At 44.5% G+C, this 243,793-nt stretch overlaps 13 protein-coding genes, 1 long non-coding RNA gene and 2 other non-coding genes across 46 annotated transcripts in view; 6 read left to right on the top strand and 10 right to left on the bottom strand.

Annotated features, from left to right (window-relative positions):
• The first annotated feature begins 201 nt into the window (after nt 1-201).
• On the top strand, nt 202-63,714 carry LOC147168977 (uncharacterized). Of its 10 annotated transcripts, none has more exons than XM_086084813.1 (6): nt 202-241; nt 1,230-1,361; nt 2,414-2,698; nt 7,733-7,838; nt 46,283-46,426; nt 63,555-63,714. In XM_086084813.1, the coding sequence occupies exons 3-6, from the start codon at nt 2,671-2,673 to the stop codon at nt 63,688-63,690; spliced, it is 414 nt and encodes a 137-aa protein (XP_085940939.1). In that variant the 5' UTR covers nt 202-241; nt 1,230-1,361; nt 2,414-2,670; the 3' UTR covers nt 63,691-63,714. The 10 variants fall into 10 exon arrangements, 3 of the variants coding, with proteins under 3 accessions (XP_085940939.1, XP_085940940.1, XP_085940941.1); XM_086084814.1 differs by having other exon boundaries at nt 1,230-1,365; XM_086084815.1 differs by lacking the exon at nt 63,555-63,714 and adding an exon at nt 60,253-61,247.
• Nucleotides 11,402-125,860, bottom strand: ptprt (protein tyrosine phosphatase receptor type T). Of its 14 annotated transcripts, XM_086084810.1 has the most exons (38): nt 125,481-125,860; nt 112,435-112,533; nt 104,404-104,600; nt 104,214-104,324; nt 103,457-103,538; nt 103,197-103,312; nt 101,856-102,030; nt 94,283-94,576; nt 87,261-87,376; nt 86,999-87,179; nt 84,505-84,614; nt 72,267-72,468; nt 68,618-68,720; nt 66,569-66,845; nt 64,286-64,322; nt 62,230-62,286; nt 53,918-54,053; nt 50,094-50,126; nt 45,703-45,732; nt 40,653-40,807; nt 38,651-38,731; nt 37,328-37,363; nt 33,866-33,958; nt 33,621-33,730; nt 32,442-32,529; nt 27,349-27,425; nt 25,235-25,271; nt 24,929-25,026; nt 23,637-23,753; nt 22,067-22,221; nt 19,979-20,114; nt 17,867-18,016; nt 17,588-17,761; nt 16,643-16,774; nt 15,409-15,534; nt 14,189-14,352; nt 13,146-13,281; nt 11,402-13,067 (listed from the first exon to the last, which is right to left on the bottom strand). In XM_086084810.1, exons 1-38 carry the CDS (start codon nt 125,566-125,568, stop codon nt 13,014-13,016), a joined length of 4,563 nt encoding a protein of 1,520 aa, XP_085940936.1. In that variant the 5' UTR covers nt 125,569-125,860; the 3' UTR covers nt 11,402-13,013. The 14 variants fall into 14 exon arrangements, with proteins under 14 accessions (XP_085940936.1, XP_085940925.1, XP_085940927.1 ...); XM_086084799.1 differs by lacking the exon at nt 45,703-45,732 and having other exon boundaries at nt 27,349-27,434; XM_086084801.1 differs by lacking the exon at nt 45,703-45,732.
• Nucleotides 40,823-45,407, bottom strand: LOC147168978 (uncharacterized). Its single transcript, XR_015095971.1, has 3 exons — nt 42,085-45,407; nt 42,005-42,052; nt 40,823-41,956 (listed from the first exon to the last, which is right to left on the bottom strand). It is a non-coding gene; the product is annotated as an uncharacterized LOC147168978 (long non-coding RNA).
• A 9,393-nt stretch (nt 125,861-135,253) lies between the features above and the next one.
• mcm2 (minichromosome maintenance complex component 2) lies at nt 135,254-146,653 on the bottom strand. The gene is made up of 20 exons (XM_086084243.1): nt 146,587-146,653; nt 144,945-145,147; nt 144,266-144,438; nt 143,312-143,436; nt 143,101-143,239; nt 142,683-142,780; nt 142,447-142,568; nt 141,651-141,858; nt 141,427-141,561; nt 141,147-141,338; nt 140,014-140,107; nt 139,858-139,936; nt 139,613-139,784; nt 138,246-138,372; nt 138,051-138,163; nt 136,917-137,081; nt 136,772-136,846; nt 136,172-136,354; nt 135,945-136,100; nt 135,254-135,458 (listed from the first exon to the last, which is right to left on the bottom strand). The coding sequence occupies exons 1-20, from the start codon at nt 146,590-146,592 to the stop codon at nt 135,348-135,350; spliced, it is 2,676 nt and encodes an 891-aa protein (XP_085940369.1). The 5' UTR covers nt 146,593-146,653; the 3' UTR covers nt 135,254-135,347.
• Nucleotides 146,654-147,887: 1,234 nt separating this feature from the next.
• podxl2 (podocalyxin-like 2) lies at nt 147,888-158,675 on the bottom strand. Of its 2 annotated transcripts, none has more exons than XM_086084245.1 (13): nt 158,190-158,675; nt 157,962-158,120; nt 156,975-157,018; nt 156,765-156,888; nt 155,816-155,871; nt 155,214-155,388; nt 154,928-155,109; nt 153,978-154,052; nt 153,411-153,567; nt 152,355-152,416; nt 152,088-152,270; nt 151,671-151,874; nt 147,888-150,737 (listed from the first exon to the last, which is right to left on the bottom strand). In XM_086084245.1, the coding sequence occupies exons 1-13, from the start codon at nt 158,266-158,268 to the stop codon at nt 150,672-150,674; spliced, it is 1,566 nt and encodes a 521-aa protein (XP_085940371.1). In that variant the 5' UTR covers nt 158,269-158,675; the 3' UTR covers nt 147,888-150,671. The 2 variants fall into 2 exon arrangements, with proteins under 2 accessions (XP_085940371.1, XP_085940370.1); XM_086084244.1 differs by having other exon boundaries at nt 147,891-150,737; nt 156,765-156,900; nt 158,190-158,672.
• A 177-nt stretch (nt 158,676-158,852) lies between these two features.
• On the top strand, nt 158,853-174,145 carry rbl1 (retinoblastoma-like 1 (p107)). Its single transcript, XM_086084242.1, has 21 exons — nt 158,853-159,199; nt 160,632-160,765; nt 161,865-162,139; nt 162,628-162,756; nt 164,166-164,320; nt 165,997-166,061; nt 166,136-166,319; nt 167,339-167,505; nt 167,587-167,699; nt 168,039-168,142; nt 168,499-168,636; nt 168,729-168,893; nt 170,005-170,146; nt 170,590-170,805; nt 170,976-171,175; nt 171,268-171,444; nt 171,780-171,851; nt 171,948-172,041; nt 172,113-172,258; nt 172,360-172,524; nt 172,885-174,145. Exons 1-21 carry the CDS (start codon nt 159,038-159,040, stop codon nt 173,080-173,082), a joined length of 3,201 nt encoding a protein of 1,066 aa, XP_085940368.1. The 5' UTR covers nt 158,853-159,037; the 3' UTR covers nt 173,083-174,145.
• A 659-nt stretch (nt 174,146-174,804) lies between these two features.
• Nucleotides 174,805-183,960, top strand: cyc1 (cytochrome c-1). The gene is made up of 7 exons (XM_086084250.1): nt 174,805-174,949; nt 176,089-176,279; nt 176,723-176,849; nt 176,961-177,118; nt 177,668-177,828; nt 179,943-180,043; nt 180,135-183,960. Exons 1-7 carry the CDS (start codon nt 174,869-174,871, stop codon nt 180,237-180,239), a joined length of 924 nt encoding a protein of 307 aa, XP_085940376.1. The 5' UTR covers nt 174,805-174,868; the 3' UTR covers nt 180,240-183,960.
• Nucleotides 180,295-187,087, bottom strand: pigu (phosphatidylinositol glycan anchor biosynthesis, class U). Its single transcript, XM_086084246.1, has 12 exons — nt 186,925-187,087; nt 185,607-185,671; nt 185,452-185,511; nt 185,049-185,111; nt 184,854-184,963; nt 183,498-183,598; nt 183,321-183,418; nt 183,045-183,199; nt 182,596-182,739; nt 182,383-182,507; nt 182,162-182,304; nt 180,295-182,042 (listed from the first exon to the last, which is right to left on the bottom strand). The coding sequence occupies exons 1-12, from the start codon at nt 187,052-187,054 to the stop codon at nt 181,929-181,931; spliced, it is 1,308 nt and encodes a 435-aa protein (XP_085940372.1). The 5' UTR covers nt 187,055-187,087; the 3' UTR covers nt 180,295-181,928.
• Nucleotides 187,088-187,337: 250 nt separating this feature from the next.
• On the top strand, nt 187,338-192,225 carry psmf1 (proteasome inhibitor subunit 1). Of its 3 annotated transcripts, none has more exons than XM_086084251.1 (7): nt 187,338-187,928; nt 188,785-188,937; nt 189,722-189,804; nt 190,372-190,554; nt 190,921-190,977; nt 191,632-191,796; nt 191,872-192,225. In XM_086084251.1, exons 1-7 carry the CDS (start codon nt 187,800-187,802, stop codon nt 191,921-191,923), a joined length of 822 nt encoding a protein of 273 aa, XP_085940377.1. In that variant the 5' UTR covers nt 187,338-187,799; the 3' UTR covers nt 191,924-192,225. The 3 variants fall into 3 exon arrangements, with proteins under 3 accessions (XP_085940377.1, XP_085940378.1, XP_085940379.1); XM_086084252.1 differs by having other exon boundaries at nt 187,339-187,928; nt 191,635-191,796; XM_086084253.1 differs by lacking the exon at nt 190,921-190,977 and having other exon boundaries at nt 187,339-187,928.
• A 714-nt stretch (nt 192,226-192,939) lies between these two features.
• On the bottom strand, nt 192,940-198,403 carry tmem74b (transmembrane protein 74B). The gene is made up of 3 exons (XM_086084254.1): nt 198,295-198,403; nt 197,168-197,365; nt 192,940-196,106 (listed from the first exon to the last, which is right to left on the bottom strand). The coding sequence occupies exons 2-3, from the start codon at nt 197,315-197,317 to the stop codon at nt 195,624-195,626; spliced, it is 633 nt and encodes a 210-aa protein (XP_085940380.1). The 5' UTR covers nt 197,318-197,365; nt 198,295-198,403; the 3' UTR covers nt 192,940-195,623.
• Nucleotides 198,346-207,231, top strand: raly (RALY heterogeneous nuclear ribonucleoprotein). 3 transcript variants are annotated; one of them, XM_086084247.1, is made up of 7 exons: nt 198,350-198,467; nt 200,909-201,024; nt 203,874-204,254; nt 204,995-205,106; nt 205,824-205,972; nt 206,126-206,242; nt 207,033-207,231. In XM_086084247.1, the coding sequence occupies exons 3-7, from the start codon at nt 203,999-204,001 to the stop codon at nt 207,212-207,214; spliced, it is 816 nt and encodes a 271-aa protein (XP_085940373.1). In that variant the 5' UTR covers nt 198,350-198,467; nt 200,909-201,024; nt 203,874-203,998; the 3' UTR covers nt 207,215-207,231. The 3 variants fall into 3 exon arrangements, with proteins under 3 accessions (XP_085940374.1, XP_085940373.1, XP_085940375.1); XM_086084248.1 differs by lacking the exon at nt 206,126-206,242 and having other exon boundaries at nt 198,346-198,467; XM_086084249.1 differs by lacking the exons at nt 198,350-198,467; nt 200,909-201,024 and adding an exon at nt 202,869-202,987.
• Nucleotides 207,232-210,892: 3,661 nt separating this feature from the next.
• Nucleotides 210,893-223,831, bottom strand: asip1 (agouti signaling protein 1). Of its 4 annotated transcripts, none has more exons than XM_086085148.1 (4): nt 223,802-223,831; nt 212,943-213,135; nt 212,385-212,422; nt 210,893-211,304 (listed from the first exon to the last, which is right to left on the bottom strand). In XM_086085148.1, exons 1-4 carry the CDS (start codon nt 223,811-223,813, stop codon nt 211,140-211,142), a joined length of 408 nt encoding a protein of 135 aa, XP_085941274.1. In that variant the 5' UTR covers nt 223,814-223,831; the 3' UTR covers nt 210,893-211,139. The 4 variants fall into 4 exon arrangements, with proteins under 4 accessions (XP_085941274.1, XP_085941275.1, XP_085941276.1 ...); XM_086085149.1 differs by lacking the exon at nt 223,802-223,831 and adding an exon at nt 221,947-222,130; XM_086085150.1 differs by lacking the exon at nt 223,802-223,831 and adding an exon at nt 221,543-221,814.
• Nucleotides 223,832-231,714: 7,883 nt separating this feature from the next.
• ahcy (adenosylhomocysteinase) lies at nt 231,715-240,855 on the bottom strand. Its single transcript, XM_086084241.1, has 11 exons — nt 240,688-240,855; nt 237,926-238,116; nt 237,104-237,179; nt 236,579-236,731; nt 235,547-235,659; nt 234,874-235,081; nt 234,156-234,243; nt 233,810-233,927; nt 233,229-233,351; nt 233,070-233,141; nt 231,715-232,185 (listed from the first exon to the last, which is right to left on the bottom strand). The coding sequence occupies exons 1-11, from the start codon at nt 240,713-240,715 to the stop codon at nt 232,054-232,056; spliced, it is 1,302 nt and encodes a 433-aa protein (XP_085940367.1). The 5' UTR covers nt 240,716-240,855; the 3' UTR covers nt 231,715-232,053.
• LOC147168966 (small nucleolar RNA SNORA17) lies at nt 235,761-235,897 on the bottom strand. The gene has a single exon (XR_015096165.1). It is a non-coding gene; the product is annotated as a small nucleolar RNA SNORA17 (small nucleolar RNA).
• A 1,501-nt stretch (nt 240,856-242,356) lies between the features above and the next one.
• Nucleotides 242,357-242,438, top strand: trnal-aag (transfer RNA leucine (anticodon AAG)). The gene has a single exon. It is a non-coding gene; the product is annotated as a tRNA-Leu (tRNA).
• Nucleotides 242,439-243,138: 700 nt separating this feature from the next.
• The window catches only part of LOC147168963 (charged multivesicular body protein 4b-like), a 7,271-nt gene continuing 6,616 nt past the window's right edge, over nt 243,139-243,793 (bottom strand). Inside the window, exon 5 of the mRNA XM_086085698.1 lies at nt 243,139-243,583. Coding sequence (XP_085941824.1) covers nt 243,516-243,583 — 68 coding nt within the window. The 3' untranslated portion in view covers nt 243,139-243,515. The remainder of the gene's footprint in view (nt 243,584-243,793) is intronic.

Here is a 243,793-nt window from a genome sequence, read left to right as displayed (position 1 = left end):
TTACCAAAATTTAAAAAAAAACAACTAAATGATATTTCAGTGATTTTCAGTGATTGAATGATTTTCAGCAATAAGTGAATTTCCGTCAATTCGAAGTTGACTTTTTATTTTATTTTGGTGAGTATTTCTGTCAGAAAGACTGGGGGGAACCAACGTTTTGTTCCGTTTTGTTTGTTTCATGTGTGTCTCTTTATGATGTGACACTCGTTCATTGCATTACTTCCGGTACCTCCATTTCAGTGTGAGTACTATAGTTGTGAGAAATATCACCAATATGCGCTGTTTAATGTGAGTTGTATATGTTTGTAACGCACGTAACTTTGCCGTGTTTAATTGGCTCGTTGACGTTGCCGCGTGCTCAATTGCCTCGTTAATGTCGCCGAACTTCGGTGCTAAAAATAGAACCGTGCCGCTTACGGCCTTCACAGACGCTGATAGTAGCCCTTACACATACTACATTATATTTTGCAATGTTGGTTTTTTGCTTTCCTTTTGGGTTTTATGTATACTAATTTCTGCATCTTCGTTGCTTCCACCCTTCTAAACTCTTGTTACACTTCATAAATGTAACTTTTTGCATGCAAATGATAGAATAAATACTGAGTGGCTGATAACGTTTTTCCTTGTAATCTTAAACTGTCTTTACCTGAACCAGAAAGCGGGTTACAAATTTTTACAAATTGGTCACAGATGAAAATCAGAGATAGTCAATCTGCAATAACTGAACGGCGAAGTAGCGAGGGAACATTGTCGTAATAATAATAATAATAATAGCAGTCGTCCGTGTTATAAAGGCAACCCCCCCCCCCCCCCCCTCCAAGTGTCCGGTTGTGAGTTTGCTTCCTAGATCCTTCTGACATTTAAAGAGAGTTAATGGAAGCACAAACCAAGTGTGCATTCTCATTTTCTCCGCTTTGTGTCTCTGGCGTCCTGTTTTCAGACAATAGCGTCAGACGTTGGATTATTGTAATGGAGCTGGGCTCATGTGATTAGCCATCTAGAGGCTTCTCTGCCTTTTAGAGCCCCCCCCAACCCCCCAATTGAAAGCCAGAGAGAAAGTTAATCCGGGCTAAAAAGGAAAAAAAAAAGTCCGTTGTTAATCTCCCATTGTGGGACGCTGGAGCATCTCAAAGCGGCTAATTGACATTTGTTGGCTGAAAATGGCAAACATGCTCACCAAACAATAAGAACATGCCAAGTGACTTGCTGCGTCCTTTGTTGTTGTAAAGGTTGCTTACATTTGCGCGCAAGCGCGACCACGTATGTCACATGCGCAGACGGCCGCAGGCGAGGGAAGATGCAAACGCGAGACTTGATGAAAGCCTCGCCGACTTCGCCAGCCGGAAGGAGGACGCGTCTTTGTAAGTAAGTCCGCTTTGTTCCTTGGCGTGTCGTCTGAGGCGTGCGCGTAACATACATGATGACGTTGAGGGTTTGGAAAGCAACATCCTGGCTGGGGCTCGTCGTCAATTCGACACAAACGCTTTTTCTTGGCCTGCTCGCACGCCTTTGATGCTTCGTTGCCTTTGCAAATCCACCATATGGAAAGAAAACCTCATCAAGGGCTAACCCAGACTGCAGGCCAAGGCTTGGAACCCTAATTTGAAACCCTACCAGGATCGGAATGCTAACCAGAAAGCCTCATCCAAGTTTGGAAACCAAACTTGGAACCTTAACCCAAGCTTGAAACTTGAAACGCGAAACCAGGCTAAAAATCCAGATTTGAAGCCATCACCTGTGAGTAGAACCCTGATTTAAAACCCTGATTTGAATCAAGGTCTCAAGTTCAAATTCCTCCCTTGGGTTGGGGTTTCAAATGAGGGTTAAAAAAAAACTTGGGTTACGGTTTCACCCTAAATTTGAAGTCTGGGTCAGACTATCAGATTAGGTATTAAATCTTAGGTTAGGGTTTCAAGTTTGGGTTTTTAATGAGCGTTTCGAGCAGCTGCGGTTTGGATTTAAAATGGACTTTTTCACAAAATGGTTAGAAAGTAAAATGAGGGTTTTAATTACATTTGATTTTAATTTAAGATTTCAAGTTCAGCTTTCAAACGAGAGTTCAAGTTCCAAGGTTTCACATTAAGATTCAAGCATGGTTTAGGGTTTGAAATGAGGGTTAGAGTTTCAAATTGGCATTTGAAATGAGGGTTTGTTTCTCATGTTGAGCTTGCAAAGCCCTAACTTTTGCAACAAAGCACAATATTGAAACCTTCATTTGAAAACCTAACCCAAGATAAGGAAATGAACCAGAAAGTCATTTGAAAGCCAAACTTCAAACCTTAACCAAGCGTTGAAAGCCTAACCTTGACTCTAAACCGTCAGTTGAAGTTCGTACCCTGGCTGCTTCAAACTTGAAACCCTACCCCAGACCCAAAACCACAAGTCCTCGTTTGCTGCCTTCCTTACCTTGCAGGCGGGCCTGGCGCGTCTTTACAATCCTGAAGGCATCGAAGCTTGTGAGGACCTCGCAGGCTTCACGCTGAATTAGGCGCTTAACCGCACCTTGACACGCGCGCTGACGTGCCGGCGCCTAACGAGGGAAACGCTGGAGAAGCTAACGAGGAGCAAAGCGCTGACAAGACTTTCAACTTGAACGACGCGGCATAATCAGCGTCCCGCACGCGCGCCGCACGCGCGCATCTTGATTAGGAATTCTTTTGATTTACCGACATGAGTGACGGGCGGCGGCGTGGCGCAGGTGAGCGCTTCATTTCACTCAGCCAACGTGATTTACAAGGCAAACAGTGGATGTATTAAGATACAAATATTCATATTCACAAGAAAAATCATTTGAATTCCAGGCAGTTGTTATTTCAAATGTTATAGTTGAGCACCAGAAACACCAAAACAGAAAAAATGATGTCACGCAAAACTGTGGAAAACATTGAACAATGTTTTTCAACATCTTGACTGCAAAGGCAACAAATGTCATGTTCACAAACTGGAAAACAGTCCGTTGTAATGCGTTTTCAACGGGAGGCAGGCGAGTCTGGACTGCTGGCAGGCCAGTCCAGTACTTGAACTCTTTGCCTTGGAAGATGCAATTTGCTAACGACCATTTGTCATCAGCATTAGCCAATTAGCATGTGTTGGGTTTGACTGACGCATTGTGGGACAAATGCGAGGCGCAGTGCAGCGTGTCGTCAGCGACGTTTGTGACATATGACGTGTGTGACGCGGACGCCAGTAAAGGAGTTGTGGGAGTTCGGGTTTGGTACCGTACGCGAGGGAAAAGGTTTTGCCGCTGAAATGGGATGGAATATGAAAATGGCATGTAATACTACCGCAAGCAACATGGCGTCCCGTCCCGTCCCGTCTTTCACCGCCGTTGTTGAGAGTTGAGCTCAATGCAACTGCAATCAGTTTGAGTTCCAATTAGCTGCTGAGCTGCGATGAGGAAACGCGGCCGCCGTGCGAATTCCATCCATCACGCAAATGAGCTTGAAAAGTAGGCCCCAAAAAAAGTTTGCGTTTAGGACATAATGTCCTTATTCATTTATCAAGTAAGACTTCCACACCTTTTTTTGCTTTTATTTTCTACCCGAACACAACATGAAAGTGGTTTGACATCCGTATTTAGTGAGCTTTTATGTGCGATAATTTGAGTTCTTGAGTGGAGGCCCGGCCAGGCCAGGCCAGGAGGGCGAGCGAGTGAGTGAGCGAGTGAGCGAGTGAGCGAGCGCCACTAATGGCGTAATCCCTTTTGTTGCAAGATAATCCCATCATTCCCTGCTGTGTTTAAGTGTACACGCGACATTCAAGCATCTGGAATCTTTTTCCAAGTCAAGTTTCACTTGACATTTTACATTAGAATGTTAAAACAACAACAACATGGAAGTGAAACATGCATTAGGGTAACAAACAAAACAAAATGATCAAATCAATAGGAAAAAACTCAATAGACAATGTTTATGATTTTAAAATTACTTTGTTATTGTTTTTATTATTTGCTCTTTATTATTTTCTCTTTGTTTTATGCTGTTTTGTTAGCATAGCGAACGTTTTGTATTTTTGATTTGTATTTTATATTGTTTTGAATTGAAGTTTTTTTTTCTTTTATTGTTGTTTTTGTTTATATTTACTATCGCTACCTTAAAAACATTTTCATTGTGTTTTTAGCTTTTGTTTTTTGGTTTATTTTTCATGGTTTGTTTTGGTGTTTTCTAACCTTGTTTTATTTTATTTTTTGTTGCTTTTCATCTAAATGTTTTTGTAGCTTTTTGTTGTATTGTTTTTGTGTTTATTGTTTTTATTACTTTTAACATTTGAGTTGTTTAAAAAAAAAAACATTTTAAATTCTTTATTATAGGCTTTTTTGTATTTTGCATTTTAATTGGTCTTTGGTTTGCATTTGTAGTTTATTTATTATTATTATTTTTTGCGCCATTCCAAACTGCCTAAAGTCAAATGCAGAGACCTTCAAATGACAAAAGGAAAAGGAAACTTTATCCTCCTTTGGCAAACAAAAAGCGACTTAAGAAATTTGCTGAGTAATGACTTTTTCTTCCCCCCCGCTGCGGTCAGCACATATTGGAAATGCATAAAACAATAGCACCGCTTCTTCTTCTTCTTCTTGGCCGGGAATAAAGGCGGCGGCGCAGCAATGCAGGCCGCTGACATTTGCGGAAACGATCCCTGCGTGACGTTAGCTTAGCATTAGTAACAAAGCGTTAACACGGCGAGCGAAAGTGATACGAGGCCAACGTCCAAAATCCGCCCGCTAAGCTTTGTTTACATCGCGTCCGCAAAAAGCCCGCGAGCGGCTAATCTGTCTAGCGTGCGGCTGCGGCGGCGGCCATTGTTCCCAACTAGCGGCACAAAGGCGCTTATTTACGGACGTTCTTACTTACTTAGCGCTTAAGCCGCCACTGCCGCTAATGTAGCCGCTAAGTGAAGCGTCGGGACGCTGCCGTGACCCCAAAGTGTGGAGGCTACGCGCTAAGCTAAACTAAGCTGTGTTTAACCTCGGCGTGGCGGCCGTGCGCCTTGAAGGCTTCTGCGTGTCAGCGCCGCAAATTTCAAACCCTGGGCCAGGCTTCAAGCAAGGAATCGGGTTTTAAAGGAGGGCTTCATGTCAGGTTTGGCATTTTATTGGATGCCAAGCAGTACTTTGGGTTTCACATGAGAAATTTAAAATTTGAAATCCGTGTTACGGTTTTAAATTGGGGTTTCGAAGAAGGGCTAGAGTTTCAAATGAAGCTTTTCAAATGAGAGTCAGGGGTTTGATTAAGGTTCGGAGGAAGGGATAATACTTCAAATTGGGGCTTCGGATGCTTGTTTCGAGACAGGGTTCGCGATCAAATGATGGTTTTAAACAAACATTTGCATTTTAAAAAGGGCTTTCATGTCAACTGATTGTTTGCTGCGTTTCAACTTTGCCCTTTAATGGCACTGTTTAGCTTTCAAATAAGGAGTAGGTTTCAAGCAGGAGTTTGATTGTGCTTGCAAAAAGGGGTTGTTCCTACCTGTGTGCGTTTGTTTACGCGCGCGCACACGCGCGCACACACACGCACGCGTTTTATCTCCTCAATGCAGCTGCAAGGAGACCAGATTGAACCACAAGCTATAAATACTTCTCTAAGACCTTCTCTCCCTCTCTCTCTCTCTCTCTCTCTCTCTCGCACGCACGCGCGCACACACACGCGCACGCCATAAATACACCTTGACAGCGTGCTGCCAAACGTGATTAAACAGGAAATAAATCGTTGGGCGAAGCTTTCCCCTCGTGCGCACGCGCGCACGCACGAGTGCACGCACACGCAAGTGCCAGTTGTGTCATGCTCATTAGTAGCATTAGCAAAATTAGCATCAAGCTGTTGCTCGTCATTAGTAATCACTGTCGACTTTTTTTCACTTTCCTTTTTTTTGCCTTTTTCTTTTTTTCCTGCTTCTTCTTTGCCTTCCTTTTCTTTCTCTCTCCTTACCTTCCATTTCCTTCTTTTTTCTTTTCTTCTTATTGTTGACTTGTTTTTTTCCCCTCTCGCATTTCTTTCATGTTCCTTTTTTGATTTTTGATTCTCCTTTTCTCAAAATGTCCTTTTCCACGTTATGTTGATGGCCTTTTTCCTTTCTCATTATTCTTTCTTTTCCTTGACTTCACTTTCCTTCTCTTCCTTCGTTCCTTTTCTTCACATTCCTTTCTTTGTTGTTCTTTTCCTTTTTCTTGACCTTGGCTTGTGTTTATTGACATCTGTCCTCTTTCACTTTCACTTTCATTTATTTCCCTGTTTTCCCTTTCTCCGCTCTTTGCTCTTGCTCCTTTCTTTCCCCTTTCCCGCGCCTACCTATCTTTTTCTGACCATTTTCTTTCATTTTGTTCTTTTCTTGTTTTTCTTGTTTTTCTTTCTTTCATTTCCCCTCTGCAGTTTTGCCATTCTTCCTTCTGACCTCTCTGCAGGGAGAACAACCCGCGTTGCGTGCGTGCGTGCGTGCGTGCGTGCGCACAGCAGCTGTTTTGCACATGGAGAGTTTTACTTTGGATTTTTCTTTTTATTGTTGTTTGCCACAGGGAGGCAAAATGATTTTGTTGCCGTCCTCGGGCAAAGGAGCCACGCGGCTAAATGGCTCGCTGGCCTTAATTCAATTAGCGGCTAATTGACACTGAAATGAGCCGCAAGTGGCGCTGATGACATCTCAGCCAGGGAAGGAGGGGCCAATTCTGCTGATTGGTGTTGCGAAGGTGTCTGAAAATGTTGTCGGTGACGTGCCGATTGCTCGGCTGGACTTGTCGCAATAGCGTTCATTTGTGCTCATGTTTTCATTTCCTGGAACACTGCTCGCGGGTGCTACTGTGACCCGTTTTGGCCTCTTTGATGCTCCTGAGCGGCCATTTCAAGATAAAACACCGCCCACGGTTAGAAAACGTCAACAAAATGGCGCTTTTTCCACGGCTATTTTTCCATCCAGTTCGTGTTGAGTCCGTGCCAAGATCGAATCTGCCTCCTTGTTTGTTTCACAGTGAGCCTCATTTTTTACAGCGTGGGGAGATTTGCGTCTCAATATGTTGAATATTGGATATGTGAGATTGTGAATTTTGATGGGAAGTCACTAAAGTCACGTGCTTCCAGCGCTTGCCAACATACAATAAAAACGTGAGCAGCAGATTGGCTTGACAAAAATGTGCAAATAAAAACACATTTCGACTTTCTTGAGTCCCCAACGCATCAGTAGTTCGTTGTCCTCTTTTACCGGAGAAAAATGGAAAATGTAAATTCGACAGACATTTTGTTTCAGGGTAAGCCCAACCTTTTTCCCCAATATGCAATCAACTATTTTGTTTAAATTTTGTTAACCAAACCTGCAGTTTGGGGGGTGCAGAATGCCACCATTCAGCTGAAGCTAAAACGCGGACCTATTTTTATTTTTATTTAAAGAAATGACATTGTAAATATAGAATATTAATAACACGCGCGCAGAAAATGTGCTTTTCTTTTTCCGCTGCACCCCTCAATGAAAACCGGACATTTTCATTACTTTTTTAATTTTATTTTTAAAGGCGGACAGGATGTAAAAAAATGGACATGTCACACGAGCTAATGCTAATTGCAGGAAATGTAACGATTGAATGTAAATATTTGTTTTGAAGGTGAGGACTTTGAATTGATCTTAAAGTGAAGCTGTGACGTTTCAGTTTGGAACCCTAACCATGGCTTCAAACCCTCATTTCAAAGCCCAACATGCGCTGATGGTTCTGATTGTTTTTTTGTTTTTTTTATTCTTCCCACCGTGGCAGAAATGTTGAGAAGACGACAATGGAGCATTTGCACGTTGAAAATGTCAGCAAAGATCTCCGAGGAATTTGTGCCGCTGAAGACCAAAGAAGAAGAAGAAGAGCGCAGGTAGGCACGAGGCCGGCGCCTTCTCCACTTGGCGCTTTGCCGTTCGGCCCGTCGCTCCTTTTCAAGTGCTGGCGGGTTTTGGCACCTGCAGGCCCTCCGCCCTCGGTTGGTTGCCCGCCTTCTCGTCTTCTGGTGTCCTATTATCCCTGCCCTGCTTTCCTTTGATGATCTCGCAGCTTCTTATCTCCTCGCCTTCGTCCTGCCTCCTTCCTTCCCCGCCGTCCCCCCCCACCAATCCCGCCTCCTCACTTTTAATCATCTCCTTGTTTTTTTCTGCCAAGCTACGCCGTCATTGTCTCCTTCGTCCCGCTCACCTTCCTTCCTTCATTAAGTGTTCCTTCCTTTCGTCTGTCCTCCCTTGCTTTTTCTTCCTTCCTTTATTCCTGTCCTCGCTTTCTTCTTTCCTTTATTTGTTTCCTCCTACCTTCATTCACGTTCTCCTGTACATCCTTCCTTCCTTATTTCCTTTCTTCCTGCCCTTGTTACTTTCCTTCCTGCTTTCTGTCCTTCCCTCCATTTCTTCATCCATCCTTTCTGTCCATCAGAGGTAGCAAATCCAGGTCCAGGAAGTAAAAACCCTACCACAGTTTGGCTTTAGCCCCAGGTGCTAGCAAGCTCACCGGGTGCTCAGTTACCTGCTAGCTTGTGAGTGGAAGGGAAATGCATTTTATTTTATGAGCCGTCAACAAGCTAGCTTGGTGGACTTGAGTGTGATGAGCTCGTTAGCTAGCTAGCTTGCGAGTGGAAGGAAAATGTTGCTTTTATTAGCTGTCGACAATCTAGCATATCTGAATTTGAGTGTGATGAGCTCGTTAGCTAGCTAGCTTGCGAGTGGAAAGAAAATGGCGCTTAATTTTATTAGCCGTAGACAAGCTAGCGTAGCTTATCCTTGCTAGCTCGCTAGCTCGCTAGCACCTGGGGCTAAAGCCAAACTGGCAGGTTTTTCACTTTCTGGACCTGGATTTGCCACCTCTGCTGCCCATCTGTTCTTTCTCTCCTTCAGCCCTTTCTACTTTTGTGTGTCCTCCATCCTCAGACGAGGAATCATGCGGCGGTTTGTGCAAGGAGCTCAATTTCAGCGACCTCGGGAGCTTCTGTGTTGAAGGCATCCCCGGCGCCACACAAACATTCGGGCTCTTCTTTTGTGTGATATCGCAGCTGCACGGAACATCCTCGTCCTTTTCCTTCGTTCTTCCCGCACGCGGCGTTCAACTCGGTGGTGTCATTTCACAGCTTTTGTGTCCATCGCGACGTCTCGGTTCAGTGCGCATTCAAACATTACGCACGTGCGCATACACGCACGCACACGCACACAGATCACATCTTTTTTTGATTTGTGCGTTTCAAAGGATAACATCCAAATGCATTTTCAATGTTGAAAAAAGGGCTTCACTTCATCCGTTTTTCAATTCCATTTTTCAGTACTTAAGACACCAAATTTGGCAGGAATTTTTATCCTGGTGAAAATCTTCCAAATCTCGTCAATTTGCGAGTGCCACCTGGATTGTGTTGAAAAGTCATGACCTGAATGCGGTTCCCCTTAGCAACATGAACGCACCCACCCAAAAATTCTCACAACTCATGCTTGAAAATATCCCGACCGCTGGCTGACGACGTGCTGTAAAACTTGAAAGTACGGCCATTATCTGAAAAAGGAGCACCAGAAGCCAGTTTGACTTGGCAACATGCAATTTGTGAGAAGACCCACAAAAAAAGTTTTGTTTTGCTTTAGTAGTGTTAGAAATCGTTTCTTTGATTTCTGCGTGTTCAAATAAAACTCAAAGTTGAGATCTCGTGGAGAAGTTTTGCCAGCTTTATGCAGAATTCTGAAGTCACTTTAGAACCTTGCTCAAACAGCATCTGGTCTAGAAGTGTGCCCTCTCTTTCCGCTCTCGCTCACTTATACAAAAACAGTTTACTCCCCCCTGTCATCTTTTCCTGTCAGCAGAGTGAAATACACAACTCGATAATCCTACTTCAGTTCCTATCTTAGTCCACTCCAGATGTGGGTAAACAATTGGCCCCCGGCGCCTCCTCGCACCAGGGATTTTTATGGACAGACCTCTGCTTGCACTTTCAAACATCCCCTCATTTAGATAAATCAGAAACCTTACTTTCCCAGGGAAGAGAACAAAGACTATAGATTGACTAACATATGAATTAACTGTTGTCTTATTATTACACATCTCTAACTAATATCAAAAACGATTAAAATATCAATTGAAACAGAAAAACAATGTTAATAATCTAACAGTAGCAACAGCGAACAGCTTCTTCTTTTTTTCTTCTTTTTTTCAAAAAGACAGCAAAATAAACAAAGCAAATACTGTTGACCAAAATATGACTTGGGACATTTTTGAAGAGGCAAAAAAATGAAACAAAAAAGGCTCCAACTTAGATACGCTCTTGCTTGCTTGGTTTTATCTGGCTCGTCTTTTTCAGTGACAAACATTTGCACGCACGCACGCGCACTCGTAGGGGCTCATTTCACAGCGCATTGGCAGCATTATTTGTCATTTGTGGCAATGGCTGCCATCATTTGGATCAAATTGGGCCTGCTGACATCCTGTTCTGTGTGTGTGCGCGCGCGCGCGTGTGTACTTGTGCATTTGTGTGTGTGTGTCTGAATGCGCGTGTGATAGTTGTGAGAAGAGAAACAAGACGATGACCTCCTGAGCCAGAACAGCGGGTGCTTGTGTGTGCGTGTGCGCACGAGTGCGTGTGCGCGCGCGCGCGTTGAAATGAAAGGGAGCAGGCACAGCGGTGATTGCCAGCAATCATCCTCTTGAAAATGATGAGGTCATCAAGGTGTCAATTTGCACGTGCACGCGCACGCGCACGGGGAGTGGGAAGTGAGGATGACGTCAGCTGATGTTGTCCCTTGAAACCCGATTTTGAAAACTGGCTTTGCAATCCTCATTTCCAAACTTGAACTTTGCATTCAAACCTTCATTTGAAACCCGAGCCTTCATGACGCACCCGAACTTTGAACCCTCATTTCAATCCTGTCGTGTGCTTGGATTCTTCTTTTCTTCGCTCCGTCGCCCTCCCTCACTTCCTTCGTTCCTTCACTGAATAAGATCATCTGCAATATTGATAGTGTTAATAAATATAATAATAATTTTGACTTCTTTACTATATATATATATATGCTCTTTTTTTGATTTTAAGACGTTTTAGGATAGATCAATGTATGCCTTTGATGCGTCTTTGATGTCTTAGTAAACATACTGTGTGAAATGTGTAGCTGCACTCGTGTCAGTAAATGTGATGTAAACATTTGGCTTTTCTTGTACGTAAACATTTTTACTCTAAATATGCATGCGCAAGCAAACGTGCAATGCAAGACGAGGTGTCTTTGATGTGTACTTGACATCATCTTAAATGAGGAGGAAAACATGAAACGTTTCAGCATTTTGGTCCCTTTATTATTTGATACCTTAAGCACATTTTCAAACAAGCAAATCCAAAAACACTTTTCTGGACAAAATATCTCTTTTTAATAATGCAAAACAAATTAAGTACAAATCAAATCAAATAAATCCCCCAGGAAAAAAAAAATGAAATGAAACCAAGTGTCTTGAGTGCAGCACTCAAAAAAGCTTCACGGGAGAGTCCACAAAAAAAAATACAAATACGAATAAGATTGAAGAAAAGCAGGAAAGTTGGACAGGAAGGAAGTGAAAAAAACAATAAATAAAAACAAGCGTTTGAACGCACGGCCACATGCTGCACACGAAAATCTCAATTGACATCTTGAACAAAACAAAATGGCGGCGCCTCGGAGATGACGAGAAAAATGCCGGCACAATTTCGGTAGCGCAGCACACGAGCCACTTTCGCGCTTCAACTAGTTCTGCCAGCAGGGGGCGCCTATAAGTTTCAGTTTTGCTCATCAAAATTCATCGCCAAGCAATGACAAAAAAAAATTAAAAATCAACATTTTCCCAATTAGCCTCATTGATCTGCGTCGGATGCAAATTTGCTAGCAATTAAAATTTGACGTTTTGTGGGTCTGCTTGCGATAGACGTCAAATTTCATCTTGCTAAGATTTAGCCGTGTGAAATTGTCCTAAAATGACAGATTCAAGCCAAAATGGCCGACTTGTTATTTTTTGGGGACAAGACTTGATGAGACTTTTTGGTGGGTCGACTCCCGTTAGACGTGTGGACCAGATTTCATGTTGCTCCGGTGAAACGGGCTTCAAGAGGCAGAATAAAAAATAAAAAAAAGTCAAGACAACAAAGGATTGTCAGACTCCAATCGAAGTCAGCTTGACATCAGCGTTAAAAGGCGCGGAATCGTTTGAGCGATTGAGAACGTTTGTGGTTGAAAAGGACGCGGGAAAATATTGCGACAACACGGATGCAAACGGCATGAAAACATGGCGGCTGCCGGATCGTATTTTATTGGATGCAGCGCGTCAATGCGTCAAACACCAGACCGGCCCCTTCCACGCTGCCTTAAGAGCTTTAACGGTTTATTCGCTCGTTCACCCGTTCAGACGGACCTCGAAAAGCCGTTGCGGCTTTTCCTATTCAGATCATTGTACGTCCATTGCTTTCAACATAAAGCAAATTGGCAGGTTGACTTCAAACCACGCATTCAAGAATAAAAAATTGGCTGACAGTCAGTAATCACGGTAGAGCCGGCGTTTTTTGTTTTTTTTTGCACGTGCCTTTCAGGAACTCACCTTGCGGCTTCACGCATTAAGATCATTTTATGTCAGTTAAGGAAATTTTCGGGTCGACTTCAAACCTCTCCTCCGTCCTGCATCGATACCTTTCACGCACACATGAAAGAGCCAAGAAAAAAAATGCTGTGATACGGTGTAGCGTGGTATAGCCGGCGTTTTTCCGTCCGAACCTTTCAGGAAGTCGCCGTTGCGGCTTCACATATTGAGATCATTTCACGTTGATCGCTTTGGACACAAATTGGCGGGTGTAAATGTAAAACCTCCGTCCCGCACGGCTGCCTTACACACGCAAATTGGGGGGGAAAAGGATGGCCAGCGTGTAAGGGGCTAAAAGGCAACAAGTGTGCATGTGGCCTGCAGGGGGAGACAACATTCAAAAGTGGAAGCGACTGTACAAGGATGACGTTCGACTTCCCTCAACACGGACCGGCCGGCGACCGCTTGTTTTGCGCATCCATGAGTTGCCAACGGCGACCATTCAGAAGGAGCTGAGCGCCTCCAACGCCACCTCGTAGCAGAACTTGTACTGTTCCTGTACAAACACACAAAGCGTGTCACGCATCTGGCTTGCTCGGGACAAACGTGAGCGAGGGAAGGATCGGTCGCTGACCATGGTCTCCACCATGTTGGTCTTGTTGTTGCGCAGCGTCTTGACGGTGTGAAAAACGTCCACGATATTCTGCTGCTGGATCATCTCGTTGATGCTGCACATGGCGCAGAAGGTTCCGGAACGGCCGCCGCCGGTGCTGCGCGGGAACGCGGCAAATGATTATCCGCAGGACATCAAAGACACACAGCACATCAATGACACGGTTGTTCACGACGACTGTGGAATGGACGCCGTCCACTGTAGCGACAAATGCACACGTTCTCAAAGACATCAACGACACGTAAATATAGAAGCGCTTTTCAATTGAATATTTGTTAACTCGTGACTGATGTGCAACTTCGGCATCAAAGACACGCGCGTGTGTATGGGAGATCATTTGTGTAGCTGTCCGAGACACGGACGCAGAAGAGCTTGAGCACGTCTGTTAACTGCGTGTCACTTTGACATCAAAGACACACCTGTAGAAGAGCTTTTAAATATCTGCTCAATGTGTGATGTATATGCAACATCAAAGACACGCGTATACAGGAGAAAACAGCTTGTGAACATGCGTCCACCATTTTGCACAGCATTTAACAGTATTGGAATGCGTTCAAACATGTTTTTTTTTCTTCTCTCCAACAAGCACATATTCATTTTTTTCCCTTTTAAAGAAAAAAGAAAACTTTGCGATGTCTTTGATTCCTTCGTGAATGGTCGCCTGTGTGGGTGAGTGGAGGTTAATCAACAGACTCTGCTGCCGCTCGTCCTTTCATCGGAGGTGGAAGCGGCGCAGGCGTTAGCGCTCGCTCAGCTCCATGCCGCTCGCTTTTCTGCATCATCTCAAAGGCGTCTAGAAGCGTGCGCCGGCCAGGGGTCATCCTCGTCTTTTATAAGCCTTCAACTCGGATGACAAATATCATAACGATGTTTGTCAAATGCGCCACCTCCAGTTGAAGGACTGACTTCTGAATCCCGTTTTGCAAAACTGCATTTCCAAAAGCCTTTGGACGAGAAAGCGCTCGCAGATACGAGCGATGAGGAGAAGAACGTTTGTAACTTACAGGCAGTGCACCACCGTGCGTCCGTCGCCGCCGTCGTACTGTTCCTGCCACTTGGCGAGGCGCCGTACCAGCTGCAGGACGGAGCGCTTGGAAAGGGGCGTGTCCCTGTAGGCCGGCCAGCCGATGAACTGGAAGTGCTGCACCAGCCGGTAGCCGTCCTGAGGCTGAGAAACAAAATGGTTGACGGCGTGCGACGTCGGGTTGCGCTCCGTTACAATTTCATGCTCATCATCAAGATGGGAGAAAGCGGCCGCGGCGCGCTGACTGAGAAAAAGCACGCAGACGTTTTCGGCCCACGTGGGGCCGCCTTGGCATCCGACGCCGGATGCCAAGGTCGACGTGAGGTCGACCACAAACATTTGTTGACGCTAAAATCAAAAGTATTGTAATCATTTAAAAAAAAAAAAGCATACTTGCGGCACCTGGAAGTTGCCGGAAGCAATATTAATGTATTGACACTTATTGCTAACCGACCCCGACCGGCATTCGTCACGACGAACTGACCAAGATGCTTCTTAGGGTTTGTTTGTGGTCTCTTTAGGAAGAGAAAAGAAAATTAGCGTCGCTACATGTCTGATGTTTGTAACAAAACAATCTGCGTCAAAATCGCTCAAGAAATAAAAGAGTCCTAACGAATTTATTGGCGCCAGACACGCGTAAGATGGCGGCCCTACGCGCGTCAGCAACGGGAAGGCGGTATCGAGTATTATCAATAGAGCAGGACTCCTCCCAAAATGGCGCGTCGGACCGTTTTGTTTTGTTTTCGTCCGAGTGGCGTGCGAGCTCAGCCAGACGGCATTTGCCACAAGGACCATCACGACGGTTTTAAGTGCCGTAACCGTTGGCCACAATGCGCTTAATGATTAATCGGTTAATCAATGGAAGAATCGATAAGAGACTCGACCGTAAGCCTCGATTGGTGTTTTCCACCACAAGCAATGGAAGGTGATTTTTTCCCAAATCCATTTTCTCGATTGTCGCTAACCGCCGAGAGGGTCTGTTGTCCGCTTCCTGCTTAACGCCCCCGTCCCGCACCCATTCCGCACCCGTCCCCGACGGCGGCAACGTGCGCGCGCAATTGCCGCTATTTCACGCTTGAGCGGCTGCGAGAGCGCGAAAGGCGGAGAGCTCGGCGGCGCCGGGGCAGGACGACGGCCGGGCGGCCGTATCGATGAGTCAGACAATCAGCCTGGGAAGTGGAGGAAGGCGGAGACTCGTACCCGGGCCATGTTGCAGATCCGGAAGATGCGGTTGATGATGTCATCGTCGATGTCCGCCGAGATGAACTCCACCTGGACGGGACCGTAGCAGCACGAGCTCTTTTCGGGCCAGTACTGCATGCACAACTGCCCGGGGGGGGGGGGGGGGGGGAATGGGGGGGGGGGCGGAAGGAAAGAAGGAGTTGCGTATTATTTGCACTTGTTGGGTTTGCAGGCGGCCGTTACGGAGACGAATTGGCGAGACGAGCCGTGGCATTCGTCACATGACGACGCCTTTTATAACGTGTCCGTGCCGCGGATCTTATCGGGAGTTTTATTCGCAACAGTTTTCTGGCAGAAAAACAACTGCCACAGAATCGTTCCGATTGACAGCGTTAATATTTCAACGAAATGAAATGTTCATTGTCTTGTCCAGTAACCGGGAGGTCGCGGGTTCCAATCCCACCTCCGACTGCACTTTGCAAACATGCATAGCAAGTGACGCCGATCGTCGTTCCGCTTTTCTCTTTTCACGCCTCCCGGATTCACGTGTTCTTTTTATTCTTTATCTTTCAACTGCAATGAATACTTTGTCATTTTCACACAATTTATCTTCCAATTGACTTCATAAGCTTTCATCTTTCAGCATTCCTACTTCATTTCTGCAGAAATTGTACTTTGTCGAGTCATTTCAGGTACTTTTTCTTCTCCACATTTTTTTGTCCGATTGACACCTTTTCAATTTGCTTGAAAAATTCTCGCCTTCCTGGGAATATATTGTCTGATTCCACGTTTTGGCACAATGAAATTTTGACCAGTTAACAGGAGGCGATGGTTCGAATCCCACCTTAGACAGATTGCAATTCAAGTTTTCTTTGTATTCATTTATCATTAAAAATGTGTCATTTTCACACAATTTATCTTTCAATTGACTTCCCAAGCATTCAAATGTGAGCCTTCAGCTTTCCCACGCAATTTGTTCACAAATTGCTCTTTGTCTCGTTTCCAGCATTCGTCGGGTCCACTTTGACGGCACAAACGATTTTCTAGCGCGAAAAAACCGAACCAACGGCAAAATTGATCGTGACCGACAGATTTCAATTGAACTCTTCAAAAGTGTCAATATTGGTCCACGCGAAATACAGTTAATGTTCCAAATCTTTCGTACATTGAGTGGGTGTGGCCTATTTTCAGGCGCACTCAAGAGTTGAGCGGCGAAGGACCGATTGAACGTTTCGGGGGTTGCGCTCGGTACCTGAGCGGCGTCCATCTCGTTGAGCATGACGATGGACGAGCAGTTGTAGTCGAAGACCAGCCTCCAGAAGTCGGCCGTGGTGTTGGGCAAAGGATGCTGGGTAACGATGAACGCCGCCGGCTGCTTGTGGCTCTGCGGGAGGAAGCCAGCGAGCGAGCGTCAGGGTGACCTTCGCGTTTTCGACGCCATTTATCGTTTACAGCTGAAAGTGCACGTTTTCAACATGACGCTTGACTTGGGACCGAAAACCTTTTGCCTGAACCTTCTCTCAGGACTTGAACCTTCTCTCCGGTCTAAAACCTCGTCCGATTTGAACTTGCTTGGGACGGGAACCTCCACTCTATACTGCACTATAATGCAAGCTTTGCTACCAATTGGAACCTTCTGGCGGGACTCGAACCTTCAGTTGAGACTCGACGCATCCTTTGGCTTTCTAAACAAGAACCTTCCCTCAGGACTAAAACCTTCTCTTGTGACTAGACAGTCTCTCAGGATTACAAACGACTTTCAGAGCTGAAACCCTCCCTTGGGAATCGAACCTTGTCTTTGGACTTTAGGACGTCTCTGCAGTACTTCTCTGGATACTCGAAGCTTTGCTAACAAACAAAACGGAGATGCCAAAACCAGGTCAATAAAGTAGAAAACCCGCCAGCGTGCTTCTGGTTTACCTGCCGGTTGAGTACTCGCACCCGCAGCTAACGGCAACCCGGGGCAGAGTTGTCACTTTCTGGACTCGGGATTTGCCGCCTCTGCTTGAGACTCGACCTGTTGGGAGTCAAACTAACTTTTCTCTGCCATTCAACTTCTCATACGCGTGAAACCTTTTGTAACTTGGCATCTGCTTGGAACTCGAAGGTGAAGACTTGAGATTTGAACAAACAGCGCGCGACTCGGCAAGAGGGTTTGACGTGACTGATGACTTGGCGGACCCGAGTCCCGACTCACGTCCATGAGTGCCGCGTTGATGTAGTTGGAGCTCTCGCCATCCACGGAGATGAGAAACGGCAGGCAGCGGTCGGCCGACAGGACGTCCATGTTCCGGTTCTTGTCATGGTTGCGGGGCAGCAGACCCACGCTGCAGTCCTCCGCCCGCACTCTAGGGGTCACAATGTTGAGGGTCTGGCGAAAGAAGAAGAAGAAGCAGCTTTCTATAGAGCGACCGCTACGTAAGAGGGGGGATTGCACAGCGGGGGGGAAAAGCGACGGGGTCCCAGCGGTTCTGACCTGGAACTCGTCTTTAATCTGACTGGAGTTGGTCTGAGGGTCGAGCCTGCTGATGTTGTAGTAGATGGCTCGGAAGTCGCACACGGGGATGGCGCTGTTGCCGCACAGGCACGCTTCCAGGATGGCGTCGTGGACGAACACGTACTGCTCCTGCACAAGCACACCAACAAGCAGCTTTCACGCGGCAGGCGAGTCGCCTTTGTTGCGCTCGCGCACCTCAGCCCGGCACGAGACCGGCTCGCTCGCCGGCGCCCTCCGGATGCTTTGGAAAATGCCGCCCCCGAAGCCACTTGGGCCGAGCAACGGGAAATTCGGGGGACGTGTCTGACACGCGCAGAAAAGTCTCACGAAGCCCGAAAAGACAGCAAGTCAGCCATTTTGCTTTCATTTTTGTCTCATTTGAGACACTTGCAGCAGTAAAAAAAAAAAAAAGAGAAAAATAAATGAATGAAAATGAAGGCGCGCCCGCGCGTGCGCGCTGCAATGTTTGAGCGCTCGGGATCAAGCGCGCCCTTTGTGCTGGAAGCGCGCGCCGCATGCTAATGTCGGCGCCCTCTCGGCCCGCTTTGCAGCGCCGCATCTGTTGTTGCAACTTTGCCGCGCTGAATGCTGATTGTGGCCCCCGCGGAGGGGAGACTTTTAAAAATCAGTTCACCCCCAGGCCCTTCGTTGTCTGCGCTCGTGACATGAAACGCGCGCGCGCACGCACACACATGCACGCGCACACGCACACACTCCTCCACCTCTGCCTTTTAAAAGATTAATTGCTGTGTGCAGTTTAGACGAGGATTAGAGAAGCATCCAGCAGCCGCGACACTGACACAAATGACTCCCACTCAGTTAACGCGCGCGCGCGCACGCACGCGCGCACGCACGCACGCACCGTTCAGCAGCGATTTGTTCAGGGCTGTCAGTCAGCAGCGAGCGGCGAGCGCGTTCGCTTGTGTTGTGTTGCGCAGGTGACGTCAAAGGCTTCGAGTAAGTATCGATTGTAATAAAGTGCCAAAGCGACGGATTAGCTCAGCTTCTCTTTGCACCCCAAAGGGAGGGGGGGAGGGGAGGGGTTAAATAAAAAAAGACAAGAAAAGAAAAGACGTTTTGCTTCCAAGAAGACTTTTGAGGGTCTTTTGTGCCATTTCCACGCGGCCTTCAAACGTTCATTTGCACTTTTCAGATTTCAACCACAGACCTTTTGAGCGCCATTCTCAAACTCTAAACATACAAATTGACATTTGGTCGAAAATGTAACGTCTCGAAAATTAACCAGCCCTGATTATTGGCGCCGATATTCAGCATTAAACAAATATCGGTGTCGGCCATTTTGAAGAATCAAAGACTATTGATCAATATAAAAAAGTGTTAACTTCAGGGAACTATTATAAGAGATGTTGCTTACCCTGAAAACGTTTGAAATTAAAACGAAGGTAAGTCAACATTTAATACTTCAGATATTTTTTATAATTACTTTATTTACTGTAGAAAACTGTAGTGAGCTGTTGAAGACACGCTACTGCTAACTTTTTGTTCGATTTTTAAAACAACGATGTCTACTGAACTAAGATGTATTACCTTTTTTAAACTCTAATATTTTACGAATCCTAAAAGTTTTCGTAAAAATTCAACAAATTTAAGAGCTGGAGTGTGCATTCTTTCAAATTTTGATGCCAATATATTCCCTTTTTCGTGAAAAAGAATTTCGGCACCAAATATCGGTTATCGGCGTCCTTGATTGCTAATATCTGGTATCGGTATCAACCCTGGAAAAAACATATCGTTCTATCTCTACCAGAAGCCATTTCCACTCGGCAATGTGAAATTTGGTGGACATCTTGAGACAAAAAAGTCTCAAGAAGCCATTGTTGAAAATACACAAGACGTTGGCCATGATGATTCCAAAGCAAAAAAAAAGAAGAAGGCATTTCTCCCAAAGCCAGCAAAATGACATTTGGAAGACATTTCCATCATGCGCAGACCAACCAAAAAGTGTCAAGATGAAAAGTCGGCCACTTGAGGCCACTTGTCCTTTTCTGCCCCTGAAGCCACGTTGATGGAGCAACGTGAAGTTTGAGTGACCACAGCAAGTCGGCCATTTTGTCCGCTTGCGCTCCTCACCTCGGTCTGCACCATGTTGACCCTTTGCGACCTGAGCTCGCGGATGCAGTTGAAGACGTCCACCACGCCCTCGTTTTCTGCCATGTCCAGCATGATGTCCACGGCAATGAAGCAGCCGGTCCGGCCCGCACCCGCGCTGTCGGCAAAAACAACGCTGACTTCACTTTTTTTTAAAAATAAACAAAAACAGGATTCCTCCATCACATGACCGAGTTTCTTGAATTGATATCATAACGCACGACTTTTTCAAGGATTTGCTGCTTTGCTTTTAGCGAGATGCAAAAAATCCTTCAACAACATGCGGCCACCATCGCTTCTTGTTTCTTTGACCTCGCAGTGAAAGGTCACGTGTCAATTGTATTTTTCCGATTTTGATGCAAAAGACAACAAAAACAATACAAGTGTGAAATGACAGCAAAATATGAACCGGTGTGGTGAAAAGGGAAAAGAAAAAAATCAAGTCCAAAGAAAATCTTGCAAAATTGTTGACATTCGCATAAAACGTTTTGGTGTTTTTTTGTTTTTTTCAAATCAATCTTGCAAATTGAAATGTTTTGCGACGCCTGCAACACAATTGCGCAACGAATCTAAGGCAACATTTTGGGACGACGTTCCCTAACGACTCGCCTGCTTGTACTTTTTGTCGGAAGCTGCCGCAGATTGTCACCAGCAAAATCCCACAAATTGGCGGCAGACTTTTTAATAACACGACCACGTCAAGTGTTGACGTGAGAGAGACGGATGGATGGATTGATTTGCGGACGGACGGACGGACGGACGGATGAGGAGGGAGGTGTGAGGAGAAGTAATGAATGAGACGCGGGAGAGCAAGACGGCAACGGGGGCGTGGGGGGGGGGGCTCTGCAGATTACCTGTCACCTGAGTGATTAATGTCGACTCGGCAGCACTTGGTGCGTGCGTGCGTGCGTGAGTTCAAAAAGTTGAAAAAAGGAGCCATTTTTACGTTGTGAAGGGATGAAAAAGTGCAGCCGACCGGACAAATATTGTGACATTCCTTGCAGGAAAAAGGAGTGAGTGACACAAAATAACAAATACAAGGTATTCTAATTAGCAATACTAAATGTTTCCTGGGAACCAAAATGTGAAGAAATTGTAAAGAGCAGACACAAAATTCGGGCTCGCATGCGAGGTCTCAACGTTGACATGACAAACGTGCGTGCATTTGTTTACAAGTTGCATCCACGCGGGGAGAGGCAAATATTCATCACCATTCATTTGGTAAGAATTTTGAGTTTGGTTTGTTTTTTGGTATAAAACATGTACAAAAATGTTAAGACAATTGAATTTCTTTCACACCCTACAATTATGCAAGTTCCTTTTGAAGTGAAGCTGTCAAAATTAATCATTTAATCAAAAAGTAATCGATGACACAAATTAACCGACAGCTATTTTAATAATCGAGTAATTGTTTGGAGCCGATATTTAATTGAAAATTGTCCAAATCTGATTTCAGCATATTGACAGTAATTGTTAACTGAAGTTCTTCATGAAAGAAGACCGATTATTTTCTAACTTTAATCAAAATAAGACATTTGCAAACATCTGTTTTGACTTTGGAAAACAATGATCGAATTTTAGTGCAATCCCCCCCCCCTTTTTATTTTTTAATCACTATACAAATATGAAGTATGAAATAAACACCAATCACTGGTTAATAAAAGTAATCATGGGAAAAAATTTATTTTTATACATTTAAATGCAAAATTTAAATAATCGACTAATCAGATTCAATCGCTAAAAAGACTCAATAGTGAAAGCGCTACAGACAAAATGGAATAAATGAGTCATTTAAAAAAAATAAAAAAGGTGCAAATAAATCAAAATGAGTATGAATAATCTTTCACTTTTGTTTCCGATGATGCCGATTTTGTAATTGTAATTGAATTCAATGAATTGCGCAGCAAATCCTTTGTGCTGCATTCTGGGATTTCCTCTGCACAATTTCTCCCTTCCTCCCTTGCAAGGAATCAACTCCAAAGACGACGAGTGCGTCGCGCGTTCTCAAACGCGCGACGCACTCGTCCGAAGACCTTCGGCGCATTCCGCGTCCGCTCGGCGTGCGCGTACCTGCAGTGGGCCACGATGGGCCCGGCGTCGGGCGGGTTGAGGAACTTGACCTGCCGTATGAAGCCCAACAGGCCGGTGGCGTAGCAAGGAACGCCGTGGTCGGGCCAGCTGGTGAAGTGGAACTGCCGCAGCTCTCGCAGCTCGTGGTGACCTTTCTGCAATGACCGCGACAAAAATGGAAAAATCACGAGAAAAGTCATTGGACTTTCCAGATGACGCAAGCGGGCGTTCCTTCGTTGGTTGCAAATCCAGGTCCAGAAAGTAGAAACCCGGCCACAGTTTGGCTTTAGCCCCTCATGCTAGCTCGCTAGCTCCATTGAAGCATGTTTACCCGCTTGAGCGCTAGCTCGCTAGCTAGCTAAAAACCCTGCCACAGTTTGGCTTCAGCTCCAGGTGCTAGCGAGCTAGCTAGCTAGCATTAGTGCTCGCTGACCTGCTAGCCATCGAGCGAGCTAGCCAAAGTTTGTCTCCAATGACCTGAGAGACCCTGAAGTGAGAAGGACAAGACCCTGTCCTTTGAGGACCCGCTCAGTCTCCGGCGCTGCGAGTGGAATCGATCCTGGTGAATTATTGAGGAGGGAGGTGCGCAGTGGTATGGATCCACTGGGAGAGGAAGAAAAAAATAGAAAAAGAAATGATGGCCGCTCGCTCTTCCTCTCCAAGAAGACGTCAAAAAATGTGGAAAATCTATGGATCGTCGCCTCAGGTCATTTTATAGAGATGCGCACACACACACACACACACACAGTATATATAATATAGAATAAGTATATATAATAATAAATAGTAATGAATAATATAAATAGTAATCAATCTTAAAATAATAAGTAGTAACCAAACAATGAACACATTTTGTGACAAGCTAAGAAACGATTACTAGTCCTCTTCCAAGTGAAAAGATGCAACTAACTCACCTCACCAAATAATGACCAATAACGAGCAACCGCGAATGAAGAAAAGTAGCAGCTAGCTAAGCAATGGAAAGCAAACTAGCATGAATTTGGTTGTCGACGGCGTTGATCCAACGCAGAGGAACGCGTGCCACGTCGTTCCCTTCCCACGTTCTGAAACTCATCGTTTGCTTTCCCTTCTTTCACTTTCAACTCAGAAATCCCGCCAAAGGTTGTTTTTTTTTTCTCTCTTCTTTCGTCCGAAGCCTCAAAAGTGCAGTCGAGCGAGCAAACGTGGTCACAACGTGGTCACGTCGTGGTCACGACGTGGTCACGACGTGGTCACGACGTTGTCACAACGTTGTGACAACGTCGTCACAATGTCGTCACAACGTGGCCACGACGTGGTCACAACGTGGTCACAACGTGGTCACGTCGTGGTCACGACGTGGTCACAACGTTGTGACAACGTCGTCACAATGTCGTCACAACGTGGCCACGACGTGGTCACAACGTGGTCACAACGTGGTCACGTCGTGGTCACAACGTGGTCACAACGTGGCCACGTCGTGGTCACAACGTGGTCACTCCTTCCTCATTTCATCAATTCAACAACGTTGAAGCGTTTTGCAATCAACTGGAATGCAAAACAAATGAAATAACGCGCGTGCGCGGCTTACCTTCTGCACGGTGAACGTCCGGATGACGTACTCGGCCAGCGGCTCCGTCTCCACCAGCGCCACTTTCACGTCGCCGTAGACTTCCGTCTCGTCGGGCCAGTAGCGCACGCACTTGACCTGAACACGCACGCGCCAAACAGTCAGCCCGCCCGCCCGCTTGGCGTTTTTGACGTGACAAGTGGGAGGAGCCTCGCAAATGAGGCGTTCCAGTCACCCTTGACCTTTACACATCGGGCCTGGCTTCAAATGAGCAAGCCGGGCCAAAGTTTGGGGTGTCCGATTTGGGTTTGAAATAGGCCGGGTTTAAAAAACAATCATCGATATTCCTTTTCATGGCCCGATATCGATTCGTAAAACCATGAATTGATACTTTTTATGTTATTAAGAGCGAGGCTGGTTATCGATTCAGTTTTCCAAAATCAATTGGATTCTCGATTCACGTTGATTTTCCATTCAGGGAAGGATTTCATGCAGTACCAATTTGACTTTTATACGAAAGACGTGCCTCGTCTTGCTCTCGCATTCGTATGAAAAAAATATGAATATTCACGTTTAGAATGGAAAGCAATGCAGTGACATGAATCAACAACAACACGGAGCTTTTTGGGTCCAAAAAATGGAAGAATCTCTGTGACGCGGTTGATGTTGAGGGGCGTATTCAAAGTTTCGATTCATGGGTTATGAAAAGCAACATCGGTTGGAAATCGATTATTTTAATCCCAGCCCGAATTGTGAGTTTCCCGACAGGAGCTCCGTGTTGTTGCCACTTTATTGACAGTGCTGCGCTTGTGATCCATTTCAATGAATGACACGATTCATGTCACTGCATTGCTTTCAATTCTAAACGTGAATATTCACATTTTTTCATACGAATGCGCCAATGACGAGAAAGACGTTTCGATTTGCAGCATTGATACCGAAGAGAACAGAACGTCTTCCGTATAAATTGGTACTGCTTGAAATCCTTCACTGAATGGAAGATCAACGTGAATCGAACCGGGGCCTTCGGAATCGAATGGATTTCGGAAACGGGACTCGATACCGGGCCCGACTTTCAAACGAAGCTTTCCGGACCCGTTTAGGCTTTCAGGACCGAGTCAGGGAGTCCGATTCGATTTTCAAACCAGGTTTGGGTTATCGAGGTCATGTTTCAAGACTTCAAGATTTGGGTCGGGTTTCGAATACGGATGGCAGGACGGGGATGGGGCAGCGGGTCCCATTTGGGTTCGAAAAGATCGGCTCTGCTTTTGCTTCTCTGACATTTGTTACTGTTGGGGCATTTTGCAACTCACCCTGCCCACCTCGACCAGGTTGGTTACCATGACGATGGAGGCCGAGTTCTCCTGCCACACCATCCTCCAGAAATCCCTCACCGTCTCCTGCATGGGCCCTGACACGCACGCACGCACGCACGCACGCACGCACGCACGCACACACACACACTATCAATGGCCGAGTGCAGGTTGGGGGCTTTTTTTTAATCAGGTGGTTTAAATTTAGGAGGTTGAGGTAATAGCATCGTGGCCAAAAGGACCCCGATGAGCACGCACGCACACGCGCACGCACGCACGCACGCACACGCACGCACGTTGAATTACCTTGCGTGGCGATGTAATGTCTGGGCCGGTGGTAACCCTGAGACACAAACACGACACATTCGCTTGAAAGACATTCCAAAAAAAGTTGCATCTTTGACATATACAATCAAATCCGTGGAAAATGTTTGAACCGAGAAATCATTTTGGGATTGAAAAGACGCCAGCGCGGGGAATGGAACCCAACGCAATCGTTGCACTTTGACCTTTGTGGAGATACGTATCAAATCCAAAAGGAAACTTCCTGACACGTTCATTGCAACGAATGACTTTTTTCTCCTCAAACGCAAATGTCGCATATCGAACCAAATCGTAACGAAAGCCGATTGAATCGTTTCACAGCCCGCATATGGAAATTCGTATCCAATCGTTTTTTTTTGTGAAGCGACCTCGAACGGAAAGGTTGTTAAGTAAATCTCAACGTTTTTCATTTTATTTTTCTTATTATGAGCAAAATTTTGAAATGCAACACTTTTAAAAATAATTCATCATCACAAATACAAAGATAATAATAATAAAAAATGTCATTTTCATACGTGAAGTCATTTCAATATGAATTGAAATTCTTTTCCACTTTCAAATATCTACGTTTGACTTCCACGTTGATATGAATAAATATGCCATGAAGGGAAAAAAGAATCATAAGCGGCTTTAACGATGGCGGCCTTCGCGCTAACAATTGATTTGTTCATTTCTTCTCGCATCTTTTGTTGACCAATTTGCAGATTGAAATGAATTGTTGTCACATTTAAAGCTCGCGTCCTTCCTGCATCTTCATTTCCTCTCGCAATTATCTTCAAGTCATCTTCCGCCTTCCCGCCGCGCAAGTCAAGGTTGTATTCATGCATAAATATCCTATTAAATAATAGCGGGGGTCTTGGGGGGGCTTCGTCTTCCCTCGGCGGGACACGTGGGAGTGGCCAGCGCGCGCACGCACGCACGCACGGTTGCTAACCGTCGCCTCACGTCATCAGATGAAAACATTGATCACTTTCACATTTTCATTAAAAAAAACGGCTTTTATTATCACCGGGTGCTCGGGGGGGGGGGGGGTCTCGTGGGGGGGGGGGGGTCTCTATTGTTCGGGTTTTCATTTTCTCATTTCCAACAAGAGCACAATTTGCTTGTTATCTCGGACGTCCTCATAATATCCTTTTTTCCTGACGGTCACCTTCCTCTTCTCATCATTAAACATGTTGTTATGCATATGATGTTATCAAAACATGAATATATTTAATAGAGTTTGTGCCAAAAAAGCAAATTCTCATTCTCATTTAGTACGATTGAGAATCGATTTTAAATGTCCCCAAATCAATTTGATTGAGATTATTTTATACTGTCTTGCCCTTGTTTGTGTTTGCCTTTACTGGGAGTGCTGTTCATGTTGTACCCCATTTGGCCACTTGGGGGCAGTGTGGTTCTGATACAATGTGAAGTTGGAGCCTCATTAGAGAGTCGAAGGAAAAAGTCACCATCAAGTTGTGGCGTTCAAAGTTTTTTTTGTGCCGTTTTTTGCAGCGTAGGAAGAGCAAATGCCGGTGAGTCGTGTTAAGAAGCTTCTCTGTAAACATTCCTGAAGCGTTTTGTATGAACAGCTGTGATCAAAATGCTGTGACGAGCGCGCTAATTAGCATTCGCGAGTCAGACTTCAGTAGATCGTGACGATTATTTGCACATCTATAAATCGAATCGTTGTCAATCAAATCAGTTGAATGAAAAATCGGTTCTGAATCGAATATCAATTCTGAATCAAATTGCAGAAACAAAGATCAGAATCGAATCGCGAGTCAAAGATTCCCACCCCTAATGTTTGACATGGTCAGCATTGTTCATCCCTCAAGTAGAAATTCAAAAAAAAAATAGTAAACTGAGTAACTATATATATATATATATATATTGCTGTTTTTATTTCCATTGATATTTATCTTTTGGAAAAAAAATTGTCATACAATTTTTTATATCAGTTTTTTATTTTCACTTTTAGTCATTTATTTATTAATTGAATTTGATGTCCGCGTGAAAGCAAAATGGCCGATTTTTCCCGGCATGGCTTTTTTTGTGGGTCTACTTTCCAAAGAATGTCAAATTTCTGCCCGCGACGTGCGCTGCGAACTCACGTCAATGAAGTTGCCGTTGATGTAGTCGGAGTGAGGCTCCCCGTCCAGCAGCTGCAGTCGCACCCGGGTGTGGTCGTCTGTGGGGTCAGATCACAAAACACGACATGCCTAAAGTTACGCCGACACACAAAGCGCGGCAGCCGACCGACTGCGTGGCCACGTCCGCCACGCACACACAAACCGCTTGGGAGCAAACATTTTCAACCAGGGAGGAAAATATTCATAACAATTATATTGGTATAAATCGATTCTCATAAGAATCGCGATTCTCACTTATTACGATTCAGAATCGATTTGAAATGACCCAAAATCTAATTGATACGGTTGTTTGTGTGTGCCTTTATTGGGAGCGCTGCTCATGTTGTACCTCATTTGGCCACTTAGGGGCAGTGTGGTTCTGATACACTGTTAAGTTGTAGCCTCATTAGAGAGTCGAAGGAAAAAGTCACGTCATGTTAAGAAGCTTCTCTGTTTTGTATGAACGGCCGTTCTTATGAGTGGTAAAAGTGCCGCGAGTAGCGCGCTAATTAGCATTAGCGAGTCACACTGGAATAGATCAAGACGATTCTTTGCTCATCTATTATCAATTGAAGCAGAATTCATTGTCAAGCAAATCATTTTGAATTAAAAATCCATTCTGAATCGAATCGCAGACCCAAGAATCGAATCGGATGGAATCGTGAGACAGTCAAAGATTCCCACCCCTAATCGGTAATAATTGAAATCATGATTAGGACGATCATTTATTTTTTGGCACAAAACAAGAAAATGAACAAGAGAAGACAAATGAATTTTTTTGAAACACTATAAATGATGGAAAAAAAAAATGGAAAGGTTGCAAAATGCATCAATTTGAACAACTCAAAATGACGCTGATTTTGTAATTGTGGAGCGTAATAATTGACATTGTAATTGAATTTCGATTAATTGCACAGCCCGAGGTGCGGCCATCACAATTTTCCGGCCCATCGCCGATCTTTTAAAAAGTCTGACCTGCCGATTACAATGTTGTTGTTTGTTTTTAAACCAACAGCAATCACCTTCAAAATTGTTGTTTGTTTGAAGTGGTTCCCTCAAAAGAAAATGAAAAGTCGTCTCACAGCACAAGACGACTTTTCATCAGATGAGATCGGAGGACGAGTTCACTTCTATTGGAAGGAACTCGAGGGCCGATCGACGGCTGCTAATTGCACGGGGCCGTGTCAGAAGCCGCCAGAACGGCATGCGGGGGCCCGCGGGGAGCGCCGGGGGGGCGGAGGGGGGCGGAGGGGGCGGCCGTACTCGTCTCCAGCCCAGGGAGGCGAGCCTCTAATTGGGCCCACTTGGCAGGAGCTGCTGGCTCCAAAACAACACAAAAGCTGGACACGGTCCACAGGTTCGAACAAACGCGTGCGTGCGCGTGTGAACTCGTTCGACCGCATTCAAGACTTTTAAATAGTTGACTTTGTGAGGCAAGATGGATGTTCGTCCTCTCGATTTGGGTAAAAGTCTGAGAAGCCTGGAATCAAATTGTGGATTGGAAAGACGTATTGATTCCTTTTTTTTTTTTCTTAAAGAAACCCGAGTTACTGCCAAGGTACGAGTAAACGTCCAAACAATATGAAAACATTCCATTTCCAGCCTCTCGTGTCAATCACGCTATTTTACGGCATCGGCAGCCTGAAAATTGCCTTTCAAAAGCGTTGTTTTTTTCTGTCATCGCGTATCATAACGCGTCCCGAATTTGTGATGTCACAAAACCGAAAAACCGCAAGAATGTCCCGAATGTGCGGCCATGTTTACCGAGCGGCCACGGCAACGCGAAATGGTCGTGTGGCCAAAAAGACTTGCGCTAGAAAATACCTGTTGTTATGGCTAGCTATGGATAGCCACGTCCAGAAAGTAAAAAGCTAGCTAGCTAGCTAGCTAGCTTCCATGGCGCTCGTTCATCTAGCAGGCAAACAAGCACCATGGGAGCTAGCTAGCTAGCATCTGGCGCTAAAGCCAAACGGTGGCAAACTTTTTACTTTTTGCTTCATTGCATTCAATGATGAGAAAAAAACACAAATCTGAGATTTATTACATTTTGATGTGATGCGAAATTTGAATTTTGACTCACAAACTACGATGCGAAACCAAATATTTGTAAACCTTGTACATGTTTGGCATTTACCGAGACACAATTTTGTCTTCCATTCCAGTAAAGTCTCGAGTGCACGAGAAGTAAATGCAAAAAAGTCTTTGCTGTTGTTTTAGTTGGAGGGTGAAAAGTCACAAATGGATGGCGTCGTTAACAAGCGCAAATCGTCTGCCGGGCGTCGCTCTCCTCCAGACCTCCTTTTTTCTTCTGCTGAAACGTTCACTTTTTGAATGAAAATAAACCAAAAAGGTCTCATCGTCGTTACTGGACAAGTTTAGCGGAAGAAAACGCAAACTGGAGCCGACCCCGTTTGGACGTTCGCCGGCAGAAAGAATTCTATTGAATCATTAGTTTCAATGGGAGACGTGCTCGTGTTATGTTAGCTGACTGGCTAAAGCTAACTGGAGATGCTAATTTAAATATGAATGAAAGGAAATGAAATCGAAATCAGATGAGCGAGCGCCGCGGTCTTGTTAGCGTAACGACGAGCTAACGTTTTAAGTGATGCCGTTTGTCGCGAAAAGCTCGCAAGTGCTGAACGACGCGCTTCATTTTTTGCCTCCTCTGCCCAAATCTTCAACAGTCACACAAACAAACGCGCACACACGCACACACACGCGCGCACGCACACACTCCTCATCCTCTCCGCTTGCATCCGTCACGGATCTCGCTAATCAGTTAACTCGCCGCCGAGTCGTCCAAGCTGGAGGCGTTCGCCACTTTAATGGACTGACTGCTGTGTGTGTTTGTGTGTGTTTGTGTGTGCGTGTGCGCAAACGTGTTTATGTGGTGTATGCACCACACATCCATCCGCCTACAACAGGCTTCCGTGTGTGTGCGTGTGCGCGTGTGGTGGAGGGTATTAAAGTGTGTAATAGCCTATTAAGTGCACAGCTCCCTCCAGCTGATGTGTCAAACAACTTGGAATGTTGACACACGCGCGCACGCGCACGTGCACGCACACACGCGCGCGCACACGCAGCAGTACAGTGTAATGGACAAGAATCCTCTTCCAAGCACAATGGCGGACTTTCCGTGTCTTTTCGGGAATGAATTATTTAGACCTTTTTTTGTGGGGGGGGGGGGGGGGGGGCTCTGTTGATGATTGTCACGTGCAGCTCATTTCTCGCTGCGAACTTAAAGTGACTCGATGTTGAAAAACATTCAAAGCAGCCACGGAAAGCCTAAAAAACCTCCAATTTGAACCAAAATGTCAAACTTGCCCTTTTTTTTAGAGCGAGCGTAGAATTTTTGGGTGTTGACCACATTTTCCTGCTGCTAAGCCAGACTGAGTGGAGGGTTCGAATGTTCCTCTTTGATGACTTTAAAGCTCATCAGACAGCTTGAAAATATCAAGCCATCGTCATCGTCGTCATCGTCATCATCGTCATCATCTGGAAAGGTAATTGAGAGGCACTAATTGTTGACTTGCTCGCCGCCGTCTTTCCATCGCCGCGGTTGTTTCAAACGAACGCTGGCTGCGTCGCAATCAGCGCTAACGAAGCGCAGCGCCGCGCTTGGTTAGCGCTATTAGCCGCACGCCGCAGATGAGACGCAAATTGTTTTTACACTGACGGCTAAAACGATTGTGAATTTCAATTTATTCCTATGCGTTTGCGGGGGGGAGGGGCTTGTTGACAATGGAGAATTGACTATGAATTCATTCTTATTCAACATATTTCATTTTTTTCCAACATTTCCCAGGTGTCTTGCCAACATGTCTGTAGCATTCGTTAGCGAAAGCGTTTTCAATAACTGCCAACTACTTCATTGTGGCTTTATAAGAACAAACTTTGATTGTTAAGTTTATGTTTAAACTGTCTGAGCATTTTGCACAGGAATGATTTTTGAATCATTGAAACCTTTAAATAAATGGGTTTTTTTGGGGGTGGGTTTATTAGATTAAAATTGTAATTTTCCTAAATGAGTGCAAAAACGCGATTTTTTGGGGGGGAGGGTTGGGGGGCGAGGGGTTCACATCGCCCAATTGATCAATTTACATGGAAATGACCGATATATTTAAAAAGCAGAAATTGGAAATTCCAAAATCAGACCAAATCACAACACAGCCAACTCGAATGTCAAATAAATAAATAAGCATTCAGAGAGAAGCAAGAGAGTCGAAAAGGATTTAAGACGACGCTTGCGATGTTGACGAGGAGACGCAGCAAATGATGCGTTTCTCTTTTTTTCCCGCGTGTGGCAAACACGAGCGGATCAATACGTGCAAATTACACAAGGTTTGCTCGGCTTCCAGGAAGAAGAAGAAGAAGATGGAAAAAAAAAAAAGGTGAAGTGGAGTTCAAGCTAAATGTTTTCCTCCGTCGTGGTCGCCAGGACGCCACGTGGCCTCCCGGGGGCTTTTGGACGACATTGTTGTAAGAAAATGAGCTTTTGTGCGAGATGGACGCTTTCCATTAGCGGGCGGCCGCTAATTAAAACATTTGCGCTTAAGAGCAAATTCATCATCGTTCCTGCAGGCCGAGCGCACGTTTGACAGCTCGTTTCATTTCTCAGCCGGCGGGTCCACGCGGAGACCTTTCATTATGTACGCCTGACTCAAACGCACACATTGACACACGCGCGGGGGGGGCGGGGGGGGCGGGCTCTAACCTGTCAGCACCCACAATGCAACTGCATGACAAGCGATGCCCTTTAATGCATTTTCACGCTCTTAAGGCGCCAAGCGCTTAATCTATTCATAATCTGACGACCCGTCGCGTCAAATGACTTCATTCCGCGACACTTTCATTATTGAGGAAAAAAAAGAAGTCAGGACCGCGTGGAGTGAAGAGAAAAAAGAAAAAATGTATTCATTTAGGGCCCTAATACGGCGTGGTAAAAAAATCCACAGAACAAACTGCGCCTGAAATGCTTGACTAAGCAAACGCCTTCGTTGCAATAAGCGAGAAGACGACACGGAAGCTAACAGCGCAAGATGCTAACGAGAAGAAAAGAACGCGGCGGTACTCACAAGCGATGATGTTGCCATAGCGATTCTTGTTGCGGTTCTCGTCTTTCTTGGCCGTTTCCCACGGCGCCGTCTGTCCCTCCGCCAGAGCCTGAAAACGCGCAAGTCAGAGGAAGGTACGAAAGCGGCGCGCGATGGCAGCGCGATGCCGGGGGCCGGCCAGCGTGCGGGAAAAGCTCACATGAATATTTAGCAGCAGGACCAAAACCAGCACAAGTCGCGAATGTCGGAAAAAGCTCAAGCACGTTTTCAAAGTGGAAAAGTCCAAAACAAAAATGATGACGTTTGATTACAGTACAGTCGATTTGGAACTTTTGTCCATCAGGGTTTTCTTTCCTCTACGCCTTATTTTAGATGTATTTATTTATTTGTATATATATATATATATATATATATATATATATGACTTTTGTTTTTACTTGTTCTTGTAATATTATGAAAAAAATAGAACTTTATTCTTTTTAATACTGTATACTTTTTTTTGTCTCATCTAAACAACGTTATGACTTTATGCTTGTAAATTTACATTATTTTCAAAAGTTTTAACTTCTTTGTTAGCGGGGGGGAGGGGGGGGGTCCATGATCATTTATTCTTCTTTTTTTTTAAACACACACAAATTGATTCTCATACAATTACTTTTGTTCTTAAATTACATAAAAAAAATTATTTTTGTATAAAGATGGATTTAAAAAAAAATTGTTTGCTGTTTGCTATTTAACTATTTGCTGTCAAAATCATTTTTGTTCTATTTTTTTTTGTTATTTTGTTTGTTATAAAAATAAAAAGATTAAAAAATTAAAAAGATGACGTCTTGTTAATCAAAAAACACATTTGAAAAAGTCATAAGACTAAATTGACTTGAAGATGACTCATTTTCTTATAATAATAATAATATTTTAAAAAGAAAAACATTTGTTTCCTGTGAAATTACAAGTTTAATACGATGCTAAATTAAAACAATTACCTTGAGAGAAAAAATATAAACCTATATTAAAAAGAAATAAAAACCAAGGTCGCAAATTTTGGATTTTATTGTAATTAGACGACAATTAAAAAAATCCATGTTTTCATCATTTAAAAAATAGGATTTATTCTGGACTTTGAAGTTGTTATTCTCTGGCGGTCCCAGCGTCACCCTCGTAACGTTAGCGACGACAAACGCTGAAAACGCCAGCGCTCACCTCGTATTCCTCCTTGAAGCCGTAACCTTGTCCACATTTCATCTGCGTGATGTGCTGGAGGAGGTCGGCCACGCGGATGGCGGGCTGGAACTGACCCGCCTGGAACTGACCTGACCAGACGGATTGGCTCGCTCAGACAATCGCTCAATCGACAAACCCGTCAGACCCCCTCGGCATCGCCGCGGGTTTTATGCGGGTCGTCCGTCCCGCGCACGCCCACATTCCACGCGCGGGTGCCGACGTACCGCTTTGGTAGGCGAGTTCCACCGACTCGCGGCCGCCGTACGGGAAGCTCTGCAGCGTCAGCGAGGGCTGGGCGAGCGCCGGCTGGCCGCTGTCTGAAAAGACAAAATGGCGTCGGGGTTACCGAGAATGCGAGCGCAGCAGCGCATTCGCCGCATGTCGACGCGATATGGAAGGTACGGGGGCGGCGCCCCAAAAATCGGACCCGCGAGGCAGTTTGACTTTGCGACGGGAAATTTGTTTGTCATGAGTTGACCGGCAAAAAAGTCGGAAGAAAACCGAGCCTGAAAAGTCACCGCAAATCGGCTTTTTGGGCTCAAACTGGCTTCAATGGCGCTCACACAAATTTGTATTTTTGAAATTCAGCATCCAAAGCCAATTTGACTTAACAACGTGAAATTGGGTAAACAAGTCCGTCTATAACGGGAAGAACAAAAAGAGTCTCCAGAAGCCAAGCATGAAAAGTCACCGCAAGTCTTCCATTCTCTTCAATCTAGAGATTTTGTCCAATTGCTACCAAATTTCAAGCACATCAAACTTGACAGATGGCTAAATTACAGTGAAGACAAATTTCCCATGTCGGTGGAGAATGATGCCAAAGTTTGAAGACGAACCACAAAACACTCCCAAAACAGCAAATGTTCCAAACTCAAAGTTTAACTGGACGCTGGCACTATTTGGCAGCAGCTTCACACTGTTTAACTTAATGGTGCACTATTTGGCAGAAGCTTCACACTGTTTAATTAATAGTTCACTATTTGGCACTAGCGTCTCACTGTTTAACCTAATGGTTCACTATTTGGCGGATGCTTTTCGCGGGCAACAGCCTCACACTGCTTAACGTAATGGTGCACTATTTGGCAGAAGCTTCACACTGTTTAAGTAATAGTTCACTATTTGGCACTAGCGTCTCACTGTTTAACGTAATGGTGCACTATTTGGCAGAAGCATTTAGCTGTTAAATTGAATGGTGCACTTCGACATTTGACAGAAGCTTCTCACGTTAGCACTGTTGCTATCTCAAGCGCAACAAAGGAACCTGATGGGCGGGTCCGACAAAGATTAGCGGCTGTTAATCGAGGGTCTCCACGGCAACCAGCCGAGCGTGGCTGCTTGTTATGAGGCGGTGTGATGTCATTAGAGTTTGAAGGCTGTTATTTTTATTTAGAGGCCAGATGATTACATCGAAGCTTGATTGCGTGCAGGCCAGAGAGACGAAGGGGTCGTCATTGGTTGCAGGTTGCAGGTTGCGGCCCAAGTGCACAATCCGCACGACAATTGTTGTTCAAGCGAGAGCACAAACTACGCAAACGCACACACACGGTTTTGACCCGCCGGTGTGCGTGTGTGTGCTAGTCAAGGTCACATGTGCATCAAGCCAGCCATGAAATGGAGTCATAGCAGCAGCAACAGCAACAGCAGCAGCAACAGCAGCAGCAACAGCAACAGCAGCTCCACAACGTTCACGATGATAAAGACGTCTCTCTGCCGGTGTGTGTGTGCCCACGTAGATTTGTGTGTGCGTGAGCAAGTTATGCCTGCCGGGACCGTTCGGATTCTTGTCCTTAAATGGTGCACTATTTGGCTGGATCTTTTCCCTGTTTAAATGAATGGTGCATTATCTGGCTGAGGTTTCTCACGGTTTCAGAACGTTTTCACTGTTTATCTGAATGGTGCGCTATTTGACAGAAGCTTCTTACTGTATATCGTAATGGGGCACTATTTGGCTGAAGCTTCTTACTGTATATCGTAATGGGGCACTATTCGGCTGAAGCTTCACGATGTTTATCATAATGGTGCACTTTTTGACAGAGGCTATTTTGCGGTTTATCTTAATGGCACACTATTTTCCAGAAGCTCCTCACTGTTATTTTAATGGTGCACTTTTTGTGTCTCGCTATTTACCTTAATAGCGCACTATTTGACAGATACTTCTTAACTCTTTATACTAATGGTGTGAATCCTCCAAGGGATAGAAGCCACGTGCGTACTGGATAAAGAGCAAAAAAAAGACAAAGCAAAGACGACGACGACGGCGTAAAAGTAATCCGTTGAATACAATATGAAATATAAGCCGCGTAAGCAGAGAGTCGAGACGCGTCTGCACCGAGCGCTCGCACATAAAGGTTAAAAATGAGTCGCTCTCAACTCCCGCTCTCACCTTCAATTACCAGCACTGACACATTACAGCCACACAAAATGGCTGCCATTAGCTATAATCACCCTGCATTCAGCTAATGCTATGCTGAATGAAACGCCGGCAGAATAATTGCCCATTCGGGGGGGAAAGCGCGAAAAGAAGAAAAAAAAACTTTCAACCAGAACATCTTACAAAGGCGAAGATGTCCCTGGTGTAAATAAAAATAATAATAAAAAAAATAAAAAAAAACTCCCACTGGGCTTTAGCAGTGAGAAGTTCAAATACTTTGTCAAATTTTCAGGTTCTTCTTCAGTACTTTTTTTTTCTTCCCCAAACTTGGACACGTTTCTGACAGTAAACAATTCAAAGAGAATGACAGTACATGTTGTTTATTTAAAACTGCCACACAAATTTGCCTCCTGCTAACTTGATGCTAACGCACAATGCAAAACGCCAAAGGCAGGCTAGCAAATAGCAGATAGATAGCTGCAGTTTTTCCAACCTATGAAGCAACAAATATTTGAATGCAAACAGGACATCAACATGCGTCCCAGTAGACATAGATTCTTTATCCCCTGCAAAAAACAACAACTCATTTCTTATTCATGACTTACTTACGGATTGCTACATTGCTCAGTGCTAACTGCGAACTGGCAGCGTATCCCGTGCGCGAGTCCATTTCACAGTCCAAATGTTTCTTGAAACATTTGGACTGTTTTCTTCTGCTCGCGTGACTTTGCGACGCCTCGCCAAAGAAAATCTGCGATGGGCCCGCCCGTCCTTGCGGCGACACAAAAGGCTGACGAGGACGCCCGACGAGGAAGACGCGTGGAAGGAAATTGATTGTGAGAGCGAGACGTGTTTGCACATAAAAGAGGTGACATGGCGCCGGCCTTCCTTCTGATCCTCGGGATTTGCATGACATCAGCGTTAACTCCTCGCGCGCGCGTGCGTGCGTGCGCGCGTGCGTACGTGCGTGCGCAAAACCCTGTTTGTCGCCTGAAGAAACGTCCTTGCGCTTTCCCGCCGAGGATTGGCGCCATTGTTGTGCGGCCGATCGGGCTCAGGCAGACACCTGAGCACAAAGCCGGGCAGCTGCAGCGCAAGGCGCTTGCACGCGCACACTCGCGCACGCAAATGACAACAAAACACCCAAAAAACAACACACTAATACAACACATATACAAAACAATTCCATAACAAAACACATGCAAATAACAACACACATAGAGATGTACACACACTTATACACGCACACACACAGAGAGTGAAGTCAATGCTAATGCTAATGCTAATGCTAATGCTAAGGTGACTTTTGCCTTACCCAGAGACGCGGTGGCGGCTGCAGGCTCTTTGGACACTGCGGAAGACGACAACAACATAATCAATGACGAAGGCTGCCAGTTGAACGCCGCGTTCATCTCGATGAATTAAATGCGCGCGTTCAAAAAAATACCGTCATTGATCGTGTAGCGTAGGTACCAAACCCAACCTGCTGCGAGAGTGTGCGCTCTTGTCTTGATGATCTTTGGCATATTGCCGCCGTCGGGTCGTGCGGTCGTGTGACCGCACGGACCAATAAGAGCGAGCCGCCTTCGGGCCGGCGTGCGGACGCAGGCGAGGCACGCGAGGGGCAAACGTTTGATGCTCGACGAGGGTTTTTATCGTCTTTGCTCAAAGAAGCTGTTGTTTTTGACATTTGAATGTAAAGGCATTTCTTAGCATGCTTTGTTCTTATGGATTCAATGAGTCGAATGCTGCTATTGCTTATTTTGCACAACTTTAGCACATTATAGCTTTTTGCTAAACGACATGTCGAACAGATTTATATATATTTTTATATTGTCCAATACTGATGATGGATTACAACCGTTTGTGACAATCGTGATTATCTCATGCCATCCAAACATCGAACCTCAGCTCGTGGAAGTTTACATTCAATTTGGTTTGAACCAAATTGAAGTTTAGATGATCTTGTAAAAATAATGCCTGGCCTAATTGTTGACGTGCTGAAACTTTTTTCTTTGGAATTTCATTTATGACGCACTTGACGTCGATTGCAAATCTTCTCTTCTCGGTGTGTTCTACAATTTCGTTTTGTCCTGGAATTCAAATTCTTCATTTGGGGGCCTTTAGCAGACATGAGATGAAAATCCTGACATGAATTCGAGTCAAATTTGGAATCGGCACCATCGATAACCCCGACGACAAGGACCGACGCGCACTCGTGCGCAACTCTCCTTGTCGTCGCCGTGACGACCGAGGGGACGTGATGTCATTGATCACGTCGGAATTGACCCGGACCGACGTTTCGTGAGAAGTCAGGAGGGATTCTTTTCATTTGGGGCGATTTGCAGTCAAATCTCTCTCTCTATTTTCTTTCCCACTTATTCTCAATCTGGTGCGCTGGAGCCGATATTAGAAACCATTTTGTATATTTTACACTTAAATGTACATCAAATGAATTATTTGGGCTGATGTGTTTTTCATTCTCGGAAAAACACAAGAATTAAGAAAAACGTTTTAACGGCACGATGGGCAATCCTGGTGGGATCCCGTCGTCCAAATCGTCCACCGAGAATTTCTCAACATGCCAGAAAAAAAGCACTTTTTATGCGTGCGTGTGCGTGCGCGCGTGTGCGTGTACCTGAGTAGTAGGAATTGAGCAGGGATTTGCTCTGCAGCGTCTTACTTCCCTGCATGGAGAAGGAGCAGGAAGAGGGGGAGGCTGCGGGGGGGGGGTGGGGGGGGGGGGCAAAAGAGGAGGATGAGGAAAGGGAGGTGAAGAAAACAGCAGCAGCAGGAGGCGAGATGAGGAAGCAGGAGGACGCGGAAAACAGCAGGAAGAAAAAAAAAGAGAGAAAAGGCGTCAGTCAGCTCTGAGGAGAAAAAGATCACATCGCGCCTCGAAAAGGAGGAAAAGAAAACGAGATCAAGCGTCCATATTGCGGACACGCGGCAACAAGGTGCGAACGCTAGTGGCGGCAAATATTGAATTTCCAAAAGGAAAAGGTGCAGAGAGCGCAGCAGTCGAAGTCAGGTCCGACTCCATCAACAGCTCAAGATTTTCAGACTCTTTGTTGGCGAGAGACTCAAACGGAAATCCCTTTTCTGTATTGCCAAAAACAAATGCCTGCGTTTTGTTTTGTTTCGGTTTATCGGAAGGAAATTTGGGCTCATCCGGTTGTTGGTTTGCTTTTGTGCAAAGTGACAACACGTTGGGTGGAATGCTGTCATTTAGGAGCACGAACATGATGAATCCAAAATTGCCGTTCTTCACTCATACAGACTGAACAAAACGGGTCCATGGACTGAGCCTTGAGGGACCCCACAAGTCACGGCCATTCAATCACATTCAAAACTTCCAATGGTCACAAAAATACTTGAGAAAATACATTTTAAGACCATTCAATCCCACCCAAGTTTCCTTTTGTCACGCAAGTCTAAACATGAAGGAAAGTGACACAGGTGCGAGTGCAGTGCTGACAAAGTACCTTTTCTCTTTCTTGCTTTCTTTTTCTCTTCTCTGCTAACCTTGGCTTTCAATGGCTAAGCACTCCCAAAAGGCCAGTGTGACATTTTCAAGAGAAAAACAGGCGTGCGTGTGCGCGTGCGCGCGTGTGTGCGTGTGTGCGTGTGCAATCATCAAAGCGGAGACAAGTCTAAAAGCAGAGATGGATGATTCAGACTTTTTGTCCTGGTGAAGGTACGAAAAAAGTATTGGAACGCTTCCACCAAGTGAAAAGTGAAGAAAATTTGCAGTTTGGACAAAAGTATTGGGACACTTCTTTAACTCATTGACTCTCAGCCGTTTTCACTGAAGCAGCCCCCTTCGCTCCCTGCTGTTTAACTGGATTTGGACTGATTTTGCAAGGCCCGCAGAATATTGCGTTCTATTGCTATCAAAACACGGAAGCTACCAAAAGACAAATTTGAGTCTCTTCTTTCATCTTGTCTGTTTCCGTTTTGCAGCAATTAGCATTAGAATATAGCATCACGAGTTACAAATCTGTTTAAAACAGTGTGGAAAAGACCTTTTTGCAACATGGCCCTGGTTGATCTCTTATACTCTGCTGCCACCTGCTGGCTGTTTGTGTAATAACTACCATTGTTTTAAGCTTCCTCTTCAATTCGGAGGCAGCATCAAAGCCTTCTGTATGCTCTAGCATAAAAACAACAACATAATGAACAAAATAAAACAAATGTTTTGGGACCATGGTAATGTTTAAAATAGAACATATTTATATGTTTTTGGGAGCAAATGAATTAAATGGAAAGTGAATGAATTTGGACAAAAGTATGAGGGTAGAAAAACGGAAAAAATGTGGACTTTGCACAAAACTATTTAGGACAAGGCAAGTGAAAATGTGACAAAAGTATTGCGAAACCAGGAAGTGAAACGTACTTGGAAAATAATGCTACAAAAGTATTGGGCCACCTCCAAGACACTTTGAGACAAATGTATTGGGACACGACCCAAATGAAAAAGTTAAAGAACACAAGTAGGGACTAAGGATAGAACCTTGGGGGACTCCACATTCATCCAATCCTAAACGACGGCGATTGGACACGAAACACCAGGTTGAAGGACGGAAGCGGAGACCAGGAATTTGGAGAGTTCCTCGCCATCCGTCAGCGTGTGAACTTACCGAAGCCGTTGAGGTCCTGGCTGGAGGTGGAGAAGGGGTCGTCCTTGCGCAGCGTGCTGACTTTGGTGGCGCTCTTGTCGGCCGTGCTGACCGGCCCCATCTCCCGCTGCTGAGTGGAGCCGCTCGCCGTCTCCTTGTGCTTCTTGGCCAACTTCCTGTTGGCGTAAACCGCACAAAACAGGAAGTGTGCGTGAGACCTCGCCGTTGACAACGAGATCAATGCATCGTCCTGACTGCAAATCATCCAGGCTACGTCTTTGAAAGAATGAAAAGGGGCACGATGGGGAAAAAGGGGAAAGATGGAGAGAGAGGAAAGAGAAAGAGCTGGTGCCGGTCAAATCTTCAGGAGTGGACAACCGTTTGCCGGCTGACCCTGACAAACGGGACTTCAATGGAATCGCAGGAGGCTCGTTTTCGCCACGTCTCCCATTTCTGCGTGCGGCAGTTCACCAAAAAAAAAAGGTGGCCACATTTGGCGCTTTACGAGTTACTGCAGTGGGTATCTACAAAAAATGGCGGACCGCGGTCCAGGTTTGGACGAAGGCATGCTTAGGGTTGGACAATCGAGGTCGGTGAAGTAAAAAGCCTGCCACATAAAAGTGCTTCTACTGAACCGGCAAGCAAACAAGCTCACAGACGCGCCTGCTGAGTAGAAGCACTTTTATGTGGCAAACGGTTTCCGGCTTTGTTCTCTCATGGACCCGGATTCCCCCAACCCTGGACACGGTCTCATGTGGGCCAGCTTAGCTGTCATGTTGCTGTCAGGTGTACTAGGGAACCTATTGTTGTGATCACGTCACCATGGCAACCCAGTCAAAGAGATTGGCTTTGTTTGCTTGTTCAAACGTTTGCCGGCAGGCCCGTCGTCCGCATATTTGCCAGATGAACATGAAGACTGACTAACAGAGGAGACTCTAAAGAATAGTGAATTGCTGAGAAGCAGGCCTAAGGACTGCGGATCACTCTGAAAAGAAAAAGCACCGTTCAAACAGGGCGGAGGCACGTTTGAACCCGCTTTCTGCACGCAGCTTATCACAACAAGGGTACCGAGACTGGGCAATTTGTAGGTAGGGATATAGAACTTTTGCAACGACACTTAACAACGGCGGATTGCTTAGAAAAGTAATAGCACATTCCATAAAGGGCGGATGCATGTTGTGCCCGGGTTTCACATTTCTCCATAAAGCAGGTCACAAGTAGAAGTATTATGAAATTTGGAGGTTCATGAGTAAAAGTTGTTTCGAAATTTGGTGGATGAAGACGAAGACAATAGTTGCGTTTCCATGACCTCCGGTTTCCATGACCTCCGGTTTCCGTGACCTCCGGTTTCCATGACCTCCGGTTTCCATGACCTCCGGTTTCCATGACCTCCAGTTTCCGTGACCTCCAGTTTCCATGACCTCCAGTTTCCATGACCTCCAGTTTCCATGACCTCCAGTTTTGCACATCCTTATTGAAATCCATCCGTCCACACCATAACACCAAATGCCCGAACTCGCCCGATGAGGGGAGGGAGATATTTTCAAAGTAATCTGAACGGACGTCCGTCTGTCTTCTGTCAACGTCACGAGCACCTCCTACAGAACTCCCGAGATCTCGCGAGACGGGACATGACAAGAATTGCGCCTCAGAAGCAAAACGCTCTTCAACGGAAACACCGACAAGTCGAAATTGGACTTTATCGAAAAATAGTACAATATCGCTTTTATTTTTGCCAAAAACTGTCATGGGAACGTAGCGACAGACTCCATGAGATGTAAAATAACAAAAATAACAATCAGACGTTTCATATTGGGTGGTTGCAGGTTTTTCACATTTCTGCATGCAAGTAAGTCCTAATGTCCTCAAATTTGGCGGTCCATGGAGAGATTCATCGAGAAAATTGTTGGAACGAGGTAAAGGCACCGACTCCAAGAAATCGGGATTTTTTTAGTCTCCACAATTTCTTGCCGAGAAACAACGCTCACCTAATACTTCCCATTCCCATCGTTCAAATTTCAACTTGCTTCAAAAATTCACACCATGCAGGTTATTTATCGTCTAATTCCACATTGCTTACAGTATTTGCACAATTTAACGTTCAACTTTTCCCATTCATTTCATCAAGTCGCACTTTCCACACATGCCTAGGTGGCGCTATGCTGCTTTTTTTTCAATTGGGTATCATTAGTTCCACTTTTCCATCAAAGGAATGGAGGGTACTGCATGCCTAGGTGGCGCTATTGAGTGATATTTTTTTTTACAGCGGATATCATTCGTTCCACTTTTCCATCTAAATGAATGGAGGCTACTTTCGATAGAAATGTCAACTTCTTCACGTCTCCCGGGTTCAAGTGTTTAAAAAAACAAAAAAACAATGAATACTTCCTTTTGTAAGTCATTTTCACAGCATCTATCTTTCAATTTGTTTGCTAAGCATTCAGCTTTCGGCATTCCTTCGCAATTTCCGCAGAAATGGCACTTTTTGAAAAGGCGCACATAATTGCTAACGCTTTAAAGCCGCTGGAACGGTTGTCGGCAAGCAAGCGAAGTGGGCGCGGCGTCGTGGCCGGAGGGTTCGCGCAGGCCGGCGTGGCGCGCGTGCGTTCACGCGGTACCGGCAAGTCGTCAGGAGCAACGAACGGCCTCTGCTAATCGCGGCTAACGCGGCTAACGTTCATCCCGTTAATGGACTCGTTTAAATGACAAATTCCGCGCATAATGTAAGAGGCAATGAGCGCGGCCTAATCCCTCTCCAATGAATGTCACGCACGCGGCACTTCATTAAGCGGCGAGGTGAGCCGAGTGGGCGCCGACCGCTCCGGGAATCGCGGACTACTTTGTGCCCCCAGAGCGTTAATTGCCGCCGTTTGATGCGTCGATAATGAGCGACGCGTGGATGTTTTTTAGAAGGCGATGAGCCGAGCGCCGCGCCGAGCGCCGCGCCCCGCCCCCTTACTCCCTGTTAGGCGCCGTTGTCTGGGAGCCAGATGAGACGAAGCGAGGCCACTTTGGGGGAACGGCCGCTCCAAAACGCTGCCTCTTAATTGGCGTTGCTTTGCTACATGAGCTGTCCTGAAGGCTTCGTTTAGCTAACGAGCTTCGAGTTCAAATCATCCCAACTTTTTCTTTCTTTTTTGTCGGAGGGATTGATGATGAAGCCATTTTATGTTCTGAAAGCTCAAGACTGAGAGCGCGCGTCAACTCACTTTGAACAGTTGTTGAAAAAAAGGCTTTTACAAGAAGGGCTTTATAAAAAATACATAAACATGCAATTTTACACATTTCATGCATCAAGTGAGATTCGATCTGAGCAGAGCTGCAAATGGGAAAAAAGACATGGCGGACAAACGGCGGTTAAAGAAAGGAATAGAATAGCAAAACTCCAAAGGCGCTGTATTGGACGGCCCACAAAATAATTAGCTGTCGATGTCAGAAAAGCACAACTTTTTTTCTGGACAAACCTCCTCAATTGACCTCAACGAGGTTCCCTGTCACTAAAACGGCACAAAATGGCGGCAAGGCATTATAAATTCTGGGGGGTCTAAATCAAGCTCCTTAACTCACTTCTACTTAGTTCCTAGGTGCCAAGAGGTCATAAGATAAAGCACTACTTTTGTCCAAATAAAGCTCATCAGCCCTTCAACGTTAACTTCAAATGACAGCTTCTAAAGAAAATGGCCGACTCCCTGTGTCTTTTCAGACAGTGCTTGCCGAGACTTTTTTGTGGCTCGACTCATGATTGACATCTGGACCAAATTTGATGTCACAAAGTCAAACGGGCTCGAGGGGCTGAATTTTTTAAATATTCAAAGGCCGAAAAATGACGACGACGAGCAAGCGGCGTCCCTCAAAAATCTCGTCAGTCAAAATCAAGACACTTGTTGCGCGAGAGAAACAAAGAGCTGAAAATGTTCCAGGAGGGGCGGGGGCAGGGGCGGGGGCGGGGGCGGGATTAAATCGTCCTTAATCCCGTCACTTTGACGTCTCGCTCCGGTTGATCATAATCTCTGTCGGATGCGGCTGGCGTTATGAAAATGAACGTTAGATCGGATTACGCGCTCGCGCCGTTCTGCCGCGTTGTTTGCTTTTGTTGTCTGGGGCGGTGACGGGTCGCGACGGGTCGTGACGGCTCGCGACGGCTCGTGTGAGCGGGGACCTCCGAAGGCGGCGCATCAAGGCAGGAGGCGCCCGCAAATATCCCGAAGGCAAAGAAGCGACTTCGGAGGCGGCCGCAGGCCAAAGCCAAACAAACTTTCATGTTGCCGTGGCAGGATGGCAGGCGGACGCAGCCGGGAAAGACGGCCGGCAGCAAACGCGGCGGTGGGCGCAGAACGCCGACAGTAACAAAAATACAACTCAGAAGATATTTGGGTCGGATTGAGACGCGTTCAGGAAGTCAAAGTGAACAATGTGGACACATTTGGAAATTGCCTTTCAATGGAAAACAATCACGTTCCGAAGCAAATACTGAAAATTCATTCATTTCGGAGCCATTTTGTGGCCAGTTGCACAATTTTTGTACACAAACATCAAATATCATTTTTTTTTCATCACATTTTAATGTAAACGATTCCTGTGATTTTGGAGAGAATGTAGCGTTTTCATGGGAAAAATTGTATTTCCACACACGGTTGTTGAAGAAGATCATTTTCATGTATTGAGAGAGACGTGCAAGAGGACAAAATCGTGGCGACCAATCCGTGAATGAAAGAGAAGCACTTCAATAACGTTACAAAAATCCTTTCATTGCCACAAAAGCAGCAAATAAGCAAGCGGACTTTTTTCTTTTCTTTCTTTTCTTTTCTTTTTGTTTGATGAGTTTGTTTTTTGAAAATGTGCGATTTTCTCAAGTTCATTTTCACTTCTTCTTCCGATTCAAGTGATTTCTTTGACCGTTTTCTTCCATTCACAGACGTAACGAGACTCACAGTTGCTATTGATCCACGTTTATGCTGCACAAATACATTTTTTGGGGGGGGTCACAAGTGCGATCTGTTGGGACAGCACGGGCAAAAGTATTGGGACACATATGTGAATTTCGGTGTTTGGTCGTGATGCGTTTACTTACAGGTAATACGAGTAGGAATAAGCATGTCGTCTGAAGCGTGGCGGAGGCCGATGATGAGCAAAGAAGAAGGAAGACAAGCGACAACCCAGAAGAAGGACAAACACAACCAGTCAATTGATTAGTGCATGCTGGGAAACGCGGCGAGGTCGGGATTCGTCATCGTTGCCGGAGGATCGCTAGAAACTTTTCAGTCGTTGCTGTTTTATTATTTTACTGAACTATTTATCGGATGAGCTCAATTGTTATTGATAGAGAAATAAAAATGATGACACGTGGTCATGTCATTTGTAAATAACATCAAATTGTTATTAAGTCTTCATTTGAATCAACTTCATTTGCTAAAATGTGTGTTTTAATTGCCACATGAGTTGGAATTTCATAACGTTTACTATTCGTTTGATTTGTTTTTATGTTTCGCATTCAAATGCGTGTGGTGTGATTTCTTTTTTTTTTCGAGAGTAATAAAAAAAAAAAGTATGGTGATAAGAACACTTTTTATTGGAAATGTGCCTAAAAATGCAATTGAATCCATCTTGGCCGTTTGTTTTTGTGTCGTTCTTGTGCTTTTTCTCCGCGACAGATTTGTTTCCCCGTCAAGAAGACGAGCGCGCGGCCGTAAAAAGAAGAAGAACGATGTTGACGTTGTTTTCCGTCACCCGCCGAGAGCAAAAGGAGCCAAAAAGAAGAAAAGAGCAGATAGAAGAACAAAGAAAGAAGATGAAAGGTGAATTGAACGCATGGCGCGATGACATGTCGGGTTCCACGATCGATACCCGCAATCCCCGGAGCGGCGCGCGCGCACGCACGCGCGCACACACACGCACACACCAACCGCCGCCGTGCCACTCACTCGACCACTCTATTAACAGCAAAATGGATTTTTTTTCCTCTTTTACTTAGTTATTGGTTGAGCAACAAAAAAGAACGTTTTTGGTCCCGACATCAGCATCGGAGGTTTTACCGAGTAAAAGTGCTCGTTATGACTTGCGTCAAACGATTGCTAACTTTAATAAATGGCAGAAATGGGAGACCAGCAAAAAACAGACAATGTGGGGTTTTTTTGGGTGACGACGTCAGGAGACGAGTTTGCAGTGAAAAAAGAATCGCAGCTCTGGAAAGCGTTTGTCAAGAGCAGTTAACGCAATGCGGGTTGCGGCGTCACGTTTTTGTCAGCTGATTCGAGTTTGCTGAGATTTTCCATCGGAAAAAAAAGCCGTTTTCAGCATTGATAAAAAAAGAATGACGGGAATGGGAATGCAAATCTCTCATTTGACGGACGACTTGTCTCAAATGACTTTGGAAGAAATGATGAACATTTTCATCGATTGATTGATTTAGTGACAACGCTGTGGGATGAGTTTGGATTGAGAAATTCACGAAAGCTGTGGAACGTCCGGACGTTTCATTTGAGGTGCGAGCGGCATCGAGCTGATTTGCACGTTTCGGAAGGCGTACAAAAGCGTTTTTGGGGCGAACGCGGAAAGCCGTACGAGCAAAATCACGACCGTTGTGCAAAGTGCTGATCAAGCGCTTTGATTTCGAGGCTTTGATTTCGAGGCATGACTCGTCATATCACGGCAAAAATGTTTTGGGTGACAATTGACAGAATGATGACAGCTCTGGAAAGCGCGTGCCTTGAATCAAATGTCTCGCTCGATGTGCTTCATCATCAAATCCTTTTTGACGTCGTTGAGAGTTGAATGGCCAGAAAAAAAGTCATTTTTTTCTTCATATTTGACATTTTTAACCCTGATGTGATCTTGACCTTTGACCTGGAGGTTTACAGTTTGACCTGCCCAAAGCCGAACAACAGAACTGCACCGGGAACGCAACGCGGCGCTCGTCACTTGCCGCCATTTGCATTCTGACGAGACTCGCGACATTGATCGGCGGCGGAATGATCAACTGAGCAGGTTATTTTGCCGGCTCCTCCTCACTGACGTTGGCGTCGCGGGAAGCCGTTCTGCCAACGTCCTCCTCGTGCCGGTAATAAAGTGCGGAGCGCCTCCAGCGCCGCCGTAAAAGCTGCGCATGTTAAAAGTGGCCATAAATATTCATACGCGCAGAAAAAACACTGGGCCGGCTCGCGAGTGCGTGCGTGCGTGAAACCAAGACAAAGAGACAAATGACGGCACGCCGGCAAACACTTGCCGAGCTCATCCGCATCGCACGTCACATTTGACAAGATCATAATTAATAACTGCGCAAGGCCATTTCCACAAGAATACGAGAACAACGGCAACGCTGAAGCGACTGGAAATCAATTGAGGAGGGACCGAAAGGTTCGAGTCAAGCAGGAAAAGCAGATCTTGTTTGAGCATGCATGGAAAATGGAAAATGGAAAATGGCAACAATAATGCCAGTCAATCTGGACTGGGGATCGGAAGGCTTTGAAATGTGGCCTGATTCCGTTCATACCTTTGAAAATGGTTGTCAAAAGGTGAAATCCTGACAAATGTAAATTCCCAACATGCGTTAAGTCAACGCAACGTTTTCAAGTTGGAATGCTTTGAATTGAGAGGAAAAAAATGGAATTCTGTGAAAATGGGAAATCTTTTGAAATGTGACAAATACTGGCCAAGTTTGGGAGTTGGAAAAAGTTTGTCAAATGTTCTCATCAATTTGGGGAGTTTGGAAACGTTGATACTTTGAGCAAAACAGTAGCATGGATGTCCTAAATTAAATGAGTTTTTCTTTTTTTGAATTGCATTAAGATGGCTGAGAAATGTGAAACGCAGTCAGACTACGAAACGTCCTCGTTCATTTGGGAATGTTTGAAATCGTAACTTTGAAATTGCCCAGGAAATCGGAATTCACATTTGTGATGAATTGTGAATCGTTTGGTTGAGGAATCTGGAGAGACCAAACTTCGTCATTTCATTGACACTTTTTGACACTTTTTGACATTGAAAATGTGGAATTCTGGGGAAATTGGGAAAAATGTCAAAATGATGTCTTGAAAGGTGAGATTAATCTGTAGAATTTCTTGATCCGTTTGGGACTTTTGCCATGGAAAAAGATCAAATCTGCAAGTTTGGGCAAATCCAGAGACGGAAGAGAAAAAAATCTCCAAAATGAGCGACATTCAGCATTCTTCATTCTCAACTTGTGGGACTTTTTTCTTTCATCTTTTTGTGCCGCCACTTTGCTGCTGTCCAAATGTCTTCCATTCTGCTCAATGCTTTTCTATTGAATCTTTTTCTATTCTATAAAGGCGTTGTTTTAGATGAAGAAAAAAAAGAGATCAGAAATAGAGCGGTTTGAGAGTCGGGGGGGGGCAAAAAAAGATCAGACATTATAGAACTCATTTTTATAAGCCTGGTTTTGTGAAGACGTTGCTTCATGCTGTTTAGCCATTAGTGGGAAAATGTCATCCAACAATGGCGGCACAAAAACAACCGAGCGTTCAAGTCGGTTAACGGCTCGCGCACGATTTCCCTGGCGAGAGTGAAACGGCCATTTTGTAGCCACTTAGCCAAAAGCCAATCAGACAGGGTTAAAAGTCTGGTCTGGGAGGGGGGGGGGGGGGGGGGTGGGGGTTGCCAAACAAGCAGAAAGTATCAAATTGGTATCGGTGACGACCGCGCTTATTGTTTGCCATATATCGTTAATATAAAGTTGATGGAAGTGGTGAAATTGAAGTTGGAGTTTCCAACAACAATTCCATTTCTACAAATGATGCCTGAAATGTCAGCTTTCAATCAAAATGGCAGCCTTCCTGTGCATTTTCGAGCATGCCTTGTCTTTGTGGCTTTTCTCGTTAGAGAAAAGTCTACCCAATGTCATGTTGCGAAATCTAATTGAATTTGAGTTTTCAAAAAAAAAAGAAGAAAAAAGCGACTTCCCACCTAAATGCTTGAAAGCAATTGGGCAGACTTCCTGAGTATCTTCCACGAAGACTTTTTGGTGGGTCCACTCACCCTAGAGCAAATTTCATACTGCTAAATCAAACTGCCGGCATTGGCGGCATTCTCATTTCCAACCAAAATGGCGGACTCATGAGCCGTTTTGGGGGAGTTCAAGTCAGGGAAAGCAAGACCCCAAATGACTTTGGTACCAAAAAACAAATATAATCCTTTTCCTACCAAAGGTTTTGATTTTGCAATTATTGATGATCTGTCAATCGCTTTGTCCTCGTCAGAATTTTGTTGTCAGCGGCCTGAAAATGTCATCTGGTTACAAAATGACAGCAACGTTGGACATTTTCCACGGGGAAAGAAAAACATCAACTGAATGTTGACTCTCAATTGTGGGGAAAAAAATTCAACATTTGAGCATAAATTGACAGGCCAGGCGTTTTTTCTCAGAAGATGAATTAGGGAGGAAAAAAAGCAAGAGAAGCCAAGAAAAGAGGAGGAAGAGGATGCGGAGGAGAAGCAAACATACGATACCCCACGCTCAGAGTTCTCCACGTGTGAATCTCTCTATCGGAGCAAGAAGGGCAAGAAGGCGGGCAAGGCGGGAAGGGGCGGAGCCAAAACCAGGAAGCAGGATGGAGAGAGACACAAAAGGGCGAGAGACCACAGTCAGAGAACTCATCACATCGGACCGGCGCTTTTTTTCATTCAGGCAAGAAAAAAAACGGAGAAAAAGGATTTTTTTGCTCACATTCACTTCTGGATATGAAGGATGGTTTTGTTATTATTATTATTATTTTAAATGCTTTTGCTTTCCACATCTGCATACATCAAATCTCCCTTTCCGTCCCGGTCGCCCCGCACACGCCCCCTCCCTCGCAGTTTTGCGGGTCAGTGGCACATTTGACACGCAAAACTGCTTATTTCAAATCTGGAATTAGCATAGCATCTATGCTAACATCTGTTGTTGCTCGTATTATGCCAGGGACTAATTTATGGATCGTATGAACATTTTTGTGTTTTTGTTTTATGTCAGTTTTACAAGTAGTAACCTACTCATTTGATATTTTATAGCAAGGAATACTTTAAACGATTTAAAATGTGTTTGAAGCGTCATTTTTTTTGTAAATGTCCATTTTTTTACAGCATGTTTGACTTCCTGTGTCTTTTTTTTCTTTTTGAAGAGATTCCGCTCAGGGTTGGAACGGTTTAAATAACAAGAATTTTCCATCAGAGAGCGCGTGTCATATCAATCGTGTTTTTTAGGCTGCCTTTATTATTTATGGACGGCGGTCTTGGGGCCCTCAGGCGCTGCTTCCCGGACCCCCTGAGGGCCCACCTGGTTGCGGGAACATCACATTCCCATTAAGACTCGACTGCCGTCTTTATTAGCGGCGACCGCCGCCTTCTCCGGGAAAATAACCAACTGCCTGCAAGATTAATCGGACAGTTGGCCGTGCACGTACCGGGAGCTTTTTTTTGTTTTTTGTTTTTTTTAAAGCCGGAAATAATTGATGGGCTGTGAAAGGTTTGCGAAACATGGTTTGACTGAGGCCAAAACGCTTTTGGAGACATCAGGATTAAGCGTGACGGATCAAATATGGATGAAGCCAATAAGAGGCTCAACGACGGCTCGCTGTTGACGGGCGGGACGTCGCAATAAGACATAAATACTTTGGGTTTTTTTTTAACAATATTAGCGAGTGGGTTATGCTTGATTTGACTTTCACAAGTTTGACTGCCACCAAAAAAGACAGTTTGGTTTGAAGCAGACATTTCTCGGCATCTGGAATTGCTTTTGAAAATTCCGCCACCAAAGCCAGTTTGATTTAGCAACGTCAAATTTGGCTAACGTGTTAACAGGAGCAAAAAAATAATAAAAAATGTCTCAACAGCGAATTTCTCGGTAGCACAAAAACAGAGAAAATAAATAAATAAATAGAGTGATACCTCGAAGTTTGAACATAATTCGTTCCTGCCAAGTGTGCAAATTGTTCAACCTCCGAAAAAAACAATTCCCATAGGAAATAATGTAAATGCAATTCATCCGTTCCAAACTTCAAAAACTGAAAATTACAATTTTAATTTCCATGTATGTGTTTTACAAATACAATAAGAGTACATTTTTTAAACAATAATAAATACCTTACATTTTTGTTGTGGATGATAAACGCTATGTTAACGCTCGCTTTAGTTGAGTGCTGAGCTTGTGTATTTGACATCGGGCATATTGTTGGACGGCTCGGCGGTCCTCGCGTGCGTCGTTTAACGTCAGGCACGTTGTCGAACAGCTAAGGGGGGTCCTCGTGCCAGCATGCACGGAAGTAGACACAGTAAACGGCGCCATCATCTCCTTCCAAATTCCGCTGTGGTTCGTCGCGCCGTATGTTTTTCTTGGCTACCGCCGGCACCGTTTGTCTTTCTTTGGACCCGCGGCGAAGAAAATGCTCGTGGAAAAATGTAAATGCACTCGCGAGTATTGGAGCACCTCCGGGAGTTTTCACCATCTGACTGGAAATGAGCAGCGCTTCGTCTCAACGACCGCGACGTGAGCAGTCGGCATGACTCGGCTTCGCTCGCTTTGCTTGGGTGTTCGAACCCCCGAAAATGAGTTCTGCCTCCGAGGCATTTTTTTACACCGATGTTTTGCTTGAAGTCGGACGTGTACGATTTGTGAGACGTTCAAACTCCGACGTTCCGCTTGTACGTGAAGGCGGCCGTCTCAAGAAGGACGCAAAGTACGTCATTTGAGTTTGAAGCGTCCATTTTGAAAGAAATCAAAAAGCTGCTTTCCTTTAGAAATAAGAAATGGAATCTACAAATCCATTCAAAAGTAGAAAATACACAGCAAAGTTGTCATTGTGGTTGCAAGCAGACATTTTAAGCTTCATTAAACCCATTTTCCCGAACAACATGACATTTGGGAGACAGACCCGCAAACAAGGAAGTCCGCCATTTTGTTTTGAAGCGAGCTTAGCTATTCTTGGCTATTATTGGTCCTTCAACAACAAACTCCGCCCAGATGTTCAGTCTGATTGCTTCCATATTGGAATCTTGTATTTTCGAAGGATGGACGACACACAAATGCACAAAATGTGCATTTGGCTCATTGTGTGCGTTTGACTTCACAAAAGTGTAACCATGACAGCGCGCCAACCAATCACAAGGCTCGAATTGGCTTCAACGAATCTTGCGGTCGTTGAGAATTTCCCAAATTGACACAAAGCTCGTTAAGAGTTTTGACACCAAATTGACACGTCTTGCTGTTGCGCAATCACAACAAGCAAGCACTCTGATTGCATTAGCATATTTGTCGGATGCTCGACAATCACCGGTCCGGAACGTTCCGCGGCGAGGGGCCACTCGGGAAAAAAAAGAAGAAAAAAAGTCACGTGGGAAAATAGCGCCGTACGGCGTCTGAAAGGAGGCGGGGCAAAAAACAAGACGCCAAAGCAATCACGAGTGCTTGTTTGTCGGTAATAAGAGGCAGAATGTTTGAAAATAGAGATTAAAGTCTTTTGGAACGACGCGACGCCCGCCGCCATTTGGTTGTCAGGAAGCAAAGAGACGTGTTTTCATTGGAACTTTTTCATTTGATTCATTTTGAGTACCTTGAAAAAAAAAAAAAAAAAAAGGCTATCGAGTCGAGTGCACTTGCAAATATTCACCAAAATCCAAAACACACTTCAACTTATAAGACCTTATTAAAATGGAACACTTTTCCATGGTCATAATGTTTGCAATTTTTGAATATTGGAGGACGGCCATTTTGAGAACTTACGAGGTTTTCATCTTACATCACAAAAAGAAATGTTTCAAATGAATATTACATCCCAACAAGTAAGAAACATTGTTAAAGAATCTTTTTCTTTTCTTTTTTTTTACAACTAAAATGTGTTGATTGAGTTTGTGGCAGAGAAGAGAAAGAGAAGAAGAAAAAGAAGAAGTTGGCGGTGGCGGCAAGACGGAGTGGAGGATTTTTTAACTTTTTAATGACCTCCCGTTTTTATTTATTCATCATTTTTAATTTTATTTTCACTTTTCTTTATTGCGGGTGAAGCGTGTCAAATTTTGAAATGGATTCATTCAAGCTGTTTTAATGATTCATAAATTCCAGTTTGAGGCGCTTTGATTTTGGTGTCCACTTTTCAAATGGATTCATTCAAAGCGAGTGGACAAAAATCACCAACGGAAACATCAAAACACAACGATGCGCAAAACATCAACATTTTCCAGTTGTTTGTTTGTTTTTTCACATAACATTAAAATCGTTGTAATATTAAAGAACAGGACATCAAATGATATATGTGACATATATTGTTATTAAAAACAGGACTTTTTGATGAAGTGCGACCCACCTGCGCTTGAAGGTGAGAACGAGGCCGAGGAGGATGATGATGAACATGAGGATGCCCGTAATGACGCCCGCCAACTTCACAGTGCCGTCGACGGGTTTTTCCGGCTCGTAGGCGTCAGAGTCCTGCGTGGAGGCGCCTGCGCGGGAGGCACGCGCACACGCACGCGCAGGCGCAGGCGCGCACAAAGTCAGTCACGTGATCAAAAGTCAGCCGCTCACAGGAAAGACGCACAGGAAAAAAAACACACACACGCCAGGTGAAGGTTGGTATGAGGTCATGCGAGGAGGTCAACGTTCATGCGGCACTCGTTTGACATTTGCTGCGATCGCGACTGAAGCTAAAAAAAAGAGTTTTGGGCTTGAAAGTGGCACATTTTCATGCTTGTCTTGAAAAGCAGCCGCATGAAATTTGCTCAACGTGGCGTAGAACCGCAGCAAAAGTTGACATTTCAGGTCATTTTGGGACATTTTTAAGGCCTTTCCAATCGTTTAAAAGAAACAGAAAATACCAAATCGATCCACCAAAAAGTCTCAAGAAGCAAAAACACCATTTTTGTTTGAAGCTATTCATTTTGGTTCCTTCAAATAGTTTTGAAAATTCCGCCAATTGGACTTTGCGAGATGGAAATTGGGTGCAAATGTGGAACGCGTCGACCCGCAAAAACAGTCTTGCCTGAAAGGAGCCATTTTGAAATTGCAATGTTGTTCCCATTTGTGACATGTTTGTGAACAATCTGGATTTCTTTCAAATCCCAAGCAGGTCGCGTTCACATGCGGAAATAAATATGACACGTTGTGAAAGTGCAGCGTTTGAGATGATGCTTTCATTCCATCCGACTTGCAGCGGATGGCAATTATTCAGCCGTGTCGACTTTGGGTTGCTTTGTCGCCTTTGCTCGGCGTCGCCTTGAAAAGAGCGAATGCGGGAAGCGATTTTCCCAAAAGGCGTTTGACCTCGCTCGTTTAAACATGGCGCCTCGTCACGTGCTGTTTCGTGCACACGCGTGTCACTTGACTTGCGTTGACGCCAAAAGTCACCTTTTGTTTTTGGGACGTCAACACGAGTCGGGTCGACACGCGATCGGTTCACATTTTTGAAGCCAATTTACTGAAAATGCGGACGTGCGACTTTTTGTTTCCATCTGTTGTTCTTTTGCGAATATTGAGAGGAGACTCCGTGGCTGCAGGTGGCGCTATACGCCGTAGAGATGTGAGCCACCAGTCATTTCAAAAGAAGAAGGCCAGGAAGCGACAAGTTTGCTTTTGTCATTCTTGATCAACCGAAGCGTTTCTTTGCTGCTTTCCATCGAAAATGGCATCAATATTTGCTTCTTTAATTAATTACAAAAAGATTTCTGTTTAATCGCCCCCCCCAACATACCTTACTTTATTTATTTTTCCGCCATTGCTTTGTGACTACAAACGCACGTGTGACGTCATATCCGCTCAAACCGTGCCACGTGTGTCCGGTCTTGCCAAAATGCGTTTTTATTGGCAAAATGCCTTTTTATGGGCAAAATGTGCATTTTCCTTTTTTCGCTTCAAAATCCACCGTTTTTTGAGCCTTTTTCAAATTTCTAGCATTTGCATTCAGTTTCATTTTCACATTTCTTGAAAATTGGAATAAAAAGGGTTGGATGGAAACGAATGAAGGAATTACACGCAAAGATGGTATTGAACAAAAATCCAAAGCGGCCGTTTTGGGCACCGTGTCAAAAGTTTGGCGACGCTCGGCCATTTTATTGAATGAGAAATCGGTTTCGGCTTTGGCCCGTTGATGTTTGCAGCGGCACTTTGGATTTGAGCCGCTTGTGATTAACGGGCCAGAGCGGCCGGGAATTGACTTCCGCTTGCGAGCGGCCCGAGCGGGATAAGCGTTATGCGAAATTGACGTCGGCGGGAACGGAAAGAGCGGAAAAGCTTTTAACTGCTGGCAAAATCAATGGCATGCCTTCAAGCTTGTCATGACATTGGCGGCGGCGCCGTGAAAAGCAAGTCGGGGGGCGCACGCGCCGTTCCAACCCTCAACTCGGGAACGTTACAAATTCAACCCAAACAAGAAAATAATCAATTATTTTCTATTTCTTTTTTTTGATTCATTCTTGGTTGTAAAAGCGGCGCCCTCGCAAGTATCAATAACTTGACACCAGGCTGGGTTGGATTGTTTGTTTGCGTTTGCTGCTGTATCCTGTTGTTGTTTTCCTTTTTTCTTTTTTTCTACCATGTGCACATTTTCTCTCGTGCATCCTTTCTCTTTTTTTTTTCCTGCTAACGACATCACGCGACGAGAGACCGGCCGCGCGTCTGTCATTCCCGCGGCGAGTTCCCGCACCTCCGCGCGGTCCCCGCGCTCCTCGCCGCGCGCGGCCAGAGCTTCATCAAAACGCCATCATGGCGCCCCATCACGGCGCCCCCATCACGCCCCGCCACTTTCATCACGCGCTGCGCTTTCATCATCCTCCCCGCAGGCGTCCGCCGCGCCAGCGCTAGCTGACACATTAGCGGCCGACCCCCATTTGTCCGCACTTGACCGGCTTTGGCGGTTCAAGGCGTCAGGCGGCGGACGGGGAGCGTCAGCTAACCACTTTGTCGTGCCCGCGGCCGTCTGGCTACATGCTAGCAGGATCGCATTGGTTTCTATCCCATTTCTTAGCATGTTAGCATGCTAGCAATAGAAATGACACGGCATTACGGGGCAACCTAATTGTCACCGTTGCGACTTTTGCATTCAGGTCCTTGCGACATATTAGCGCAGCAGCTGTTAGCATCTTAGCATTTATCAATTCTATTTTTCATTTGATGTATTCTTTATTTTGTATTTGAAAAGAGATTGTCATTAGCGATGCCGACCTGGCTGCAGATCGTTTCTTCAAATTCATGCAGCGTCAAAAAACGTTGAGATTTGTCAACATTTATGAACGCATTGCAGCCCGTCAGCGTTATTATTGCATGATTTCATCCCTTGAAGGTGTTTTTGCATCCGTAACCACGACAACGAGCCCGACGATGGTATTGTTCATCATCCGGCGTGTAGGTGTTGTTCCTGCATACGTTTATTTTGATACATTTGTGGACATGGAGCTATTTTTTAGTTGATCCCGCCCGCCCGCCCGCTCGCTCGCCCGCCCGCTCTCTCTCTCTCGCTCGGATTGCATGATGAAGCCATCCGAGGGGAATTAGGCCCAAGACCGCAGATATTAAAAAGTTAATCTCATCCAAACACACAAGATTGATTCTTCTCGCAGCGGCCCCGAATGAGATATTAGGTGCATCTTTATTTGACGCCAGCGCGTTTGTTGACGATGCGCAACCTGTTTGGAATATTCCCGCATAGAGAAATGCAAGCAACTCATATATTATTGAGTATTTACTCAAACATATGTTGAGAGTGCGCACATAAATTGCTGCCATCTTAGCGAAACCGTGTGTGTGCGCGTGTGCGTGCGCGCGTGTGTGTTTTACGCGGGGGAGGGGGTTAGCCTCCTGTATGGATTAGCTTTCGCACGACTGAGTGTGTTTAACAGGATTACTGATGTGAACGATGCGTCTTGTGTGTGTGCGTGCGTGCGCGCGTGCGCGCGTGCGTGCACTTCAACGATTTCAACATGCATCGTGTGTGCGCATATTTGTAAGTACTGAATATTTGTTGTTGAGTGTGATCATGTGACTCGTAGCTATTTGGATGGAATCCCATGCATCGTAATTGTTGAGGCTGCAACAAGTAATAATCGCTTCATCTGTCAGTAAATTTTCAATCCATCAAGAGATCGGATAAAAACTTATTTTCTTTTTTTTTCTGTCCCTTTAAAAAACGTTTCTTTTTTTTTTTAATCAGAAAAACTGAATATTATTTCAAAGCAGATGTTTGCAAGTTAGTTTGAGGATTTGGACAATTTCAAGTCGGAGGCCATTCATTGATGAACTGTTGTTCAATTTGCGTGAATCGTATCAGAATTGAATCCGAGCGAATCGTATAGCATCGCAACTGAGCGAATTGCGTCGCATTGCGATTCTATGGAATCGTATCGTCTCACCTCACGGGACTAATCGTGCTGCCTTGTAATCGGCGTGAATCACATCCCATCGCAATTGGCTTGAAGCATCGGCTACTGCATGTGGCATTCATTTTAAATTGCATCGCATGAGAATTGGAGTAATGTATCGGAAGTTAATTACAGTCGATGGTCAAATCCGAATGATGCGTGAATCGTTTTGCAAGCTATTTGGAGCGAATCATCGTGATTGCAGCGAATGATTTGACATCGTGCGGTAAGTAAGCGGAGTGAATCCGATTGTAATTGAATGGAATCGCTCGCATAATTGGAGTGAACCATTTCACACGACAATTGTCAAGCATCATAATCGATCGCAATTACAGCACGTATTGACAATCGTATCTTTAACAGAACAGGGGATGGCAATCGAGACATAGTCATCATCGTCTTGCATCATTATTTTTCAAATTCGATTTTTGCTTTCCATGGCCAGGTCGTGTTCGCGCGCGTGCGTTTGACACACACGGCGCTTCTTTTGACTCATCTTGTATTTCCGTCACGCCAGCTCACCTCACCGCCACCGCCACCGCCACCGCCACCGCCAGCGCCTTATTGCATCAGCGCATTTTTTGTTTTTATTCCGGGCAAGCTGGCCTCTAATGGAAACACGCATTGGAAGTGACATCTCACGCACACACCTGAACAATCTGCAACAAAGTCATTTCCAATTACAAGTGAGGAGCGCTAGCGTCATTAGCCGCAGCGGGAACCGTATTGATTTCTTGACGTACAACAGACAAACGTCAAATTGCCACGTCGCCGCCTCCTTTCAGGCCGCCGGGACGTCGCGTTGTGCATTGGAATGGCAGCGAATCCATTTCATAGTAACTGCGGCCAATCAGATCACAAGGAATCGGGTCGCGTTGGGGTTGCATCGCAACTGCCTGATCCATCGTAAGCAGTCGAGTGACTCGACGCAAATTGTTTTCAAGCGGCAAGTATCGTAAATGGAGCGAATCGTATCGCAAATCATATCGTGTTGCATCGCAATTTTAGCAAATCTGTCCTTGACATTTGAACAAATCGCATCGGAATGTCATGGTGCGGTTATGGAAGCGAATCGAATTCGGTCGCCATCGCCATGACTGGCGCGACTCATATTTGATCGCGACAAAGAATATCGATTCGAAATCTGAGCGAACTGCATTTTGTCAGCATCACAACTGTAGTCAATCGTTGGAATCCGATTGGATGGTGTGGTTTTTCATCCTCATGTCACAAGGAAATGGAATCGTATCCTTGCGGGAGGGGATCGAGTCCTATTGACGTCAATTGTATTGCATTGTCATTTCCGTCTATCGTATTTCTTGCCAATCGAAACAAATTTCAGCTTTTCGTACAAAGTGGAGTGAAATGTATCGCATGGAAATTGGAATTCCATCATATCGTGGGCGGGAATCCATTCCAATCAAAACGAAACAAAAATAATTACGTCAACACACATTTTTCTAAAACTAAAACCTTTCTTTATAAACAATAACTAGGACTAAATCAGTCTGTATTTTCGTCGACTAATAAAGACGGGACGAAAATGATATGATTTTGTCAAATCTTGTCTCTGCTCATCTGTCACGTGACACACCCCCTTTCAAAGCTAGCTAGCTAGTTAGCGAGTGCAACATGCAACGTGGGATAGACAGGAAGTGGTTTCACGGTGAAAGGTCAAAAATAAAGAAACGATAGTTTTAGTAACGTAACATTAAACCAACGGCTGGAACATTCTAACAATCATAATAATAATAATGCGACCGCTAACTTATGCTAGCTAACTTGCTGGTAGCATGGAGCCATAGTAGCCACTTGTGTCAAGTTGTTTTTCATCCCCCCAAAAAAGTGAGAGATATTTTGATGTGAAATAGTTTTACATCTGAAATGAGAAAATGTTTAAATGACGAAAAATAGATTAAAACGTTGATTGTTTTTGTTGACTAAAACTCGACTCGAATAAAATGATGTTTTCTTGGACTAAAATAAAGACTAAAATGCTAAATGGGATGAGATTGACTTACTATGATAAAAACTAACAAGCGTGTTTGAAACTGGACTAAAACTGAGACTCAATTTAAAAATGGCGGATAAAATTAACACTCGGCACCAATGATATCGTCTGGTAATCATAATCATAACGTATCACGCTGCGAGTGCAATGAATCGTATTAACTTGAGGAGTCGATTGCATGGTTCCATATCGTGTCATATTGGATTACGATTGAATCGTGTTTTTGTTTCCTGGTCGTCAATGTGGACGTGGGATGAATGCTTTTGCTTTTGCTCATATCAGGATCACAGCGAATGGTCGCAAATGGGAGCACAAGGATCGACTGTGCCCGGCGCGCTGGAATCGGAATGAAGCCCATCATGCGACGTCGCGGTTGGCGTGACGCGTGCGAAATTCCGCATGAAAACGACCGACCGACAGCCAAAGCCCACGAGGACGGAAAACCCTTTGGAGCAGTTGACTTCAAATCCTTCGCACCCGGCTTCACGATGCACGAGCGTGATGGCGAGCTTGACTTCCCTTTTAGACGTTTCTTTATTGAGGCTTTCCCGAACACGTATTCAATGGCTAATTTAGGGCGCTCAGAAAGTGCTAAATAATCACGCTGCCAATGTATGATACGGCAGAAGTCGCCGACGTAAGTGGCTAGCGGCTAGCGGCTAGCTGTTAGCATGACCAACGGGAGTCCGGCTGCCGCTACCTGGCTTGAATTCTTTTTTTTGGACCAAGGCTACTTTGCAATTCACTCTCCATGTTTCAAGGAAGGGAAGTGCCTTAAATTGCACGTTGAGGTCTTTTCATTATAAAAAAAAAAAAAGAAGATCAATAGAACTTTGCATTTTGCCCATTAAAAAAAGATTATCGGAACACAACATGAAGCCATTAATACTTTATTTTACACCTGAACCATGAAAAATATGAATGTTTCTGCCTCATATTGCACTTAAAAGTTGTGTCCCTAAACAACTATATTAGACATTTTGAAATGATTTTTTTTAATTATTGGAAAAAGCACTTTACCAAATAAATGAAGACAAAGCACTATTTATCTTCTTCTTCTTTTTTTTTTGCTAATCCGAAAAACAATCCGATCCGTGACTCCAATCCATGATCCGATCCAAACCGTCACTTTTGTGATCCGTTGCACCACGAGTGAAAAATTGGCAATTTTTATTGATTTGACCGGAGTGCATTTTATCTCAAATGATGTTTACTTGCAGAATCTCCTTCTTAAGTGCACTTTAAGGCTGGAAATGGAATAAAAAGGTTTCCCACAGACAAAATGCAGCACGATGGAGGAAACAGCACACATGCACGCAATCAAATCATAATAATCAATGATCAAGTCATAAAGATGATGAAGGAGGAGGGGGAGGAGGAGGAGGGGGAGGGGGGGGGGGGGCAGAGGTGGCAAATCCAGGTCCAGAAAGTAAAAAGCCTGCCACATTTTGGCTTTAGCCACTCATGCTAGCTAGCTAGCTAGCTCCCATGATGCTCGTTTACCTGCTAGAGAGTGTTAAATTATTAACATTGTTTTTCAGTTTCAATTTATATTTTAGCCGTTTTTGGAGTCATTTAGTTATAGCTGTGTAGCTCAATGAATAGTATGGTCTATTGTATTCGTATCTGTCTCACTCCTGAGAAAAGAAGGGAGTATAGCCTGGTACCGGTCTCAGTCGGAAGAGGGGAGGGACAGGCTGATGTATTATTGTTTTTCTCTAATCTGATTTATACCTATGGGAACTTGCTGAACTTGCTGATGGGAACAGAAGGGGGGGATTTTCTTGTATTCACTGAGTTGCAAATAAATGTACTGTGGGCTGATGGGAGGAGACTTTTCGTATTCACCCACTTTTCAATAAATAATGATGTGCCGGAGGAGAAAGAGACACAATCTGACCAGAACACGATTTGAGTGTCGTCAGTTTTTGTCATCAGAAGCTTCTGTTTTAATGATACCTTTGCAAAGGGACTTCTTCACCAGAATCTCACCATTCAGTTAATTGAACACGCAAAGAGTAGAATACAAATATTATCTACTCTAACAAGAGCTAGCTAGCTAGCTAGCATGAGTGGCTAAAGCCAAACTGTGGCAGGCTTTTTTACATTCTGGACCTGGATTTGCCATTTCTGGTGGTTGGTGGGTCTGTCAAACATGAGAGGTTTTTTGTTTTTTTTTGTTTTTTTTTGTGAGCGTGTTGACGACGGTGATTGTGATGACACGAGAAGCAAATAGTCTGCCTGTAAAGCAATAATCACCTTCGCTTGGGATGACTAGAATGTACGGCGTGGTTATTTGTCCCCTACCTATCACCACTAAAGAGCAGCAGGGCCGCACGTGACGTCCCGACGCCGGCCAGCATGAGAAGGGGAGAAAGAAAACAAAAAAGGCAAACACACAAGCACGCACACGCACACGCACAAAAGGAAAGAAGAAGAAAGAAGAAAAATCGTCTAAGAAAATTGGACAAGAGTGACATCAACAAACACGCAAGAGAAGCGGTGCGAGGGCCGCCGGCATGCTCGGACCTCCGCGGAACACTGGGAAGCAAATTAAGGGGCGGGAAAAGCAGCCACAAGGACAAGATGGAGGACAAAACTTTGTGGCTCGTTGCTCAAATGAAGCGCGAAAAAAACATCAACGACGCGTCGCAAAGGCGGGCGAGCACTTTGGCAGACATTTTGGGGGCCATTTAATCATTTCTTGGGGTTGCTTTTTGAAAATTCTGCCTCCAAAGCCAGATCGACTCTGAAACGTGAATTTTGGTCAAAATTTCAATGATCAGCTCACCACGAAAAACACACAAAAAGAATCTGTTGAAGCCATCCCCCCAAAATCACAGGAAGGCAGCCATTTTAGTTTGAGGCGGCCATTTAAGGCTCCATTTGACCATTTCCAGGAGTGCTCTTATTTTGGGGGGGGAAATGATTTAGCAGCATGGAATTTAGTAGAAATATGTATTTACTTATTTAAGAAGCCGAAAGACACAGAAAGGCAACCATTGAGGTTTCAAGTGCCGGCGGCCATTTTAGGGTCTGCTTGACCATTTCCACCTGCGGATTAATGTTTTCGAAAATTCAGCTCTCAAACCAGATTGACTCCACAACATGAAATGTGCTCCATATTTTTGATCTTCATGTGTTCCTCCACAAAAATGCCACGCCCCAAAAAACGCAAGCAGTCTGCCATTTTGGTTCGAAGCAAACATTTGAGAGATCCAAGCTTCCTGGAATCGTTTTTAAAAATGAATTCAAGCCAGTTTGACTAACAGTAGCGACATAGAATTTGGTAGGCAAGTCGTCCATCATGAGCGGACCCACAAAAAAAGGAGTCTTAAAAAACATGGCGCATGTTTTTTTTCTTAAAGGCTTTTTAAGAAGTTGGTGGTTTTGGTTTGAAACGGACATTTCTGACATGCTAGTTATTTTTATCTGCCGTCTTTGGCAAAAGTCTGGCCTTGTCTGGGCTCACCGGACTTCAAAGTTTGGAGAACCTCTGCTCGAAAACGGCTTTTATTTTGGCGGGTCGCCTCCTTAATGCTGTGTCTGCTTCCTGACGTGTTGCTTGTCGGATGTATTTTTAGCTCCGAACGACATCAATGGGGACGGCCCAAAACATCTGTCGACTCATCGTCATCGTCATCTTCATCGTCGCCAAGCAATCTTCATCATCAGCGACCGCCATCTTTTTTTTCCCCCATTCCAAGAGTTGCATCGTGAGATGTTTTGCACAGCCGGCCACAAAGTTACACGCACACACACGCACGCGCGCGCGCGCACGCACACACGCAGACAGAGGAAACAAGAGCATGTTTGATTGACAGGCCCCAGTGAGCGGGTGCGAGGAGGGTAAAATAACGCTGAGTCATGAAATGGTGCAGGATAACACGTCCATGTTGGTTGAGGTGGGCGGGCTGGGTTGCTGTTCTGCGTGTGCGTGCGTGCGTCCGATGTAACCCTTGAGCAGCACAATGTCAATTAGTGGCCAAAAGTATTTGGACAGTGACGAGACTTGACGAGATTTTTTTTGCTTTCATTGCTCACAATCAATTTCAAACAATCCAAGCCTCATTTGGACGCTGGCTTGGAAGGTGACTTTCAAATATTCCTTTGAAACACCAAGATTGTTGGAAATCTTACTTTCAAAGCTGAATCTTTGCTTGGAAACTTAAAACAAACAATGATTGATGATTGTTGAGTGTCCAAATACTTTTGGATAGAAGTGCACATGCTAGCCTAGCATTGCTAGCATTAGCGCCGCAGCCTTCGTGCAAACAAAGACAACAACAGCGGCGAGGCGGACGGACGCTCGTACCTTTGTTCGCCAGACGCACGCAGTTGATTTTGGTTTCCTGCAACCAAAAGAGACCAGACACAACGTTTCAGTCGCACATTCAAATGGAGACGCCATTTTTGACATGATCAAACCCTGGCTTGGAATGTTTAGTGCAATGTTTTTCAACTTTGCACGATTGCCAAATGCACTACACGTGCACCGGCAACGCATTTTAATCACTGGCAGGTAAAACTCATGCCAGATGGTGCGTGCGTGCGTGCGCGTGCGTGCGTGCGTGCGCGTGCGTGTGTGCGCGCGCGCGCGTGCGTGTGTGCGCGCGCGTTGAATTTCCTGAAAAGTGGTCATTTTGGAGATGTGAGGATTCCACCTGACAGCAGCAAATAATTCATGTCTATTCATTCTCGTGAAACATATTTTTGCATCATATATATAATGTCCACATTTCCAGCATGACTACAAAATAATATAAATCTACATTATAACATGTTCTATATCATCAACTAATTATAATGCAACATATGTGCGTCATTTTTGATTCAAAAACAACTCAATTGCTTCTTTGAGTCAAAAGCTGCAGAAGTAGCCAAAGAATTAAGCCGCCGTCGCCGCCGCCGCCGCCGCCGCCGCCGCCGCCGCCGCCGCCGCATTTACATAGCGGAGGTGTTGAAAAGGAAAACGTGGACGAGACAATCGTCTTCTATTCCCAACAGCTGCTCAAATTTGACAAAAGTAAAGAAAGAAAGGACATTAACATTGCGTAACGGCGACGGAGGAGCACCTGAGGGCGAAGGAAAAGCGGCGCCGAACTTGGGGCACCAGATTCGACTTTCACTCGATCCTGTCAGGTCTGTTTTATATTTAATGCAGAGCAGAGATTCAGTTGCCTGCTTTTCTTCCCAAGTGACTCGTCTTGGTTTGCGTTTTGAAATGTCGCCAGATTGACCGAGCAACATGAAATTTGGTAGACGTTGATCATGAGGAGAGCGACAAAAACATCTCGATGAAGACGCGCCGGGAATTTGGTCATTTTGGTCATTTTGGTCATTTTGGTCATTTTGGTCATTTTGGTCATTTTGATCATTTTGGTCATTTTGGTCATTTTGGTCATTTTGGTCATTTTGGTCATTTTGATCATTTTGGTCATTTTGGTCATTTTGGTCATTTTGCTTTGAAGAAGACATTTCATGATTATTTTTGCTCCGTTTCACGCAACCAGATTTGAAAAATGTGTCGCCCCGCCCCAAAGCCATTTTATTTGAGCACCTTGAAATTTTGACCCACAAAAAAGTCTGACGACGCCGTGCCCGAAAAGACACCGCCTTCATCTTCATCAGTCTGCCATCTTGGTTTCAAGTGGCCATTTGATTCTCTACTGGATTTGTTGGACTTCTCAACATGAAAGCGGGCAGACCCGAACGGCCACAGGACCCGAATCCCAGCAAGTCAGTCATTTTGGTTTGAAACAGACATTTTATTCCTAATTTGCGTCAAAGTAGATTTCACGAGAAATGACACGCCCAAAGCTAGTTTATCACGTTTAAGTCAAGTTTATCTTGAGTAGCCCCACAAAAAATTCCAAAAAGATACGCAAAATATGCTATTTTAGGTTAGGAGGGTCTGATTGGCGCTAAATTGGCTCAGTTGTGCTCAAATCACATACAAAAAAAAAATTCTTATCATCAGATTTATTATTATTATTACTAACTCATTCACTGGCAGACATTTTCACTGAAGCAACCCCCGTCGCTCCTGGCTGTTTTACTGGATTTGGACTGATTTTGCAAGGCCCACAGAATTTCTATTGTTATAAAAACATGGAACCGACCAAAAGAAAGATTGGAGTCTTTTATCTGTTTCCGTTTTATAGCAATTAGCATTAGAATAGAGCTAAGTTTCATCATTATGCACAAATCTGTTGAAAACAGTGGGGGGGGGGAGCTTTCTGGCAACGTGGCCCTGGTTGATCTCTTATGCTCTGCTGCCGCCTGCTGGCCGTTTTTGTAATAACGACCATTGCTTGAAGCATTCTCATCAGTTCAGCGGCTGCATCAAAGTCTTCTGTATGCTCTAGCATAAAAAAACGTACAAAAAATAATAATAAATTATATAAATATGTTTTGGGAATCACGGCAATATTTAAAATAGAAGATTTGTATGCATTGTTTTTAGGGGAAAATGAGCTCAAATGCAGCCTGTTTGACATTGGGTTTATCATAAGAAGGCGTCTGAGGAAGCCACGCCCACAAAGATGGCGAAGGTCAGCCATTGTGCTTCGAAGTGTCGCGAGCCCCTCCCACTCACCCCGTTGGCTCTGCTGAGCGCCTGGAAGTAGATGCTGTAGCTTTTGGCGGGGGACAGCGGCGGGTTGGAGAAGCCGCCGTAGCTCTTGTTGTCGCCCACCGTGAAGACTTGCGCCGCCGGCAGGTTGGAAGGCGGCAGCTCGGCCGCCATGTAGTACGGCGATTTGGAGGCGGAGGCGTTGCGGAAGCTGAAGGCCGCGGCGAAGCACTCGGGCTTCTCGGAGGCGGCTCGACGCGACTTGGACTTGCGCTCCTCCTTCACCACCAGCTGGTAGGAACTGATGACATCGCAACCAAAGGGGATTCGTTACGTAGCGTTTTAAACAACAACAACAACAACCACAAAAAAGGGGACAACTGAAAACAGAAGTCGCGTAAACGATATTGCATTGGAATTGGAATTGGAATGAATCGTGTCCCGTCACTGCGATCGGCTGGCGACCAGTTGAGGGTGCGACGCCGCCCACTGGCCGAAGCCAGCTGGGATAGGCTCCAGCACCCCCCGCGACCCTTGTGAGGACGAAGCGGTTAAGAAAATGGACGGATGGACGTGTCACGTCATAATGAAAGAAACTTAAATCTTTAATTGCAAGTGAAGCGGCTCATTGCATCGTGAATCAAATTGTATTGTAAAGAGAACCAACGTTTTCATTTCGCTTTTGCGGCGAGTCATAATCGGAGTGACTCGTGTGTACATGTTCACATTATTATGGATACAATAATTGGAGTGCCTCCTATCGCATCAGGCACTAATTGCAAGTCGATGGTATGAAATCTTCATCCCAACAAATGGAATCGTAACACAAGTGAATCGTTAGCATCTGAATCTGAATCCAATCATGTTCAAATTGCAACCGGACTGAATGATATCAATTCAATCCATAAACGAGTCAATCGTCATTTCAATGTCTTTGAAAGCAAGCCGACAACTGGAGTCGATTGAATCGAAAGGTATCCGTGGACGTATGTTGGCAAGTAGTAAACGTCTGGTATTGTTGTTTGATGCCCCCCCCTCCCCCGTTCCTCAACTTTGCCGTTTACGGATTGGCTGAGGGCTCTTTGGCGGCGTCCCTCCGCAATTAGCTCCCTCACCGAGCCATCGCGCAATTACACGCAATTACACGCAATTAGGAAAATGTGCGTTTGCGCAGACCAATCAGGGCGCAGTCCCGTCCGGCCGGCTTTCATTAAGACGTAAATTGCTGACGACCGCAAGATGAGTCGGATCGGCCGTCTCGGCGTTTGCTCTTTTGTTGATGAAAGATCCGTTTTCAAAGCCCCTCGGCTCCCCCCGCCGGGGAGCGCGTTTGTCTCCCCGACTAAATAAAAGCCGGCAAAATCAAATCACATGAAATGAGCCCGCTCACCTTCTGTCTTTGATTGCGTTCATCGGAGTCATTAGAGAGCGAGCCTCCTCCGCGCCGCGCACACTTACTTGAAATTGTATTTCGGGAGGCTTCGCTCCGGGGATTTACGCAAATCGGCAAAAAAAAGCGACATGACGAACGTTGGCTCAAGATGGAACTCCGTCATGACGCCTGATCACGATCGGGAGGGCGACTGACGGGATTCGATCACGTTAAGGTTCAATTCAAGAATTTGTTTTGAAAAAAAGACATGTTTTTTATTTTTATTTTAGGGTTTTCTTGAAATCAACTGTTGACTTTAAGACAATTCTTTTGAATTTATATTCACAATCATTCAATTATGAAAATATTCATTCATAAACTAAATCAATCAGTTACTGCCTCCGCAATTGTTTTAGTTTTTTTATGTAATGTTCATGGAGTTTTTTTTTATCATGTCCTTGATAGTTAAAAAGAATTCATGTTCCATAATTCATCAATATCAATTGAATCCAATCGGAAAGAATCCGATCGAACTGAACTCTTGTGAATCGAAATCGAATCGATTGAGGACATTTGAATGGATAGCCGACCTTAGCAATTGACCTCAAAGCCACACGAACCCCCACAATACCAACCAAAGCTTAAACCGAACCCAACATCTGCAATGGAACCCTTGTAGAAAAAAACGTTTCGTGAATGACCTGATTGGCGCTCCCCGCGACTTGGCGGGCTTCAGGAGGACGGTGATGGTGGAGTCCGTCTCGTTGAGAGGCGCCTCGGACTCGTACTCGGGCATCATGGGGGCTGAGGGAGAAGGCGACGACAACAGTGATGTCAAAGCTGAAGGCCGATAATGTCACTTGACACCGACGGATGGCGAGGAACACCGACGGATGGTGAGGAACACCGACGGATGGCGAGGAACGCCGACGGATGGCGAGGAACGCCGACGGATGGCGAGGAATACCGACGGATGGCGAGGAACACCGACGGATGGCGAGGAACACCGACGGATGGCGAGGAACACCGACGGATGGCGAGGAATACCGACGGATGGCGAGGAACACCGACGGATGGCGAGGAACACCGACGGATGGCGAGGAACACCGACGGATGGCGAGGAATACCGACGGATGGCGAGGAACGCCGACGGATGGCGAGGAACACCGACGGATGGCGAGGAACACCGACGGATGGCGAGGAATACCGACGATGGCGAGGAACACCGACGGATGGCGAGGAACACCGACGGATGGCGAGGAACACCGACGGATGGCGAGGAATACCGACGGATGGCGAGGAACGCCGACGGATGGCGAGGAATGCCGACGGATGGCGAGGAACACCGACGGATGGCGAGGAACGCCGACGGATGGCGAGGAACACCGACGGATGGCGAGGAATACCGACGGATGGCGAGGAACGCCGACGGATGGCGAGGAACGCCGACGGATGGCGAGGAATACCGACGGATGGCGAGGAACACCGACGGATGGCGAGGAACGCCGACGGATGGCGAGGAATACCGACGGATGGCGAGGAATACCGACGGATGGCGAGGAACACCGACGGATGGCGAGGAACACCGACGGATGGCGAGGAACACCGACGGATGGCGAGGAACACCGACGGATGGCGAGGAACACCTTCGGCCGTGTCAACGTGCCCCAAAAGCATCAACATTTGCCGTCATTAACACCCGGACGGCTCCGTACAAGACTTTTAATTGAATCTTCACATTGCGGGCAGAGATCAACAAGATGGCTGACAGCGTGACATTTCCAGTGGAAGCTAAAAAAGCAGCACTTTTTCCTTTTTTTGTTTTTTTTGTCACTTGCTGTCTCTCGGCAACATGTCGCTGGCAGAGGATGATGGACGAGCGCAGGTCCGAAGGGAAGGTCTTGCTGAAGCGACGTCAGAGTCAAAAATGTGCGCCAAGATGGCGTCCGACCAACAGTAGAGTTCGGTCAGAGGGGACATTTTTTTAGCCGCTTAGCTTAGCCTCGTTTCTCCAGAAAAGCACGCATGCCAAAAACATTCAATAATGAATTCTGAACGTTTCACATTATTTACCAGAATTTGGGGCTTATGGAAAAGGTGTACTTTTATTTCCATACCGTATTTCATATCTAATGTTACAAATATAAAAGCTCATTTTCACAGCCTGCAAAGAGACGACTGAAATGTTTGCTTGTTGAAACATTTCCGTCTTACTGGAAGGTCAACAAAATCGTTTCTTTACTTGAAATCGGAATCCGACGGCAGCGCATTAGGGCCACGTAGAAATCGCTTTTTAGGGGGCGGGTGCAATAATCCGAGAGAAAAAACGGGCAAATTTGTGAGTTTATAAAGAGGCAAATTTACGAGTTTTCTTCTCGCACATTTGCAACATTGTAAAGTGGTGGGAGGGGCCGTAGGCGCGCACTGGCAGCCTCGCTTGCGGCAGCCTGCTTTCCCCGGGACAGCTGTGGCCAATGAAGTCGATGAGCGCCACCGCGGCGTGAATGTGTGAGCGCGCCAATAATCTAATCGTCTTTGAGGGTCCAAAAAAGTGCCGTATAAATTGAATGCATTATGGCCATTTTTTTTCTGGCAATATTGCCCCGCCCTCTAAACAAATATATTTACGTGGCCCTAATACGTCGTCGTAGAATTTGAATCTGATTTATCGGCCAAGTATGTAAAAAGACGCGAGGAATTCGTCTTGACAGCCACAACCCGAAATGCGGTTGGAATTTAGGCCTGATATGCTTGACTTCATTTTTTCTTTTTCTTTTTCTTTTTACTTACAGCCATCAAAATACAATTTGTCGCAAAATGAAGTGTTTGCCTTTTAAAGTCATCGCGTGTTCAAATCGGAACTTGGACGCATGTCGAAGAAACTCTCAGAATTTCTGTGTTTCGTTTTTGGGATGGCAGATATTGTTTCGTTTTTCTATTTGAGGACAAAAGCTTTCCAAATTTGAAACCCTCAACCCTGAAAATTCCTCCACTTTTGCAAGCTTGACGACGCGCACGACTGCTTCGTGCCAAGACGACCTTTTGCACTTTTTTTTTCTTTTTTTTCTTCTTTTTTTTTTCTCCACTTTGAGAGCCACTCTGGCTTTTCTTCTTTTTTTTCCTCGGCTTCTCCGGCCCGGAAAGTTTACCGCGTTGCTTTTATTGCGGTGACATTTGTGAAGCGGCTGACAATCAAAAGGTAAAAGTCAAGATAAAAAATGGAACAGGTTAGAGAAAGAGCGAAAAAAGAAAGGAACAAAAGCACAAACGACAAGATCACAAAACGAGGTCGGTTTGGACGAAAAGAAAAAATCCAATTCTATTTGAATCCAATGTTTTTTGTTTGGAAAGTCGGGAGTTCGTTGCATCATCGGTTGAGTCATCACAGTTTCCTGTTTTACGGCGAGTCGTCAAGCTTGGCTCCGCCCACGCGCAGTGACAAAAAGTCCACTTCTTGGCAATGAAGCATCCCGAATTGCCGGCTTCAAATTCGGTAGAAATCAGACAAAATAATTACAACAAGTTTTTGGAAAGAGAGCCGGAAATGGCCAAAGGGACACTTTTGGATTCGTCAAAGTTCGTTGATTGGTCACAAAACATTCTAAACATAACGACGTGCATTCAAGTCAATTGACAATATGACATTCGGAATATTTGTTCATTTCCAAATGTTGATTTCTGAAGTAATGAATGGATTCGAAAAAGAGGATGAGCGCGTGCGGGGGACCAAACATGTCGAGGACGTCCTCATCATAATAAATGTCCCCAAAATGAACATATAACAGCTGCTCTTCAAATTTGGCGGGCAAAAAAAAATGTTGATGAAAAAGTCTTTTTGAGTCAGCGATTAATCGCGATGAATCCAAATTCTAAGATGTGATTCATCTGATGACAAAATGTCATCCTTTGCTCTCATTTAGAGACAAAATGGCAGCATTTGCAAGAACTCCTGTCCTCACACCTTTCAAACAAAATGGCTGACATCGTGTGTTTTTTGTTTTTGTTTTTCAGGCATGGCTATCTCACAAAATGGTGGACATGTTGACCAAATTTCTTAAAGTCAAACTTGCTTCGGAGACTGAATTTTTTTTTAAACGGAGCCTAAAATGTCCCATTTGTATCCTGATGTTTGATTTTCCAGTTGTGCCGGCGGACATGTCTACCCGCGTTCAAGTTGCTGAGCCGAACCGGCTTCAGGTGCTGAATTTGAAGAAGAAGAAAAAAAAAAACTGCCTACAAATGCATCCGAAGCGACCCGTAAAATGGCTGCTGCAGACCAAAATGGCCGACGTGCTGTGCCTTTTGGAGGCGGAGCACATTTTCCATAACGATGATCCCAAACGCGCTCACCTGCTATCTTGGTGCTAATGTGGGCGTTGACGGCCGGGCCGGCCCCTTTGCTGGTGGAGGCTTTGAGGGTGAAGAAGTAGGCGGTGCCCGGGTGGAGGGCCACAAACAGGTGGTGCGTCTCATTGGGGGGCTTGGTCACCTTCCCCCACTGGGTGGTCAGGTCGGCGCTCGGGTCCAGCGAGCTCAGGCCTTTGTAGGTGATCTGGAAGGTGGACGACAAGTCAAACATCGGGGACACTCACAAGGTTTTGAAGACTACGAATTGAGCAAAACGGTCGCAAAATTGAGAGAGCGCGAGATGCCGATCACAATGTCGGACGATGCGAGAAGCCGTTGATGCTGCCGCAAAAGCCGTGTCGCTTTTTCAGGTTGTTGTTTTGTGGCATGACAAGTTGAATTTGAGGGTAGGATCAGAGGCAGTCAAACACATAGCCCTTTTCACACTGCACTCGGCAAGACGCAAGCCTATTCATTGTGTATGTGGTCATTTATTTATTTATGGTATATATATATAAATATATATAGTTGTTTTTATTTCCATGTATATTTTTTTATTTCTTTTTTTTAATGATATTTTTCCATACATTTTTATTTACACTTTTATTTATTTATCCATGTATTTGTTTTCATTTTTTTTCTTCATAAACATTGACCTCTATTCCTAATTTCTCGCCTGCTTACCTCGAATATGGAATTACAACCTGACCGTAAGCGACCGACGTGCTTCCAAATAAAGCTCTTGCCAAAAAGAAGTGGCGGGGTGCAGCGGTCTCCACCAGCGGTTCAATATGTCAGCTCGGGTAAAAGGCCAGTGCGGAGGCAAGGTGGGAACAACAAGCGCAACAAAAGACATGTGAAACATTCGGGAACACCAGCACGGCCGGCTGCCATCACATCAATCATGTCCTGGTGAAGCAGCATGTGGCTACAAGTCAACACGTGACGCACGTGTTTCATCATCATCATCAAGGAAGGAGACATCGGTGCGTACAACGAGGCGCAATCCACATACTGGCTATCAGGTCTGACAAAAAAATAAATAAATAAAGGATGCATTCTCTTTGTGCGGCGCATGTACTCATGGCGGATAACGAGGCGCTCTAAAGTGGCTACATCAGCCGTCCAAACCGTGGCCGTCCTGTTTGACATGATTTTTTTTTCCCACTCGCTCTTCCACCTTCTCTCCATGACATGCGCACACTCACGGCGGATAACGAGGCGCTCCAAAGTGGCCTCACAAATGCAAAGCCCAAGTCCAAACGCTAGCGAACGTTTCGGCTGCGACGTCGCCGTCGTTCATTGTTGTGCAAAACAGTCGTCACTCAGGATGACATTTTCAAAAGTCATTTGGTCGGGCCTTGGCGGAGGTCACACCCGCACCCGCACCGCACCACTTTCTATCTTTTCAGGTAAAAACGAAATGCTTTTGTCTTCTTTTTCTTGGCATTTAACTCCCGCGCCGCTAAACAAATCAGCGCCTCTCGGGACAAAACCTTTGGCGGACACAAAGCCAGGAAGCGGCGATACGCGAGCCGAGCCACGAACGGTCGATGCGCATTCTCGCCGTCCAAAGGTTGCCGTAATCAAGCATCAGTTGCTCGCTCGCTCTCCATTGCTTTTCCTTTGGCTTTTGTTTTTGTTTTTGTTTTCTACTTATGATGACAAGCAGACGTTTAGCAGCACCAAAAGGTTGAAATTAAACAAACAAACAAACCAAATTTCTGTTTAAATGATTAAAAAATACATTTAAAAAAAAAGGTTCATTATCGATATAGTTTAGGAAAGATAATAGCTGTAAACAATAACAAACTTTCTGAGCATAATAAGAAGGGCAGTGTTTGCTTAACAGAGATAGAAATATCATTTTCAATATTACGCTTTAATGTGTTATTTTCTTTGAATTTTTAAGAGCGTTTACTGATTTTGTTTCAAATAATGATGATTACCACAATAATGACAATGTTTGTGTGAATGTTAAAATGTTAAGTTAGTTTGTTTTTTATCTCAATTGTTTCTGAATATGTTTTTGGGTGAACTCGTGGGATCCATGTTGAAGAAAAAAAAGATTTTTGAAAATATCATTTTCAAAAATACTTGGAAAGACCTTCAACATTTGCATGGGCATCATTTTGAATGTATATTGAAAAGCATTTACACTTTTATATGTTTTGCATCCTGATTGCATCCAATTGTAATCTCGGGTAATAAAGCGAATTGGCTGACGGGCTGCGAAGGACGACTTTGACTTGAAATAGAAATTGAAGTTTCAAGTCTTCAATGTTCAAACAGTTGCGATGCAATTGATGTGATCTTGATGCTCAAAATTATGTTTCAAATGCGTTTCTGTCCACGAGTTTGTGTTTGAAAGAAGATCAGGACGCGAGTCGCGCGCTGCTATTTTTGCTGACGCTGCGTCGACGAGCGCGCCGAGTCGCATGTCGGAACCTTCCCTGGCGAACGTCCCGGCCGGCGTCTGCTGAGTTCGTCCAGGGCAAATAATTAAGTATTGACATTTATTAAAAAGCGCCGGACGTCTTTTTAATAAGCTGTCAGAGGCGGCGGCGTTTCTTGTGATCTAGCGGCCGCCATTATTGAGCCTAATGACGACAAAGGCGGCGGCCGACTGTGCTCGGACCGCCGCAAATACCACCAGCGGTTGCTCGGGCTTGTGCGCGCGTCATAAACAATGTTTACGAGGTGGTGCCGTGGGACGGCGGCGGCGGCGGCGGCGGCGGCGGCGGCGGCGGCAACCTTATTTCACTTGACTTTTTTTTTTCATTTTCCATCTTTTATGATTGCTCGTGTTTGTTTTTATTAGAAAAACTCCCACTGTGTGCTTTGCTCTTCTTGTTGTTTCCTCGAGTGCAATTGATCTTTTTTACGCCTATATATATATATATATATATATATATTAGCTCTTTTTAATATATATACATCTGCGCTGTGAGCAATAAAAGCCTCATTATTGACTAAGGCCGCAGATGTATGCGTTACTAAATCAGGCCGGCCTGCTCCTCCCTCGATGATTATTATCTATTGATCGCAAACGAGAACGCAAAGCGGGACAAGTTGGCGAGAAAAAAAAATCCGCCTTTTCACGCCTGCTGCCAAACGCAGCGTACGTGACGCGTGTTCTTACTTGGCCAGTTTGTCCGTGAAGACTCGCGACACGTCGTCATCCGGCGTGACGTTCCTACCGCCAGACGCACGCACCACTCGCGTGCGTCTCGTTCGTCTTCGCGTATTTCGTCGCTTGTGTTCGTCCGGTCGGGTTCGGCGCAATTGTTTGTTGTGTGTGGAAGTTCGTGCGTCAAGTCCTCGTCACGGCCAAGTCACGCCAAAGCGAGTCAAGACAAGGAAAATCAGGTCCTGTCACGTCACATTCCAGTCATGGCGACCAGTCTGCTCACGTCCTGTCCAGTCATGGCGACCAGTCCGCTCACGTCCTGTCCAGTCATGGCGACCAGTCCGCTCACGCCCTGTCCCGTAATGGCGACCAGTCCGCTCACGTCCTGTCCCGTCATGGCGACCAGTCCGCTCACGTCCTGTCCAGTCATGGCGACCAGTCCGCTCACGCCCTGTCCCGTAATGGTGACCAGTCCGCTCACGTCCTGTCCCGTCATGGCGACCAGTCCGCTCACGTCCTGTCCCGTCATGGCGACCAGTCCGCTCACGTCCTGTCCCGTCATGGTGACCAGTCCGCTCACGTCCTGTCCAGTCATGGCGACCAGTCCGCTCACGCCCTGTCCCGTAATGGCGACCAGTCCGCTCACGTCCTGTCCCGTCATGGCGACCAGTCCGCTCACGTCCTGTCCCGTCATGGCGACCAGTCCGCTCACGTCCTGTCCCGTCATGGTGACCAGTCCGCTCACGTCCTGTCCAGTCATGGCGACCAGTCCGCTCACGTCCTGTCCAGTCATGGCGACCAGTCCGCTCACGCCCTGTCCCGTAATGGCGACCAGTCCGCTCACGTCCTGTCCCGTCATGGCGACCAGTCCGCTCACGTCCTGTCCAGTCATGGTGACCAGTCCGATCACTAATGTCCCGTCATGGCGACCAGTCCGCTCACGTCCTGTCCAGTCATGGCGACCAGTCCGCTCACGCCCTGCCCCGTCATGGCGACCAGTCCGCTCACGTCCTGTCCCGTCATGGCGACCAGTCCGCTCACGTCCTGTCCCGTCATGGCGACCAGTCTACAGTGAAGGAATGAGACACGCGTTTTGGAAAAAATGTGCTCAAATACAACGCATACATCATACATGAAAACTGATTCTGGATTTTAAGGTTTTTGTTTAGAAGGACCAACAAAAGCTGGATTGGCTGCCAACCAGTTCGGGGTGTGCCCCGCCTACTGCCGAAGCCAGCTGGGATAGGCTCCAGCACCCCTGTGACCCTAGTGAGGAATAAGCGGAAAAGAAAATGGATGGATGGAACAACAAAAGCTTGAGGTTGAAACCATTTGGACTTTCTGTCAATGATTTACGGCTTCAGGCGTTCTCGGGTTCCGTTGAAAGCTAGCAGCCCCACGTCAGGCGCGATGACGCATTCCAAACATACAGAGAGAAAATGACAGAAAGGCCTCGTTAGCAAATTGAAGACGTGCAGCCGAGCTGGCAGGAAAGAAGCCTCGGCGGGCCGACTGGGCGGCGGCCCTTCGGCGTTGGCCGTTCGACGCCCACGCTTCGCCGGCGAATTGCTGGTGAAACGCCTCCTCCTCCGTCCTGCGGTTGTGTAACGCCGCGGGAAAAGAAAAAACACCACGAAACAGTTTGTTTACACGCCTCACGAAAGCTGACGCAAAACAGACAAATGACATTTTGTGCTCAACACGCACACACTTCTGTGTTACGTGCGCTAGCATTCACGCTAATTTGAAAACCGATCTATCATCAACTTGCCATATAACCTGTCATGAAATAAAGCACGTTGGCAGGCCGAAGAACGTCGCCTGAAGCGCAAAGACGACAACACGAGAGATCGGCGCAAAGACGGCAAACGCTGATGTCAAGCTCATCAAACGCCGGCAACAGCTGGGATGCTAATCTCGCTAATCGCTTCATCCGCCGGTCGGATCAGTCGAGGCGGCCTGCCAGCATTTCTGGGCAACTTGATCTATTTTTTTGGGGGTCCAACAAGAAGCGCACTTGACACAAAGTGAATTGGGAACAATGATGTCACCAAGTATGAAATGTTATTCATAATGTCCGTTCCAATACTTTTGCTCCCTGGAAAATTGGAGAGTGCTGAACGCATGGAGATAAACATGAAATAAAATGGCGGAGTTTTGCACATGAATTGTTTTTACGAATCAAGAGAAGCCAAAATGGAAATCGCGATAACATTTCCATTGATCGTCCAGACTTAATCCAACACGGAGCCGACATTTGCAATTCAACCGTCATGTTGCATGTGCTGTCACTTTCAAATAATTTTAGAATCGTTTAATCTATCGATTATTCAATCAATCGACTCATCGGATTCATTTTAATTTTGCATTAAAGTGTATTACAAAAGCATTTTTTCCCCGATTACTGTTTGTTAGCCAGGTTTCTTATTTCGTACTTCATATTCGTACTGGAGAGTGATTTATTTATTTAATTTTTTTTTTAAAGATTGATGTTGTACTACGGTTCAGTCATCGCTTTCCAAAGTAAAAACAGATGTTTGCAAATTATTTTAGATTTTTTCTTTCATCAAGGACTACAGAAATCCACAATTACTGTTGATATGATCAAATCAGAGGATTTGGACCATTTTAAATGCAAAAATGGCTCCAAACGATGACTCGATTATTAAAATAGTTGTTGATTGATTTGATAAACTCTGGATGATTTGATTAATTTACTTTATTAATAAACAGCTCTCCACGTAACGGACATTTTGCCCAACGTGTCGCCGACGTGTGATCGACCTGGAGCAATTTCGCCGCAGTGTTTTTGTGAGGTGCGATTGGCTGGGATGATTTGGGAGCGTCCGTCCGTCCGTCCGGGCGAGCGAGCGAGCGAGCGGGCGGGCGAGCGAGTCGCGGTGGTGCCGGTGACGAGTGAGCGCGTAGTGGATAATTGCGTGCGGCCAAATGGAGACGGATGCGTTCGTACGGCACCGGCGCTCCCTTAATGGTACTTAAAGAGCAGACGCCTCGGCCTCGTTCACGCACACACGCGCTCTCGCTCTCCCACGCCGGCGTGAAAGACTTCATTGGGGCCATAAAAGTGTCTTGCTCAAGGACACTTGGACGCGGTCTCCAAGGGACTGAAGGCGTCAGAGGGCCATTGAAGATCCTCCTTCAAGCGCGTTCATGAAGCGCTTCGGTGCACGCCGTTCTTCTCTCCAGCCGGAATTCTTTTATTTGTTGACTTATTTGTGACATTGACATGCAAAACAACACGGTCAGTATGCTTTGTTTGTCTGTCCATTCATGGCGACCAGTCCAGTCACGTACTGCCCTGGCGACCAGTCTACTCACGTCCCTCCCAGTCAAGGCGACCAGTCCAAAAGAACACGATCAGTATGCTTTGTTTGTCTGTCCATTCATGGCGACCAGTCCAGTCACGTACTGCCCTAGCGACCAGTCTACTCACGTCCCTCCCAGTCAAGGCGACCAGTCCAAAAGAACACGATCAGTATGCTTTGTTTGTCTGTCCATTCATGGCGACCAGTCCAGTCATGTACTGCCCTGGCGACCAGTCTACTCACGTCCCTTCCAGTCAAGGCGACCAGTCCAAAAGAACACGATCAGTATGCTTTGTTTGTCTGTCCATTCATGGCGACCAGTCCAGTCACGTACTGCCCTAGCGACCAGTCTACTCACGTCCCTCCCAGTCAAGGCGACCAGTCCAAAAGAACACGATCAGTATGCTTTGTTTGTCTGTCCATTCATGGCGACCAGTCCAGTCATGTACTGCCCTGGCGACCAGTCTACTCACGTCCCTTCCAGTCAAGGCGACCAGTCCAAAAGAACACGATCAGTATGCTTTGTTTGTCTGTCCATTCATGGCGACCAGTCCAGTCATGTACTGCCCTGGCGACCAGTCTACTCACGTCCCTTCCAGTCAAGGCGACCAGTCCAAAAGAACACGATCAGTATGCTTTGTTTGTCTGTCCATTCATGGCGACCAGTCCAGTCACGTACTGCCCTGGCGACCAGTCTACTCACGTCCCTTCCAGTCAAGGCGACCAGTCCAAAAGAACACGATCAGTATGCTTTGTTTGTCTGTCCATTCATGGCGACCAGGCCAGTCACGTACTGCCCTGGCGACCAGTCTACTCACGTCCCTTCCAGTCAAGGCGACCAGTCCAAAATAACACGGTCAGTATGCTTTGTTTGTCTGTCCATTCATGGCGACCAGTCCAGTCATGTACTGCCCTGGCGACCAGTCTACTCACGTCCCTCCCAGTCAAGGCGACCAGTCCAAAAGAACACGATCAGTATGCTTTGTTTGCCCGTTGAAACGAGTGCCGGCTGGAATTCAGCGAATACCGTTCTTGCAATGAAAAGTGAGCGGACGCCATCAGGGATTACGCGCCGTGGTTTTTAGACTTGCTTGTAGGGGAATTGGGATCCGTTGGGAATCTTTGGAAAACTCTGGAGCCAGTTTGACTTAACAACATGAAATTTGGGAGACCTACAAAAACGGCTCACGCAAATTCGGCCATTTTGGTTTGAAAGCAGATAGTAAGTCATTTTTTTTAAAAATCAACCTTTCAAGCTTGTGTGATTGAGCAACACGACATCTGGTAGACAAAAGTCAAGCAAGTAGACCCACAAAAAAGTCTGCTTTGAGAAGACATGGAAAGTTGAACTTTTTAGTTCGAGACAACATGTCAGCAAACTTGAACGTGTCCTGGTAGCACCAGCTGGAAAAGACAAATTCCCCCCAAGGCCAGTTTGACTTGGGAGCAGCAAATTTGGTAGATGTGTCCATTTTAAGTAGACCCAAAAAGCGGAAGCCTATGAAGCCATAAACCATGGGGGGGGTTGAGGGGGGGCTTTAGTGGCCGCTCACCGTTTTGATTTTCTCTCGTCTTGCACGCTCACAATTGCATCAGCGCAGAAACTTGAACCCTTTTAGAGGCCGACACGTTCCGCTGGGACCGCGGCCGAGTCAGCCCCCCGGCTTCTGTGATGAATATGTGAGACGGGCCCGGACGCGGGCGCCGCCAGCAGTCCGCGCAGGTGTAAGCGATCCAACCTCTAGGGCCAAAAGCTGTTTTGGCGCGAACGACTAAATGAGGTCAGACGCTCAAGGACTCGAAAGAAATCGAGTCCATCGCTGACGATGCGAACAAGCGCACACAACAAGGAAGGAAGGAAGGAAGGAAGGAAGGAAGGAAGGAAGGACGGAAGGAAGGAAGGAAGGACGGAAGGAAGGAAGGAAGGAAGGAAGGAAGGAAGGAAGGAAGGAAGGAAGGAAGGAAGGAAGGAAGGAAGGAAGGAAGGAAGGAAGGAAGGAAGGAAGGAAGGAAGGAAGGAAGGAAGGAAGGAAGGAAGGAAGGAAGGAAGGAAGGAAGGAAGGAAGGAAGGAAGGAAGGAAGGAAGGAAGGAAGGAAGGAAGGAAGGAAGGAAGGAAGGAAGGAAGGAAGGAAGGAAGGAAGGAAGGAAGCGTTTCCATCGCAGATCGGATCCCTTCAAAGGAAACAGGCCTCGTTGAGGTCACTATTTGGTTTTTTAGTTAAGCCCCTTCAATTATGCACTTTTCTTATTTAGGTGAAAACTAAGTTCTATTATTATTGTCAGCTCAACACGTTTCATTGAAACGATTAATAAAGACACCGTTGTATTAAAAGTGTCTTGCGTGTTCAACTACAAAAAGGTGCGTCATTATTTTCTGTATAAAAGTTGAAGGAAAATATCCACTCAACTGTCAATTTCGTCGACTAAAATTGGAATAAAAGAAAAATTCTAGCAAATGACTCAATTGTGACTTCAAATTTTGATGAATTTTAGTCCAAAACAAAATTGAAACGTCTTGTCAAAATGAACGCTGTCATGAAGGACTACAGAAAGCAGTCAATAATTACTGTTGATAATTTGAAATGAAAAAATGGCTCTGGATTATTAAAATAGTTGTCGATGAATTTGATCATCAATTTCCATATGCAGAAGGTTCGAAGCTTCACGAACTTCACTGCTGCAAGTATTATTTTTCGCATATTTAAATGAGGTCATCTGCATATTTTTTTACCTCGATGCAAATGAGCCTCATTGAGAAACAACGTCGAAGGTGGATTTTTGTGAGAAATGCGACTGATTGCCGACTTTCGCCACAAATGGCAACTTTTGTCTTTTTCTTTCAGTGGGATCGATTTTGCGCACAACGAGCTTGTCGAAGGAAGGACGGCAAAATGTAACGCTCGAGTCAAAACCGCAAACAAGTCTTGCAAAACAGCCGCGTTGAGACGAAATGCGCGTTTTTGTGGTCAAGTGCGACGTTTGCGTCGACGAAAATGTCCCTTTTGCGGTTGACGAGACGAGACCGCGCGTCCTTCAAACTCTCGTCTTCTCTGGTTTTCATCTCTGCTGCCTTTCATGTGGCTTTCGCTCGCCCGCTCGCTCGCTCGCTCGCTCGCTCGCCCGCCCGACCCCCGCGACGCCCTCGCTTTAATCCCGTAATTAGCCGTAATGATCTCAAGACGGATTTGCACTCAGGTAGCTTTCGTTCCTCTCTCGCGCTTCTTGCCATCCGCCCGATGGCAATTTTCATTTCCATCTCGACTGCAGCCTTTTGTCAGCAAATGGCGTCTTTGCCTTTCCTGACCGACGACATCACTTTTGTGAGCATTTTCACGGCGACGGGTTTTTGTAACAGAAGCGCGTTTGGGGGGCAAAGTCAATCGTCTGGATTTCAAAACACAGCATTTTGTTGGCAAAAGTACATTTTTCTGGACTTTTCATAAGATAGTTGCTGCCGTCACGAGCCGAGGGTGGGCGTGGCCTCAAAGAACCACGACGAACAACGAAAACGCTCATAAATAGTAACTGAAAGAAGAATGAGATCGTCGGGCCAGTTATCGCCCAGAAGGCAAGAGAAACGGGACGGCCGAAGATCGGTCACCTGGCGGCCGAAGATCGGTCACCTGGCGGCCGAAGATCGGTCACCTGGCGTGCCGAAGATCGGTCACCTGGCGTGCCGAAGATCGGTCACCTGGCGGCCGAAGATCGGTCACCTGGCGTGCCGAAGATCGGTCACCTGGCGGCCGAAGATCGGTCACCTGGCGGCCGAAGATCGGTCACCTGGCGGCCGAAGATCGGTCACCTGGCGGCCGAAGATCGGTCACCTGGCGGCCGAAGATCGGTCACCTGGCGGCCGAAGATCGGTCACCTGGCGTGCCGAAGATCGGTCACCTGGCGGCCGAAGATCGGTCACCTGGCGGCCGAAGATCGGTCACCTGGCGTGCAACTTTCCAAAGAAGATCTGAAAGAAGCCAAATGGCTGACATGCAATCTGTTGCTTTTGCATGGAACGGAGTCAACTCGCTGCCCAACGCGCCACCGACGCCGGAAGGACCGAAAGGTCAGTAAATGCGGTCTCATGGTCGAGTGGCTCCCCTCAGACTGGGAGGTTGTGGGTTCAATCCCAGTCAAAGCAAATCCAATCAAAATCTTATTTTCTTATTTTTCAAAATCCAACAGGTAAATGTGAGTAACATTTTCTTGTTGTGTTGGCAGATTATTTTGCTTATTTGGAGTAATCATTTTCATGTTTTCTTACATTTTCTACTGTCCTTTTTGCACTGACTGACTTTAAGATCCAAGCCATTTTTTTGAGTGTGTGTTTTTTTTTGTGGCAAAATAAAACTTCAAAAATATATTACACGTTTGTGACAAACTATACTTAAAAGCACCCCCCCCCACCCACACACACCCACACACAGCCACACAGCCCCCCCCCCCTCGCCAACCTCCACTCGACACCCTCCTTTTAATCCCGTAATTAGCCGCAATTATCTCAAGACATTCAAGAGAGGCGACGGATTTGCATTCAACGTATCACGGCTCGCGCTTCTTCTTCTTCTTCTTCTTCTTCTAACGCCGGCTTATCTCTCCCCGCTGTTCGCTCTCCACCTGCACTCGTCTGCCCCCCCCCCCCCCCCTCTTCCGACCGGCCCGGCCCATTGTCCAAAGACGCAAAGCAAAGGCGGGTTCAAAAACACAAGAGACAACAGAAACCTTCAGATGTAGCAGATGATGCCTTTAATCCCACAATAGGCGCAATTATGGTCATTATCGCTAATGGCGAGCATTGTGCCGGGCCTCGGATGTGTTTAGTAGAACACGGCGCGCTTAATAGACTCGGCATTAATGAAAGACAGGTAAAAAAAAAGAGGCTGTTTTTCAAGCGAGCGGAGGTAAAACGGTGGCAGGACGAAAAAATGGAGAAAAGTTGCGAAAGATGAGCAAATTACGCAACGATGCGACAAGGATGTGATGGAAATGGAAACCAATGTCTTGGTGAAGCAGCATGTGGTTTGTTATTTTGGGACCGCCTAACGATTGGATGCCAAGCGAGCAACATTCCGCGCCGAGGAGGGCTGCGCAACAACCGGTGCCGAGTCAAATGAGAAAAGCCAATCGGAGAATCGGAACTTTCCAAATCGAATCACTTGACAGAATCGTTTTTTTTTTCCCACACTAACAAACTCATCAGGTCACAATACAAGAGCAACAAACACATTTTTTTCCCAAGTGCAGCTAAGTCCGAATTGACATCTGTTTCTTTGAACTGGCTCTATTTTATTCGATAAACTCATTTGCTCCTTTCTTTTAAATGTCCCAAAGACGTATTTGTACGTTTTTATGTATTTAATGCTAGAGCATACAGAAGGCTTTGATGCAGCCTATGACCTGAAGAGAACGGGTGAAGCAATGGTCATAATTACAAAAACGGCCAGCAGGTGGCAGCAGAGTATAAGAGATCAACCCGGGCCATGTTGCAAAAAAGCTCATTTTGTCAGCGTTTTCACCAGGAATGTGCATAGTGATGAAACTTAGCTATATTCTGAAACTGATTTTTTTTTAGCAATAGAACACAACATTTCTGAGAGCCTTGCAAAATCAGTCAAAATCCAATAAACCAGTCGGGAGCGACGGGGGTTGCTTCAGTGAAAACGGCTGCCAGTGAATGAGTTCATAATCTTGCCAATTGATTGATTGATAACCGTGCTTTGACAGTTTACAAAACGAACTTTGATTGCGGCGTTTGCGCCACGTGACGGCGCGTTTGAACCTTGACCTCACCTCGTACTGGGTGATGACGCCGTTGGTCTCGTTGGGCGCTTTCCACTGCAGGAAGATCTTGTCCTCGTACGGCGTGTCCTGGAGGGACTCCTTGGGCACAGAGCCGGGCACTGCGCACACGCACGACACCATCGTGACCAAAGTTGTTTTAGTTCACGAAGAAAGAAAAAACGAAAATTCAAAAAACAATGTCGTTAACGAAATAAAATAAAACCTAAATCCAGGTCCAGAAAGTCAAATCCTTGCCACAGTTTGGCCATTGATGCTAGCTAGCTAGCTAGCTAGCTCCCTGGCTAGCTCCCATGGTGCTCATTTAACTGCTCGGGAGCTAGCTAGCTAGCTAGCTAGCTAGCATCAATGGCCAAACTGTGGCAAGGATTTGACTTTCTGGACCTGGATTTAAGTAATACACATTCAACAAAAAATGAAAATAAATGAAACTAACTATCATTTTTTAAATAACTAAAACGAACCACCCTGAAAAGTAACTCACTTAAAAGTAACAACATTTAAAAAAAAGTCAAAGACTCCAAATGAAATAAAAATGAACTAAAATGAAAATTCCAAAGCTATAATAAGCCTGATTGTGACACACTAGTGAAATCTGCCTAGCGACAAGCACACACGTTATACTACTTTCCGATTTCCTGCCCAGCGACCGACAGGGAAAAAGGTTGGCGAGTTCAACACTAAAGTCCGGTCCACGTTTGCTGTTTGTAGCGCGTTTGCGTTTGTTTTTGGGGTGAAAAAAAGAGCAAAGCGAAATGACATTTGTAAGCGAGCGAAAGCGTTTTCAAGGGCGTAACGAGCGCCATCCATCACGCGGCGCTGCGGCGACACCTCCGCCATGTAATGAAGAATGTTTTCCGCCGACGCGCGCGTTAGCAAATCGCCTGCAAAGCGCGACAAAGAGCATTTTCGTTCGCTAATTAAAAGGCGTTGATGATGAGGCCCCGCAAATCAAATCAGCCGCACAAAGAAACGCAATTAGATGCCGCCGTCCTTTACGTCGGCCGCCTTATCATTCAACGTGCGCGCGCGCGCGCGCGGGTGCATGCGTGCGTGTCCCGCTTTTTGGGCTGCCGTGTAAAAGACGTTTGCGTGCACGTTAAAGTATGTTAAGGCTTCGCGCTCGCGAGTCGACGAAAGAACGTGCGTGTGCGTTTTGAACACGCCGACCTGAACGTGATGAACTTCCAGCTCGGCCATCGAGAACCCGCCGCTTTTCTTTTTTTCTTTTACTTCTTATCAGGTGGTCCTTTTTGTTTGCTTGAAAACGTCTTTGAAATCAATTTGTTGTGTTTGCGTGATGGCGGCAAAAGAGGAGGCGAGCGCCGGCGAGCGGCGCTTTCACGCCGAGACCACTTGGAGAAGAAAAGAGACCGATTTGGACTTTTGCAGGATTTTCCTCTCGTCTCCTTCCAACATTTTGCGTTTGATCGTCGGCTCAACCCACTTTTTCGAGCCTCTTTGGCGTTCAGTTGGAATCTTAATAATGTTCCCAAAAAAAAAACATTTCTCAAGGAGGAAAAGTGGATCTTTAGTTTAGTTAAGAATTGTACAACATGAATGCATTTGTTTGATTGCATTGTGTTGATTTTGATTTGATGTTTTCTTTATTAATTTGGGGCATTTTACAATATTTGTGTAATTACAATGTATTGATCTGTGTTTTGGCCTGTTTGATTGCCACTTCTCCTCTCCCTGTCTTATCCTGTATTCAATATTTTTCAATTATTTTCTATGTTTTTATCATTTCATTTATTCTTTATCATGAAATGGGAAAAAAGGATTGTATTTTAATAGTATTAGTATAGTATTTAATATATATATATTATAAAAAATGTATATTTTTCCTTGTTCAAAAAACACTCACATTTGTTATTGTTAATGAACTATTGTTGGTTTATTTACATTCCTTCATTTGCATTATAATGATTTTTGTTTTGTTTTGGGGTTGTTGTTGTTTTTTTACTTAAAATGGACATTTTGTCATATTTACTGCTCCTGTCTTGATTGAATGATTTTTTTTGTTGTCACCCCCCAAAAACACACACAAAAAAATCAAATTTTTCTGGTTCCATACGTTGTGCGTCGCTCATCGGCGACGACGCGTGTCAGTAATCCGCGCGGACGAGCGCAATCTTTTGTTCGTGTCGTTGACGATTTCCGATGCTAAACTCCGCTAGCGGATTCCCGGATTACGTCCGCTGCGGATTATGAAAAACATGCGTCCGCCATTCGTTACATGATTGATTCTGTTGTTTATTTTTGATTGTTTTGATCAAGCTGCTTGTCTGTGGACAAAAGTATTGGGACACCACCAGTAAGAGAAATTGGACAAAACAACTGGGACAGGAAGTGCGGGTTGAATTTCCAAGTGAATCGAGACTAAATGAAGCGAGACGGTGTTTGGCGTTTCCCGCTGTCTCCCGCTCTCTCCCGCTCTCTCCCGCTCTCTCCCGCTCTCCCGCTCTCCCGCTCTGTCTCTCACCGTCTTCCTCGGTCTGCTTGACGATCTCCTCGCTCTCCTTGCTGCCCTCGGCGTTGGCCAGGACCAGCCGCAGCCTGACGGTGACGGACGGCCGCAGGTCCCTCAGGGTGTAGCGAGAAGACGTCTGGATCAGCTCCTCCGACGCAAACTCCTGCTGGTTGAAGACGTACTGGTACTGCACCTGCAGGGGGCCAGGGGAGCGCGCGTCAAAGGCGTTGGGACATTTCCGGGACGACAAAATGGCGATGGGCTGTTGCGCTACCGTCAGGTTGTAGCTGTGGCACCGCGTGACGGCGTAACCGAACGTTTCCCACTGGATGGTCAAGAGTCGTGCGCGCACGTCCACCACGTTGACGTTCTGCGGCCCGTGGACCGGATCTGGACCAGACGCAAAACACTTGCTTCAAAAGCAGCGCAATTGCACTCACAACTTTCTGGCTTGATTTGCACAAAACGAAACTCACTCCAAAAAAAATGTTGTTGTTGCATTTTTCCACTTTCCCATCTAAATTTCAACTTGCCTCCCGGATTCAAGTTTTTTTTTTTTTTATTCATTTATCGTTTAACTACAATGATTACTTTGTCATTTTCACATAATGTATCTTTCAATTGACTTCATAAACAATCCGTTGAGCTTTCAGCATTCCCAAACAGTTTCTGCAGAAATTGCATTTCGTCTCGTTCGTCACGTCATTATATGGCTTAGAATGATGACTTCATTTTCTTAATATGGTCTCTCGATTAAAAACAAATCCTCATAATTGACTTTTTATTTTGGAAAGATGCCATCGTGTGTTTGAAGTTTGATTGGATTTTTTGCAGCGTGCGTTCCATTGAGCACATTTTAGTCGCAGAAAGCCAAAGGAAGTCGCTGACAAGCACTTTTCAACCATTAGGACTTTTCCCGCCCAAACAAATGTTCAAAGTGCTAATATGCTAACTACGCCTTCCTGGCGTGTTTCTGTGCTTGGAAGCAGCAGGATGCAAAAAGGAGGGACAAAACCACAAACTTATTTATTTCACTTGAAAACAAATTGGGTTCATTTTTTGGTCTTCTGGATTTTTGTTCAAATCTTCCCAATCTGTAAAGCACCACAAAAAAAGACCCCCAAAAACTCCATCTCATAAACTCCTTCGCCAATGTTGCGTTTGTTTGCACATGGATTTAAGAACCCGGGCCAGATTAGCCCGATGATAGACGGGATTAAAGCCATCTGATCGGGATTGCGTTTGATATTTTGGAGTATCGAGCGACCGGATTAAAAGAGGAAGAGGCTCTGGTGGTCTGCGAATTTGGAGCGATCGCGTGGCGTGTTTGCGGACCCCCGCGAGGATCGGCGGGCTTTAAGGAGTCTGCGTGCCGACTTAAAGGAAAGAATCTCGACAAGTGATGGGCTGACTGGATCCGGATAATCTGCTCTTGGCCAAAGATGGACGTTTAGAAGCTCTTGTGAAAATCTGTCGCACGAAAGCTCTTGTGACGAACACGGCGGACCGTTTGCCAAAAGTGCTTTAAAAACGACATCAAACAAACAAAAGTCAAGAGAAGGTCAAAACCTCCGTGAAGGAAAATCCCAAACTGTTCTTCTGCGTCTTCTGACGAAACATCTTCAGCAATCCTGAAAAGCCGCCATCGCTCAATCCGGCAAACAGACGCAGCCAAATAATCCCATTGGGCCAGATTAGCCCCCTAAAAAGTGGCTTGACTGCCGCCATCTTTTTAATCCAGCAATGGACGGAGAGCAGCTAATCTGGACGGATAATCTGACTGGTCGCAGCCCAGCGGGAGATTGACACACACTTCTCTTGCTATCAAGATAACGAGCGCCGGCGGTTCCGTCGGCTCCGTCGGGTCCGTATCAGGCGCTTTTCGAACACCCGATTGGACGGACAAATGTTGTCTTCCGAAATGAAAGCTGAGTGACATCATCCGTTGAGCTGCGTTCAGGGCCCCTTTGAAAAACGACCTTTCGTGGCCAAATACAATCACAGCCTCAAATTCTTTTTTGCGTTTGCCTTTTGGTCTCGCTGACGACGTCTTGCAAGTCGGCGCCAACAGCATTATATCAAACACACACACACACATGCACACACACACACCCCCACACACACACACACACACACACACACTCAGAGTTGAGGAAGGTCTTGTTATTTCTCTCACTTTGCTTTTATTGCCGTCTTGTTGGAGTGCGTCTTTCTTTTCATTTCTTTTGTAGTTACACGCCATTGATGTCTGCCGTCTGCAGCGCCATTTGGATCCCCGTGCGTGCGTGTGTGTGCGTGTGTGCCTGAGCAATTTATTTGAGGACAAAGTGTGTGTGTGTGTGGGGGGGGGGGGCAAACTGGCAGTGTGTGTGTGTGTGTGCGATTGTGCAGATGCATACGTGTGTGTGTGTTTGTGTGTGCCCAAAGGCATGCGTGTGCATTCGTGTGTGCGTGAGCAACTTACTTGAGGACAAAATGTGAAAAATCCTCTTCAGTCGAGATGCCTCATATACAGTTTGTGTGTGTGGGGGGGGGGGGGGCTTATGTGTGTGTGTGTGTGTGTGTACGTGTCGTAGCCAATGGGCTGACAGCATGAAAGGCATTAAAGAGCACACAGGTTGGGCTTTAATTGGTCCGCTTTCATAATTGGCCTGCTGGGGCAGATTTGTTTCCCGGGCAACGAGCTAGTTTCGCTAAAGTTAGCATCCACGGGGGAGCAAAAGGGGAGGATGAGTAGATGGGGAGGGCGGGCAGGGGGGGGAGGGGGGGGCAATGATGCCCGCATGGAAGAGAGGAGTCAAGAAAGGGCCAATGAAGCGTGAAGGGAACGTCAGCAGGCGCTGCTCGCCAACTGAAAACATTTAAAGGAGCCCAAACGGATCCGCCGTCTTCTTTCGCGTCTTTGTTACTTTGTTTGTCTCGAACGTCCGTTTGTCTCGAGGACATTTGGCAGCAAAACATCCATCGACGATAAGTTGGAGACTAGTTTGGCAAATGTTGGAGAACGTTGGGAGATTTGGGTCCATTTGGGGGAAAAGAGGAACAACAATTGGAAAAGATTTGACATTTGCATGATATTGGAAATGGAAATGAACATTTTGCATAACAGCAACGATTCATCGACAGCTCATCGGTTTTCAAATGCAGAACATTAAAGAATGCTCGGAACGTTTGCCAAATATTTGCGATTGTCGAATGACGACGAAATTGTGAAAGCTGCAAAAGCCGCGGAAGAATTTGGAGGACGTTAGCGAACACTGACAAACAATATTTAGATCGTTGTGGAACGTTAAAACATGTTGGAGAAAGTTGGACAACATCGGAAAATATTGGATCTTTGGTCAGAAAAGTGATTTGCAAAATGTTTTGCTCTTTCCTGGAATGTTCAACTTGATGGCGTTTGATGCTCATCAGTAGATTTTTGCTTTTCTGGAGGCGAAGCTGTGAAGATCAAAATGACATTTTTGTCATTTGCGTGTCGATTTGACGAGCAATCAGCATCAAAATTGAACTCAACGGGATTTTTATCACAAAAGGAGGCCGAGTGAAAAATGTCGGACAACGTTGCGGAAAGTTGAAATAATAAAGAAGGTTGGTAAATGTCAATTGTGAACGCTGCGAAATGTTGCCGAATGTTTGTTTTTTCAACATTGTTGAACGGTCGAGAAGATTGTGGAGACTGTTGGCAAATCTTGTAGCGTGTGCGTGTGTTTGTCAGTTTTAAACACACGCAGACACACTTGGGGATGAAACCAAGATGAAAAGTGTTGACCGATGGCCGCATCAAGTGCGTGCGTGCGTGCGTGCGTGCGCGCGTGCGTGCGTGCGTGCGTGCGCGGCAAGCTCATTACGAGACTTGAGCGACCCCTCTGTTCTTTGTCCAACGTCTAACGAGCACTGAGAGCTGCAGGGAAAAGCGACGCATGGGAAAACGATGCGCGCACACTACACGAGAGCGCACGATTCAAGACGAGGAAAAGGAAAATGTTGACGACACAAAGATTGCATGGGAAGGACAGACAACTTTCAGATAACAATTTCCAATTGTTGACGTTCATGAAAGCAATCTCCATTGAATTAAAATCAACTTTTTGCAAATTAAAACCGTCTCACGGCAAACATATCATATTAAATACACGACATTATGAATGAATAGAAAGTTTTTTTTCCCATTAAAACCCCGTTGTATACGATCTGACACCTGCATTGCACGGATAATCCCTTAGAGGGCGCTATCGCCCAAGCTGATGTCTTTTCTAGCCACCTTGCAAGATCGCCCCAATTGAGAAAGAAAGTTATGAATGAATTATGAATATTGGCAAATGTTCTTTCTGACTTTTGGAAATACAAACATGTTTGATGAGTCCGCTTATTTCTTTATTTCAGACCCGCATTTTTTTCTGCTGTGCAAAATGTATTTATTTGTGCAGACTTTGACTCGTTAAACCAGAGGTTCTTAACCCTTTTTTGGGGGGGAAGTCTTTGTAAAAGTGCTGCCGTGTCGGTGCGAGCTTGAGTGGCTTTGCGTCAACAGACGTCAACAGACGTCAACCCTCCGCAGCGCTTCTTCTTTTTTTTTTTGGAGCCCGCCGCCGGATTTGTGAGGTCGGCTTTCCGAAAGCTGCTGCCGGGATTATTGTTGAGATGATGAGGAATGTTGCGCAAGATGGCTTCTCAACTCCTCCACCTCGTACCAACGTACGTTCCCGTTAGCAGCGCGAAATGCCACTTGATTGATTTGTGGCTTTTCCGCCTTAACACGCTTTCCGTTTGGACTCAACTGAAGCGTGACCATCTTGCTCAAGGGCACCTCCACATGCTCACAGGGGCCTGGGATCGAACCTACAGCATCAGGGTTACCAGACTATTGGTGAGCGTTTGTTGTTTTACATAACGTGTTGTTTGTCAAAACCAGCAAAGGAACACTTTTGAATTTTTCACGAGCATTGGTTAGTTTTTCTTTTTTTCATTTCAGTTGACCTCTTATTGACTTTAGTATTGGTTTTAGGTTTTGTGGCGATATCGAGTATTGTCAAGTGCAGGATAATAAAAAAAAAAGTCATTGAGTGTTTTTTAATAAAGTCAAGTGCAATTCTCAAACAACTGTTTGACCTTCTTGTGTAAGTTAGAGCGAGTCCTCAAGCACGCGAGGTCGCACGCGAGGTCGCACGCGAGGTCGCACGCGAGGTCGCACGCGGGGTCGCACGCGAGGTCGCACGCGAGGTCGCACGCGAGGTCGCACGCCAGCGAGGTGGTTTCGACTTGACGGCGCCCGTGCCTCGTCCGGAGCAACTTCTTTTTTGGTTAATTTCCCACAGTAAGCAGGCCATTTTCAAGTGAATTAGCTCCGCCCCGCCGTCCGTCAGCAAGAATGCCCGTTCGGAAACACAAAATATTGGTTCCGCCGTCTTTTGGCTCACGCAAATATGTTTTTTAAAATGACTGTACAGATTATTTGAATGTAAAGATGGACTTAAACGTGGAGAAATCCGACTTTTTGGGGACGACATCGCCAGCGCGGGAACGGAACTCGGCCGTAACTTGAGGACTTCCTGTATTTGAAAGCATTTTGGCTTTTATTTGATTTCAATAACACAAATCATAAATTCAAACTTGGTGTGTACGTGCCCTGCGCTTGATTGGCGGCGACCAGTCGGCCGTTTCCTTCACTAATGTACAACAACAATCGCCCTGAAAGATGCGAAGTCTTGAGAGCGGTCGCGCTGCGGCCGGCGCTAAAGATTGACGAGCGCTCGCTTGTAAAAAGACATTTTGATGGGACTTCAGCACACATCAATCCTCCCGCCGCCTTTCATCAATCCGTTTGCTTTTTACGGCTGCTTTTTTTTTTTTTTTTTTTTTGATGAAACGTTTCAGACGAGCCAGCGGGACGGAAAAATAAAAGAAGACATTTTCTTTCTTTCTCCGGCCGTCTCTAATTGGCCAAAGGACATTAGCCTAACGAGGTCCATTCTGAGGTTTTCCCTGACATTTGTCGTCACCTCCCTTCGGGTCAGAGGTCGGCCGGCGGGCCCGTCACTCTTCCTTTGTCAGCCAATTAGACGGTGCCTTCAGGTGCTTAACCTCGCCGGCTTGCGCAGCCATCGCCTCCGAACCCGAACCCAACCTTTCTGGTCTTCCCCTTTTTACAGCTTCCCGTCGCTTCCGACCTGACGCCACGTCTCAACATTATCGTTTTAAAAAAGCCATTACTTTTGTTGTATTTGTTCCTAATGTTGCTAGAATGCATTTGGATGATATAAAATTGACAAAAAATGAACAAATGAATCACTTAATGATTCAAATTTTTTGCGGCATGGCTCAGCGGTAGAGTGGTCATCTCCCAAGCCGAAGGTTGCGGGTTCAACCCTCAACCTTGACAATGTTGAAGTGCCCTTGAGCAAGAGACCGAAGCCCAATTTGCTCTCAGTGGATCTGGCCTTCCGCTGGCGTCCGAATGTTGTGCGCATGCGAACGGCTGCTTGTGAGCCTTTGTAAAGGGCTCTCAGCGCCATAGCACTACATTTACCAAAAAGGTGTTGTTTTTTCCTACACAAAAAAAGTTGTAATCATGCGAGAATAAATTTGCATGTTTTTCAAGGTTAAAATGTCACAATTTTACAAGAATAGTCCTATGATATCATAGAAGAAAATTATCATCTTATAAAGTATAAAGTAATATTTTTATTTTGGGGTAAATTTTCTAATAAAACGTACTCCATAAGAATTAATATTGCTTGAATACGTTTAGTTTAATGATTTTTTGGGGCCAAAAAGTCCAAATTTGACAATGCCAACCTATTTTATTTGTTTTATTTTTTACAAGACATTCCAAATCATAAGAGCATCAATAAGTATTTTTTCTGGAAAAAGGTTTTCATCCAATTGTTGGCATTTTTTAAGCCAATATATTGAAAATGCGGACATGCAACTTGTGCCGTTTCCATCTGCTCTTCTTTTGCCAATATTGAGAGGGGACTCCGCCGCTGTAGGTGGCGCTATACACCATTAAGAGATGTGATGCAGCAGAAGAAGAAGAAGACCAGGAAGCGACAAGTTTGCTTTTGTAATTCTTGATCAACCGAAGCGTTACTTTGCTGTTTTTCCATCTAAAATTGTATTAATATTCGCTTCTTTAATTAATTACAAAGAGATTTTGGTCCCTTTTTCGAATTTTCGAGTTTCCATTCTTTTTTGTTTTTTTCGCATTTCTTGAAAATTGGAATAAAAGTGGGAGGATGGAAACCTAACTATTGATAAAACATTTTTTTTTAAAGCTCCTCTTGTGTACGATACCTGCGCATTTGGTCCTGGTGACCAGAGGCGGTCCCGGGGGTCCCGTCCCACCCTCGCCGGGTCTGGACAGCAGCACCTTGATCTCGTACTCCACGTCGGGGTCCAAGTGCCAGAGTTTGTAGGTGGGCGCGTCCACCACGTGGCTCTCGGCCCAGTTTCCCGAGGTCGTGCGGTACTCCACCTCCTTCAGGATGATGGGCCCGTCTCCGATGATGCTGTTGGCGTTGGGTTTGATCCACAGGTAGGTGGCGCCCACGGCCAGCAGCTCAGGCGGGGCGATGGGCGTGGGTGGCGCTGCGCAAGGAAAAAAGACGTTTTATTGGGAGTCCTCATATCGATTGACATTTGCTCATAAATCAGCGTCGAGGTTCAGCAGCAGCACACTGCACTTTTTTTTTTATTCCGTTCCGTTCCGTCTTCAATTCCGCTTATCCGGGGTCGGGTCGCGGGGGCAGCAGCTTTAGCAGGGAAGCCCAGACTTCCCTCTCCCCAGCCACTTCAGCCAGCTCCTCCGACGGGATCCCGAGGCGTTCCCAGGCCAGCCGTGAGACGTCGTCTCTCCAGCGTGTCCTGGGTCGTCCCCGGGGCCTCCTGCCGGTAGGACATGCCCGGAACACCTCCCCAGGGAGGCGCCCAGGAGGCATCCGAACCAGATGCCCCAGCCGCCTCAACTAATTCCTCTCAACGTGGATAATAAAAAAGATTTTTTTTATTATTTTTTTTAATGCAGCCCCCAAAGCCAAATTTGCTGATCAAGTTCAAATTTGGTAAACATGCGAGATATGAGAAGAGCCACACACACGTCTTACGAACCCGCGTCTTAAAAGCCAGCAGAAGTTTAGACTTGAAGTTTTGTGACGTCGTGGGTTTCCTGATAAAAACCAGGGTGAGAGTATTTCCCGCTGCTAAGTGACGCTAAAGTCAAGTGAAAGGAGAGAAAGAAAAAAAGGCTTGGATGAAAAGTAAGAAGTGAAAAAGTGTTGGGCTCATTTGTCACGTTTGTTGACAGCGAGTTGAAAAGCGAGCCGTCACATCTAAAAGCTTTTGGCTGCTTTATGACTTCCATTTCGAGCGCACAAACATTTATTTATTTATATTCATATTTGGATTTAGATTTATACACTGACTGGCTTTATTAACATGTGGGAGAAGGTGCGCTGACCCGAATATTTGGCTTCCCTCAAGGCCGCTTCGGAATATTTATGAAGACAATTTATGGATGGAGGCTGCGGGCCCGCCAGGCCGGCCGGCTGTCAATCACACGCGCACGCGCACGCACACACGCGCAGTGGAAGGGTTAAGGCCGAAGCGTTGATCAACGAAGTCTTCAATTCTAAATATTGAATCAAAAACACAAATCCTTCAAATGGCGACTCCGCGTGTGCCGGAGCTTGCTTTGGCTCTTTCGGGTGCGCGCGCGTGCGTGCGTGCGTGCGTGCGTGCGTTTGATTGACAGCTGCTGGCAAGTGTGCGGGGGACTCGTTGGCCGCGGTTTATTCTCGAGTGCTCACGTCAAACTCACGCTGTCGCTTCGGTGTGACCAGCGTGCGTGTGCGCGTGCGCGTGCTGTGACTCTCATCCAGTCTGGAAAGTTCCAAAGCAGATGTGAACGTTTGATTTGAAAGCGTGCTTGAATTTGTGCGTGCGACTTGAAAGCCTCCTGGAGCAGGTGCGGAAATGGCGGCTGCTGATGTTTCCAGGTTCAACTTTTCACCCTCCACTCCTCTTCGTCCTCCTCTTCGTCCTCCTCTTCGTCCTCCTCTTCGTCCTCCTCTTCGTCCTCCTCTTCCTCATACCTGCTCATGCATTACTTATCTTCCTCCTCCCAAATTCTCTCAGAAGCGTCCGATTGCGTCGTCACGCGCGCACACGTGACGCACATGACGCACATGAAAGGAAAGGAAGGATGGTGACGGAATATCAACGACGACTTCACAACTTCCTGATAAGACGACTTTTTTGTTTTCCTCCACATTTTTGGTGTGAAACGCTCAAAAGCAAAGTTTGGCACATTCCTCACATTCCAACAAGTGTTGCGCGATTCTGATTGAAATGCAGATCCAAATGGCGGCAAATCGATTCCAGACCACGCCCACAAGGAGTCCAAAGCCAGATATAGAAATGCCCTCTTTTAATATTTTAATAATATTTAATTTTAATATTTATGGCACTTCCGTTCTTTTCAAGGTCTTTCAACACATTTGAAAAAAAAACACATTACAAAAATGTAACATCATGAAAATATTGCAAAGTGTCAAACGGAACCCGTGTTTTCACAGTCGACGGACTCCCTTTCGTCCTCACTTTCAATATACGTCAATAATCGTGCCTGAAGGTTCGAAAATGAGAATTTGGCAAAAACGAGGCCGCGCTAAAATACTTCCTGTTTTCACGTCAGTGAAATGACACGAAATAAACGGGAAGCAAAACAAAACAGTTACAAACAGCAGCATTTTTTTTTTGAACCTGTATCTGCGATTTCATTGACACTTGCTGTTGTTATGCTGTTTGTCGTGCATGGAGTCGTACGCGTTTTTTCAAGTTGCGTTGTTGTGACCTCCAGCAACGGACGCGCTTCGGCCGCTCGGCTCGCCGTGTCACGTTTCCGTGTTTCAATTTCAATTCGCTGCGCTCTGCTGTCATCAGCAATCCATGCGGAAACACCAAATATTGGTTACGGCTCTTCCAGGTCGGGCAAATATGTGCTGTTTTTTTTATTACTGTACAAAGTATTTTGATGTAAATATCAACTTTAACGGTGAAATCCGACTTCATTCGAAATTCGGGTTACATCGCCAGTGTAGGAACGCAACGCCATCGTAACTTAAGGACTCGCATTATTTGTATTAGCGAAACAGATCACTCCAATTTGAGGTTTCCTGTCAAACTGAATGCCAACAAATGATTACACCCAGTCGATTAGCTTAACGCTAACGCTGATTAGCTTCTCTATTCTTCAACCCTTTTAGCAACAGACTGAATAAAAAGGAACAGAAAATATCACAGTACCCGCAGTCATATATATTCTTTATCCTCTGCATATACCAGCAAAAACGAGTTTCTTTTTAATTCTGTTCGATGATGCATGATTTTTTTTATATCATAACCGCCCCCCCCCCCTCCCCCCCCCATTCAAATACACGTTGCAACCAATTTGTGCGTGTTTGCTTTGGACGGGGCTGGAATGGATTCCTTGCATTTTCATTCATTTCAACAGGAAAAGATGATTTGAGATGAGTGCGCTGACAGAGCAAATTCAGGTCATATCTCAAGGCAGCACTTTTCCCCTCCTCGGATTTGGAATGTCGCCGAGGAGACTCGAAGGCGATGTCAACAATTGTGTTGATTCCGCAGCGACGCGCACACAATTCCGGGCCGGCACACAACCTGCGTTGTTTTTGTTGTTGCCAAATGCGGACACGTCGGCTTCTCGTGGAGGACAACAACGTGCGGGGGCACAACCCGGCGGGCCTCCGCGCCAGCGCTGCTGTCCACGCACACGTCTATTGATTTGGATGGCGTGGACAAATAAATATAAGATGGATGTGGGCAACTCACACACACGCGCACACACACACACACACACACACGCGGGTTTTATTTTGGGACCACCATCAGCTTCAGGACCAGCCAAAGAGTCTGGAGTGGGACACACACGCACACACACACACACACACGCACACGCACACGCGCACACACCTCCACTGGCTTTGATTGGCAGTTGTGTATCTAAACTCCACCCCACTGAGTCTTATCTCTGACGGACAGACGACACGCACGCGCACGCGCGCGCACGCGCGCACGGCAGCAGCACGACGACACAAACTACACACGGTGATGCATGGACACGACGCTGCCAAATATTTGAGCCCCCGCAGCCATTTTGAGAGCAACAGCAAACGGAGAAGCGCCGAACACACCGCAGACTAAAAAGTCCCACGTTTTGATGCGAATCGCAAAAAAATTTCACTTTGCAATATGACATCATTTGGCAGACATGTTTATCGTGGGGAAGGCCACAAAAAAAAGGCACAGAGGCCACGCCCAAAGGCACGACCTAAGAACCTAATTGGATGTTTCACAGGAAGTCATCTGCTGCGGAGTTGAAGTCAGTTTTGGTTCCGATCCTTTCAGCCTTTTGCAGAGTTTAAATCAACAGCAAGTGATCTTGCTCCATATTTGCAAGTTTGGAATGTGGAACTCACGTGTACACACACACACAAATGCGAATACACACAAAAATACACACGCAAGTTTGTTTCACACACGCACACACACACGCACACGCACACACACAGCTAGCGTCTTTGGTCACACCTGAGTGCACTAAACACTAATTAACCCCGATTTCACTTATCCACACAGGAGGATGAATGCACGCACGCACGCACGCACGCACAAATGCTCACGGATGAAAGGTAAAAGGGCACACGGCCATTTGAGCGCTCCAGGACACACGCACACAGGTGCATGCCCCTCCCCCAAAAAATGTTGAACATCACAAAGAGAAAAAATAAAAATACAAAACTCCAAATGTTGCCAGAGGGATGAGAAGAGAGGAGCCAGATTTAGCAACACACACACATGAAAACACACACAAGGTTTTCCGTGTGTGTGCGTGCGTGTGCGATATTGTTCAGTGACGGCATCATGGACTATTTCCCCTGGCGGGACGCACGGCGAACAACACCTGAGCTGCATGCACACTAAAAGGCACACGAACGCGCGCTGCATGCGCGTGTGTGTGGCGCTAACAGATGGTAATGACACTTTGCGTCCCTGAACTCATCGGAACGTGACACGCTTGTGGTTGCACGTGCGCGCGCGCACGCACGCACACAAAATTCCAACATCTTTTGTGACCGATGAAAGGTTCAAGTCATCATTGCGAACAAATCGAACAGAACACGGTTCAATGCTAATACGTTTCCTTTTCATGACATCAGCGCCGACAAGCCCCGCCCACGCGCACCTCAAACGCTTCACAATGGAGCATCTGTCTCGGAGGTGTTCATCTTTGAAAAGCGGCTAGAAATGCACAAAAGGACCCAAAAATGGCGACTGAGGCCTCGTTCGCACCAAAGCCGCTTTCAATGAATCCTCACAAGTTGAGGCCGTTCGTCAACACGCGACGGCGCCGTTTCGGAGCGTGAAAGCGATGACTTTTGAAAGCGATGACTTTTGAAAGCGATGACTTTTGAAAGCGATGACTTTTGAAAGCGATGACTTTTGAAATCGATGACTTTTGAAAGCGATGACTTTTGAAAGCGATGACTTTTGAAAGCGATGACTTTTGAAAGCGATGACTTTTGAAAGCGATGACTTTTGAAAGCGATGACTTTTGAAAGCGATGACTTTTGAAAGCGATGACTTTTGAAATCGATGACTTTTGAAATTGATGACTTTTGAAAGCGATGACTTTTGAAAGCGATGACTTTTGAAAGCGATGACTTTTGAAAGCGATGACTTTTGAAAGCGAGCTCCAGAGCGGACAGATTCCGAAACGCGTCCGTCCGCACGCCATATGCAGGAGACGCCTCCGGCGATGACGTAACGGTCGCAGCGCCGTGACGACGCAGTGTCGCAGTTTGATGACGTATGCGCCAATTCTCGCGTGCCCGTCATTCTGTCGACAACAATGGCGGCTCGCCGTGTGGTCGTGGTTTTGCTTGGCCTCCTTCGCTTGCTTCTGCTTTCGCAGCAACATATTTGGCTTCTTTATTCCCGCGTTCAACAAGCGGCGTTGTACTTGAATCAGCCGCCATTGTCTTCGTCTTTTTCATGTTCTTTCGATACATGTTTGTTCTGTAGATTGCAATAAAGTTAGAAGGAAAAAAAGTGTTGGTCTTCATGGCTGATTCTTCTTCTACGCTTTCCGCTACAGCGCCCCTCCATGGCTTGGCATCTACATTGCGGCCGTTAAACGTCCTCAGCGTCTTCTTTTGGACACACGCACGTCTTGAAGCGCTTTTGTGTGGACGAGATTTGTTTGAGGAACCGAGCCGAGATCTGAGACGGTTTTTTTTGTGGGTCTTCTCATGACAGACGCGTCGACCAAATTGTACGCTGCCAAGTCAAACTGGCTTCGAAAAACAACAAAGATTTGCAGACGACTTGCTTGACATCAAATGACTTTTTCCTCAAGATTTAGTCCCCAAAAAGTGCTTGGGACTCTTCAAATCTGGCGACATGTGGACGGAGGTGGCAAATCCAGGTCCAGAAAGTAAAAAAGCTGACACAGTTTGGCTTTAGCTCCAGGTGCTAGCTAGCTAGCTCCCTAGCTAGCTCCCCGGGTGCTTGTTTACCTGATAAGAAGCGAGCTCGCTAGCACGAGGGGCTAAAGACGCTACCGGCTTTAAAGGGGAAGTCAAGTCAAACATGTTCTCTACGAAAACGTGTTCTTTGTGCCCCACTTGCAGTTTTTAGGGTTCATATTGCGTTCGTCCAGAAAAATGCGCCCGTTCATACTTTGACCAGAAAACAAAAGTCACAAATCAGCAAAAGAGTGAATGCTCAATAACCCAACTGGCAAGTGACGAGGGAACGGCAGCTGAAAATGACATCACGGTGCCGGGTGGGCTCAGCGTGACCAAACCCAGAAAACGGGTCAGCCGTGACGGCCCACATTTCGAGAACGCCAAGAAAATTTTTTTTGGGGACAACAAGTTCGCAGCCTTTTAGGAACCGTGACGAAAACTCCAAATGGTCCTCCTCGAAGACGGCGGCCGGCAGCAGAGCGGGCGGGAGTGGGCGGGACACGGGATGTCATTACGGCTGACAGCGAGCGATGGGCGCATCGCCGTAATTCCATCAGCGGCCGCGCAAGCACATTATGGGCCGGCCGCGTCAATAAGTCGCTCGGCGGGACGCTTCCTGTCGGGAACGCTCCTTTCCCGCTTTATCGAGCGGCCGGGAGATGACATTTGAGGCCTTTTCATTTGACGACAGCCTCTCTGCGTGCGTTCGAGGGAAGAGATCAACTCAAATGGACAATTTGATGGCTTGTATACAAAAGCTTGTATGCGTGCGTGCGTGCGTTCGTGCGTGCGTGCACACGCAGCAGGTGTAAAATTGAACAAGCGAGCGGATCTTTTGTTGTCTGTTTGGTTGTCTGTCAACTTCAAGCCAGGGTTGCAAAGGGTTCGAACATTTCTCAAAAGTGCAACAATTAATCAATGACATAAACGGACGACGCTTTTGTTCACTTTATAAACTCGCAACTGATGAGTTTTTTTCTTGTACATTTGCCACTTTATAAACTTACAAATTTAGGACCCGCCCCCCCCCGGCAAATGTGCCACTTTCTTGGGCGTATCACCCCCCCCTCTAAATGTATACATGGCCCTAATACGCCGTCAGACAAATGACATGACATTAAGGGCAGCGAGAAAACAACGCACTCACGTCAGCCATTTGATCCCAGGAGGAGGCAAGAAAAAGGAAAAATGGATTCCCGCAGCCATGTGGAGACTGTGGACGAGATTGAGGGTCTCGCGCGCTTACTTTTGCCAAATTTGATCCCGAGTTGTGAGCAAATGCTGAAAAGGGCCGGAGGCAAACGAAGCACGCTTACCTTTGACGATGAGGTCGGCGTAGTTGGACACTCCGGAGCCGCCGTCGGTGCGAATGACGCATCGGTATCGGCCGGTGCCGCGCTGCGACGTGTCGCCCACGCTGACGGTAGACGAGAAGCGGCGGTGGTTGACAACCCGCGTCACCATCAGCGCCGTGTCCTTCCCGTTCCACTGCTGCGTCCCGCACAAATGCGCAGGCGTTAGCAAGGCGAGCTAATTTAGCGTACGCTACAAGCAGTGAAACAATCTGGGCTTCTTCTTCTCGCTTTCTCGCGATTTTTCTTCTTCTGCCACACCACACTTTTTTCTCTATCGCACTTTTGTGTATTTCCTCTGCACTTTTTTGTAAGAAAAAAACGGCAATTTCCACACGAAAATGTTGCGCAATGAAGCCAAATGTCCCCGATGGATTCCAAACATGGTGAACGATTGTTCTTATTCTTTTTTCTGTTATTGTGTTTTTCTAACGCTAGGTGGCGCCCTCCCTCCTGCCTCCGTTGCAGATGTGGTTAGCGGCGGCGGCGGCGTCGGCACGAAGCTTTTAATCCGCTGTGCGTTTCAGCTGCGACCTTCGAGGAGGCCTGAAATCATCTCTTAGCAATTAGCAATTAGCATAAATGAGTGGAGCTGAGGTTTGCCGTTTTACGCTTCAATTTGAACGACAGCTCAAAAGATGCTAACAGTGCCATCTTATTCATCGGAACGATCGTTGAAAAGATCAAATGTCAACGCAACATGAAACTAAAGTCTTCACTGCATTAAGCAAACCCTTTTTTTTGTTTGTTGTTGTTGCAGCAAGAACATTTCGTGCCAGTGCGAGTGTGAACACGATGTTCTGATTGGTTAATATGATCGCATTCGCAGAATAAGAATTCAGCAAATGTATTCAATATGGCCGCCTGCTGTCAAATGAAATGATCGCCGCAACTGCTCTGCGTTGCGAACGTCGCGCGACCAACCAAATGTCGGAAGAGAATTTGAGCACGTTGTGGTCGGCACCGTCATGGCGTCCAGTCATCGAAGCTCGCGCGGGGAATCCGTCAAACCGTTTTGGAAATTTGACGCAAAGGCAGAAGAGGGCGCTATTTCACAAGATGGCGATGGATGAAACTTGATGGATTTTTCTGTTCAATTCTTTATTAACGCAATTTGTGACTTCTTTACAATTTTATTTACTGCTTCACTTGACTTAGTCGCTTTACCGATTTCGCTATTTGTTTGTTTGCCGATTTCCTTTCCGATTTTATTGACTTCCTGCTTCCAAACGTGACGCTTTGCTGTTCACATTTGATTGGACGACTTTATAACATACAATTTGGAAGCAAGACGGACGTACGGACCTGCAGCCAGAGTTTGTCCTGCTGAGACCACTTCCCCCCCGCCGTGCACTGGAAGGACGCGTTTTGACCCACGTTGACTTCCACGTTCTGAAGACGCAGGAAGTGAGGCGCTTTCCCTGAAAGGGCAAAAAAACGCGCTCAACGCCATCCAGCAGGACGCAAGGTTCGAGCGGACAGAACATCACAGATGGTGGAAAGAGACGTGAAATGCGATGTCAATAATCTCCATCAGTTGTGCACACATTGAATATGTCACTTACGGCAGGGATGAGCCAGAACGCGAATGTCGTCCACGGCGATGACTCCCGCGTGGCCCTGGACGGAAACGGCTTCAAATATGACCTGGAAGAGGAAGAGGAGGAAGAGGAGGAGGAGGAAGAGGAGGAGGAGGAAGAGGAAGGGGCCGAGCGAGCGAGAGAACAGAAACAGATGAGCGCAAGCAAGTGGTCACGATGTCTGAAATGACGGAGACCAGAAGGTCGGGTTGCGTCGCCATCTCATCCTTTCTCGTCTGTGATTGGCTGAACATTTTATTAGTTGCAGTTATTTAAAAAATGCATCGTTTTAGTTTTTTCAATCAGTGATCATTTCGCCACTGAACATTTTCTGTCACCAAAAATGTTTTCAGACAAAAATGAATCAATGGCATCACAAATGATAACATTGCAGTCATCAGCAACTTTGCATAAATCAGCAACTCTTGTCATTTCTCATTTGGCCACTTGAGGCAGCAGAGGAACATTTGCCTCTTCCAACCCAACGTCCAATGGCAACAAGTCCAAGCTTCTTTCATGCTTGACGTCCATTTTAACATTCAGCAGACTGACAGGCTGCCGTGCACTGCTGACCCTCGCTCGCGTGTGCGCACGCGCACGCGCGCGCACACACTGGCGTGCGCACACTGGCGTGTACTTGTCAGCAATGTGAGCACTCGGCTTGAATAGCAACAACTTGCGGGAGGTTTCGCAACCCAAGCTTGGAAAGTCACGTTTGTGTGTGTGCGTGTTTGCGAGTCACCTGATAGGAGTTGGGCCAGAAGGTGGAGACGGCGAGCTCGGCCTTCAGCCATCCGTCGGTCACGCTGTCGCTGACGTTCCACACGGGGTTGCTCTGAACCCCGCCGTTCACCTGAACACAACGTTTGACGCAACCGTCACGAACGGCTAGCTTAGCTGCCGTCGCTAACGGCGCAAGCGCACGTCCTGACCTTGATGTAGACGTTGAGGGCGCCGGGGCTGGCGCCGAGGTTGGCGCCGAGGCTGGCGCCGGGGCCGGCGCCGTCGCGGCCCGATATGGAGTAGAGGAAGTCGATGCAGTGGGTGTCGTTTTCCTTCAGCTTGGGCATGTAGAGGTGCGCGCGCTGACCCGACGCCCGGCCCGACGCGTTCACCGCCATCACGCCGCCTGGTGGGACGCACAAAAACATGGACGCACTCAAACTTGCAAGTCTGCGGTTTGGGAGCGCAGAGCACTGCCAGTGAACTCAATTTCGGGGTCATGAATTCTTGCAGAACTGGACTAAGTGCAATTTCTGCAGAAATTGTGTGCGAATGCTGAAAGCGAAATGAAGAAAAACCTCCTCCAACTCTCACCACCAAATGAGCTGCACGAAAGACAATCTCATTTTTTTATTTATTTTTCAAATAATTGACTTCTTTCCTGAGTTCGACGACTGTTCGGGTCCGATTCAGATGCTTCTTCAAGATTCCGGATTTGTGACTCTGTTGGTGTCGGATCTCACTTTGCTTCATCTTTCCTTCCTTTGGTCCTTCCGCTGGTCTCCTAGCAACTTCACAATTCTGGCGGGACTCTGAAGTATCGGGTAGTTAAAGTGAACGGTCTTGGATTTATAACAGTTTTCAGGTGAATTCAAGAGCACACACTCGCATGCGCGCGCGCACACACAAAAGAAAAAAAAGAGCGATGATGATTTGTTGATTTGTTTGAAAAGACGACTCTTTGTCTTTGCTTGACTTTATCTCTTCATTCTTTTTCACTTGTTTTCTTCTTCGCATTTACAAAAAAAAATCATTTCTGGATTGCGCTGCTCCCTCGAACATTCTCCTGCCTTTTATTGTTCTTTGCGCGTTCCTGATTGAAAGCTGACGTCGGCCATACTTTATGATGACGTCATCCTACATATAAATGTTACAAATGGGATTATTTTTCTCTCCTTGCATTACAAAGTGAACATGAAGCGGCGCAACAGAAGTCATGAGGCGGAATGTTTCCTTTGTTTCGCATCAGAACGCATTCAAGGTTTGTCATTCCGTCATGTGCGTGCGTGCGCGCGCGCGCGTGCCTGGCCCTCCCCGAGGGCCGGCAGCCGCCGCATAAAAAAACCTTCTGCCCGTCGAGTGTGTTCGGAAGGTGTTTTACGACCCGGGTCTGCTCTCTGGAACGCCGCCACGGGCCGGCGGCAGATTTACACGCTGCTCCACACGCAGCACATCCTCAATCACTGCGCGCACGCGCGCGCGCGTCACCTCAGATCACGAGGAAAGAATTCATCCATTGGAATGAAAGAGCCACGAACAATGACAAGTAAATATGGGCCAAACATTTGATTTATGCAAATTAAAAACAAACAAATAAGACATTTTATTTTTGAAAAATGTCTTTACCGTAGCAAATTTTAGGGAACGATTGACTTGCTTGGTTTCTGATTTCGCTGAACGCACGCTGATGACCCTGAAAGCGACACGCAATTTGTGTTTTGAAACAAAGCTGTCAATTCTTTATGTTTGAAATCAAAAAAGGAAAAGTCCATTTTGATGCAAATATTTTCTTTTTTACTGCAAATGAATATCGTCTTGAAATATCGGTTAACGGCCTCCTTGACGACTAATAATCGGTATCGGTATCGACTTTGAAAAACGCCATATCAGTCTATCTTTGAGCGAAGTCTCACATTTTGTAGTCAGATGTAAAAGATTTGGATTTTTGGGGTGACAAACATGATCAAAAAATGGACATCGTTTCAATCAATCAATACGGAATTGGGCGAACAACAAGAAGTCGGCCATTTTGAAAAGAGCCAACACCCGCTGACGACAAAACACAGCCACGAGCCACCTGCTGCTTCACCGGTCCAAAGACATCAAAAGAAAAACAAAAGATCATTTTCAGTCGACTCTTTGAAGGAAGCGAGTCAAACTTGGCAAAGTTGAGCAACTTTTTTTTTCTCTCTCCACTTTAGTGTCAAAAGTGAGCAGCACCTTCTTCTTGTTTTTCTTCTTCTTGTTTTTCTTCTTCTTGTTTTTCATCTTCTTGTGGTACTTGTTGAGAGATGTAAAAGGCGCCTCTTTAGCACCCGCAGGACTCGGCGGCGGCGGTGACAAGATTTTGACTTTGTGCTGGCGCTTGTGATGGCAACACGGCGCTTGGATAATTTATGCGCTTCGGTGCCGGCTGTCAGCAGACGAGAGAAAAAAAGACAAAGGGGGGGAAAGAACATCGTCTTCAGCGGCCTGATGCAACAAAATCCAACAGTTTGTGTCCGAGTTCACAAAAAAGAAAAGAGCAAAACCATGAAGGGGAAAAATACGTCAGGAAAAAGAAAAGAAAAGAAAAGACGTCCCTCAAAGACGAGGAAAGGATGCTAATGCTAGTTGCTAGCTCGTTGGCCATTGTTGACGTTTGCAAAAAAACGGGCAAAAAAAAAAATGTAACCTTGACATTCATTCGTTCATTTGTCGGGTTTCCATCCACGCATTTGTATTCGAGTTGTCAAGAAATGCGAAAATAAAACGGAATGGAAACGCTAGAAATTCGAAAAAGGGCCCAAAATTCGACAAAAAGGTTTCACGCTGAGAGGGCGTGGATTTTGAAGCGTATGGAAAAATGGAAAATGCACATTTTGCCGATGGAAACGGGTTTTGCAAATAACCGCTGGCAAGACCGGGATACACGTCGCACGTACGTTTGTAGCCCAAAGCAATGTCGGACCATAAAGTAAAGTCAGGTATGTTTGGGGTACGAGGAAACAGAAATCTTTTGGGAATGAATTGAAGGAGCGAATAAAAACAGCAAAGAAAAGCGACAAATTAAAACTCATGCGTCATCCGCTGACCTGTTCTGACCGGCTAGCCGATAGCTCATACACGTACGTTGAAGTCACAGGGCGGCCATATCTTTTATGCATGCATTTAAAGCCAAAGGTCGGAATGTCCTCTTGTTGGACACATTTAAAACATCCTAAATGATGCTGGTTCTATTCAGTACCGTCTCCAATTTGGATACTGTAAATGTCTAGGATGGTATGGCGAGAAACGTTTCTTGGGAGGAGCAAGATGGCGGCCTGGCGCCTTCAAAAGTCTTGGCCTATCGGCTCTCCAGTCATATACAGATCAGTGACGTCATTGTGCAGTCGCTTCCTGGTCTTCTTCTTCTTCTTCTTTAAAAGTACTGGTGGATCACGTCTCTATGGTGTATAGCGCCACCTACAGATGGAAGTCGCATGTCCGTTTTGCGCATTTTCAGTAAATTTGCTTAAAAAATTCCAAACAATTGGATAGAATTGATTGTGTTGTTCAAAAACGAGTACGTCACCCAAAATAGTCTTTGATGTTTAAAAAAACTGTTACTTGCGGGCTTGATTCTTTCTGATGTTTACAAACGATTTTTTCCAGGTCCATTGGTGACGTTTTTGTTGACAATTCAAAATTGTCTCTGATGTTTACAAAATCATGACTCGCCAAAAACAAGCATGTTCGCTTCATTGAACGCAAACGTTGCCAAAATGCCTAAAATGTTTGTCCAAGAGCCGATGGCACGTTGGCTCGATTGCCTCTCATGTTGGTCTTTGGCAGCCTTAAGTGTCTCTCCGGGTTTGGTGGCAACGACTTTTGGGAAAATCCCGGCGCCTTCGAAGAGGACGCAACGGCTCAACGTGAGCGGGTGCGCTCGGGGGGGCCATTCGCGTCCAATCGGATGGCGTGATGAGGACCCCTTGCCGCATCATCATCTGGCCCGCTAACTGCAAATGAAGGAGGGGGGGGGAAAGGAGAGCCGAGGCGGCGGCAGCGGCAGCGGCGGCGGCGGCGGCGGCGGCGGCGGCGGCGGCGGCGGCGGCGGCGGCTGGCGTGTCATTTTGCACCATTATTGGCGCGGCTCCGAGACGGCAAATAAACAGCGAGAGTTATCCGCGGCCCGCGGGGAGCCATTACTCCAGCGCGCCGGCTTTTATACGCTGCCTGCCTCTTAAAAACGCTCGTTTATTGCTCCCCCTGATGGATGCTCTGCCACTGTCTGCTTCGCTTCTTCGGGTTTTCTGTACTTTTTTTTATTTTTTATTATTCTTTCTGTCTCAGAGCATTTCTCACACGCACACAAAAATATATAGCCAAGGTGAATATGGTGTAAAGACACTATGCTGTCTTTTTGGGGATTTTTATTTATTTTTTGGGGTGGGTTTCAAACACAGTTTTGTGCAAAGGAAGGAAGGAAGCGGATCGAGGTGCAACAATGAACACAATCAAACCCAAAAACGTATAAATACGTATTTCTGATGGGGGTGTTTTAAGCAAGCGCATACAGAAGGCGCTGATGCAGCTTCTGACACGAACAGGCCGCTTAAAGCAATGGTAGTTATTACCAAAAACGGCCATCGGGTGGCAGCAGAGTATAAGAGATCAACCAGGGCCATGATGTTGCAACAAGATCTTTTGCCCGCAATTTTCAACAGGTTTGTGAATAATGATGAAACTTAATTATATTCGAATGCGAATTGCTAGATAAAGAGAAATACTTTTTTTTCTCCAATCTTACTTTTGGTAGCTCGCATGTTTTGATAGCAATAGAACCCAATATTGCGGGGTCCTTGCAAAATCAGTCGAAACCCAGTAGAGCGAAGGGCATTGCTTCAGTCAAAATGGCAGCCAGTGAATGAGTTCACGGATTCATCGACAGATTCATTGAATATTGAAATAAGCACGACGATGGTTCCAAAGCAAGCCGCCATGAATCCGAAGATGAGGGGAATGCGAGTCATGTGACTTCCCATGCACGTGACTGGGTGAGTCACATGATGACAAATGCGTTCCCATATTGACACGTCTCAAAAACAACCTCAGGAGAAACTGGTTTGCAGCAATATTTGAGCGCTTTTTCCAAATGTCTGCATTTCCACGAGCGGTTGCGGGATTTTCATTTTGCCGGCAAAATGAAAATCCAGCGACTGTTCGGACTCCAAATGGAAATGGAACATTTTGGGGATGGCATTTTTTCCCCCAAACTTTTCCTCCAGGGGGAACGGTCGCCCTGCCAGCCGCAAGTCCGCCGCCGGCCGCTAAATGTCAACGGAGCCGAGACGGCCACAAATTTTGAGAACCCGATTGGAGCAAATTTGCGAAGGTCATTAAAAGTCGTTCGCTGCCATCGACGGCGATTCTATTAGTTGAACATTTTGGTCCACTTTTGGATTATGAAAACCTGGGAAAAAAATATTGCGCATTTAGAACACGATGCAACATCTGCGATGAATCGTGAGTTAACGAGTCATGCGATTAATTAGGATTGAAAACGTTAAGCGCCCGATGCCTTTCACTTTGAACTCGGCGGCCGCGCACGTGACTCGCGCCGACAGCTCGGCGCCGCCCAGCCCCGAGCGCCGCCCAGCCCCGAGCGCAAAGCGTTCGCCTGACAGCCGCCCGCGCCAAAACTGCCTTTTGCAAAATCCGCCGCCGCTCCTCCCCGAAGAAAGAAGACGCCTGCCAGACAGCGAGCGAGCGAGCGAGCGAGCGAGTCTCTCGCCGTCAAAGGCGAGGTGGCGTCGTGGTTGGCGGGCGGCGTTAAGCGCTTGCTGAAAGCTGACAAAGACGGCGCCGGTGTCTTGACAAACAGACGCCTGACGTGTCGCCTGGGTTCAAATGCGCATTACCTCGCACCGCATTTAAGGCAAACGTTGACATTTTGCAGACAAAAGAAAGAAAAAGACGCTTGTCGCTGACGTGACAAAATAACGAGGAATCAAGAGACCGCGCCGGAATCCGTTCCTTCATCGGAAGTGCGACGTGCTGCTGGTCGCAATTCCGTTTTTTGCGGACATTTCAAGGCAAAACGAAAAAACAGATTTGTGTTCAAGACATCAAAACGACCGGTCCTGAAAGCTTGCGTTAAATTAAGACCGTTCATGAGAATTCGGACTCCATGCGGTTCCGGGTCTCTTTTGGTCATCGGTTTTGATGCTTGGGAACGCATATTACAAATAGGAAATCCACTTGTTATTTGATCTTTGTTTTAAAATAGATTGAAGTGCAACTTGATTGTCTCCGTCGGGTGTCTGGAAGGAGTAGCAAAAGTCTAAATAACAGTTTGAGATTCAATTCAAAAAAGGGTTTGGCAGGAGAAACAAATCCAAAAACGACCCGTATTTTTGTTTTGGAGAACCAGAAGTTGTCACCGCGATCATTTCTCATATTGGCCAGGAGATGGCGACGGCTTGGGGTACGAAAACGATTTAGCGCTCTGCAACGATCCATCAATATCCTAAATTCTAGCACCCTCTGGTGGCTAGTTTTTTTGTGCAGTTTAATTTTCACAAGGCATGTTTTGGCCCTTCTATGTTTCAAATCCACACAAATGGTCAGATGAAGGGGAAGTCATATATTTGTGAGGCCAATCAATATGTGGAGGAACTCAAATGTGGGCTTGCATTAACAAGTAAGTGACTCAATATATTTATTATTTACATATTTGTATATATATTTATAATATGTTTCATTGCTGTCATGTGCGAAAGCACAATATTGTGTGTGTGTGTTTTTAGTATGAGCTTTTTTTCTATTTCTTTTTCTTTTTTGACAATATCGTGAATTTTTTTTGTATTGCCAACTTCCCGGCAATATCGCGATCATTATCGTATCGTTGTTTGGATATCGGTGCGTCCCTACGAGTGAGGAGGAAACGCGTGACAAGCAAATCAAGCAATCGATCGTGTGCGGCTTGAAAACAACAAAACAACAAAACCAAACGAATGCTGGCTTTGTGGCGTCGTTCTTTTGTGGCCAAACGTTCGCGCCCGCCAATCAGCCACGCAATCAAGCCGGCAGCCTCGCGAGGGCTCTTCAATCAGCCGGCGAGAGCCCGGCAGGCCTTGGACCCCTGCCGGCGACACGCCCACAAAAACACCAGCACGCGTGCGTGCGTGCGTGCGTGCGTGCGTGCGTGCGTGCGTGCGTGCCTGACTTTTCAATTCTTGAGGGGAAAAAACATACAACGAGCTGAGTTTTGAAATTGGTGCGGCAAGCCTGCATTTGGGTTCAAACAAGGGTCAGAAGGCTTTCAGCATTAAGGTTTGAGAACTTGATTCGGAATTGAACACAGAATTAGGCTTTCAAATTGAGATTTTCTACGCTTGTTTTATCCTTTCAGGCTTTCAAGACTAAATCGGGGTTTCGAATTAGGATTTCAAACCTGATTGGGGTTTTTATTAAAAGAGCATAAAATGAGAGTTTGAAGACAGACTTCACAATTAGGGTTCTTATCGTTTGGGAATTTTCATTTTATTTGGTTTTGAGTTTGGTTTTTAAATTGAGTTCGTTTTAATTCGTTTTCAGGGTGGTTCTGTTCGTTTTTAGTTAGTTTCGGTATTAGTTTTGGTGGTGGTTTTTTGTTTTGTTTTTTTTTGTTTTGTTTTTTTTGTTTTGTTTTTATGTGTATTGCGCAATGTGAGGTGGCAAATCCCGGTCCAGAGGGTCAAAACCCTGCCACAGTTTGGCTTTAGCTCCCGAGCAGGTAAACAAGCACCATGGGAGTTAGCCAGGGAGCTAGCTAGCTAGCTAGCTAGCTAGCTAGCACCTGGGGTTAAATCCAAACTGTGACAGCGTTTTGAATGAATGAATAAATGAATAAACACAAAGTCACTCATTTCTTAGCGAGTGTTGCATTTGATCGTCGCCTCATCTGGAGCTGCTTTTTTATTGGCTGCTGCTAAATGACGTCACTTCTGTGTGACACTTTCCTTATTCCAATGATTCTAAATCATCCCCAAAGGCTCATGTATTCAATTAATGACCGAGGACTAAAACGAAGGACATTTTCGCTATACTGTCATTTTAGTTTTGTAGACACAAAATGTCGTTTCAATTCATTTTTATGTTATTTCGTTGACAAAATAGTTTTTTGAATTTTTGAATTTTTTTGGTTCGTTTTCGTTAACTAAAAGAACCTTGGTTTCGAGGCCTGGATGGGTTTGGAGCCACGTGCTGCTTCACCCAGCAAGCTGGAGCGAACATACCTGCGTGCGTGCTGCGGTCCTGCTCCCACGTGAAGCCGCTGGTTCCCAGCGACACGCTGTAGCCGCAGCTGCTGTACGGGTCCTCGAAGGTGCAGCCGCCTGCATCGGAGGGAAAAAAAATGCTCAGAAAAAGCAACAACACGACAGGAAGTACAGACGCTCAGAAAAAGCAAAAAGACGACAGGAAGTGCACGCAGTCACGAACGCGCCAGGAAGCCACCGAGAAAGTTCCAAAGTTTCAATGTAAGTGAGGAGGAAGGAAGCAGGGATTTTCAAAATAAAAGTGACAAATGTCCGTTTCAAATGAGGGTTGCAAAAAAATCGATTCTCATAAGAATCGCGATTCTCATTTATTACGATTCAGAATCGATTTTATTGAAATTACTTTTTACTGTCTTGCCTTGTTTGCGTGTGCCTTTATTGGGAGCGCTGTTTATGTTGTACCTAATTACGCCACTTAGGGGCAGTGTGGTTCTGATACAATGTGAAGTTGGAGCCTCATTAGAGAGTCGAAGGAAAAAGTTATGATCAAATGATGCCAATTAAATTCGTTTTTTTGCAGCGTAGGAAGAGCAAATGCCGGTGAGTCGTGTTAAGAAGCTTCTCTGTAAACATTCCTCAAGCGTTTTGTATGAATAGCCGTTCTTTTGAGTGCTCAAAGTGCCGCGAGTAGCGTGCTAATTAGCATTAGCGAGTAAGATTAGCGTCGATCATGACGATTCTTTGCTCATCTATCAATTGAAGCAGAAATCATCGTTTTGAATACAAAATTGTTCCGAATCAAAAATCGATTCGGAATCGAATCGCAGACCATAAAATTGGAATCGAATCGTGAGACAGTCAAAGATTCCCACGCCTACAATTTATGGCTCTTATCAACACGAGTCACCTTTTGAATTTAAACGTTCAAGACAAGATTGAGGTTCCAAACAAGGGTTTGGGTTTCCAAATCAAGATTAGGGCTTGAAAGAAGGACAAAGGTCAAAGTTAGCATTTCAAATGGAGGTTGTAAGGAACGGAGATTGGAGTTTCAAACATGGCCGAGGCTTTTAAATGATTTGAATCCAAGGTTCGGGATTGCGATGACGCTTTGAAAACAAGATTAGGCTTCACGTCTGCTCCGCGCGGTGTCGCGCTGCCGCCAAAGTGTCAACGCGATTACGCGGCTCCGTTACGCTACATTTTCTGCCACATTAGCCTTTGCCGCTAGCCCGGGGCGCTAAACACATTGCCCCTCTCGCTCCCTCCCCCATTCCCACGCGCGCTTTGCTAATTAGCCGTATGTTGTGACGCGCGGCGTTTAATTTGACGTTTTTGTGGAATCAATTAGCGCTCGCTCGCTCGCTTCTTTTGTCACTTGGCGGGGGTCCGCTTTTTATGCCTCGTGTACTTTAAAGGTTAAGGTTTCAAATTGGAGCACTAGTTTCAAATTACAATTCCAAGACTTTAACTTCAGGTTCCAAAATGTGCTTAGGGTCCCGAATAGAGTTTTAAAACAGGCTTCAGATTCGGGTTTCTAATCTAAAAGAGGGTTTCAAATTCGGGTCTTTCATCAGCTTTGCAAAGGCGGTCGAGGGTTCCAAACCAGGAGGGTCTTTTCTACGTTTGAAACCTGGAGAAGTCCTCGTTCCAAACGCGTTTGTTCGTTGTCGTCGTCTCGTTTTGATGCCTTCGGTGACAACCTGCAACGAACATCGTCATGAAAATAAAGCCTGGCATTGAATGAGGAGGCGTGTCCAAACGTTTGGCCCGTATTGCACATTTTGGGAAAAGAGACTGTCAAATTGTTGCTTTATGGTTTTAGGAATCCATATCTGGCAATTAAGAGGAAAATCGAGTCCAGGAGATGAATTCATTTTTAGTGCTTGTGTACGCAAGTGTTAGTGCGCACGTGAAGTGCGCGCGCATGTGTGCACGTGCGCGTGCATTTGAAACGAGTCCCTCGTCAACATGTCCAAAGGTAAAAAAATGTTTGAACAAAACAAGCCTTCCTCAAAGCGCTCGCAATGAATTCATCAACGTGCCCGCCGCCGCGTCATTAGCATTTAGCGTCATTAGCATTTGGCGCCCACTCACTCATCTCGTTAAGAAGCAAAGAAATCAAAGGCGGCGGATGTAAACAGCAGCAACATCAATATTCCATAGGGGGAGGGGCCACAGCCGGGGGGGCATACTTTCACTTTCGGGCAACGCGCGCAAGCTCGCGCATGCCGCGCTCGCGCACGCCAAAAATCACAACGGGGGCGTTTCAGCTTCTTCAAAACAAATCGATAAAAACACATCAACCGTCTTCTTGCGATGACATCATCGATTCGTCATTGGCTCAAATCAAAAGTCGGGATGATCTTTCGTATACAACAACAAACGCTGCATCAGCATCAATCCCAGTGTGCGCGCGTGCGTGTGCGCGCGCGTGCGTGCGTGTCAGGGATTAGCTGCGTGCTGCCAAATAAAGCCCCCCTTGACTCCAAAGCGCCCGGCAAGTGCGGCCAGATAATGAGCTGTTAGAAGACTTCAAAAGTCGTCACGACGACGTAATCCCAAAGCAGATGAGGCGGCAACAGTGACGGGCCCTCATCCGCGCACGCGCACGTGCACACATCTACGTGTGCATTTTGTGCGTGTGCGCGCGCGCGCACGTGCGCCGTGTGTGTTCATGCGTGTCATTGGCATCCGCTGTGTGCGCTCTCGTGTGGAATTAAAGGTTTCAAGGTAGCCTGCCTGACCCAATTGGTGTTGCACATCAAGTTCTTAAACAACGTTCACATACATACGCACACACACGCATTATATATATATATATATATATATATATGTAAATATAAATGCACACTCAACACATGTGGGTCAAATACTAATCAGCAGCCTATTGGCCCACAAAAGAGGCCGGCCCACCGGGCGTGTGTCCCGAATGCCAGTTGGCCAGTCCAGCCAGGTTTAAAAAATCGAATAATCGATATCAAATTGATTTTCCTTCTCGAGCATGTTGTCAATTCAACAGTCAATTATTTTAATGTCTCTTTTTTCCCCAAAAAAATTACAAGAAAATCGAATTTTAAAGGCTAATATTTTGTTGTTGAATCGATTTTCGTTCGCGTGAATTCAAAAATATTTTCTTACATTTATGAAAAACCCAATTTATTGCACTTTATGACCATTGAGAATCTTTTTCATTTATATTTACAATTATTGAATTAGAATGACGAAAACATTTTCAAGTTGTTTGTGTAACACAAAGTGTTCTTTTCATCATTTAACCGATTACTGATTCTGCAAAATGTCATTTGTGGAGTTTATATTTTTTTTATCACGTCTTCAATATTTAGGAAGAATTGATGTTCCATAATGAATCCATGTGGAATTGAACTCTTTTGAATGGAAATCGATGTTTAGGCTTTTGCGCGTTTATGGCCACTCGCTGCGTCTCCTTGTTAGCAGCCATTAAATCAGCTGTCAGCGTCCTTTCAAACGTTGCCATGAAGCCGCCCGAAAGCATACGCGGCGAGCGACGCGACCCCGGCGAGCGACAAAACGAGCGTTTAGAGCGGCCGGCTGCGGGCGTCTTCTCGTCTCGCCCCGTCTGGTCCGGTCGGCTCCGCTTTTGCGACTCGCTGCCTCGCGTCGCCGCGCGTTAGCGCCGGTTGACGTGAAGGCCGCTGATAGCCGCCGCGGTTAGCGTGAGCGCCGCTCATCTTCATCGCCGCGGGGCGCGCCGGCGCCGGCATCTTGTTGTTGTTTGCCGGCGTGGCTTCCAAACCGGGCCCAAAGGTCCAGAAATACACTGACGGGAATATTCATAAGTCGCTTTTTTAAGTATGCAAAGATGCTCATCAATGGGGCTCGGCTATCGATTCTAATTTCCTCGATTGAATTTTCCCGATTCGATTCACTTGATTTCAGTTCGATATCGATGAATTCTGGAACATCAATTCTTCTTAAATGTCAAGAAGATGATAAAAATACCACCAATGTGAAGTTTCAAAGTGAATTTTGCAGAGGCAGTAATGAGTCAAGCGATTTAATTTATTCATGAAAGTAACACACGTTATCATCAGTTGCGTGTCGCACAAACATCAGCAAGGGTGCGATGAAAAGGTTTTCTTAATTCTCACCTAATAATTGAAAACATAAACTTCAAATATAATAAATGGTCTTAAAGTGCAAGAAGTCAAGTCTTTCATAAATGTTGGAAAATACTTTTAAATTCATGCTAACAGTACATTTCAAGAAAACAGTAAGATACAAAAAAATGAGAAATTTAAATAATCGAGTCGTGGTTTCATGAGTCGATATTGAGATCGAAAAAAGGAAAATCGATTCAAAAATCCACGACTTGATTCTTTTAAAACAGGCCTGCTAATTAACAATTTCAATCCAAACTCATTTCTCTTCATGGCAAATAAAACTCTTTTTTGACAATCAAAAAATGGTTCCCTTCAATTTCTGCTCGGGACGAGGTCCAAATTGTGAACATGACATTATTGGCCTGTTAAGGTGGCACCTTTTTTTCTTTTCTTTTTTTTAAATAACTCGAATGTATGAAAAAGATGTTTCATTAAAGTAAAAATAATAATAATAATCAATGTGCCTCTTGCATCCCTTGATTTCTGTGTATGTGATTTGGGATGAAAATGTTTGGACACACATGACCACCCCCCACCGACAACCAAAACAAGACCCCCACCCCCCCCCCCCCCACCTGTGTGGCCTCCACGCCAATGTTTTCCTCACGCATCAACGCTGCCTTCACGTTACGCACATTTCATCGCACGCATACGAATAACGTGCGTGCGCGCTTCGCTTGCTAATCATCCCAAGCTGACACCTTTTATGAGTTTGGGCCTTTATTTTATGGATCGATTCATCATTTTCAAGCAGCCTTGAATATGAAAAGCCTCATTTTACTGCATAGGCTGTTTTTCTTTTTTTTCCTTTTTTTTTTTTACTGAGCTCATCAGGAGGAGAAAAGAGCACGAAAAGGACATAAAAAGCGCCGCTGATCTGCATTTGAATCCAATGGACACGTTTGGACGTGACGGGACGAGCACATCGACATCATATTTGAAATATGGAACGTCTGCGAAGCATTTTCATATCATTTCATCACGAACGCTGAAGGCGCTTGTTTGAAAAGAAACGGAAAGTATTTTCATGCCGCTCGGCTTTTCACGACGCGTAAACGTTGACTTTTTCATGCAGTCAACAAAAACGCTTTGTTTTGTGTTGACAATTTCTTTGAGCTAAAAGAAGCAAACGACGATGGAAGACTTTTGTTGATGTTCGAAACACGTCAAGCGAAGAGCAACAAACATCAAAGAGATTTGAATTTGCTTTCATATTTGCGTTCTCGTCCTCGTCCGACCGCGTCCCGCTTCCGTGTCTAAGAATCGTGGGAAACGTCGTCGCGCTAGCTTAACGCTGCCGTCGGATCCGACGTTGGCAACAACGGCGGCGGCGGCGGCCCGGCGACCCGGCGGCGGGTCAGCGGCGCCGGGTCGTCTTCCGACAGCTGCAAAAAAAAAAAAAAAGCAGAATGCTCACTGCGTTCAATTGTTTACAACTGTCAACCAAGTTAGCATTTAGCATTAGCCTAAGGAACAACCAGATTGCACCTGGTGACAATTGATTGTTTATTTGATTTTCAGCTCAATTTTAATGTCCCGCTTTTCCATTTTGAAAATCTAAAGGTGCGTGCGTGTGCGTGCGTGCGTGTGCGTGCGTGTGCGTGTGCGTGCGTGCGTGCGTGCGTTTTCACTACCTGAAGTTACACGCTGTGCAAAGCGGGTCAGAGGGTGCGCGTGTACATGCGTGTGCATGTGTTTTCAGCACCTGAGGTCAAAGACTGCGCGCGCGAGTGTGTGTGTGTGCGCGCGTGTGCGTGCGTAAGAGAGAGCAAGGACAGTCATGGCCAAGAGCATGTGTGTGTTTTACGTTGATACTTTTAGACAGGTGCGCGCACCTTTCATAGTTGGACACATTTTGCGTGCGTGTGTTTGTCCTACTTCCTGTTTGTTGACACTGGCTAACCCCTCAGTGACCTTGAGCCCCCGCAGCCACCCGGCGGCGCCCTCTCACATCCATTTTTATTGTGGAAAATTTCCACTGGTTATGTTTTTTGGTTTTTAGCAAGATGGGTCTGCATGGCAGGTGAAACGCTAGGGGGCGCTAGTGCGCTTAAACTGAACTGGTTACACATACGCCGTACGTACTACATACAGCGGACAATCAACATTTGGTGGATGGCACGGATTCGGACCGGCGCAACGAATCGCAAGAAGGCTTGTTGATGATGTCATGTGAGGTCACCACCTCCACCTCCGCCATCGTGAACTCATTCAAACCCAAAAACGTGTAAATATGTTTTTGAATACTCCCCAAAACATCTTTTGACGCGAAGAGGCGTCTCAAAGGTTCTTCCCGACTCTCGTCACATTCGTACGGCGCAAGCGTCTGCCAGCGTTTTTTTGGTTTTCAGTTTTCTTGCCGTCGGTGCATAAAAACGTGCGAGCGTCGCGTTGCCACCTCAAGTCACATCGGCGGCGACATATCGGATCAGCAACCAGCAATCAGAGCGAAGCTCATTTACATATGGAATGTTAATGAGGAAGCCTCAAGCTGCAAGAGTTTGGCAAAAGTCCTGGCGGGCAAACACCAGCTGGATTTTGGCTTCTTTTGACAGTGTGGATTATTTCCATTGTTCGTCTTCCGTCCGCTCTTCACACAACAACGTCCGCGTGGTGGGCCGAAGACGAGCCGGGCGGGGGGGGGGGGGGGGGGGGGGGGGGGGGGGCGCCAGGGAGGCTAATTGATTGACAGACGGTCTAGACCGAGGTGCTCGAGCGCAACACGCGCGCACCCCCACGTGCACGCGCACGCACGCACGCACACGCACAACACCTCGGGGACTTCTCTTCACCTCCACTTCGGCTATGACAGCCTTCAGCAACACGCACACGCACGCACGCGCACGCGCACGCACACACGGGCCTGCCTGTCATCTCCTTGACACACTCGGACAGCTCGCCTCGGGCTCGGGTCAGAACCTCCACTTGTAAAAGCTCGAGGACACGTTCACTCGCTTCAGTTTGTCTTAACGGCCTTGCACGCACGCACGCACGCACGCTCGCGCGCACGCACACACGCGAATTATAGGGCCGTTTTCTTTGGCTGTTTTGTATGGAATGGAAAATTCCAAATAAAGAAATGATTGCAATTGAAAATCAAAACAAATATCAAAAATATCATTCCAAAATGACCCTCATTTGAATCAGCTCAATCGTGACTGAAACAAAATTCCAGTCTGGAAAAAATGAACCCTACTTTCAAACCCTTGCCTTTTTTAAAACGCAAACTCCAAAGCTCACTTCGGAAACTCGGTCCAGGCTCGACTCTCGAATATGAAATTTGAAAGCCCAACTTTGAAACCTTCAAACCCATTTTAAACACGACAATCGATTATATTTGAAACCCTAACCCTGCAGAGGTTGTTTTTTTTTTTGTTTTTTTTTAAGCCCTTCTCCGCCTCCTCGTCCAGATTGTGAGCTCAATGACTCGGGACTAAACGTTCCGCTCGTGCGCTCCGTTTGGCTTTCATGGAAAAGCGAGCTTGCGTCTTCTTGCAGCTGTTTTCACCCTCATTAGCTACTTAGCAGCCAAGCGTGCTAACACGCTAACGAGCGTGCTGCCCGCGCTATCGCCGTCTGTTTGCGCTTCGTTTCATATCAAAACAACTTTGGAGTCGGAGGGAAAATCAAATCCACGTTAGCACATGCTAACAAGCTAACGAGCGTGGGCCTGATTTGCCTTCGACGGCCATCTGTCTGCACTTCATTTTGGATCAAAACGACTTCGGAGTTTCAGGGAAAACATCCACATGAGCGCATGCTAGCGGTGTTAGCATTCGATCCTGCTCATCAAGCAGGGTTTTTCCTGTATATGAAATTCAGAGGCGGCCACCTCCAGCCGAAGTGACTGATAATGAATGAATGCTTTAACGTGATGATAGTCATATTCTTAATTATTATTCTTATTATTGAAACATGGAATTATTTTATGTTGCCTGTAAAAAATGAAAGCGAGTCCGATGAATTTATAGGAAAAATGCGTGTCATGGCACATGGTCAAGATGAGGGACGTTCGATACCACGTTCTTCTCGACCGATACGCAACTCTTGAGTAGTCACTGCTACTGATACCAAATACCGATACCACGAGTAAATAAAATTCCCCACCCAAAAATGTTTTTAAAGAAAGACCCATATATCCCAATACATGACTTTCCCTTAAAATTGCTTCTTAATGGCAGCTTTGTATTTATATAATTTTTGTCCCTGGTCGTATCGGTGACCGCCGTGAGTACCGATACCTTAAAATAAGACTGCTATTGGCACCGATACCTGGTATTGGTAGTCACCCATCACAGTCAGGATGATACCACCTCCGCTTCAATTTGAGCCAGGAAAAACCCTGAGAGAGAAAAAAATAAAAGATTCCAACTTTCTTCCAACAAGGTGACAAATGGCAGCTTTGAACCAAAATGGTGGACTTCCTGTTCCCTTTCATGCATGAGACTTTTTCCTACATTCTGTTAAAATCGACCAAATTCCGTGTCAATTGGATTAACGAGTGTTTGGGGCAATTTTGCTGCAACTTTGTTGGGAATTGGTCTGATTGCGTAATGACGTCTGTGAACCAAAATGGCCGACTTGCTCTTCAATTTTGAGCATGGCTGCTTGAGACGTTTTTGTGCGTCCTGTTAAATTTCATGTTGATTGGAGGAACAAGCACATGCGCGCGCGCGCACGCACGCACGCACACACAATGACTCCAATGGGAGCCATTTGCAATGGTGGCATTAACTTACTGAACAATATTTTTCTCAGCCAATTAACTCGTGCTTATGAGCGCGAGAGAGTGTGTGCGTGTGTGTGCGTGTGTGCGTGCGTGCGTGCGTTCAGCAAAGGTTAATAGGACCTCAAGAGGGTTAGACAATAAGACGAGGGCCTTGTTACCTTCCCACGAGTGTCTCCAGTCTGAGACGCGCACACGCGCACGCGCACGCGCACGCGCACGCGCACGCGCACGCATACGCGATGGGCGGCGGGCGCAGCGGGCCACTTGATTAGCATCCAAGGCTAACGCCGGCGCAAACGCTGCCAAACACGATCGCTGCCGTCACCCTTTTTCTCTCCCATCCTTCCGTCCCTCCCTCGTTTCCTTTTTCTTTCCTTTCTTTCGCGATCAGTTACGTTTGATATGATTCATAATTTAAAGTCAAAAAAATTGCAAAACATCACTGGAAAACCTTGCAAATGCTTAATTTGTTTATAATTTGCATGAAATTTGCATTAAAATTCTAAATTAACAAATTGTCATTCTAGAGCTGCAATTAAATTTGGAATATTTAAAATTTTGGGGAAAAAATGCTATTTACAATTTTGGATTTTTCTCATTTAAAAGATAATGAATCATTTTACATGTTTGCATTTGAATTTTGAATTAAAAAAAAATACTTGATTTTTTTTCTTATTTTAATAAATCAAACCAATATAAAAGCCATGCTAATGCTAATGCTAACGCGTCCAGATTTTGCCGTCTAAGTTTTGAACCTGGCCGGCGCGTGCACTCGACGCCGCTCCCTCAATAATTGAGACTTGACTCGCCGCTTTGCGAGCGAGCGCACTCGCTGACGGCAAATGGGTCGGGCACTCGGGGTTCCCGAGCGACGCGTGCGAGTGTTTTAAGTCTCCATTATCTCCGCCGAAGCCACAGCCGAGAGCGCGCTAAGTGTGCCCCGCAATTTGCCGCCGTACCGCGGCTTTAATGCAGATGAATGTACGTACTTCGACGCTCGCTCGCGGGGAATTGCCAACAATGGCCTTCGAATGGGTAAAAAAATAATAATAATAATTTTAAACAGTGACGTCAACGAGGCAAATGTGGAAAACCGTTTGAAGTATAAATTCAAATTGCATTCATTTCACTTCCTTAATTAGAGAAAAAGTTAGCGCAGGAAAAAAGCTGAGAAAAAAGGTTTGTGCTGTTTATGGCTGCAACAACCGGTCTAATCGAGAACAAAATAAAAGCTACTTTAGCGTTCCGAAAGTAGCAACCAATAAGGACGAGGGGGGGATTAATTACCGAAAGAAGACGGCAGACCCGGATTAAAAACGTTCAAAGTCGGACAACGGTTGCATATGCAGTGATCGCTTGCTGAAAGGAAAGCCGCGAAGGCGACAGTAACGAAACGACTTACGTAGCGGAATAAAACTCTCAACGGGCCGATGTGATACGACTGAAAACGTAGCTAACCGTGATATTACTATGTGGAGTTTGTTCTACAGTTTGCATGTCCATGCTAGCTGGCTACGTCTTTGTTTTTAGCAATGCTAGCTAAGTTAGCTATCACGACGAGTGGTTCTTAAATTGAGGTCCTTCTTCTAGGGAGGCCACAACATACGGGTGGAAATATTATAAACGTATACTTAAGCATTGGTTCAATCACAAGACATCTACCAGAGGTGTCAAATCCAGGTCCAGAAAGTAAAATCCCTGCCATAGTTTGGCTTTCACCCCTGATGCTAGCTCGCTAGCTAGCTCCCTAGCAGGTCAACGAGCACCGTGGGAGCTAGCTAGGGAGCTAGCTAGGGAGCTAGCTAGGGAGCTAGCTCCTTCATTCGTCCTCCCGCTCCTTTGCCGGCCGTCAAGAAGCCGACACGCGGTGTCAAACAAATCTCCTTAAGTGCAATTTGGACTTCAAAGACGAGACCTCTTCCAAGGTGACCGCCGAGCGAGCGCCTCCGCAAGACAAAAGTATATTTATATATATATATATATATTATTTATATATACAGCATATTTATCGTGTAAAGGTAACCTGATTATTGTGCAATTCAAACAATATACTCTATGTATTTTAAATAAATACTCTCATTATTATTAAATTAGAGTAATTACACTTTATTCATTGGAAATACATCAACCTGAGGATTGTGCATTTCAAATAAATAGGCTTTATTAGACTAATAAATATGTAACATATAAGTAAAAAATAAAAGTAAAAAAGTAAATGGTAATTTGTCATGTAAAAAAATGAAATAAATCTTATGTTAGGCTTGAAATATTTATAACTAATCAAGGGGGCAACTCAACGAAGGCTTGTGCATACCACGCCCCCTGGTGGTTGTCCGATTTGGCGTTACGAATCCACCGTCCACGAACTGCGCAGCCCGGATTCAGCATGTCATCAAGTTGCCGATTAGACGGCGTGATGACCGCACAGGTGTGCCTTAAGACCGCCCACGATCAAAGGCCCCTCTGAAAGCGAGCCTTGGGCATGTGGTGCGACCTCGTTTGCAAAATTGAAAGCAACACGACACAAAACGTTCAATCTGACGATCTGGTGGGCCAGCGATGCGCTCGCTATTGGAAGCTGCAACTTGCTTGCTTCAAAGCCTTCATTTCAAATCTGAACGCAAAAAGATCCCCCAACAAAGGCAAAAACTGTTCTACATTTCAAAGCAGAGCAAATCAGTGAGCAAGTGGCAGCGTGTCCGCCCTGAGACGTCGCGGGTTCAATCCCCGGCCGGGCCATACCAAAGACGAGAAAAATGGAAGCCATTTTGTCTCCCTGCTTGACACTCAGCATTACGGGTTGGAATTGGGGGTTCGATCACCAAATGATTCCCGAGCGCGGCTCCTGCTGCTGCTGCTCACCACTCCCTCAGGGGATAGCTCAAATTCGGAGAATGAATTTTACCCTAATTAGGTGGCTGTGGCAATCAGTGGTACAACTTTGAACTCGGATTTGCAAGAAAACATTCTTAAGCACATATATTGATCGATGATGATGTTTTTGGTCCAGTTAGTATTCCTATACTGTCACATTTCAGCTTTTTCTTTTTTTATTACCTTTTTATGCCATTAGAAATTGTCTACACTCTAAAAACAGTGGGGTCAAAAAAATAACCCAACTATGGGTCAAAAATGGACCAATCCTCTACTTGAGTCAATTTGACCCAACTTTGAGTCGAGAAATTTGTATTTTGGTGTAAAAAAAACCTCATAAATATTGGTCAGATCCTTTACTTGGGTCAAAAAAAATTGGGTCATTTTGTATAAAACAACACAGAAAGTGGATCGGCCCATTTTTGATCCATAATTAGGTTACTTTTGACCCAACAGTTTTTGGAATGTATTTATTTATTTATTTATTTATTTAATAGCCCCAAAAAACATTACAGCCAGCTTTGTCTTAAAAACATGAAAAATACTGCTTTAAAAAATATATACAACTTCATATTTAAATGATAAAGTTCAAATTCATATAAAAAAAAAATAGGCTGGCAAAAATAAAAAAACGACTACAGCAACAACAAAAAAGACTAATTATTTACATTTTGTAACAAAGCTGACCCACAATTTAGTTTAGACGAAAAATAGCATTGACCAAACATCAGTAGTTCAAATATTTCAGGCTGTGCTTAAACAACACAAATGAAAAATTGAATAAAATCATCTATTTCTCATAAAATGACTTTTGGATATTTGCAAGATTAAATAAAATGTCGAAAAACCCCATCGACTTGATGTATGTTTGTGTGTGCGAGATTTGATGGGCCACTATCGCCCCCTGACGACACAAAAGGGCACTGCAGATACAACTCGGCCAAAAGCTCCCAAAACACGCGCGCGCGCCCAAATCGTTTCGTGCAATCCGTGACAATTCAAGGAGCGTCACATTGCTGCATATGTCATTTCAGAACAATAGAAAGATGAAATGTGAAAATTGTAAACAAGTCTCACATGCACCCTTCGTGGACGGAAACACAAGGAAGGGGGGGGGGGGGGGGTTCTGCATGTGCTTCGTGCAATCGTGGGCTGAATAGCAAACAGAAGGTGTGAGAAAAAGAACCAGAAAGTTTGCACAGACAGACAGACAGACAGACACCTTTTTTTTTGACGGACAAATAAGCAGCAATTCCAATTCTAACCAAAATCAATCTTATCATAATGATGACGACGATGTATTGCTGTCATTACTTTACCTGAGAACAATTGCGCGCCAGCAAGTCCCACATGCGCCAGGTAGAAGAAAAGTACGCGGCAAATCAGCACGTGATTCCCCGCGTCCATCGCTTCTTCTTTTCTTCTTTTTGTTATTCCTCCGTTTGCCGAACTTGTATCACATGCTCGCGCCTCCTCGCTCGTGTACTCCCCCCGCAAAAAAATAAATGAAAAAAAGTCTGGGGTTAAATCCAAGTGATGTATTTTGGAGTCACATTTGCGCCAAAGGCGTCAAAGTTGCGAGAAGTGACCGTCAGTCCGTCCGTCCGTCCGTCCGTCCGTCAGACTGACTGACTGACTGCTGGAGGAGGCTCACGTACCTCCACTGCCAAGCGCGCTCCCGCCCTCAACAGCGGGTCGCGCGCATGGTGATCCGCAGGGAGGTTCCGGCTCGGACGGTTTCAAAATAAAGGCACCCTTTAAAACTGTTTGGGCAGGAAGGATACAACGAAGGTGGTGATGGAGGGTTCGAAATTAAGAATGAAAGGAAACGAGGACAGAAGAAAAGAGGCAAGGCTTGAAAAGAGGACACATTCAGGAAGGACGGGAACGAAGAAGAAGAGAAATAAGAAAGCAAAGAAGGAAGGACAGAGGGAGGGAAGAAGTCACATTACAATCATTTATTTCTATTTGTCTTTTACTTAATTGAACCCATAACTTCAATATCAATTTTGATTTGTGCAAGTTTGTGCAAATTGTATTTTCCAGCTGACTCTCATGGAAACTCCGTGATAGGCATAAAAATATTTCATGTCTTATAAATGTTTTCTCTTCCCTTTTGAAAAGAACCAACACTTTTTTTTCGTATTTCTTTTCCGCTTTTGCCAACGACGCTCGTCGTGAGCTTTTATTTTGTAATGTCCGGTTTCCGTTCACGCGCGCGCTGCATACCGCCAGCCTTACGAGCTGTCCCCCAGGTCCTAGCGCCTGACCACTCCGCAGGCAGCCTCACTGACGTCAACTCGTGTTCATTCATTCATTTGCAATTAAATTCAACCGGCGAAAAGAACTTTGATTTTCAATTGCAGTTGGTTTGGTTTGGATGAGAATATTCACGCCATCTTGTTGATTTGTCATCAAGATAAAGGACAACAGACAAAAGCCGAAATCTAAAATTTCAACCGTACGCAAAATTTGAAACTCGAGCCAATTTTAAACCTTAACTCTGACTTACTTTAACTATTGCTCGAAACCCTCATTTCGGAACCTAAAGCTGGCTTGAAACCCGAATTTGAAACCAACCAATGTTTGAATGTTGACACCCGACTCAGGGCTGGACTGGCCAACTGGCATGGAGGGCAGATGCCCGGTGGGCCGGCGACTTTTGGGGCCGATGCCGTGCTTTCTAGTTAAATATTAGTGGCAGAACAATGTGTTAGACGGGTATGGTCAGGAGTCGAGCCGGTAGGCATAAGTCAAAATGCCAAGGCCGATTTTTCTGTGCCAGTCTAGCCCTGCCCTGACTTCAAACCTTCATTTTGGGAGAAAAAATAATAATAATTCCATTGTTGCTGGAAAGCCTCATTTCAAACCCTAACCTATCATTGGAAAGGCTGAAAGGTCGACAAGCGCTGCGACAAACTTTTCCACGTGCGACCTTTCCTCCCGGTTGGTCGTCCTCCGCTCCCCTGACAGCTGATGAATATTTTGCTCGTTTAAGCGGCGACCAATCGATGGCTAGTTTGCATCGCCGCCAAAGCGTCACTTTGGATTTTTTGCAACATCGTCACTGATTGATTAGTCATCAATTATGCACATGAAAGAAGGAAAGGAGACAACGAAGGCAGAAATTGAGGAAGGCTGTTAGGAGGAGAGGGAAGAAGGGAGGAAGGGAGGAAGGAAGGAAAAGAGTGAAGCAAGGGAAGAAGAAAAAAAGGAAGAAAGGACAGAAAGAAAGGAAGACAAGAAAAGGAATAAGAAGGAAGCAAGGAAGGAAGGAAAGGAAAAACGTAAGAGAGGGGGAGGAAGGAGTGAAAGCAGATAACGAAGGAAAAAGGAAGGATGTAATCTGAATAAGTAGGATTGCCTGCTTGAAACCTTATTTAATTACAACCTCTCGCCCGATTTAAAACCCTAATCGGAGACCTGTCACTTCAGCCCCGAACACAATTTTGCCTCGTTTGAAAGCCGAACCCGAGTGAAAACCTGACTTCGAAATTCTGATTGCTAAAGCCTGAAACCGTCATTTGAAAAGCCAAATGAAAACTCTGTTCGAACCCCGAGCGGCCAATTTCAAGCCAAATGAAAGCATTTCCCCATTTTCCAAGCCTGACCCCGACTCGAAACCCGACTCGTGCTGTGGAACGACTCGCAGTGAGCCCCGAACTTGTGACGTCGTTTTGATAGTTTTGGAGTCTCCATGGCAACCCGTTTTGTCCCGGCAGCAACGTCAACGAGCGTCCTTGACGCGGGCGGCGTCGCTCGTCCGTCCTGTCCGGTCCCGTCGGTCCACTCAAGGTCGGCATCAGTACTCGGCTGGCGCGCGCAGACGACTTGGCCGCCGCCGACACAGACGGCGCTCACGTGCCGTCGTCACATGACCTGGACGCGCCCACGTCACGTGACGGCGAACAATAACACCCGCGAGCGCTTTCGTCACCAGGCAAGAGGTCAAAAACACGATGACGTCACTTCACGCCGCAAACAAGCCGAAACTCGCACGAGGAGGAAAAGGAGGACGCACTTTCAATGTCTGCGTGCGTGCGCGCGCGCGCATGGGGGAGCCCAAGGGCAAATCGGAATCCTTCATACATGTTGGATTTATTTCAGTCACACACAAATATCAACACACACGCACACACACACACACACACACACACACACACACAAACGCGCTTGCCTCAAAGTCGGTTCCATTAGTGAGGACAAACTTAATGACACGAACGTCCTGTGGCGATGTCGACACCTTTCAAGCGCGCACGCGCGTGAACAGACAGCCAACAGGTTAACAAGATGGCTGACGTCATGGGAGCGTGTTGACGATGCGCTCAAACGACGAGCAACGGCATACATCATCATTACTATTATTGATATCATGTATTTATTTTCACAAGCGCACAATGAAAACTGACAAGTCACACAAACGCGCACATAACGTACACAACATGCCCATAACACGCAGACACGCACGCGCACACTAATGAGCAGTCCACTGCTCTCGCCATGTGGGTCCTCACTATATGGGACCGTCACTACGCGTATCCCACAATTTTCAAAATGAAAGCTCACCACAGGAGGCGCTCTTACTTTGTAAAATCCGCCACCCACGCCGCTCAAATGAGGAAACATCTTGTCCCTTTTCGAATAGAACCCACAAAGGTTCCATGACATCATCCATCCATCCATCTTGCAATTGAGTGTGGGCAATTGAGTGTGGGCTGCCATTCACCATGAAAGTAACTTGTAATCAGGCTTGGGGAGTCCAACCTGTCCAGAACGTCAAAACCCGGCAAAAAGGACTTTGGCGTCTTCAGCTGCTTCTACTGAACAGGTGGAGACAAACTCCTTAACTTGCCAGCGCCCGTGGCTCAAGTCAAACTCTTTCCGGGTTTTGACATTCTGGACCTGCTGGTTTGAATCCTCAACCCTGATTGTAATCTAATTTAGTTACTTTCAAAATCAAGTCGTTTGTTAAAGCTGCGAAAGCCGATGGAGGAATTTGCCCCAAAACATATTTTCATTTATATTTTATTCACAATGGATACTCAGTCTTGCAAGACTCTCAGAATGGATTCGGGTTCGAATTTCCTCTCCTCTGTCCTCTGAAGAAGGGAGCGTGCAGTTCCCTTTTTCGGCCACACGTGGTGTAATGCGCGATGGCTGATCGGCCGCGGACGGCGCAGCGGGACAGCAAAAACGGGACAGCAACTGGAAGTCCGCATGCAGGTTTACTTTCATCAAAAAGAACCCCCCCAAAAACAGTGGACGAGGAGTGGGCTCGGCGCCACCGCGCGTTAAAATAATCGTGCTTCCTCGCCGTCAAAAACATTCACAGGCAAAAACGAACATGCCCACGAAAACAAAGAGGCGCCACCTCGTGGTGCGGTGCCACACTGCGAATTGTTACAGTGGCGATTCAAAATTCAATTTTCTGCATTGAACACCTCTAAGTAACTAAGTTACTTTGAAAAGCAAGTAATGAGTAAAATAACTAAGTTACTTTTGAAAGTAAGTAAGTAATTAAGTAAATATGTTTTGGGGGAAAGCAAGCAATCAGTAAAGTAACTGAATTACTTTCATAATCAAGTAATTAGTTAAGTAACTAAGTTACTTTGAAAAGCAATTTTGAAAATAAAAGCGTCCCGAGGCACTGATGTCCATTATTTTGGTAAGGTGAGGTTTTATGCACGACACTTGTTGCTTAACGTCTTCCGTACACGTAAATAAGCGGCGAAGTTGAAAAAAAAATTTTTGCAGCCGAGGTACTCGAGTTCCTCGGGTTCCGCGTCACTGGCTGGTCCATCACAACACAGTGACGTCATCGGCACGGCGAGTGACAAACCTCCGTGACCGTGTGTCCTTTCCGTCTTGTTTTGCAAAATACCAAATACAAACGAGCCACAAGCACCTCAGAGGCGTCGGCCGGCGCCGATTAAGGCCACTCACACCGCTGACCGCGGCCACACAGGTCAATCTGGCTAAGTCGCCGTCCGCGAACATGACAGGCAAGCTGCCGGCGACCCATCGCAAGGAGGCCCGTCGTTGCGGCGCGTCCAGCCAGCTGGCGGCGGCGTGTCGTTAACCCGGCCCAAGATGTCAATCCCGTAAGCGGCTTAACCCCGACGGCCCCCGGTCGCCACGGGACACCTTTCACACCTGACGCTCTTCTTCGACCCCAACGCGTGCTCCTCGGCGCCATCCGCTGGATCGGAAAATCGTCCCAAAGGTTTTGGAACCCTCGGCCGGACGGTCAATTTGTGGAGACGGCGCAACGAAGGGAAATCTCCCAGTGATGAAGGCGCACTCAAAAAGGCTTTTGATTGCATAGAAATGGTGGCAAAGCACTACTTTTATCCAAATGAAGCTCCTCAACTCACTTCCGTAGAGATCCTTGGGGAGCAAGTGACCACATGATGGCGGCAAAGCACGTCTTTTGTCCAAATGGCGCTCTCAGCTTGCGGCAACACAGTTTCTTGGCACCAAGATGCCTCAAGGTGGCGACAAAGCACTACTTATGTCAAGATGAAGCTTCTCAACAGTCTGGTTGCCGTTAAAAATGAAAAAAACTTTTCTCAATTGTCTTACCCATTAAAACACACACACACACTTGTCTTTGTATCATCGTGGGGACATCTCATTGACATGATGCATTTCCTAACCTCAACCATAACCAAACTCTAAAACCAAATCTTGACCCTCAAAAAGAGGTCCGAACTTGTGGGGACCACCAAAATGTCCCCACAATTTCAAGTCGGTCCCCACAATGGTAGTTAAACCTGGAAAAACATGCGTGTCTGGGCCCCACAATGTAGCAAAGACAATAAAAAGAGTGAAACGGTGCGGTTGGCATTTCACTTACAAAGCTTAGGACTGTAAACGTCCAAAGGAAAAAAAAAAGTTGTGAATGAATTTGCACAATGTCGTTACCATTATTATTATTATTATTTTATATTGATTGTTTGTTGGCATTTTTAAAGGCAGCTAAATGTTGGCAATGTTCCCATTTGACTGATGTTTTGTTTTTTAGTTTTTTATTCCATTTGTGTTAAATGATTCATACAACCTTTTCTCAACATCCCCCCCCCCCCCCGCCCCCAACTTTTTCAAATGTTTGCCTTCTGCTCGCTTGAAAACTTGAAACACAAAGTGATTGGTTAGCCTTGTAGCTTAATAGCTACCGTGACAATTCAAAGTGGATGAGTTACATAACTACCTGGGCAGGGAAACACTTCCAAGCAAAATCGGGAGGAACTGCAACAATTCCAGCAAACAAATCCCAAAATATCTTTGTCCAATTCAAATCTTCCATTTTGTCACCTTCATCTACTTCCTGCTTCTTCTTCTTCTTCTTCTTTAGCTGCCTTCCAAGTGAATTGGCGCCACCAAGTGGACAGAGAGGGTGTCTAACATGAGTATAGGCTACACATGAAAAAAAAAACATGAAGCCACGCCCCAAATTACACATGAAGGCAGCCATTTTGCTTTGAAATGGCCAATTAGGCTCATTTTGACATTATTTTCTTTTCTCATAGTTGTTGACAAATAACTGTTATTGGAATAATATTATTCCCAATCCCGCCCCCAAAGCAAGTTTGACTTTGCAACATGAAATTGGTATCAACTTCTGTTATGAATAGAAAAGAAAATCTCATGAATTAAGGCATGCCGGAAAAGAAACAGGATGTCGGCCATTTTGGCTCAAATTGGATTTGAAAAAATAATTCAAAGCAACACAAAATTTGTTAGCTAAGTCATTTTCAAATAAGTCTCCAAAAGTCATGCCACTGATCGGAATATAAGACTGGATAGCCGACAGGCCAAGACTTTATGAAGCGGCCATTTTGCTCCTCTCAAGAAACGTTTCTCGGCAAACGATCCTAAACATTTACAGTATCCAAATTGGAGAACATTTGAGACTGTACTTAGTAGAAACAGCATGAATTATGATGTTTTCAATTTGTTCAACACAAACAAGAGAACTTCAGACAATTTACAACTTGCCAGAATAAACTTGTATATTTTGTATGAAAGAATTCTAACTGTAATTCAACCAAAGTTGCCTCTGCCAAATCTAATATTGGGGTTTAAGGAAATGAGCGATAAAAGAAAAAGGGGGTCTTCAAAGCAGCACATACCATCCACTTGTTCTTTTTTTTTTTACTTGTGAAAAAATAGTGACCACTTCACCCCCGCCCCCCACCCCCGCCCCTGCCACTTATACTGCCTGCCTACGAGCTGTATACGTCTCATCTGTACGTCTACCGTATAGTTTATTGCGACAGTCGTCTGCTTGCGAGATGGGAGGAGCAAGATGGCCGCCCTGTGACTTCAACTGGAGCCATGCCCAAAAAAAACAGATGCAATAGGCTACGTTAGCCAGTCAATGGCGTTTTGCATTGCTTGTTAGCATTAAGCTAAACAGCTAACTTAAAGTAAGTCATGTGGGTGTTTTAAATACCAAAGGTGTAATTTTCTTTGTTTTGTGTTTAGTTCAAGAGTGAACTTCAATTGAGGGTTGTCTTTTGGACAAAAGGAGTACTTTGCAGCCAGCTGTTGCTTGTAATCATCTGCGTCGATTTTTGCTTGCAAATCAAAGCATGACTTGTCATGAAAAACTCGTTAGTGGGTCACCTGTCGGCTACTGAACTTTGTTACAGTTGAGGTGAGGGTTCACGTCCATGTCTGGCCCGCCCCATTAAACGCGCACCCGCGTCCCGGCGTGGCCCCGCGATCCCGTTAGCGCTGAGATGGGATTATGGCAGCTAACGCGGGACCGACTGCCAGGATTCCCGGCGTCATACACTTGGAATGGATCCACTTGATTAGGAACACCCCCTTCATCAGACAGCCCCCCCCCCCACAACCCCCCCAAATGCGAAAGCTCAATTTTAATTAGTGCTGTCAATCAGCGGCGGATTGCGTCATGCCGACAGTTGTCTCTGAAATTTAGACCGAAAAGCATTTGGAAGGGGCTTGGCGGAGGTAATGATTCACAGATGCATGATGATGATGATGATGATGACGAGGGTGGCGCCATCTTCATCGTGGAGCCTCCTGAGGATGATTGACAGGTGAGGAAGAGGCGGGAAATCCTCACACTGGATAATCCTCTCCACTAAATCTAATCCGCGCACACACAGAGTGGAGTGAGCACGCGCGCGTGCGCGTGCCTGAGAATGTGTGACTGCCTGCAAAAGATAGCAAAGAAAAAAGGAAGAGTTATGAATGAAATCATTCTCAACCACACATACAAAGCAAACATTTATTTGGAGTTATTAACTTTCAAAAAATGAATGAAAAACATTTGTTCTGATTATTTAATTGAAGCGTATTACGTGTAATTCTAACGAGATGAAGCAATGTTTGGAGAAACTGCGCGTGAGTACAGAATAAAAAGATATCGCAACATGGACTGATATTGAAAGATGTGGAATTACTGTCTGTCGAATGCAATTGAATCATTTAGGATGATATTAAACGATATTGAGCAATATAGAATGAGCTCGGTCGGATGCTCGTGGTCAAAATGCATGCATTGTGGAATGACATTTCGTGTGATGGAATTTGGTGATACAAACCCTATTTCCTAACCAGCAAGGTGACAAAATACGTGTTGGGGGAGTGCTGACGATTGATCCAAAGGTGAATGAGCTCAACTGTTTTTTTTTTTTTTTTTGTACATGTGGAAGTCGGAATGGTTTAAATTGGACGAGAAATATTGAAGTGGTTAAGGGACAAAAAATGGTGGAACACGAAAAATAAATACAGGTAAAATAACCCCCCCCCCCCCCCAAAAAAAAATGAAAACACGCTGGACTTATTCAGCAAACGGTCATTATTACATCCGTTGGTCACATGGCGTCATCTAGTGGAATGCAATTGCCAATGCACGGTTTATTTTACACACACACATAGTATTATGCAGTGTATTATATATATTTTTTGTGCGTGTGCACATCAATCAAAGTAGTAGTTGTGCACAAAGATGTGAAATCAGGAGAGAAATTGTAGATGAAGGCTCTTCATTGCTGAAAGGTAGAAGAAGACGATGGCATGAAGGAAAGGAAGCACGCAGGAAGGACATGCAAGCTAAATATGCGGAAGTCCAAACAAAAGGGAAGTCCATGGCTAGGAAAGTAAAAGTGTCGGAAGTCATTTTGTTGCTTTCCATTTGATTTAGTGTGATTTTTTTTCTATTTTCTTTAGTTAGCCACAAATGAAGAATGCACTGACTGAATAATTGATTGCATGATGACATCACAGGTTTTATTGATCACTTACCATCCATTCCATTGTGAAAAAAAAAGATGTTTGTTTGCCAAGGCAAAGGACGTGATGACGTCATCGGAAGCAAAAGCGCGAAGAGGCCAAATCTGCTGCAGACTCGGATTTTCAACTTTTACATTCTGACAACCGTCGGCAAAAATGACAGCTCTGAAATGACTTTTTCTCTTCAAAATATTTGTGTACATAAAACATTTATTCCACTTTGAACACAATCTGTTTTGTTTTGAAAGAAATATCGAATAGCTGGTAGCCAAGAAACGTACCATGTTAAGTTTAAATAAATAAATGTTAACGTTAACATTGTATTTCAATGCTTCTTAGTAAGTCACAGTGTCCCATCACTGGCGAGCTGTTTTTAGAACAGAGCTGAGGGCAACTCATGTTGTCTTTGGGGCTAACTAGTAAACACTAGCACTTTTTTTTTTTTTTAGGACATCCGTATTTGCTCCCTCTCTTTTCCTCCCCTCTGCTCGATGGTGAGAAAAAAAATGCCTATTTTGAACTTTTGCCAAAACTTTGGAATGGTTATACAAGTTAATTAAATTAAGCTTCCTGTTATGTTTGCTAGGGTCAATCTGACCTATGGATGTTTATGGAAACAAAAACATCCCAAAATGAAAATTCCATTCTTAAAATGATTTGCATTTTGATACAGCACAACTGTCTCTCTTTCTCGTTCTAGATTTTGCTTCACAGGAATGTTTAAGGTGCAGAAATATAAAAAAAATGTCAGGATGTTGGGAATTGACAATATGCAGAAATACGGCAGCATGCACCCATTTAAATCCAACCATGGAGTCCAGACGCGTGCACAACAAAGTCACGTTTAATCGAGAACAAGGCGAAGGGACAAAAACATGTACACTTATTTACAAGTTGCAAGTTGAATTCCTCTCTCCACCTCAGAACTGCTGCACGATGAGTTTCTTCTTGCCGTCGTAAGTGTAGCGGTTGGCGCGGAACGACTCGCTGCTGTAGAATGACGACAGGTTGTGGATGTTGATCTGACGAGCCTAAAAATACAATTTAAAAACACGTTTGTCAGCGTTTTCCTCTTTGGCAGCGATAACGAAAGGAAAAAATGTGGAAGAGATTTTTTTCTCAATGAAAAAAATGTGGAATGGTTTTTGTTTTTTCCTCATCAAGACTAGCAAAAAAAACAACGATTTGCTACCCGAAGAAAACTAAGGAAAAAAAAACATTGGGGAGGGTTTTTTTTCACCACTTTCTCTTTCGACATGAGGTGAAAAAAAGAGGAAAAAACAGAAACAAATTTAACAAATGCTTTCGTTAGCCATTAGCATAAAGCTTCTTTTGTTGACGTAGCATCCGCATCCGTGCTACACACTTCGAGTCTCATGATCAATTGTTGATGCTAGCATTTAGCCACATAGCTATAAGTTGGTGCTAACATTTAACGAATCATCCAGAAGCTGACAGTAGCAATTACATGCGGACGCTAGCATTAGCAACTGTTAGCTTGTAGCTGGCACGGTTACCTTGTCGTGCAGCTCCTTCTCGGGTATCTCGACGGTGTCGTCGCGCGCGCCGTAGCGGCTCCTCTGGTAGGAAACGCGCTCGGCCGCCAGCTGCTTGAGGATGAAGAGCAGCAACTCGTTGTTGTCCTTGCGGTACGCCAGGTAGCGAGAAAACGTCTGCGGGGAAGGACGAGAGCAAGGCGTTAAAGCCGGCAGCCCGGTCACTCGCTAGCAGCGCCGCAGCGTACCTTGCGCATGCCGCGCATGACGCTGAACTTCTGCGTGTCGATGAAGCTCTCGAGCATGATGCGGACGGCCATGTTGACGTCGTCCTCCATCACGTAGTCGCGCAGGTGCATCTTGGCATTCGCCTCCGCCATGCGAATCATCGACTCGATGTGGCGCACCGTAATCGGGATGCTGCCCGTCGCCTGCGGGACGGCGTGCGCATGTGCGTTAGCCCTGTAGCATGTGAACGCGCGTGTGTGTGTGTGTGTGTGTGCGTGAAAAAAAAGGCCACCCTGAAAACTAACAAAACTTCAAATCAAATTCAACTATAATAAAAATGACCAGAGGTGGCAAATCCAGGTCCAGAAAGTAAAAACCCTGCCACAGTTTGGTTTTAGCCCTGATGTTAGCTAGCTAGCTAGCTCCCTAGCAGGTAAACAAGCACCATGGGAGCTAGCTAGGGAGCTGCTAACTGTGGCAGGGGTTTTACTTTCTGGTCTTGAATTTGTTACCTCTGAAAATGACAAGTCAAAGTATAAAAACCCTGGCGTGCGTGCGTCGCGTGCGTCGCGTGCGTGCGTGCGTGCGTGCGTGCGTGCGTGCGTGCGTGCGTCCCTCACCATGGACTCTTTGCGTAGGTCGCTGTAGATGCGAGCCACCTTGTCCTGGTCCATCTGGTTGAGTTTGGGATGAACCTGCAAAAGGAGACGGCCGTCAATCAAACGGGCTTTCGCTCTCTGACAGTCAGGCCGAGGCTCCGCCCACCCTGTCCTTGGAGTAGATGATGTATTTTTTGAGGAGATCCTGTGGGATGGGCGCCACGTCCGACGAATTGGGCAGGAGCACCTCCTCCAAGGCCACGCCCGCTTCCTTGTTGCCGGGGTGGTGCTTGACGTGGGAGCCCACCACGAAGCGAGCCAACATCTCGTCCTGCACGCAACCGGCAACTTTTTTTTATTACACGTCACCAAATGTAAAACCGAAGATTTTTACAATCGACGAATCAGATTCATTTTTTTCATTTTGCATTAAAATACATTACAAAAGCATTTTCCACCCGATTACTGTTTATTAACCGGTTGGTGTTTCTTTCTTACCTCATATTCGTATAGTGATTAAATAAAAAGGAAAAGGGGAAAAACAGGAATTTGCAAATGTCTTATTTTGATTTTGTCTTCTTTCATGAAGGACTACAGAAATCTGTCAACAATTACTGTGGAGATGCTGAAAAGCTGAGGATTTGGACAATTTTCTAGTAAAAAAAAAAAAGGCTCAAAACGATTACTTGATTATTAAAATAGTTTGACAGCTCTAAAAATGCGGGAAAGCTTTTTGCTTCCAAAACAAAACTCATTCAAACTGCAGCTTACCATGAAATAAAATCAAATTTTTTTTTGTCATTTGGAGTTTATTTCAATTGATTCATTTGTATTTATTTGTGCATTGCAGAAGAAGGACGGTCAAACCATCCCGTCAGATTTTTACAACACTCGGTGGGCTTTTGTCATTTTTTTAGTCTTGTGTGTTGACAAATAATCGATATCTTTAAAAAGCTCATATTAATACTAATGAAAGGGTTAAGGAAGCAGGTAACGACCAATCATGGCTCAGTTTGCTGACCATGGCCAGAAAACAGGTGGGCCGTGATTGGTCGTTACCTACTTCCTCAGAACAGGTGATGTCAAGTAGAAAAATTTATTTTTAAAGGAATTCATTGTACATGAAAAAGTTTTTGTAACTTTTTACTGCTGAAAATGGCTCAAATTTTTTTTTTATTCCCCCTGGATTTAGCAGCAGCTCGTTTATTGAGGGGGGCGTTTAATCTGGTGTGCTGAAAAATGTGGCTTCTGTGAGCCAGCGTTTGACGGCGCGCATGCACGTGAAGCGCCACTTGCGTACCTGCACGGGGTCGACGGTGTCTCGGACCACGCACAGGACATCAAAGCGCGACACGATGGGTTCCGTCAGGTCCACGTTCTCGGCAAAGGTCAGCGAGGGGTCGTACCTGCCGCCTGGAAGGTTACGTCGGCCGGTTGTTAGCGGCGTGCGAGCGAGCGAGCGTGTGCGTGTGCGTGTGCGTGTGCGTGACTCTACCGATGGGGTTGGAAGCGGCGATGACGGTGCAGCGGGCCTGCAGCGAGGTGACGATGCCCGCCTTGGAGATGGAGATGCTTTGCTGCTCCATAGCCTCGTGGATGCTCGTGCGGTCCGCGTCGTTCATCTGCAGGAATGCAGATAGCCGCGCGCGCGCGCGTGTTAGCCATGTGGATGCGTGCGTTAACTTAAAGTGCCTTTAACGGCACTCTTAATTCTTTTTCTTTTTTTCCCGCTCGATTAACGAGCACCCCTCATTGGGAAAGCCTCTACCGAAGGGAATTCCAGTCACGACGCAGCAGAAACGTCCACGTCAAAACTAGCCAAAAGAAATGCACTCTACTACACTGGAGCTAAAACACACAATGTTTAAGGCGCAGAATGTTAGCGTGGAGGAGCCATTTGGACTGTGTAGCATTACCGCCGTTTCCCTGCTTTGAAAGAACGCACTTGGTTAGCCGTTAGCAACAAGCTAGCTCTCCAAGAGGTGTCCATGGACAACCCCAGAGAGAGCCGAGACGCCATCTTGTCAGTTGGTGTGACCCCGAGCCACTTGATCTTTAGATTTTATTCAGAAACTCAAAAAAATAGCTCGTTAAGTGTAACATCGATATCGTCTTCTGGTTCGTTGCAGTAAAACGTGAGCGTCGCAGTACAATGCACATCCGAGAATTTAATCAAATAAAAGCATTCAACGTCGTTCGAAGGAGTAACAATTTTCACAAGTTACTTCATGATAGAAATGAGATAGCTCTTAATATGAAAAGAACAACGATTTTGGTTCGTTTCCAGTAAAGTTACGTCATCTTACAATGCGCATCCGCATTGAACTTAACAAAATAAAAGCACTCAACGTTGTGCAAAGGAGTCACTGTAACACAATTTAGCAGTAATAAATAATGCATATATTTGTGGGGACAAGTTGCATTTGACAGTTTTTATTTCACAAGTTACTTCATGTTAAAAATTAGTCAGCTCTTAATATAATAATAATAAAAGAGAAAAATGCCCTGAGCTGTCACGATTATCTTACAAACGCAATTATGTCATGTAGTGTCAGAAAAATGACCAACACAAATCAATGTCACACTCAGGTTTTTTTTTTTTTTTTTACAGTACCGGGTTTTAATTTAAAAAAAAATGTTTATGAATTGAAAAAAATGCAACCATATTTCTATTAGATTAAAATTTCTTCCCACTTTTATGTTAACAAGCGTGTAAAAAAATAAGAAAAAAATATTGTACACTATTATAAATTTAGATATAAAATGTGCAATTAATTGCCAGTTAATTAAACTAGTTAAACTACAAATGGACTGACACCTCGACTCAGCACGGAACCTGCGTGCGTGCGTGCGTGCGCGTACCTTGTCAAACTCGTCAATGAGGCAGACGCCGCGGTCGGCCAGGACCAGCGCGCCGGCCTCCAGCGTCCACTCGCGACTGACGGGGTGCCTCTGCACGTACGCCGTCAGGCCCACGGCCGACGCGCCCTGGCCCGTAGTGAACACGGCCCTGCTCGCCACCTTCTCCACATACCTGCGCGTGTGAAAGCAGCGACATCAGCAAAAGTCCGATTTGCCGCGCACGCACGCACGCCGCAATGTCCTACTTGAGGAACTGCGACTTGGCCGTCCCGGGGTCTCCGCACAGAAGCACGTTGATGTCGCCTCGCACCTTGTGTTTACCGCCTGAACAAACGGCAGCGACAACCATCACAAGATGGCCGACCGGCCCGGAAATGGCGGTCGGGTGCAGAGATGCTCACCGGGATTCTTGGGCTCTCCTCCAAACATGGCCAGGGCGAGCGCTCGTTTGATGTCCTGGTGGCCGTAGATGGACGGCGCGATGCTGGCGAAGATCTGAACGGGCAAAAAGAACAGAACGATTATCGGCCAAACATCGATATCGGTTAGGACCAAGGTTATTTTAGTTAACGAAAAAACGAAAAAGAAAATTACAAAAACTATTTCGTTATCAAAATTAAATTAAAAAAAGAAAATGCGTTTCAAAAACGAAAACTCAAACTACATTTTATGCTTACAAAACTGACTATAATTATAGCAAAAATCGGTCGGACTTTAAAAATCGAACGACAGCAAACGTCTGCCTTGAAGCATGTCCATGTTTCTACACGGACCTTTTTTGCAGGCGCACGTAGCAGACGGGAAGTTATTGAGCCAACTGTCCGTTTAGTGATTTGGGCTGGACCGATATTCAGCATTTTGACGAATATCAGCATCGGCCATTTTGAAGAATCATGCGGCCGATAATAGATCCATTTAAAAAAGTGTTCAGGAGGAAAAAATAAAATCAGGGAAATAATCATTTCAATTTTCATGGATTGCTTCTAAACTCTCTGCACCTTGTTTTTGTTTGAAATTAAAACTAAGAAATTAATTTAAAAAAATGTTAACTTTTATTTACTGTAGCAAACAATAGGGAACTATTTACTTGAGTTTTTATTTAACTTTTCAAGATATGCTTCTGTCTCTGGAAGACCCCTGAACTTTTTTTTCGATTTTTAAAACAAAGATGTCCACTGACTAAGATTTTTTTTTTTTTTTGCTCCCCTAACCCTAAACATTGCTTCATGAACATGTTTAAAAACAAATAAATAAGAGCTAGAGTTTGGGGGTTTTATGCCAATATTTTCCCTATCAGTGAAAAATAAATGCTAATAATCGGTATCAGCCCTGAAAAACAAAAAAACCATCAGTCTATCTCTATTGAAGAAACTAGATATAATGATGTACGTGTAAACTAAACGGTGGTTCGTGTTTGTTTACCTTGAGTGGTATTCGCTAGCACACTAATGCTAATCATGATTGCTAAGCGTTTAGCATAGGGCTGGTCAAAAGCTTTGTGTTGTCCTCTTCGCCAGCAAAAGCCACCCCTCACCCTTTCGCCGATGCACTCGTCCTTGGAGAGAGCAACGATGGCCTTGACGTCCTCGTCCGTCAGCTCGGCCACGGCCACGCCCTCGTCTCGCCGCGCCACGTGGTTGGCCAGGATGACGGTGGCGAAGACGGGGAAGCCGTTGGCCATGTTGAGGGAGCCGTCGTAGTTGTTGTGGTAGATGCCCGTCAGCTCCTGGAAGGAAGCGCAAAAGGCTTTTTGAGGCGCCGGTTGGCCCGCGCGGGGTCCGCCCCGCCCCGGACGGTCGAGCCGGCACACTCACGATCTCGTCTCCCGGCTTGCAGCTGTCCACCAGGTCGGCCAGCAGGATGGCGTCTTTGGAGCGCGGCAGACGTCCGGCGGCCACCTTGCCGGGACTTTCCTGGATGGTGATCCTCTGGTAGTTCTGGTACACGGTCTGAAGGGAGTCCAAGAGGAACCGGTAGGCTGGGACCAAGCGGCGGACAGACACGGGAGCGGCTGCATGCTCAGATGGACGGCGCTCACCTGCTCCATGTTGATCTCAAAGGGTCCCTGCGACTGACACTCGGGACACGAGCCCGGTTTCACCTCCTGGTTCTGGGACTGGAAAAAGGGCCCCAGTACAAAGTTGCACTTGTTGCAGTTGTACTTGACCATGCCCAGCTGCGGCAGCACGCCGGTGCAGCTGCTCACCACGCCGCTGGTCCGGATCAGCTGGTTCAGGTGGAGCTGCCTGCGTCGCACAACGGACACCAAAAGTCAAACGCCGGAACTGCCTGACCAAATGCGGACGGGGCCCAGGCAATCACGAGGACCGCTCTTTCAGAGCCGGCCCGGCCAGGGATGTGACGATATCCAAACATCACGATACCCGACCGATTCATCGATTATGGTCCTTCAAACGTCGACCAATTGGGCCAAATGGCCAATTACTTTCAAATTAAAATGTTCTTCAAAAAAAAAGGTCTCATTATTTTAAAAAAAAAAAGAGGGGAAAAAAAGAGCTCAAACTAAAAAAAGCACAATATTGTGCAATGCATATAAACCATGTCTAATGTCTAATAATACTTAATATTGAGGCACTTACTTGCTAATGCACGCACATATTGAGTTTCTCCACATATTGACTCGCTTCACAAGCATATTAGCTTCCCCTTCATCTGACCATTAGTGTGGATTTTAATCATTTGAAGGGCCAAAACATGCCTTGTGAAAATTTAGCGCACTAAAAAACAGCCACCAGAGGTTTTTTTAACAAACTGTCCACTTGCCCCTCATCCCTCCAAGACCCCAAACCCCCCCCAGGGGGCGTAGCCGTCACCTGAGCGAGCGAATCTCCTCCACCAGCGGCAGGTTGCAGATGCGCACGTGGATCTCGTGGGCGATTCGCTCGTATTTGGGGTACATGGACAGCACCACCTCCTTGGCCGCCTCGTCAAACACCTGCCGGCAAAGAAGACAGAAAAGGGAGCGAGGAAGGAGGGAAGCAAGAAAAAAGGGAGGGAAGGAATTAATGTCGGTAGGAAGAGAGCAAGGAAGCGGTCAGAGGACGTTTACCTTCAGCATCTCGGTGGGGGCTTCAGGCAGGAAGTAGGCGAGCACGTGCTCCCTCGCCGCCAGCTCTTCGTAGTTCACACCCAAACTCTCTTTGTTCTCTGCACGCACACGCAACACAAGCTGACACGGGCTTAGCGGTTTAACAAAAAACAAAAACGAAACAAAAACATTTCATGGAGGAGATAGGCGGGGTTGCCATTTTGTTTTTTAATCCCATCCATGTATAGTACGGGGGGAATATTTTTTTATGGAAAACAATCTTATTTATGACAATACCAACCCAAATTAAAACAAAGCATTTTCAAATGTAAAATGTCATTCCAAAAAAAAACAAAAAAAAACGTGAGTGACAAATCCAAGACTTGACAACTGTAACACGCCAGCCGGACGACGGCCAGAGACGCGCGTGCGCGCCCACCTTTGCACATGTCGCTGATCTTCTCCTTGAAGACGTTGCGGCCGCTCTCGTCCACGTGCGTACGCAGAAAGTTCTTGAAGCGGTTGTAGATCTCCAGGCGGGGGGCTGCCATGGACACCCACTCCCTCACCGTGTGACCCTGAGGACGAGGTCGGGGGGTGAGCGGGTTCGGGGGGGGGGGGGGGGGGGCGGGATCAGCGGCAAAACCGACCTTCATGTCCTCCAGGTTCTCGATGCTCTCGATCATCTCGTCCTCGTCGGCCGCGCCCTCCGCCGCCCGCTCGGCCAGCCGGCGCCGGCGCGCTGCCGGACGTTCGTCATCCTCGTCTTCGCTATCTGAAAAAACATCCGTTTGAATGATTATCAATAGGTTTGAACAACTTTGTAGTTTGTTTGAATGTATTGATCAAGTCCTTCGAACATCGTGATAAAGTGGTTTGAATGTATTGATAGTCATTTGAATTTATTGATAAAGTGGTTCAAACATTTTGCAAAGTGCTTTGAAGGTTTTAAGTCGATTGAATGTATTGATTAAGTTGATTAAACATACCCCCAAAGGGGTTTGAATGTAGTGATATAGTTATTCAAACCTATTGATAACATGGTTTAAATGTACCGACAGTCGTTTGAACACATTCATTCGTTCAAACTTACTGTTAGGCATTTAAATTTATTGATAGTCATTTAAATGTCGTAAGTTGTGCAAACATTGATAACTTATTGATAAAGTCATTCATATGTATGGATAAAGCGGTTCGAACGTACACCAAACATATCAATAAAGTTGTTGAAACTTATTAAGTTGTTCAAATGTACTGATAAAGTGATTCAAACATATTGATTAAGTTGTTCAAATGTAGTGATAAAATGGTTCGAATGTATTGATCAAGTGGAGCCAAATGCGTTGGCGAGTTTGGTCCAGGTCGCGTGTGCACAAGTCAACACATTATGGAGCAAAATGCGACCTTTTTAGCATTTAGCCGACGCTGGCGCAATGCTATCGATACGTGTGAACCACTCGGTCCTTCTAAACAACTTTGCGGTCCGTTTGAAGGACACGGTCCAGTCCAACGTGTCCAGTCCACACCTCCGCACAAACAACAACAACAACAACTCAAAGTCAAGTCGGGAGCGAGAAGGTGAGAAAGTGTGAAGGCGGCCTGACCGTAGAGCAGGCCTCTCCTCAGGCGCCCGCTGAGGCCCCGCTCGCGATCGCGCTTCCTCATGGCCTCCTCGGCGGCCGCCCGGGCTCCCGGGGACAATTCGGCCAGGTCCTCCTCGTCCAGGTCCAGACCCTCCGCCTCGTAGCGATCCAGCGCCGGGATGGCCCGGTAGTCCCTGTTGGCCCGACGCACAAACCGCCGCCGGGTCATCACAAACGTACGCTTGCAAAAATCAACAACAACAAAAACTTCCCCTTGGAACCCCCGCCAGTCAAAACGCCAAGCTGGCTCCCAACGTCTTGACTGGCAGGCAGCCCATTGCGAAGCACACTTTTACGCCGACGCTTTCCTGCAGCTACAGCGGTTTGAAAGCGCTAAATAAAGAAAGATGACTTTTCTGGTCATGCTTTTGTGACATCTCAAACAAAACTGCAAAAGGGCTTTTGGTTGCTTCATTTAAAAAAATCTAAACATTTTTTTTAAAATAAAAGTAGTGCTCTGCCACCATTTTGGTGCCAAAAACAATTATGACAATGTGAGCTGATCGTCATTTTAGACAATAGCTGTGCTTTGCCGCAGTCTTGTGGTACAAGCAACTGCAAACCTTCGCGCGAGATGTCAAGTGTGATTTTCTTAATTTGCAGCAATTAACGTCCGCCAAACTTGGCAAGCGCTCCTCACCGTTCCATGCCGTCCCCGATCAGCTCCTCTCCATCGCCGTCGCCGTCTTCCTCCTCGTCACCGGGCAGGCTGACGTCCCCCAGCAGGCCCTCGGACTCGTCCTCAAATGGGGGCAGGTCTCTGCCGGGGCTGGAGGTCGGGTCCCCCCTCCTGGAAAGCGGCTCGGGGCTGCCGGCGGCCACGTGTTGCGACTCGGATGAATCCTGGCCACGGCACACGGGAGAATTTTGCTTTTGTTTGGGAAAGTGGGTTCTTTTTGTCGTTACTTTGTTCAAAAGCACATTTTCGTTGTTGGTACTTTATAGAACAAAAAAGGACTGTAAAGATGTTTGAGGCATCAAGAAAGCAAAAATTATTGGCATAAAGCTGACTGTTGCCATAAAATATACCCTTTCACCATAAAAAAAGCAGCTTTTTTTTTGCGTTTTATGGTTCTAAATATGTCATTTGGAAGAAAACCATGTACTGTTGATTACTAAAAAAATGGAATAAGGTAGAAACTTTTTTGTGATAGAAGGGAGTTTAAGCTTTCATTTGGTAGTTTATGTATTCACAATACAGTCATAAAATATTATGTGACCCTTGGTGAAAATGGATGCCATTCAAAGAGCTAACAAATATATATTTTTAAATATTAGCATGTTATGGGGGAGCCAATTACTCGATTATTCCATTTAATAATTGATAGGATAATCAACGGGTTACTGCACGAATGCTATTTTTCGACAGCAAGGTCACGTGACTTCGGTAGCTTAAACCGGAAGAATGTCAAAATGAAGTCGGCTCGTTAACGAGCCATGCTAGCAGTGCTTGTTTTGTTCTCCGGAAGAAAAAAAAAGCATGGCGAGTAAACACAGCTGTTACGGTACTTGCAGACACGACGACCGTCCACATATTAAGGATGGATTCTTTATTCGTTTCCCGAAGCCAAAACGTCAGAGGGATAAATGTGAATCAACTTGTGCGGATTTCCAAAAGAGCAGTTGAACGCCAGCAAAGTGAAGACTTTCACCTTCATATGGAGTCAACATTTTGTTGGGGCCACTCATGCAAGCTCCTACAGATGACAATCCTGCCCTTGCCCGGTACCCACTCTTTTGAAGATTCGATATTGACAGGCTGTACTGGAGATGTTGAAGTCACAACTTTTGTCCTGTCATTTAAGCCAACCCTCATCATATATTCCAACTTTGAAAAGTTTTGTTTTATTAATTGTGTCGTTTTTTCCTGTAACAAGAGCAAATTTCCCTATCATGGGACAAAAAGTTGTACTCCATTTTCGGACGACTGCATTTGGTTGTTTTTTTGTAACATTCCAAGTTAGTAAAGTGAAACCGTTTTATTGTGGAGGACGATGCTGAGCGATGGAGCGTGCTTGCTTCTACGAGGCGATCCCCACATCGGACGGACGAACTAAGGCGCTAACAAGTAAACGAAACATCACCGAAAATAATTTGCAAACATTCCGGCATCAACGAATTCCATTTCAACTAAGTGGCATCTCCTTGGACAACCATTTGGACCGCCATTTTCTTGACAACTCGGCCAAAATACGCTCAATGTGCATACGACAGTCGTCAACATCAAACGCCGCCCTCGTCCACAAACAAACAATAAAGTGAGAAGACGGAAAGCGACTCACCGCCATTGTCCGTGTGCTCTTCGCGTCCTCTTCTACTTCTTCTACCCGTAAGACCTTCACTTTCCCGCCAAGCCTAATCACGTGGTACTGAAAGCCCGCGAATTGTAATGAATATTCATACACAGCGTGACGTCGCGGTCTCCGATTGGTCGAGACCAGCCAGCGGATGCGTCCAGCATCGACCGCCCACAAATACGGGAGTTACACAGGACAAAATAATGCCAATTTCGGGTTTTGGGGGTAAACCAAAAAGGGGTATTTGTGGTAATTATTCAATAACGTCATTGCATGTTTTGACAGTTTTGGAAGACGATATTATATGTGTGTTGTAAAAATTTTCAAATATTGGAATCATTTTTAATCGGAAAGATTTAATATGGGGGTAGAAATATAAAAGTGTTTACTAATTTGAATATTACAATTTAGAAGTTTTGATCATATTTGCATTGCTTTTGCCTGTGACTATCATACAAAGCAGGCAGATTGTTATAGTTTTAAAACGCAATTTCATCACAATGTGAAGTCCAAATAGTCCTTACAAATCAAATGACAACGATCCAAAGACCAATTTTCAATGAGCGTGCAAATCGAGATTCCTTTCAAGCGAGTTTAATGCTGCATTCGAGGAAGGCGGAAAGTCGGAATGTTCCCACTCAGATTGTCCCACTTAGTCAGATCACGGTGGGTTACGTTACTAACTTCGAATCACAAAAAGTAAAGGCATAATTAAGAGTGATTGTGTAAATATTATAATAAATATAAAAAATTTATTATTTGCCATTGAAGGTCGGATGATGAGTGGGCGTTCCTGTGCACAATGGTGTGCGCGACGGGGTCCTCACCGGGGTACTCGTGCAGGTGCTATGCACAAAGTCATACAACACAACCAACGGGGGGCGAGAGAGGGAGAGGGAGGGCTACCTGCTTTTGAAGCCGCGAGGCCGCCATATTGCTCCTCCCAAGATTCTCGGCATACGATCGGAGAACATTTAAGACCAGAGGTGGCCAAGTTCGGTCCTCGAGAGCCACTATCCAGCCTAGTTTTGGTGTGGAAGTGGAGAGAAACATGGAACAGGCGGGATAGTGGCTCTTGAGGACCGAACTTGACCACCCCTGTTTATGATGTTTTAAATTTGTTAAACATCAACAAGAGGACTTCAGAAACATGCCTTAAATACATGTATAAATAATATGCTTGTTTACAGGAGAAAACTTATATACTATATTTGTTTAATGAAATAATTATAACTGTAATTCAACAAAAGATGCCTCTGCCAAATCTAATATTGGGGCCCTGTTGTCCATCAGATCGTCATCCGGTGCGGCATGGACGCCTTCCATCTGGTCATCAACGACATCGACAAGATGGATTACGAATACCGAGTGAAGAACCTGCAAGTCACTACGCAGCTGGAATTGACTGGTGACGTGTCTAAAGATGGACGTTCATACATTTTGCGATACAGTATTTTCATTTGAATATCCGCATCTGTAAAAACCAATATGGTGACGACCGTGCATTGTGGGTCCACATACAGTACTACTATTTATTCCGGGGCCAGCTTGCAGAGATGACGCCAGACCCACACAAGAATAAATTGCGCTGTTTTGAAGGGGAAAAAAAGTCACTTTGACAAGTAATGCATGTAAATCTTGTATTGACCCATTTTAACTTGCTGAGTTCATTTGATCTCTAATCTCACATTACAAGTGTCTTTTTATTTTTAAATATATATATCAAGGTCATAACCAATTTCTAACAATTACTGGAGACTGTAAGAGAAAGTCAATGGATTCAATGATTACATTAGCAAAACTTGATTTGACACATTAGGCTGACATATGAGTGAGCCATGACGCTATCACGGCGCATACAAACACAATCCGTCACTTTGCGTGACAGCTCAAAACAAGGCCAACGTGTTTTCTTCATGGGAATGCTAGCTGATTTGCACTAGCACTAGCATTGCTAACAAATGCAAACTTTGACAAGCAAGCAGCCGTCAGTAGCATACGTACTGTATCCACTTTGTTCATAATTGTCATGATCTGGCTGTAACAATGAAGCATGATTATTTCTCTTATTATAATTATAAGCTAAACATTGGCCTGTTAGCAGAGCTAAACAAAACCTGTAACGTCTGCTTTGCAGTTTAGCTTGCCATGCATAGCAGCTAGCTTTTTAGAACTAGTATTGGCAGCGGTATCGACCATGATGAGGAGAATTCCAATTCCTCGTCTTGTTCTCCGCCCTTTTTATGGCTGCTGTGATCCATCGGCTATAATATTGGTTCGTCTTTTGGTAGCCTATAGAATGCTCACTCCTTCTTTCGCCTCTTGTTGTGGCACCTGGTCCACAAAAACTGTCTATCATTCTAAAGCGTGGTCGTGTGGTGGACACCATTTCTATCCTGCCAGAATGGTGGCACTAACGTGCATTGTCTATAGGGTGACCATACCCCCCCCCCCCCCCCCAAAAAAAAAACAGGACACTTGCCCCGGCCTTGAAATTGTGGTTCCAATCGCAGTTACACAGTGTACTTTACCTCCTATGAGTCACGCAATGCCAACCGGACATTTTCATGAATTTATAAAAAAAAAAAACGATGTCCGAACCGGGTACAAGAAAATGGTGTGCCCTCTCAAAAGGGGACGTTTGGTCACCCTACTAAAGTTTGTATATAGTACTTGATGAGTTATTAACATTGTTTTTTAGTTTTAATTTATATTTTAGCCGTTTTGGATTTAGTTGACTCAGTGTAGGCTCAATGAATTGTATTCTTGTCTGTGTTACTTTCATGAGAAAGAGCAACGGGTCTGTCTATTCATTCGCTATCTCTAAATGGGAGGGCCGGGATTCTGCTGTGTCGGAAGGGAGTCAGGCTTATTATTATTGTATTTTTTCTAATCTGATTTATACCCATGGGAACGGATTCTCTTGTATTCATTCAGTTGTAACCAGGTGTGTTGTGGGCTGACTTTTCTATGAACCCTCTTTGTGAATAAATAATGATGTGGGCTGGAGAGAAGACACACATTTGAACAGAGCACTGCTTGGGTGACTTCATTTGTGTGATCAGAAGCTTCTGGTAATTATTTACCTTTGCAAAGGAACTTCTTCAACAGAATCTCACCATTCAGTTAATTGAACACGCAAAGAGTACAATACTTAATATTGTCTACTCTAACATACTGTACACGAGGATTCTCTACTCGAGTTGCTATCTTGCTGTATGTTAGGGTAGCATCTGTTTGTATTTAGCATTTGATCAACTCTCATTTGAAATGCTACTTGACGACAGTGCAAGTGCAAAATGTCAACTCCTTATTAAGCTTCCTTTGCACTTCCTATACTCAGGTTTTTCTGTTTGTTTGCATGCTAACTGCTGGCATAATTAGCATGTACCTCAATCTTAATCGGCTTTTAGCATGTTTACTAGTTGGAAACGCATTAAGCTAGTCATTAGCATGCTAGCTGTTGCATGCTATGTATCTGTTGGTTTATATGGCCATTTACTTTAGTTACAGGTTTGCAACTGCTAGCAGGTCTGTGTCAAGGTATTTATTCACAATTGTTTTTCTTATTGTTGATTTTAGTGGACTAGTTGTTTCCATGTTGTCATGCACGTTTTAATCCACTAGGGCACTGAAGCAAGCATTGGCAGGCAGTCATGTGACGTACAACTGCGCGCACAGGAGGAAACAGTTACCTGGCTGCTGCTAGCGTAGCACGCTGCTAATGCAAAAACATTGACGTAGGCTCGACTGGGTGCAAAGTAAACAGCCTCCATGACAACATGAGAAACTTTGAGCTTTTCACCTGCCTTTCACGTAAGCCTACGTGTCAAACTTAAAAGAGAAGAAAATGTAAAAATAATCAAACTGAGGATATCGGTTACAAATGATCAACATTTCCAAATGTGGCATAAAGTGCTCTGTATTATTTTTTTTTTAGATGAATGTCAATCGCACTAGCTTGGCTAACATACAGCGTGGCTAACAAGCCCTGGCGATGATGTGGGTGGGTGACTCTCTTTGGTGACCTCCCCCAAGGCACAAACGCTCCTCTTTCTTGTCCTCCTCCATCAAAGGTGTGTGTCCTCCTCTTCCTCTTCCTCCTCCTCCTCAGCTGCTGCTTGATTGACAAACACCTAGAAGACCAATGAAATGGTGATTCTTGTTGAGCAGAACAAAGGAGACATGGCAGAACCTTCACCTGGCACTAGAAACTTCTCTTAGAGCGAGAACCCTCTTTTGGGACGGAAACATTTGACCTGGACTAGAACCTTCTCTTGGTACTCACTACAACCTTATTTTAGGACAAGAACCTTCTCTTCGGTCTAGAACATAGATCTGTCTGGATGATAAACTCTCTGTGGTACAATCTTGGGACTACAAGCTTTTCACTGGACTAAAAATAATCTTGGGATGAAAACCTTCTCCCTGAACTAAAACCTTCATTTGGTGTACAAATGACAAGAATATTTTCTTAGCATAAGAAGCTTCTCTCAGAAATACCAGAACTTTTTTCTGGAATAAAATGTTCTCTTGGGATGAGTTCCTGTTCCCTGGACTAGGACCTTTTTTTCTGCACCACGACCTTCTCCTAGGATGACAAACCTCTCTCAAGAATACAAATTTCTCTTGGGAACCTTTTCTCGGGACAAAACCATTATCTTGGGACAAGGATGCTCTTCTTAGGCTGAGGACCTCATCTCTGCACAACAAGGCTGGACGAATGAAAACCTTCCCTTGGGATGAGTACCTTCTCTCCAGACTGAAAATTCAATACAACCTGCTAGAACCTTCTCTTTGGACAAGAACATCCTCCCAGTGGTACAAGCTTGACTGGAGACAAGAACCATCTCTTGGGATGAGAATATTCACTGGGAACTAGAACCTTTGCTCAGGACTAATACCTTCTCAGAGACGAGAACCTTCTCTCATTCTCTATTACAAGCTTCTCTTAGGACCGGAACTCCTCCTGGGATACAACCTTCTCTCTGGACTTAAGTGGTGCCTCTTGCCAGGCAGAATAGAAAGCACACGACAGATTGCCTCCATGATCAAGGTTTTCATCGCACCTGCCAGCGAGGGTTGTCATCCCCGCAGACGCCTTCGCCTCCCCCCACCAGTCCATTGGTACTAGGCCTCTTTTTCTTCTTCTGTTCTTCATCTTCTTCTTGGTGGTCTTCGGGCCGGTTGTCAGGCTGGTTGTCGCCCGCCACGTCCAGGGTAGGGTTGTCGTGGCAACCATTCTCCACAAAGCGTAGCTCCTCAGCGTGGAACTAAACAACACAGACCAACACAAGTATCGGGACATGGAGCCTAATACTTGTTGGGAAAAAAATGGATTTATTCTCAACAGTACTATGAACATGCCACGTGTGCGTGGAAAATGAAAGTTTGAATGAGTTCAAATGATACCACGGACACTACGGCTCGCTGCTCTAGCGGCTAGCGTGGCCGGCCGTGCATAGCCCTTCTTATGTTGGTCTTACGGTGGTCTTGGTGGTAGGGGGCCGCCTCTGCCAGCAGATGTAGATGAAGCCTGACGTGATGATGGCCAAGCAGACCGAGCCGATGACCACCAGGACCACAAACAGTTTGCTGTAGTCGCTGCGCTGGGACGGACTGCGGCGGGGCGGGCAGGTAGAGGGCGCGCCGTAGTCCTGGATGCCCACCTGAGGGTAGGGGAGTGGGCGTTAGCGCGTGGCTAACCGCAAAGACCGCACAAGGTCAGGAGAAAGTTCTGGAAAGGAAGTTACCTTGTTTAAACTTGGACGCATTTCTCCCAGCAGGTTCAGCAGGTCCTTGGTGGACATTACACCTGGAAGATACACACACGCACATGCAATTTCGTTCATCAACAGGAAAAATGCCTGACACGACAAACTACAGGACTCCTGATAATGTGGCTTGAAACCCACTGAGCATGCAGACAGTAATTATTTCGCATTTGTCCATACGTCTAGCAGACGAGCTTCAAATTTTGTATCTTTGACGGAGCCCTGGAAAAGACCAAAATGAATGGAGGCTGAGGGAAAAAGGAGGAGTTGTAATACTTTTTCAAGATAGTACCTCAAATGGGCTTTTGTTTTGCGTCTGAATATTGTCCTTGAATTTATCTCTGTACGTCCGTCAACTTTGGTTGAACTGTTTGCTGGAAACTGTGGTACCGCCCTTCAATTTAGTATAAGAATATTGGGAGTCTGCTGTAACGACACACTTGCGAGGAACAGCTGTGCTTCTGTAAACCCGCTTGTGTCCGGAATATTCCGTAAAATAAATCCTTCGAAGGAACTGTTCACTGATCTCCAGTCTGTATTCAGAAAATCAACATTCTCACTACCCGGAACAAAACGAACACGCGGAAGACAAAAATTGTTTTCCAACAAAACCAAAAGCTCAGACTTGCTGTGTTACTTTATAAAGCTAGTTGATTTATTTTAGTGTTGTTCCGATACCGTGTTTTTGGCCCCCGATACCGAGTCCGATACCCAGTTTGTACCGATACCTAAAAAAAAAAAATCCAACATGAAAAAGCTGCCCTGCCATTGGTTCAGAGCATTCAAGGGCCAATAGAATATCTTGGCTCGGCATGCAGTGCACACGTTACACATCAGTGAATGTTGTGCACGAGCAAGACACAAGATGCTGCATCCGAGCGTCAAAAATAATGCTATCGGCATGTTACTTGTTAGTCATTGCCGATGCCGATGCCGATACCGCTCTGTTAATGCAGTATCGAGGCCTCTCTCGATGCCGGTATCGGAACAACGCAAATTTCTTGACTTTTTTTGTGTGTGCGTGCGCGCTTGTACCATGCTCAGACGCCACGTGCATCAGCATCTGTCGCTGTTGGTGCGTGGGCTTGCTCAGGTAAATTACCCACGATCCCTCGGGGCTATTCATACGGCGCGCAAAGCGGCGCTCCATCGTCTTCAGCAGGTGCACGCCGCCGTCACCGCGAAATTCCTCCTGCGCGTCACACACACACACACACACACACACACACATACAACAGAGTGAAATGTTGTGCTTTTGTCTTTGCTACATTGTGGGGCCGATACACACCAGTTTTTCCAAGTTTAACTATCATTGTGGGGACCAACTTAAAATTGTGGAGACATTTTGGTGGTCCCCACAAGTTCAGACCTCTTTTTGAGGCTCAAGACTTGGTTTTAGAGTTTAGGTTTGAATTGGGTTATGGTTGAGGTTACGGTAAGGAATGGGGGTAGGCAATCATTTTTGATGGTTGGGGTTAGGGGGAGGGGCTAGGAAGTCAAGTCAATGAGATGTCCCCACGATGATACAAAGACAAGTGTGTGTGCATGTGTGTGTGCAACGATTTAAGCTTTTAGCACCGTTAGCTTGTTATGAGCACTCACACAGTTGAGATTGTGTGTCATGTTGAGGACGACGTAGCCGTGCCCACTTGGTTGCGTCCAGTCCACGCACACCACCTGACAGGCAGACGTTCAAAGTTCACAAAACAACATGGCGGGGCAAAATGGCAGACTTCTCCGACATAGCTTCTTGAGACTTGAGGGCGACTCAATCTGGACATGTCTCTCAAATTTCTTGTTGTTGTCCCGAGTCAAACTGGCTTTAGGTGCAGAAATTTCAAAAGATTCTCGTAGGATAAGTTTGTCTTTGAAAGATCACAAGAAATTGAACCAAAACGGCAAACTACCTGACGTGTGCCTTTTCAGACATGACTTCTTGAGACTTTTTTATAGGATAGACATGTCGACCAAATTTCATGTTGCTAAACCCAACTGGCGAAATGGGCTTAACAATGCCAGGCAGCCATTTTGACTGAAGCAACCCCCTTTTGCTCCCGGCTGTTTTACTGGATTTTGACTGATTATGGTGAATATGGTGTTCTACTGCTATAAAAGCATGGGACCTACCAAAATGAAGATTGGAATCTCTTCTTTCATCAGGAAATAAATCATATTTGTATCCGTTTCCGTTTTGCAGTTATTAGCATGAGAATATATTTACGTTTCATCAATATTCACAAACCTGTTGAAAACACTGGCAAAAAGAGCTTGTTGCAACATGACCATGGTTGATCTCTTATACTCTGCTGCCACCTTCTGGCAGTGTTTTGTAATAATGACATTGCTTTAAGCCATTTCTTTGTCAGAAGCTGCATCAAAGCCTTCTGTATGCTCTTGCATAAAAAAATTTAAAAAATGTGTAACTATGTTTTTGGGAGTGAAGGACAAAGTATTAAAAAACGTGTTTACACGTTTTTGGGTTTGAAAGATACATTTTTCAATCAGTGACGTGGACTTTCAACTTGTAATTTCTACATTCAAACAAAACGTACATGTGCCTCCTGAGGGGGCATGGTCATCCAGTCCCAGCTGGTTTCAGCTAAGCCCCCATTGGGCGAAACATCCGAGGTGGGCGTGGCCCTGGTTTCATTTCCCTCCTCTTCTTTCTCGTCTTTGGGCTGCATCGTGCCGGTGTCCATGTCAACGTGCGCCGCAGTGACATTGTGGCTAAAATCTGCAGGAAGCAAAGTAAACAAAAGGAGTCGGGTTTGACAATCAAAATCTGGAGCAAAGTAAACAAAAGGAGTCGGGTTTGACAATCAAAATCTGTCACTTTACCCTTGACCCCCTGCAGTCCAAAGTCTGTGCCCGTGCCCGTCTCGGGTGCCACTGTCGCCGTGGCGATGTCTGAAGACGCCGCCGTGCCTGTCGTTGTTGTTGACGCCAACACGGAAGAGCGAAGAAAGCCAAAACCGCTGAAGTGACCGCCTTCATCAAGCTCCGCCTCCAAAACCTCAAACAACACAAGTCAGAGTTGAAGCAACAAAACAAACAATAGTACAACAGTAAAAAAATACAAACAAAACGCCAACAAAACTTCATCTTGTCTTATATGGATACGTTTAAAAAAAAAAGTTACCAACAAAACCAAAAAGAGCAACAAGGCAACAACAAACAAACATATACTAATCAACAAACAAACAACACAACAAACAATATCAAACAGCAACACCAATATTTACCTAGTATTAGTTTGTTGGCTTATTAGTTAGTTATTCAGTTAGTTAGTTAGTTGTAACAAATGTTTAGATTTTGGTATTTAGCTTGTTGGTACATAATAGTGACTTAGATTTTGTTCAGGTTCAGTTAGTTAGTGAATTCTAGTTATTTAGTGCGAGCTATTTTGTTTTCAGTTGCTGAGTTAGTCAACGAGTGATCACCTGGTGAGGCCCCATCTCCTGGGGGAGGTCAGGAGGTGCCGAGGGAGGAGTGTACCCTGTCAACATGTCAACATGTCACCATCACGTTTGGCTTTAATTGGCAGAAACTCCATTAGGTACACATTCTCATCTACAAACACCGTCAAAAATCGAATCAGAGTAGGGTCATAAACCATATGTGTACAGTGGAAGTCCTTCATTATTTGTATTATGTAAGGTTATAAAATGTACATGTATGGTCATACATCACGTGTAACTGAATGGTCATAAATCATACACGTGCAATATTGTTCAAATGTATGAACGTCTGGTCATAACTCATAACTATGTATATGGGGTCATAAATCACAAGTGGGCATGCACATAAATCGTACGCGCACATATATGGTCATTAATATGTGTAAATGTAAGGGCATAAAACATGTACAAGCACGGCATAAATCATGTAACTGAATGGTCATAAATCATACATCTACATATACAATATGAATCCTATGTGTACGTGTATGGTCATAAATCATGAATTATATGTGTGCGTGTACAGTATAGTCATAAATCACAAGGCTTCACGTGAAGCCTACATATATGGTCGTAAAATATAAGCACTCTATGGTCAAAAATCGTGTCTTCGTGTACATTCGTATATCATACATGGACTTGTGAGGTCATAAATTACATGTATACTTCAACAGCCATTAATCTAATGACTGGAGAGGCTGCCTGCCAGTCTGTTGTTTGTCAAAATGTGAACTTCCATAAACTGGTGACCAATCAATTTTATTCTATATCGTTTGTTCCCTGGCATTGAGTGGTAACCAATTATGGATGGACCCCACCTCTCTCCCTAAATCATCTGGGATAAATTCCAGCGTTCAATCCGAATGACGGCCAGGGGAACTGACGACCATTCAGTCAGTGTACCCAATGAAGTGACCACATATCCACTGACCAATCATGGTATCCAGGTCAAGCGTGGCATGCGTCCTCTTGACCACGTGATGGCTCTCAAGACGTCCGAATGAACCCGAGGCCTCCTCCAGGGAAGATTCTGTGTCTCCACCCAGTGACGCCCTCTTCGGGTCGTCCTGAGGAAAAATGACAGGACGCTGAAACACACGAGACAAATGGGTCGAGTGGTCATCAGTGTTCCTCTTCTCACCAGGTTCCGGGGCTGCGACACAAAGGACTCGGAGAGCGCCAACGCTAAACGGTGGGGGTAAGGAAAGAGAAACAACTTCAATGTCAGACCTCCACCAAGGCTCAATTGTAGGGTTCTGTGTGAAAGGCAAAGTCCTGTTCCTGTCAGACCAAACACTGATGTCATCTATTTGTGTGTGAAATCACACCAATTCCAGAAATATCGAGTCTTCACTGTGTTCTGTGTAAAAGGTGAAGGGGGGGGGGGGGGTTGTATTGTTCTGTTCCTAGCATACCAGACACTGATATCATCTAATTATCTGATGAAGGTATGATGCTGTGTTGCTATGTGAAATTACACCCAGTTGTGGAAATATCCTGCTTTTACTGGGTTCTGTCTGAAAGGCAAGGTGTATTGTTTTTTCTTCTTCTTTCTGCTACAGTCACACCAGACGCTAGGGTCCCACAATTGTCTGATGACAGGATGCTGTGTTACTGTATAAAAGTGCACCCAGTTGTGAAAACATCCTTCCTTTACTGTATTCTGTGAAATAGTGCACACAGTCACAGCAATATTCCACCTTTTCTGGGTTCAGTATGAAAGGCAAAAGCGTAAAAATTATTGTTCTTCTGTTTAGGCCACCCAAGTGGCTGATGTCGACATGATCTGACAGACGGAGGGTGACTGTGTTGCTGTATGGAATCACAACCAAATTTTGGAAATATCCCGCCCTTGCTGGGTTCTGCGTGAAAAGATAGTGATGATATTTTCTCTTGTGACAACTGAGAACACAAGTGATGTGTTCAAGACTCATAAGAAAAACCAAAATCATCACCACCGTAGTAGTCGTCAACATCATTGTCATTGTTATCGTCATGCAAACAAACCTTCAAATTGTGATACATGAATTAATCAGCGTGGGTGCGCGCGCACGAACAACGCCGCACTGCAGCGCACCTCCCACGCGCACGTGCGTGCATGTGTGTGTGCGTGCGCGTGTAGACTGACCAATTAGCATGACGAAAGCGAAGAGGAGCAGGCTCGCCATGTCCGCCGCAGAACACCTCATCATGATCTTCCTCATCTTTTCCTTCTCTTGTGAACGCGCCGCAGCTTGCTGAAGACGCGCGTGCGCAGTTTGTACATACAGTACTCCGGCTCTGCGCGCTATGCACGAGGAGAGAAAGTTGAGGTGTAATTCAAAATTAAGAGCCACTAGAGGACACCATTACTCGCCTTGTTTTTCCATCGCAGCAGCAGTATCCAGTATAATTTTCTCATTCTTTTGAGCGGATTTTACAAATAGTTTTATCATGCACCGAAAAAAGACGACATTTGGTTATTGAAAATATAGAAGCTCCATTGACGTAATTGGCCATAGTAAATATGTGGATATAAAAACAAATCCTCTAAACGGAATTAGGTTTTAAAAAAATGGTTAATGGTCCACACTTCGGAAGTGACGAAATGACAGCGTGAAAAACGGGCGGAAGAAAGGAAACTCATTGGTTTACGTTTTTTGTTTTCGTTTTCTTGTGTCTTGTGTGTTTGACAGCACCGTTCTGGTTTGTGTGCTCAATTTGATTTGGATGTTGGAGTTTGAATTAATAAAGAAAGCAACAACAAAAAACTCATTTGTTTACGTTAGGTCTGCAACCGTAAATATGACGAACGTAGAAACAGGTCTTCCAAGTATAATTTCTTCCTTTTTGGGGAGGGGGGTCCTTCAAGTTTCATCCAACAGTGACCTGACTACGTTCTTTGTTAACAGTTTATTTCATTTTCAGCTAACCTGAAACATCCGGAAGTGATGACACATCAGCAAGATTGGTTGGGTGACTATCTCACGTGACGGACACGCCCCTCGTCTCCCATTGGGCCTCGCTCAGCAGTTTTGGCGCCACTCGTTAGCGGAAGTGGAGCTAGGTCGTCGTCTCGACCGCCGGACGAGCGTCGTGTTTTTGTTTTGGCTTGTTTTCATTTTTGGGGCCTTTACGGAAGGTTGCCCCCCTTTTCTTTTTTTTTTAATTTCCTTACACTCCGCTACGGCCATACAACTTTGTCGATAACGATAGCCGGCCGCGATGCGGGGCGAGGAGTCGTCCGATTCTGAGTCGGGCCGCATGGAGGAGAGCGTCGCTCGGAGGAGTTTGGAGACGCTCTGTCAGGAGCTCAACATGGACGAGCGCACGGCCACCGAGGCTATGGACAACTTCACGGCCATCTGGAACACGTACACGCTGGAGGTGAGCTGCAGGGCGCCGCTTGAACTCGGACAGCTTCCGCGTCACTTAACAACAGCGACGACCAACGCCGCGGATGACGTCGGAATTTGGGCGTTCCGAGGGTTCGTGGTCGGTCAAATGTCGTACGTGGCCTTTTAAACTTACTTTATCGAGTAATTTAAATCTTTTGCAGCTCAAAGATAATATAAAGCAGTAGTTTAGGTGGGTAGACGGTGATTTTACCTGGCTAAACTATGAAGAAGAAGACATTATTGTGTGGGGATAGTTGTGATTTCAGACTGTCCGGGAGGGCAACACATGACGTAACTGGTGCCGCCTTCAAGTTGTATCGAAATTATGGTAAATACTATACACAGAGTTGATAATTGCACGCGAACGCCCCCTCATTTCGTATTTTCCACTGGAAAACTGGGAATTAATTTTAATACCCAAGTTTCCTAGCTGAGAGAACTTTTCAACTCCACATGGCCGAGAGCGCTTAAGGATTTGTGAATGGCAAGAAATATTAACCAAGGACACCTCAAGAACTCATAAACCATAGTATGCTACCCTTACTTATTTTATTTTATTGCGGCTATACTGTTCGGTTCACCAGATGGCTACATAAATGTTACAGAATTTTAACTCAATATTTACAGCACAAACCTAAGTTTTTACACCCTCCTCCTCTTTACTTTACTTATAGTTGATGAATACAAAGATCTAAAACGCCCCCAACCAGCATTAACCATCAACCTTTTGGAAACTTATGCTGCATTGGAGGAAAGTGAGAAGTTTGACTTTTCCGACTTAATACGGGAACATGCCTTTGAACTCGGAGATCAGAGTTGCTAAGTCGGACCCCAACTTTACTGACCCGCTTCAATTTGACGTCACTGGCGAGCCCCATGAAGACTGTTAAGGAAAAACATAATTGACAAGATTTTTTTTAAACAGATATTCATTTATTGTTACTTGAAATGATCTATTTTAAATAGGTTCACGTAACACAGCGTGATTTGGAATGACTGTGTTAACCAAAGCAACAAACGATTGATCAGAATCAGCCATTTTTGTTGTTTACATTTGCTTCAAACGCTTTGAGGTTGGTACTTGAGCAATCCGAGTGGGATTAATCCCATCTACCTTCTTCCACGAACGCAGCATTAGACCTCATTCTTGGCTGCTGATTAATATGAAGAGTTGACAGTTTGATACACACTTCTGAAATACAACTCGAATTTCTTGTAATATCATAGTGTGTTGTTATTATTAAGAATTAATGGTCTTCATTTATGTGAAAACAAAAATCATAACTTTTTTTTACAGGAGTTAGGAAAAACAGCATTCAACACTTCATTTTATTTCAGTATTTTAAAACGATCTGGGTTGAATGTAATGTAACGGCGTGTTTCTTTGACCTGTGTTGTTGTTGTTGTGGTTGTGCGCGCAGGGCGAGGTGGTGCACTGGCTGGCGTGCTCGCTGTACGCCGCCTGCAGGAAAGGAACCACGCCCACGGTGGGCAAAGGCGTGATGGAGGGAAACTGCGTGTCACTCACCAGGATCCTGCGCACCGCCAAACTCAGGTGCAACACCAACGTACTTCCGAAAAAAAACCAAAATCATCATTCACAGCCTCCCTGCGGAAGAAAGTCTCGCTTATGAGAGTAAAATCGCATTTTCTTTAGAAAATTGAAATAATACATTCGATTTTTTTTTACAAATCAGGTTTTAATACGAGGTTAAGGTGTTCTATTTTGAAGAGAATATTTTTTTTGTCTTAATGTTATGTGATTAGCGGATTAGTGATAAGCGGAAGATGATGGATGGATGGTTTTGAGAGTAAACATTGTTTTCAGAAAGCGTTAATTTTGTCATATTACAAAAAGAATTCATGAAATCAAAGTTGTATTTTTTTATAGAAACAAAGTCTTATGATAAAATAATTAAGTTAAAATCTGTAGGTTGAAGTTGCAATCTCAGGGGAAAAAATGTCAGGACAGGATTTTGGACAAAATAATTTGAAAATTACATAAAATTGTATTTTTCATAAAAAGAGAAAGAATGTCTTTTTTTTAGATTCAATTTGTTTTTTATGACATTAACACATAACGTAAATGAAGTCCATTTTCAATTGTTTGGGGGTTTTATCAGATTAAAATTCTAATTTTTTTTTAGAAACAATGTACAAAATAAATTTTTGTTGCCCCTTTTTTTAATATTCTTAATGGTCTATGATTAAAGTAGCTTTTCACCCCCCACAAAGTCTTAACATGAGATATAATTTTATTTTATTTTTTTTATGGGGCAAAAATGTTTCCGGGATGAAGATTGGATTATTATTATTAGTCAATGTAGTTTTCCGATTGTGATATGAACATTGTCTTTTTTTGTGTGTTAACGGTCTCAATAATTAATGATTGTAGTTTGTCTTTTCTTAAAAAACAAGTCTTAATATGATATTTGCTTATGGACAAACCATAATATTATAAGAATGAAGTAAAAAAAAAAAAGCTCCTATTTTCTGGCATTAAAGCTTTTGTTAAATTTAAATTATGAGCTAAAAATAGCATTTTTTGAGTCCAATGTATACATTTTGGTTTGAGCTGAATAAAAGTAATTAAAAAAGTAGCGGGATTAAAGTGAGACCTTTCATCTAACGAATTATGCCGCTGCGTCCGCCAGCCTGATCGAGTTCTTCTCCAAGATGCGCAAGTGGTCCGACATGTCCAACCTGTGCCAGAACTTCCGCGTGCGCATGCAGCGTCTGGAGCGCAACTTTGAGGTTTCCACCGTCATCTTCCGCAAGTTCCAGCCCATCTTCGCCGCCATGTTCCGTGGCCCGCCGGGCTCCGAGGCGCCTCCGCCGCGCCAGCCCCGTGGCCGCAAGCACCGCCGGCTACCCTGTCACACCGCCGGCGTCTTCAAGTTCTGCTGGACGCTCTTTGTCTACACCAAAGGTACGTCGCCAAACAGAACGCTGCGACCTCAACAACTTCAAAGGCGGCCATTTTATCAAAAGACGACGCCAAGAGCAGCGGTCAACAACCTTTTTGAAATTGGAAAGCGAGAGTTTGCTTTACTAAAAGTAACTTGCTAAGATGCTGTAATGTTAGTTGTTTTTTGCAGGAGGAAAAATGGAATGTCTCTGTGAAGATTGTTATTTTGTCAGTCTGCACCGCGCTGTTGCGTTATGTTAAAACAAATTGTTCCTGAAAAGGTTATGACAACACCGCAACGATCGATGCTAAACATCAGCCCATCAAATACGTTTTGCATTGGGTGTTAGCATGAAGCTAGCTCAAGGACATATTGTGTGGTTGTTTTAAATGCTGGAATACCTTTTTTGTTTGTTCACTTTTTATTGCCACGTGAGCGTCAACTGGGAGCGGCATTCAAGTGTGAAGCATTTCCATTTGACGGTCCTTGTCTATATTTCTACTTGTAGGCAACTTTCACATGATCGGCGACGACCTGGTCAACTCGTACCACCTGCTGCTGTGCTGCCTGGACCTGGTCTTTGGAAACGCGCTGATGTGCGCCAACAGGAAGGATCTCATCAACCCCGCCTTCATCGGTCAGAATCGCGCGCCGGCGCCATGGCAAAAACGTGATTGAAAGGCGGCCTGCTTGTGCCCCACTGTGACGTCACAGTGGGGCTAATTAACACGGCCAATTTTGTTGGGGGGGGGGGGTGACTTTTTTATCAGGTGTTACAGCAGCAAAGATGAAAATATTTTCTGGGGGGGATGTAAAAGTAATTACAAGAATATTCTGCAACAACAAAGAGAATTATTTTAGGGGTGTGCACCTCTCCACAAAATTATAATGTGGCGGCTGGGTTCAAGTAGGTGGGATTTTGATTCGATAAGGTACGCCTGTTGCTTTTGTTGTGTTTAGTCATTTGCAACAAGCCCAAACTATCCAAATTAATTCAAATCAAAGAAACAAAAATCGTGCGGATTAGCAACGACAATCGGCTATCCGTCGATGGGAGATGGAAAGCGGCCGATTAACCGACATCCACTGATTACTATTTGGCCTCAACAAAAGGACGCGGGGTGTTTTCCGTACGGCCGCCGCAAGGAATAGAAAACATCCGAGTCTGCGTGTCAATTCACACTAGCTGCGGTGCGGTGCGGAACGGATGCGGAACGGATGCGGTGCGGATGCAGCGCTGCCGAAGGTTTCCGCAGGCTTTCTATTTTTTCCGGATGCCGCATGCAGAATTTAATGAAGCTGAAGAAATGACACGAGCCGGACAGGAAGTCGAGCGTCGGCATCAAGGTCGATCCGGTATATTTCAAAATAAAACCCCATTTTTTTGGGAAAGGGAAGCTCGCTAACTACATGGCATGACATGAGTGGGACATTTAAGACAAAAAACAAGCTCAGAATAAATTAAACCTGAGAAAACAAGACTGTTTAAACACAAAACGTGCTTACCCAGGGTAGAAGTCCCAGAAATGATCTCCAAGCAGGCAAGTGTGACTATTGTTTACAAATCGGACTCTATATACACGGTTGTTATCGCGTGAACTCTCCAGCGTGACCCCCCCGTGATCTTGTGTTCTTCTCTCTTGCCTTTTTCTTCTGGCAGTCATTGACTGATTGCAAATACAACTCAACGTCTTTATAAAATACAGATGAAAGTGGTTTATGAGTTCCAAATGTACATTTATGTATGCCAAACTTTGCTAATATAATGAGCGAATTCACCACAAAACCTTTTTCTTTGTCATCTTCGCCACTCTTTACAAAAGAAGCCAAAATAACATTTTCAATACGGTTACCATAAAACAAATCGTACTCCTTCCATGTTTTCTTCGTGAGCTCACAATGCCACAAAAGATTTGACAGCGTTCGAGGAAACCCGCGATCTTGTGGTCTGGTCTGATTTGGTCCAATTTTCTGATCGGAATGGTTTCCCCCCCCTACGCTTGTATTTGTGTGTATTGTGCTGATAGCGGAGTGTGTGTCCGCCAGGTACATCGGGCGAGGAAGTGCAGGCGTGCGCCGACGAGGCGTCTCCGTGCGTGCTGGAGAGATTGTGCGAGCTTCACGACGGCCTGGTGGTGGAAGCCAAAGGCATCAAGCAGCACTACTTCAGGCCTTACGTCCACAAGCTTTTCCGCAAGCAGGTACGCAAACGCGCGCTGCCTTGGAGCGAGGGTCCCGCTGGGTCCCCTGCGCTCTCTCATAAATATGTTCCCTACAACGTTGGGTCTCGTTTTGGGGTCCGCCAAGGACCCCTATTGACTTCCAATCCGTTTTTCCCCTCATAATGTCCCCTAATATTATGTCCCATCTTCTTCCATCGTGTCCCCGATGAAGTCCAATTGCCTCCCATGTTGCATCACGTTAATGTCTCCTATTATGTCCCATTGTTTCCAATAATCTGCCAGTGTTCCCCGTCGTGCCTTATTTGTCCCCGTAGGGCCCATTAATGTCCACCCATGTCTTATTTGGCCCTATAATGCGAGTAAGGGAGAAAATCTATTCTCCATAGAGAGAAGCCTCAAACGTGCTTCTCATCGTGTCTCGTCGAGGCCTCTATTATTTTCTAGAGTACAGCCGGCGCTCTCTTATCGCACGGGTAACGTTCTGGACGCCACAGATGAAAATATGCTTGATCGTGACCCTATATTTATTTGATTATTTATTGAAACTTTATGACACTCATATTAACGTTTTGCTATACTCTTAGGGCAGGGGCTATCAAATATATTTACAATTGTGGATTCTACCAACCAGCTCTTTGATTACATCGGTCAACTCATTTTTACAAAATGGTTTTCATCAGTTTTTTACAGTGGATGTGGTTTATTTATTTATTTTTTAATCTGCCCTCGTTTTCTTCTCCGGCACACAACAACAATATAAGTAATATGCATGTGTAATATGTAATATTAGGGATGTCCCGATCACATTGTTTTGCACCTGAGTCCATGTCCGGGTCACCTGATTTAATTGTATTTTTTCCAGTTTTTCAGGCGGTGTATGCAATTAGTTGAGTTTAATGGCGTTCTGTCCTTTCCGCCACACTAAGCAAGCTCCTGTTGCACCGTCTCTGCTTTCCACGTTAAAATCTTTCCATAAACTGCATAAATCTTCCCGGCTATGTTGCGTAATATATAAAAACATAATATATACATATTTTTTTTCTCTGTGTCCCTCTGGAGTATTTTGTAGCCATGAAAATATATACTGAAAAAAATATTAAAACAATTAGATTTTTTTTTAAACACGATCGTTTTTCACCGCCAAAGTTAGCTGAAAATGACGTGATTAGGGACGGGAATATAACATATTTAGTAATATTTACGAATTAAGTGTTAGTTTCAGCAGCAGGTGGGATTCATTTACAATACAAAATCGGTATTGCGCAAGCTTTTTTAGGTCAAACATAAAAACAAAACATGAAAATATCTCAAAAACTTGATGTGCTCGAAAATAATTGAGTGTCAAAGTACGTAATCTTGGATTCAAATTTGCTGTTGACCAGTGTTTTGTGAGTAACATGCAAGTGAGTTGCGGGTATTATTTTTGTCCACTTGGGGTCACCGTCCTCATGTTCCTCACTGTCGTGTGTGTATGACTTTGAATGTGTTTGACTTTGAAAGCCTGGTGAGTGACGTGGGAGTCCGCCAATGAGAGTGGCGAGCTGGCTGTTGTTGGCTGAGAATAGCAGTTAGCTGTTCGGGAAAAAAAATCAACAATATTAAATCAGTTAAAATCCATGAGAAGAAGAAGAATCTAAGAAGCTCGGTATGGCGAGGGCCGACAATCTGACTTGATGTTCTTCCATCCTGATCAGATCCTGAAGGGCAACGATGATCTTCTGACTGAACTTTTGGATCCTCACAACTTTATCGACAACAAGTAAGTTGTTACTCCTCCGCTCGGTGTTGTTTTGCGTTTGTCCTCCTGACGCCTTGCTGTGGTTTTGCACTCAGCAAAGCGCTCAACCGCGAGTACGAGGAGTACGTGTTGACGGTGGGAGACTTTGACGAGCGCATCTTCCTGGACGCCGACGCCGACGAGGAAATCGGAACGCCGAGGAAAAGCTTCCAGCAGCCCGCCGCGGGCGCAGGACAGACGAGCAGCGGGCAGACGCAGCTTCAGCATCATGTGGAAAAGGTCAAAATTTTGTGATCGATCAAATGTAGCAACAAGTGCTAAAAAAATCACAATGGCACCAACTGGAACAAGATCGCACTGTTGCTAATGAGAACAAGTGCTAACGGAAAGACACTGAGGCTAATTAGAACAGGGATGCGCCATTGCTAATATCGCGTGCTAATGGAATCAACCTGACGCCAACGGAGAAGTTATTGCCGCTAATGTGAATGAGAACGTGATGACCGATAGTCACAGAAATACTCCAAGGCCAACAGGAACACACCAAAGTTAATGCTAACAGAAAGACTGACGCTAACAGAAGCAAGAACACAACAATGCTAATGCTAATGCTAACAGAAAGGCTGATGCTAACAGAAGCAGGAACACACCGATGCTAATGATAACAGATGCTAACAGAATTAGACTGGCACCAACTGGATCAGTACCACACGAAAGCTAATGAGAAGTTCCTGACGCTAACAAAAAAAACAACCTCTGAGGCCAAGTGGAACAGAAATGATTATTACTATATAAAATTATTATTATTTCAGCCCCCCGCCCCGTGCTGGAGCAAATTGTTTTTATGTGGATCACACAGTTGTCATAGCAATTTACGTTACACCAATTAAAAAGGAATTAATTATTATTATTATTCCTTCCTATTCACTTTAACATTCACAATGCACCAAACAGCAATGAGCACATTTTATAAATTATTTGAGGCATCAAAATCAAAAGAGCCGCATGACAACTCAAGTTGCAGGCAATACACTTTTTTTTTTTTTTTGAACAACATTGCCCCAACAACGGAGCGGAGCAAAAAAAAAAGTTGGATTAAAGGTGAGTGCATTGACTTGTTTACCGCCGTGGAACTATCAACCAAGATAGCATTTAGCATTAGCTAAAATAACACGACCACCGGTCACCAGATTGACTAGCGACGAACTCGTCCTGGCGAGAATTGATTTGTGTATTTGATTTCCAACGAAATTGCAGCGTAGCGTTCTTGAATGTGCAAATGTGCTCACCCTGTGCAGTCGGCCTCTCTGGCGCCTTCCACGCCGCTGACGGGCCGCGCGTACCTGAAGGAGAAGGACGTGCTGGTGACGCCCGTGTCGTCGGCCACGCAGAGCGTCAGCCGTCTTCAGAGCATGGTGGCCGGCCTCAGGAGCGCGCCCAGCGAGCAGCTGCTGCGCATCTTCAAGTAACGTCGCTTTAGCTTCGCTTTCTCCGCAACGTTCTGTCTGCGCTGCGCAAACAGCAAAAAAACGTCTTTGGACGGCAGGTCGTGCTCCAGGGACCCCACGGAGTCCATCGGCAACCGGGTGAAGACGCTGGGGCTGACCTTCAAAGAACATTACACCAACGACTCGGAGCACTCGTCGGGGTCGCACATCGGTACGTGCGCACGGGGGGAATTTTCAAGCACAGTGGGGTCAGAGGTCAGGCCCAAAAGCCTTGTATGGTTGATGCCCATTGTAATTGCATAACAAAACAAAAACAACCGTTTTTTTAGTCCAAAAAATGAATTAACTTGGAAATATTAATATTAGAGCTGTAAAACAATTACATTTTAAAATCAGATTAATCACATCTTAGAATTTTGATGATTCACTTCATGAAAAAGGCTTCTTATCAACATTTTTTGCCCGCCAAAATTGAAGAGCACCTTTTATGTGTTGATTCTTTCTACATTTAATGAGAATGTCTTCCGCCCTTTTTTGATCCACTGGTCAGATTTTGCCGAGAGTCGCCTGAAGCTAGCTGAGATTCTCTTCTACAAAGTTCTGGAGAACGTCTTGATGCAGGAGACCAAGAGGCTGCAGGGGAAAGACATGAGTGTATGCGCACGCACACACACACAAGCATGTCAACCACCACCCCAGACATTTTCGCTGATAGAAATCCCACGTTTTCTTACCATGGAACCCAGGGGCGGCAAACACAATGAAAAGAGCAGGGGCCCCAAAATTGAACCCGGTGCAACACCGTATGACTCGGAGCAACCAAGGCTAATGCTAAAAGTTTTGATTCGGCGCTTATATTGCCGCAAAACACTCAAAATGCCATAAAACAGCTGGCAGTGAATGAGGTCAAGAACTAAAGGCCTCCTCTCTAATAAACGCGGTTTGCATGGACGTGTGGCTTTTTATTTTCATTATTTTATTTTTCGTGTGTTTTTGTGCGTGTATCTCAGGCTCTGCTGGAGCAGGACATCTTCCACTGCTCTCTTCTGGCGTGTTGCTTGGAGGTGGTTTTGTTCTCCTACAGCTCCCAGCGGACGTTCCCGTGGATCATCAGCGTTTTCAAGCTAGCCCCCTTCTACTTCTTCAAGGTCCGACACACACAAACACATGCGCACTCGCTCAGACACACGCGTTTTTTGTGCGTGTGTGATGTGCCAGCTTCGCCGATATGCGTGCGCAGGTGATCGAGGTGTTCATCCGCTCCGAGGAAGGCCTGTCCCGAGACATGGTCAAGCATCTGAACCTGGTCGAGGAGCAGGTGCTGGAGAGCCGAGCGTGGACCGCCGACTCTGCCCTGTGGAACGCCTTGCGCGCCGCCGACAATAAAGTGCCCACCGTCGAGGAGGTCAGAGCAACGCCAGGCTCAAATTGTGCCAACAGATGAATTTGCAGGCCTGCGCCACGTATACTATGTACCACAAAGCTAATTTTTTAAATCACAGGTTTTTTTTTCCCATTTAAAGTGGAAGTCAACCTCAAACATTTCTTGACAATAACATGTTCTATGCAGCCCCACTAGTCTAAACATGACATTCTGATTAATATTACATTTGTGGAATTTGAGTTATGAAGCAAAATCCAGCCGTTTTGATCCATCTCAGGTGGCCACCATTTTGCCACTTGCCGTCGATTGAAGATGACATCACAGTTGCTCAGATCAGGCAATGACCAATCACAGCTCACCTGTTTTCTGAAGCTGCGCTGTGATTGGTTGTTACCTGAGACCTGAGCAACTACGATGTCATCTTCAGTCACTGGATGGCTGATAGCCGTGCACGCCCGTGCAAGCTGTTGAAGCCACGGGGCGGCCATTTTGTACGTACAGATGAGACATATACAGTTAGTATAAGACCGGGAGGCGTGGTGGGGGTTTGTGGTCTCTATTTTTTAACAAGTTAAAAAAAACAAGTGAGACTGTATGTGCTGCTTTGAAGATCCTCTTTTTCTTTTATCGCTCAGTCCTTAGAACCCAATATTAAATTTGGCAGAGGCATTTTTGGCTGGATTACAGTTATAATTCTTAATACATAAAATACAATTCCTCCTGTAAACATCATTAAGCATATAATTTATACATGTATTTAAAGCTAGTTGTAAAATGTCTTAAGTCCTCTTGTTTATGTTTAATAAATTCAAACACAATAAATCATGCTGTTTCTACTGTTTCCATACTGTAAATGCATAGGATCGTATGCCGAGAAACGTTTCTTGGGTGGAGCAACATGGCGGTGTCAGGTTTACCTGTTAGACATTTATTAACCAGAATACCACATTTAGACTGGTGGGGCTGCATAAAACATATTATTGTCAAAAAAAAATGGGGGTTGACTTCCTCTTTTTAAAAAAAAAAAAAAGGGGGGGGGGAGTATTTTTAATCCCCACAATCGGCCACTTTTCCATGATCACGACCTGCTCGTGATCGGCTTGTTTGTAAATGTGTTTGCTCTTTGTGTCAGGTGAACTTCCCGTCCAGTTTGGACTCGGGCGGTTCCGCTCCCACCGCTGCCGCCTACTCCCACCTGCCCCTGGTGGCGCTGTCGCCCATCGTGCATCCTCGCATCCGAGAGGTCCGCTCGGGCGTGGGCAGCATGCGAAAAGGTAAGCGGCTCAACAGCCATCAATGTTCCTCGGGTTCGGCCAGGACACACCCAATAATTGTCTTGCACCTAAATTTCCTACACAAAGAGGTCTTTGGTTTGAACAGAAACACTTAAAAAAAAAAAAAATTGTTGTTTTTTTGTGTGCGTTCTTTAGTAATCAGCGTGAGAACTGGTGTTCCTAAATGCACCAGTTTCTGACCAAAAGGTGGAGAAAGAAACGTGGCGGGGAGTGAATGAGTTCAGAATGTTTGTGAACGTTTTTGCAACCTTTAAGGAAGCCTGACAAAAAAACACTTGCAAGCCTTTACTGCTCAATGATAGTTTTTGCCGAGGTACATCTTCATATTTGAGGTAATCTTGCCAAGTCAAATGTTCCTGTTCTCCTGGCAAAATCATTTTGCGTAAATGAAGATTTTGTTCTTGCCTTTTTGTTTCCCGTAGAAGTTCCGCCGTCCCCGCTGTCGGTACACGACCGCTACAGCTCTCCGGCCGCCGGCAGCGCCAAGCGCCGTCTGTTCGGCGACGACCCGCCGGCCCCCGTGACGGCTGCCGGCACCGTAACGTCTCCCGCCAAGCGGCTGTTGCTCAGCTCCGCCGGCACCCTGAAGATCGGCCCCCAGGTGGGCCAGACCACCGTGCTCAGCATTCCGCTGCAAGGTGGGAGTCTTGAATGATACCATGCCGAAGTGTCACGCAGCGTTGCCAGCCTGGCAGCTTGCATCAATCGTCGCGTACAGCAAATGTATTGATTGATACATTTTTCAAATTTGATGCACAAAACATGAATATATCAGTTGGTAGTATTTTGATGTCCTACTTGCGTACAGGCGGCGGCGGCGAGCACACGATCACGCTGATCCCCGTCCAGCCATGCGACCCGTCGGCCGGCGGCCCCACTCAGTTCCTGCTGACCGCGTCGCCCGGCCGCCCCCTCCCTGGACCGCCGCCGGTCGCCGCACCCGCCGACGCCCAGGCGGGAAGCGCGCGGCCGCAACGCACAGGATCCCTGGCGCTTTTCTTCCGGAAGGTGCAAACGCCGCACTCTGCCCGGAGAAATGAACGGTCTTTTCTTCTGAGTGCTGACCCGTGTGCGTGCGTGCGTGCGTGCGTGCGTGGCAGGTGTACCACTTGGCCAGCGTGCGCCTTCGCGATCTGTGTGCCAAACTGGACATCTCGTCTGAGCTGCGTGCAAAGATCTGGACGGCCTTTGAACATTCTCTGCTTCACGCCACTGAACTCATGAAGGACAGACACCTGGACCAGATGCTGCTCTGCACCGTCTACATCATCGCTAAGGTTGGCCACTGGCACCGCGCGCACACACGCGCGCTACTTCAATAGAGTTTGTAAAACGAACGCGACTGAGCATTACAGAGCTAACGCTAACATGCTAATGTGATGAGTCAATAGAGAGCTAATGCTAGCATGCTAATGATATTAGTCGATCGTGTGCTAATGCTAGCAAGCTAATGTGATCTAAAGGGATCAGTCATTCAATAGCTAATGCTAGCTCTAATGTGCTTAGTCGTTCAAGAGCTAATGCTCGCGTGCAAATGTGATTAATCATTTGAGAGCTAATGTTCGCATCGAGCGTCAGAATGGAAAGTTAACGCTCGGTTGCCCGTGTGCAGATCTCCAAGGAGGCGCACACGTTCCAGGACATCATGAAGTGTTACCGCAGCCAACCGCAGGCTAGCAGCCATGTGAGGACACGCCCGACTACCTACAGCCCGCAGACGGTCACGGCCGGTCTGTTGCCGTGGTGACATGCTTGTTATGTGTGTGTGCTGTTTGTGTAGGTGTACCGCAGCGTCTTCCTGCATCGTACTCCCAGGCAGCCGGGGGCGCTATCAGATGAGAACATGGAGGTTGACCCTGCGTCGGGAGCAGAATGTAAGCGGAGCTGCTAATGCTAGCATGCTAACGTGACTGCTAACGCTTGACTCAACTTTTGGTTTTGGCAGCTGCTGAGAAAACGCGCGCCAACTCCGGTGGCAAAGACGAGCAATCGTGCGAGGAGGAACGCGGCGACCTGATCCAGTTTTACAACAACGTCTACGTGATCAAGATGAAAAGTTTTGCCATGAGATACGCCTCGCATGACAACAGAGTACGCGCACACGGGCACATGCGTGCAATAATTTGATCGAATGGTTTGAAATGAACTTGTGGTCTGTGTCTCTTGTGTGTGCGTGCGTGCATGCGCGGCAGATGGACGCGCCACCCGTTTCTCCGTTCCCTTCAGTGCGTTGCCACCCGCCGTCTCCTCGCCGAGTGTCTCAGCGTCATAGCGTTTACGTGTCGCCCCACAAAGCGTCGACGGGAGGACTGGCGCCAAACTCCTTCACGTTCCGCATCAACAGCAGCCCCTCCAAGGTAACTTCACATCACAAACAAGCTCCTCCTCCACATGGAAGGGAACATGTTAGTCCAGAGACAAGGTCGTAGTCCCGGAAGAAGTCACTAGTCTCGAGATGCGGTTCTTCTACTTTGCTGCGTTGATACCTGGGTTATAATAAGTTTTGTAATTTTCATTATAGATTTTTTTTTTTGGGGGGGGGGGGTTATGGTGGCTTTGATCGTTTTTTTTTTTTTCGTTTTAGGTTAGTCATTTGTTTTCTAAATGATTAGATTAGATTTAGAGATTAGATTAGGAACTACAAATGCAATCTGTTTGGCGCACAAGGCTAGTCCCGCCATGCTAACGCTAACCCTCGTTCCTTTCTTCCTCCTCAGGATCTGTCTGACATCAACCGCATGCTGCGTCAAGGCTGCAACGGCCACAAGAGAGCCCTTGGCATGGAGGGTGAGCTGATGATGTCATCAGCGTGCAACTCCCCCAGCAAGCGAACGTGCCCCGAGAACAGCGGCAGCGGCCCGGATATTTTGCTAAAGAGGCTACAGGACGTTGTGTCGGAGAGGCAGAGCCACTAATGGACTGGCTGCCATTGAAAATGTGCCAATGCTAGCGCACTAGTATGATTGCTCACCGCAAAACTAGCATTAATTCCTTAACATGACTCTTAGCTATAGTGGTCATTATCGAGTTAATGCATATGACCGGTCACTGTGGCGCTAACACTTGTTTGCTAACAATGACTGGTTGTGACAAAGCTAACATTAACTCCATAATGGGTCTGTTAGCATCAAAGCGTTAGCTGTTTATCTAACATGGCTAGTCAATACCAAGCTAATGCTAACAGTCATGTGACTGGTCGCTGTGGAGCGAATGCTACCATGCTGACATGACTCTTCATTACGGCGCTAATGCTAACATGTCTGGTTATTAAAAGGGTAATCTGCTAAAAACTATTTAGCCAATTATGTTGCTTGGCCGGTTGCTGTGGCGCTCATGCTAGCATGCTAACATGATTATTTATTACGGAGCTAGTGCTAGCTTGCTAATGTTAGTTTTCATTCTAAAGCTAAGGCTTACTTTGCTACATGTGAACTGTCATTACCCAGCTAATGCTAACTCGGACACAAATAATGCTAGCACAGTAACATTTGCTGATTTGAGTGTGATCATGTCTTTGTGAGACACTGCAAAAGGACTTCTATGACTTTACGTAAACATACGTATATCTTTGTGCCGTTTGTTCAACACGAGTCAAAGGCAACTGAGCCTGTAATGCTAACTGTTAGCATGCTACAAGGGTTTGGTTTTATTTGCTCCGGCAGTCAATCAAAATTATGGCATTAGCTATGTTGTCATGAGAAGTTTGTAAAAATGTTTTTGACAAGTTTTTAGCATTTTTGTTGTTGTTGGAATCTTGACTATTTAATGTCAATGTGTGTTTCTGTTTGTGTGTGCGTGCGCAAGCGTGTGTGTAGCATCTACACACATGTTTAGCAAGTGTGTTTAACTTTTTCTTCACCTTTTTTTGTGTATAACTTTGTAGGTTGACGTGAAATTGAAATCTGTTAGGAAAAAAAAAGCAAATGTATTTGAAGTGGTTGTTTTTGTACTACACAATAATATCCATCCATCCATTCATTTTCTGAACCTCTTATTCCTCAAGGGTTGCGGGCACACTATAATAATACATTATTATGCCTAATATCATCCAATTTATACATTAAATTTATAGTAAGATTTTGTCAGAAAGCAGTCTTCAACCTTTATTTGCTCTTGTTTCACATAAACTAATTTAAGATACGATAGATTTTTTTTAAAAGATAATTTAATCTTGTTGCAGGTCATCCGGCAACATTTTTGACAGAACATGACATTAAAATTTGTTTTAAAGTGCTACTGAACAAATGTATTTGTAGTTTGGCAGCAATGAGCTTCCGTAGCTTTCTACGGCAGGGGACAATGGATAAGCAAGTTTTGCGGTCCCTCGCAAATATTAAAATGCAAAACAACGTAAAGATTGCGAGGGGACATTTATCCCATGTCACCTCAGTGGCTCCGTATCTTTTTAACTTGCACAAAGTGCAATCAAACTAGAATTGAGGGATGAGAGTGCTGAGAAAGCTTATTTCTTGGCGCCTCACCTTCGTTTTGTAACGTGTTACAAAGCACGATTTTTTTTGTAAAGCTCAACGCTACTTCCTGTATTAGGCTGTTACTGTGAGCTTCAAAATGAAACTCATCGCGCCTAAATCTCACTTATATTTTTTATTGTGAATGCTCAAACCGGAAACGCCGAAAGGCACCGCCAGTGAAATCTTGGCGTCAAACGAGAGGGCGCAGTAGTAGTGCAAGAGAGGAAAGATGGCGGCGTTACGTGTCGCGGTGCTTTCGGGTAGCGGGAGAACCCTCCTGCGCACCCAGAAAACCATCACGACGCCAAAGGTACATAGCCGGAAGGTTAGACATTGGCCATGCGACGCTTTTAGCACAAAATGGCGTTAACTGCCGCACGGGTACGGATGCCCTAGCTATGAGCTAATGCTAACGCGGATTCCAGTCGGCAGGTTGAGACAAGGTCACCTACGCGTTCTGCCGTCTCATACACACTTCAGTCTTGTATTGTTTTAGGTGAATACAATTAAAAGCATCGACAAACCTCTAAAGAACGCCGTCACTAACTTTTGAGTTAAATGACATCACGTAGTAAAGCCAGAAACGGGAGCAATGTGTCAATATCAACCCAGTTGGGCTTTATTATTCCACGTTTGGCCATACCGGAAGCACATTAAAGTGTTTATCTAACTGGTGTTGACATGTGTTTGAAACCCCGACTATCAAGCAACGTTAAACTTGCCAAACATTCACCGTTTATTATAGCGCTGAGCTAACCGGTTAATGGGTGCTCACCGGGTTAGCATCTAAAGGACCGAGTGGACTTCCGGTTAACCTGTCACAGACCGAGTGGACTTCCGCTTATCCGTCTCGCGCTTCCACGTCCGCCTCAGGTCTTTATTTTTTATTTTTGTAGGTTTGCGTGTAAACGGATTTAGATCGAGACCAGCATCATTAGTCCGATCTTTTAAGGACTATCCCAGCGACTTAAGTATAAATGTAAAAAAAAAGTTATGACTCTTAAAGCAGTGAAAATGCACCAATTTCTGTCCAACGTCATCATGTAAAGAAAATATTGGTCAAGATATATTTGGTGGGACTTTTTTTCCCCTTTAATCGTTCAATCATTTCGTGATCATTATCCTTCTTGCACTTCTCCGAAAAAACACGTCAAATAGTCCAACAGAGAGAAAATCTAATTTGGTCAAACTGCTTAATGAAGTACACTTACATATAGCGCTTTATCTACACCGAATACAGCGGTTCCCCCGCCTCGCAAAATTCAGACAAGGAAAGAAATCTTTGTTCTTCATTGTAATGTGTTAATGCCAAAGTGAATCTGTAAAAAAAAAATTCAAGTCTGAAAATGGCAAATTTTGGCTGATTCCACTAAGTTGTCATCAGCGACTGTGCGTTTGTAACTGAGCCATTAGTAGCTAAGTTCATATATGCGATTGTTTTGCTCGCAGGCCAAAATGTCCTTCACCAGCCTTCCTCGCGGCCAGAAGGTGGCGCTGACCACGCTGGGCGTGGTGGGCGCGGGCGCCGCCGGCTTGGCCCTGGCCCTGCACCAGTCCGTCAAAGCCTCGGACCTGGAGCTCCACCCGCCCAATTACCCCTGGAGCCACGGCGGGCTGCTGTCGTCCCTGGACCACGCCAGGTTAGACAAAAGTTAAAATGCGGATGGCAAATAGTTTGTTGATCTTAATTCATTCATATTACATATTGTGTTGTATGACATACATATTCTATATAATTCATTCGTATCATTCAATTCATATTACTTACTTGAATATTGCTAAGACAAATGAATGAAATAACATTGATTCTGATGTTGTTTATTTTGGAATTCTTCAAGGGTAGTTAGTCATCATTAACCAATTACTGAATCAAAAAACTACAAAATCTTAGTAGAACTTAGATCCTCAGTCAATTTTGCCGGTCAGTCATGCGCCAGCGGCGGGACCATTCGTTCGTCATTATTTGTCTAAATGAATGCAACAAATCTTCCAGAGCCCAGTATAAGAATATGGATCTTTTTATATGTGAAATGGGACTCTTTATTTGTGGATTGCCATCATGTGTGTGTGTGTGTGTTTGCAGTGTTCGACGCGGCTACCAGGTGTACAAGCAGGTGTGCTCGGCGTGCCACAGCATGGAGTACCTGGCCTTCCGTAACCTGGTGGGAGTGTCGCACACCGAGGAGGAAGTCAAGGTCATCGCCGAGGAGGTGAGCTCCTTAATCAAAATGCTAATCGTATCACAACAATCAAATCATATTTTTAGAATGGACGTCTGTGGTTCGAGTGCCGGCCATTTTACAACTTGTCCTTGCCCTCAGGTTGAGGTGGTAGACGGTCCAGACGAGACGGGCGAGATGTTCACCCGGCCCGGCAAGCCGTCCGACTATTTCCCCAAGCCCTACGGCAACCCGGAGGCGGCCCGCGCCGCCAACAACGGCGCTCTGCCGCCCGACCTCAGCTACATCGTCAGCGCCAGGTACGCAAAATCAAGCCTTCGCTATTCCCACTCATCACTCCTCCCATTTCACTTCACACGGTCATCAAGTACAATTTAAGTACCATATTTTCACGACTATAGAGGGCGCACTTTAAAGTCTTACATTTTCTCAAAAATCGACAGTGCGCCTAATAGTGAGGTGCGCCTTGTGTGTGGACCAATGTCCAAAATCTGACTGTGTGAGAGAACTTCCCGCACACATTGCTTATATACAAGAAAGGCGGACCCGACTGAGGACAGACATGAGAGCACGGAAGAGTCCATTTGGTGGGCAGTTCTCCAGCCCCTCCTCTCCCTGTCTTAAGAGTTGTTCAACAATCAGGCTTTAAAATAAATCCTACAAAGTTCTAGTGTTGGCGTTAATATAAAAAAAAAAAAATGGATGCCAATATTTTCCTTTTCGTGGGAATGAATTATCGGCTCCAAATATCGCTTATTGGCCTCCTTGACGACTAATAATGGTATCGGTCCTGAAAAGAACTGCGTTGCGCGCCTGTCAAAATAATGTTCTTTTGCTCCTCGTCCCAGGCACGGCGGCGAGGACTACGTGTTCAGCCTGCTGACGGGCTACTGCGAGCCCCCCGCCGGGGTGGAGGTCAGGGAGGGTCTCTACTACAACCCCTACTTCCCCGGACAGGCCATCGGCATGGCGCCGCCCATCTACAACGAGATTCTGGAGTACGACGACGGTAAGTTGGCAAACACTGCTGCGAGAACGGGGCTTTCAAAAATAAAGTCAGCAAATGAGGAATGCACAACTTGGCTTAGAACCAAATGATATGAGGAAACGTTGCACTTTTTCTTCAAAACAACAAAAGCCAAAACAAGGAAAAAAATTCAATATGAATGGTACACAAGACATGAGAGATTCCGTAGGCATGAGCCGATTATCGTGGTGTGGAAATGTCAAGGCTTCAATAACCGCTAAGGCTACGTTGATGCCCCCAAAAATCGGATTTGTTGATAATTCTCTTTAAAAAATAAGTTAATTTTTTATTTCATTCTTAAAAAAAATAGAAAATGAAAGAGGACAGAAAGAAGTGAAACTTAATGGTATCTGCCTCCGGGAAAAAAAAATACAATTAAATAAATGAAATAAAAGTGAAAAAACAACAATAGTAATAAGAGTCAACACAAAATAAATAACATTAAGCAGTCAAGATGCTATAATGGTAGCAAAATGATTCAAGAGCAAGACCTTGTACGATATATGTTTTTCTAGTAGTTGAGCTTTTATACATTAAAAAAAAAAATATATATATATAGGAATGGACTGAGATGATTTAGTTTTATAATCCAGATTGTTCCACAAACTGACACCTTGAGTTGAAATTTGTTTTCTTCTGTATTTAGGTTTGGAAAAAATATCTATTCCTCTTCATTTGTACTCGCGTTCCCTTTTTTTGAATTTGATTTGCATGTTAATTGGTAACATTTCGTGATGAGCTTGATCATTATTTTAAGGTTGTTAAACTCCATCAATTCATTGAGTTTTTAGTTGTATAAATATTGGATTAGTGTCGTTCCGATACCGTTTTTTGGCCCCCGATACCGATTCCGGTAGCCAGTTTTGCAGTATCGTCCGATTCCGATACCTGGGTTGTTGTTTTTTTTTTTGGTTCAGAGCATTCAAGGGCCAATAGGATATCCTAGCTCGGCATGCAGTGAACACGTCACACATCAGTGAATGTTGTGCTCAAGTAAAACAAGACGCTGCATCCAAAGTCCTATATTAGCGTCGGAAATAATATATCGGCATGTTACTTGTTAGTACTTGCCGATGCCGATACCACTTTATTTTATGCAGTATCGGGGCCTCAGCGGATACCGGTATTGGTATCGGAACAATACTAATTAGTGTGGTCTCACATCCAAGAACAACAGAAATGGAACGTTTCTGTGGAAGAAAAATGGTTTCCGTGTAGGTTTGGCAGGTGCACACCCACACTTCAATGCAATAGGTCAGGTATGGAACAATCAATGAATTAATATAACAATAACAACGCATTCTTGTCCAATGATTCTGTAACCAACCTTGTGTAAATCTATCGATTTGACATGTTCTGTATGCGCTTTCCGTGTTAAATGTTCATCAATAATAATAACTCAAAACTTTTATTTTATTTTATTAGCCCTTTTCTATTTCTATACCTTGCACAGTCAGTGTTGCTTCAACATCCATATTTCTACAACTGAAAATCATAAATCGGGTATGTTTATAGACAGTCTGTTGGCGTTGAACCACTTCAACATAATATTCTTATTTCTATTACTTGTAATACATTTCCCGGCATAAAATAAAGTGGTGTCGTCTGCAAACAAAATACATTTGAATACATTTGAAATAGTTGTAATATTTTATGGAACAAATGCGATTTCTAATGTGAACAGTACGCGTCCGTGATGTGACACGCATATGCAACAAGCTCGACGTTAAGCGACGTGCATCTAAAAAGGACAAACGACGTACGAGGTTGCATTTGGAGGAGAGAAAGAAAACAATTGGAATTGAGCTGCAGTGTGAACATGCTAAAATACTGGCTGTCAATGCTAATGAGGGGATGTCTAAGCGGGCGGGGCACAATATGATTGGCTGCGAGCAGAGTTGAGTAAACGAGAGAGGAGGTAAATTCAATGCTACAAATGGTAAGATTGCAACCCTCTATATTCGATGTATCATTCATATGTAGTGCATACATTAAATGAGGCAAATGTGGTACATTTGTTGGAGAGCGCAGCCAACGCGCAAATAATGCACGATAGCGTTCCAAACATCAAATATGACATCTCCATGTTTCAACAGGGACCCCCGCCACCATGAGCCAGGTGGCCAAAGACGTGTGCACCTTCCTGAGGTGGGCGGCGGAGCCCGAGCACGACCAGCGCAAGCGCATGGGACTCAAGGTCACACACACACACACACAAATGTGCATGTCACGTTCAAGAAAATTGGCAATTTGCAATATTGGTCTCTTTTTCTTTTTTTTGGGCGCAGCTGTTGATGGGCTCAGCCATCCTGGTGCCGCTCCTGTACTACATGAAACGACACAGGTGGGCCGTACTCAAGAGCAGGAAGATTGCCTACAGGCCGCCCAAATAAGGGCGTACTAGGAGCAGGATGACACACACAAACACACGCCTCTGTGACAAATACACATCTTTCCATCGTGTTTATTACACAAACAAACAAAATGGGTAACAAACTGGCTGCTGTGTGTCAACATTTGATGGAAATATTTTCGTTTGTTAAATACTCGACAACCATGTGAGGATCTGTTTTACTGTACAAAATAAATTATATCCAGAAAAAAACCCTTTGTTCAACAAAACATTCTCCGTGTAAACAACACTTAAGTTAGAAAAGTTCTTTCTTGTGTGTAAGCCCCCAAAATTAACATCATTTCAAACATTCAATATACTTTCCATAGGTTGTCATGTATGAGCTCTCAGAAAGGAGCATTAGTGCCACACGCTGTGAAAAGAAAACAATTGCTAATGAGTATAGTTTTTTTTTATGTCAGAAATGTACAACTTAAAAAAATACAATAAAATACTCAGCGATATCTCAGCAAATAAGGCAGTGTGGAAAAGCGCATGAATTCCAGCGGGACCTGCCGATATGCAAAATCCACACAAACCGCTCCAGTTGCCACTTAGCAAATCATCCAAATTTAGCAATTGGAGTCCGCATGGAGCAAAAAAACGTCATGTGATTTTTGTGTTTACCTTACAAGAGAACAGAGAATGCCTGCCTTTCGTCGGTTTTGCCATCGTTTTCTCAAATGTTTTGCATGCAGCAGGTAGAGATTTGTTTCAATTCTCATATTGTCACCTTCTTAAAAAGAATTGAAAGTTTTTTTTGTGTTTTCTGAAAAATCTGGAAAAAATGACTTAGGCCAGGGGTGGCCACGTTGGGTCCTCAAGAGCCCCCATCCAGCCTGTTTTACATGTTTCTCTCCACTAACACACCTTAGCATTCGACCCCATCCAAACTAGGGACGCACAATAATATCACTCGCCGATAATTATTGGCAATTATCGACCAATTTGACCATCATACAAATTTAGCATACAAATAGCATTATCGTGCATACCTTATCCAAACTAATTTGCTAAACATAAAAATTGTTCTGTACATAAAAAAATTGCATCATTGCCGCCACATCGGCCAAGTTCACAAACTCAACACTTTCTTGTTGAGCGGAACTGTCAGGCAAACGATTCCTAAAAGTTGAACTGAGTATCGGGTTTTTCTAACTCTTGATGGTGGTTGTCGTCTTTTTGACTAGATTCACTTCAACATGGTTCCTTAGCAACAAGACGATCAACAAACTAGTACCGCTTTGGCCTGAGCCCGTTTTTCAATGAATAATTGAAGATCGCTTTTATACAAAGTACAAAACAATGATTGGCTGAATTTCGTGATGGTCGGTGTCGACCGTTCCTCGCCCGATTTGTATGTCTGTAGAATGACTTCCACTCTTTTGACTTGGACCGCGGAAAAAGAGAACTTCAACCATCTTAATATTTGAGAATTGAGACGCACATGTAATTACAAAAACACAAAACCTCCGTTTGGCTTAAAGATTCCTTAGTAACGTAACCCCCCCAATAATCATTTAACTTCCTCATCTGTGATTCACATTGGTAAATAAAGTCAAGAAAAAAAGAGTCACCCATTCCCAGAGCCCCCCAAGAAGGCTGAGGATCCGAAAGAATGTCTCGTCACGTCAGGACTCGGGTCCTTCTCCATCCTGCAAAGTTTCTCTGTGCCCCCTTCTTCAAGGTTTTATTTGAGCACCAGCGTGGCCTCGGAGCCGTCTTTCCTCTTTGGGTAGAGTCCGTGGACCAGGTGGTGCTCGCGCCTCAGGAAGGCGTAGAAGTAGTCACACATCAGCAGGATCTGAATGTGCCAGAGGAAAATATCAGCGGGAGAAGAGCCGACGACCAAAGCATTTTCGCCATCAGATGTCAGGCACTACTTGAAGGACCAAATCCTCTATAAAGTAAAGCATGTTTGACCTGAGCCAGGTTGAAGATCAGCGTGGTGGCATAGTAGAAGTTAGCGTTGGCGCTGCCCGCGTAAATCCACAAGTGCCACAAGACCGGAAACAGAGCCGAACATGTCAGCAGCACGCAGGACACCAGAGAGACGTTGCGGAGGACTACAAATGACAAAACACGACAACTTGATTTCCATCCGGACAGCGCCACCCCTGGGACGACGTTCCTGCCCGACTCACATCTGCTGAGGTGACTCCAGACGGGAAGGAAGGCCATGTAGAGGGAGACGTCCCCCACCGTGGGGTACGACTTGAAGATGGCCATGATGGCAAGCTGCATGAAGATCAGGAACACCGGATGCTCCCTGAAACACACAAACGCCGTTTGGACGCACCAATTTGGCTTCTTCTTTTTCCCCCTCCCCCCCTCCTCGGCGTGAGAGGACGACTCACTTGAGCTTGATGGACAGAGGGACGGTGTAGATGAAGATGTTGATCTGGAAGACGCAGAGGAAGAAGAGGCGGAAGTGCTCGAACATCTCGGCGAAGAAGTACCAGAAGAGGCCGATGTTGGGCGTCAAGTCGGGAACCGAGAGGCTGAGGACAAAAGCGGCAGGGTTCGGAACGTTTTCATCTTCGATTTTGCGCGTGCCATTTCACATGACCGTGGGCTTTAAGAAGGAGCCCTGAGGGACGCCACTTCCACAACTACATCACTTCAAATGGCAACATACACTTAAGTTCAACATAGATTTCAGTATTCAAAAGCTTCGCTGTTAGCACACCTCACTTGACCTCCTTTCAACGAACCGATACCCAACCCTACTTTTGACAAGACAATAGTGGTCCTCCCTTGCTGTGTCGGCAATAAGTTAGCGGAGGTTTCTTTTAAGTGCACTCACATGAAGCCGTAGACGGCAGGCAGGAAGTCCCACGAGCCCAGCAGGAAGAAGGAAAGGCCCACCATGACGAAGAGGCTTCCCAGGTACATGAAGGCGTACTGGGCCACGAACCACCAGAAGCTCAGCCGACACGCGTTGATGGGGATAAACTGGCGCTGTGCGCGCGCGCACGCACAAACAGTCACGTCATGATTTTTGCCCAACCGGGCTCCCGACTCGATGAGCAATTTTCTTCTCACATATTCAGATTTTTTTCTGATCTTGTGCCTTGCTTACCTGCATGAGGTAGAGCAGAGCGGCGGCGCACAGCGTGAGCGGGTAGATGCTCTGGTACGTGGCCAAGGCCAAGAAAATGGCGCTCAGCAACACATTTCCTGTCCACAAAACAAACGAGTGACGCCGAGCGGCTTCCCAGCGGAGGTCAGCGCGCCAAATTGCAATCGGCCGGCTCACCTTTCACCGTGGACAGGATGAAGAGCGACACCACCGCGTTGTTCAGGCCACACGTGGACTTGGCTACGCAGGACAGCACGGTGAACGGGTTCAGAAGGTAGCTGCGGGACCGGACCACATGTGACATCCCGGAGGTCAAAAGACGCCTTTTTCTTTGGCTTCTTTGACAAATGCAGCGGGAGCCGCTCTTTTTTTCTTCTTCATTGTTTTTAAAAAAGTTGACCAAGTTTCAAGAAACGGGTGCGGCCACAATCAAGCAAAGGCTTACACTCACTACTAACCTAGTTTGGGACTTCTCTTTTATAGTTTTTTTCAATATATTTCCCCCCCCCCCTTTTTTTTTTTAAATAAGTTCTTTTGGCGTAAGTTAAATTTTTGCAAAAAAGTATTTTGAAATTCTCAAATGATTGTTTGACCGTTCTTCTAAACCACAGATACCAAAATAAAGTACATTTAAAATGAACCCTGAAATGTCAAGTATATCAAGTGACCCAAAAGACATTTTTGCAAGAATTTTAGTTTTATAAACATAAGATATAGTTTCAGTTAGTTTTTGTTTCTCCTCCATTTACATTTTATTTTGTGAACAAAAATGTTTTTTTTCCAGTTTATTTTATTGGTTTTTGTTAACTATAATAGCAAAAATTGACAAAATTGAATAAAATGCTCTAAAATGGCTGACGATATGCAGAACTCTGTTTCCAGCAAGGTTATTTTTGTTTGCGAAAACATAACGAAAAAAACAAATTCAAATCAAATTTAAAAAAATTTTTTTAAACTAACAAACTACATTTTATGTTTAGAAAACAAACTATAATCATAGCGAACATGTCCTTCGTTTTAGGTAATTAATTTAATACCTGAGCCTTTAGGAATGATTTTAAATATATTTATTTCAATATTAACTGGAATGAAGACGTTTGAAAGTGTCCCCCAGAAGTGACGTCATCGAGCAGCAGCCAATAGAAAAGAGGACGTCGCCCCGAGGCCACAATTTTGACTTTTGGCTCCAATGGCTCAGCTCGCCTGCTTTTTCATTTAACTCAGCCGAAATGAAACGCTAGGTAAGAAATCTTACTTTTTTAAAATTTTACAACAGTGTTTGTTAAATATTACGCACAAGTAATACAATTTTTTTAAACGAATACTGAACTAAAAGTAAGCTTTTTTTTTTTGTTTAAACTAAAACTTATACAAACTAACAGAAGCACCCTAAAAACGAATTAAAACAAACAAAATTTAAAAAACAAAAGTCAAAAAGAAATAAAAACTAAGTAAAATGCAAATTCCCAAACTATAATAACCCTGATTTCCAAGTTTGTGGCCAAGTGCGTTTGTCTTTGTCTTGGTACTCACAACATGGCCACCTTGAGGGGGACGTAGTGCATCTCTTTGGGGCTTCGGACCAGCTCGTGACAGTCGGCGGGGTAGCGATCGGCTTCCAGGGCAAATTTCTGCTTGCGGAACTGGAAAGACGATTGGCAGGCGTCGCTGCTTATCGATTGGTCCGTGACAATTATTGATGATGACCCCCGAGTTTGCCTTCCTCACCACTTGTTTGTTGTAGTCCCGCACGGCGTAGTAGAGGGCCACCGCCACCATGACGTCGGCCAACTGGAGAGACACCGGGAAGCTCTTTTAGTTTTCACCTCGTGGACGGACGGACGGACGGACGGACGCGCTAGGCCACTTTCAAGGTGTTTATGGTCAGCTTTTCTAATATTGGTCTTATTTTAACCTGAACAAATTGTAGAGGATTTGCAGTCGTCCTTGTTTAACCTCTGCAACCTTTTTGTTTTAACATGCTAGTCTTGTTTTAACATGCCCTTCTTTCAAATGATTGAAGGTAGTTTTGTATAAATCTGCACACCATTTAAGAGATTGACAGAACCTCATTTTGGGTCTTGTCAACTGCAACCGTTTTAACAATAAGCGCACATGACACAATGCTTACCATGAATGTCACCTCTGCGTAGTCCACCAGGAAGTGGAAGACGTAGATGATGAGAGGCGTCTAAAGACAGAAAAAGACATTTATCCATAAACGTTGTCATGATGATCAGAAGCGCACATGTAATGGCGTGTGCGTGTGCGTGTTTAATCCCTCACCTCGTGAAACACGTCTCCCGCATATGGCGACACTCCCAAGTCCAGTAGAGCCAAACCTTCAACCACTAAAACAACAAACAAACAGGAGGATTATTTATTGGTCTTTCATAGGTGAACCTTCAGGCCTTGTTGGATTTTACAACTCCTAACGACAATGTTCAATCTGTAAAATAAAAAAAACGGTTTGCTTCTTTTACTGCATAAAGTTGTTAACACCAGTTCTTGTCCAGAATATGAAATATCCATTCAGGTATAGAGCGTAAAGGGTTAAAACCTCATGTACTGCTTTCTTTTTAATTTGATTATGAACGTATGAATATTGTGTTTGTGGAATATGATAAAGTAGAAAAAAATAGCCAACAGGGGTTTGGGGATCATTTTGTCGACTGAAAATGACGTCCCAGGGCTGAGCGGGCTCAACATGCGAACGTCACATGACCAAAGCCAGAAAACAGGTGAGCCGTGGCGGATGGTCGTTACCTGAGCCCGCCCGGCCTTGTGATGTCATTTTCAGTCGACCGTCGCAGCAAGTGGCAAAATGGCCGCCCCTCCCTCCTCCATTCGTGTTCCGAATATCGCTTTTGAACTATCGGGGGCGCATTTAATACATTACATTGTAAAACTTTTTGCTTTTTGCCTTGGCTTCCCCTTTAATATGTGTGATGCTACACCGACAAACACAATTAGGGGTGCAAAACATATCATTTTCAGTTTTATTATTATTATTATTTTTTGATTAGCAGTCAATCAATTTGTCATTCCTTTATTCAGAAACAGGACATTCAGCTTACCAGTAGCGAAAATGCACAAACATGAAGATAAACGGACTGATTTCATGACAACAAAGAGAAGATTTACTCTTGAGCAGTTGAAAATGAAAGGATTTTGATTAATTGATAGTCGAGGGTTGATTGAGATGTTGTATCTCTAAACAGAACAACAATATAGATTAACAACTAAAAACATGCGAAACTTTGGTAATACTATACAGCTCCAGTTACATTGTGGCAGTGTACCTAATCTTGTGTCCATTAAGTATTGAATGGAGGAAGTGGAACATCCGGGCATTAGTGACGTCGGCGATGAAAAATGAAAGTTGCACACATTTTCCGGTTGAAAGCAATAAAACACAGTAACATTCAAAACACCAAAGTACGAATAATGTTTTTCGTGTATTAGCTCGCTTCTGATGCAAATAAGAAGCCAATTAAAACGTGGCTTTGTGAGCAAAGTGCTTTACAAAGCAGGACACTGGAACGATGCTTCACACGTACAACGAAGCCCCCTAAAGAAACCCCCGAGTGGCGGTCAAGCTCACCTCTTTTCCATGCGGTTAACGGGGACGTCACCTCCACCCTCTCGGCAATCAAATGTGCCAAAGTGGACCTAAAAAGAGCTGCACGGATAGTGACGGCCACGATCAGCAGGAGTGTCAGTGGAGCCGCCATCTTGGCAATTTCCCTCGACGCGCGGTGCACGCTGGGAAATGAAGTCCTTGGCAGCAATCAAGTGACATCATAAACGACCAAGTATAGCTAGTTTTTAGATTAAGTTATGAAGTGCCTATTTACCGTAAACGATTGAGTAAATTTGTAAACAAATGCTTTTGTTGTTGTTGTTTTTGTTTTTACTTGCATCAAAGAACACATAAAAAGCGAGTTTCGCTGTTAAGAGTGCGGAAAAAAGAGGTGCGGAATTAAAAAGAAATCGCTAACGGTTTCACGGGGACATTTTATGTGCTGGGAACAAAACACAACCGTCAAGTAAAGCTAAAATTATTACGGAACTCATTGATAATATTTCACTAAAACGCGATTGGTTTGTTGTCAGCTTTCAATATTAATCGTAGTACGAAAGGTAACGTACATCAAAAATAGTTAGTTAGTTAGTTGGTATAATATAATAACGCGGAAGAACGACGATGAAAGATTTTAAAATGGCCGCTGGAAAACCCTAGTTTTTTTTCCTCCCAGAGGAGAGATCTTACGTATGATATCGAAATATTATCTTTGACCCGTTTGTGTTCATTTAAATAGTCAGTTATTTACTAAGCAGTCTTGTTTCTCTTTGCGCTTTACGTTGAAAAGGCCGAGCGGGAAGTGCATCCGTCCCCCGAGTGTGAGCGTGTCAACTTTCATTTCGTTTTCGTTTTCGTTTTCGTTTGGGTCGTCAACATTTGATTGTTTTTGTCCTATGGCGGGTTTGGAGTTGCTGTATTCGTGCTGCGGCGACGCCATCTCATGTCCCCAGGACGCCGTCGTGTGTTTCGTCCACTGGGAGGTCGTCAAAAGCGGATACAAGTGCCTCGGCTACGGGGATGAGGTTGGTAGTAAACCTAAACCGTCGTTATCGCGCTCGCGGCGCTTCATCGTGATATTTGAAGACAAGACGTAATTCTTTGTCTGCTGTCCTGCGCATTTGATTCTGTAACTGGTGTTTTTTTATTTTTGGGCGGCGACGCTAAACCGCCGATGCTAATGCTAAGCATTAGGAAGTCCTGCGACAACGTCGCGTTTCTAAAGGAGACATTTGAGGCAATTTTCAGAAGCGTGTCAGTTTTGGGTTGCGACAAAAGCATATTGCTGCGATGCCAGAGAGAGAAAAGTTGAACATCACTTTTTAACGTGATAACGTATCACGTTAAAACCCCGTTCAGCTAAAACGACGAAAGGATCCAATGGAACACAGTGACAGGAAGTCCCACACACTTTTCCAGTCTAATCAAAAAGCAAATTTTTTTGCAAAGAAACTAGTTCTTCCGGTTCAAGTCTATAATGTATGATTGTGTGTGGGGGTTGTATTTTAATAGTTTATATCTTTTTAGACATTTGGCCTTATTTTTTCATGTTGTTTTGGAACAGCAGTGCATTTAGGCATCCAGTAACTTTGATTTGTAAGACACAAAAAGTCTCCACATGTAACCCGAACCTTGAGGAATTGCCTCATTTTTGGTTTGCCGAACATTGACTTGAGACTTGTCACGTTACAACTTGTCAAAACTATGAAATCTATCGCGTTAAAACATGAAACTCACCCTGTAATAACGTGATACTGAGCCTTTGTAGCTTACAACAGATACCGAGAGACTGGAAGAGTCACAGAAAGAAGAGCGATATGAGTAAAAGGCTGAAATAATGTTTTTTTTTCCTTTTTCATTTGTTGCTGTTGTGTTTGTCAGGCTCGGAGCAGCGACAAGAAGTCGGAACTGCTGCCGTCTGAGTGGAGCAGCAACAAGGTGGAATACGCCCTGAGGTACGCCTCAGAGATGGGAGACGCTCAACTGCTGCTCAAAGCGCTCCTGGTCGATTCTGCGCTCGTCTTCAACCTCATGGTAGGAAGGACATCAGCGGCGTCAGGATGTCGCACTCACTTGGGGGTCGGGTTGCAAAATTTGGGGGATTTGCCAAACTGGAGACTTTACATGGGAAGTAACAGGAAGTTATGGAAAAAGAACAGAAGAGCTTTTTCTTTCTTTTTTTCTTGACCTGATTTATTGATGAATCAGAAAAATAGTCAGCAACTTAAGTAAATGTCAAATATTTATTATTTGCAGCCTGGCAAATGTTTGACTTTTAATTTGAAGGTGATCCTCGTTGAACTTAAAACTGCAAGTCTTTGGAATTTCAGCCTCTCGGCAGCAAATGGATCTTCTATGAAAGCAGACCGAATGTCTTGCTGTTGAATGAAAGACAACATTTGCAAACATTTGCTTTTACTTTGCAAAAAATTGTCAACATTTTTGTGCCGATTTTCTGCCGGATGTTGCGGACCAAAGTAACGACAAAATCATAATGCATTTAAGTTTGTACCCGTTTGAAATAATGTCCTGTTTGGCCACATGTGACAATAATGACATTGAATTTAAATTATTATTATTTTTAATTCCACCAATGCACATTTAGATTAAGATAAAGAATAGTAACCTGAAAAAAGGTTCGACACATCCCACTGGTGAGCTATTTTCCTTTTCTTTTTATTCATACCGGTGTGCCCTGGAATGATCTTGATTTAGTTTTTGCCACGAAATGTTAACTAGCGAATTTAAATGGAGCTGTTGACAAACGTGCGACATCATCGCGCCGCGCCGACTGATCGCCTCTTGTGCGTTTGCGTAGAATCGCAGCACTCAGCAGAGCTCAGACATGATCGTCAACCTCAACGAGCACGTGGACGCCGCCCACCTGCGCACCTTCGACAGGTAGGCGCCACTTGAGTTCTGCTCAGGCAGCATCATTGGATTTGCGCGATGTTGAAAATCTGCATCTTATATGTCATGGCTTTATTTCTGTCTCGAGAGCGAGGTTCACCCGTTGCGGTCCTCGAGTTCCGGAGTCCCGCAGGTTCTCCATGTTTGCGCCTCCGAACACACCTGATACGAGGATCGTTATCAGGCGTGCTGATGAGCTGATTATATGAATCAAGTGTGCTAGTGGACGGAAACATCTCAAACCTGCAGGACTCCGGAACCGGAGGACCGCAATTGGTGAACCCTGCTTTAGAGTTTTGTTGTTGTTTTTTGCAAAAAAAAAAACTGGTTCTGTAAAATAATTTTTTGCAAAATATGAGAAGAAACATTTCGATGTTACTATAAAAATGATGTGCTAACACGTTTTAAGTAAGGGTGTCAAAATGAGTGCGTTCATTTGGAGTTAATCTAAAGTTTCTTTAACGCCGCACGTTTTTTAACCCCCCCCTTAGTTTTAAGCATTCCAAGACTTCTTGTATTTGTGTTCCATGCTGCGCACGCGCGCGTGCGCGTGTTCAGGGTGTTCAAGGACGCGGGCGGCCTGGCAGCGGCGGTTCGGTCTCGTCTGCTGCCGTCGCGGGACAAACGGACGCAAGCGGAGCAAAGTGAGCGGCCGCGGAGGCTGGACAGCCACGACGAGGGCCACGACGACCCCCTGCGCGTCCCCGACAGGCACCCGCGACACGCCGCCCAGCCGCACTGGTACCGGCCCGCAAAACAAGCAAAGTCACGTGCAGAATATGCGCAGAATGTTGCTAGCCCCGAACGGCCTTTCTATTATCCAGCTTGGAGTCAAAAGTATTGGGACACGGCTTTGAGTTACGTAATCAATCAGATGTTCACTTCTTGGACGACCATTTCATCATTCCCGCCCACGCACTCCGACAACTTCCACAAGAAATTTCTGATCCACTTTTCCTCCCTCTCCTTTTTTTGGTCTCAGAATTGCCACATTTTCTTCCCCTGTCCGTGTCCCAATACTTTGTTTTAGTCACCGTGGCAACGGATTTCTTGGCTTGCCGTGCCGCCTAACCTGCTCACCGGCATCCCGCCGCGTCTGTTTTTCAGGCCCGATCCCATGGCGCCGCCGTTCTCGGTGGGAGGCGCCGATCTGGATCCGTTGGGGTGAGTCACCTGCGAGCCGCGTCCCGTCCGTTCGGCCGCGTCGGCTCGATAGCAAAATGCAAACAAATCATTCAAACAAATATTACAAAAACAATTCTCTCTGTTGGAAAGTTGAACAAATCCTACAAGACAACGTCTTGTAAAAGAAAAACAAATGCGCTGCCTGTAATTGACGTCTTGATTTTTTGTTTAGTCAGCATTAGTCCAAATTGCTCATTTAGCAAATGACCAACATTTCTTCGCATTTCCCTCCCAAATTCTGCATTTTCTTCACTTTTTAGTCCCAATACTTTTGTCCAAATGACCCCAATTTCTTCCCTTTTCACTTTGTCCAAATCTTTCGAATCCACTATTTCCCAACATTCTCCTTACAAATGACCACAATTTCATCGCATATGCCTCCCAAATATGTCCTTTTTTTCGGGTCCCAAATAAATGCTTTTTCTTGACATTTTCCTTCCAAATGTAATATTTCATTAAAATAAAAATAATATTATGTTGAGTTATTTTGTCCAAATTGCACATTTTCTTGACGAAACGCCCCAATTTTCCAAAGGAATATCCTGTACTTGTCCCAATACTTTTGCTCAACGCTGCAGGCTGACTTCCGGTAGGCGTCCCAATACTTTTGCTTTGACTCGTTCTCCTTCCCAGCAGGTCAGTGTCGGGTGGCGGGATGATCATGGACCCCCTGCGGATGGGCTACCCCCGCTCCGGTTTCGACCCGTCCAGCGGCATCCCGGACATCCTGCCCCCTGGCGCCGTGCCGCCCGGCGCCCGCTTCGACCCGTTCGGACCCATCGGACGCCTCCGGCCCGGGTAAGACGCGCCGCGACCTCGCGCCCGCTCCTTGCTGAATGTTTTGTCTCATGAAGCTTCGTGGTGTCCCCCCAGGCCCGACCCGGACCACTTGCCCCCACCGGGTTATGACGACATGTTCATGTAGCCGCTTCCTGTCCGCTAGCCAATCAGAGGGTAGGCCTTGGTGTTGCCGGCAAAATAAGCAAATGTAGAAACTAGAATTGTGAAGAAGTGAAACATTTTTGGTCTCAGTCAAGAAATGTGGAAGGAAGGAAGGAATATTAGGACCAGACTGATGTGGAATGTTTTCTATAGGCCTTTTTTGAGGCAGATTCCATTTTTTTGGGAGGGGGGGCAAATCTAATTAAAAAATATATATATATCACGACGAAAATAATGTTTGGTGTCCCTAAATGTTTAAAACATTAAAGATATGAATTACAGGCAGAGCATTGGACTGTTTTACAAAACCTTTGTGCTTGTTTAGCTTTACAACAGAGAAAAATCAGCAAAATGGATTTTGGGCGGGAGAATTTTTTTGTTAAAAAACACAAAACAAAAATAGCTTACTGAAATGACTAAAAAAAAGCGTACAGTGCAAGAACAAGAATTTGGGAAACCTCCTTTTCAAAATACTGTTAAGATCTTCATTTACGGGAAACCGGATTGAAAAGCGTTTACACTTTATTGCTATGTTTGGAATCTTGATTCATTCTTATTATTATCAAATCGGTTTAGCCTATTATACACATAATAGAGAAAAAAGGCTTTTTAAGGATCATTTTGGCGGCCGTATTAAATTATTTACGTTACTTGACGCTATTTTGTAATCTTGCCAAGTATAGATCTTAAAATGACCTCTGACCTCTGTGTCAATGTCCTGCTGAAAAAGTCAACTTTTCTCCTGAAAAGGATTACGTCAGACGTCAACATTTTTACTTCTTCGCTATCACGAGCTCGTTTACACACAAAACAGCAAAAATGCCTTCCAGGTGTGTTAGCATGCTATGCGCTAGCCTGCTAGCATTAGCTTTATCGACAACAATTAATTTATTTTTATCTTGTTGTTTTAATGGCGGCCGTAGAGTGGCGAGTGAAACCATCAAAGTGGAACACGACCAAGTTTGGATGGTGGAACAAGAAAAGAAATCTGGAACAAGGTTCAACTTTCACATCGCTTTTAAACATTTTTAAGTTCCTCATACATTTATAAAATGGAGTTGGCGCGTCTGAGGTTTGAACGTTTCCATTATACACAAACATTGCCGTTAGATGAATGTGACGTTTCTTAAGGCTAATCGTACCTTTTCATATACGAGAGCGTATTGCTGCCACAGCGGGAATGAAAAAAAAAGTTTGAACGTGATTAGTTTGACACATTCAGCAAAACATGACCACGCCATTCCTTCCCGTTCAATTGGCGGCGGCGGCGCAAGTTCTCATGTTCAAAGTCTCAAAATGAATCCCATTGAAAGCTGAAACTTGAAATGGATTGTTTTAATGTGAAATGTGCGTTAAAATATCAAATCGGATGACAACATGGTCGGTCGGTAGATCGGGATCGGGACGGTCTGTGAATAATTAGCGCCAATCTGCATATAATTGACCCACGTTCAAATGGGTTCAATGACTAAACCCTGATTTGTGTTATTTGGTTTGTTTTACAAACACAGAGAAAAAAAAAGTCAAAAATGATCATACGCATTCAATATCCGTTTTTGAAAATGATAACGTTAAAAATATTGAAACAAAATCTGCGAATATGTCTCAAACCTTCTGTTTTTTTCCCTTTTCTTTATTCTGCCGTGGCAGCAGTACCATACATGACACGAACAACAGCAAGCCTCCGCATTTGTGCGTGCGTGTAACCACGACGACGGATTTCCAATGTCAAGGTCATTTGCGGCTTTCGACCCCAAAACGCTCGCACGTTCGTCAGGATGAGGTCTTCGCGCCGTTTGCCGGTCAAGCGGTCCGACGGCGAGTCGCCTCGTCAGGACGGCAACAAAACGGCCAGACAAAAGTTTTGGGACCCGCAACCAATCCACGTCAACGTCTGCTCAAAATGAACAAAAGTTCTCATTGAGACCTTTTCCACTTCAAATTCCCAAAACCGTCACTTCCTGTTGGTGTCCCAATACTTTTGTCCAAATTCCACATTTTTCTTCCTTTTTTTCAAAGCAAATTGCTTCCAAAAACTTTTGTCACATTTGCCTCCCAGGGGGTGTCCCAATACTTTTGTTAACATTTCACATTTGCTCACTTTTTGGGGGGCATTTTTTTTTCTTTTTGTTCCAATCCAAGATTTTCAAATTTTCTCGCTCACTTTTTGTTGTTGACATAATCCCATTTTTTTTCTCTCATTCCTCCATTTTTTTTGTCCCGTTACGTAATACTTTAGTCAAGTCTCCCCTCGCCACATTTTTCTACCATATTGCACATTCTTTGTCCAAACGACCACCATTTTTTTTTACCTTCTTGCCACCTTTGCCTCCTTCCCGTTGTTGTCACTTTTTTGGTCTTCAATTTTTCCAAACGAGCGCAATTTCTTAACATTTCCATCCCGACTTGCACACTTTCGTCCAAATATATTGTAGACGTCCCAATATTTTTGCCCAGATTCTGCCAGATTCTCTGGTTCCTCCCCTTTTGTTGGCACGATGCCAATTTTGTCACGTTTCCCTCCCAAATTGCGCACTTTCCGCACTTTGTTGTCGTTCCAACCCGTGCATTGAAGTTCTGCGCTGCTTTTGATGTTTGCGTGGCGAGCCGTTGTCTCCAATTTGCATCCAAAGGTTTCCATGGCAGTGGGCCGGCGTCCCCGAGACTTTGAGCGCGTGCGGCGTATCGCCGACGGCCAAGTGGCTTTGCTGGTAGCGGCGGCGGCTAAAAGTTGCCTGGGATGTTCCACGTTTGAGATTCACGCTCGGCGTCTGTCTTAGGGACTGTCTGCAAATGACATATTCCAGAGTGACATAATGACGTCGGACGGATTAATGTAAATTAAATAAAAGTTGTTTTTTTTCCCATTTCCTTCGTTTGGAATGCTGTCGTAGCCCTAAAAGGTTGAACTTTGCTTTCGACAGCTGAAAATGTGCTGATGTTTTTCACTGTGGAGAAATCGGAGACATTGAAATGACAAAAAAAGGCACAAGCTGACTTGCTGGCTATTTTTTGTCTCCCACTTTCCCATAAATGACAAATCTGAGGACATTTTGAGCTTTTGCAAGACGACGACCGCAATCAGAATGAGAGAAGATGTTTTCATTCATTTTGAAATATCTTCTTTTTTCCCCCCAGAACGAGAAATATCAGCACATTTTCAGCAGTAGTATGCAAAGTGCTACCATTTGCAGCTACGACATTATTCAGAATGGATTTTTTTGGGGGGGGGGGGGGGTCGTAATTAATCACATAACTTCAATAGTTAACTCACAATTTATCGCAAATTTTATATCTTCTAAATGTACAATCAAGAAAAAAAATTTGACTAATAGAAATACAACTGCATCTTTTAGTCATTAATACAGTAATTTCTTAATAATTCATACATTGAAGTTTAAATCAAAAAGATGTACTGTGCTGTAAAAAACGAGTGTGATATTGATCAATATTTTTGCCCCTAGATGGCATCATTACATTTGTAAGTCGTTGGTGACAGCTCAGTGCTCATATGAAGAACTAATCTCATCTTTAACATGAAATAACGTGTCTGCCCATTTTTCAAATCGTCAAATACATATTTAGGGTGATTTGTCAAACGCGTCCCCCCGAAATCTGTCATTTGCGGACGGTCCCTGACACATCAACCGTGGAGCATCCGTCCAACTCTTACTGGCTCAGCGTCACTCGGCCGGTGGCGCGGGTCCCGCGGGCGGGTCGGCCCCGGGGGGCGGGTCCTCGCCGGCGGCCAGCTGCTTCATCCTCATGTTGACGGAGCCGTACGTCCTCTTGGGCCGGACGAAGGGCGCCCAGCGGCGGCGCCGGCAGTGCGGCAGCAGGGCGGCGTGGCCCCGGCACACGGAGGCCATGAGGAGCAGGGAGAGGAACATCCCGCCCAGGGTGAGCAGCCCCAGGCCGGCGACGATGCACCTGTCCAGGTGCGAGCCCAGCCGGGCGTAGTACAGCTCCAGCTGCTCCATCTGCCGGGCCGACACGGCGTCCCGGTCCACGCGGGCCTCCCTGGGGACGGCGTAGGCCACCAGGACCAAGGCGATGCCGCTCAGCAGCAGCGCCACGGCCAGGGTCAGGCCCGGGTCGGACGAGCGCCGGTCGGCACCGGGCTCCCGGGCCGCGTCGTCATCCTCGCCAGACGGAACCGACGAGTCCTGAGGGAAGAACAAAACAAACGTCGACTGACTGGCTGCCGGTGCGCCGATACTTTTGTCCATACTTCCCTCTTGACTTCTATTTTGCCGCGTTTTATTTCTGTTCTTTCTGGAGCCAAATTGCTTTTCTCCGACTTTGGCTCTATGCAAGCATTTTCATTTCACTTTTTAGTCTTGGGATTCTATTTTTAACAATGCTACTGTTTTTAATGGAGGACCAAAACCGCCAAGATTGAAATCAAAACATAGATAAAAAAATAACATTCTCAAAAAGAATCCATCGAAATGGAAATAAGAGCAACTAAATATTCGATGTACATATTTGTATTTATTTTTGCTTTAGGGTTAGACTTAAGCCTTCATTAGTATTTTTGAATCTCGCTATTCATTTGAACCCCTGTCGATCCTTCCGCTTGACAGCGGACGCTTACGTTCAAGGTTATGTTTGCGAAATAAGCACAACGACGTGCGTTCAAGTCACGCATTTAACAAATGTTTGCGTCTGACATTTTGAATATTGGTTTGGGGTCGTTTTCCCACCATCTTAGATGATGCAAGTAATTAACTGGTTAGAAAAAGAGGAGCGTGTGCAGTGGATCCAAACACGTTGAAGACGTCCTCATAACGTTAAATGTCCAAAAAATTCATAAATACAAATGACAAAAAAATGACTTATTTCTTCGTGGCTGTTTCAATTTTTTGTTTCTATTTCCATTTGTATTGTATTCAATTTTTGAATGATATTTTTTTATATCCATTTTCCCTTTTATTCATGTTTTGTTGTTGTTTGTGTCCGTTTCCTTCCTCCATACTTTGACCGGTCTCGACTTTTGTGGCTCCTCCTCTTCTATTTCCTTTGACTCGATCTACGTAACGCGCGCCAGTTTGTCCGCTTCTTGCGCTTCTGGTGACTTTTTGTCGTCTACTCTGACTCTCCTGAGACGTTTACTCGTGCGTCCGTCTTCATTCGACTCCATGCTGACTCTTTCTGCATTGACGGATCCAGTGTTCCTCAAGCGTGTGTAACCCCCCCGCCAAAAAAATGAGAGAAGAAGAAGAACCTTGCATCTTCCCGAGGTGGTGGCCTCCTGGTGGCGCTGTTGCTCGTGGTCGTGGCGGTACGAAGCGTTGCTGAAGCCTCGGCCAACGCCGCTAGCCTTGTTGGCGTTGGGCAGCTCGCCGAGTTCTACGACGTCCAGTGACCGGTCCATGGAAAAGCGATTGTGACGTCTGGCCTCGGCCAATCGGCATTTTCCTCACTGGACACGATGACATCATCATCCACGTTACTGTTCGCATTTGCATTATGATTGGGAAGCACAGTCGCGAACACGTTTGGTTTCTGTGACAACGCAAACATTAGCTGCTGTAGCAGAATACAATTTCCTGCCCTTTTTTCTTGGGTCAGCGGCGGTTAACTTATTTTTACACTTGAATCACATTTGAAAATGATCAAATTTGAGATAATTATTGATCAAATATATTTATGGTTAAGCTTTTTTTGTACAAGAATGTTCAAACGTTAATTATGACTAATAATTACTATTCACGTATTTTCAAATGAAAAAATGACAACAATAAGAAATGAATGGAAATGTTGCATTAAAGCAATTAATAAAATAAATTAAAATTAATAAAAAAAATATATATATATATATATAAAAAGAAGAAAGAAAAAAAAGAGCAATGATGATGACATTTCCGAATGAACAATACTGAGCTCTTAAAGAAAAAAAAAAAAAGCAATTAATATACAGGCTATAATACAAAACAAATTGGTTTGAAATGCATCGATGACCAAAATACATGCTCTTATACTATTGGCTAATTGGCATATTCATAAATTAATCAGAAACCCCATTTTTATGTTGGAAAATGAAATCAAGCATTTATGTGCTTTTTTACCTTCTGAGTTCCGACAACAAAATAAACTTTCATATCGTCATATTTATTAAACCTCCACAGTTTCAACGCTCACGCGCATGCGCACGGGGCGAGTGGCGCGCGCGACCTTGGCGCGACGTCGTTGACGTGACTACACGCGCGCGCGCATCGTCGGGCGGGCCTCGCCTGACGAGCATCCAATTGAGACATAATCAATCGCACGCCGAATACGAACACGCGTGACGCGTCGTCACGACCGGACGGCGGCAAAAGGAGCAAAACGGAACGGAACGGAAGTTTTTACCTGGCGGCGGTGCGGAAAGGAGGATGGATGGACGACAAGAGGAGGAGGAGGAGGAGGAGGAAAGACGGGAGGAAAGGGGGAAGAGCTCGCAGTACCGCGCATGCGCACAGGAGGCAGCATCCTGATATACCGACGCTGGCCGCCAGAGGGCACGCTCGCGCACCTGCTCAGAGGTTACTTCCGATCCCAAAGGAATTCAACAAGCACAACCCAAAAGAACACTTGATTGATCCCACAGAAAAGTTCTGCTCTGCGTGCTCACATTTTAACATTATGCATACATTTAATATTTCATATAATTTAATTATTCAATCGATGCTAATTAAAGTTTCCCAAGTGTTTTAAAAAATATATATGTATTATTATTCTTACACCAACACATTAAACTTTTTTTTTTTCATATATATACATTATATAAAGTATGTTTTCCTCATTTGCCGGGCGTGTCTGGGCATGTGACGTGACATATGTCTGTGTCTATCGAACATGCTACGTGCTTATGCTACGTGCTTATGCTACGTGCTCGTTGCTACCTGTTACCTTGTGTCCGCTGGATGTGCCATTTTTTTTTCTTTTTCTTTTTCTTTTTCTTTTTTTTTCTAAAAGAGCTCAGTATTGTTCATTCGGTAATGTCATCATCAATGCTCTTTTTGTTTAACTTTTTTTTGTATGTGGGTGAGTAAGTGTATGTGCGTGCGTGCGTGCGTGCGTGCGAGTGTGTGTGTATTTGTTAGCTCACCAAAAAACTATTAGAAAAAATCCCATACCGTTCACCTAAACCAAACATGGATGTGCCATTTTGACAACGTGGCTGTGCTTTGGCACCTGCGATGACACTCGAGCGTCCAGATGGGATCGGAGAGTTCCGTTGGCCGAGGACGCCGCGCTACGCTAGCTCCGATCCACAAAGTGCGCTTACGGTACGTTAATGGGGCGTAACGTACTTTGTAGATCGGAGCTAGCGTAGCGCGGCGTCCTCGACTGCTCGGGACAAAGCGGATGCACCTCGCATGGACACAAGGACAGTTCAGTGTTCGCTAAACACAGACGTGGGCGCAAAGACATATTTTTGGCACTCATGGAACCTCATATTTGACTTCCTTTCACGTTCCACTTGCAGAAAGTTACAGCGGCAGAAGTAATGTTGAGAAAAAGTAAAAAAAAAAAAAAAAAAAATAAGTTAGAAAGTGGAATGTTTTGAAGTTGGAATGCAATAATTCATCTGACGGATGAGGCGTAATCGCCGCGACGTGACGCTAATGGCGTTAGCGGGCGCTAGCCGTGTCGATTATTCATGGCCGGCGTCGCTAGTGCTCATCGTCACATTTGCTATTCCTTTGAGGGAGTCATGGAGATGGCGCGAATGTCAAAGGTTATGGCGCCTGGAAATATTGATCGTTAGCTCGCAAACTCATTACAAGTCGTCACGTTTGTTGCTGTGTTGACGCGATGGCTGCCGATGCGTATTCGCGCCAGTGCCAACAACGGAGCGGCGTGCGTGTGCGTGCGCGTGCGTGCGCGCGCGTGCGCACCATCAGTCACTCAGCTGTCGACAGCGTTGGTGCTAATTGCTTGCAGCGTGTGTAACTGAGTGTTCCCTCAGGAGCGTTCTCCTCACACACAATTATTGATAAGGTGTGTTTGTGTGAGATTTCAGACCAAAAGCGACACTTTTAATGAATCTTCATTTGCATTGAAAGCACAAACACGCGCATGCGCGTGAGTAAGTTGTTGCTTTGAAGCTTTAAATGCGAAAAATGGGCTTTCTTTTGAGCCTGCACGCAAGCGACTCGCGCCAAACAAAACACTTGAAAGGAAAAACAATCATTGTGAGACATTTTTCATTTCAAGTTAGTCCAAATCTTCTTATCGTGCGTGTGCGTGCGCGCGCGTGTGCGACTTTATGGTTCATGTGTTACTCTTGTGACTTTCGACCTGGGTGTGAAAATGCGCAGCTCTTTCACTTCAATTAAATGTTGGAGGATGTTTTCTTTCTTAAGTTTAGCTTATTTAAAGGACAATGTGCCGTCACATTTAAAGATGGCGGCACCAGATTTACCAATACGCTTATTTCCATCTGTCGTCCCCCAACGAAAAATCTCAATAGAACAATCGAATGTAAAATAAAAATAAATGATCTTGATGAAATGTTTGAAGTTCTCCAAATGGTGCCCGAAAGCGACTCAACGCAGAAAACGCCATTTCCAATCGCTACTGCCACGTGTGGCCGAAGGATGAAACTGCACACAATCTTCTTCATGTACACGACGTTGCACACGACGTCACATCCGCAGTCAGAGGGCCGGAAATTCGAACCCGAATCCAGTCTGCAGGAGTTCCCGTTGTGAAGGCGGCTCCGTCAGAAATGGTCAAATAACAATACTGAGCTCTTAAAAAAAAAAGAAAAAAAAAAAAAAAAAAAAAAAAAAAAAAAAAAAAAAGAAATGGTCAAATAAAAAGGTGATTGTAAAGATATTTTTGTTACAAATTCTTATTACATCTCAAATCATCTAAAATGTCAATTATATATATATATATATCATATAATTTATATAATATGATGTAAAGATTCCAGTTCCCAAATAAATGTGCTTCTCGTCATGGTGTGACGCAGGCGTCTGTCTCCTCCTCTTCATCATCATCATCATCATCATCGTCATCATCTTCAGGACCACCCGCCGAGTCGCATCACATCCCGCCCGCCGTCCTCTTCATCGCCTCCTCGCAAAGGTTTGTCCCGTCGACTCTTTAAGCTTTGATTTTCTGCTGAGGTGGATCACGAGACGGAATGCATAAAAAAAAAAGGGAAGAAAAGTCGCGCCGTGTTTGTTTCGATCAACATTCTGCCGAGTCGACTTTTGATTTCATGAGAAGAACGAAATGACTTGAAATTCAAGTCAAATTAATGCAAGTGAGAATAAATGAATACAATAGAGAAATACAGAATGCATGTTTATGAAAATGATTTCAAAACCTTTATTTCAATTTTAAAAAACGAGTTTAAAATAAATGTAAGAAAAACGTATCAAATTGCAATCAATGAACTTGTTTTTGAGAAGTGCTTGGCAGCAATTTGATTCCTTGTCCGTTTGCCTGACGATTGCGCTTATCGATTCCTGTTGGGAAGAAAGAAAGAAAAAAGGAAGCAGCAGCGTTCGAACCTGCAGGCGAGTCAGTCGCGTGAAGCAAGCGGCTTCTCCTCGGACGCCTTTTGAAAGGAATTTGCTCTTTTCCGATTGAAACAAATGCCAAAAACGATGTTGTCATTTACGTATCGACTCCTCTTAAAATAATCGCCTAAGTCATTTTTTTTCCAGATTTCTCAGGAAACATAAAAAAATGGAACCATTTGCATCACGAGGAGACGATTTCGGCAAATGCTCTTCCGACACTGCAAAAAAAAAGAAAACAACACTTTTATTGGCATAACTTGATGGTGACTTTTTTCTTGGACTCTCTAATGTGGCTCCAACTTAACAATGTATCGGGGTACAACATTAGCAGCACTCCCAATAAAGGCACACACAAACAAGGACAAGACAGTATAAGATCATCTCGATAAAAAGATTTTGGGTCATTTCAAATCGATTTCAAATCGCGCTAAATGAGAACAGCGATTCTTATGAGAATGGATTTTTTGGCACACCCCTACTATTTAGCATTAGCATTGTGCTAGTGGACTGAAAGGCAATGCTAAGTGGTTGTTTTAAATCTCCAATGTGCTATCGTAATCTTTATTGAAAGGAGATGACGTTTCCAAAACCTCCTTTTTTGTGTTCTCCATCTTCATGCGTCGATTTGTCGAGCTTCAAAAGCCAAACGCATTCTTCCCTTCACCTTTCGCAGCCTCGGCTATTTCGCATCGTTTTTACAATAGTGTAGCTGTTCGAGGTGTCCCGATCTGATATTGCTATTCATATCTTATTTAAGAAATGTCCAAAAGAAGACAAAATGATACTTTGCCTCTTTCACCCCTTGTGGTTATTTTTGGGAACGCATCCCCTGCGATAAACGAGGGAAGAATGTTTTTCATTTCAGAGTGGAACTGAACATTTTGGTATCTTACAAAAGCGCCCCCCCCATCCCCCCCCCCCCCGCCATGACCCCCCCCCCCCCCCCCAACGCGATGTGCTCTGCGTCTGATGTTGAAAGCGCGACGCCACTTACCGGGCTGAAAGCGTCTAATGGAGGCGCAAATCAAAGGGACATTTTCAACAACGTTCTTCCAAGCACATTTTGTCTTTAATGTCACTGCAGGAACAAGAACGTCTTTGTTGATTGTCTTGGCCTCCTGATTCCATTGCGCTCGCTTTTTCAAAATGGCTGCCCATGTTTACGTCTTGCACTTCCTGCGTGTGTGAGTGTACGTGTACTATGACATCAAACTTTCTGTGATTTTTTTCCCCCCAATTTATTTTCAACACGTATACTTTTACTGTATAAATAAGAATACAATGACTAATAATGCCAACATTGGGCATTTTGACACATATCGGTACCGACCTTTAAAAAAATAAAAATAATCTGACGACGTTCATGTTGTGCCCCATTTGGCCACTTGGGGGCAGTGTGGTTCTGATACAATGTGAAGTTGAAGCCTCATTAGAGAGTCGAAGGAAAAAGTCACCATCAAGTTATGGCAATAAAAGTTGTTGTTTTGCCGTTTTTTGCAGCGTAGGAAGAGCAAATGCCGGTGAGTCGTGTTAAGAAGCTTCTCTGTAAACATTCCTGAAGCGTTTTGTATGAATAGCCGTTCTTTTGAGTGGTAAAAGTGCCGCGAGTAGCGCGCTAATTAGCATTAGCAAGTCTCTCTGAAATAGATCGTGACGATTGTTTGCTCATCTATCAGTTGAAGCAGAATTCATTGTCAAGCAAATCATTTTGAATTGAACATCGATTCCGAATCCTAAACCTCCGCCAACGAAAAGTGAATAGACGTTGAGATTAAAACAAAATGTACACGATGGAATACATGACTGCTAAATTGCAGATGAAGACGGACTTATTGCTAAAAAGATGGACGTGAGAGAAAGACTACTTCAATGTGTCAATACTATTGTGAAATGCTTGATTGAATAAGATATGCCGAGCAGTGTCAAGGTTTGTTGGTTAATGTTTCTTTGACAACAAAGTAAAATAAAGAAAAAAAAGAGGAGGATGAGAGTGCAGTGGATCAAAAAATGTTGAAGACGTCCTCATAACATTAAATGTCGAAAGAATTAACATGTAACAATTGCTCTTCAAATTTGGTGGGCAAATGTTGATAAAAAGCCTTTTTGACAAAGTCATTAATCGTGTTTAATCAAAATTCTAAGGTGTGCTTAATCTGATTTAAAAAAATGAATCGTTTGACAGCTCTACTTTCCTCTCAACTATTTTGCTTTTTCTTTGCCGTTTTGTTGCTCATTTTGCTACAAAATGGAGTACAACACTACATGATGATGTCAAAATGTCGGACTCACTTCTTTTTTTAATCAATACTAACTTGAAAATTCTGGATTTGTCAATGCAGTTTGGCTGCAAATTGAATCGATATCAAAGAGTCGTCTCAATCTTTCTGACATTTTGGTTTTCTGCAGCCGTTCTCGCCGTCATCATCGTCGTCGTCATCGTTGTCGTCATCGTTGTCGTCATCGCCGTCGTCATCGCCGTCGTCATCGCCGTCGTCATCGTTGTCGTCATCTGGCCGTCGCCGCCCGGCATCATGTCGCTGCCGGCGCCGAGCAGCAACGTGACCAACAAGCGCGACGCCAAGTCCATCAAGTCGCGCGTGTTCATCGGCAACCTGAAGACGGCGCTGTTGAGCAAGCGGGACGTGGAGGCCGTCTTCTCGCAGTACGGCCGCGTGCTGGGCTGCTCCGTGCACAAGGGCTACGCCTTCGTGCAGTACGCCAAGCAGGGCCACGCCCGCGCCGCCGTCGCCGGACACAACGGACGCGTCCTGGCCGGACAAACGCTCGGTGAGTCGCCGCACGCCGTCAAAGGAGCTTTTCCAAACGACAAGCGAGCCTCGTTCAAGTCTCGATTTTCGGGGGGCGGCCCCCGCCACAACAGGAACTGGCCCCGATTAAAAACAATACTTAACATTTAGCATTTAGTGTGGCACAAACTGACAAGGAATTCATTTGCATGGTGGCCAATAGTGCTGTCAAATGTTTTTAGATTCGATTAATCTATCGATTATTCGATAGATTAATCGATTAAACAGGTTCATTTGAATTTGGCATTTAAGTATATTACAAAAAACATTTTCCCCTGATTAATGTTTATTAGCCATTGATTGTTGTTTATTTTATACTTTGTGTTCGTATAGCGATTACAATTTTCTTTTTCTTTTTTACCAGTTTGGTCTTTGTTTTCTAAAGTAACACAGATGTTTGCAGATGTCTTATTTTGATGAAAGACATTTTGATCATCAGTCTTCTTCCATGAAGGACTACACAAATCAGTCAACAATTACGGTTGCGCAGTTGAAATCAGACCATTTGGACAATTTCAAATTTAAAAATGGCTCCAAACAATTACTCAATTAGTAAAATAATTAACAATTAATTTGGTAATTGATTATATGTCGATTAAGCAATTGATCTTGACATCTTCAGTGGCCTAACTGATAGAATGTGCACACAAAATGCTGTAATAAAAAAAAGGATCTGTGATGTCATCAGTTTGAACGAGCGTCTCCTCTTCATCCTCGCAGACATCAACATGGCGGGAGAGCCCAACCCCAATCCAGACAAACCCGCCAAGCGACCAATCGCGTCACTCTACCACTTGCACTGCCATCACTTTGCAGAAGATTTGGACGACAGGTAAGAAAGCAGCAGCATGATGATGATGATGATGATGACGATGACGATGATGATGATGATGATTTGAATGTTTGATTGTTATTTTTATAATGAGAATTGTGGCAAATGTTCCTTCCGCATTTGAGATGCAGTCCTTTGGAGTGTGTCTCTTCCAGCAGGGGGCGCAAAAGCCACATGCAACCAACAGAGCATTATGGCTTGTGTGTGCATATATATTAGTGCTGTCAAAGTTAAAGCTTGAACTCATTGATTGATTAATCACAAAAAAAAATTGCGTTAATCATGTATTAATGCATTAATTTTGAGCGCTGGTGATCCTTTAGCTGGCAGCGAATGATTACGTTAAATGTAGCACAGATGCATTTAAGTTAAGCATTTAAGAAATGTTTGCTTATGACATTCAGAATTTTGTTCATGTCAAACGATTGGGGCCATTTTTTTCTCCATGCAAATGATTAATTGATTTATTTTTAAAAAGGAGGATGAGTGTGTGCAGTGGATCAAAAGAAGACATCCTCATAACATATGTCGAAAGAATTAACACATAACAAGCCATCTTCATATTTGGCGAGTGAAAAATATTGAAAAAAAGCCTTTTTAATTAAGTGATTAATCATGATTAAGAAATGTAATCCTTTGACATCTCTAATAAAAAAAAAAATATATATATATATAGAGAGAGAGAGATTTATTTTTCATTTGCGTGTCCGTGTCCAGCTTGTTCCATTTCCAGAGACGAGCGTCACCACCTGGCGACCGCGTGGTGCCCGTCAAGTGGGCGCGGATGTCGCCCCCTGGTGTCCGGAGGCTGTCATCCCTTCCTGCCCGACTGCTGCCACAGAGCAGCAACCACGCCAGGGCAACAGGTGGCGCTACAACTTGCGTCGACAAAACTTTTGCAGCCAATCACAAGTCTTTTCCTCGTGTGTGTGTGTTTGTGCGCGTGCGCATGTGTCCGTGTGTGTGTGTGTGTGCGCGCTTTTGTGTGTGTGTGTGTGTATGTGCGCACGCGCGCACAGGGCGAGCGGTTCAGCTGCAGGTCATCAAGTGTCAGTTGACTCAAATAAAAGAAAACATTGACGCGCTGCTGGGACGCCTGGAACGCATCACGCAACACGCACACGCCAGAGACACAGGTGACATGCATGTATACATACAGGTGGCGCGCACACACATGCTAGAGACACGGGTGACACACGCACGTACACACTACAAACACAAGTGACACACACACACATGCTTACAGAAGAGGATCAGGACCAGTGAAGACAGGGAAAAAAGTTTGGTATGATTCTCACTTTATTCTGAGAATTCTCACTTTAATGTCAGAATACTGCCACCCCCCCCCCCCCCCCCCCCCCCTTAATAGTCTTCCGTCCATGCTCACGAAAAAACAAAATATTTTTTCTTAATGGCCGTAATTCTGCTTTTGGCCACAAGAAGCCGCTGTAAACCATTCTGCGGCTCAACGTGACTTGGTAAAATGTTACAACAACAGCCGATGTTAATTTCCAATACAGAAAAAGACGCAGCGGAACAACAACAAGCAGTTCAACATTTCATTGGAGTCGTCGTTTCATTTTATGGATGCAAAAGGCTCGTAAAGTTTGTTTTACGAGCCGACGGCAACAACATGTGAGTCACGTTGTGCCGTTAACATTTACCAGACACGTTCCTCACCAGCTCATTAGCGCAGCGTCGTCGACGTTCAGCTCAATGACAACGTTTTTTATGCATGGCTATCGGGAATAATATTGTCAGAAAAGGTTCAAAAGCAATACTGGAGCGTCTGAGAGGAGCGAGCAGGGAGGACGGAAAAGATGCCAGAAACAAATGTGTGAAAGTCAAAGTTGTAAAAGTCCATTTTTAGCCACTTTTTGATGTTTAAAAAAAAAAAAAAGTAAAAGATGACTTTGGGCCTTTTAGTGCACGAGGAGCAGACGACGTCCCGGCGACATCACGGCAACGAGGCTCATGAGGAAGACGAGCGCGAAGGCCAGGACGACCGCAACCTCGCCGTGACGGAAAACTCGGACCAAAACGGAGCGACTCGCAAACAGAAAGTCGTTGGTTTGATCCCCGCGCGTTCATTTGTTTGTGTCCAGTAAATAGTTGACAACGACAATGTTTTGAGTTTCCATTTTTAGAAAGCCAGAAAATGAGTCATTCTTCACGATGGTTCTGGGTTCCAATTTGAGTTTGTTTGTTCATTTCAAAAATGCGTTAGCATCTTAGCTTCATTCAAGATGTTGAATCAGGGGTGTCCAAAGTCCGGCCCATGGCTCATTTGCGGCCAGTTGTCCATTTATTTATTTATTTTTCATTATTGCATATGCTTAAAATAACATTGAACAGTAACACAGCCGTCGATATATGACTGCCACACCAGAAAACACAAAAAGTTCAGTCCCATGTTATAGCGGGTTAAGTTTCAGGTTTTAAGGTGATAAGTTAGCAACATAAAAAGGTTTGATTTATAAAATTAATTCATTCCTTTGGGTTGAGGTCACTGGAGTGTCAAAAGCATTTTTGCTGTTATGATTGTCAAACTATATATCAAATGTTTAATCTTCTCATATTATTACACAGCAAGTTGGTGGCTAGGATATTGGATGTTAAAATTACGGTAAAAACCAGCTGGTTTAAAAATATTATAGATTGTATTTATTACATATGACAATTAAAAATGTTGGTAGCTTTCAGCAAGAATCGTGGCAGTTGATGTGCAAGATTTGCTTTTCTCTCTCTTTTTGTTGTTTTAACGTAATTACAATTGTTAACGTTTACAAAAGACAAGCGTTGTTACGTAGCTAATAACTTTGTATTTATTGTGCGCAAAAAGAACGCCACCCATGATCGAACCGGAAGCAATTGTTTCCGGGTCAGGTCACTGGCGGGAAGCTATTTAAGTATGTGTTGTCCTTTGCTTTATAAGACACAAAAAAACGACTGTGGTGACCTGAACCGAAAGATTTTTTTTGGGGGGGAGGAGGGGGGGTTCATGCCGATTACGGAAGTCAAATGTCAATTGTTTTTCGTATTTGAAATGTATCACGTTAGTTAATTTCGAGCGGCGTGCGTGTGCGTCGTTTGGGGGCACGCGACGGACGAGCAAGTCAGCAGCGGAAGGGAAAAGTGCGACGTGCGTGAATATTTGGACTTGAAAGCCAACGAGCAAGGTGAGCCCACAAATGGCGATTTTGCTTTCGTTCTGACAATTAAGCAAACTCCCACATCGCCTCGTCATGAGGCGTCTTGGTCGACCAAGTAAAAATTAAAATAAAAACCCGTACGCCCTCTGTCAAAATTCCAAACATCCGGGCATCTCAGATGTTTGCGCAATGCCACACAATGCAAATGCTTCCTTTTCGACGGTGAGAAGTTACAAATTGTATTGCTTTTGTCCTTGCCTAGCATACAAAGCAAGTCAAACGACATTTCAACACATTTGGAAATCAAAATAATCCTCATAAACCAAATGACAAAAGTTTTCAATGAGCGAAAAGCTTCATTTCACCGAAGTGATCGGCCGCCATTTTGATGTGAGACGTAAGCTCGGAATTGTCAATATTATGGCAGCGATTTGAAACCGCAATCAAATGAGCCCTAGTTTGTCAAGTCTAGTCAACTACATTTATAGCATAGTATTCGCTTGTAGGCATCAGGAAGTAGAAAAAGTGCCATTCGTTAAATGGAATTTGATGGAAAATGCTGTAATGGGAGTTCTTTCTTTCAAATGAACCATCTGTCATTGTTTTTGTTGGAAATTTGTATGTCATTGTGAAAATTCATTTTATATAAAAATAATTTATTTAACTTTAGTAGTAAGAAAGAATCCAATTAAACAGATAAGGAATATGACAGAATGGAATGCAAGTGGTTGATTCTTTTTATTTATTTTTGTTGTGATGGAGTTGAGATATGAACACATGTTCGCACTTAGCATGTGATCCTCCGCTTATGAGCACTACTTTCTTACTCTCTTCTTCTTCCTTATCTTCTTCTTCATCTTGACCCTTTCCCACCGTAAAATTGACTCGATTCTCTGCAGGCAACATTTTCGCTCTTTTTTTCGACTTGAAATTTCCATTTCCTGTGTGAGGGAAGGAACGGGGTGGAAATGTGTTCCAGCTGGGAACCGCCGAGTCTCCTCAAGTGTTGGTGGACGTTGACGCTGCGGCAACGTGACCGCGGCGCAAGTGCGCCCGTGACACATTCGTAATGAAAAAACAAACAAAACTCACTCTATATGATGTTTTCACAAAATCCGCTCTATCTCACAGAGTGTTTGTGAGTTATTCGTTTTTGTTGATTCCTTTTTATTTTTGTCAAAAATAGCGACAATTGTTCCATCAAAAATGGTTTCATCCAAAATGACCATTTTGATATTTCTCCAAAAATAACCTCCTTGAAACTTCTCAGCAGCGCAAAAGTCCAAGTTGTACTTTATGAAAATGAGTGAGTCGTCCACTGTGCGTTAATGAATAGCCAACGTGTTTTTATCCGACATTAGCTAGTAGGGGCGGGAATCTTTGACTGTCTTGCGATTTGATTCGATTCCGATTTTCAATTCGGAACGATTTTTGGTTCCAAATGATTTGATTGACAATGATTTCTGCTTCCATTTATAAATGTGCAAAGAATCGTCAAGAGCTACTCCAGTCTGACACGCTAATGCTAATTAGCGTGCTACTCGTAGCACTTTGACCACTCAAAAGAACGGCTATTCATACGAAACGCTTCAGGAATGTTTGCAGACCGCCATACGTGCTCTTCCTACGCTGCAAAACAAAAACGGCTTTTATTGGCGTAACTTGATCGTGACTTTTTCCTCTCTAATGTGGCTGCAACTTAACAGTGTATCACAACACACGGAACCGCACTGCCTCCAAGTGGCCAAATCGTGTACAACATGAACAGCGCTCCCAATAAATGCACACACAAACAAGGGCAAGGCGGTATAAAATCATTTCAATCAAAAGGATTTTGGGACATTTAAAATCGATTCGGAATCTTACTAAATGAGAATCGCGATTCTTATGAGAATCCCAATTTTTTGGCACACGCCGAGTAGCTAGCGTGCCTCGGGAAAGTTTCAAAAATAAGCTCCTCACCTCCAGCGTCACTTCACAAATGATTTAAATCAATAGAATTGGCAGCCAATAAAAGTAATGCGACCCTCCAGCACAAAATGGAACCCAAGACTTCGCCACGCACGTACAGCCGTTTTGAATAACAGCAAAGTTATCTTAACACGAGACAAAGTGCCATTTCTGCAGAAATTGCGTGGGAATGCTGAAAAGCTGAATGCTAAGATTTGAAAGCATGTGTTTAAGAAGTTAATTGAAAGATCAATTATGTGAAAATTACCCTCTCTCTTTTTTTAAAAAATTGTAGTTAAATGACAAATGAATAAAAAGAAAACTTGAACTATCTGTCTAAGGTGGGAACCCAAGTTCGCCATGGCGGGAGTCAATTGCTTTAAGCACTGAGCTAACTTGACGTATTTATTTTTGAAAAGTGTCATCTGATGCGGAAAGCTAACATTTAATCATTTCAGTGAATTCATAATCCACTTCCTGATCTGATAGTCAGTTGGTTTACGTGTATTGTCTCGCTTCGCATAACGGCCATGGATATATTTGCAATGTTCAGCGGAAGGTGGGATTCGAACCCGCGACCTCCCCAACTGCGCCACTGAGCCGTGTCAAGACAGCTGGCAATGATAACAAGTTGTATGTACGGGAGTGAGCGTGGAAAGCGAGACAATGTCAGTCCCATTGGAAATGAATCCTACGTGATATTGCAACATTTTATTCATACAATTCGCAATTTGCCAAATGCTGCCATAAGCTTTGAGTACGCATGCTAATGCTAACTTAGCGTCAGGACGCCGCAGTCCGCGTTTCAAGTGCTTTCACGCTGTCGACCTCCGGCGAGCTTCGGACCTCGATCGCGGTGCGTCCTCGGGGGTGGAGGGTCAGGTCGGGGGTACCCCCGTGTGTGGGGCGGGTCCCCTCGGAGGCCCCGCCCTCAGCATCGAGGGTTTCCCACGCGGCAGTAACAAACAGTCCTGAAGATGCGGCAGTGGCAGAAGGCGCAGAAATCGCAGCACACCTTTCCTTCGGATTTGCAGCTGCCCCACGCGGGGACGCACCCGGGGGGGGGCGGGCGCCGCCGCCTGCCGTCAATCTTGTTCTGAGGAGCAAGTTTTCACCGCCGTCACAAACAGAACGTAGCCAGACGTTGCCCGTGCGCGGTGACGTCGGTTACAATTGCTTTCAACGCAAACGAGTGCGCTCAATCCATATCCTAAATTTCCTACCATCTTTTTTCCGCCTGTCTGTCGCGTGTGTAAGAGTACCAATGCAGAACCCAGGAATTCTCAGTGTCCCGAGGTTGTATTGTGAACACCCCCCCAAAAAACAGATCGGAAAATTGGTTTTGGTTTAAAATATGCGAGTGCCTTGTTTTGAAGTGAATCGAATCATTCCGTTTTAAAATGTATTGAAATGCATATCGAATCATTTTTACGTGAGAAATTTCCCTTTGAAGGAAATGTCAAATTTGCAGCATAATCATGTTCATCCAAATGTACGCAAAAACGTGACACGAAAAAGAAATCTCATTGCATCGTACCCTCTACAACTGATTGTATCGAATTGAACCGATTTAATTCAGTCCGCTTTAAAATGGAACCATCCTTAAATCGTATCGCTCGTATCACGTATCAATATTTTTAGGATTGATTTTTCTATAATTATTCTATTGATTAATCAAATAATCAGCAAATTTTGGATCGTTACCATTTTCCCCCCCTGATGGCGGTTTATCAGCCAATTATCATTAACGTGCATATAAACGACAGTTGCGCAATGTCACACGAGAAGAATCGATGTTGTCCTCACCGACCTTTTTCAAACCGATGCAGTTACGATTTTGCTAGTTGTTTTTTAACGTAAAAGTCAACGTTTGCAAATGTCTTCCTTTGAAAAGATATTCGGTCTTCTGTCATGAAATCAGAAAATAATTCCTCTTGACAGGATGAAATCGGAGCATTTGGACAACGTGCAGTCAAACGATTACTCGATGATCAAAATAGTTGTCGATTAATAATCAATGAGCTGTCGATTCATTCGAAACCTCTGGAACAGGCAGGACGGTGCCACACCTGACACGCTCTGAACACGTCGTCGCGTTAAAGCGATCGCGGAGGTTATCGTGCAGCTCGTTATCTCAATGCGGTAAGCTGTAATGGCCTTGAAAACACACACACACCTTTTTTTCCTTCTTTTTCCTTCCTGGTTTTGGCAGTTCTGGAGGAAAGAAAAACAAAAATAATGTCTCATTATTATTTATTATTTTATTGTCCTAAGTCTTGCTGTTGTTATTGTTATTGTCGGAGGTGGGATTCGAACCCGCGACCTCCTGGTTACTGAACCATGCCCTTTAGCAACTGCGCCACTGAGCAGCCTCAGTTGTGCTCATGACGGTCACTTTGCATGTATGGAAGCGGAAAGGCAGACTTGGAAAAAGTTCCATGTCTGTCTCATTGAAAATGACTGGGGAAAAGTTGATTTTTAACGTCAAATTGTGCCAACGATGAATATCCCGGGAAGGCGGGAATTTTTCAAGCAAGTTGAAATTCGAACGGTGTGAATCGGAAGTATTATGTGGCGAAAAAGTGAGGAGAATAAAAATCACAATAAAATCTGATCAATGATCTTTTTTTTGTTTACGATTATGCCGATGTTGTAATTATGGAGCGTAATCATCGAAATTGTAATAGAATTTCGATGACTATTACGGGTGCTGCTGTGGACGAGCGCGACTTACCTACGATGAGGACGGGCACGTACAATTCTCCGCCGCCGTCGCCGCCCGGCACGGCGTTGGAGACGGCGTCCTCGTTGGCGCTCAGCCTGCGGTCGGGCATCATGTGGGCGGTGGCGAGGAAGAAGTGCGAGGCGGCAAACGCAAAGATGGCCAGCAGCACCAAAACGCGCATCCTATTCCGCTTTTGGCCTCTCTGCAGCAACGAAACACAAACGACTCGTCAGCGCCGGTCTAAGTTGCGGCTCGCTGTGCGTTTTTCAATTCACGGTTCGTCATTGTGTCCGTGTTAGATGAACGGCGTTGATGCTTTATGATCATCTCTCTTTGAAGTGCTTTGCTAGCATCTTGTGGCATTTTAACGCCGGTGTCGTTTATTCCTGGAGCAATTGATCCATTGATCATTATTTTTTTGATAGCAATAGATCGATGGATATGGTTACGATACCGATTATTCAAGGAGACAGCTCGCCGATATTTCAAGCCGATATTCATTTGCAGTAAAAGAGAAAATATTAGCGTTGTTTTAAAAAATGACCTTTTTCTTTTCATTTTAAACGTATAAAGAATTGACCGCTTCCAAGGTCATCAAAATGTGTAAAGCTCAATTTAAAAATAAGCCAATAAATAATTCTGTAAGTAAAGTTTTCCCAAATGTCAACATCATTTTTTGTTTTAATTTTTAAAATAAAAAGTGTAGGGAGTTCCCTGTCAGCATCATTCGATTTTTTAAAGTGGAAATTGGAATAAATCCATAAATGAAAAGATCGTCACCGAGCGACAAATGCATGTGAATCTCATTTCGGATTATCGTCCATGTTCATAAAAGGTGATCGTCACAGACCGTCAAAAAAAAGGTCAGAATATGTTCAAAATGTGGACAAGACGAACCAAATCGTGATGAAAACCCTCCATTTCGCTCCGTTCGCAAGCATTCACCGCTCAGCGAGATGCCAACTTTTTCGGCCTTCGGATTCGTAAAAAGGCCGATGCCGATATTTGTCAAAATGCCAAATATAGCGATAATCGAGAATCGCCCGTGTGATAATGCGTCTATCCCTAATTTTTGATAACCGATGAATCGTTTCGAGCCCAAAATCCCGAGCATTTCATCTTCTGTTTAAAATGGTGAACATTTTTCGATTTCTTTATTTCAATTGCTTTATTTTAGCCAATTTTGTGACGAGTAAACGAATCGTGAAAAAAAATCACGGTGCGTTTTTTTTGTTGTTGTGATGAAATGCGGAATTGAAGATGATGATTTTGGGCGGCGTTGCATTGATGTTGGTGCGTGACAATCACGATAGCGATCGAAGGTTTCACATCGCTTGACTGACTGAAGAAATCTTTTTTTGCCCCACAGAAACCTCCTATTTAATTTTCTCCGCTCTCACTATTGTTTCATCTTGACAAATGTGTGTTATTTATGTAAGTATGTATTTATTCATTTATGCATTTATTTTGAGCAGTTTTCAAGGCCCACATTTTAGTGTGGAATGAATAAGTCATTGCATTTGTATTCAAGCGTCTGATCTGAATGGGAAAACGTTTTTATCCGAGGCGAGCGACACCGCCAGGCAATCGTGTCGCTCGCGGACGAACATGCGTGGCCGTCCGAGTGAGCGAGCGAGCGAGCGAGCGCCTCGACGGGCCTGCTTCTCCTTTGAAAATCGCTTTTAGGCACTTCAATCGCCCCCAAAGAGCAAAACACGAGCGCTTTTTTCCTTCGATTCGAAAAGCTCCCCAAATCATTTGACATGTTGTCATTATTGTGTGCGGACGTTTGACGGGAGAAAAAAAAATCCATTGTGAAATAAGGCGACAATAATAATTGGAATCTCCATATGCCATTTTTGAGGTTTTCATTTTTTCAATACATTGGCAACATTTTATAAGAAACTTTTTCATTTTGTTTTTTCTTGATGGGATGTTTTGTGTAACATTTAGCATTTATAAAAGGTCACTGATTTTGAATGTTTTGGACAAAGGCGCACAAAAAAATGTGAAAAAAGTGAGTGATTTGCTGTTAAAAAAAAAGAAAGAAAAAAAAGATCATTGCGCAAATGATGGATGGACGCATATGGGACAATATTTAGCAAAATGAGTGACGGGCTGTAATGTCTTAATTGGCCCGATGACGTCATTGGTCGGCTGCGTGAAGGAATAAATTTCTTCTTCTCGTTATTGGTTATCAAAGACTTTTGGGATTTTTGCCATTAATTAGCGGTACAGTAAATATAAAAGCGGTTTCAATAGATATAGATAGCGGCACTTTATTTATTTTTTTAATCCAACTTGCTGACCGGTGATTGGCCAAACAATGTGTACTGTATAGATCAGGGGTAGGCAAGTTGGGTCCTGGAGAGCCGCAGCCCTGCATGCTTTTGATATCTCCCTCCTCCAACACAGCTGAGACTCATGATTTGAAACACCTGGGTTGGAGGCAGGAGACACCGAAAACATGCAGGGCTGCGGCTCTCTTGGACCCAACTCGCCCACCCCTGGTTTAGACTAATCGTTGTGGGACATTTTGTGTAGAATTTCCAAGAAAAAGGGACTTTATTCCACTTACGAGTAAATGTTGTAACATTGTAAAATTAAGGAAAAGTCACACACTGTAAAAAAACAAAAACAAATAAAATCTGCATGCATGTGATTTCTTACTTTTTAATTTAAATTAGCAAAAACTTCCCCAACCTTTTTCATGTCGTCATGACGTAACATTTTGTGTCGAATGTTTACTTACGTCTTCCATTTTGGTATGTAAAATGTGTTTGCATGTGAATACTTTGCGGATGCTCGTTTGCTTGAACGTGCTCGGTTTTGGATGTTGTGGTGTTTGTTTTCTGATGATACGTCTGTTAAGAAGGGAAAAAACATGCTGGTGAGAATCCGTGTGGCTGTGACACACGGATGCTTTGTTTTCCACATCATTCAACATCAACAAGATAGCCGGCACATTTTTTTCAAAGCCTCCGGGGATGTTTGCGCGCACGCTATGCTAACGTGCGTAAGTCAAAAATTGCCTTGACAAGAAGATGCCGTTTGTGCCCGCAACGTCTCAAGACGTCATTCTGATGAATATTGCGTTGGTGGAAGACAAATGAGCAGTCAAATGCAGCCATTTTAATCCATCTCAGGGGCGGCCATTTTGCCACATGGTAAACTCATTCACTGCCATTGACGACTATAGACGTCAAAAATTCATGTCAACTATTTCTATTAGTTAAAAATAAAATAAAATAATTTCATTAAAAATTTTTTTTATGAAAACCTAGATTTTTTTAATTGTATATTTATAACAGATATTTAGACAATTAAACTGCCCTTTTTTTCTTTTTTTTTTATTAGGCCGGTCAGGCGATTAATTTTTTAAATTGTAATTAATCACATGACTTCACCTGTTAACTAAAGATTAATCACAAATTTGATATCTGTTCTAAATTGACAATTTTTTTCTAGCTTTTCATACTCTTGTTAGAAAAAGTGGAAAAAATGTTAAACTAATATAAATAGTTCAAAGGAACTTTTGACGTCTATAGCCGTCAATGGCAGTGAATGAGTTAAAAGTGAGTCAAGTAAGGTATGTTTGGGATCGCGACCAAACAAAAATGTTTTTGGAATGAATTCAAGAAGCAAATATTTATGCTATTTTAGATGGAAAACGGCAAAAAAACGCTACAGCTTATTTTTACGAATGACAAAAGCAAACTCGCACGACGTCATCGCACGGCGCCCGTCGCACGTCGCTTCCTGCTCTTTTTCTTCTTCTTTTAAATTACTGGTGGGTCACATCTCTATGGTGGTGTTTAGTATCCTCTCAATATTCACAAAAGAAGAGCGGATGGAAACGGGCATATGAGTCACGTGATTGTTTTGCGCATTTTCAGTACATTTGCTTAAAAAATGTGAAAATATTGAATGGAAACCGGACTAATGACATCACAGCGACCAATCACGGCTGCGCTTCAGAAAAGGGGTGAGATTGCTTGTTGCCTGAGCATCTGTGATGCCATTTCCAGCTTCAAAAATTGGGAAATTTCCCGTGGCACACTGAAGATGATGATGATGATGATGATGATGAAGATGTCGCCCACTGCTTGTGAATGACGGAATTATTAGACAAAGTAATGCAATAATAATAATCATCCTTCTAATCCTAATAATGAGAGTGTGGGAGCAGCTGCGATGTCAACGTTGACCACACACGAAGTGTTCAATAAGTTCCAAGTTTGAGAAACGCGACGCGGTGACAAGCCGGGCGGGCCGAGGCGAGCCCGCGCATGCGCGGGAATAATAAAGCAGGCCTGGGAAAAAAAGGTTCATATTAGGATATATTGATTCACTTGACGTGAGCGATTTCAAACCGTTCCAACTGCAACATGTTCAATTGGCACAATTTTCTGGAATGGCAAATATGGACACGTTCGTCCTCCATTGACCAACTCGAACCATTCCAACTTCCACATAATCAGCTCGCATGCATGTCAGCAATGTTATCATTGCACATTTCGGATCGTTAAATACGGTCTTTATCAAGAGTGATACATTTGATTCAAACGTATGGGTGCATTAAAAATGATTTTAAATAATACATTAGCTGTATGCTACGTAGCAGTAAATATCATGCATTGAATACGATGTCAATATTGTCTTTTTCTGACCTTTTATTTACTATTAATATGATATACTGTAAATATGATACATTGCGTCTGGAACATTAAATAGAATTCAAATATTAAATATGGTACGTTAAAGATCCATGAATCAATAATGGATTGATACAATAACAATGAAACGATAATGAAACGATAACGGATACGAGACACACAAAAAAAAAAAAAACTTAACCATGACATACTAATATTGATTAAAATTGATATCAAGGGCATTGATATGTGAAAGCAATCCAATCACAGTTCATCAATCTTGAATATTAGTTGTGGGGTCCCCCAGGGGTCCACGTTGGGGCCCAAATTACTTATGTAACGTTTTTGTAAAATGCTCAAAACAATGAATGTGGTACTTTTTGCATTTTTTTCTTCCAAGTCAATTACAGCAAACAATAGACAAAGGATCAATCAATGGAAACGACTTGGAAATCACAAAACGGACACTCAAGGGTTGTAATGGGGGGGGGGGGGGGGCAGGCAATTCAATTGCTCGGGGTTCATATGAATGATGAGAAAATGTGGCGCAAGGCACATATTTGGCAAGTTCAATCTAAAATATTCCAAAATATTGCCGTCATGATCAAAGCCAAGGACGGGTCGGATTCTAATTGACGCCACATGCTGCGCACTTCCCGCGTTTGACCGGTTTTACAGTTTGATGGCAACTTCTGGGCTAACGACGACAACGACTCGTTACGCTCACCGGCCGTTCGAGCAAAAAAAGAAAAAAGAGCCCGAGAAGCGTTCATAAGAGGTCGGATTAATTAATTAATAATTGATTAATTAATTGATCTATTCAAATGGAAATGATGCACTCCGTTCAAAATGGTTGTCTTTCAATTTGTGGTGTGAACGTGCGGAATTAAAACAAACGTGAATTCATGATTTCTAAAAAGAAGGTTTTGTCAGGAAGGCAAAAAAAAAAAAATAGTCAAATTGTGTCACAACACTTTCATGTGCGGGCAAAGCGCGTACATTTGTTTTGTACATTTATGGATTCTGGTTTGCACTTTTTGATGATCTAATTATTACATTGGTGATGCGAATAAGTTTGACTTTGTTTTCATTTGGAATATTTACATTTGGTTTTGGTTTGGCAACATGAACAAAAAAGATGTAAATAGGACGCATTACAATCATGTCGATTTGGTGCACGAGAGAAGGGCTGCTCCGTTAGAAGAAAATATTGATCGCGATTATTTTGGTGATAATTGAAAAAAATAAAATAAAATTGTACAAAATGTAAAAAAACAAACAAGTTAAACGTACTAAATATTAAGACAAATAAAAAAATTGAAACACTGTTATGCAAATTTTGGATGAAACAAAATGTATTAAATTAGTTATTTTAAAAAGGTGCAAATGTATAAATGTTACCAACTCAAAAATTAGTATTAATGATATATATATATATTTTTTATGATTATGCTGATTTTGTAATCGTGGAGTGTAATAATTGAAATTGTAATTTAATTTTGATTCATTGCACAGCCATGCATGAGAGGTCACTTGAGGGCATCAAATGGAAATGTGCTCATAATTACACACGCACACACACGCACACACACACACGCACACGCACGCACACACACGCACCCGTGCGCATGCAAGTCACAGAAGTCTCCGAGTATAAAACGGACACAAGTTGGTTGGATTGCTGTTGCGCCAAAAACAGACAGCCTGAAATATTGCAGCTCACAAAAGGAATATTTGTCATAATGTCAAAGTGTGTGCGCGCGCGCATGAAGTCGCCGCCGCAGCATTTTGATTGCGCAAAAACATATCGTAAACATGTTGAAATCATTAGACTGCATATCACCACAAATGATTGTAATTTCTACAATCTGACGCTAATAATCATCACTTCCTTTCTTGGGAACACACGCACACGCAATTATTAAACATGTGCATCGGTGCACATGTGGTGATTTCATACTGAAAATATTGTTGTCTGAATTTATTTGTTTTGAATTGGTTTAAAAAAAAAATAAAAATTTTAAACATGCACCTTCACACTTTGTCATTATTTTGTCTTTTTTTTCATAATGTAAACAATTACCCCCCCCTCCCAAAAAAAAAGATGAAAAAGCCCCAACAGCAATTTTGTTGCGTGTACGCTTTAAGTGTTGAAAATGCTTTTTCTAGTCCATAAATAAAGTTGAGCTCGCCATGCAATTCTGTCAAATGCCCTTTTATTTACAACTTACCATATTTGACCATAATTCATAACAGGCTCGCATTTAGAAAAACAATTCCATCACATAATAGAGAATAAAAAATGACAGATTTGGAAATAAACTTGGCTTGACTTGCTTGCAGTCAAGAATTATTTTTGGAATTGTTTTAATGGGAGCTTTTCATCACTTCAAAAAGTGTGTGTGTGTTTGTAATATATATATATATATATATATATATATATATATATATATATATATATATATATATATATATATATATATATATATATATATATATATATATATATATATATATATATATATATATATATATATATATATATTTATATATATTTATATATTTATATATTTATATATTTATATATATTTATATATATTTATATATATTTATATATATATATATATATATATATATATATATATATATATATATATATATAACAAAGCATATATTTGTAATTGAAGTTCATTTGCATATTTAAGCTCGCCATCAATTGACCTTCCCGACCTCAAACGCAGCAGACAAAAGGAGCATCCGGCAGCTGCCAACATTTGCAAGCGGCTGCCGGACGAGCCCCGAAAGGAGCTTTTGCGCCGAAACGGAGACGACGTCTTTCCAAGGAGCTCGCGGCGTGCCGGCTGCTGTCAACATTTGCGGCCGCCAAGGTGCCCGGAGAGCCCAAACTTGCCGCAACATGGAGCGATGGCGGCTCAAACGTGCCTTCAAAAGCTTCCGGCAGATGTCATCAATTCCAGCTGCGGCGCCGTTAAAGGTGCCGAATAGAGCAGGAACCGTCTCGGAAGACGTCGGAGGAGACTGAACGCTCCCGTGAACTTCTGCCGAAACCTCAAAGGAACTTCCCCTGCTTAGAAACATTAAACAGCAGGGTAACCGTTAAGGTGCCGGCGCACCGCCGTAGAGAAAAGCGCCCATAAGGAGCTCAAATCAATTAGGCAGCTGTCAGCATTTCAGCCGGGGAGCTCGAACCTCTGCCTCGGGAGCAAGAAATCCTCACAAAACGGCGAGAAAACCTCTCCGAGAAACAATCCGACCGCTGTCAACATTTCACTCGGCAGCCGGAAAAGTGCCAGACGTTTGCCACATCTTCTCACAGGAGTGAGAGAAAACATCTCCAAAGGAGCTTGAAGCCATCGACAGGCTGTCGGGGTTGTCAGCCGGCAGCCGCAGGAGTCGCAACTTCTCAAATATCTTTTCAAAGGAGCTTGGAACAATTTGGCAGCTGTAAACATTTCAGCCACCGTTGACTTAAATGTTCCGGAAAGCTGCACCTGCTGGAAACATTTAGTCTTTCAGATCCGTAAAGGAGCCGCAACTCTGCCGGGACTTATTACACAAGCGATAGAAAACCTCTTAAAGGAGCTTGAAACAATCTGACAGCTGCCGTCAAGCTTTCACGGCAGACGTGAAGGAGCTGCGACGGTACCTGAGGAGAGCGCCGGCGCAACTTCCTGCTTCACGCGCTCAAAGGAGCTTGAAACGATCTTCCCGCAGGGGAGCCGTAAAGGTGTGGGAACATAAAACTCGACCAGAACGGTGCCGGAGGAGCAAGAATTCTGCCGGAACTTCCTGCAAATTGTGTATGGGGGGGGGGGGGGGGTCTCTGCTGGAACTTCTTCCAAAAGAGTTTGAAATGAGGCGGCAGCCATCACGTTTTCAACCGAGGGGAGCCGTAAGCTGCCAGAACTGTTCCGGAGGTGCCGGAACTCTTACCGGGGCTTGTTGCAAAAACCAAGAGAAAAGTTCTCAAATGACCTCGACGTGATCCCGTCAGTGGTCCAGCGGGGGAACTGCAACGGCGCCAGAATCCCGCCGGAGGAGTCGGAACACACGATCCGCAACGCGGTCGGAGCTTCTCACAAGAGGAGGGAAAAAAACCTCTTGCAGGATCTCGAAACCATCTGCCGGTTGTCGATGCTTCAAGTGAAGAGAGAATGTGGCGGAGGGGCCAAAACGCCGCCAGAGTGGACAGCAAAACCTCTCGGGGCCACTTCGGAAGCCGTAAAGGTTTTTCCGGCGCACTGCCGGAATTTCTCCCAAATCGCTTCCACAATCTTTCATCCGTTCGGAAGACGTGCTTACGTACGTGTTGCTGCTTCCGCGGAAGTTGACCTTACCTCACTGGGGCTCTTTTTTTGAAGTCCTGGTGACAAAAGTTCTAGCGCAGCCCCTGGTCTTCTGGTGGGAACGTTCCGCGATGGGTCACGTCCGTCCTCGCCAACTGGTTCCCCAAATGTCCCGCTGGGATCCTCCCATTAGATAAAAAAAAAAATCCGAGCTCAGGCAGGCCGCCGTTACCTTCGCCACGCTGCCGACAATCTGCTGGGAAGGTTTGGAGCTTGGGGTGGGGTGGGGGTGGGGGGTCACAGAGGGTCAGTTGATGGGGGGGGGGTCTTGATCCGGCGGATGGGGAGGAAGGGGAAAGTATGCAGACCACAGATGGCAACACGCCGCTAACACGGCAACAACACGCCACAATGACACGCTGCCTTTCGGACGAAAGCTTCTTCCCGGGACATGAAAGACGAAAGGCGCCACTTGCACGCCATTGACGTGTAAGTGGTGTGGCATGAGCATGACATTACATTTACATGACGTTAGCGTCGGCATTCATATTCCGGTCAGCAGACGTTCGCGTGACTCCACATGTCAACACTTTGATTGCGTGTGATGTGAAATTAAGTATTTGCATGGCTTGGACCTTTTCCATTTCATTTGCACGGATTGATGGACATTTGCTAATATCCGTGCGTATTAGGAACAACCACCAAAGTACTGTCAAAAAACAAATCTTTGGAGGAATTGAAAGGCAATTGCAAGTTAATCTATGCAAAACGGAAATCGTTTTATACAAAAGGGTGATTTTGGGGCGCGTGTGTTATACATGACGTGGGTGCGGTTATTCACGGGTTTTGACGGTAATAAACAGACAAAAATCACAAACGCTCAGATATAGAGTCGGGATAGACCGATTATCGGCTGGGCCGATAATCAGCATTTGACGAATATCGGCCATTTTGAAGAAAAAGCTTACGGCTGATAATAGATCCATTTAAAAAAAGTGTTCAGGGAAAATAACAAACTTCAACTAATTATTACATTTCATAGATGCTGCTGACCGTGGGAACTCTCTGCGCCTTCTGTTAAAACTAGGATAAGTAACATTTTAGTACTTTAGATATTTGGAAAATGTATCAAACTTTATTTACTGTAGAACGCAATAAGGAGCTATTAAGTTTTGATTTCATTTTTGAAGACATGCCCATGAGAGATCTCTGAACTTTTTCTTAGATTATTAAAACAAAGATTGTCTATTGAATAAGATTGTGTTTATTTTACAAAACCCTAAAAGTTGTTCAGTAAACATTTGTTTAAAAATTCAAATAAATTAGGAGCTGTTTGTCTTTTTTCCAATTTTGATGCCAATATTTTCCCTTTTAGTGAAAATTAATATCGTTTCTCGGTGTCCTTGACTACTGATAATCGGCATCGTATCGCTAATATCGAGCTTAAAAGGCCACAAATAATATACTTTAATATTTCAAAGAAAGTGTCCTGTCCATTCAAGACAACAAAAATACAAAGTCAAATGAAATGTCATTTCCATCATGGCACAAAGTCAACGAAATTGTTTCTATTTCCTGTTCATTTAAAATGTCTCGTGTTCCTTTTTTGGACCGTGTCATATTTTCATGACACCAAAAACAGCTGATTGAGATATTTCTCAAATTCTTCTGTGGCATCGAAGTGCCAACAACGCTTTTAGGCAGCCCACCTTTTTTTTTTGTGTCACTTGGGACACACTTTTTGTGGCAGCAAACATTCAAATGAACAAGAAACGGAATCGACAAAACCTCATGAAACGTGTTTTCACCACGAAGCAGAAACGGCGACAAACATTTCATGAGGTTACAATTTCCATTTTTTTAAAGCGTGACTAACAACAATTTACGAGGTCACGTTCGTTCCTACCGTATTTAGCATCTCGGCGCTTTTCGCATCCACGGCAAACAAACAAAGAAGGAGACGAGATCAATTGTGCAAGGAGACAAAAGAAGGAGGACAAGTTAAGCCCTCGTTGTCGTCATGTGACAAAAGTCCGATTCGTCGCGTGGGACGGGAAAGCGCATTTCTTTCGCTTTCCAGGAAACGATTGTGACAAGAAGCCGCTTTCGCAGCAAACTGTTGAAGTTGAAGTTGAACAAAGATCAACTTTGCAACGCCACCAGACAGACTTGCAACTTGTTACTTCTTCCGACTCCCTTTTCAATATGTAAGCTGTGCTGGATCAATTTGTGTTTTCTCATTTTCTGACTGTGACTGTTCTTGGCATTTATTTAAAAAAAAGAAAGAAAATCATTCAAATTTGTCAGGCTCACGTTTATTGTGATGCTCCAAATTTGCAAGGCATTCATTTGATGATGATGATGATGATGATGATGATGATGATGATGATGATGATAGGAAGTGTGCAACATCACAGCCTCGAGTGTGATGTTTTTTTTTAATGACTGTTGCAGAACAAACAAGCGACATTGATTTGTTAATAATAACGAGCGACAACCAATTCAAAAAGTTGCTTATCACATGATTGATTGTTGGCCGCCATCACGGAAAGTTCAGTAATTGCTTCCGTGGCGTTTTGCGAGCGCTGAAATACGAGGCTGTCAACCGGCGCTTTGTCAGCTCGCAACATTGCAATGAGGTCGTTTTCGATCAGCTGGCTGACAGCGAACTTGACATTTTTTTTTTTTTGCTTTTGCTCAAAAGCTGATGTTTTGCAGCCTCGGACCACGATTGCTAGCCGGCTCGCCGCTTGAGCTAGCGAGCTAGCGAGCCGGCCCGTTGGCTCTCGAGGATGACTTCAAGTAGCACTAAGGAACTTTTCGACCTGAATAAAATATTTGTTCACGGCCTGAGGGGGTCGGTATCATTTTTACTGGCACTGAGCAACTTTAAGGAGGATGGAAGGAACACTAGCAAGCTAAAAAAAAAAAAATGAAATGAGCTTGCCCTCATGGGAAATGAGGTCTTCCTTCAGGCATAACATCACCACTTTCGTCCATATGGCGCCGCCATCATCGAGGTAAACTGAAAGTTCCTTAGTGCAGGGTGAGCAGATGTCTGGAATTATCGGGAACAGTCCCGATTTTGTCCTATTATCCAAATACAGTGGTTGCTGTTGTTGGAGGCGACGCAAGCGGAGCGCTCTCGCGCCGTATTTTGTTACATAGCGGGACCGCCGCAAGCTAAACGGCGCGGCCGGCCGGCCGGCTTCCAAAAGCTGCCGGGAGCCAGCAAAAAAAAGGTTGAATCATGCATGATTTGTTTAGCGCTGTTTAACTGTCAACCAAAATCATATTTAGCATTACGCAACAAGATAGCCCCGCCCCCCCCGTGGACGGAAATTGACTAGCGATTAAATTTGCTGAGAATTGATTGCATGTTTGATTATTAGTGAAATTGTATGTTCCTGTTAAAAAAAAATTGAAAATCTGGTCACTCATGTAGCATAAATCTCAATTGATGTTAAGCCATCTCATGGGTGAGCTAGCCCGGCTAAGCTAAGCTAGCACGCTTAGCTTCACAGTTCACACAGCTAGCTTACCTGCATGTGAAACGTAATCGTTGTGGATGTTGTTTCCGATTGCATCCAAAAATGTGTTTGTTGATCGTTAAGCGATATTGACTGCATGTGCGCACGTCTGCGATCGGTCACCAAATCTTTTCGAAAGCCGTCAAACAGCATTCGCCGCAAAACAAGACAACAAAAGTCACACTCTGCGTGTCATCAAATCAGCCGCGCATTTTCGCGATCCGGGTTCAATTCCCAGCCGGCTATTGCGCAAGATTCCGACGGAGCCGTTTGAATGCGGCGTCCTCTCGTCTTTCGATTGCGATTGTTTGTCTTTACGAGCAGGATTTATTTGGGATGGCTCGTAAATGCTGACGTTGCTTCGACTTTGCTCGAATTTGGTGAAGCCCCAAAATAACCACAAAAGGCCAAAAGGTCTTCTGTTGACTTTTCTGGTTTCTCACTTAACGGAAAAGAGAGACGACCTGATTTTCTTCCCTTGCTTTGTGACCGTGCTGCTATTTTTTACTTTGCGTGTGTGAGGGACGTGTTTTTTTTTGTGTTTTTTTATTTACCAACCCAAAAGGAAAACATTCTGTAATGGCTTTTGCTGAATCTTCCAAAATGTCAAGGACACAAGCACATGCAGGTGATTCTTTCTTTCTTTTTCTTTTTCTTTTTCTTTTTCTTTCTTTCTTTCTTTTTCTTTCTTTCTTTCTTTCTTTCTTTCTTTTTCTTTCTTTCTTTCTTTTTCTTTCTTTTTCTTTCTTTCTTTCTTTTTCTTTCTTTCTTTTTCTTTCTTTCTTTCTTTTTCTTTCTTTCTTTCTTTCTTTCTTTTTCTTTCTTTCTTTCTTTCTTGATTTCTTGATTTCTTTCTTGATTTCTTTCTTTTTCTTTCTTGATTTCTTTTTCTTTCTTTTTCTTTCTTTCTTTCTTTCTTTCTTTCTTTTTCTTTCTTTCTTTCTTTTTTTTCTTTCTTTCTTTTTCTTTCTTTCTTTCTTTTTCTTTCTTTCTTTTTCTTTCTTTCTTCCCTTCCTTCCTTCCTTCCTACCTCAAGATGAAAACGTGTGCTTCAATTGGGCATGGAAGGGAAAAAGGACACTTTGGCCGTCCTGCGCCATTGAGGAGTCTTTTCCAAAAGACATTTTGTGGCATTTTGTGGAATACGCAAGATTTGCGTCGGACTCGACTCGTTCACGGACGCTAAAGATCCATTTGAACGCGGCTGGCAGCCATTCAGTTCTTTCTTCCAAAATGGATTTACCTTTTGGAATATTTTCCCGGTGGTGTTCGCCGGCCGCGTCGCACTCTGGTCCAAGCTGTTTAGCGGCCGACGTTGTGGCGAGGAAGGCCCGCCCGCCCGCTCGCTCGCCCGCCCGCGCTTCGCCAGGGGCCATTAAGCTAACCCTTTGACAAAAGCTGTTTCCAATCGCTACAAGTGAGCACATGCTTTTCATTTTGCTCTTGCTAAGCTCACCTCATGAGCTAATGGACATCTGCTGCTGTGCTCGCTCGCGCGCGCGCGCGCGCGCACACACACACACACACACACACACACACACACACACGTTAACGGACGGACATCCAATCCCAAGTGTCAAGTCAAACCGCAAGCAAGTTTCAATGTTTAGCGTCGGTGTGTGTGTTGCACATGTGAAGAGTCAAGAGGACGTGTTGATGTTTAGCGACGCCGTTTGCGCCGACAAGCCGCAACAGCTCGGTTGCAATTTTAAGACCATCGGGTCCAAACGAGTTCGGGTCAGGACAGTCAGACTTTCAAATGAGCGGGTCAACATAAGTTTAGGGTTTTAAACAATGGGCACGTGGTTAGGGGTCTTCAGAGAAACTGAGATTTTGTGACTATTTCGGGGGAAAAAAACGACTTATTTTTTGAGGGGGAAAAAAGTGTCAGGTTTCTTGGAAAAAGTTCAAATCGATCTGGAAAAAAAATCGCATTTAAAGATTTTTTTTCATGAAAAAATTGCTCAGTATTTTCAAAATAAGTCAATTTTCTTTTTCAGAAAAGTATTTTTTTTAAGTATAAAGATATTAAGTGATTAGAAAAAAAATCTGCATGTTTTTTTGGGGGGGGTGTCAGGTTTCTTTCTTGAAACTTATTTCTAGGAGAAAAAAGTATTTTTTTAGGAAAAAAAATCCAACAAAAAAAAGGTGTTCAAAAATGTTTTGTGACTCTTTCAATAAAAGAAATTGGAAGAATTTTTGAGAAAAAAATGTCAAGATTATTTTTCAAGGAAAGAAAAGTTGTTGAAAAAAAATCCCAGGGAAAATTTATTTTGTGATTCTTTCAAGAAAAGTAACGAGCACAGAATTTTTCAAGCAAAAAAAACAAAAACAAAATAAGAGTGTTCCAAAAAAAAATCTTTTTTTTTTTTTCTTTCTTGATGCCTCCCTTCTTACTGTCAAATGAAATTGGGTGACGTTTGCAACGTCGTTTTTTGGTGGCTTATCAGCAATTGGCTACTTTTCTGTTGCAGCACACTTTTTTGTTGTATGTTTGTATGTTGTATGTTTTAACCCAAAAATAAACAATTTCTCTTGGGGAAAAAAAAGAAAAGTTTTGCTTTTATTATTATTATTATTATTATTATTATAAGAAAAACATGTTTTTCTTCAGAAAAAAAGTATTTTCTCCCTGAGAAAAAAAGAGTGAACAGTGAAAAGAAATGTTGCTTCCTCCAAGATAATAAGAACAAGTCTAAAAAGTTATTTCTGTTATTTCTACATTTTTTAAGTTGTTTTGAAAATGTTGGGGAATAAATATGTATAATAACAATGAAAATGTTTGTGAACGTCCCTTTTTGTGAGCGATTTGGTGGACGCTCGCGACTGCAAAACCTCAAACACGAGCAGCCAAAGTGAGTGAAAACAGGTGTGTGCGTGTGCGTGTGCGTGTGCGTGCGTGTGTGTGTGAGCGCGCGCCTCTGCTTGTTTTTGACCCTAAACAAGGTTAGGATTTTAAAGCCCAGTTAGGGATTTAAATTACGGCTTAAAATCCGTTTGAGTTTGAAATGAGTTTGTCGCGATGCGGTTCGTGTTTTCAACAAGAGTTCTTGGACTTTGATTACATTTTCAGTTTGCGTTTTCAAACAAGTTTAGGGACTCCACCAAGGAAACCGTCAGTCACCAGGTTCATTTCCCAGAAACTATCAATGTTTTTTCAAAACTTGTTTTCTTCTTCTTTTTTTCTTTCAATTGAGTCTGATTTTCACATGAAGTGAACATTTGGGGAGAAAATCTTCGAGTGTTGCGGCACGCACACACAAATTTTGCGCCGTCGAGGTTCACGTAAGGACGCGAACGCGTCGAGCCACAAAATCATTTCTAATGCGTCTTCAACCACAAAACGTTCCTTGGTTCCAGCGTTTGTTGTTGTTCTGACCTGCGTTGTTGGTGTGATCTGCAAACGTTCGCCACATTGCGCTCATTTTTGCGGGTTGGAATTCAACAACAATCGCAGGATTGAGACGATTCCAGCGAAGATTTCGCAAACAAACGCGTTCTGAAAAGACCAGACAAGCTTGTTGAACGTTTGGTGACATGCCAACAAGCAAAAATTATTTTTCAGCTTCTACATTTTATTTTGTCTTTCGTGCAAACTCATTCCCCCCCCAAAAAAAATGTCTTGACAAGAATATGTTCTATTCTAATCGAATCTAAATATGTTATTCTGGTTAGAAGTTGAGTTGGTGGAGTTAAGCAGCAAAATGCAGCTGTTTTGATCCATCTCAGGGGGCGGCCATTTTGTCACTTGCTGTCGACCGAAGATGACATCACAGTTGCTCGGGTCTCAGGTTCGAGCTGTGATTGGTCGTTGCCCGAGCAACTGTGATGTCATCTTCAGTCGACAGCAGGTGGCAAAATGGCCGCATTGTGATGCGTAACTCATGTAATATGCATCAGAATGTCGCGTTATACGTGAACATATTATTGTCAAGAAATAGTCATGGTTGACTTCCCCTTTAAAGCAATATTTGAAATACAAATAAAACAAAGAATAAAAGTCTACACAGAAATGCCGACGACAATACATTCAAGTGGTCTCATTCATTTTCTACATGAAAAACCAAAGATGAAAGACAAGTTGATTTGTTTGGCCCTTCATCAGAAATCCCGGATTTACTCTACTCTTTATTTATGCTGATATTTTTGGCAGGTGGGAGTGGAACGTAAGACCTGCCAAAAGTGAAAGAACACCGTACATAACAACAGTGGGACGAGTGTTGATGCCTGCGGAACGCCGCGGGTGACGTGCGCGCACGTTGCCGTTGATGAGATCAAATCCAAAGCAACAAAGTGCTGACTTGTGTTAGCGACGGTGCACACTTCGATGCTATCAAAAGCAGCGCTGAGCTGGAGTCAAAAGAATATTTGTGCAAATAAAAAAAAAAATGTTTTTTTCAATCTTACATTCACCCCAAAACAGAGCAAAGAGCAAGAAAATGTATTTTGGCAAGTTTGGATTGGACAAGAAAGAAAAGCACATTGCATTGTGTGTGTGTGTGTTTGTGTGTGCGTGCGCGCGTGCATGTGTTGCGAGTGTGGGGGCCCCTCACTATTATTAAAGCGTTATTAAATTAGCATGATAGCATCTGGGCCTCTTCGCATTCCCCGACGTAAACCTCCCCGCCATTTTCCTCCCCTCGCCTGTGGAGCTGATTGCAAACTTTGTTTTGGAGCCCCGGAGCCTTTTTGTTGTCCCCGTGAGATTTCAAATAAAAAGCGCTAATGGCCGTAAAAAGTGCCAATTTGACATCATCTGTTACCATTTGTCCACACTTTCATCCAAACCCAAAACGTCGCGGCCCCGTCAACGAGGTGGTCCGCTCACCTTGGAAGGAAAAACATTTCCGACTTCGTGTCCTCAAAACCTTCCAGGCCGAACTCGTGCTGCTTCGCGCTCCAAACTGGACCGCATTCATGTTCTATTCTCATTCCAATTGTATTCCTTATTTGTAGGAATGACGCGGCTTTTCCCGCGACAATTTGCCCGAATTGTGGCAATTACTTCTCTCATGTGCCGATTTCACTCTTTTTTATGGCCAAAACAACACCAAATATGTGAGAGTAGAAAATAAAACATTTTACATTTGTACCGTAAGACAAAAGTAAAACTAGTTTTTTTGTATGGTTTGAAATCATTTTTAGTTTTCTAATACAAAATACATTGAAAATGATTCTTTCTCCCCAGTAACACAAACCCACCAAAAAAGTTGTGACTTTTCCAATAAAACAAAAAATGAATACAAATATCTATATGTAATGAAAATAAAATGTCAACAATTTCCAACACATAACCCCCCCCCCCCAAGAAAATATAGCAATTAATAAGTATATTTCATTTGTTTTTATTTTTTCAATAAAAAATAAAGTCGTTTTGTTTATTTTTCATGAAACAATAAAAATAATAATACCAAGTAGATTTGTTTCGACTTTTCCCACAATAAAGTTGAGAACTGGTGGGGGTCAATTCCTTGTATTATTTCGGGTAATCTTTGAACTTTGTGATCCATGTTTCATTTATTTTCTGTTTTATTCTTGGTCAAGTGACATTTCAGAGTGCACACCGCCACCTGCTGGAGAATAAAGGGAGTTGTGTGACGTCATCAGGACGCTGACTCCGGATCGTTTGTTTGTCAAACATCATTTGAACGTTTTTTTTTTGTCCCTACATTTAAAAACGCCTGGAAAATGCATGCTAAAATAAATTGTATTAAACTAACTATAATTATAGAAAATCGTAGGTCAGCGATACAGAAAAATTGCGTATTACGATGCCTACATTTGTAATTAATTCTGGTCAAGAAAGTGTATTGCCAATTGGAATACGATGTTCCATCTGATGAGTACTAGATATGAATATTCCTAAATACTGTCAATATCAATAATGAAAATAAACTTTATATTATTTTACCGTGAGCGGGCAACTTTTTACTCATTTAGTCATTATTACAATTTTTTTTTTGTGTGTTTTGGTGAAGGGTTGGCAGCCCGCAGCGGTGTAAAAAATATATATAATAAATCAAACATTGAATGCGAGTTTGCTCAATGACTTCGTTTGAAAACGAAAGTGATGGCTACGGTCTTGATGTGCCGGCTCAACGTTACGCGGAGGTTCAATCATGTTAACTATAGATTTTCCAAATAATAACCAATTCAAATGTTGACGTGAAACTGTCCTTTTAAAAAGGGGAAATGTAGCATTTCTCGGTAATGCTAAAGACGTACGCGACTCCTTCCAAAGAATCGTTTCCCGTCATCTGTGCACACATGATGATAGCGAACACCAAAAATCAGTCACCATGTTTATTGGTCACGTTCATCAGCAGTGTTGCAACGTTGGCGAGCGTTAAAAGCAGTCGCCAAAGGGCCATTGGCATCAAATTCGATTCATTACAGTCATGGAAGATTAAAACCTTGTTAGGTAACCTTCTCTCTTTTCGGTCCTCCTTTTGGGACCCGATGGTGCTTTTAGGGAGCGCTAAGTGCTAACTGGAAGAAGGCCACAGCAAGTGGTTAGCTGGCTAAAGATGCTAACGGGCTTGGGTCGGATTCCGCCAAGGAGCGGAAACCGCGACGACGGCAGATCGGCAGACCGCCGCGCTTTCCTCGATGGGTCCGGCGGGCGGACTCAGTAGCGGTAGTGGTCGGGTTTGAAGGGTCCTTCGGCGGGGAGGCCCAAATACTTGGCCTGTTTGGCCGTCAGCTTGGTCAGCTTCACGCCCAGCTTGTCCAAGTGGGCCGCCGCCACCTGCTCGTCCAGCTGCAACAAACAAAGCGGATTGAAAACAACGAAACGCGTACGACAGCCCGGCAAGGAGACGCCGTCAAGGGGGACGCGACGCATTGAGCCGTCGTCAGCAGTAAAAACGGCAGATTTTGTCCAGAATGAATTTTATAACATTATTTTTCATGTACAACGAATACCTTTAAAAACCGTTTTTTGCGCTCCTCTTTTGAATCGTCGCCGTGCACGTAAAACAAAAGTAACGAGTAACGGTAAAAAAAATGAATGCAAAGTACTGGGGGCAAACTACTCAAGTACAGTAACAAAGTATTTGTACTTTGTTATTTCCCATCGCTGGTCGTTACCTACTTCCTCAGCACAGGTGGGAAAAAAAGAAACGTTTTTAAAAAGGTATTACTAAGCCTAAGCGGGTTCATGAAAAATAATGAAGTTATCAAATTAATTCTTGACCAAATATTCACTTTTTACTGCTGAAATATATTAAAATACATAAATATAAAAGATATCTGCTCCGTCCATTCTGAGAAGAAAAGAAACGCGTGCGCTTTTAGACGGGCGAAAATGTCCGATGCGGACAATAAAGCACAATAAAGCGGTCCTGACAGCTGGAATACGGACCAACTTTTATTTTGTAGGTACCGCAGGAAGTGATAATGCGAGAGGGGGCAAGCGTTGACACTTTAACGTTGCCCAAAGCTAAATTGGCTGGAAGCCAAGTTGGTCTCAAATGTAACATTTAAAGGTTTGACACAAAATGGAGTCGGCCACGTTTAGCTTGCGTGCTTCCGTTTAAAGGGAAAAAGGGCATTTGCGCACAAATTAAACAAAGCGGAAAACGTTGGATGTGATTTGGAGTCCAAAAGATTGAATTTTGTCTCAACGAGATTGCGCAATCAAACCTTTTTCGGGAGGAAGTAGACGCCCAGGGGGTATTTGTCGGTGTTGGTCCACAGTTCAATCTGAGCCAGAACCTGAAACGCAAACAAACAATGGCACATTTGCATCCATATGGCGCCATCCGTTTGTCCCGCTGGCGAGTGAAACGCGGCGCCAGCCACCTGATTGGTGAAGGAGTTGCTCATGACGAAGGACGGGTGTCCCATCGCGCAGCCCAAATTCACCAGCCTGCCCTCGGCCAGCACGATGATGTGGCGGCCGCTCTTCATGCGGTAGCGGTCCACCTGCCGCGCACAGAAAGGCACGCGTTTGCGGGGCGGTTCTGGTCGTTTGTATGAGTTGGAGGGATTTTTTTTAAATGATTAGTTTTAGTATTAGTAAAAATAAATAAAAAAATAAACGTTTTAAGTGTCCCAAAGATGTATTTATACTTCTTTTTTTTTTTTATGCTCGAGCATACAGAAGGCTTTGATGCAGCCTCAACTGAAGTTGAAGAAATGGTCGTTATTACAAAAACGGCCAGCAGGTGGCAGCAGAGTATAAGAGATCAGTCAGGGCCATGTTGGAAAACAAAACACAAAAAACGAATTACTCTTACGCTAATTTCTGCAAAAACGGAAACAGATAGAAATATACTTAAATTTTTTGGTAGCTTCCATGTTTTGATAGCAAAAGAAAATAATATTCTGTAAGCCTTGCAACATCCGCCAAGTGATGACATTGCGAGTGTTTTTGGTTCTACCTGCGGCTTGATGTTGATCTTCTCGGCGGCGTTGTCGTTGAGCCAGCTCATGTCGATCTCGCAGTCAAAATGTCCGATGTTGCACACGATGGCGTCGTCCTTCATGCTCTCAAAATGGCTGCCGGGGAAGGCAAAGCGAGTAAGCAAACCGCCATCGCCGTCACACGCCCGCCAATTTCGCTACGGGCCGATTTGGGGTCTGCCGACTGCGGCGGGCGAAGTCGAACGATAGCCAAGCGGACCCTCGCGGCGGGCGGCGCGTTTTTGCGCGACTCGCCGGTTGCGGCGGCGGCGCGTTTTTGCGCGACTCGCCGGTTGCGGCGGCGGCGGCGGCGGCGCCACCTACTGTGCCTGGATGATGTCCTCGCAGCCGGTGGTGGTGACAAAGATGTTGCCTTCCAGGCAGGCTTCGTCCATGGTGGTCACCTCGTAGCCTGGCAAGTACAATGCATAGGAAAAGTCTGCACACCCTTCTTCAAATGCAAGCTTGGTGGAGAAAAAACATTTGACACCTAAAACCTCGATTAAAAATAAACGCATAAATAAAAGTCAACCAGAAGTAAAAAAACAAAACAAAACCTTGTACAAACATTCAAATGTATGAAATGACACACCTGACACGATGTGAAGTTGCTTCTAATCAACTCTAAATAAAGCTACGATGTTCTAGGAGGCTCTTTTTTTTTTGACTGCCATTTAGAACTGTTCATAATCTCCCAAAGTCAGCATAATTGTAAACAAAAATAAAAGATTATTACATTTATACATTTTCTATTTTAAAATGACTCATTTAATAAATCTTGTTTGGTCCAAAAGGAACTTGCATAATTATATTGTTTCAAAGAAATGTATTTGTTTAAATTTTTTTTTTTACACGTTTACACATTTTCTTGTTTTGTGCCGAAATACAAACGATTGTCCTAATCGTCATTGCAATTATTACCAAATTAATCGTGATGCATATTTTCTTCATAATTGAGCACTTTTGAAATGAAGGCCAAAAATGTCACTTGACTGGAAATCTTCCAAACTCATGTGAGAAAAGGTGTGAAATGGCGCCTCACCCTCCATGGCGGCCTGCAGGGCGTTGATGGGGTCGATCTCGGTGACGATGACGCGAGCTCCGAAGGCGCGCAGCGCCTGCACGCACCCTTTGCCCACGTCGCCGTAGCCCGCCACCACCGCCACCTTGCCGGCGATCATCACGTCGGTGGCGCGCTTGATGCCGTCGATGAGGCTCTCGCGGCAGCCGTACAAGTTGTCAAACTTGCTCTACGGCGACAAACGCAATCCCAACCGTCGTTACTCGGGGCCGAGAGACCTTGGACAATAAAAATGACTGCCGACAGGTGGGGAGCTCTATTAATTAAGGAATATTATCTGACCGGTGTACGAAAATTGTAAAAAGTTGCAGCGAATCTTAGGAAATTGGTTAAAAGAAAAAATATTGTATTTAAGGACAAATCAAATTGTTGAAGAAAAAAAAAGGGATTTTTACGAGACAACAATTTTTCGTCGTAATCACTTTTTTAATTTGTAATTTTATGAGAATATTTTTCCAACATATCTTTTGAGGTGTCTTTTATGACAAGATGTACTATTATGGGTTGAAATTGGGGGGGGGGGGGGGGGGCAACCGTACAAAGCTTTAACAATTCCCTTTGAGAATTTCTTTGATTTGATTTTGATGAATTGTAATCATTGCAAACCTCACAAACTTGTTGTGCTCTTTCGTACCTTGGTGACCGAGTCGTTGACGTTGATGGCGGGCACCTTGAGCTCTCCCTTCTTCATCATCTTGTACAGGTTGTGGACGCCCGTGGTGGTCTCCTCCGACACGCCGCGGATGCCTGGGGGGGGGTGGGGGGGGGGACGGACGGACGGACGCACACACGCGCGACCTCAATACACGGGTGGCCATCCACGCCGGCGAACAAAACTCAAACGGGGGCGTGTCGGCGCTCAACAAAACGCCGTCGTCGTCATGGTTGCGTCGACTCGGCGCAGGCGAGCGCCCGCCTTTTGCTCTCTGCCGCCTCGTGACAGCTGCAACACGGACGGCTGCGCCGCACCGCCCCGAGGGGCAATCCGCAACTCATCACATCTTCATGAAAAAGTTGATTTTATCTTACGAGTGTCCTGAGGAATTTTTTTTTTTTTGGAAAGTTAAATCTCATTTTAAGAAGCCAGACTTTTGAGCGTCGCACTCGTCGGCGACGATGTCCGGTGGCGAGGCGACGGCAAAGGTCGTTTTAGTTAACAAAAATGAGAGGCGAGAAAAGCAAAAGCAATTTCCTTCACCAAATAAAATTAACAAAAACTAACTGAAACTACATTTTATGTTTACAAAACTAACTAGATTTACAGCAAAAATGTCCTTGTTTGAGTTTTTGCTAATTAATTGAATACACGAGCCTTTGAGGATATTTTAAATGTGAGTTTAAGTCAATTTATTTCAATGTTAATGGGAATAAGGACGTTTGAAAAGTCAACAGCTCGCAGCACCTTCAGGTGACGTCAAAATGCAACGCTGGGTAAGAAATGAGTTAGCTTTTCATTTGACCATGTTTATTAAATATTGGGCACAAGTAATACACATAAAAAAAGAAAAGAACTAATACTAAAACTGTAACTTAGCATTTTTAAACAACTAAAACAAATAAAAACTAACAGAACGACCCTGAAACTTAAATTGAAGAAGCAAAACTCAAATTCTATTCGCGGTGACGACGCAGCACAAACGGCGCCGGTGCGACGGCGCCGACTCACCTTGGAGCAATTTGGGGTACTTGGCGTGGACCAGGTTGGTGAGGTCTCCGCCGTCGTCCAGGATCATGTTGAGAGCTTTCCCGTCCTTGAAGTAGATGGTCTGCTCGATGCACCACATGTACTCCTCGTCCGTCTCGCCCTTCCACGCGTACACTGCGCGCGGACCACGCAAGGAAAGTCCATTTGTCAATCTCCAATCACAACTTGGACTGTAAAACGTATTCGGCGCCGTCTTAAAGGAAAGTCAACCCAAAAACGTCCTTTTTTTTTTTCTCAGCTGGCGAACATCACGACCACACAGAAAACTAGCGAGCCGTGATTGGCCATTACCGGAGCACCTGTGATGTCATTTTCAGTGAGTGGCAAAATGTCCGCCCCCTGAGATGGCTCCAAACGGCTGCAATATTCTTTGCATTGCGTTTAGAGTCAGACAAAAAATGTTGCAAGTTGACTTCTTCTTTAGAAATCCTCAATGCAGTTGAGAAACGCCGTTAAGGAAAAAAAAAAAAAAGTTTCTGAGGTTACCTGGGACGCCGGTTTTGGCGATGGCGGCCGCAGCGTGATCCTGAGTGGAGAAGATGTTACAACTGGACCACTGAACCTGCGACACAAACAACAACAACAACATGTGAGAGAGGAAGGTCACGAATAAAGTCTTATTGTAGAAGATTTTTGGGAGTCTTAAAAAAAAATTTTTTTACACTTTTTTTTTTATATGAATGCATATTTTTGGGAGTCTCCAAACAAATTATATATATATATATATATATATTTTTTTTTTTTTTTTTTACAATATTTAATATAGCTAAAATTACAAGTTGATGCAAGAATTGAGTAATCAAGTAATCAATAAATTCATAGACTAATATTTATAATCATTTGGAAATCTTATTGATCAAAATCTGTCCAAATCCGCTGAAGCAGTCCGAGTTAATTATCGTTCGTGTGAATCGACATCTGCTTTACTTTGAACAATCAACATTTGTCATTTTGATGGCCCAAACCAGGAAATGCACCATAATCAATTTATGTAATTTTGCAGGGCTAATTTAAAACTCCACTTTTTTTTTTTAATAATATGATAGAAAAAAAAAGAAGGTCTACTCTACTACTTGTATGCTTGGGTTCAAATAAAAAGGTTACATTGTGATGACTCATTTAAAAAAATTAAATACACTTTTTTTTTTAAGGGGGAATAATAGCATGCGTGTTATTTTTGGGAGACGAACCAAAGGTCACATCTGCAAACGTTAGCTTATGTCGTCGGTCAACAAAACACCGGGTCGTCAACGCCTCAAAGGGCAGCACGCACTCAAACGCTGACCAACACAAAGGTAGATGGCGGACCTCGGCCCCGAGCGCGGTGAGCGTCTCGATGAGCACGGCCGTCTGCAGCGTCATGTGCAGACATCCGGCGATGCGTGCGCCCTTCAGAGGCTTGGTGGCGCCGTAGAGCTCCTTCATCTTCATCAGGCCCGGCATCTCGTTCTCGGCGATGGCGATGGCCTTGCGCCCCCACTCGGCCAGGCTGATGTCAGCTGACGGACACACAAGGGAATTATTAACATCGGAAAATTAAAAAAAAACTCAGATTTGGTCAAAACAACTCAAGTGTACTTTGACAGTAATTCTTTGGTGTACCACTAGAGGGAGCCTGCATACCAAGAGTGATACACGCGACCGTAAGCAAGTGATTATCAAATTCCGTTATTTGTGATCATCAACACGCGGTCTGAGCGCATGCATAACTTAAAAACGGTCAAATTTAGGCCTGCAACGAACACATTTCACAATTGATTAATCTGTCAATTATTTGTTTCCATTTCTTGATGAATCAAGTCAATGCATCATAACTGATAGTCCGATCAACTTTGTTTTCATCCCTTTCAAGAAAAACAGGACATCGTTCCAAACCTCCCAAAAATGCACAAGGTTTAATTGCAATTATGATTCCGTTACTACTTTGGTCCATAACATCGGTCAGGAAATCCTCTAAATGTCAATCTTGTTTTTAACAATAAATTTGCCGTTTTCTTTTTTTATCAGGCATTTTTGCTGTTGCCGACAAACTTCTGCCCATTTATCATGAATATAGTGAAAATGTGAATATTTACTCCGCAAGTCCATTTGCGATTCATGTGCACCTTTCTACATTTTCTACTTGCACCCCTAAAAGGTGTCAATTTATTTTCCAAATTAATTGACGACGACTTTTTTGTTCCACTTGAACTTTCATATTCAAAAACAGAACATTGAAAGTGACAACAGCAAATGCACAAACAAATGGATGAAGATGGAGTTACTGGTTTGGTCGGTAAGATGTCCGCAGGGGGGGGAGGAGATCCTTAAGTTTGAAAATTAAAGATGTTTGCAAATGCATTATTTTAATTAAAACAAATAATATGTCTGCTTTTGCGATAATTTGGAACATTTTTAAACTAAACAAGGCCCCTCAGCGATTACTCGATTCATCGATGCAACTCTATAACTGGCGGTGAGCTGGAAAATGTCTCCCAACATCAAGTGACAGATTGACAGACGGTAAATCAATCACTCGCCGGGTTGCCGGGTGCACACCGCAAGGTTGACTCTTGACGACTGTGTGGACTTTGGCCATTTGCGCTAATCTGACCGCATGCCGTTGAGCAACGCATGCTTTTCACCTTGCTTGACATATTATGCACATTTTTGTACAACCACGTTATATATGCCATTTTTATGCAGAAATGTGAAAAAAGAAATCATATTTTAAGCTCCAGTCACAACGTGCAAAACAATCATCAGATACGTCCCATCACATCTGCAACTGTGGATAAATTAAAAAGCGTGAATGTCATTAAAATCTGCATTTTATTGGAGGCAATTCAAATGCAAACTAAAATAAATGCACTGAAACTATATCCAGCATCTTTGATGGAAGCTTTTCAATTATATTGAAAAATAGGAATTTCACAATCACATTTTTTTTTAAACACACCAAATCATTTTATTTTGAGTATCTGCCAATGCAATACAATAAATAAAAAACAAATTGTCTCCATTATCAAATTCTTGATAAAAAAAAAATCCATTTGATGAAATGTGTGTCAAGATGAAACCATTTTTATATGGCTGGAAATCAGCCTTTCTTCTAATCAACTAAACTAGTAACTCACTAAAATGTGTTATTGTTGACTTTAGAAAACGAAGAAAATTTTAAAATCCGATATTTTTCATTGATACTGATCAGATTAAAATCTGGTGTTTGGCCCCGATTTCATATGTCGATCAGATCGGGTTAGGGTATTGAAAACATTTGTATATTCACAAACACAATATGCAGAAACAATGCTTGCAATAAAATGCAATTATAATTAGTCATGAAATTAGTCTATAAATATATCAATTAAATATTGAATACATAAGATACATATGAATGAATTTCAATCATGCAGTATAAAAAAAAATACTATATATATATATATATATCTCATATTTAAATTCCAGATGGAAAGAGTACACGACTAAGAACAATTATTTTATTTTAGACTTAGCCAAGTAAAAATTGTAATTGAATTTAAGGTTAAAAATTTATAAAAATAATACATTAAAATAGATTTGATTAATTTACTTTCATTTGAGATTTGATTTTGTAGTTAGCACGTGTTGCCTACCGACAGTCTGCCGCTGTCAATCACGCCGCCAAGAGGGGCGCGGCGCGTTGCATCATGTGACATGTAGTTCGCAAGCAAATGGCCCGCGGCGCTTAGCCGCGCTTACAAACTACAACATCCGGGAGCCAACGCAGCTACTCACTTCAAAATGACGACTCGTTTCAAAATTGTTCACACGCTGGAAAATTAAACTGCTGTGCAAAAACAACAAAAAAACACACAAACGACCTAACACACGTTCACGGTCCACTTCAACACACGGGGCGTTAATATTAACGCAGAAAGAAACGTGAGGTTGCTACAAGGTGGACACAAGTTTGGTTTTATAGCATAAAGAGCTTTTCTGGTGCCGCCCGCTCATGCTAACGAGCTAAACAGCCATTAAACGCATCGCCATGCACGCGCGCAGAACTCGGCTGAAAGAGGAAGGCTAAACAAGAAAAAATCGACACTAACCAACTTTGAAGGGGAGTTTCTCAGACATGTTCGCGAGTTTGCGTGTTGATCAAGCTCAGTTGGGCGAAGTGGCAGCAGCCTGGCCGACGAGAAGACACGGAGAGGAAGGACGGAATCTTGTCGCCGGGCTTTTTATTCATGCGGATGCTTCCTTGGTGCGTTGCGAGGCTGGGGGCGGTGCTTGAGAGGCGGATTATGGTTTCCCATTGGCTGAGGGAGCACATCGCCCCGAATATACGTGACGTGATTCGTCGGGTTGGTGGAGTAGACACCGCCTCTGCGAATGATGCGTTCATGTGCGGCATGTGGATGCGAGAAACTGCTTTGGTGCGGAAACTCACAAATGAGCTCACGTAATCGCTTCTTACGACACATCTTATTTAACGGCGTCCATTCACTACTTTTATATTGAATAACCTTTCTTTCCAAGTGAACCTGTACACGAGAAGACGCAAACATGTAGGTGAACAAAAATAAACGCACACACCGTCTCAAACTCATTACACACATTGACACAAATAAGCACAATAAACAAACCTCACAAAACCACGCAGAGAGCATTCTCACAACACACAAACACTCGCACTGAGCAAACACACGCATGTGCGCACAAAGAGGCTCACAAAAACACTCATACGCACACAAAACCTCACAGTGCATGCTTAAGCCAAATAAACACATATACTCAAACTCTCTCCCAAACACGCGCACACAAAGTTGGCCAAGTAGCACATTTGCGTCTGCACACCTGCCATGTCAACCCCAAGCGCTCATTTGAAGCGTTTTCATCCACGTCACTTGGTGCAGGTTTGTGTGGATGTTGTGCACGCAACTGTGCTCAGCACTCACGCTGAGGACAGCTGGCGTCTCCACTCACGTCCAAGTTGGCCGCTGTGACACGTTGCAGAGAAGAAAAGCAACAACTGGTCATTATAACGTGAGGGCGAAATGACAAGATAATCACAGGACTGGAAAGTTACAATATCACCAAGAATGACGTGCAACCCTCAATGCACTTTGTTGCAATGAGTTTCAGGTCAAATTGATAACAAGATCATCATTTTTTGCTCATTACGTTATTAAGAGGGCGCACCGAGAAAATAATCCTGGATCTGCAAAGCTCTGATCATGAACTTTCATCTGAGATAAAACTCCATGCACTTTGTTGCAATTGGATTTTTGACCCGTTCCGAGTCAAATTTGTCAATGACCCCCCCCCCCCCCCCCCCCTCAAAAACCCAAAACATTGAATGGTCATTGTTTCATCATACATGTGTATGATATGTCAAAAACCCTCACCAAGACCTTTAATTTTGAAATGTTACTCGATGCAGATCGTTGAAATTTGATTTTTCATCTGTCAATTTTGATCAAACAGAAAAAAAATTAATCATCATTTCATTAAATGTGGTTACATTGCGATAGTAATCACATTTCAGAAAAGCTCTCATCACGAACTTTCATTTGAGGTACATGCACTTTGTTGCAATTCGATTTTGGACCTGTAAATCCAATTTGACAACACACAAAAAAACGTATTTTCTTGTTGCTTCACTCAACGATAAGAACGATGATTTGATGTGTGACTGAAAGTGGCCTGTTCAGCGCTGGTGTCATATTTACAGCTCGGTGGGGCGTCAACAAATAAGGTAGCGTAGCCAACAAATAAGGTAGCGTGGCCGAGCGGTCTAAGGCGCTGGATTAAGGCTCCAGTCTCTTCGGGGGCGTGGGTTCGAATCCCACCGCTGCCAGTGACCCTTTTCCCTCATAACTAGACCTTTTCAATCACTTATGTCAATAATCGGCTCGCTATTAGTAATTACTAATTATAAACATTAGCAAAAAAACAACAGCATATACATTTTAGCCAAAACTATACAGTAATTGGCTAAAGTTTGCAATTTAATTATTCAAAATTACTATTTAAAATGAGAACAAAGTATTAAAATGCATTTTTTTGTCCAAACTACATATAATTCCAAAAATATATGTAAGCATTTAAAATGAAAAACCTTCCACCTTGCCACTGAGCATTCTGATGCAACGCGATTGGACCTTGAACCTGTTTATGCGACGAATGGACCAATCGCAAAGTGGCAAATGTTTCACTTTGGGTTTATCATTGATTGACAAGCAACTCGTCAACACCATCGCTGGCGGCGCTTTTTACACATTGTCGACACCCTCAAAACGATACGGCAGCCATTTTAGATACACTAACACACACACACACATTAAAACTCACTCATACAAATATACACACACACACACACACACACACACACACACACACGCACACACACACACGCACACACACACACACACACACACACAATAACACGGTCCAAGCGATGCAACGCGTATCCCGGCGTCCATTTTAGGACGTACAGTGCTGTTGACACTGAAGTGGCCGCGCTCGTCAACTGCGACTTTCTCCAATCAAACGATTAATTTTATTCTGGCAGCTTTTGTTTATTGAACAGCACAGTTTGAAAGCGTGAGATTATAAAACTTGGCCAAAAAACAGGACAGGACATCGACTTCCCCTCTTTGATCATCTTCAACTAAATGTCTCTTCTTCTTTTTTTTTTGCTTTTCTGATGTTGTTTTTTAAGAATATAAGGAGCACAAATATTCCGAGTAGTGTTGTTGTGTTTTTGGATGGAAGCGCTCGTGCACACAAACGAGCGGATTGTTCACATTGACGGCTTCCACCTGCAAAAGTACGCGCGCGTACGCTCCGAGCAGGACGGGCGGCGGCGCGGGTGCGTACGTCAGGGTGGTTGGCGGCAAGCTGGGGGGGGCGAGGAGCCCTCGTCCGCTCGAGTTTAGTTGGTGGTGGCCCAGGCCTGCAGGTCGGCCATGTCCAGGTCGTCTTCCTCCTCCCTCTTCTTGGCTGAAAGGAAACAAAAACGTCACAACGTCATCGACCGGCTCAAACTCCAAACAAATGAGGATTGTCACATTTCTGTCGAGCAAGACCCACTTTTTTTTTTTTTTTAGCATCATGAAATGTGTTGAGTAGTGTCAAGAAGAAGCCATGCCAGGAAAGACACAGAAAAGCGGCCATTTTGGCTCAAGCCAAGGCATACGTTTCAGGGTCATT

The sequence above is a fragment of the Leptonotus elevatus genome, chromosome 9 (assembly GCF_054856555.1).
Source record: "Leptonotus elevatus isolate MCC_2025b chromosome 9, RoL_Lele_1.0, whole genome shotgun sequence".
Classification (NCBI taxonomy): Eukaryota; Metazoa; Chordata; class Actinopteri; order Syngnathiformes; family Syngnathidae; genus Leptonotus; species Leptonotus elevatus.
This window is presented reverse-complemented; position numbering and strand designations above follow the sequence as displayed.

Bases quoted from the DNA above. Each gene is read 5' to 3' on its own strand.
- mcm2 (XM_086084243.1), bottom strand. The intron at 141,339-141,426 runs GTGAGTGTGCCG...GCTTCCTTCCAG, and splicing joins GCAAGCCGGGAGACGAGATC to GAGCTGACGGGCATCTACCA. The intron at 136,355-136,771 runs GTGAGGGACGCA...GCCGTCCCGCAG, and splicing joins ACCTACGCAAAGAGTCCATG to GCGACGGGCAGCATCCCGAT.
- psmf1 (XM_086084251.1), top strand. From the start codon at position 187,800: ATGGCGGGTTTGGAGTTGCTGTATTCGTGCTGCGGCGACGCCATCTCA. The intron at 188,938-189,721 runs GTAGGAAGGACA...GCGTTTGCGTAG, and splicing joins CGCTCGTCTTCAACCTCATG to AATCGCAGCACTCAGCAGAG. The intron at 190,555-190,920 runs GTACCGGCCCGC...TCTGTTTTTCAG, and splicing joins CACGCCGCCCAGCCGCACTG to GCCCGATCCCATGGCGCCGC.
- rbl1 (XM_086084242.1), top strand. From the start codon at position 159,038: ATGCGGGGCGAGGAGTCGTCCGATTCTGAGTCGGGCCGCATGGAGGAG. The intron at 167,506-167,586 runs GTAACGTCGCTT...TTTGGACGGCAG, and splicing joins CAGCTGCTGCGCATCTTCAA to GTCGTGCTCCAGGGACCCCA. The intron at 170,806-170,975 runs GTGGGAGTCTTG...ACTTGCGTACAG, and splicing joins GCTCAGCATTCCGCTGCAAG to GCGGCGGCGGCGAGCACACG.
- ptprt (XM_086084810.1), bottom strand. From the start codon at position 125,568: ATGGACGCGGGGAATCACGTGCTGATTTGCCGCGTACTTTTCTTCTAC. The intron at 104,325-104,403 runs GTCAGGACGTGC...CGTTGTGTTCAG, and splicing joins CCCTCAACGTCTACATCAAG to GTGAACGGCGGGGTTCAGAG. The intron at 17,762-17,866 runs GTCAGAACCGCT...TTCTTTCGCCAG, and splicing joins AGATTAAAGACGAGTTCCAG to ACCCTCAACATTGTGACCCC.
- cyc1 (XM_086084250.1), top strand. From the start codon at position 174,869: ATGGCGGCGTTACGTGTCGCGGTGCTTTCGGGTAGCGGGAGAACCCTC. The intron at 174,950-176,088 runs GTACATAGCCGG...TTTTGCTCGCAG, and splicing joins AAACCATCACGACGCCAAAG to GCCAAAATGTCCTTCACCAG. The intron at 176,850-176,960 runs GTGAGCTCCTTA...CCTTGCCCTCAG, and splicing joins TCAAGGTCATCGCCGAGGAG to GTTGAGGTGGTAGACGGTCC.
- asip1 (XM_086085148.1), bottom strand. The intron at 212,423-212,942 runs GTAAGTCGCGCT...TCTTTCCTCCAG, and splicing joins CGTGCCCGTCCTCATCGTAG to AACTGCCAAAACCAGGAAGG. The intron at 211,305-212,384 runs GTGTGTGTGTGT...CTTGCTCCTCAG, and splicing joins GGAAAAAGAAGGAAAAAAAG to AACAAGATTGACGGCAGGCG.
- LOC147168977 (XM_086084813.1), top strand. From the start codon at position 2,671: ATGAGTGACGGGCGGCGGCGTGGCGCAG. The intron at 2,699-7,732 runs GTGAGCGCTTCA...CCACCGTGGCAG, and splicing joins CGGGCGGCGGCGTGGCGCAG to AAATGTTGAGAAGACGACAA. The intron at 46,427-63,554 runs GTGAATTGAACG...ATGTATTTTTAG, and splicing joins ACAAAGAAAGAAGATGAAAG to CTCCGAACGACATCAATGGG.
- pigu (XM_086084246.1), bottom strand. From the start codon at position 187,054: ATGGCGGCTCCACTGACACTCCTGCTGATCGTGGCCGTCACTATCCGT. The intron at 185,512-185,606 runs GTGAGGGATTAA...TTCTGTCTTTAG, and splicing joins CGGGAGACGTGTTTCACGAG to ACGCCTCTCATCATCTACGT. The intron at 183,599-184,853 runs GTGAGTACCAAG...CCGGTCCCGCAG, and splicing joins CCCCTCAAGGTGGCCATGTT to CTACCTTCTGAACCCGTTCA.
- podxl2 (XM_086084244.1), bottom strand. From the start codon at position 158,268: ATGATAAAACTATTTGTAAAATCCGCTCAAAAGAATGAGAAAATTATA. The intron at 158,121-158,189 runs GCGAGTAATGGT...CCTCGTGCATAG, and splicing joins TGCTGCGATGGAAAAACAAG to CGCGCAGAGCCGGAGTACTG. The intron at 152,271-152,354 runs GTAACTTCCTTT...CCCTACCCTCAG, and splicing joins TGCGTCCAAGTTTAAACAAG to GTGGGCATCCAGGACTACGG.
- tmem74b (XM_086084254.1), bottom strand. From the start codon at position 197,317: ATGGACCGGTCACTGGACGTCGTAGAACTCGGCGAGCTGCCCAACGCC. The intron at 196,107-197,167 runs GTTCTTCTTCTT...TTCTTCCCTCAG, and splicing joins CCACCTCGGGAAGATGCAAG to GACTCGTCGGTTCCGTCTGG.
- raly (XM_086084247.1), top strand. From the start codon at position 203,999: ATGTCGCTGCCGGCGCCGAGCAGCAACGTGACCAACAAGCGCGACGCC. The intron at 205,973-206,125 runs GTGGCGCTACAA...ACGCGCGCACAG, and splicing joins CAACCACGCCAGGGCAACAG to GGCGAGCGGTTCAGCTGCAG. The intron at 206,243-207,032 runs GTGACATGCATG...TGGGCCTTTTAG, and splicing joins CGCACACGCCAGAGACACAG to TGCACGAGGAGCAGACGACG.
- ahcy (XM_086084241.1), bottom strand. From the start codon at position 240,715: ATGTCTGAGAAACTCCCCTTCAAAGTTG. The intron at 233,928-234,155 runs GTAGGTGGCGCC...CTTCCCCGGCAG, and splicing joins GAGGACATCATCCAGGCACA to CCATTTTGAGAGCATGAAGG. The intron at 232,186-233,069 runs GTTTGATTGCGC...TGTTTGTTGCAG, and splicing joins TCTACTTCCTCCCGAAAAAG to CTGGACGAGCAGGTGGCGGC.